This window comes from Schistocerca americana, chromosome 9, assembly GCF_021461395.2.
Source record: "Schistocerca americana isolate TAMUIC-IGC-003095 chromosome 9, iqSchAmer2.1, whole genome shotgun sequence".
Classification (NCBI taxonomy): Eukaryota; Metazoa; Arthropoda; class Insecta; order Orthoptera; family Acrididae; genus Schistocerca; species Schistocerca americana.
Window position 1 is genome coordinate 68,993,685 of NC_060127.1, and position 288,358 is coordinate 69,282,042.

Consider the following 288,358-nt stretch of genomic DNA (forward strand, 5'->3'; position numbering starts at 1 on the left):
TACAGATTTTTGTTTTTCACGGAGCCATTCTTGCTTTGTCATTTTTTTCTGATCTTTCTCTTAGGTGCCCTTCTTCCTCTTTGCCTATTTCGCTTTACATTTTCTCCTCTCGTCAAATGAATTCAGAATATCACGAGTTGTCTAAAAATTCCCATTGGGTCTCGCCGATTTGATCCTTTGCTGTCCTCATTACCAGATTTTTCACATCTACCCATTCTTCCATAGTAATGCTGTTCCCTGTTTCAGACGCCCATTGAAACTCCCAGCAATCTCTTGTTATTTCAAGTTATCCACGCCTAGGTAGGTACAAGCAAGTAATTTTCAATACAGCAACGTGAACAGAGTTTGAATGGAAATTTATAAGAATAACATGTGACTGCTTTGGTTTGTTAAGAAATTTGTTTTTATTAGCAATGCAATAGTACAAAGAGAATACCAGAAAAACGTTTTCAAAGGTATAGGATTATTATGTGAGGCAGGCACATTTCAGTCGGAACCACACTGCTGACACTCTATGTAGTTGCAGTCTTCTACTCCTCGGAACTAATAGCGTTCAAACCAAGGGAATTCTGGGTGCCCCGCAAGCCTGAAACAGAAGCGCAAGAGTTGGAAAGGGCACAGTCATTTATGGAACTATAACGTAGGACTAGTGTGTGAGATTAAATTTTTAGGAAGAAGAACTGAACGCAAGTATTTATTTAATTCGTAAGAAACGCTTTGATGACTTATTCATTCATTCGGAAGGACGACGGTTCAATCCCGCGTCCGGCCATCCTGATTTAGGTTTTCCGTGATTTCCCTAAATCACTCCCGGCAAATGCCGGGATGGTTCCTCTGAAAGGGCACGGCCGACTTCCTTCCCCGTCCTTCCCTAATCCGATGAGACCGATGACCTCGCTGTGCGGTCTCCTTCCCCAAACCAACCAACCAACCAACTTATTCATTCAGCTAGTTTTTAAATGAAGATGCGTCGGGTCTCATTGTATAAACCCGAATTTGTAACAAAAGACCGTTCAAATGGCTCTAAGCACTATGGGACTTAACATCTGAGGTCATCGGTCCCCTAGACTTAGAACTACTTAAACCTAACCAAGCTAAGGACATCACACACATCCCTGCCCGAGGCAGGATTCGAACCTGCGGCCGTAGCAGCCGTGTTGTTCCGGACTGAATTTGTAATAAGTGAATTATTGGGTTGGTGCTTAAGTTCGTAGCGTTTTTCGGCAAGTTCACTAAACACAACTTATATACGCGTAACAGAGACTTTAGTCATCAATAATATACTCTCCTTCACTATTAACAACAGTCTGCCAACGTTGGGGCAACTTTTCGATTCCGCGACTGTAGAAATCTTGCTCCGAGGCGAAGGACTCGTCGACCCACATTAGAAATGCATTTTCATTCGGAAAGGAAATTCCTTGGAGGTTTTTAAATGGAAGAACACAAAAGGTGGAAACCTGAGGGAGCAAGATCGGGTGACTAAGGTGGGCACGAAATGACTTCCGAACCCAATTTCTCTACAGTGTTTTCTGTCAGTCTAGCAGAATGCGGGCGGACGTCATCGTGAAGTAATAACACTTCATGCAGTCTTCCTGGTCGTTGTTCTTAGGTAGCGTCTGCTTGTTTGGGCTCAACCATTCCTTTCTTTTCATTACGTTAGCATAAAGACACCATTTCTCGTCATCAGTAACGACACAGAATAGGAATGGTCGGTGTTTTTCACGAGCCAGTTGATGAGAAGCAAGAAGAGATACATACACTACTGGCCATTAAAATTGCTACACCAAGAAGAAATACAGATGATAAACGGGTACTCATTGAACTAATATATTATACTAGAACTGACATGTGATTACATTTTCACGCAATTTGGGTGCCTCCCCCCGTGAACCATGGACCTTGCCGTTGGTGGGGAGGCTTGCGTGCCTCAACGATACAGATAGCCGTACCGTAGGTGCAGCCACAACGGAGGGGTATCTGCTGAGAGGCCAGACAAACGTGTGGTTCCCGAATAGGGGCAGCAGCCTTTTCAGTAGTTGCAGGGGCAACAGTCTGGATGATTGACTGATCTGACCTTGTAACACAAACCAAAACGGCCTTGCTGTTGTGGTACTGCGAACGGCTGAAAGCAAGGGGAAACTACAGCCGTAATTTTTCCCGAGGGCATGCAGCTTTACTGTATGGTTAAATGATGACGGCGTCCTCTCTGGTAAAATATTCCGGAGGTAAAATAGTCCCCCATTCGGATCTCTGGGCGGGAACTACTCAAGAGGACGTTGTTATCAGGAGAAAGAAAACTGGCATTCTACGGATCGGAGCGTGAAATGTCAGATCCCTTAATCGAGCAGGCAGGTTAGAAAATCTGAAAAGGGAAATGGATAGGTTAAAGTTAGATATAGTGGGAATTAGTGATGTTCGGTGGCAGGAGGAACAAGACTTCTGGACAGGTGAATACAGGGTTATAAATACAAAATGAAATAGGGGTAATGCAGGAGTAGGTTTAATAATGAATAAAAAACTAGGAGTGCGGGTAAGCTACTACAAATAGCATAGTGAACGTATTACAGTGGCCAAGATAGACACGAAGCCCATGCCTACTACAGTAGTACAACTTTATATGCCAACTAGCTCTGCAGATGACGAAGAAATTGAAAAAATGTATGATGAGATAAAAGAAATTATTCAGGTAGTGAATGGAGACGAAAATTTAATAGTCATGGGTGACTGGAATTCGACAGTAGGAAAAGGGAGAGAAGGAAACATAGTAGGTGAATATGGATTGGGGCAAAGAAATGAAAAAGGAAGCCGTCTGTTAGAATTTTGCACAGAGCATAACTTAATCATAGCTAACACTTGGTTCAAGAATCATAAAAGAAGGTTGTATACATGGAAGAATTCTGGAGATACTAAAAGGTATCAGATAGATTATATAATGGTAAGACAGAGATTTAGGAACCAGGTTTTAAATTGTAAGACATTTCCAGGGGCAGATGTGGACTCTGACCACAATCTATTGGTTATGAACTGTAGAATAAAACTGAAGAAATTGCAAAAAGGTGGGAATTTAAGGAGATGGGACCTGGATAAACTGACTAAGCCAGAGGTTGTACAGAGTTTCAGGGACAGCATAAGGGAACAATTGACAGGAATGGGGGAAAGAAATACAGTAGAAGACGAATGGGTAGCTCTGAGGGATGAAGTAGTGAAGGCAGCAGAGGATCAAGTAGGAAAAAAGACGAGGGCTAGTAGAAATCCTTGGGTAACAGAAGAAATATTGAATTTAATTGATGAAAGGAGAAAATATAAAAACGCAGTAAATGAAGCAGGCAAAAAGGAATACAAATGTCTCAAAAATGAGATCGACAGGAAGTGCAAGATTTCTGAGCAGGGATGGCTGGAGGACAAATGTAAGGATGTAGAGGCTTATCTCACTAGGGGTAAGATAGATACAGCCTACAGGAAAATTAAAGAGAACCACTTGTATGAATATCAAGAGCTCAGATGGAAACCCAGTTCTAAGCAAAGAGGGGAAAGCAGAAAGGTGGAAGGAGTATATAGAGGGTCTATACAAGGGCGATGTACTTCAGGAAAATATTATGGAAATGGAAGAGGATGTAGATGAAGATGAAATGGGAAATACGATACTGCGTGAAGAGTTTGACAGAGCACTGGAAGACCTGAGTCGAAACACGGCCCCGGGAGTAGACAACATTCCATTAGAACAACTGACGGCCTTGGGAGAGCCAATCCTGACAAAACTCTACCATCTGGCGAGCAAGATGTACGAGACAGGCGAAATACCCTCAGACTTCAAGAAGAATATAATAATTCCAATCCCAAAGAAAGCAGGTGTTGACAGATGTGAAAATTACCGAACTATCAGTTTAATAAGTCACAGCTGTAAAATACTAACGCGAATTATTTACAGACGAATGGAAAAACTGGTAGAAGCCAACCTCGGGGAAGATCAGTTTGGATTCCATAGAAATGTTGGAACACGTGAGGCAATACTGACCTTACGACTTATCTTAGAAGAAAGATTAAGGAAAGGCAAACCTACGTTTCTAGCACTTGTAGTCTTAGAGAAAGCTTTTGACAATGTTGACTGGAATACTCTCTTTCAAATTCTAAAGGTGGCAGGGGTAAAATACAGGGAGCGAAAGCCTATTTACAATTTGTACAGAAACCAGATGGCAGTTATAAGAGTCGAGGAGCATGAAAGGGAAGCAGTGGTTGGGAAGGGTGTGAGGCAGGGTTGTAGCCTCTCCCCGATGTTATTCAATCTGTATATTGAGCAATCAGTAAAGGAAACAAAAGAAAAATTTGTAGTACGTATTAAAATCCATGGAGAAGAAATAAAAACTTTGAGGTTCGCCGATGACATTGTAATTCTGTCAGAGACAGCAAAGGAATTGGAAGAGCATTTGAACGGAATGGACAGTGCCTTGAAAGGAGGATATAAGATGAACATCAACAAAAGCAAAACGAGGATAATGGAATGTAGTCGAATTAAGTCGGGTGATGCTGAGGGAATTAGATTAGGAAATGAGACACTTAAAGTAGTATAGTAGTTTTGCTATTTGGGGAGCAAAATAACTGATGATGGTCGAAGTAGAGAGGATATAAAATGTAGGCTGGCAATGGCAAGGAAAGCGTTTCTGAAGAAGAGAAATTTGCTAACTTCGAGTATAGATTTAAGTGTCAGGAAGTCGTTTCTGAAAGTATTTGTCTGGAGTGTAGCTATGTATGGAAGTGAAACATGGACCATAAATAGTTTGGACAAGAAGAGAATAGGAGCTTTCGAAATGTGGTGCTACAGAAGAATGCTGAAGATTAGGTGGGTAGATTACGTAACTAATGAGGAGGTATTGAATAGGATTGGGGAGAAGAGAAGTTTGTGGCACAACTTGACTAGAAGAAGGGTTCGGTTGGTAGGACATGTCCTGAGGCATCAACGGATCACAAATTTAGCATTGGAGGGCAGCGTGGAGGGTAAAAATCGTAGAGGGAGACCAAGAGATGAATACACTAAGCAGATTCAGAAGTATGTAGGTTGCAGTAGGTACTGGGAGATGAAGGAGCTTGCACAGGATAGATTAGCGTGGAGAGCTGCATCAAAGCAGTCTCAGGACTGAAGGCCACAACAACAACATTGGATGCATAGATCCTGAGAAATCAAAACCCAGACCAACCACCTCTGGCCGTAATAACGACTTTGATACGCCTGGGCATTGAGTCAAACAGAGCTTGAATGGCGTGTACAGGTACAGCTGCCCATGCAGCTTCAACACGATACCACAGTTCATCAAGAGTAGAGACTGGGGTATTGTGATGAGCCAGTTGCTCGGGCACCATTGACCAGACGTTTTCAGTTGGTGAGAGATATGGAGAATGTGCTGGCCAGGGCAGCAGTCCAACATTTTCTGTATCCAGAAAGGGCCGTACAGGATCTGCAACATGTGATCGTACATTATCCTGCTGAAATGTAGGGTTTCGCAGGGATCGAATGAAGGGTAGAGCCACGGGTCGTAACACATCTGAAATGAAACGTCCACCGTTCAAAGTGCCGTCAATGCGAACAAGAGGTGTCCGAGACGTGTAACCAATGGCACCCCATACCATCACGCGGGTGAAAGGCCGGTATGGCGATGACGAATACATGCTTCCAGTGTGCGTTCACTGCGATGTCGCCAAACACTGATGCGACCATCATGATGCCTTAAACAGAACCTGGATTCATCCGAAAAAATGACGTTTTGCCATTCGTGCACCTAGGTTCGTCGTCGAGTACACCATCGCAGGCGCTCTTGTCTGTGTTGCAGCGTCAAGGGTAACCGCAGCTACGGTCTCCGAGCTGATAGTCAATGCTGCTGCAAACGTCGTCGAACTGTTGTCTTGTAAACGTCCCCATCTGTTGACTCAGGGATCGAGACGTGGCTGCACCATCCGTTACAGCCATTCGGATAAGATACCTGTCATCTCGACTGCTAGTGATACGAGGCCGTTGGGATTCAGCACGGCGTTCCGTATTACCTTCCTGAACCCACCGATTCCATATTCTGCTAACAGTCATTGGATCTCGACCAACGAGAGCAGCAATGTCGCGATACGATAAAACGCAATCGCGATAGGCTACAATGCGACCTTCATCAAAAATCGGAAATGTGATGGTACGCATTTCTCCTCCTTACACGAGGCATCAGAACAACGTTTCACCAGGCATCGCCGGTCAACTGCTGTTTGTGTATGAGAAATCGGTCGGAAACTTCCTCATGTCAGCACGTTGTAGGTGTCGCAAACAGCGCCAACCTTGTGTGAATGCTCTGAAAAGCTAATCCTTTGCATATCACAGCATCTTCTGCCTGTCGGTTAAATTTCGCGTCTGAAGCAAGTCATCTTCGTGGTGTAGCAATTTTAATGACCAGTAGTGTATATGGCCAGCTGCTGATTTTTGTGATTCTGGCTTAGAACACGCGGTACCTACAAACCCGATTTTTGAACGTAGTGCATTGCACGCAAATGTCGCACGATGGTGGAATGATCACAGTTCATCACATTTGCCAGTTCTCGTGTAATCTGACATGGATCATCGTTGTTTACTGCGTTTAAAAGGTCTGCATCAAATCTGGGAGGTCTTCCTGAACCTGTACAGTCACTAATGTCAAAACGATCAACCTTAGAACGAGAAAACTATTTTCTTGGCTTGCTCTGTCCAATGACGTTATCGCCAAACACGGCACAAATGTTTCAGGCTGCCTCTGCTACTGTTACCCCTCAAGTGAAATCAGTCACAAGATTATGTCGGAAATGTTCCAATTTCTCCAATTGGCTCTCCATCTTCTAGCGTACACAGCTCACTCACTATCTCCAAATGACTCAAATAGCAACAGTTAAGGGGAGGTTTACTATCTTTGGCCCGAAAAAAGCATGTTCTTTGAGAATTTTGTTCTCGGGATGTGTCACAGATACCAATGTCAAATTAATTGATATTTCCTCTACAAACTGGAATTTTTTCGACCGGAAATGTCGAAGAGGAAAGGCGTAAGTGCCGTCGGAACGAAACAAAATTTCGATGTAGACCTCCACATCCGGTATGTCACAGGTCAGCCGGCTCGTCTGAAATCAAAATTGAGTTGACATTAGCGAAGTATATAAAATTCTTTAGGAGCTGTACCTCGCTTAAATTATTTTGACCATAGGAAACAAAATGGCGACCATTTGAAAAAAATTAGGGTTTTTTCATCGATTTTTCGACTTCGTCGGCCAAGTAGAAATATTTATAGTTGATGAATCGGAATAAAAGTGGTACAACTCCTATACAATTTAGTTAGCTTCGTCCGAAACAAGCCAATCGGTTCAGTAGATTTGAAGTTGCCATACCGCGCAATAAAAAAAAGTCATTTCGAGATAAACGCGTTTGAAGTTTTGACTACATATAAATTTAATATTATGCAACGTATGTTCAATCTGCTATTCCGAGTCCATAAACTAGTCCTTCCTCTTTCTCATAGAGGGCGTTCTGCTCGATCTGGGCCATCCTGCGCTGCTCCAGAGCCGCTCGCACGGCCGGTGACAAGCGGTTTTCGGCCGTTTGAATCCGGTGGTCGTCCGAATGCTTGGCGAACTGCGTTGAATAGAGTCCCAGGGTGACGTCCATCGTTGTCATGGTCTTCAAAATTGCTGAATACCCTTCGCTGAAGTTACTCACTGCCAGGAAAGTCGCAATCTCCACAGTCTTCGCACCAGAATGCAAATGCTTGGGGGCTAACTTCCAAACACACGCGTTCAAACTATCATTTGAATTTTGTGAGTTTCCTCCCAAGCACCGGTACAAATAACTCGTTCCCGAAAGAAAAAAACTGGTGCGTGTACGAGGCCGATTTCAGGCAGGTGCATTTTTTTGTTCAACCGCGAATAACAAACATTTTCGTTCCGTATTCGGAAAAACCGTTTCAGGGGTGGATTCTAAACACTTTTATGGATGCAAAAATGCAATTTTTTTTTAAAAAAAATCGATTTTTTGAAGCAAAAGATATTAAACCTTCCCTTAACTACAAATAAAAAATGACAATTGATAAATAAGCCCACAGCAACAGAATTACCAACATACAATACAAAAGGGCTACGAACTTATGCAATCACATAATAGATAGTAAATGAACCTTCGGTCGTTATTGTATGACCGATAATCAATATCTGAAAAGAGTCGAACGTCTCTTGAAAAGAGCCGGGTTAAGCGAACAAGTATGTAAGTGGCATGAGTGCGCAATGAAATAAAAAAAAAAAAGAATACTGTGGTGTGGTTACCAAGGGAGAGAGCGTTCGCTTCCCAGTCTGCCTTTCCGTCCTTTGTCCAGCGCTTCCAGGGCTTCCATATCTTCTGGAGAGAGCTCGAAATCAAACACCTGAAAGTTGGTAAGTTTTCCATTAATTTAAGTTAGTGTAGTTAACACGAGTTCTTAAATGTGAGTCACAGTCTAGACAAAGTAAGCGTGTGCTTTGACCTGGAATTGAGCTGTAATGTACAGTAAAGATGGGAGAATTGCAACACTCAGAAAGAGTGGCCCGCCGAAATCTAGTTGCAGATGATGTGTAGAACTTGTTATAAATATGTAAGACTAGAGAGATGTGGCGCAAATATGCCGCGAGTCGATAGACAGGTGAGTGTTTCGCTCGGCGCGCAGAATGAAAAGCCTTTGGACGAAGAATATGGAAATGTCAAAGCAAGTATCATTACGATTCGTAAGCTCCAAACGGCGTGATACTGGCATACGAGTGAGTTCTGGCATACGAGTGAGTTCGAACAGAGGTCAGTTATCCATCTTCGAGAATGGTCTCATCATATCTCCTCCTTTCGATTCATACTACACTTTAAGGGGTGGGACATCAAAAATAAAAATAAAAAATAGATTTTTCAAAAATGTGCCTAATTTGTGGCGCATATCTTCCTGAATAGTTTGATGAATAAAACATATATATTGGAGAGATTATAAGGCACATTCTTCTGTCATACGTAAGTGAAGAATAACATCACAAGAATTCTCTACCAACTGCTGTAATGGAAACCATCAAACCTATATTCAGGGACCTTGCAAATGAAAACTTCCTGGCGGTACCCAAAACCAAAATGAAAGTTTTAACCAATGGGTATGGGAAAGATTCACTTGTTATTGGTGTTTATGATCCAGTTTCATGTTTTAATGATGGTGTGCAAAGCAGGAAATATGTTTGAGAGGAAATGGGAATTAAGCCCGGGGTGAATTGCATCAAAGCTTTGTATGCTATAGACGGAGAGCGCGTAGTGAAAGCAGATAAATCGTTTTTTGAGGTGATAAAATCAAGGAGTGGATCATAGGAATGTGGAAAGGAAGGAAAGTGATTTCTAAAATGAAAAAGAACCTGCTTATGGTGCTGGATAGTTCTAAAAGAATGCCAAATATAGGTAGAAACTTCAACGGTCATTTTCCGCAAAACACAAAAATCTGTACTTAGATAGATGTAACATCCAAAATAAATATCCTATTAGTCCAAACTTGGTATGCTTACTAAACAGAAACTCCTTAATGCGAAACTCTAGATTTTTCAAATCTATTAAAAACTGTGGTAAAAATTGAGATAAATAACTATAACTATAATTAACTATAACTGTAACATTTTTTCATAAATTAAATAAATTATAGAGTTTAATATACTTGTAAGTATGGTTTGTATGCTGTGCATAAGTCATAGAAGAACTTCTCTTACTTGCGAAGAAAAGTGTACCTGCAGCAACAAATGCAGCCAATAATAGTAAGTGAAAAAACGATGAAATTTCGTGTGTGAAAAAAATTATTTTGTTATGTTTTTGAACTTTCACTGATATGAGTGTGAATCCTGAATCTTTCCTGGTCACGCTGATAAAGATTTATGAATTTATTTGTAAAAGTATAGACAGTGCAAATTAAAATATCCTGTGGTGCCTCTCCTGCTCCAAGTCGGCCCGTTTGACGTTCTACGACCCCCCCCCCCCCCCCCTTAAGAAAAAAAAAGGCGACGCACCGCGAAGGAATTATCCGAATGGGTTGGAAATAGGTAAATTTGATGTACATGTAGAGAGAAACAAATGATTAGAATTTCAGAAAAATTGGATGATTTATTCAAGAGAAAGAGCTCATAAATTGAGCAAGTCAAATAACGCTTTTCTCCACCTCCGACCCTTATGCAAGCAGTTATTCGGCGTGGCACTGACTGATGGAGTTTTTGGATGTCCTGAGGGATGTCGCTTCAGATTCAGTCCAAAATCTCGAAATGGCACCTCATTCCCTCGTAGGACGCACTGTTGAGTTATCACTGCATACTGACTCCGTACTGACTTCTCGATTTTCGAGAAGCGTCGAATGAATTTGAAAGTAATATTTGTCTAACGTATCTGACTGAAAGTCTTAACAAGTGCTGTACACTCCATTTCGTATGAGGGACAACCGCAGTTGAAAGCAGACGTCGTAAACCGCTTTACTGCTCCTGCAAATATTTTATTTAACGACTCGTTTCTTAGCTTAAAAGCCGCATCATCATGTTAGATACGTTAAATTAGAAAAACAAGCGTTCTCTACACTTGTGGTCTATTATAGTGGAATCACTAATGAAAAATGGAGCAAATTACATACATGTTAAGTCATGACATTCTTTGTCTATGAAATGACGCAATAGCCATTCGTCAGGTAAGCAGAAGACATGGGTTCACAATTCCTCAAATTGATCTGGCGGCCGTTTTCTGAAGTATTTTCAGGATAGCGTAGGCAATAAAACCTCTCGCGCTCCATCCTGTGTTGTTCCACAGTGCGCACTGCTTTTCCGACATCAAAATATCCGCACTCGCAGGGTAAGTGGGTATCTTGTAGAGCCCACGTGTTCTGAGAAGAGGTCTCCAGTGGTGGGATTGACTTTATGAAGTCATCTATGTGATGATGCAGGCAAAGGTCCCAGGGACCACACCTTACGGCCACTCAGCCTGGTGAGCCTCTCTTGTGAGTAGCTGACGAAAAAAAATTCCGGAGCTGAGAAAATGTTTTATTCAGCAGGTCGGTTGCACAGCCAATTACTGAAGGTCTTTGACTAAATTAGTATTTTTAAATCTTATTCGAAGTGACTTCGGTCATTATTTTTATTCAGTTAATTGGGTTAAATGTAATTTCTATCTTTACTGCTTTGTCACATCATTTTAATCACGGTATTTAGTTTTTCAGTTGCTCTCATTTCTGTTCCTAACATTTTTCTCCACTTGAAATCTTTGTTCACCTAATTTTAATTATTTTTATGTGTTAATTTCAATTTAATTTCTACAGTTTTATCATCCGATATTTTTCTCCATTTTATTGCATTCATTTTTTCCGTTTCTCATTTTGTTTGAATTTAGTTTTATTTATAATCCGTTCTTTCGTTCAGAACTTCATCTACGTTACTATGCCCATAGTGCTGTAAGATTTTGTTTTTAATGTTCATTTGATGATTATCATAGAAGAAACGTACATATCATAAGGAAAAATACATTTTTTACACCATTGCACAGTCAATATAAATAGATTATTTCGTCGTTTGTTTTCTAACCAAATAAAAAAATATTAGCCAAATCGGTCACGCCGTTCTAGAGAGGTGATATTTCATACATGCGGTAATTAATTTTTATTTATTTAGATTGTCTGTCTTGTTAGACTGTAGTTATCTAGTCAAGTGATGTGGTGAAAAGTACCTAGGTGTCTCTGTGACCTAGCACTAGTAAAATAATACTTTTAACGCTGAAGATTTTTGGCATACAGTTACGTGTTATCTATTTCTACAAAATGTTGCTTTTTATTATTTATTTTTCCCAACAATAGAGACAAATATTTGATTTGTTAATATCAGTTAGGGTTCATTTAATTATACTGAAAAATACAAATGTATTTCAGTGGATGGTATCCCAACCGACCTCGTTGTTAATGTCCTTCCAGTCCAACTTGTGGGCAGAGGGTTAACTGGTCTCAATAATAGGCGAATTTCTCACGGAGGCTCGAACGGTGATTTGATTTTGTGTCTTTTGAACAGACAACTTATATCATACTTTTTTCCCGCGCCTCGTCCGCGGTTTTATGCTTGAGGTCAGTCCATTTATTTGGTAATCGCTGTAGCCGTTATTCCTGAAGACCTTGCGTAGGTGGCACAGCTCATGGAGCAGGTTGTCGTCCTTGTAGCAACATTTGTGTGGCAGTGTGCTTCTGTGCTGGGTGATCATGGCTGATGGCGTGCGAGGATAGGTCAGAGAGGGTATGCGTTCCCTACGTATGTTGCAGTCAACGCCCCCGATTCATTTGCGTTAGAGGCAGTCTTCAGAGATAGCTGCCTGTAAGGGCGAGGTTATAACGAAACACATTAGTTAACTGGGTGAAAGGCGATAGAAGAAAGACGCAGTACAGTTCTCACACCTGTACTCGGAAGCTATCGCAAGCATCTTGATCCAGTTGTGAAAATCGCAGCAACTACCCAAGTAAATATATAAGATAGCTTTGTGAGGGGAACGATGTTCCATACTGACAAATTTGTGACGCTATTCTTTGAAGACACAGAAAGATAGCTTTTAAAAGAATGGTAACGATCACTTGGTTCGATCATCTTGAAGGAGAAGGACATAGTTTAGATTGAGGACGAAAACGAAAAGTATGGGCCAAAATATGCATTTTGCCAGTTACTTCGGTTCGCGCATTGACCTATGATATCATTGATACATTTACCGCATTAACATAACAGTGAAGATGATGAAATACACTTCCTGATAAAAGAAATGAAGCTCCCAGAAGATGTGGTCGGATGTCTATTTAATTTTGCAGACGTAAATGCCATTAATGGGTATAAATGATTAGAGTTGCAATTCTCTGTGTTGTTCGTGTTGAGTATTGTTACCAGGCCTGGCTGAGTATACGAGATGGTACCCAAAATATCCTAGAATTTCATTGTACCGGTAAAACTGGTGGGAGTACGACATTCCGTCGCTAGAGGTCTCAAGATACATGTCTTAGCTGCTGCAGCACGAAGTTGCGTCATCTTTGGCGCATGCAGTTGTGAATTGTAGTGGTGTGTGCCAGGACGTGTTTCAGTGCTTCTGCGGATTGTGAAATGGATAAGGCGAGAAAGAAAAGATTGAAGAAAACTGCAGCTGAAACCCGGCGCATGTTGACAGAGGTAGTTGATGAGACTGCATTGAATTAAACAAGAATATTTGAGTGGTTCAAGCCCTACAAGGAAGGCCGAGAAGCTGTGAAACATGACAAACATTCTGGTCGATCGTCAACACGCACAACAGCGGAAATGATCATGAATGTGAGTGACGTGCTTCACGAAGACCGAAGTCAGACAACTCACGATGTTTGTAATAGGGCTGTTGTACGTTACATGTCAACGAAATCTAGCCGGTGAACTGAAGATGAGACGAATTGCAGCGAAGTTTGTACCTCCCCTTCTCAGCACCGATTAACGTTAGGAGTCAGACGTGCACTGAGCTGCAAAAAGAGGCCGAGTGTCCAAAATTCTTATCCAGAGTGAATCTTGGCTCTATGGTTGTGATCCTGAAACGAAGAAGCAATCATCATAATGGGAAACGTCATCTTCTCCAAGGCTGAAAAAAGCTCGACAAGTTCGCTGCAACATGAAGTCAACGCTGTTCATTTTTTTCCGACATTCAGGGAGTAGTGCATCAGGAGTTTGTTGCACCTGGTCAGACTGTCAACGGGCAGTTTTACGGTGGGACTGATGGAAAATATACTACTGGCCATTAAAATTGCTACACCACGAAGATGACGTGATACAGACGCGAAATTTAGCCGACAGGAAGAAGATGATGTGATATGCAAATGATCAGCTTTTCAGAGCATTCACACAAGGTTGGCGCATCCAGTGACATTTAAGGATGAGGATGACACGGCGGTCGGCCGGTTCTGCTGGGGCCTCTCAGGCCTATTCGGATTGATTTCAGTCGAGTTTTTAGAAGATATGGATCATTTAATAAAAGTATTTAATGGGGCAGCAAGGTTCCAAACATCTCAAAATATAATTCCATTTTTAACCTTGGCCATTATACTATCACTGTAATTTATTTCACACCATCAGTTGGTATAGGTAATGCGCCATTTTCAGGTGCTATACCTATGAGGGTGTATACAAAAGCGCGTCTATCATTTGAGCATGCAACCGCAGTTGTATTCTCGACTCGTAACAACGTTCCGTACTCGTCAACAACCTAAAATATCATTTTTGTTTACATATATACAGCACTGCAGTGACGTTATTTTAGATTGTTGAGGAATATGGAACATTGTTCCCGATCCTGTCTGCTACGATAGCATTTATTCAGGGTGTCGCACATGAAACCGGAACGCCTCACTTACCACTTAATCATCTCTGGTTCAAATGGCTCTGAGCACTATGGGACTCAACATCTTAGGTCATAAGTCCCCTAGAACTTAGAACTACTTAAACCTAACCAACCTAACGACATCAAACACACCCATGCCCGAGGCAGGATTCGAACCTGCGACCGTAGCAGTCCCGCGGTTCCGGACTGCAGCGCCAGAACCGCTAGACCACCGCGGCCGGCAATCATCTCTAGTCGAATTGCTTGTGAAGTGGCAACACTATCTCGAAAGTTGGCTACACTGCATTTTATGGAAAAGCTGAGTGCAGCTGTGTGTTCGTGCATCAGTTGTGAGAAGCTCATATTGTTGAGTTGTTACTGAAATGGGTCAGTTTGCATTAGAACAGGGAATTGATACTGTGGAGTGTTACACAAAGACAGGTTTCGTCAAGGAATATAAAGAAATGTTTTAAGCGAAGTATCTTGGTTCGAAACTCCCCACGAGCAGCGCTATTGAAGATGTGTACAAGTAATAGGGGACTGTAGGATCTGCTTAGAATGTGCAGAGGAATAGCGATCGACAGTGAGGACCTCTGAAACTATAGACAGAATTCGCATGGACATCACAAGAAGTCCCTACAAGTCGTAAAGCAGGTTAACACAGCAAGTTGGTATATGTCATACATCGTGTCATCGTGTATTAAAGCATATGAAATTAAAAGCTTATCGTATGAATGTGGTGTAAGCGTTGATATTCGAGGATCAGGGAGAAAGAATTCATTATTGTAACTGGCTGTCAACATCAGTTGGGCTCCTTGGTTTACTTCATGTCAGATTAGCCTGCTTTCATTTCTCAGTTTCTGTGAACTCGCAGAATTGCAGAGACTGGTCGCAGAAAAACCCACATATTCTGCATTTAGAAGCTCTTCACTCAGAGAAGGTAGGTGTTTGGTGTGCATTGTCTGTCATCCATATTATTGGCCCCATATTTTTCAATTACACCTTAAACAGTGGCAGATGTCTAGAGATCTTTGACTCTCTCGATGCACAATTAACACATGCAGAGAAGCTGTATACCGTATTCCAACAAAATGGAGCAACCGTCCACATATCCATGCAAAGTATGGCCTACATCACCAACGTGTTCCCTGGAAACAGACCCGTCAGCAGAGGCCTTTGGCCCTCAAGGTCGCCAGACATAACATCGTGTGATTTTTATTTAAAGGGCGCATTAGAAAGCAAAGTGTATGCTAACAGTCCTCTCACAAGACTGCCTTCAAACAGAATATTATTAGAGAAATTGACAACAGCACGCCTGCGAAATTACAGGGTCTTGCTGGTAACATCATCACACGAAGTCAGCGATGCCTGGATGCCCATGGCAACCACTTCCAGCTTTTCTTATAAACAGATAGCTACATGGCTGTTATACATTCTTTTTTAGTTAGTTCATTCTTATTTGAATGTGGAAGGTGATGTGCACTGGTTTTATATGAGACATCGTGTACAACTAAATAACAGACACAACTTTCCCACAGAGGGTGTCGGCATAAATTTACCACTATAGAAGTAGCATTTGAAAACCCTCCAGGGTAGCCGAGAGCGGTAACGCGCTGCTTCCTGGACTCGGGTAGCTGGGCTGGCCCCAGACCGAATCCACCTGGCGGACTAACGACGAGGGCCGGTGTGCCGGCCAGCCTGGATGTGGTTTTTAGGCGGTTTTCCACATCCCACTAGGTGAATACCGGGCTGGTCCTTACGTTCCACCTCAGTTACACGACTCGCAGACATTTACAACACATTCCCACTATTTCATGGATTACACTAGACGCCAGGAGGGTATGGGGTGGCGACAGGAAGGGTATCTGGCCAGCCCCTACAATTAACACGCCAAATCTTGTTAACCATGACAACAGACCCTGCAAGTCGGGATTAACGCTTGCAAAGCTAGAAGTAGAATTTGAAAATGTTACATAGCCGAAAACAGTTCCTGGTGTGGTCTAAATGACAGCGACTGTATAACAGCCGGGGTGGGAGATGGAATTGTCTTTTAATGAATCATTAAATTTAAGTGCATGCCGTGCTACACTATGCACATGTAGGTTTTTTTCGTTGTGGTTCACTAAGTCACTTATTTACCTATCAGAGTGCTAGTAAAAATTGGGTCTCTTTGTGGACCATACCCTTGTGCTGGGATGTGTCCCAGCGATGACCGTGTAGGGGATCTGGAATGAATATCTGAACTGACTCAGCGTCACTTCCAGCCTCAGTACCCGTTATAACGAGCGGTCTTTTCCTACAGAATGCTGCATGTAATAAAATCTGAAGCACCGGTGAGTACTTACCTTGAAGTTCTCCTTGACACGAGTTGGGCTGACACTCTTTGGGATGACTGCGACCTCCAGCTGCATGAGGAAGCGGAGCAGGACTTGGGCCGTGGTCCTGCCGTGCTTCTGCGCGATGCCCTTCACGACTGGATCTCCCAGCAGGTCGTATCTCGCCATTCTGAAATAGTAAAGATATACTCACATGGATCTTCGCCCAGCAGTGTCATTTGTCCTGTGTGACACTCGTGGAAAGCGTGGCCAAGCACCGAGTCTGTTTACGTATTTCAGTTCCGTAAAGAAGGAAATCAAATAAAAACATAATGCCTGTTGGAAAAACACATGGCAACTGACACGAAAGATGAGTGAGTTGTTAGTAGTGTGGTGCTCCAGGAAAGACACAAAAGGAGATCATCTACGTCAACAGGCAACAGGCAACCATCTCGGCAATTATTTATCAACCTTTTCAACCAATTATGTAAAAGCGCTAGTATATCACCTAGAAAACGTAACAGAAGGAAAAAATTGACAACAGAAGAGGGGTAAATTATTGTTCTTTCTGCTGTTAAAATTGATCCGCACGTTAGTACCCGCGCAACATTGGTTCCAACCCTATCACGTATTTATCTGTCAAGTTGAGTAATATATATTATTATTGTAACACCCCAAGAAACCCGAAAACCCAAATAAGGATGTCATGATAATTTAAAGTATGGAACAGTGTTATCCTGACAGGTACGACAACTTCGACAATAATATAGCACCTTAAAGTTTTGATGAACACCACTTTCAATAATTACTGAGTATGTCATGATATAAAGGTAGAAAGAAAGAAAGGTTATTTTTAATTAGCTATCAAACATCTCAGTAATAACTGCAAATCAGCACGACGAAAGTTAAGTCCAAAGTAATATGTCGGTCAGAGATAACATTTATTGTGAAAGAGGGTTGTAAACGCGGCGAAAAGGAAATTCAATGCGTCTACAATGTTCGATCATGGAAATGTTAGTCGGTTGCTAGCTTGCTTGCTATCAAGTCGTGAGAGAGCACCGTTTGTTCAAACGAAACGCTACGAGATTGTTTCTATTCCTAAAAAGTACTATTGAGTGATAGAGATGCGCGGACTTTGTTCTGTGTTATTCTGACTTGAGAACTCGAACTGAAGTGATATTCTGATACTGTACGACGAGTTGATGAACTCTGATTATTGGAGATATTATTGTTGGACTCAACCTTCATCAAAGTGAACAGTTACAACGAAGAATGGACATAGTATCGGAGACTAAAATACCTGATTAGCCTTGAGTAGGAAACATTAATACGACCACACGAAGATAATACAAATAAGCCGATTGTAAAAGTTGTAATTGTCACGATCACCGAACTGAAAAGAATCGTAATTGATCTGATCTATCGGTGTGCCTGTGGTGTGTTGATTATAAACTAACTGCTAAGAAGGAACAACAAAAATTGTTCGTCAGTAATGGAAATCTCACGTGTTGGCTCCATCATTAATTGAACTGTGTGATAGTTGATGATCAAAATTAATTAACTGTGAACATTTTAACTGAAAGAGTGACTGGATGAACATTGAGCATTGAAAGGAGTGTTTTGATGAAATAATATTACGACGCACGAAAGCAAGAAAGCATTATAGAGTATCTCTGGATTTGCGTCGTGCCGTAGTGAACAATTCTGGCTAGCAACGTAACAACAACTACTGATACTGAATCGCAAATGAATTTTTGCTCGCTTCAGTGGTGTGAGACATCGCCGGTGATGGATGATTCACTCAGTACTGCAATAACTTACTAACCGGACATAGCAAATCATCATAAAACCATAACAGACAATTAAAATCAGCAGTTCGCATCGCTCAGAATACTGTGCGGACTCGCAAACGGACTTTCATACATTACGCGAGGAACAATTTTGTTTAGAGATTTTCAGGTGCTGTTCCACGTTATCCGACGGGGACAACCATCACTGCGCGTCGCGTCTCCATTCCACCGACCGAGCTGTGGCAGTAGCGGCTCAACATCAACAGCGACAACAAAACGGGAGACGGGACGTCACACTATTCACTATTCTGTTAGCTTGCCCTAGAACCTACTCATCCATACCATCAGTCTTCATTAGTCAGTTTCAATGGCAGCGAGATTTTCATCAGAGCATCAGAGTGGACACAACACTAACTGGAAAAAAATTCAGTGGGGCGGGGGGTGTATGTGTGTTAAGAAACATCAGTCTATTAGGGTGGTACTGATAACATGGAGAGAGAATGAGGGAGAAGGAGATGGACAGTCATAGAGGAGAAACGAGAAGATGTAACAGATGTGGAGTAGGAGGAGATTGTCAGAGAGAAGAGTAGAGGGAAATGGACAGAGAAAGGAAAGAGGAGAAGATAGGCTGAAAGAGGAGGTAGGAGAAGATCGAATGAAGGGGCAAATGAAGGAGCAAATAGAGAGACTGTGGGGAGTAGCAAGTCGGTGGAGAGAAAGGCATGAGGAGATGTATAGAGAGTGTGGAGTGGAGGAGGTGAACTGGGAGAGAGTGGGTGAAGAGACAAGCAAAGAGGCAGACAGAGTAGGCGGATAGAGAGAGGGGAAGGGGGAGGTGGGCTAATAGAATTGGAAAAAAAATATGGACCTGGGGAGTGTTGGGTACTCAGTAAACAAATAAAATAATCTTCAACCTACTGTAGGACGATGTTCATTTAGCTATATGCTCTGAGTTCAAGACTGTAGCAGCACTGCCAAGAACAGTGGCTGCCCGAGACTGAACTCCAGCCTGGTTTACAGCCATAGCCTGTTATGAGCGTTCATTATAGAGACGGCTCCACTTAGAGAACCAGTTAGATCGTGTAACTAGGAAGGACATACTGGATTGAATTGGAGAGTAGCTACCTTCATGGTACAATTTGACCAAAAGGAGTGAAGCAGAGGCATTAAAGGATCGCCAGTTTGGTAATGGAGGGATGAGACGGTGGAATGAAAGTTTTAGTGGAATATCGAGGCTTAACTATAGTGAACAGGTTCATATTGGTGTACGTTGTAAGAGTTATGGTGAGGTATGCTTTGCTCATGATGAACTAGCATGGAGAGCTGCACGAAAGGAATCTTTAGACTGAAGACCAGAGCCACCACCACCATCACAACCACAACAAAAAAATGGTTCAAATGGCTCTCAGCACTATGGGACTTAACATCTGAGGTCATCAGTCCCCTAGATTTAGAACTATTTAAACCTAACTAACCTAAGGACACCACACACATCCAAGCCAGAGGTAGGATTCGAACCTGCGACCGTAGCGATCGCGCGGTTCCAGACTGAAGCGCCTAGAACCGCTCGGCCACACCGGCCGGCACAACCACAACAACAACATATACCACTCGCTTCCGTGAGGTCGCTAATATGCACTTGTGCGGTGACGCTCGACCTTTGGGTAAGCCAGTATCCTGGTGGTTGGAAAAATTTTAACTGCCAGTGTTTGGCCAGCAACGAGAGTAGAGGTGGTGGTGTAAAGTTCCTGATCGCTGTACTTTGCCCCAATGTCTTGATTGAAATACCAAACGTCTCCGCAGTGTGTCATGAAGTGAGGGCACGTGACACTGCTAATGCTCATCGGATGGGGACATTAAGCTTGGTGACCTCCATATTGCTATTAGCGAGGAGCATGCTAAGTGCCAGAGCCAGGTTTCGCTTTCTCCATTCTCTCAGCATCATCGTCATCATCATCATTATCATCATGCAACACAAACATTCTACTCCATTCCACACACACGCACAATACATACACGTAGTGACACAAGAACTTGTAATGGAACATTTTGCAAACAAACAAACAACAAACAATTTAAGCCTAGTAGTTACATGATGATTACAATGTTACAGATACCGGGAGATTAGGGTATACGTACTCGCTGACATCGGCGCCCTGCTTCTCGACGAACGAGTAGATGCCAGGGGTGCCCAGGGGACCCCAGGCGCAGACGGTGATGTCCAGCGCCCGGCAGAAGGCCCTGAGCTCTCGCTGCTGGAAGTAGGCGTGCATCTCCACCTGCAGGTTGGTCGGCTTGATGCGCGCGGACTCCCACACGCGCTTGATCTGGCGCGCGTTGAAGTTGGACAGCCCTATGGAGCGCGCGCGACCCGCGTCCACCTGGGCCTCCATTGCCTGCACAAGCCGAGCACAGCGCTCTGTATCCACTCAGCCCTACTTCCAAATCTACACTCCCGTACAGAGACTCATCCACAAGCAACTTCCAAATACAGTGTTACGAGGGGGTACCCAGAAGAACGACACACAAGGAAAGTGGTCCTCTGAGGCCCATTGTTAGTGCAGTCAGTTGGCCCACCTACAGACTTGCTAGACATCTGGTACGATTATTAGCACCAAAATTGGGACATTGTGAACACCATGTTGTCAACTCGTAGAAATTTGTTGAGACACTCAAGAGGATGAAGATAGGCCCAAACGACCTAATGGTTAGCCTGGACGTTGTGTCACTTTTTATGAGGGTGCCAATACAGGATACGCTCTATCTTTTGGCGCTGCATTTTCCATCTGGAATCATTAAGTTCTACCGTCACGTCCTAACGACAACGTACTTTTCGTACTGTGATGAGTATTATGAGATGAAGGACGGCACAGCCATGGGATCACCACTGTCTCCAGCAGCTGCAAATTTCTTCATGGAGCAGGCTCTGCAAACTACGACATTACGGGCGTCTTTCTTTCCACGATATGTTGATGACACCTTCCTGATATGTCCTCACGGTGAAGATACACTACAGCAGTTCGTCCATCATATGAATGGTGTCCATCCCAACATTAAATTTACTGTCGAGATGGAGAAGCACGGCAAGCTATCATTCTTGGATGTTTTGGTTGAGCGGAAGGCAGGAGGCCAGCTTGGTCATTCAGTGTACCGGAAACCAACACACATTGATCGGTACTTGACCGCCAATAGGTTACATCACCCTGTACACAAGAAAGCTGTCCTGAACACGTTGGTTCATAGAGCCAAGATTATCTCTGACGACGACCACCTACAGTCTGAATTGTAAAACTTAAAACGTGTTTTCAGGGAACACGGATACAGCAAAAGAGAAATCGCAAACGCTTTCAAGAGCCGCCGACGAAAGACAACTGGTGAATCAGTAGAAGAGACCAAACGGACTGTATTCCTGCCATACTGTGGAGCAACTAGCACTAAGTTAGGACGTCTGCTGCAGAAACATTGGCTAAGACCAGTGTCCCGGCCCGCCCCTAAGATACGAGATACGTTGCGCCCTGTTAAAGACGAAATTGCTCTTCGAGTGTCCGGTGTGTACGGTGTACCTGTGAATGTGGCAGCATGTATATCGGACAAACAATTCGCACAGTTACTGAACGATGTACTGAGCACAAGCGCCATATAAAACAAAGGGAGCTTGACAAGTCGGCCATAGTGGAGCATTCCCTAAGAAAACGGACATAAATTGCTATTCGAAAATACAAAAGTGTTGGCTCATGCGTCTACATATTGGGACTCCATTATAAAGGAAGTGGCCGAGATTCGTTTAAACAACAACAGTTTCAACAGAGACCAGGGATACACGCTCAGCAGGGCATGGGGGCGGGCGTTGGACATGGAAAGAAAGCAGAGACAGATGCGCGACGCTGGAGCGGCAGTTTCAAACGTGGCGCCTGCCCCTGGCGCCACCTGACGTCACCGGTGCCGCCACGGGCAATAGCTCCGCTAGCTGCCCGGCTCGACTTGCGCGCGCGCGCCACATTGGATCGATCTGATTGGCTGATGATGATATCATCATGCCTATATAAGGGAGAAACCATAGCAGTCCCGGGATCTCCGCCCCCACCCGCTTTTACAAGGCCCTTCAAGTCCTTGAACGCCATGCGCTCCGCCTCGCCTTCCGTATCCGCCTTCCTTCCCCCACACGGCTCCTGTATGAACTGATCCCCTTCCCCCACCTCCTCCTGTTCCTCCAACATCTCCGCATCCTTTACATTGTCCGCAGGCTTGATCCCCCCCACCCTCTGGTTTCCTCCTTCCTCTCCACCCCCTGCCCGTTGCCACGCCTCTATCGCTGTATCCCTCCCTCTCTCCACCTCCACACCCTCCATCTCCTTCATTAGGGCAATTTCCGCCTCCCCCTCCTGGATGACGAACTTCGCCGTGACATCTACCCTTCCTTCCAACTATAACCTGGCCTTGTTCCCCCCCCCCCTTCCCAAGGCCCCCTTTTTCCTCTTCCCTCCTTCTCCCAGAGCGGATTTTCCTCCTTTCCCTCCCCCCCTCCCCTGAGATGCTGCACCCCATACTTACCTCTTTCCTTCCCACATCCCTCCCTACCTGGCCCACTTCAGCGCGCCCCCCTCTCACCTCCCCCATCTCTTCCCCTCCCTCCCTTCTTCCAGTCCTCCTCATCTCCTTGCGCCTGGCAGATCCTCTGTTTTGATCATCGTCAATGTGACACATCAGTGTTGTGTTTAGTGCTGTTTCTCCTGTGCGTCAAGAGGTATGATTTTAATTGTGTACTGCCTTGAGGTTCGCCGTCAGTGTTTGTTATGTGCTACGCCATCTGTCGATACCTTTTATGCTCCAGTCATACTGTGCTTTGTGTTCTTTTAATTGTCGCAGTGTGTGGTTTTTTGTGTGTGCTACTTTTAAACAGTTTTTTATCTCCATTTTACAGTCACCCCGTTTTTGGCTATTGCCTTCCATAATGTTCCCCCTCTTTTTATATCTATGTTCACCATATTCTCTCCTTTGCTATTTTTAAATGTCTTCTATTGTTTGTTCTATGTCTTTCGGCTGAAGAGCAGTGCATATGCTGCTGCCGATGGGCAATTGAAATACAATAAAGAAAAAAAAAAAAGCAGTCCCGGCAGTCAGTGAACTCCTGACGACGATGGCGGAGATGGCCATCGAAAGTTCGAGGATTTTATTCGAACTGACGCGGCTGGGAAACCGAGAATGTTTTATTCATGTATGCCGTCGCAAAAGACTCCGAGGACATATACCCAGAAAAAATAAACAATTTTTTTGGTGGGCAGAGCTTTTGATGTTTTCCATCATGTTTTCGTTTCTTTAATCTGTGACTGAGTTACGGAAACCGGTACGCGAGGGCACGTTACCTTCGGTGAGTACAGTACCTTCCAAATGGCGACGTGGTCGGTGTCCATGTCGAGAATCACCTTGCCGTCTGGGCCCCTGGGGTAGCGCCCCTGCTCCGCGTCCTGCATCCCCACGGGGTTGTGCACCAGGTACAAGTCGACGTAGTCCAGCTGCAGGGCGGATAGGGACAGCTTGATGTACTTCTCCACCGCTGACTCCCTGTTGCCGATCGTTGGCAGCTGGAAATAAAGCGTCCTCCGGTCAGTGCACTCTCTGCATCGGTAGACGGGAATCGTGACAACATCAGTACTTGAAAGACATTTACTCCGGTAGGCTTGTAAGATAGTCATGTCGTTTTGATTGTTACTCTACTGGCCATTAAAATTGCTACAACACGAAGATGACGTGCTACAGACACGAAATTTAACCGACAGGCAGAAGATGCTGTGATATGCAAAGGATTAGCTTTTCAGAGCATTCACACAAGGTTGGCGCTGTTTGCGACACCTACAACGTGCTGACATGAGGAAGTTTCCGACCGATTTCTCATACACAAACAGCAGTTGACCGGCGTTGCCTGGTGAAACGTTGTTGTGATGCCTCGTGTAAGGAGGAGAAATGGGTACCATCACGTTCCCGACTTTGATAAAGGTCGGATTGTAGCCTATCGCGATTGCGGGTAATTGTATCGCGACATTGCTGCTCGCGTTGGTCGAGATCCAAAGAGTGCTAGCAGAATATGGAATCGGTGGGTACAGGAGGGTAATACAGAACGCCGTACTGGATCCCAACAGCCTCGTATCACTAGCAATCGAGATGACAGGTATCCGCATGGGTGTAACGGATCGTGCATCTACGTCTCGATCGCTGAGTCAGCAGATGGGGACGTTTGCAACACAACAACCATCTGCACGAACAGTTCGACGACGTCTGCAGCAGCATGGACAATCATCTCGGAGACCATGGCTGCGGTTACCCTTGACAGTGCATCACAGACAGGAGCGCCTGCGATGGTGTACTCAACGACGAACCTGGGTACACGAATGGCAAAACGTCATTTTTTCGGACGAATCCAGGTTCCGTTTACAGCATCATGATGGTCGCATCCGTGTTTGGCGACATCGCGGTGAACGCACATGGGAAGCGTGTATTCGTCATCGCCATACTGGCATATCACCCGGCGTGATGGTATGGGGTGCCACACACGTTTCGGTCACCTCTTGTTCGCATTGACGGCACTTTGAACAGTGGACGTTACATTTCAGATGTGTTGCGACCCGTGGCTCTACCCTTCATTCGATCCCTTGCGAAACCCTACATTTCAGCAGGATAATGCACGACAGCATGTTGCAGCTCCTGTACGGGCCTTTCTGGATACAGAAAAAGTTCGACTGCTGCCCTGGCCAGCACATTCTCCAGATCTCTCACCAATTGAAAACGACTGGTCAATGGTGACCGAGCAACTGGCTCGTCACAATACGCCAGTCACTACTCTTGATGAACTGTGGTATCGTGTTGAAGCTGCATGGGCAGCTGTACCTGTACACGCCATCCGAGCACTGTTTGACTCAATGCCCAGGCGTATGAACACCGTTATTACGGGCAGAGGTGGTTGTTCTGGGTCCTGATTTCTCAGGATCTCAGATGTCAGTTCTAGTATAATATATTTGTCCAATGAATACGCGTTTATCATCTGCATTTCTTCTAGGTGTAGCAATTTTAATGGCCAGTAGTGTATGTGTTAGCGATGTGCACGTTAGGGAGAGGGCAAGTTACGTTACTGTTAAGCAATCTTTGATGTTGTCGTGACAGTCTTAGCCTCTGCGCAGTCTGATACATTCTTAAAAGGGAAACTCTCCATCGCACACCACCATCCACCCCTCAGAATTAAGGGTAAAGAGAGCCCAGTGGACAGCCAGTCAAAAACGTAACATTGATCAAGTTCGAAAACAGGAAGAAGCTGTACTGGACTGGGAAAAAAAAGCAAAATAGAAACAGTGAAGGGCCCAAGGATACGAGCTGCAATATAAAGCAGCCAGAAGCAGATGTGGCGTCGTGGTTAAGTGGTTATGGTAATGGGCTAACAAGCTGGGGAGCTGTGCTCACATCACCTTTGTGCTGACTTTTTTTTTCGCTGTTCGCTTTATTCAAATTTGCGTCTGTGTCGTGGCGTAGCGTCCGTTTGCAACAGCGAGGTGTAAGCTAGGGACACATAACGACAATTGATTCTGCACACCTAGCAGCCGAAAGAAAGTGGTTTTCGAATGGGAACCGCAAACGTTTGATCACAAGGCGACAAGTCAACCAAATCTTCCAGCAGAAAACACGTCTGGTATGTCATACACGGCATTAGTTACAGTACAGGTACATTTGCCATATGATGAGAATTTCTTATCGTCGCACCTAATTTGTGTGCCAGGTAACTGAGTGACATATTCCTCCTTACCCGATGTAGGTGCTCGTATGAATGTGAATGTGATTACTCCCAAGGAAATGATGAAAACATAACAGTTTGTCACATAAGCTGCAAAAAATGAACGCGACAGGTTCATAATCACACAATTTCTCTGTGCCCTGTCAAAACATCCATTTTTAACGTTTTTAAAATTGCATTTCCTGTTGGAAGTCTTGACTCTTGAATTCCTTTTTCGTAACATAGTTCACAGCCGTTTACTTGTTGTTTTCATGTCTGTGAGACGTCTATGTGGTATCTCGCCTGCTCTCACTATTCATCACATTTACTTGCGACGGTAGTGTATTCTTACCACATGACTCATATTCTATAATCAGTGTATAGTGTGACAACTGCCAAGACTACAGAAAGAGAACAAATATTTCAATGAACGGACGGACAGCTCATAGTGTCTTCCTGAATCATGCATTAATTTATCAACTGATTAAGCTGTTGAAATTCTCTGTAGCATTGTAGCCTACTTTAAATCATTGTTCACTTTGATATGCATAGTATTGTTCACACCTATGTTATGTGAGAAGATCACACGAAATCTTACGCTGTCCTTCTGAATACATACTTCCTTCTAAAACGGTTGTCTTGGAAAATCGTTTCGCAGGAATAGTTTTCCCTCCCCATCCCACTGTTTTTCATTACGCATTACGACATTGTACCATGTGGAATGAAACAGTTTGAGTATAGTTTGGAAATTTTGTTTGGAAATAGAAACCTAGCTTAGCCGCTGCCTGCTTGATGTTTGCTGTTGTTCTTTCGAAAAATCTGCAGCAATGTTGTCAAGACGCGATGTAAGTGGAAATTTTGATTAGGCTCGGGTAGCTGTTTTACTTCAGTTGCGCATTTAATACAAAGACAAGCTGCACTCAGATCAGTTACAGTTCAGTGCAAATCAGGTTCTGTTTGGTGAAAGGTTAGCATACGAGTTTAAGTTGGATAGCAGGTTGTGGGGACATGGTTTTGGTAACACGTACACTTTTATAGGGTGGGAGGAAAAGGTGGGCTAAACTCTACACAGAAACGAAATATAGTGTGAAGGTTACACATTGTTCTGCCCTTTTCTAAAATATATTTCTTTTTCGGGTTTGACTTGACTTGAGAGAGAGAACAAAAGTTAAACATTTTATGGCTAAAAGAGAAGAAAGACCGATGTGTTTGAATCGTACTGTCTCCAGTAGTCTAAAACGACATACTTTTCACACATATCAGCAATTTCAAATTACAGTCAATACAATCTTCGGATCTCGAAAATACATTCACGTTATTCTAGAAACTGAGTTGACGGAAGTTATGGAATACCTCCTAATACCGTGTCGGGTCTCCTTTTCCCCGGCGTAGTCCAGCAACTCGACGTGGGGCGGACTCAACAAGTCGTTGGAAATCCCCTGCAGAAATACTGAGCCAAGCTACCTCTATAGCAGTACATAATTGCGAAACTGTTGGCAGTGCAGGATTCTGTGCGTAAGACTAACCTCTCGATTATGTCCCTTAAAAGTTCGATGGGATTCGTATCAGGCGGCCTGAGTGGCGTAATTAGTTGCTCGAACTGTCCAGAATGTTCTTGAAACCGATCGTGAACAATTGTAGCCTGGTGACATCGCGCATTGTCACATCCACAAAACCCCATCGTTGTTTGGAAATAATGAAGTCCATGAATAGCTACAAATGATCTCCAGGCAGCAGAACATAACCGAGGATCCAGTCAGTTCCGTGTAAACAAAGCCCACACCATTATCGAGTCACCACGACCTTGCGCAGTGCCTTGTTGACAACCTGGGTCCGTGGCTTCGTGGGGTCTGCGCCACACGCTGACCCTACCATCAGCACTTAACAGCTGAAATCGGGACTCATCTCACAAGGGCACGGGTTTCCAGTCGTCTAGGGTCCAACTGAAAAGATCACGAGCCAAGAGACGCGCTGCAGGCGATGTCGTGGTGCTGGTAAAGGCACTTGCGTCGGTCGTCTGCTGCCATAGCCCGTTAACGTCAAATTTCGTCGCACTTGGCCTAACAGACACGTTCCTCGTATGTCCCACATTGATTGCTGTGGCTGTTTCATGCAATGTTGCTTGTCTGTTATCACTAAAAACTCTACGCTAACGCCGCTGCTCTCCGTCGTTAAGCAAAGGCCCTCGACCACCACATTCCCCGTGGTGACAGGCAATGCCTGAAATGTGGCTTTCTCGACACACTCTTAATTTATCTCGGAATATAGAATTCCCTAACGATTTCCACGCGTCTAGCTCCAATAAGCATTCTGCGTTCAGAGTCTGTTAATTCCCATCAAGTGGCATAATCACGCCAGAACCATTTTCACATGAACGATCTCAAGGCAAATGACAGTTTCACCAATGCACTGCCATTTTATACCCTGTGCATGCGGTACTACTGCCATTTTTACACTACTGGGCATTAAAATTGCTACACCAAGAGGAAATGCAGTTCATAAATGGGTATTCATTGGACAAATATACTAAAACTGACATGTGATTACATTTTCACGCAATTTGGGAGCATAGATCCTGAGAAATTAGTACCCAGAACAACCACCTCTGGCCTTAATAATGGCCTTGATACCCTTGGGCATTGAGTCAAGCAGAGCTTGGATGGCGTGTATAGGTACAGCTGCCTACGCAGCTTCAACACGATACCACAGTTCATCAAGAGTAGTGACTGGCGTGTTGTAACGAGCCAGTTGCTCGGCCACCATTGACCAGACGTTTTCAATTGGTGAGAGATTGGTTGGTTGGTTTGTGGGATTAAAGGGACCAGACTGCGACGGTCATCGGTCCCAATTGGTGAGAGATCTGGAGAATGTGCTGGCCAGGGCAGCACTCGAACATTTTCGGAATCCAGAAAAGCCCGTGCAGGACCTGCAACATGCGGACGTGCATTATCCTGCTGAAATGTTGGGTTTCGCAGGGATCGAATGAAGAGTAGAGCCACGGGTCGTAACACATCTGAAATGTAACGTCCACTGTTCAAAGTGCCGTCAATGCGAACACGAGGTGACCGAGACGTGTAACCAATGGCAATGTATCAAAGTCGGGAACGTGATGGTACGCATTTCTCCTCCTTACACGAGGCATCACAACAACGTTTCACCAGGCAACGCCGGTCAACTGCTGTTTGTGTATGAGAAATCGGTTGGAAACTTTCCTCATGTCAGCGCGTTGTAGGAGTCGCCGCCGGCGCCAACCTTGTGTGAATGCTTTGAAAAGCTATCATTTGCATATCACAGCATCTTCTTCCTATCGGTTAAATTTCGAGTCCGTAGCACGTCATCTTCGTGGTGTAGCAATTTTAATGGCCAGTAGTGTATATAGGAATATCGCTATACCATGACCTTTGTCACCTCTGTGTCTATACAGATTATGCCTGGATCTGCTTCAGATGTTCTTGAGTTACTTCTGTTTCAGCACTTTTTCACCTCTGACCTCACTCCTACAAGGTCTTCGTGGTCTGTACCCCTACGGTGCCTCTTGCCACAAGGTAGGCGATATTCGTCCCAGGTTTGGTTGAAACAGATGCAGTGTCTTAGGAGGAGATGTGAAACTTACATACATACAATGATCTTTTATATAAATGTGTACACTTGTGCAGTATGTATTGCAGTAACAACGGTTCTTAATGAGCACTTATCACATTATATGTGTCAGTAACTGCGAGCTTTGTATATATTAGCTACCCTCCTACCTTGGTGACGATGAACACGTCTTCCCGCTTGAGCTTCCCAGAGTCAAACCACTTCTTGAGGACGTCTCCGATTTCCTTCTCGTTGCCGTAGGCGTAGGCGGTGTCGATGTGGCGGTAGCCAGCCGTAAGAGCCGCGTCCACAGCTTTTCCGACATCGCCTGTCGATGACTGAAACCATCACATTTATGTTCAGTGATACACCAGCTTCCAAAACAATGTGACTTATTACTTCAAGAGACATGAATCAGATATTCCTCTCAGTCGCATCACAACAGCACAACAGCTGGTGTTCATGTTAATGATAACCTCTAAGCATTACACTGAAGCGCCAGAGAAACTGATATAGGCATACGTATTCAAATACAGAGATATGTTAAAATGCAGTATACGGCGATGAGGTCGGAAACGCCTATATAAGACGACAAGTGTCTGGTGCAGTTGTTAGATCGGTTACTGCTCCTACAGTGTCAGGTTATCAAGATTTAAGTGAGTTTAAACGTGCTGTTATAGTCGGCGCACGAGCGATGGGACGCATCACCTACGAGGTAGCGATAAAGTGAAGATTTTCGCGTATAACCTTTTTACGAATGTACCGTGAATATCAGGAATCCGGCAAAATATCAAATCTCCAACATCACTGAGGCTGGAAAAAGATCCTGGAAGAACGGGACCAACGACGATTGAAGAGAATCGTTCAAAGTGACAGAAGTGCAACCCTTCCCCAAATTGTTGCAGATGCTCGACCATCAATAAGTGTCAGCGTGCGAACCACTCAACGAAGGCCCACTCGTGTACCCTTGATGATTGCACGACACAAAGCCTCGCCTGGAGCCTTCAACACCGACATTAGACTGGAGATGAGCAAAAAGATGTTGCCTGGTCGGACGAGTCTCGTTTCAAATTGTATCGAGCGGATGGACGTGTACGGGTATGGAGACAACCTCATGAATCCATGGATCCTGCATATCGACAGGGGACTGTTTAAGGTGGTGGACGCTCTGTAATGGTGTGGGCGTGTGAAGTTGTAGTGATATGGGACCCCTGATACGTCTGGATACGACTCTAACGGATAACACGTACGTAAGTATCATGTCTGATCACCTGCATCCATTCATGTCCATTGTGCATTTCGACGGACTTGGGGAATTCCAGCAGGACAATGCCACACCCAACACGTCCAGAATTGGTACAGAGTGGCTCCAGGAACACTCTTTCGAGTTTAAACACTTTCGCTGGCCACCGAACTTCCCGGACATGAACGTTATTGAAAATATCCGGGATGCCGTGCAACGTGTTGTTCAGAAGAGATCTGTTCCTCCTCGTAGTCTTGCGGATGTATGGACAGCCCTGCAGGGTTCATGGTGTCAGTTCCCTCCAGCACTACTTCAGACATTAGTCGAGTCCAAGCCACGTCGTGTTGCGGCACGCACTTTTGCGTGCTCGCGGGGGGGGGGCTACACAATATTAGGCATGTGTACCTGTTTCTTTGGCTCTTCAGTATTTTTTTCTTTTTTTTTATCATATTTCATGCAGTTGCAAGAAACGATTTATTTAAGGTACGCGTTATCAGAAATTAGCTCATATAGTGACACATCTTTTGTGTACTAAAGTGACAGGTAGTTCTACTAGTTCACAAAATAATCATAATTTTGTTTTTTAAATCGACTCTAAATAACCAAGTACTGTTTTGAAAATTTTTTTTCCTGTGAACATTCTTTACATGCATGCTTGAGACAAAGTACGAGTAGCTATTAACGAAACGGTAATAGTTCAAAAACTGTGGAACTACTGTCATATAATAATTACCTAATGAGCACTGTACTGATGTACTTCCACTAACAATATCTAGAAAAAGACTTCGACAATGTGAAATAGTAAAAGGTGTCAGAAATTCTCAGAGGAAAGATGTGAACTGAAAAGGAACAATAAGAGTAGAAGACAAAGAACGAAGTGAGCAGATAAGAAGGGGTGCAAGACAGGAATACACAGTCTTTCACCGCTTCTGTTAAATCTACTCCTCGAAGAAGCAATGACAGAAACAGAAGATATGTTAAATAACGGGACTGAAATTTGTTGTGAAACAACGGTAATGATAAGGTTCACTGATGGGACTTATCGTAATTGAATGTGATGAAGTATTACAGGAGCTGCTGAATGCAATGGTCTAATGACTACAGAATATTGACTGAAAGTAAACTGATAACAGTGACGACAATAATGAGGTGCAGATGAAATGAGATTAGCGATAAAGTTACCATCAATACCCGAGACTACGAAGTAGACTCCGTTAAGGAATCCTGATATCTTGGAAGCACAGTAACATATTCAGGATAAAACAAAAAGGACTTGTAGTGCTGACTAGCTCAGTCAAAGAGGGTACTGCTCTGTTGAAAGAACTACCATGAAACATCATAATATTAATGCGTGAACACTAAAATTGAAGTACTGAAGCCGGCCGCTGTGGCCGAGCGGTTCTAGGCACTTCAGTCTGGAATTGCGCGACCGCTACAGTCGTAGGTTCGAATCCTGCCTCGGGCATGGATGTGTGTGATCTCCTTAGGTTAGTTAGGTTTAAGTAGTTCTAAGTCTAAGGGACTGATGACCCATAGCGCTTACAGCCATTTGAACCATTTGAAGTACTGATTTTTAATTTCAAGTATACAAGGAGGCCATAGAAACATACATATTTTGAAAGGTACTTTGCCACAGATGTGCACAAAGAATAAATCACGTGTGTACGTAGCCGCTGAGAGTGTTAAAAGGAAGCAGACGTCTTGATATTTATAACTGTGATGATACGCTCATCATCCATTAAAATCTGCAACACATGAACGTCGAAAATTGAAGTGCTGCCAACTTATGCCAAGCGTAATCATCAGCTGTTAGAGTAGCAATGACACACGAAAATAACAATGTTCCGTGAAATCACATTCTAGGGGTGTTCACTTTTACATCATTCATTTGCAGTGAAACACGCATATAGAGCAGTTACCAAGCGACAACTGCTAGGTCGATGATGTTACGTAGACGAAGTAATGGGAAAAACGCGGACATTGATAATATCATTCCATTGTTGTTTTGAAACGGGGAAGGAAAAGTAGACTTTAATGTCCCATCGACAGCGAGGTCATTAGAGATGCAGCACAACCTCTGATTGTTTCAAGGATGGGGAAGGAAGTCGGGCCTGGAACGATTTATGGAAATCATGGAAAACCAAAATCTAGATAATCCTCCCAAATGCGAGTCCAGAGTGCTAACCACCGTGCTGCCTCGCTTCGTGTTTTGAAAGATATATTTAATGTGAACTAAAGTAATTCCCAATAATTTTGAGAGCTATAAGTACAGTCTGATGAATTTACAGCGCAGATTTTGTAATATGTAGCATTTGGCACGTGAGGTTACTATACGAGATGCAACGGTATTCCCACTGTACAATCACAGGAGAAAATTAATTTACCACTGTTAGTACAAAAGCTATTTTTCAACGCAGTGTATCAAGGACACAGTTCAAACGCTCGAACAATAAAGGAGAAATCAAAGAATAAATCCAGTAATATTCGTAGCTACACTGCAGCATTTGGTAAGGTCAGTTCTGAGGCTAAAATTTCAGACTGCTTTACGCGGAGTGCATCACTTTAAGATACATGACATTTTTTATGATAGATCAGGTCCAATGACTTGTACGTATAATCTTTCACAGCTATATTTTTATGGCAGATATGAAATAAGAATCTGAATATGTATAAATTCCAGTTAATTGTGTAAAACCAAACGTTGAATCTCTTTGCTTTATTAACACAACTGATCTAATTTTGCCCACAGGCGATACTAGTAGGAATTAATTTGAAGAAGAAATTTGTAAGAATTTGTGTTTGGAACATAGCATTCTGTTGTGAATCTTGGGATTCTTAGAAAGAGAATACAACTGTTTGAGATGTCGTGATACAGAAGGATGTTGGAAGTGAGGGAGGGAATGACGATGTTCTCTACAGAATCGGTGAGCAATGGAAAATATGGAAAAATGGACAAAAACGAAGGAGACATGTTGAGGCATTAAGGAAAAATGTCAATGTTGCTCGAGGGAGCTGTAGACGGAAAAAACTGCAGCGGAAGGCAGGGTTTGGATTTTTTTCTTTATTGTACTTCAGTTCCCCATCCGGGGCAGGCTGGGAGCAGCATATATGCTGCTCTTCAGCCGAAAGACATTAATTATACAAGAGAAGACATTTAAATGTATAAAGGAGAAAATATGGCGTACATAAACATAAAAAGGGGGAAAATAATGGAAGAGGACAAAAAAAGGGGGCGGATGTAAAATGGAGATAAAAACCTGAAAAATGTATTGTGCACAAAACAAAACCTCACACTGGGACAGTTAAAAGAACACATGGCGAAGTATGGTTAGAGCATAAAAGTAGCGATGGACGGTGTAGCACATAATGATCACTGACAGTAACAAAATGTACAAGTCCAGCACACAATTAAAAGCACAGCTCTGGATGCACAGGAGAACAGCACAAAACACAACACTGACGTAGCACACTGAAGACAATGAGCAAACACAGGATCTGCCAGGGGCATGGAGATGAGGAAGAAGGGAATAATGAAGGGAGGGAGAGGTGGAGAGGGGGGAGACGGGCAGGGGAGTGTCGAAGAGGGCTGGGGAGGGAAGGAAATGGGAGGGACACAGTTGAGGAAGGGGTGCAGGGACTCGGGGGGGAGGGGGGGGGAAGGAGGAAAATCCGCTCTGGGAAAAGGAGGGGGGAGGAGGGCGGAGGAAAAGGGGGCCATGGGGAGGGAGGGGGGAACAAGACCAGGTTAAAGTTGGAACAAAGGGTATATGTCATGGCGAAGTTCAACATCCGGGAGGGGAAGGTGCTGGAAAATGCCCTGATGAAGGAGATTACGGATGTGGAGGTGGAGAGAGGGAGAGATACAGCGACAGAGCCGCGGCAATGGGTGGGGATTGGAGAGGAAGAGGAAACCAGGGGGTGGGGGGGATCAAGCCTATGGACAGTGTTAAGGATGCGGAGATGTTGGAGGAAAAGGAGGAGGTGGGGGAAGGGGAAAATGTCATACAGGAGTCGTGTGGGGGAAGGAAGGTGGATACAGAAGGCAAGGCGGAGCACATGGCGTTAGAGGATTTTAAGAGGCCTTGTAAAAGCAGTGGGGTAGGGGCAGGGATTGGTATACATTTAACATAATTAAGGACATTGAATGCAAGTGCTACTCCGAGATGAAGAGGTAGGCACCGGAGAGGAAGTTGCGGAGGGCCGCATCAAACCAGTCAGGAGACTCATAAAACAAGAGCCGCATTGGGCCGTGCATTACTTGCATATCCGAAACTTCCCGTCAAAAGTAAGAATCCACTTTCGACAACCAGCCACTAACGAGAGACAGTGCCAAACTCTGCTGTGATCACATCACTGACGACTGTGTGTTACTTCCTTTTCCCACTCTCAGCGCCTATGTACACACACGATTTTTTCTTTGTGCACATCTGTGGCAAAGTACCTTTAGATTTACGTATGGTTCATTGGCCTCCTTGTACACTGAAGCGCCAAAGAAACTGGTATGGCCATGCGTATTCAAATACAGAGATATATAAACAGGCAGAATACGGCGCTGCGGCCGGCAACGCCTATATAAGCACTTGTCGCTGCAGCGTGCAGTTACTTTTTATGAAACACTGCCGTGCAAGGTCTCGTACTGCAAAAATATTCATTTACGTCATGTGTTACAGATCTTAAAACTCTGTTTCTAGGATCTCCTTTTCCGGCTGGTGTGGCCGAGCGGTTCTAGGCGCTTCAGTCTGGAACCGCGCGACCGCTCCGTTCGCAGGTTCGAATCCTGCCTCGGGCATGGATGTGTGTGATGTCCTTAGGTTAGTCAGGTTTAAGTAGTGCTAAGTTTTAGGGGGCTGATGACCTCAGAGGTTGAGTCCCATAGTGCTCAGAGCCATTTGAACCATTTTTAGGATCTACTTTCGACCGTCATGATCTCGAACAACTTGCATGTAACAGCAGCTCAACAGCAGCTGCAAGAAAAGCAACTTTGAGGGGAAGATACCATTTAAAACGTAATATTTACGAAAAAAACACTTAAAACTACACGACTTGTAATTACACATTATAGTGATACTTACAGAAGGACAAAAATGAACAAGAATTGGATGGTATTTTGGAATAATAGTAAAGCATGTAAGACTGGACCCTATGAGACTCCTTCCAAGACACCTCTTCAGTTTCACAGACACTGCACTCCTGTCCCACTGTGTGCATATAGAGGCTGTAACGGGTATAAAAACAATTATTTTTGTATGTGGTACCTTAATATGTACACACATCAGTGTTTTGGTTGTTTTCCTCAGCGTCAAACAGTTTTCGCACAAACACGTTACATAATGTTCTACTTGGTTGTTTTCTGCATGGTTGTAACTGCACCAGTAAGTGGACCACACCTGTCAGGTTAGTCCAACAGTTTTGCATTCATGCACCCACACTTCAACACCTGACCTGCTGCTCAGGGGAAAGTAAACGTTATTGGCTTGATCTTGCCAAATGTACTTGGAGGTACTGACCAACCTAAAAAGCACACTAATCCATCATACATATTTGTGTGTGTGAATTTCTAAGGGACCAAACTGCTGAAGTCATCGGTCTTTAGACTTACACACTACTTAAAACAACTTATGCTAAGAACAACATACACATCCATGTCTGCGGGAGGACTCGAACCTCTGGCGGGAGGACCCATACGTATCTGTCCCACACATGCATGTCTTTGGCTCATGTGTTTTATAGCAGTCGACATGTACAAAAATTGGCACTCCATTACAGTATTAATGTCTCACCAAAGACATACCATAAATTGAGAACTAAATCAATTGATGTTTGTTTTCCTTACCAGTAGATCGATGTTTCTTTCAAGTTGGCACATAATGAGAGACATGTGGAGAATGCCTCATAGATTTCTCAGAGGTACATAAGTTTCAGGATTTCTGACCTTGGTTGCGCATGATGAAAGTGGACACTGGTTAAATGGAAGAAATGACACAGACCCCCAAATTTTAATATTACTTACCGAAATGCTGTGTAGGCGCTATGGTGGATACTCTAATGGTAGGACAGATGGATGATCCATCCCACAGGAGGTGTGGGGATTTTCCAACAGATGGGAGCACTGTGACATTGCATCGAGGCATCAGCTGTAAGCTAACCCAGTGTGCAATCGTGTGTTGAATCAGAGAGCAGTTGTGAGGCTGTGCGCATGTTGTGCTGGAGTGTCGTTTAATCAAACAAGTCCATTGCCCCATGAATACCAGCATACTACACACATGCCCATGCAGAATATGCAGACATGCTATTCGTGTACTGGCAATGTAACATCGCCGCCCATGCGGCTCTGAGATAATGTGGGAGATGTTTCCCTGATTGATAACTCCCTGTGCCAAGATACACTATGTGATCAAAAGTATCTGGACACCTGGTTGAAAATGACTTACAAGTTCGGGCGCCCTCCATCGGTAATGCTGGAATTCAATATGGTGTTGGCCCACACTTAGCCTTGATGACAGCTCCTACTCGTTTAGGCATACGTTCAGTCAGGTGCTGGAAGGTTTCTTGGGGAATGGCAGTCCATTCTTCACGTAGTGCTGCACTGAGAAGTATAGATGTCTGTCGGTGAGGCCTGGCACGAAATCGGTGTTCCAAAACATCCCAGAGGTGTTCTATAGGATTCCGTGCAGGCCAGCCCATTACAGGGATGTTACTGTCGTGTAACCACTCCGCCACAAGCCGTGCATTATGAACAGGTGCTCGATCGTTAGAAAGATGCAATCAGCATCTCCGAATTGCTCTTCAACAGTGGGAAGTAAGAAGGTGCTTAAAACATCAGTGGAGGCCTGTATAGTATGTCATAGCATTTGCAGTGGATTCTGATGCAGTTTGGAATTCCTGTGTGATCGGCTGGACAGATGTCTGCCTATTACACATCATGATCCTCTTCAACTGTCGGTGGTCTCTGTCAGTCAACAGACGAGGTCGGCCTGTACGTTTTTGTGCCTTATGTGTCCCTTCACGTTTCCACTTCACTATCACATCGGAAACAGTGGATCTAGGGATGTTTAGGAGTGTAGAAATCTCATGTGCAGACGTATGACACAAGTGACATTCAATCACTTGACCACGTTCGAAGTCCGTGAGTTCCGCGGAGCGCCCCATTCTGCTCTCTCACGATGTCTAATGACTACTGAGGTCGCTGATATGGAGTACCTGGCAGTAAGTGGCACACAATGCACCTGATATGAGAAACGTATGTTTTTTTTGGGGGGGGGGGGGGGTCCGGAAGCTTTTGATCGCATAATGTATTTCCCAGGGTTGCTGAACACTACCCAGTGTACACGTAACATCAAAACGTGAGGGTGTCCAGTCAGTTGAGGAAACGGAAGACATTATCGCAATGATATAACGGTGTCAACCACCAATACGTGGCACAATAGCCATGAGTTGGCCGGCCGGTGTGGCCGAGCGGTTCTAGGCGCTTCAGTCTGGAACCGTACGACCACTACGTTCGCAAGTTCGAATCCTGCCTCGGGCATGGATGTATGTGATGTCCTTAGGTTACTTAGGTTTAAGTAATTCTAAGTTCTAGGGGACTGATGACCTCAGATGTTAAGTCCCATAGTCGCGCGTGATTAGCCGAGCGGTCTGTGGCGCTGCAGTCATGGACTGAGCGGCTGGTCCCGGCGGAGGTTCGAGTCCTCCCTCGGGCATGGGTGTGTGTGTTTGTCCTTAGGATGATTTAGGTTAAGTAGTGTGTAAGCTTAGGGACTGATGACCTTAGCAGTTAAGTCCCATAGGTTTTCACACACACACACACACACACACACACACACACACACATTAAGTCCCATAGTGCTCAGAGCCATTTGAACCATTTTTTGAGCCATGAGTTCGATATGCCCCAAACATGGTTGTGGGGTACGTTAAGTTCTGAGGGCTTGTACCCATTCCATGAGCAGCCCGAGCTACATCTGCATCCAAGTGACTCAGTAAGCTGACAACAATTTTACGAATGGTTGGCTGTACACAAAGACGTCGCGCAATACACTTTATTTACATGTGAGGCTACATTTACACGCAATGGTATCATAAACAACTGCAATTCTAATACATGGGTGATGGAGAACGCACATAACACTAAAGAAACAAGATTGCAAGTTAGGTTCTCAGTGAACATCTGGTGTGGTAAGATTGATGACCTGGCGTTCCTGCCAAATGGCTTCCTGATAGAAGAACTACCTGCACTTTTGGAAGATGTAACATTGGAGCAACAATGGCAACATGATGGCTCACTCAGTCGCTGTACCAGACAAGTGTCTCAGTGTGAATGACACATTTCGTAGACGGTGGATTGGCTACGGTGGACCCATTAACTGCACTGCCAGATCACCCAACCTAACCTCATTAGACGTCTGCTTATGGGGCTGGTTAAAGGGGGATGTGTACGATACGAAGGTGGACACACATGAAGAACTTGTCGCTCACTTTACCGACGTTTTTGCTCGCATTAAAGCCCGCCTTCCAACGCATTAACGGGTACATTCAGATGGGTGGGAGACTTTCTGAAGACCTCTTGCAGGATGGATCCGTCACCCGCTCCACCACCGCTCCGTCCACCACAGCGCCCCAGTTCCATAACGATCGAAAATCGGATACATGTTCATAGGACTACTTCGGTTTATTTTCGCATGTAGAATTACCTCACATGTTATATGACATTCGTCCTGAATCACCCTGTTCGTTCATACCAAACTCTTGTTGATGTCTTTTTGTTTAGATAGGGAAACATATTTGAGGAAGATCAACAGACTCACTGAGAATGTAGCGAATAATGTGCATTGGTCAATATGTATGCGAATGTTTGTAATGTAACATACCTGCCACGTTCCCAGGCCCACAATGGGCATCTTCTGTCCATTGTAGAAAGTGATGTACTGCAATTTGCTGGCCATCTCGCTGTTGTCTTGCGTTGCTGGCAGACCAGTGGAAGAGGCAAAGTGGTTACGGACTGTCTTCCGCGCACAGCGATACTGCTGTTTATACTACCGGCAGAAGTACTTGAAAACACAGTCGGTGACTGCTGTCCTTATCTCTAGAAGCGCATATATCGTAATAAGAAGATAAGGCGAGCGAAATACGAGCTCAAATGACATCACGAGGACTACAAAGGAAAAATCCGGTGGTGAGCACGACACTCTTGTATGATGCTTATCAAGAAATAGGCATCATGCGTATTAGGGACTTGCACAACTGGACACAACATTGCGAAACACGCGTGCGTCTAAAATGCTGCGCAGCATATTTTTTCCGAAGTTCTTGTTTCGTGGCCTTCCTGTTACATCAGATATTTTAGAGATTGCTAGCTGCCAGACTGTTGAAGGTAAGCCAACAAAAATCAAATACTGGGGTGGTGCATACGTCCGCAACGTTTTTCCATAAGTTTAATAAACACAACAGATGCTCATGACAGAGACTTAAGTCATCAATAATACAGGGTGTTTCAAAAATGACCGGTATATTTGAAACGGCAATAAAAACTAAACGAGCAGCGATAGAAATACACCGTTTGTTGCAATATGCTTGGGACAACAGTACATTTTCAGGCGGACAAACTTTCGAAATTACAGTAGTTACAATTTTCAACAACAGATGGCGCTGCAAGTGATGTGAAAGATATAGAAGACAACGCAGTCTGTGGGTGCGCCATTCTGTACGTCGTCTTTCTGCTGTAAGCGTGTGCTGTTCACAACGTGCAAGTGTGCTGTAGACAACATGGTTTATTCCCTAGAACAGAGGATTTTTCTGGTGTTGGAATTCCACCGCCTAGAACACAGTGTTGTTGCAACAAGACGAAGTTTTCAACGGAGGTTTAATGTAACCAAAGGACCGAAAAGCGATACAATAAAGGATCTGTTTGAAAAATTTCAACGTACTGGGAACGTGACGGATGAACGTGCTGGAAAGGTAGGGCGACCGCGTACGGCAACCACAGAGGGCAACGCGCAGCTAGTGCAGCAGGTGATCCAACAGCGGCCTCGGGTTTCCATTTGCTGTGTTGCAGCTGCGGTCCAAATGACGCCAACGTCCACGTATCGTCTCATGCGCCAGAGTTTACACCTCTATCCATACAAAATTCAAACACGGCAACCCCTCAGCGCCGCTACCATTGCTGCACAAGAGACATTCGCTAACAATATAGTGCACAGGATTGATGACGGCGATATGCATGTGGGCAGCATTTGGTTTACTGTCGAAGCTTATTTTTACCTGGACGGCTACGTCAATAAACAGAACTGGCGCATATGGGGAACCGAAAAGCCCCATGTTGCAGTCCCATCGTCCCTGCATCCTCAAAAAGTACTGGTCTGGGCCGCCATTTCTTCCAAAGGAATCATTGGCCCATTTTTCAGATCCGAAACGATTACTGCATCACGCTATCTGGACATTCTTCGTGAATTTGTGGCGGTACAAACTGCCTTAGACGACACTGCGAGCACCTCGTGGTTTATGCAAGATGGTGCCCGGCCACATCGCACGGCCGACGTCTTTAATTTCCTGAATGAATATTTCGATGATCGTGTGATTGCTCCGAAACATACAGGAGGCGGCGTGGATTGGCCTCCCTATTCGCCAGACATGAACCCCTGTGACTTCTTTCTGTGGGGACACTTGAAAGACCAGGTGTACCGCCAGAATCCAGAAACAATTGAACAGCTGAAGCAGTACATCTCATCAGCATGTGAAGCCATTCCGCCAGACACGTTGTCAAAGGTTTCAGGTAATTTCATTCAGAGACTACGCCATATTATTGCTACGCATGGTGGATAAGTGGAAAATATCGTACTATAGAGTTTCCCAGACCGCAGCGCCACCTGTTGTTGAAAATTGTAACTACTGTAATTTCGAAAGTTTGTCTGCCTGAAAATGTACTGTTGTCCCAAGCATATTGCAACAAACGGTGTATTTTTATCGCTGCTCGTTTAGTTTTTTTTGCCGTTTCTAATATACCGGTCATTTTTGAAACACCCTGTATATTCTCCTTCACTATTTACAACAGTCTGTCAACGTTGGGGTAACTTTTCGATTCCGCGACAGTAGAAATCTTAATTGTTTTGAGACGAAAAACTTGTCGAGTCATGTTCGGAGCGCCTTTTCATCCGCAAAGGAAATTCCTTGAAGGTTGTTCGGCAGAGAGCGGAAAAGGTAAAAATCTGAGGGCGCAAGGTCAGGTGAATAAGCTGGGTGTGTAATGACTTCCCAATCCAACTCATGCATAGTGGTTTTTGAGTGTAACAGAATGCGTGCGGGCGTTGTCGTGGAGCAGACTTTCTGATCATGGTTTTAGGACTGCGCCTGCAAGACGTCTGAATTGTCGAGATAAATCTTAGCAGTGATGGTTATACCTAGAGGGAGAAATAGTAGACCACATCGTCGCTGCTTCACGACATGCCTAACTTATCTTTTGCGTATGCGTGTAGGTCTTTGTACAAGGAGTTGCTGTTTTGTTTGGGCTCAACCATTCCTTTCTCGTTCATACGGAAAAAAGTCCTCTGAACATGTCAAACCTTCCCGTCTCCTCTATATCTCTTTTGTTATTACGCAATAACCTTCTCCTCTATACCTCTTTTGTTAATGATAACCTTCCCTTTTACAACAAACTATGTAACCTTTTCTTAGGATTTCTATCTCTTGCTTAATAGTAACAAATGAAATGTTCCCTTTGAAATTTATTCTCTTTCTCTATCTTCGTATACAAATTTAATTGCTGCTTATTAAAAGTGATTTTCTGATTATTTCGACGAAACGTAGAATGTGTCTGCAATAACCCAAAACTGTTCCTTACCTTTTTTTACTGTTACTGGATCGCCATCTGACTGCTACATCGAACTGCGACATGAATATACTTACTCTGTTTTACTATACTCTATTAGCTGCTGGTGGGCTTTCATAATAAGTGGCTGTATTTATTACCAAAGCTGACGTTATTCTTTAATAGCAAAGCTGACGTTGTCTATAATTAATTTGACTGAAATTACGTAATTCATGGTTAAACTTTTTCTTGACAACAATAAAATTTTGCAAAGTTTTACGTTGATGGTTTTTGGGATGGATTATAATTAGAAATGCAATAGTTCTGGCAAAAGTTAATTATATTCTGAATGAAATGATTTTACAAACGTTCCAATGGGACTTACTTTTTACAATAATCTTACAACCAGCAATGCGCGAACATACCTTCAGTAGTCTTGAGTTTCTCCAAAAAATTAATTCAATAATATTAGTTTCTCTTATTATAATAGTTAGCTGATGTCTCTGTACATCCGTTTATAATCTCTTGTAAATCATAGCTAGTGGCTGGCAGGCACACCGCTCCTCTCAACTTCTCGCTTCAGACCTGCTACCGACTCGCTTCACATCTCGCTTACTACTGACTTCCTACGAACGCTAAAGTGCGGTCTCTCCCGCCAACAATGCTTTCTGGTGCAGACAGTCCTTGCTACCATTACAAAATGTATCAGTGCGTGGTCTTTCTCGCTCTTTCCTTTAAGTGTATCCACACGCGGTCTCTCCCGCCCTTTTTAAAATTATATCAATTTGCGGTCTCTCTTGTCAACAATACTTTGGTGCAGACATTCCCTGCTACCACAATTATTTCCAACATGACAAATATTAATTATTCCTACTTAATCCTATTACTAAAATATAAACATCTTTCATAAATTGTGGTTTGACAATAGACATCAGAAATATACACGTCTTACACATGCGTCTGGAAATGCATCTTTGCCACTGTAGATGGAACTTACGAATGACAGTTCCTCTGACCACTATTGTCTTGTGTGTTGCAGTCTGTGTGATTGTTGCAGCCTGCTGTAAGCAGCGGTATGGTCCGCTATTCATATCGGGAACAGACCGAGATGGCGTTTGTGTACGGCCAAGCAAATGGAACAGCCGAGAGGCAGAACGGCTATACCGAAACAAGCACCCTCCCGGACACCAACCACACAACAAAAATTTTCAAGCGTTTTTTGGGCTTTTGTGTGAGCATGGGTCCTGTCAGATAGACGAACGTACAGGGAGGCGGCGGACTGTGCGAACACCATTTTTGAGGGACTGGGTTCTACAGCAGGGCCGGCCAGAAATTCTGCACGCGTGCGGTGCTCCTTCACATGTGCAACTTCCGGGTCACAGCGTGCACACCGCAGCCGTCAGCGTTCATGTAGTGCATGTTTCTACGCACAGATGTCGCTTTATCCACTTGCTGGCATACTCTGTACCGGCGCGTTCTAGTGCGCTTTCCACAGCTTGCAAGCCAACCGTGGGAAGGTATTTCGCGAATTAAACATTTAAAATACTCTCACAGTCTACTCATTGAGACGTCTACTTTTATGTTAACAGTTTAACCCAGTAAGACAAGTAATACAGTTAACAACCGTGGGGGAAGTATACGTGGGCCGGCCGAAGTGACCGAGCGGTTCTAGGCGCTACAGTCTGGAACCGCGCAACCGCTACGTCGCAGGTTCGAATCCTGCCTCGGGCATGGATGTGTGTGATGTCCTTAGGTTAGTTAGGTTTACGTAGTTCTAAGTTCTAGGGGACTTATGACCACGGCAGTTGAGTCCCATAGTGCTCAGAGCCATTTGAACCATTTGATGACCACAGCAGTTAAGTCCCATAGTGCTCAGAGCCATTTGAACCATTTTGAACAACCGTGGGTTTTTATTAAGACAGCTTGACTGACGGCACGTAAATAGGCGTAATTGTTTTGATCTAGTATTTAAGAAAGAGAGCACTTAGCGACTTCCAACGAACCTTAGTCATGGTTTCAAATAACGTTAAACCAATGCAAAGTTTCCTGTAACTAATTCTCGGTGCCCTCAGTTACACCCACATAATTTCGGTGTCACTGAGCTCTGAACAGAATGACAACCGCAGACCTCTCGTTGCTCAACTGTACCAATATTGCTATATGTTTCATCAGTTCCGTCTGAAACCTGCATAATAACCGACAATTAGATGAATGTTACGTTTTATCGACTTCAGCTGAGCGTAGCCCTTCACACATTAAAAAAAACCCTAAATGTAAGTATACAACAATCGGTTTAATGACCAATTTTCCTGATAATAATGTAACATGGAGCAGAATGAGGCAATAATGCACAGTTAGTAAACAATAATTTTTAATTATGAAAGGAATAAATCCAAACACGTTTATCACTGGTCATGAGAAATGATATAGTTAATATCGGGCACAAAAGCACGGCTCATTGACAAACGCAAGCAGTTGCGGGAGATTTTCATCACTGATGCTTGATCGAAACGACTGAGAACGTAGATCTTCCATTCTTTGCTTTTTCACAGTACCTGCCATTTCTCAGTACTTCTCTGTTCGGTCACCAGGGATAAACGAGACTGGGTATGTTGCGCTCTTGCTTGTAGCACATAAACAGGGAAATGGAGCCGCCGCCGTTCATTTAGGACACATGTCTAATAACAGATGTCGCTGTCGCACACGTGCGCACATGTGCAGTACTTCCGCACGTCTGCACACTGTGCAGCGTTTGGCCGGCCCTGTTCTACAGGATACTGAGACGAACTCTGGTATAAGCTCCAGGCAAGTGAACTGCAGACATGGTGTGCGCCAAAGTACGTTTATGTCTACCCTGCACGACAACCCCTACTATCCCTACCACCTTTACTTCCATGGAGGTCAATTTGAACATCTGTTGTGACGTGGATACAACGCAGCTCTGTACTGTGTTCCAGGACGGTTTGTTGTCGTTGCAGGAACACCGTCCATTTTCGGACATATGTTCATAGGACCTTTATTCCTCCGTTTCCAGGCAGGAATCCGTCCCTGCAGTTTTTCGGCTTCGTGTAAGTTCACCCTGTATGCATTGATGAGCCGAGGAAACTGGGACACATGCCTAGTATCGGTAGAACAGGCAGAAGTGCCGCAATACGACGTGGCATAGACTCGACTAAAATCTGAAGTAGCGCTGGAGGGAACTGACACCATAAATCCTGCACGACAATACATAAATCCGTAAGAGTACTAGGAGGTTGAGATCTCTTCTGAACAGCACGTTGCAAGACATCTCAGATATACTCAATGAAGTTCATGTCTAAGGAGTTTGGTGGCCAGCGGAAGTGTTTAAACTCAGAAGAGTGGCCGGCCGGAGTGGCCGTGCGGTTCTAGGCGCTGCAGTCTGGAACCGAGCGACCGCTCCGGTCGCAGGTTCGAATCCTGTCTCGGTCATGGATGTGTGTGATGTCCTTAGGTTAGTTAGGTTTAATTAGTTCTAAGTTATAGGCGACTGATGACCTCAGAAGTTAAGTAGCATAGTCCTCAGAGCCATTTGAACCATTTTTTCAGAAGAGTGTTCCGTGAGCTACTCTGTAGGAATTCTGGACGTGTGTTGTGTCACATTGTCCTGCTGGAATTGCCCAAGTCCGTCGGAATGCACAATGGACATGAATGGATGTACGTAATCAGACAGGATGCTTACGTACGTGTCACCAACCAGAGTCGTATCTAGACGCACCAGGAGTACCACATCAGTTCAACTGCGCATGCCCCATACCATTACAGAGCCTCCACCAGCTTAAAAAGTCCAGTGCTGACATGCAGAGTCCATGGATTCATGAGGTTGTCTCCATACCCGTACACATCCAGACACTCGATAGAATTTCAAACGAGAATCGTCCGACCAGGCACCATGTTTCCCGTCATCAACAGTCCAGTGCCGGAGTTAACGGGCCCAGGCGAAGCATAAAGCTGTGTGTCGTGCTGTCATCAAGAGTACAGGAGTGGGTCTTCGGCTCCTAAAGCCCATATTGGTATTGTTTCGTTGAATGGTTCGCACGCTGACACCTGTTGATGACCCAGCGCTGAAGCATTTCTGTCACGTTAAACGATTCTCTTCAGTCGTCGTTGGTCCCGTTCTTGCAGGATCTTTTTCCTGTCGCAAAGATGAATGGCTCAAATGGCTCTGAGCACTATGGGACTCAACTGCTGCGGTTATAAGTCCCCGAGAACTTAGAACTACTTACACCTAGCTAATCTAAGGACAGCACACAACACCCAGCCATCACGAGGCAGAGAAAATCCCTGACCCCGCCGGGAATCGAACCCGGGAACCCGGGCGTGGGAAGCGAGAACGCTACCGCACGACCACGAGATGCGGGCTGTCGCAAAGATGTCGGAGATTTGCCGGATTCCTGATATTCACGGTGCACTCGTGAAATGGTCCTACGGGAAAATCCCCACTTTATCGCTACGTCGGAGATGCCTTGTTCCATCGCTCGTGCGTCGGATATAACAACACGTTCGAACTCACTTAAATCTACATCTACATTTACGTGATTACTCTGCTATTCACAATATAGTGCCTGGCAGAGGGTTCAATGAACCACCTTCAAGCTGTCTCTCGAACGGCACGAGGGAAAAACGAGCACTTACATTTTTCTGTGTGAGCCCTGATATCTGTTATTTTATCGTGATGATAATTTCTCCCTATGTAGGTGGGTGCCAACAGAATGTTTTCGCAGTCGGAGGAGAAAACTGGTGATTTAAATTTCATGAGAAGATCGCGCCGCAACGAAAAACGCCTTTGTTTTAATGATTGCCATTGCAATTCACGTATCATGTCTGAGACACTATTTCCCCTATTTCGCGATAATACAAAACGAGCTTCCCTTCTTTGTACTTTTCCGATGTCATCCGTCAGTCCCACCTGATGCGGACCCCACACCGCACAGCATTACTCCAGAATGGGGCGGATAAGCGTGGTGTAAGCAGTCTCTTTAGTAGACCTCTTGCACCTTCTACGTGTTCTGCCAATGAATCGCAGTCTTTGGTTTGCTCTACCCACATATTATCTATGTGATCGTTCCGATTTAGGTTATTTGTAATTGTAGTCCCTAAGTATTTAGCTGAATTTACAGCCTTCAGATTTGTGTGACTTATCGCGTAATCGAAATTTAGTTGATTTCTTTTAGTACTCATGTGAACAAGTAATAACTGCATCAGAAACTTGTCTTATATAGGGCCATATTCTGCCTGTTTATATATCTCAGTATTTGAATACCCATGCCTGTACCAGTTTCCTTGGTACTTTCAATACGTGATTAACTTTGTAGGTGATATTGGAAAAGAGAAGGCGCGAAATTTAGTACACACGGCTGCCATCTCTGGCAGCAACAATGACTCTTACACGACTTCACATCGAGTCGAACTGAACTCGGGTGACAGGTACGCCTACGTCGTCGCAAGTTACTTCAAATTTATGTGAGAGTTCGTCAATCGTGGTGGATCGTGAGCTTTAGCGTTCCGATCTCTCAGCAACCCATGACGTCAATTTTGTAAGGGATGGTAAATCTAGAACGGACTTGGCAGGCAACGGTGATTCAAGACAGCACGGACATCGTGCGGTCTTGCGTTATCTTGTTCGAAGACAACGGCACGGAAAACTCGAATACAGCACACAGACACCGACCTGAACAAGTCAGAAATATGACGGCTGCTGTCCCAAGTACCGCACACGTTGCACCCCTGCCAATCAGAACAAAGCACATATGTGAGAGGTTCGCATGTCCGTCATATAATGGTGATCTGCAACTCTGTTCACTTCAAAATTTAAATTATTTTCTAAGCGAGAAATTAGAATTTGCGGAACATGGAAGATTCACTGAACGATCGAACGACAGCATGAGTGATTACTATCGTACTAAATTAAACGGATATAAGGTCCGCCTGTTTTCCAAAACACCGTTTTTTCATACTACCCAAACATTTTTCAGCTTTTCCGTGACATCACCATTAGGATGTCTTTATTCAAATCCGTCAAATGTGAAGATATTTTAAGTGATAACTAATCTACAAAAATTAGGCCTAAAGACAGTTTTTTTGTTTCTCTCATTCCTTTATGTTTACCTTATACGATTATTCAGGACCATTTGTACATTATCACATACTAGTAGCTGACCTGCAACCAAATTACTTTAGAGTGAATTTGGTTCGTGAGTTAATACATCACTTTATGTTTAAACGTGAATTTCTTGTGTCAGGATATTTCACAGATACATCTGCTATGACTTACGTTTTGTCGAGGCAGGTCCTTCTTATTTTGCAATTTCACGAGTTATTGAGAACCACACACAAAAACTACACATATTTTGCGGAATTGTGTTTGTAGCAAACACTTTTCACATTATATTTTATACATTGACGCGTTACAACACCCAGAAGAATTGTAACCATCACTGCCGTTATATATCAGCACTTTAGCTCAATTTCATGAAAAAAAAACCGCCAGTCTAGGCCAATGTAATAAATGAAACAGCACTTCATTCGAAAGAGAAAACAATACTCGACTTCTGTCAGTCGATAGACTGATCAAGTTTAGCATTCTGTTAGAGAAATCTCAGCTTTGGCTGCCCCTCGTCTCTTCTCAGAATTCCGAGATGCTGTGGCGACGATGACGAGCAATGCTGTTATTTCACGGTTCTGCATTGAAAATAATGCCTGCATATATGTTTTACATGTTTTGCAAGTAAAATGCTGTGGGAGCTATCGTCGGGAGGGTGTTGTTGAGGAATTGCAGTTCCAGAGTGCGCGCAAGTTTAAGCACATGGTACTCACGTATTTACGGATTATATCTGTCTGCAGCAGTGGTTCCCAGTCTGGGGGTAATTACCCCTGAGGGGCAAAAAGAAATTTCTGAGGGGTAGGAACTAAATGATTTGATTTTGTTTCAGTAACAAAACTAAATTATTTTCTAAAGATCATTGCCATTATCACAATTTTGTAAGACTCCAATATTTTAATAAAATATATGATCATTACTTTTTCTAAATTAGTAGCGTTAATTCGATAGAGGTTACAGATTCCTCACGTAGTCCACCCACTACACATATATGTTGTGCTTTTTCCGTACATTGCTGATGATAAAAGTGAGACATTTACGTGAGAAATGCTAAATACCTCACGAAAATGTCTTCACCAAGTTGTAGATAGTACCTGCAGTAGTCCAGAAATTGCTTCATTACTCGCGTCGAAACAGAAAAACGAAGTAATTGACAGCACGACACTGCAGTAACTACGTAAGGCTGTACACATTATTATTATTATTATTATTATTATTATTATCAGACTGGTTAGACACAAAGCGTTAACAGTATGAAGTCTTCCAATTTCTCCCAGCTCACAAGGGAACCTTCCCATCGCACCCCACTCAGATTTAGTTATAAGTTGGCACAGTGGATAGGCCTTGAAAAACTGAACACAGATCAATCGAGAAAACAGGAAGAAGTTGTGTGGAACTATAAAAACAATAAGCAAAATATACAAACTGAGTAGTCCATGCGCAGGATATGCAACATCAAGAATAGTGCGAACTCAGGAGCGCCGTGGCCTCGTGGTTAGCGTGAGCAGCTGCGGGCTGAGAGGTCCTTGGTTCAAGTCTTCTCTCGAGTGAATAGTTTAATTTCTTATTTTCAGACAATTATTATGTCCGTCCGTCCGATGCGAGGTAAAAACATATGTTTTGACAGAGCACAGGGAAAACTGTTTGACCGTGAAAGTATTGCATTCATTTGTTGCAGTTTATGTGACAAACTCTTAGGTTTTCATCACTTTTTTGGGAGTGATTATCACATCCACAAGAAAACCTAAATCGGGCAAGGTAGAAGAATCTTTTTACCCATTCGCCAAGTGCACAAGTTAGGTGAGTCGACAACATATTCCTGTCATGTGACACACATGCCGTCACCAGTGTCGTATAGAATATATCAGACGTGTTTTCCTGTGGAGGAATCGGTTGACCTATTACCTTGCGATCAAATGTTTTCGGTTCCCATTGGAGGGGCACGTCCTTTCGTCTACTAATCGCACGGTTTTGCGGTGCGGTCGCAAAACACAGACACTAAACTTATTACAGTGAACAGAGACGTCAATGAACGAACCGACAGATCATAACTTTGCGAGAATAAACGAAGTAAACGTTTCACTCGAGCGAAGACTTGAACCAAGGACCTCTCGTTCCGCAGCTGCTCACGTTAACCACGGGACCACGGCGCTCCTGAGCTCACATCATCCTTAATGTTGCATATCTTTCGCATGGAATACTCAATTTGTATATTTTGCTTATTTTTTTCATAGTTCCACACAACTTCTTCCTGTTTTCTCGATTGTTCTGTGTTCAGTTTTTCAAGGCCTATCCACTGTGCCAACTTATAACTAAATCTGAGGGGGGTGCGATGGGGACGTTCCCTTGTCAGAAGTAAGTTATTCACAAACAGTAAGTGTAGCGTACACATTTTAACTTGTTTGATTTTAAATGGGGTTGCAGTGTGCAGGTGAAGCAAGTGCCGCAATGTAGAGGAGCAATGCAGGGGAAGCACGTTTTGTAACAATCGTCTGCCCTCGCTGTGGACAGTTAGCTTTCTTATCTGAGGAGGAGTTGTGGGTAGCACTTCCGATGCACCGAAAACTTTCATTGTTTTAAAAATAAAAGTGCTCCAAGAAAAGTCTTTCATTCTACAGTTCACTAGGTGCTTCAGTTGGTTATAAGGTAACAGATGGAAGGGGGTGGGGTGGTGGGGGACGGGGGGGGGGGGGGGTGCTACCAGTTAATATCTGACTGCGCTCAGGGGTAATGTTCAAATAAAGGTTGGGAACCAATGGTTTGCACAGTGTCCTACTCCGTGGCACCCGCAAAACAGTTTCAGTTCATTTGGTCCTGTGAATAAAAAAGATTCTCAGAGCAAAATAAAATTCTCTGGAAAACTTCTCAGTTTCGTACGAATAAAAAGTTCGAAGCATATTTTCTGACGGGGGAATTCTTTCTCACTGCCTATCCTCCTCCTTAAGGGGGTTATCGGTCTGTGTGTCGTCTGCCACATCCGGCACAGAACGGACGCGTAATGTTGCTTTCCACTCAATTCGCTCAAACAAGCAAACTATTCAGTGTACAAATATGGAACTGGCAGCAGTGTAATCTGGAAGAGCTGAACTTCGTTTCGATTTTTTTTTATGTGCGTCAACAAATTATTAAGATGATTAAGGACAGTTTGCTAAAATGCATTTTCTTTCGATGTTACCGATTTTTCGACGTGAGGGAAATCTTTAGACTGCGTGAGGTTCTCATCTGCCCCAAATCGGAACTCTGTCGGAGTTTTTTGTTTGCATAATGTGTATACCTAACTTCAATAACAAATAATTTCCCGCATGTCGAATATTCGGTAACATCGAAAGAAAATCCATTTTCGTGAATTGTCCTTAATCAGCTTAATTTTGGTTAAACGCGACACGTAATGACTGGTCTGCTGTCGTGTCAAGTCTGTAAGCGGTAGCACATGCGGTTCGTTACCAGAAACAGGTAACTACGTCTGTAATAAACCAATTATTAATCTTTCTGATCCGCCTGCTTGTTTCTAACATAAAAATGTAAGATTTTTGCTGTGATGAGCCATGATGATGAACATCTGGAAATGTCATTGACACTGTTCTTTGGTGTATACCTAAGTCTTCTCGTACATCAGTCTGAGAACTTCAGTCTGCTCAATGGCAACAAGGCTTTTAATTTTCTTCATGATTTTCTGTAAGGAAGTTCGCCAGATTTTTATTGTTAAACCCATATAAACTTCTACAGTGTCTTCTTTTGCTTGTGGCATTGTCCCGCATCTACGCAGGGTTGGCATGGTTACTGTCGGATGTGGCGTGGTTAGTTTAATTACTGACCGGATGCTCCTCCTGTCACCACCCCATACTCTACAGGATGGAAGTAGTGTATCCCAGCTGTCTGTGTCTAGTGTAAGCCACGAAATAGTGCGAACATTCTCAGATGTCTGTGAATCATGTAATTGTGGCGGGACATGGAGACCAGCTTGGTATTCACCTAGTGGGATGTGGAAAACCGCCTAAAAACGACATTCAGGTTGGCTGGCACACCGGTCCTCGTCGTTAATCCGCCAGTCGTATTCGATCCGCGGCCGGCGCGCCTACCCGAGTCCAGGAAACAGCACATTAGCGCTCTCGGCTACCCTGGCAGGCCAAACTTCTACCGTGTCTTTTTTCAATATTTCTACGGACTACGTATATCTTTTTTTGGTTTCCAAACAACATAATTTCTGCCATTAGTACCGAAAGGTCTGTAACATCTAACCTCAACAGAACTTATCCATCTGGAAGTATGTTACAGAGTTCGCTTCAAAAAACGGAGAATATTGCGCGCTTGCGAGAAACTCCTCTAGTTTTATTCATACGAAATCGGAGAACTTTTTTCGTTTACGGCAACTTGCCACGCCGAGACTATTGTCGGGTGGAGTATATATCCCCAACTCGCTTTATTCATGGAATTTCGAGTATAAAGTATATTCTGTGTTTTATTCATACGACCCACTGACTCGCATCAAAGCACAGTCCCCGTAATGATCCAATCTGATTTCGCACAAGCCAATTGTTCCATCAGCGAACCACAAATAGGCATCTCTTGGTCACGAGAAAACTCTCTTCTTCACTGAGGAATGAATGCAATGTGCAAAACTCACAGTTTACGCAATAGTAATCAGTGTCTCCCTACAGTTCACATCGATAAGGCGTACAAATTAATTTAAATGTGTTGTCCGTGTTGTCACACACGAAAGCTAACCTACCTCGCATGACTTATATCAACAACCAGCGTCTTCTGCTCGTCGATTTTTCCACTCGACTGTTCAGTTTCGATGATCGAAAAAAGATACATCATGAACACTGAAACATTTATGTTCACATAGACGTAGTTACAATATTTGAATGTACTGACATTTATTACTATGTATAATGAATGAAACAAATTAATAAGATAGGAGAAAATATTTCCATAGGCTCCCTAGAAATATTGCTCAATAAATTCTTGTATCACATATTGTGCATGATTGCACAACACACGAAACATTGCCAAATGTTATCTTTCTACACACACGAATTACAGGTAAGTTCGATACCCGATCTATCTAAAGTTATTCACAATTCACATCAAATAGGTTTTAATTCAAAACACCATAATAAGTAATGACACCTTAATTCCGGAAAACAATGCCTAAAAGAGAACTATTACTCTCCACCATGAGATTTCTCCAATTGTTGTCAGTTTACAAAGGCATGACAATGTCTGTCATGTCTACAGATCAGGACAGAAATGACGATAGTTTGATACCTTGACGCAGGTCTGGATGGAAACTCAGCTCGTCCATTTAGTAGAACGGCCTGAGCTATAACCCCAGCCCAGCAACCAGAGTGCTTATTGTAAAACTATTCCCCATTCTATGCTATCTGGCCAACAACAATGATGAAAGTTTCTCTGTAGCCTAGATCTGAACCAGTTTCCATTTTATCGAGCGCCCACACATCACTACCAGCTACCATGGCCGACAAATAGACGTGGTGCCACCAACAAGCACTTCCTGTACTGGATATCTGGAGAATGTCAGCATTAGGTAAGATGCTAAAATTATTGTTATCAGCTTAAGATGTGCACGGCCCTCTTGAAAGTGAACATCTACGCCCAGTGCAAAAGCAGTAAAGATAAGAACGCCAAACACAGCGAGAGGCAAAGTTTGCTTAGATAATAAGAGACACTGAAAGAGATTACACTCATATCCTTACGTTGAGTGCTAATATTGTCGTAGGGCAGTGGTGGGAGGAGAAAGGAAACGTTTCGATTTGGTAGACGGTAACTGGAAATATGTTGTGCAAGTGAAATCAATTCACAAGTAACTAATGTGATTAAATCTTCGATCCTTTTCTCTCGTTATGCGTGCTTGTTAGCCTATTTCCAGGAGATGTGATGATGTTGGTTTGTGGGGCTCTCAACATCGTGGTCATCAGCATCCGTACAAGTTCTAATCTTTCCATTTCCAGTCTCGCCAATACCGGAATGACGATGAAATGATGAGGACAACACAAACACCCAGTCCTCGGACGGAGAAAATCCCCGACCCAGACCGGAATCGAACCTGAGACCCCGTGATCCAGCTGTAGCAACTCTATCCAGGTTTCCAGGAGAGATTCTGCTCTGTACTTGTTTTACTGTTGGTGATAATGTAACGCAAGGATCAGGAAGCTGCTCCCTACCACCGTTACTGAAACCAAATAATAAGACAAAATTTACATTGAGAAACAATTGCCTGAAGTCTATTACGAAAGTGTTAACCCGTTCCAGTTTTGTGCGGGTAGCATTAAGTACAGAGTGAGCCAAAAAGAACTATGCAACTTTGGAATTATATAGACATTTATTGAGATAACTTACAGAATCGGTAGATGTATCATTTTGTAGCAAAGAACCTCAAGTTTGAGTCATGTAGTGCATCAGTACCATATTCCGCCTCCAGGAGCGCCAGCTAGTGCACAGTTAAATGCCTACTTTCACTGCTGCTTAGAGGTATCGCTGTGTGTTTTGGTTTCATGAAACAAACTCTGAAACAACTGTTCGGTGTAAATTTCTCACCGAGTAAACTAAATAAGTGTGCCTACAATTTACTCTCGGCACAAGAACTTTGTTGAGACGGGTTGTTCACTGCAACGTGATAAATCACCAGGTCATCACTTGTTGATGATTGTGTCGCACATTTGGATATGCTTGAAAACTTCTTAATTCCACAGATCGATGCAGATGACCGAAAGGGGATGGTTTACTACCAGCAAGACAGTGCACCAACTCATTAACTCACGGGAGTTCCACGTTTTTCGATAATTGCTTCCTAGGTCGGTGGGTCGCCCATGATGGGCCAATCCCGTGGCCACCTCACTCCTCAGAGTTGTCACGACTGGATTTATTTCTCTGGGGTTTCATTAAAGACCAGTGTATGCTCCTCACTTACCAAACAATTTAGCTGACCTGGAAAATCATTTAAGAGAATACAAGCATTCTCCTAATGACATTAACAAAATCATCGCCATTCTCCACAAAGCGGAAAAAGGCAGATCATGAAATATTCTGGACGAAATTGAAATATGAACACGTATGACAAAACGACCAGACAGCATAATTAATGAACAAACCGAGTTACAGAATGAGATGTCTATACAAAATCTCAAGTGGAACAACCAAACAATTTTGATTTGGAGTATATACACTCCATGTATAAAATTGTCTTATTTGAAGTGATATGTTGGATCATTTTGCAATCATATACATTTTGTATATTCTACTAGCACATGCAAATTGTCGAAAGTTGTAATTTTACATAATTATATGACTGCAGGTTCTGGATATATATAAATATGATCTTACAAATAACAAAAGACAGGTAATATAGACTCCATGATCTGTTAGTTTCACGTTTACTCTATATGGTAGTTATCTCAAACAATATCGAGAACTGTCACTTCCTAAAATTTGACAGTAGTAACGTACATGACAAACTGTGTACTAAGTTACAGGAGACATTTCAAATCCTGTCGTATTAACTGACAAGCACGTCATTCCTATAGAAGAGGATAATGTAAGCAGAGTTATCATCAACGATTTTTCTTCTTATTTAGGGCCATCAGCATAACGACATCATTATTAGAATAGATGCGCCAAATAGCTGCTTGTAATAACTAATATTTATACTAATATTTATTCACGACAGACTATTTCGGCATCTATCGCCATTGCCATGTACCTGCGATTACGATTTTGGTGAGAACATATATAAATGTGAATGTCATTCATATTAAAATAACTATATTGTACTCAAGTCTAGAAAGATGTGATGTCCATATTACGTCGTTAGAAAACTGTGTTATAAATCTCATTGTTTTACTAAGATGGTAAATGATGTAAATATATTGAAAATAAAATGTAGTTTGACTGTTCCACTCTTACGACGCTATATGTCTACAAAGACTATGCAGATGAACAGCTATATTATTTTAACTAAATTTCTTAGATTGTCTTTGGTTCTTGCTTTTGTTACTTCAGATTTATCCAGTTTCGTGTTCTAAAGGTTTAGTAAGGTTTTTGAGGTACTACTTCTGTCTGTATTCTGTATGCTCATTTATTATGTCTTGTAGATATTTTCTTGTGTGTATGGAGATTTCTAATTCTTCAAGAATGTTCATTGCAAAACCTTCTGGTATTCCGTGAAGAATCTGGAGTGTATTTTCGATCGTATCAGCAGTGTGATTTTGATTTTTCAAGTGTAGAAAAGAGATCGACTGATTGTTTTCGCTCTCTCTAAAGGGTTCCTTATATCTCACGTTAAAATTTCTTCCTGTTTCGCTAATATAAAAGCTATTACAGTTAGGCCACAAATTTTTTGTTAACACATTACCGGTTTCGGTCTATAATGACCATCATCAGATTTGTTTTATAAAAACAAAGTCCTAACATTTGACGATGCCACTATGGCTGCAGTACATTAGGACTTTGTTTTTATAAAATAGATCTGATGATTATGGTATATTGATAATTTTTACTTATGGACCGTCTGACAGCAACTCAATAAAACACAATTTTAATGCCATATGCGTTTCGCCTGTATTTTCTGCAAGGCATCATCAGTGGCCTGGAATATGTACATATGTTTGCTATTTAATTTACATTTTGGTCACTGCAGGTATAGGTTATAAACAGTCACAGACACAATAATACATTTCACATCTAACCATCCCCACAGCTGGAAACTTGCAGCACTAAGACATATGTTACATAGATTAAACAGAATCCCACTCAACAAGAAAAACTATGAAAAAGAAATGAGTACAATCATACAAATAGCTAGGAACAATGGGAACTGCACACATGCAGTACACAGGCTCAATCAAAAAATAAAAACACTAATACAATACAAACACAACATTTCCAGAATACAAGGGAACTCACAAGCTGAAAACTTACAAACACAATCAACAAACACACAAAATGACAACACCACACAGAAAAGAACCAGATGGTACACCATAACCTACACACATACACTAACACTCAAAGTTGCAAACATCCTAAAGAGACAGGGCTTCCAAATAGCGTATAAGTCGAGGCAAACCCTCCAATCACATCTAAGCCAACCAGTTACCAAGAGGGACAAATTCTAACAATATATAAACTTGAATGTCAAAGTTGTGATGCAGTCTCATACATAGACATGACATGCAGGAATTTTAAAACACAATACAAAGAACATATAAGGTGTTGGAAGTACAAAACAAACCATTCCACATTTGCAGAATATTTAAAACACCATAACCACCATCCTACAAACATGGAACAAGAAATGAAAATAATGAGAATCAGCAACAATTACAAACATACAAAGCCTTCGCTGAAAACGAACATGTGATAAATGAGCAAACACACATCAGCACAGGCTCCTTACTACACTTAATAAAAGAAATGATAAGATAAAAAAAGAAAGAAACCAATCGTTTCTCTCACGAAACCAGGAATAAACACTCTTCCCCCTTCGCCTTCTGGACACACACACACACACACACACACACACACACACACACACACACACACACACACACGAACAGATCACAGATACTTCAATAATTACACTCGAAAGTTTGGCACTAACATTCGATCTTTGGCAAAAACATCTGACAGTCGGCAACAGAAACCAAAACATTGCATCAAAGCAAGCGTTCAGTGTATAGTGCTGTGAAATGTGGGGAAAAAACCGCAAATTGGCATTTTTAAGAAGAAGAACAACACCAAAAATGCAACAGGAGCGTAATATGTAGGAAATCGTCCACGCAACCTGTAAGTACAGTTCAAAACATTACTACTTAATAGGAAATACCAACCACCAGAACTGTTTATAACCTATAGGTACAGTGACCAAAATATAAATTAAATAGCAAACATATGTACATATTCCAGGCCACTGTGATGACTTGCGAAAAATAAAGGCGAAACGCGTATGGTACTAAAATTATGTTTTATTCAGTTGGTGTCAGACGCTCCATAAATAAAAATTATCAATATACCGTAACATTACACGCAACTGAGGAAGACAGGACTACAAAAGTTGAAGATGTCATATCTGATGATGGTCATTACAGAGCAAAACCGGTAATCTGTTAACAAAAAGTTTGTGACCATAGACGTAAATTAAAGGAAACTTATTGTATATACGGGTCACTGTTTTATTCGCGAAAATGTCGCAGCTTGTGACCATAGACATAAATCAAAGGAAACTTATTGTATATAAGGGTCACTGTTTTATTCGCGAGAATGTCACAGCTTGTGAATCTATTACAGTTGTCACATTTGATTTGATATATGACTGGATTATCATATTTTGATGTTCTTGTGGTGGCGGAATGTAATTTTATTGAAAGTTTCTTATGGGTTCAAAAGGCTAGTTGAATATTTGTGGCTTTAAAAAGTGCATTAATTCTGTTGGAGATTCTACCAAAGTAGACAGCTGGTACTTATTTTCTGTGTATGCGAATGTTTCTCGAGTTAGGCTTATCTTGCTATGTATTGTGTTCTGCTTTGGCGTTTTAAACTTATAGTATAGTTTTGTGATTATGCTGGTGTCAATGTCATTTGTATAGACTATATAACGAAGTTTGTTAAGTTCCCATTGAATTGCTGGTTTTCCTAATTGTAGATTATTTAATCTGTTAATCCTGAATGGAAACATTTATGAGCCATTGGACAACAGGAACTGGCATTTATAATGTTCTCAAAAGTGGTGTTCTTTCTATAAGCATCAAATGTGTTGTGATCATCATTTTTGCCAATTGTGAGATCTAGATAGTTAATGGTATTATCTTTCTCACTTTCAATCGCGAATTTAATTTTACGGTGTAGCAGTTGACTTTTTGGAGGATATTTTCGATATCTGCATGGCTGCGATTTACTAACATGAGGGTATCATCTACATACCTAAAACAGTAGACAGTTTGGTTGAGAGTTGGCCAATCTTAGTTAAAGAACTTCTCCTCCAGAGAATTTAGGAAAATATAGGGTAATGTGCCTGCTACACTATTACCCATGGCTATTCCATCTGCTTAGGAATACACTTTGTTGTTAAATTCTAAATAATTTTGTGATAGCGTGCTTTCCAAAAGATCAATAATTTCAAAAGTTCCAGTGATAAATATCTTTCTGAATCATAACAGTTTATATTGCATTATTTGGCACATTGGTACATGGAGTAATGACATCAAATGAAATAAATTTACCATTAAGTGCTATTTGTATGTCTTTCGTATCTCTTGCCAGATTATGTGATTTTTTTTATTGTGAACATTTTGTCGAAAGTATTAAGTTTTGTTGTTTGTATGTTCAGTTTTCTGGTTATCAGATATGATAGGCTATTTACACAATTAATTGTGGGCCTTCTCGGAACCATGGGTTTGTGTGTCCTGGGTTGGGCTCGTAATTTTGGTTTAGTTGGGTTCATTACTATATATATATTCTTTTTTCCGGTTCAGTTAGAATGGTATTACACCGTTTAATGGCTTTCTTTATTTTAACTACAAATCTGTTGATAGGGTTGTGTTACAATTCTGCTATATTGTCAGACTCAAAGAATGACATGACATTATCTATATAGTTATGTTATGTATGACCATGCTATTCTCTTAATCAGCTTTTAGTGCTATAGCATCAATTAATATCAACTTATGGTTTATATTATTAAGTATTTTCTATTCTGTTTTGGCCTGGTATTTATATGCTTTCTGTTTGCATAGCTCCTTGTCTATAATGTTTGTTACGTTAACTGTAATTTCGTTCTGTTTTCTGTATGAGAGATTAGCTACATCTATTGCAACTTTTGCAGTGGCTATCAAGTGATTTATAGAATTTTTCTGCAGTGTCAGGGCTACATTTTATTTCAGACCTTTTGGGAGGAGATTTGGTTCGTAATCTGTAAATTCTATACTTCTAAAATTTTCTAAATGTGGGTAAAATTGAAAATCAGATTCATATTCATGTGTAGGTTTCATATAAGATGCTGAATGTGTAAACTTTTTCTGAATTTCTTGTTACGGGTATATCGAATATGTCTACTTGTTTTTCATATATGTCTTTGAACAAAATGTGCAGTATAATCAAAGATTGGAGGTATTACACCGTTACTTTACTTTAGATGTTGTACACAGGGTTCTTGACTAACGGTTTTTTTCGATGTAATTTGTCCTGTATTTCTTGTCTTATCCACAATCTTGTTGCATAGTTCTTGATTTGAGGTACAAGATGTGTTGCTGTCGCTTTTATTACATTTGATGCTTTCAGGTACCTTCACCAATTTAACTTTTAAGTGAACAAAATGCAGATTGTTCCCCTATATTTCATAAGGCGATATCATCAATAATTTTTCTTCTTTAAGGCCAGCAGCATAATATATGTCTAATAACGACATGATTATTAGAATAGATGACCAAATAGTTATTTATAATAACTAATCGTTATTCACGACAGAATGTTTCGGTAGTTATCGCCATTGTCAAGTACCTTCGATTACAGTTTGTTGAGAACGTGTATAAATGTGAATGTCATTGATATTAAAGTGACTATACGCTAATCTAGATTGATGTGATGTCCATATTACATCATGGGTGAGCTGTCTTATAACTGTCACTTTTTAATAAAATGGTAAATGATATAAATATATTGAAAATAAAATGTTAATTACAGCGTGACAGTAGTTTGTCAGTTTCACTCTTACGACACTATATGTTTACAATGAGAATGCAGGTGAACAGCGATATTATTTCATTAACTAAAATTTGTTACGATTGCTTTTGGTTGTTGCATATTTTATTTCCGATTTATCCGTTTTTGTGTTCCAAAAGTTCAATTATTATATTACTGCTATATATATGCGCAGTTACCATTTTGTAGAAATCGATACACATACAGTTGTTTGTTTCTTTGTATCAGATGCCATTTGTGATCGGTTATAAACCCAACAACCGATTTTGGTAAAGAAGACCTTTCTATGCAGCGTATGTTGTATAGAAGATGGCTCTCAATAAATGATAACAGTTTCAGAAAAACTGGATTATTTATTTAAGAGAAAGAGCTTCACATATTGAGCAAGTCAGTAACGCGTTGATCCAACTCTGGCCCTTATGCAAGTAGTTATTCAGCTTGGCATCGATTGATAAAGTTCTTCTCTTTACAATGGCTCTTTCATTCACTCTATTACATGGATGTTACTTTCCATACAGATATTCGAAGCAAATAAACTCGTGACACCAAAAACATCTAATGACCGCAATCTTCGAACAATTAATTCGTTTCTTTCGAAGATCCGACGGAAAACGGACTGGGATTTACATTTAAAAATATTTATTTTTCGGGAATTAATTTCGATGCATACCACGTATACGATAACATTGTCTGAACAGTTGAATGTTGATCGTGAATCATGCTGCGAATCATTATTGCTTCCGAGTGGTTGTGAAATTCCTGCTGGGTTTCCAGAAGCAAATTACGATTTTCAAGCCACGAAATAAAGCTTTCAGCTTGGCGATGAAAATAAACATCACATTGCTGGCACACATGTGTGCAGTTTGGCGGCAGTGTTTGTACCATGCAAATCTGCTATCACAGATGATACTATCACTTTGCCCATGCCCGAAATCAGTATCAGACAAAATTTGTTACCAGCAACGTATGGTTTTAAAATATTCTCGAGACATGGTTTATAAATTTAGTTTGTCATTTTTTCGGATTTGGAGCAAGTGACGTAATAATTTTTTTAAAATAATTTTTTCCTTATTAGCACAAGGGAACTTCATGAAACATTTTTCCAGACGCTGTGACAGAACATTGCGCCTTGTAAGAATGCTTATTTTACGTATGCTATTTAAGTGATAAAGTGACTCGAATTCTCGTCTTCGAAGCACTCTTATTCTAATTGTTTTAATAAAACGAGGCAAAAATTTTAATTCGTTGCTAATCCAAGTTGTTTGAGAAATATATTTTCCTACCTTGTTATTATTCCTTATTGATTTACTTACCTCATTAAATCTCTTGTTACTGTCAAATTCGAAATGGAAAATATTCCAAATGAAAAAAAGAATTCACTTGGGAATTAAACACAGGTTCTCTGCTCCCGAGCCAAATAACTTGGTTTCTTTGTGTGGCGTTTACCTTATGAGCGACTGTCAAAATAATCTTTCTTCTCGATTTATTTGAAAATATGCGTTTGTGGACCACTGATGAAAAATTATCAGTTTTTCGATTATCTATCGATCTCGTCAATTTTGAGTCGATTGCGCGTAATGAACTTTAGGCGTGGTTTCCTTAAAAGCGGCTGTAGGGGGCGTGTGTTACTGAGCTACAATATGTTGGCTGTTTTAGGCTACAAACAAGCGACCTGCCAAATGCCACCTATGAGCCGAATGGGTTGGCCTTGTGTGAGGCCCTTCCCCTAGTGAGTTGAAAGAAAAATTACGTGGTTCCAGAGACAGATAACAGACTGTTTTTTCTTGAAAAGAAAGAATGAATAATTCAGCCAATATGCAAAACTACAATGGATCGGATCGGCTCTTTTCATTCAGTTGCTCCCAAATACATAAGCAAGAACAACAATTACAAATCGCATTTAATTCCACTTACAAGACATCTGTGATTTAAGAGGCAAATTAGTTTTGTGATAGAAGTCCAGCTTCCTATTAGAAATTGGTCTACAGTCTTCTCAAATTCTTAGTAAAATGTATTATTTCTCATTACATGTGCATGGAAAATGTGTGTTTCAAGATAACACGTCTAACAATATCTACATTAGTGGTCGTCAAACTTGCTCGAGAAGCACTATTGACATTTTGGGGTGGCACCTTGGGCCACACATACACCGATGTTATTATCGACCTCGGCAATAGTGACGATCTAAGAAGGGAGAATAAGCTGAAGACGTGAAGTTTGTGTTAGGGAGGGCGTTGGTCTACGGCAGTCCGTGAAGCTGTGTTAAATTTAATCTTTCACTGCCGGAATTTTCACAATTAATGAGATATTCCGGGCTATTACGCCGTGGTCTAAGGGATTTCACTTCAAAACCCGACGTTTCGTCCTCATCGGCGGTGGAAATTTTCAAGGGGGATCGTAGCTTTGTTGAACGTCCGATTCACGCCCTGGCTCGTTACTGACTACTGCAAAATTCCGCTTCCGCGTGCTTCCACGCAGTGTCATGACGTCACTTGTTTTGAATACGCGAGCGCAACTGCCCGTTGTCGACTGCCGTCGTCCGCTATTACTGTCATGCCATGGTGGAAGACTAGTACACATCTTCTTCAGCACCGGAATCCAAATTTCATTCAATTTCATGCCCTCCTCCTTCCTATTAAAATTTGTATTGTGTTTCACAATCTCTATGGCCTCTCTGTATAGCCTTTCGTGGTATCCATTTGTGGCTGCCAGTACTCGAGTCCGGTCAAAACGAATGCGATGATCTCCTGGCTCTAAAGCAAGTTCAGCAACAGATGATCTGCCAGTCTCCTGTCTTCTGCAATTGCTGGTTTGAATCACACTTAATGAACAGAAGGCAAAAAGTTGTGCTGAGTAGTATAAATAGTGTTGGGAGGGTGGTATATTCTAGTGAATGGGGACTTATCACAAAGGGAGTCCCACAGGGTTCAATTTTAGGTCCTGTGCTGTTCCTTATTCATGTGAATGACCTCCCACTTCACGTTCAGCAGGCGGAACTAGTACACTTTGTAGATGACACGAGTGTTATAATAAATCCCATTCCAGAAAAAGCAGCTGAAGATATTGTTAAGGATGTCTTTCAAAGAATTATTAAGTGGTTCTCAGAAAATGGACTCTCCTTTAATTTTGAAAAAACTCTCTATATCCACGTCTGTACATCGAATATAGAGTCATACTGACGATTGATGTAGCATATGAACAGGGCTCAGTTAACATGGTAGATTTCTCCAAATTTTTGGGTGTTCACATTGATGACAACTTGAACTGGAACAAGCATATTACTGAGCTTCTCAAACAACTAAGTTCAGCTTCTTTCGCTCTTTCTATAATCTCTAGTCTTGGTAATAAACAGATCAGCCTCCTAACGTACTTTGCATATTTCCACTCGATAATGTCTTATGGAATAGTTTTCTGGAGTAACCACTTAGACGTAAAGTATAGACTGCACAAAAGAGAGCAGTGCGAGTAATTAGTGGTGTTCACCCGAGGACGTCATGTAGGCACCTTTTCAAGGAGTTAGGTATTTTAACTGCACCATCAGAGTATACATATTCGCTAATGAAATTCATTACAAATAACCCATCTCAGTTCGCGAAGAACAGTGATGTTCATATGTACAACACTAGAGGGAAAAATGACCTTTCCCATCCGTTATTGAAGCTGTCAGTTGCTCAAAAAGTACAATTTACTCTAAAAAATATGTTTTTTGACTTTACAAGTGGCTTTTGTAAAAAAAAAACAGTTTTTATCGTTAGCAAATGGCGCAACATAACCTACATTGCCGTTGGTCTGCTGTTGTGCAAAGGCTTTTCTGCTCGTCACTAACACCACCTATGTAACTAAACAACGCTCGAAGTGAAGACGATGGCGTGAACCATCGAAACGGCCAGTGGTAAAATTTGAATGATGTCGAAAATTGTTTAATTTTCATTTGCCTTGAGTGTCTTCGGGTGGTCAAGTCACACCTGTAGAAACTGGTAGACTCGGCGAAAAGAGACTACTATCAACGCAACTGCCGATGTTACACAGTGACTGCGTCATGTAAGGGGTTACTAACTTTCTGTCCGGAGTGCTACATGTTCGTATGAAATGCTTTTCAAGTTCGCTTTTCACTGGGGAGCAGGCATTTGGCGCTCATCCAGGAAGTTCGACACGAAGAGTGCGATAGCGGCTAGGCCAGTCGAAACACGGCTGTTGTGATCATAGGAAACGAGAATGTCTACAGCATGCTCATCATCGAGATTTTGAAGAAAAGGCAGCAATTGTCACATATTTCTATGGAACACCTTCTCCCACAAACAAATTAAATTTAGTTCATGTGCCTCGAAAATGGCTCTGAGCACTATGCGACTTAACTTCTGACGGTCATCAGTCGCCTAGAACTTAGAACTAATTAAACCTAACTAACCTAAGGACATCACACACATCCACGCCCGAGGCAGGATTCGAACCTGCGACTGTAGCGGTCTCTCGGTTCCAGACTGTAGTGCCTAGAACTGCACGGCCACTCCGGCTGGCCGTGTGCCTCGGTTCTGACCAAGGTTCTCGGAAATTGTCCCTTGTAAGGCACACGCCAGAACTGTAGATTTACTCTCAGATTATTCCCAACTGGAACTTCATCTGCCCCACAACCAGCTCTTATGAGATTTAACCGAAAGTAATTGGATCCTACATTAGATCGCATCTCAAACAGCTCGCTCTGTCTCGCTATAGGTCCAAGAAATATGTTAACAGAATTATTAAATGCTTTTAAGTGTGAGGGCGGGTTACTCCTGACACGGAAAATTTCCTTATAGCCACTCAGAGATAAGTAAAGCGCCATGTTAAGAAGTTCTGGAAAGACCTCAGACCTCACATAACTCACGAATGTGGACTAATCTACAAATTGCACCATACATTTTCCTAGTAGTGCACTTGCTATGTGTAACATTAGGTAACGAGTTTGCACAATTTCATCCACCATTTACTGGATCCTTCATTACGCTCGATTGCTCATTGAATCCATCAGGCACTGCCGAATAAAAAGTGTGTCGGACTGCAGATTAGGGAAGTGGACCATGCCCTAACAACACCACTTTAAGTAAAAATAGAAGCGCTACCGAAGCGACGTATTTTTCAAAATTGTCCGGAAAACCGATATGTGATAGATTCGCTTAACATTCAGTAATATGCGGAATTTTAACTTTGTTAATATCAGCGGCTGTAGGCAACGATACTAACGACCCTATTAACCCTCTGGAACCTTTTGTCTTTTGAAATTAAAAACAGTATTTTCCTTCTTCGTTAGAATTCACATGGACTTTCACTGAAATTTATTAAACGTGTTTCTTTTTCTTTCACGTTTCTTCTCCTGTCTGTAGGCCAGTCACAAAGTCTACATATTTTTTGTCGTACGTACTCATCACGTCACTGTTTCACTTGATTGCTGAGAAAGATAATCTCCGACGTAGCATACATTTACGGATTCGGCGATGCGTTTGTTCAGTAAGGGCTAGAAGCAAAATAAATGAAATTATACACAACAGGGGAAGACAACACATTTTATTATTTGTACACTTTATAATCAATGTTTGCAGGAAAACAACTCTTAAGAAATTAAGAGCCGATATTCGGCCCTGTAAGAAAACTTAAACTGTACTTTCATTTTCGAACTACTTCAGTAGCAATAACATAACACAAGAACGCCAGAGCTCAATTCATACATTAAAATACTTTCAAGTAACACACATTGGAACAACATATATTATTTTACATTCTTCTAAATTTTGAAGTTATCAGAGATAAACTACAGGGAGTGAATGGTTGTATAAAACCTGTACAAAGGTTATGAATAGTAGAAGATTTTGAAAATGAGGGGGTAGTTGAGAATGAAGTGATTCAGCATTGAGTCAGATCCCTCGTGTTATTCAATCTGCACATGGAGCAAGGAGTAGTGGAAAACAACGAGAAATTTGGTAAAGGAATTAAGGTTCAGGGAGAAGAGGTTTTTACTGATGGCCAACAGTGTTGTAATTATGTCAGAGGAAGTACTGGTAGAATCAGTCGAACGGAATTGGTAGAGCCATGAGAAGAGGTTAGAATACGAACCTTAATGGAAGTAAGACAAGGAAAATGGAATTCAGACAAGTGATACTGTCGAATGAGATTAGCAAATGAGATGCAAAAAGAGGGAGATGAGTTTTACATTTTGGGCAGCAAGAATGCATGGTCAAGGTACAAATAAATAACATATAATACAGTGTGTTTCAAAAAGAATGACCTGATTTCAAAACTCCATATTTATTGATAAAAGCATACTACAGACATGAGATGGATTGCCAAATATTCACAAAATCTTGAAGTTTTAGCTACGCTATTACAAATGCTCTATGTGTCCACCAGCAGCGGTACATCTCTTTACATTTTTACCACGTTTAATTTTCAGTGATAAAGCAGCATTTCATGTTAGCGGCAACTTACTTTGGAGACTGCAGAAGCCTGACGACATTGCTGAGCACGAAAGAGACACATCTCAAGTGAACGGATTTTGTGCCATTTCTCGTCTGAAAGTGTACGGTCTATTCTTTTTCGAGGAAAACACGGTAACTGGAACCAGCTATCTTCAGATGCTGCAGAACTGGCTTTTTCCACAACTTCCGGATTACTTAATTTCCCAACAGGATGGTGACCCGTCACACTGGCACAACAACGTACATAAGTTTCTCAGTGGCACTGCCTCAGCGCTGTATAGGGCGTACAGGACCCTGAGACACCGCCCTGCATTCTCGGCCTCCAAGATCGGCAAAGAAGACCGCCATGCGATTTTTTCTTGTCAGGATATGTGAAGGAAACAGTGTTCATCTACGCCATATGTCGTGACACAGAAGAAATGAAAAACATAACGACAGCCACCGTAACTTCTGAAAAAGCAGATACATTGTGTGAAGTTTATGTCGAATTTAGCTATCGTCTAGATGTTTGTGCTGTTGCTGGTGGACACGTAGGGAATTTGTAATAGCACAGCTAAAACTTAAAGATTTTGTGAGTGTTTTGCAATCCATCCCGTGTTTGTACTATGTTTTTATCAATAAATATGGAGTTTTGAAATCAGGTCATTCTTTTTGAGTATAGAAATAAATGCTCTCCTTAATTAGCAATACATTAATGTCGAATATACCACCGAAAAAATTAATGCAATACCCTCAGGGAATGTGCTCAGTGGTACCACGGAATAACGTCTGCATACTGAGATGTTTTTGTGTTGGTTGTTAGTCTGTAACGGTCAGTGGCGGTCAGGAAGACTGTCTGTGCGTCCTCTATTTGGCTCTTCAGGCAGTAACTGTGCTGAGTTCAGAGGTGAAAAGTGATAGCAACATTCACTGTAGGGTACAACCATGGCCCGCCGAAAAGTACAGACTCCTGGTGAACAGCTTCAACCATGGGCCTGTAGGAAGTTAGATTGACATATCAGTGGATTGTCACACATGGTGCACACTTTGTACCGGTGGTGTGTCGCTGTTTTCATCAGCGGTCTGTGGAATATTGACACAGCTGTAGACCGGGTTCGAATAATAATGCCAGCAGCAGTGGCCGGCCGCTACATCACGCAGGGTATAAATCTACGCACACCTGCTGCGTCATCTGCTTGCAGCAGATGTGTGCCTCTGGCCAAGCAACCACTGACAACGCAACACTACCCCCGTGTCGTGAAAGAGTTCACTGGGGAATGGAATGGCTCTCTGTTGTCTTGAGTGATGAGAGTACGTTCTGTCCGCATGCGAGGGATTGGTGTACAGGTGTGTGGCGTAGACGCAGTGAGCTGTCTATTCCAGACCGCATTCGCCCATGGCACTCAGGCACACCCCAAATTTATGGTGCGAGGGGCCATTGGTTGTTCCTGCAGTGTAAAGTAATCAATGTCCGCTACATTCCACGCTCTGTTATCTCCATGCTACAGCCGCTTCTTCGACTTTAGGGTAGTGTGCTCTTTCAGCAGGACAATGCACGTCCACATATAGCGTACTATGGCCAGCGAGATCAAAAGATCTCTCGCCATTTGAACAGGTGTGGGAAATAATGAAGTGGGAAATAGGGTCTGCAGGAACCGTTGGTGAACTGCAGCAAAAGGTGTAAGGTTGTTGGGACAGTTTATCACAGTATTCTAAGCGGTACCTTTACGACCATTTGCTTGTGAATATACATGCCTTCATTGTCGCCAGAGCGGTCCACAGTGTATTAATGCGGCAGCTTCAGCGCCATTTACTGTGACATGTGCGTTGCATTTGATCTGAATTTTCGCCATATGTGGAACCGAAACGTGTACGGTAAATAGCAGAGATGGGTAGATGGCATAGCTTATGAGAGGGTGCCGAATCGAAACGAGGAGAAATGAAATTTACAGCACGATCTGACTAAAAGAAGGGATCGGTTATTACGACAACTCCTGAGGGGTCAGGGAGTCATCGATTTGGTTATGGAGGAAGACTTAGGCTTAGAGTGCAGTACTAGGGTTCTAGTGGATATGAACTAAGCAGGACAGAAGGGACTTGCATAGGATACACTGGTGTTCAGGATTCTCTCAAAGCAGTATTTGGACTGAAGGCTATGATAATCACTAGTCCTTAACTACGAATTAGGTCGTCACAATGTCATGGCAAAAATATATACACAGCACACACGCACACGCACACACACACACACACACACACACACACACACACACACACACACAAACGCGCGTACACGCAATTTGATGAACATCAAGAAACTTGGAGTACTTATGTTGACTACATTTAAATTATAATATTGTGGTCCTCACCAAAACATTCATGTCGCTTACTTTTCAATGGAGGTGATTAGCGTTCTCTTCAGAGAATTACAGACTTAGATAGTGTGAATAGTAGGAACGCATCACATTGGTCTCCAAGGAAGATGTTAAAACATGTAATTGGCCTGGGCCTGAATAAACGCCGTGTGCATCTTACGCTATTCAGATATCTACTAAAGATCTCACATCAGAATGAATATGGTATGTGGAATAATAACTGACTAATTTTATTTGTCACATTCACGAGTGAGTGTTTACAGAAGGCGCTATGGCCGCTTCTCAGACGAAGATGGCGCCGTCGTCTTCCTTGTTGTCGCCGTCTGTCCGACCGGGCACGTAGCTGATTGGACGCATGATCCCCGGTGGTGCTGGAGGTGCCTGAAAACGAAAGCATACGTTGAAACCCTTCCTCGGTTGCTATTACTGTTGTTCTTGATGTTGTCTGATGTGGGGCTTTGGTGACAACATGTCCAGATTTTAAGTGGTCTTGAGTGTGTCACTGAATGATTAACCTTTTGTCTATGTTCTTTTAACTGTAAGTCTAGGATAAACAAATAACAAGTGTGCTTAAAACCGTGCGTCCGCTGAATCTCTCCACAGCGGCGAGCCTCGCGTGTATCGCCTTGTGGCGCTCCGAAGGTTGGCAGGACGTACAAGTTTCGCCTGCACGTGTTACGTTGACCTGAAGTGGCTATAATAGTATTGCATGTGCGTTGCACCTGTCAGTTGTGTTATTGTCTAGTTCATGTGTAAGCTGAGTGTAGTGAGAATGAATACCATTGCAGAGAGAGCGTTTTTGGAGATAGAGGTTTTACGTGCAGTAGGCAACTTTACGGAGCATGTGAGGTAACGATTTAGATTCCGTTTCCCCGCTTCGAGGTGACCTCATAGTCACAGTGTAAGTAATTTAACTCGCAAATTCTGGGCAACAGGTTCAGTTCACAATTTTAACAGAACGGAAGATTGACGATATTTCGGACATCACGTTGCAGAGACCAACAAAATCAGTGAGGAGATTACAGCAGGGGCTAAAGTCTCTTCTACGACAGTACATAAGGCCGTAACAAAATGTTCAAATGGCTCTGAGCACTATGGGACTTAACAGCTATGGTCATCAGACCCCTAGAACTACTTAAACCTAACTAACCTATGGACATCACACAACACCCAGTCATCACGAGGCAGATAAAATCCCTGACCCCGCCGGGAATCGAACCCGGGAGCCCGAGCGCGGGAAGCGGGAACGCTACCACACGACCACGAGCTGCAGACGAAGGCCGTAACAAAAGAACAGGGGATGAATCCATATAAAATCACTGCTGTGCAACAATTACATTGTAGAGACCATGTGAAACGAATAGATTATTGTGGTTTCAGCCATTTGTTAACCTTGATGTTTTAGATCGAAACTTTTTCACTGATAAGACTTGGTTTCACCTATCTGCCTACATTAATTCCCAAAATTGACAAATTTGGTCATTAAGAAATCTTTGGAGAGAGAGTAATTACGAAATGTCTCTGGTTCCTGTACTCGCTATATCTGTTTCTACCAGACTATCTTCTATGGGGTGTGACTGTATATCAAAATAAGCCAAAGACAATAGATGAACTGAAGGGAGCGATAATTGATTATCTGCATTATATTGCACGTGAAACATTGGTGAAGGTATTCGCAAATATATGTTGACGCATTGAACTATGCCTCCAAGAAAGAGGAAAACGTTTTCAGCACATACAGTGGTGTTGGCGGGTGCAGTGTATTTAAGTGTAATTAATAAAATTAATTTCGTTGTTTTAACTGAAATAACGTTGAAACCATCTCCCAATGTAACTGCAGCCACTAGCAATGAATTCTGTCCCAAAGCTTATGGATTGACGTGACTCCTGGCAACATTATGCACCCCGCAACATTATGCACACTTGGAGCTCGTCACTGCAGAGAGATTTTACGGACGCACAGTACACAGGAACTCGCTATCCTCAAACTATGTTTCCTCATTTATGATTCAGCCTGTATGCAGCGTGTATCATCTATGTGAAAGCTGGTCCAGGTGAAAATATTTCACACACGACCCGCAGTTGGACAATGCGATATATGCATTGTAGCCCACCAGCCCTTCTTGCTACTAACGTCAGGCGACGTGTAGCACACAACTTTCTCCCAGGAGGGTCTGTAGCTTGGCTTCTGAGAGCACCTGTTCTCGGAGTCCTCATTGACGAAATTTCAGGCCAGTCAGACGGGGCTCTTAATCAAATAGTTTCCATTCCATTTGCACTTTTACTAACGAGGATAGTAAATGATACTGAAGTCAATAACAATTATCCCCCTAACGGCTCGTTTGCGGACTCATTTAGACGGAAATTTTTCATTTTACTGTAATAGTTTTTCACACGTGCAATTTTTATATGTATTCATGGTGTCTGTCCTTTCAGACATGTCAAATAGAATGGACACCACACATTTATATAAATGATTCAACTTAACCTCCTTCCGTCTGGATCTACATCTACATGGATTCTCTGCAAATCACATTTAAGTGCCTGGCAGAGCGTTCATCGAACCATTTTCACAATTCTCTGTTATTCCAATCTCGTATAGCACGCGGAAATAACGAACACCTATAGCTTTCCGCACGAGCTCTGATTTTCCTTATTTTATCGTGGTGATCGTTTCTCCCTATGCAGGTCGCTGTCAACAAAATATTTTCGCATTCGGAGGAGAAAGTTTGTGATTGGAATTTCGTGAGAAGATTCCATCGAATCGAAAAACGCCTTTCGTTTAATGATGTCCAGCCCAAATCCTGTATCATTTCTGTGACACTCTCTCCCATATTTCGCGATAATACAAAACGTGCTGCCCTTCTTTGAACTTTTTCGATGTACTCCGTCAGTCCTATCTGGTAAGGATCCCACAACGCGCAGCAGCATTCTAAAAGAGGACGGACAAGCGTAGTGCAGGCAGTCTCCTTAGTATAGCTGGCACATTTTCTAAGTGTCCTTCCAATAAAACGCAGTCTTTGGTTAGCCTTCCCCACAACATTTTCTATGTGTTCCTTCCAGTTTAAGTTGTTCGCAATTGTAATACCTAGGTATTTAATTGAATTTACGGCCTTTATATTTGACTGATTTATCGTGTAACCGAAGTTTAACGAATTTCTTTTAGCACTCATCTGGATGACCTCACACTTTTCGTTGTTTACGGCCAATTGCCAATTTTTGCACCATTCAGATATCGTTTTTAAATCGTTTTGCTGTTTGTTTTGATCTTCTGGTGACTTTATTAGTCTATAAATGACAGCGTCATCTGCAAACAACCTAAGACGGCTTCTCAGATCGTCTCCCAAATCGTTTATATAGATAAGGAACAGCAAAGGGCCTATAACATTACTTTGGGTAAAGCCAGAAATCACCCCTGTTTGACTTTCCGTAAATTATTACGAACTGTGACCTCTCTGACAGGAAATCACAAATCCAGTCACATAACTGAGACGATATTCCATAAGCACGCAATTTCCCTAAAAGCCGCTTGTGTGGTACAGTATCAAAAGCCTTCCGGAAATCCAGAAATACGGAATCCTTCTGAAATCCCTTGTCAATAGCACTCAGCACTTCATGTGAATAAAGAGCTAGTTGTGTTTCACAGGAATGATGTTTTCTAAACCCACGTTGACTGTGTGTCAATAGTCAGTTTTCTTTGAGATAATTCATAATGTTTGAACACAATGTATGTTCCAAAATCCTGCTGCATATCGACGTTAACGATATGGTCCTGTAATTTAGTGGATTACTCCTGCTACCTTTCTTGAATATTGGTGTGACCTGCGCAACTTTCCACTCTTTGGGTACGGATCTTTCGTAGAGCGAACGGTTGTGTATCATTGTTAAGTATGGAGCTAATGCATCAGCATACTCCGAAAGGAACCTAATTGGTATACAGTCTGGACCAGAAGACTTGCTTTTATTATGTGATTTAAGTTGCTTCACTACTCCGAGGATATTTACTTTTACGTTACTCATGTTGGCAGCTGTTCTCGATTCGAATTCTGGAATATTTACATCGTCTTCTTTTGCGAAGGCATTTCGGAAGGCTGTGTTTAGTAACTATGCTTTGGCAGCACTGTTTTCGATAGTATCTCCATTGTTATCGCGGAGAGAAGGCATTCATTGTGTCTTGCTGCTAACATACTTCACATACGACCAGAATCTCTTTGAATTTTCTGCCAGGTTTCGAGACAAAGTTTCGTTGTAGAAACTGTTATAAGTATCTGTGGACAGGTGGTGGTAGGTGGGGACGTGGGTCAGCTGGGAGGTGTGGCGAGATAGTCCGCACGATTGCAATAAACTTTGTGTTCGGGTGGTGCGGTGGTTAATGTAAATGCCTAGTAAGAAAGAAAAAAAATGAATCAAATGGCTCTGAGCACTATGGGACTTAACATCTATAGTCATCAGTCCCCTAGAATTTAGAACTACTTAAACCTAACTAACCTAAGGACATCACACAACACTCAGTCATCACGAGGCAGAGAAAATCCCTGACCCCGCCGGGAATCGAACCCGGGAACCCGGGCGTGGGAAGCGAGAACGCTACCGCACGACCACGAGCAGCGGACAGTAAGATAGAGATCCCGGATTCGAATCCCTGTCTGGCACACGTTTTCAGTCACCACTGCTGATTTTATATGAAGTCCGGATGCAGCTGGCATCAATAGTCCCTTCCCTTTCTTTTCTGTTCTCCTCCTCCTCTTTCAGTTTTCATAATACGTATCATTTTTTGTATACAGACACAGGACGTAACAAAAATCACACTAAAAAACTTTCATAGGTCACAAGCGTGTTTGGGTAATGTGTTTAGTATAGAAACTCATTTTCAGAAATGTTACCATATGAAGCTGATGAAAGAAGGGTCTTTCTTCAATTCACTCTACCACATCTCCAAGGGTGTTGGCATTGTTATGTGTACGAGATGAACATTAATGAAACTGACAAACTGTAGGCACAGATTCCACAGTAGATTGTGCTGGAGAATGAAAGTTCCTATGGCCATGTGCCATGTGTTCCTTGTGTGACTGATACAGCGTAATGTAAACAGCAGAATGGTCCGTATTCATGTTGGGAGTAATCAAAGATGTTTGTGTACAGCCAAGATGCAGCACGGTCCAGATGCAGCATGGCTATACAAATACAGGTACCCTCACAGACATCAACCACATCACACAACATTTTATTCCTTTTTTAAGTGTTCGTGTGATTATGGGCTCGGGCAGTGGACTATGCATACATCAAATCTGGAGGACCGGGTTCCACAGGATATTGAGGCAAACCATAGTACAAGCTCCAGGCAAATCGCCCACCAACGTGGTGTAAGCCAAAGCACGATTATGCTTATCTTGTATGACAACTGCTGTATCCCCATCTCCTGCAATCCCATGGAGGCCCCTTTCAACATATGTTGTGACGTGGACATGACGGAACGCTGTACTGTGTTCCAGGACGATGTGTTGTCGTTCGGGACTGCTACGGTCACCGGTTCGAATCCTGCCTCGGGCATGGATGTGTGTGATGTCCTTAGGTTAGTTAGGTTTAAGTAGTTCTAAGTTCTAGGGGACTGATGACCACAGATGTTAAGTCCCATAGTGCTCAGAGCCATTTGAACCATTTTTGTTGTCGTTGCAAACACACTCTCCATTTCTGGACACATGTTCATTGGACCTTTTTTCTTCCATTTCGAGTCAGAAATCTGTCACTGCAGTTTACCGGTTTCATTAATGTTTACCCTGGATATTGAGTAAACACACTGCCTGACAAAAACATTAAAGAATCCAAGTGACGTGTTCGGCGTTCAACATAACTTTGTGCATGTACTCTCCATCGGTGGGTATGTAAATGATTACTGATTAGAGTTACTAAAGTGCGCTTCACTAAAATCAGTGTGTTCTCTAAATTTAAAGCCAATCCTCAAGCAATAAGAGCTCATTTACTAGAATACAAGCGTTCTGCTTATGATATTAACAGAAACAGGACCACTCTCCACAAAGCAAAATAAAAAGGCAGATTATTAGATATTCTAGAAGAAAGTGAAAAATACACTCACATGACAAACCAACCGGACATCATAATGAACAAACAGAGTTACTTTATAAGATGTATGTACAAAATTTCAACAGTGTTTTAACCGAATAATTTCAGTCGGGAGTCTATGTTCTGAAAGAAAAATTGTCTAATTTGGTGTGATATGTTGGATTATTTTGCAATCTTATATCTTTTGATTATTCTGCCTTCACATGCCTATTATCAAACATTGTAATTTACATAATTATATGAATGCATGTCACAGATATAGACGTATATATTATCTTAGAAATAACAAAATACAGATAATGTAGACTCCTTGGACTGTCAGTTCCATGTTTACTCTATATGACAGATATCAAATGTTAGTGCCTAAAATTTGAAAGCAGTAACATAGATGACAAACGTTGCACTGTATTATAGGACATATTTAAGATCCTGCCGTATTGACAAACAAGCATATCATTGCAATAGAAGTGCATAATGTAAGTAGACTTACATCACAGCTATAAGTGCACAGTTATCATTTCACAGAAATCGATGAACATATAGTTGTTTGTCCCTCTGTATCACAGTTACAAACCTGAAAACCAGTTTTGGCAAATGAAACATTTCTAGTGCAGCTCTTGATGTATAGAAGAGGTCCGTTAATGAATATCTGGAAGTTGTGGATCACTAAACACGCAAGACTGATGAACTCTGGCAGAGCGGTGAAGGAGTATAGAATGACATAAACGTATCAGCACATGAGCTCATTTGAACTTAGCGAACAACTATGTTCCAGCCTTTCCGGCTGCATGAAGTGGCACCTCTGTGTACTGTATGCCCACAAATCACTTACAGATGTAACCATACTAGTACATGGTACGTGCATGACTAATAGAATTTGGTTATTTACGACGGCAATCCAGAAAGTAACAGACGTTTTGGTCTTTGACGGCGTTGGTCGGGTCTACAGCCGCCATCTCGGTGCCGTAACGTTCCCACACTCTCAAGGGGAGGCCACGACGTTTGGAACGCGGATTTACTGCAAACTTCGTACACTCGTAGTAATCCATGAGGACAACAAAATGTGTAAGCAGTTGCGCGTACTTCTCAAGCGTTATTGAGAAAATCGCAAGATAATTTAGGTCTTCAGATATAAACCTGTGCGTGGCCATTTTTACCACGAAGAGCCGGCAGCCGAGTGGTTAGTGTTCAAGCTCTGTAATCGTTGGGTTGCTGGATCGAGTCCCGCTCGTCAGTTTTTTTATTTCTAACACAGCCATTTTCTTTACTATCTATATTACAGTTGATGTAATGGGAAATTACGTGTAATCGGATGAACTTTTATTAAATTTACAATGTTATTTGGCAGTCTACAAATTTTTATTATCACAAATAATATAATACTCATAACTACCGAATAGTAAACGACCAAACGCATAAAGTGAAACTGAAAATGTATGCTTGTCCGTGTCTTCAAAATTGTTCGTGCTGAATCGAAAGAGAACGAGAAATTGCTTCTCATGAAGACGCTATTAAAATACATTCGATACTGCATGACAAATGATCAGCGCCGATTTTTAAGGAAATGCTGCGTTATGCATGGTTTGCTCCATATTATCGGCTGAAACAGAGATTTTTGAAAATGTTAACGAGTTTTGTTTTTCCACGGAAAACCTCAAAAGAGCTTGCGTGTGCGGAAACATAGCATTTATTCAATGCAGCTGGTGCCGTTTACCTTTGTTTTTCATGTTTTCACGAAAAATACCATCCCGCAACTTGTACTCGTAATGTCGAAGGCGACGATTAATTGTACATCTTTCGAAAGCCGTCTGTGCCGGTCAAAACTTGGAGGTAACAAGTCGTTTCGGGCTCCTTCCAGGTATAAGGGATTTCTCAAATCACGGACAAGCATAAATTTTCAGTATCACTTTATGCGTTTGACCGTTTAATAGTCGGTAGTTGTGAATATTATAATATTTGTGATAATAAAAATTTGTAGGCTGCCAAATAACATTGTAAATTTAATAAAAGTTCATCCGATTACACGTATTTTTCCCATGCATCAATTGTAATATAAATAGGAAAGAAAATGGCTGTGTTAGAAATTAAAAAAAAAAAAAAAAAAAAAAAAACCTGACGAGTGGGACTCCATCCAGCGACCCAGCGATTACACTGCTTGAACGCTAACCACTTTTTTTTCCCTTTTTTCTTCTTCGTTGTTGATCGTTGTGTTTGGTCGTTTCGGACGTCACATGGCATGCGGTCAAGTTCGTTTGTTGATCATTCCACTCAGTTTCTTGTTACAGAGGCCAACCATCTCTCTGACCGAACACGCTGAGCTACCGTGCTGGCGTACCACTCGGCTGCCGCCGCTTCCTGGTAAAAATGCCCACTCACTGGTATATATATGACGACCGAAATTATCTTGCGATTTTCTCAATAACGCTTGAGAAAGTACGGCCTACTGCTTACACATTTCGTTGTCCTCGTGGAGTACTACGAGTGTACGAAGTTTGCAGTAAATCCGCGTTCCAAAGGTCGTCGCCTCCCCTTGTCGTACGCAGCCAGCGGTGGTAACGGGTGGACTATGTTTCCGCTACTTTGCTGTTTGTGACGTGTTAAAACGTGCGCTACAATAAAAAATCCCGCCCCTTGTGAGGGGCGTTTTGTGATTAGGCTTTCATTGGCAAAAAACTGCAAAGCAATTGAAATTTATCGCGACGTTTTTGATGTGTACAGAAAAGGAATAATGAGTGAATGTTAAGTGAGAGGCCGAGCGGTTCTAGGCGCTTCAGTCCGGAACCGTGGTGCTCCTACGGTCGCAGGTTCGAATCCTGCCTCGGGCATGGATGTGTGTGATGTCCTTAGGTTAGTTAGGTTTAAATAGTTCCAAGTGTAGGGGACTGATGACCTCAGATTTTAAGTCCCATAGCGCTTACAGCCATTTGAACCATTTGCTAAGTGAGACAATGGGACTTTGATTTTAAAAGTGCCCGTAACGATCTTGACGATGAGGACTGCAGTGGTAGGCCTAGCCTTGTGGCTAGGAACTGGTGACGAAAATCAACGACAAAATTCGAAAAAATCGTCGTTTCACGATTACGGAAACTTCGCAATATTTTATTCAAATTTCACAGGGTTTGGTGCTTGAAATTGTGGCAGAGAAGCTCGGTTACCACAAATTTTGTGCTAGGTCGGTTCCCAAAATCATATTGGAAGAACACAAAAAACAGAGAATGGCTGCAGCGCAGACCTTCTACGAAGATAACGAGAAAAATGGTAACAAAGTTATAGATCGTAACTGGGGACGAGACTTGGCGGAAGCAAGTCAACTACGAAACAAAAAGGCAGTCGATGGAATGGGGACACACAAATTCTCCCGATAAACCAAGGAAGTGTTTGCAATCGCTGTCGGCAAGAAAGATCATGGCTATGTGTTCTGGGACTCTAAGGGAGTGATTCTCGCTGATTTCCTTGAACGAGGCACGACAATTAACTCAGAGAGGTATTCAGAATGAGATTTTTCACTCTAACGCGAAGTGTGCGCTGATATGAATCTTTGTGGCAGATTAAAACTGTGTGCCGGACCGAGGCTCGGACTCGGGACCTTTGCCTTTTGCGGGCAAGTGCTCTGCCAACTGAGCTACCTAAGCACGACTGATGCCCCGTCCTCACAGCTTTACTTCTGCCAGTACCTCGTCTCCAACCTTCCAAACTTTACAGAAGCTCTCCTGCGAGCACCTGCCCGCGAAAGGCAAAGGTCCCGAGTTCGAGTCTCGGTCCGGCACACAGTTTTAATCTGCCAGGAAGTTTCATATCGGCGCACTCTCCGCTGCAGAGTGAAAAATCTCATTCTGGAAACATCCCCCAGGCTGTGGCTAAGCCATGTCTCCGCAATATCCTTTCTTTCAGGAGTGCTAGTCCTGCAAGGTTCGCAGGAGAGTTTCTGTAAAGTTTGGAAGGTAGGAGACGAGGTACTGGCGGAAGTAAAGCTGTGAGGAGAGGGCGTGAGTCGCGCTTGGGTGGTTTTAATCTGCCCAGAAAGTTTCAGAGAGGTATCATCAAACTCTGACAAGTTAAGGCGGGCGATACGAAACAAGCGTCGGGGAGAGCTTAGCCCTTTTTTTTTTTTTTTTTTTTTTTTTTTTTTTTTTTTTTTTTTTTTTTTTTTTTAAGGAGCATGCCACTTCTGCAGATGGTAAGTTGTACTCGAGAGCTCCTACAGGGTTTTGGATGGGAAGTGTCTGATCCTCCACCAAGCAGTTCGGGTTTGGTGCTGAGCGACTACCATCTCTCCGCAGCAATGAAGACATGGCTCGCTACACAACGCTTTGACACTGACGCCGAAAAGCATGCCAGTATAAACCAATGGTTGCAATTGCAGACGGCAGATTTCTGCAGACAGTATTGAAAGACTTGTGCCACGGTATGATAAGCGCCTCACTTTGAATAGCGATTATGTTGAAAGACAGCTCAAAAGAAAGCCATTATAATGTGTCTAATAAAACTGGTTTTCAATACTGTTAATTTTTTTCCCAAAACGACTGTTACTTTCTGGGTAGCCCTCGCACTACCTGAAATGTGACGCAATTTGACGGTTGGTTCTCTGCGTTTCCTCCTTGCCTGTAGCGCGTTCCTTTTGAAATTCCCGCTTCGCGCTCTGCTGTTTCCTTACCCTAGCCAGACGGCGCTGTGGGGTTGCTGCGGCCGGCTGCCTGCCGTGTTTGCGGGAGAGCGTCAGTCTTGAGGAGGGACTCTGCGGGCGTCTGGGAGCGTACAGACCACGCCGTTTTGTTGATGGTTTGGCGTGACTCGCGTCAGGTGTGATGCATCGTTAAAGCCGTGATAGCAGCCAATGTCACTGTCTTGGTCGTAGATGGATCAAAGGGGATGAGGCCTGGTTGTTCACTGGAACTCCTGTCCTACAGATGTCGTCGGACTTAGAGTAAGACGTATTGACCATTCATTTGCGTTATTTGCAAGCAACTTGGCATTCCGGCGTCTACAGTAATTCGGCGAAGATTAGTTGTTTCGGCGGTGTGTAAATGATTGAACAAGGAGCAGTTTATTTAATGTTCACTTTATGCTCGTGTTCTGCGTGTGCTGTTTGCGAGTGTAAACTTGATTCTCAGTTTTGTCTGTTGACTTTGAGCGCATCGTCAAATACTGGATCCAAGTAGTGACTTTCAATTACTTAGCTGGATTCTTCTTTTTCCTCGTCAAGACGCGTGTTAAACGGCAAAATAGACTTGTATATCTTAAATTGGAACCTTATTTGCGTGGTCTCAATAACAGAGCCTAACCTGTTAACTAATTAAGGCTTGTGGTAAACAAAGGTATTTAAGTATGTTGTTTTAAAATATTATCTGAAAAGTGCCAATGATTTATGTTGCGCTAGCTGACCCTGGGGTATGAACGGATGTGTTGGCACGTCTGCCGTGTAAGGGAATCCTGCTAGCTTTGATTACCTTCTGACCAGGTACCTTGCTCGACACTTGTCTTTAAATACGCCGCTAACTTGGTTTGCGTATGTTGTGGCTATTTTAAATTAATCACTGCTCAATAGCCCAACACAGTTTGTCGGCCGTCAGAACCCGTGTATGTGTTATTTATTCCGTTATTTTAGTCAACCTATAAGCATGCTATTCTTAATTTATTACTCTAGGTAGCCATTAAGTTGCCATTTTTGGGCTGTTTGGATGGAGTGCGGGTCCTTTGAGTATAGATTTGTCAACTTCCAATTTATTTTCTTCAGCAATTTTTAATTTTATATATATATATATATATATATATATATATATATATATATATATATATATATATATATATATATATATATATATGTATATATATATATATACGGGCGGAATCGAAATTTTTTATTACTATTGAGCTGTACTTAATGTCATATTGTGAAGAAAGGAACTTATTGGAGGTTAACTGTCGCCGTAAGGTGCTGTGGACGGTGCACTTTCCTGTAATTCGTTTTAATGCTCTAGTCAATGTGTAAACTTGTTAATTATTTTCTCATTACATGGAGTGTGCCTGCCTTGATGTGATAAGTGACTGTTTCATAACCAGTACTTTAACCCTGTAAGTAGGCTGTGTAAGTTTTTATATTGGTAACGCCACGTAGCGCTCTGTATGAAAATCACTGACTGCGCTTTGTGCAGTCTGTGGCTGGTTAGCATTGTTGAAATATTCGCTATTGTAGTGTTGGGCAGTTGGAGGTGAGCTGCCAGCAGTGGTGGATGTGGGGAGAGAGATGGCAGAGTTTTGAGAGCGGATGATCTGGACGTGTGTCCATCAGAGACAGTAAATTTGTAAGACTGGATGTCATGAACTGATATATATATTATAACTTTTGAACACTATTAAGGTAAATACATTGTTTGTTCTTTATCAAAATCTTTCATTTGCTAACTATGCCTATCAGTAATTAGTGACTTCAATAATTAGAATCTTTTATTTAGCTGGCAGTATTGTCGCTCGTTGTATTGCACTAGTTTGAGTAACGAAGATTTTTGTGAGATAAATGATTCATGAAAGGTATAGGTTATTGTTAGTCAGGGCCATTCTTTTGTAGGGATTATTAAAAGTCAGATTGCGTTGCGCTAAAAATATTCTGTGTCAGCTTAAGCACAGTCATTTATAATTTTTCTAAGGGGACGCTTCAACACGCCTACGTGAATATTTATATTTATGGGAGAACTTAAAGTGTGTCCCCCTGTTGAACTTTAACTAATGTGCAGAAAACTGAATCAGCTGTTTATTATTGTTCTAGTGCTATTATCTGTCAAGTATAGCACCCGAAATTTTCTTGGCCTGTTATCAAGCGTTACAATAAATGAAAATTGCAGTGGAGCGTTGCGCTATTTCAGTTGTTCCCGTGATTTCATATCTCCGTATTGGTTAATGTAAACTCATAATATTTAAATGTTTAAATATTGCAGGGAGGTGCGTGTGTCCCACCACCCCTGGCTGGTGTCGCAGTTTCAATGGTCAGAAGGGTAGACTCACCGTGGCCGGCAGCGGCGGGGGCGGCGAGGGTGGCTCCCCGGCGTCCGGCGCCCCGGGGGCGGCCCTCCCGGCGGCCCTCAGGCTGAGGGCGGCGTGTCCGGCGCCGCCCACCAGCTGCCACGTGCCGCGGCCCACGCCCGCCCTCTCCAGGGCCTTCCCAGACTCCTCGCCCTCCGAGGAGCTCGACGACGAGGACGAGGACGTCGACGACTGCTTGTCGTTTTTCTCTTTCTTCTCCTTCTTCTTCTCTTTCTTCTGGTCCGCCTCTTTGGCCTTCTCTCTGTCTTCTTTGGCCACAGGCGGCTTCGGCGGAAGTGGAGGAGGCTGCAAAGATAACAACATTGACACTGAGGTGACAGAAGTCATTTGATAGCGGTATGCTCATATGCAGAGGGTGGTAGTATTACGTACAAGGGCAGTGCACTGGCGAAGCTGTAACTTGTACTTAACTGCATGAAGAATGTAGGTATCACATCAGCCTTAAATGCATGTATTTCAGCGTAACATTTGGAATTGAATGGTTTAGAAAATTCAGGGTGGTTTATGGATAAACTGACATCAACAGATGAATAGAAACCATTTAGTGCATGCATTCCTCTCAATATGCAGATGGGTTATTTGGAAGATCTGAAATGCATTATAGTGAATTTAAAGGAAGAACTCATTTTAGTATCAAGTGGAATTGGGAGCAATGCATACATCCAGGGAGACACCAGTCCTTAAGAGCACAAGATTATGCTTGACAAATTAATTTGAAAAATGCCCCATAGCTCTGTAATCGATGAGGAATGCTTGTAACTTCTGAAAATACTTGATACTGGCATTCAGTTGTCTCTAAATTTCAGATCATGGGATCTATCTGAATATCCTCTATTTCTGAATGCGTATTGACAGCTGGTATTTAATTGCCTCTAAATTTCAGATCATGGGAGCTATTTGAATGTACTCTACTTCTGAATACATATTGACAAACGTGGAGTAGTAAAACGTCAGTTCAATTAGAAACACTTCAAGTTACCACACTCGTACTTCAAACCAATAACAATGCAAATCTGAACCATGATTTGACTGAATTTGATAACTTCATTTTAACAGATTTAAAAGTTTGTTAATTCAGAGCTCTACCCTTATGGCAATTTGCAACAGGATTTGCCGAATAATGTCTACACCATGCTGTTTGATATTCATGCAAGGATCTGTCCAGCGTACTATGTAGGTGTAGGGAATGATGGTGTCTGCTCAGTCCAAAGGAATTTATTAAATTCAACTGTAGTTATAGATTGTTCAAAACAGAATAAAAGTGTGAAGACTGGACTGATTGATGTCCTTATTCAATTCGAAGCCTCTGAAAAGTTCTCAGCAAACACAGCAGAACCCGAATTAATACTTCACAATCACGTAATTAACTACTGTCCACATACAGGCATTCTGCAAAGCCTTGTACAAACTGATAAGTGCCATATCAAATCCTAACCATTTCACTATGGCACCTCAAAACGCGAACATTCTAACTGGTGTACAAGGGTTTCTTGATGAATATGGCCAGTTTGTATTTAAGGATGTCACTTTCATCATTTTCCCAAACGAGAGTCACATTAGCAGGATCTTATCAACAATTATCACTTCGAGAATACCTTTCAGAGATGTGAAATATATCATGAGACATAAAGGACGCGTTATGGTTAAGTCAAAATTGCTCTAGGACGAAGTCAGACTGGCATCACTCCAAATTTTTTATCATATTGACTCAATCGCATAGATAGTGTTGAACCGATATGGATACGTGATATTTATCAGAATTCCGCAGTTACAAATCTAGAAATATATGAGTGTCCTCCACTACGCCTCCTTAGGGCAAAGATGAAGAAGAATTGGTTTGCGCATGCATTAGATTATGTAACACTCCATTAAGTTGGGTGAAAAATAAGTGACTTACTTTAGAACAATCTCTTGTCTTATTATTTCACCCATGGCGTCCCCCTAGCACTCACCCCCAGAACCACAGGCACTGCATCACACACCTCCAACCCTGATCAAAGCTGCATCTCTACTCATGGATTTCACCCCCTCCCAATGCTCCCCCAACTGAGACAATATAAAGTGGGCTGGCAGCCCCCATTTTACTTCATTCCGTTTTTAACATTTGTGTTGTCAGCATTAATAGCATCTTCATCATAATGATGTGATCCAGCAGTTGCAGTAGCAGTGGCAATGGCAACAAATGTTAGCATCTCGAAGAGGAGGAGGATACTATGCCATGATGATGATACGCTGGCTCCTTTAATGTAACGCACTTCAGAGGAAGACTTACGGGTCACTTTTCTTAATTTAAATATGTGTATGTGTGGGTGGGTCCGCATTTTCACTTTCAATTTAATGAGCGCTGTTTTTAAGATTGTTGAATGGTGATGACAGTATACCAAGGCAGTTCTTGGCTTTGCTAGCGTTAGAGAGATAGTCCCTTGATGTGAATAAACATGTTGGTCACATCATCTCAGGACCCTGATGGTGATGATGGTAAGTAACATACCTATTTATATGTGTATATCCATGTATGTTTAACAAGTACCATTGTTTTCTTCTAGTAAACTGAGTGCGCTCAACGTAGGGCAGACAGTGCAATACATTATGGGCCACTGCATTCACGGTTAGTCAGCTTACACATTCGCAGAGTTCTATGTTAGATGATGAACTGAATCAGAGATTGCTAGAAGAGAAGCTCGAGAGGGGATACACACCCAAGAGGCATTCAGCAAAGGTGAGCTTTTATGTTTTGCATATATCTCTCTCTCTCTCTCTCTCTCTCTCTCTCTCTCTCTCACGCTCTCACTATACAGATATGTTTGTGTGGGTGTGTTGCTCTCACTACATGTGTGTGTGTGTGTGTGTGTGTGTGTGTGTAAATTTTCGATACTTGTAGACTCTTATACACACACACACACACACACACACACACACACACACACACACACACACACACACACGCACATATGTGTGTGTGTGTGTGTAAACTTTCGAACACGCACACACGCACACACACACATATGTGTGTGTGTGTGTGTAAACTTTCGATACTCGTAGACTAACGCTGTTTTTTCACAAATGTTGACTGGTTTGGACCTACCATCCCCATGGATGGCATCGTCTGCACGCACAGTCGGGGCTTGGCGATTGGCAGTGCTGACTTCGCCGCCCGCACTGGCGGCTTTCGCACCGCCGGCTTCACCTGCATCTGCGCCAGTGGCTGCGAAACAGTCCGCGCCCGGGTCTTCACGACCGGTGGCGCCCGCACAGACTGCATTGCCAGAGATTGGCTCCGCACTCTCTCTTGCGGCAGCATCGTCACCTGCGCCATCAGTGTCTGTGTCATCATCGACCGCACACAGACAAACATGAGCATCATCAGTATCTGGGCCATCGACATCTGCAAGGGCCTTCTTATCATGCAGCCACGTCTCGATCCCTGAGTCAACAGATGGGGACGGTTGCAAGACAACAACCATCTGCACGAACAGTTCGACGACGTTTGCAGCAGCATGGACTATCACCTCGGAGACCGTGGCTGCGGTTACCCTTGACGCTGCATCACAGACAGGAGCGCCTGCAATGGTGTACACAACGACGAATCTGGGTGCACGAATGGCAAAACGTCATTTTTTCGGATGAATCCAGGTTCTGTTTACAGCATCATGATGGTCTTATCCGTGTTTCTAAATGTGTGCCCATCTGTTTTGGAAAGGGAACTATCCAAGACCCTAAATGATCCATAGTATCCTGCCAGTAAGTGTAGTGCTGTGCTATGCAGCGAGTTTGCTGTCCCATTGAAGGCATCTCCAAAAGCTCAATTATACCCATTGGAGTGATATTGTGGGACACCGCAATATAATTGGAATAAAGGGCGTCAATAATGTCCAAAATAACGACTATTGTTACGCATGTTCACATTTGGGTTGAGAGAGAGAAATTATGATACAAGCAAATAACACATTGATAATATTTGAAGGTGTTAAAAACATGATGGAATTGAATTCCCCGTCAGAGTCTACAAGGTTTCTGATTTTGAGGGGTACAATCGCCATATATCTATATTTACGACATAGATGACTCCAAGTCAGATGGGCATGATGGGGGGAATAACATTAAGCATAAATTTGTTGGACTCCTTCACTTATCGTCATTCACTGGTAGATAGATGAAGAGTTGTTATTAATCTATGAGAGTGGTGAACAACACTACTGCTGGATGAAAAACATGTCCCTCCCAATTTCCTCGAAATTGTTTCAAAATATCGTGGATGACATATTTTTCCTACGTGCCTGAACCCATTTCTTATGAATGAGCGATTAGTAGAGCATCTGGTGGGTTACTCTATATCTGATCTGGTATGTGCTGAGATGTCTACTGGGGCGAGTAAGTTTTAAAGTTTAAGAATGTTCTCTACAAGAGGCATGTAGCCTTTTAGGTATACTTCAAGTTCTAAGGCCTTCTCACTCAAGTGGAACACTGTCGGGGCAACACCATTGCCTCACATACTAGCCTCACGGAATGACACATACCGTTTGTATCAGCGTATTAGGTTGTACATGCATACAACTCAAGTCATAACTATTTTGAATCAAACATCAGAGAAGATCCTGTGAGATGGTTGCTCTCTGAGCTTGAAGCACTAGCAAAGAAAGTTAGTGTGAATTATCACATGTACGTTTCTGTGAAGAACACACAGGAAAATGAATCACTCGATGACAATGGAAGTGACAGCTGTATTTGTGGGCAGCCATTAGTTGATGAAGCTGAAATATCACGTAGGGATTAGTGCCATCTACCAGACAAATTCTGCGTGCTGCACACAATTCATGCAACATGAATTATAAATTACCATTCCACATGCCTGTATTCTTTTACAATTTAAGCAGATAAGATACTCTCCTCCCTGTTGAGCACTTGGGTAAGATCGGTGTTGTGATATTATTGGATTTCAGACATTTTGCATATGAGAAAAGGACAGCCACCGAGCTGTAGTTTGTAGTGATACTAAGCATGACAACACGAGAGTAAAGAAACGAAATCTCTTTATAACGTGCGCCTATACCAAGACGCGCGGCCAGCGTTTAAAAGGTACACTATGACTCGCTGGGCGCAGATATTTAAAATCATTGCCGCAGCGCTTGATAGCAAGAAGCTGCGAAACAGAAGAAAGAACAATTTATCATTTGTTAGGAAAATTCTAGAGTCTTTATAGTTAGTTGTACTTCTGGTCGCCAATATGTTAACATGTACTTCATTACCTTTGATGTTTGGTTGCCGACTTGTTAAGACGTGTTGTGTTGCACCGCTACAAGTTATATTTCATTTAGTGTGAAAAACCACGTTATCACCAAGAAAACGAAAACGCTTTTGTAAACCTTGTGACCATAAAAAATACTTACGCGCACGCCAGGACATTTAATTTTTACAAAATATAGCACATACCAAAGCAGCGATTGTTGGACTGCTCCATGTATGAGAAAAACATAAAAATGTAAGTTTTGTATTCATTGTAAATTTGTTAATGTTTATAGTTTAACGCCTTTGTTCTTTGAGAATATATTGATGCTTCACTGTACAGAAAATCTATGCTTATTCTTTTCTTTAAATTGACCACAAATAATGTTTATGTTTGAATGAACTTTGTTACAGGTTCGCTCTTTATCGCGGTGTCTCGATTGTATTTGGGAGACCATTAATGTGTTCAGTTTCCGATCTGACAACTTTTTTTACAAAATTTCACTGTTTTGCATTTTTTTTATTATTCAAATAGGTCCCTTAGGTAATTTCATTGAAGAGTCTGATTGCGTGAAAGCAATCCGGGTTAAGAGGTCATTTGAGAAACTATTTTCACGCAATCAATCCGTACGTCTCCTAAACACAATCGAGAACCGACGCATCGTTGATCATTCATTAATTTTTCTCTCTTTCCAAGTCGTACCAAAAAACGGCCAAGGAGAACTGCCGTGAGTACGCAATCTAGTGTTAAGAGGTTGCATTCTTTATCTTGTCGGCAAACATTGCCATGAATTATCATCATCAATGTTATATTTGGTTAAATACGAAAAGCCAAAAAACCTTTTAACGCTAGAGTGTGTGTAATCATCAGGTTAGTTTCATACCTGACAGCACAGAGAAATGCATTTCATTTTTAGAGATAATCACTAAGGATACTGCGTTGCATTTGCTGGACTCACTAGGATTCAGACAGATAACGTTTCAAAAACTTACTGAAACCATGCATCAGGAACGTATTACTCTGACTCGAGTAGCACATCCTTATGACGGTAAGTTGCTGCTTAAAACCGAAGGGAGTCTTCCCATAAAAGTACATGGATATGATGGAGAAACTCAACTAAACCATATCACCTGACATAACCACATTCTCCAATAAACTCGCAGACAATGCTATAACTGACGCAGAGTATGGGAACATGGTAAATTTTTTGCAGGAGTTTAACACCTCTAACTTAGGGGACTATGGAAGTCATATGGACACAGATGCATGCTTACTTGCAGACATTTTTGAACAATACCAGATGTATGCATGGAAACATACTTGCTGGACCCTGCATTCTGCTACACTGCACTGCTATCAAGCTCACACATGTCAACATTGAACTTTTAATCAATGATGCCATGTAGGTGTTTATGAATGCGGCATCTGTGGGGGACTTTGCAAAGGTTTTCATAGGCACACCATGGGAAATAAACCATTTATGCAAGAAATATTCAGTGCATTCGGCGATTTAGGTACATTATGTATTTAGATGTAAACAACTTATGCAGTCATACCATGTAACAATCTCTGTCCATTGGGAGGTCTCCTTGGCTATAAAGTGAAGAAATCACTGGATTTGGTAACTTCTCATCTCTGGTAGTAGATTCTGAAACATTTTTTTGAAGTAGCCTTAGTGTATCCTAATAGATTGCGTGACACACACAGCGATTTCCGTTATGTTCAGAGCACTGATTTCCATGAAACGGTTTCCATCCACACTGGACTCGCATTCGGAAGGACGACAGCTCAAAGCAGTGTCTGGTCATCCTGATTTAGGTTTTCCATGATTTCCCTGGATCACTCTGGGCAAATGCTTGGATGTTTTCTATGAAAGGGCACTGCCGATTTCCTCCCCATCCTTGACCCCATCTGACCTTGCACTCCATCTCTAATCACCTCTACGTCGATGGGACGTTGACAATGGTGTTGACAATGCTGGAGGGAAAAACAAGGAATTATCGAAACCTCCAGTGATGTATCGAGCTTGGGTTGGAACTGTAGAGTCACACAAGCTACTTCCTTCAAGCAACAGCCAGGTTCAAGGAATTCATTGATGTAAATACAGAAAGGAGGATTTCTGCGCTGTCTGATTTTGAAAATGTTTTTATAAGTTAATGAATAATGCAGTTTTTGGTAAAACTATTCAAAATGTTAGAAACCACCGTAAGATACTCTTGTTCGTTTTCTGGGATGGCGTTGTGATGCAAAAATGTATATCATCAGGTCAAATTTTAAATGAACCACTATCTTTAATGAACTCGTGGTTCTGGACACAAAGTTTTTGTAGGTATGTGTATATTATACGTATTTAAACTCCACTTGTATTAGTTGCATTATACATTTGCAAAAACTCATTTTGCTAAAGCAAAATCACTTTACATGGATACAGACAGCTCCATCTACCCAGTGCCAAGCTGCAATGCATATGAAGCAAAAAGATGCCACCCTAATGCCTTTGACAATCTGGACATGGTCCTGATAATCTTTATGGCTCCTGAAGAGCGGTAGCTACCTTTTCAGTGGTTGAAGAGGTAACAGTCAGGATGACTGACTGATCTAGTCTTGTAACATCAACCACAATGGGCTTGCTGTGCTGGTACGGTGAATGGCTGAAAGAAAAGCGAAACTACAGACGTAATTTTTCCTCGAGGCATGTAGCTCTACTGAATGGTAAATGATGATGGCATCCTCTTGGGTAAAATGGCACCATTCGGATCTCTGGGTGGGGACTACTCAGGAAGACGTCGTTATCAGGAGAAACAAAACTGGCGTTCTATGGATTGCAGTATGAAATTTAAAGATCCCTTAATCACTCAGGTGGACTAGAAAATTTGAAAAGTAAATTCGAAAGGTTGAACTTAGATATAGTGGGAATCAGTGAAGTTTGGTGGCAGGAAGAACATTACTACTGGTCAGATGAATACAGAGTTATAGATACAAAATTAAATAGGGGCAATGCAGAATTAGGTTTAACAATGGATAAGAATATAGGAATTCGGGTAAGCTACTATGAACAGCATCATGAATGCATTATTGTAGCCAAGACAGACGCAAAGCTCACACTCACCAGTGTAGAACAAGCTTATATCCCAAGTAACTCTGCAGATGATGAAGAGACTGAAGAAATGTATGTTGCGATAAACAAAGTATTCAGATAGTTAAGGGAGGCAAACTGAAATAGTGAAGTGTGACTGGAATTCCATACGAGGGATAGGAAGAGAAGGAAAAATAGTGGGTGAAATTGGCCTGGGGGAAATGAATGAGAGAAGGAGTTGCCAGGTACAATTTCGTACAGAGCAGAATTTAATCATCATTAACATTTGGTTTAAGAATCATGAAAGAAGGTTGTACATGTGGAAGACACCTGGAGACACTGGAAGGCTTCAGTTGATTGTATAATGGTGAGTCAGAGTTTTCAGAGCCAGATTTGAAATTTTAAAAGATTCCAGGGGCAGTTGTGGACTCTGACCACGATTTATTTTTTACGATCTGTACATTAAAACTGTTGAAATTACAAAAAAGGTTGGAAGTTAAGGAAATGGAACGTGGATGAGCTGAAAGCACCAGATGTTGTTGGAAGCTTCAGAGGGAGCATTAGACAACGATTGACAATAATAGGGGAAAGGAATAGAACTGAAGATGAATGGATAGCTTTGAGAGATGAAACAGTACAGATAGCAGGTAAAAAGACAAGGTCTAGTAGAAATCTTTGGACAACACAGGAGATATTTAATTTAATGATGAAAGGAGAGAATGTAAAAATGAACTAAATGAAGCAGGTGAAAGGGAAAACAATTGTCTACAAAATGAGAATGAAAGGAGGCGCGAAATAGCTAACAGGAATGGCTAAACGATAAATGTAAGGATTTAGAAGCATATATCACTAGGGAAAAGATTTCTATCGCCTACAGGAAAATTAAAGATGCCTTTTGAGGAAAGAGAAACAGATGCATGAATATCAAGAACTCAGATGAAAAACCAGTCCTAAGCAAAGAAGGGAAAGCTGAAAGGTGGAAGGGGTATGAAGACGGTCTATACAGGGGAGATACGCTTGAGGGCAGTATTATAGAAATGGAAGCTAAGATACAGATGAAGATGAAAATGGAGATACGATATTCTAGAAGAATTTGATGGAGCACTAAAAGACCAAAGTCGAAACAAGGTCCAAGGAGTGGACGACTTTCCGTTAGAACTACTGACAGCCTTGCGAAAGCCAACCATAACAAAACCCTTCCTCATGGTGTGCAGGATGTATGGGACATGCGAAATATCCTGAGACTTCAAGAAGAACACAATAATTCTAGTTCCAAAGAAATGAGTTGCTGACAGGTGTGATTATTACCGAGCTATCAGTTTAATAAGTCAAGGTTGTAAAATACTATCACCAATTCTTTGCAGAAGAATGGAAAAACTGATAGAGGACAACCTCGGGGAAGGTCAGTTAGGATTACCGAGAAATGTAGGAATACGTGTGGCAGTACTGACCCTACGGCTTCTATTAGAAGATAGCTTATGGAAAGGCAAATCTATATTTATAGCATTTGTAGACTTAGAGAAAGCTTGTGACAATGCTGACTGGAGTACCCTCTTTGCAATTCTGAAGGTTAAAAAGGCAAAATACAGGGAGCGAAAGTTTATTTACAACTTATACAGAAACCAGACGGGAGTTATACAGGCTGACAGGCATGAAAGGGAAGCAGCATTTGAGAAGGGAGTGAGACAGGATTGTAGCTTATCCCTGGTGTTATCCCATCTGCACAATCTGATCACATACTGACTCCAAAGGGTCTGTCATCACACCTACTCGATAAGGGCCGTAAGTGTTGGAGCACTACTCTAGAACTGGTCACACAAGAGAGCTTTACCCAAACCCCTTCTGAGCAATCAAACTCTTCCACTCACATTCCCAGCCAAAGATTTTAGTTGCTCACCACTTGACGCCTCGACACATTGCTGGACAGTACGGAAGGTGCTCTATCGAGTTTTCACCAAGAATAAAGCAGGCGACTTAGGAGCAGCCACGGACAGAAGTCTGAGAAACTCATTGCGGCAGTCAGCACTCGACTGTTGTGTGAGTGTGATGAGCTTAGTAATCTTAGGCAGGTGAAAGACATGCCAGAAGAAGGTGTTGTAGTGACCTACAGCTGAGGAGGTTGGAATCTTTGAGTAACTCAAAATAGACAGGCGATGTATAATGAGCAATTTTACGCTTCCACTCACATTCCCACTCAAAGATTTTAGTTGCTCACCACCTTACGCCTCGACTCATTGGTGGACAGTGCAGAAGGTGCAGTATCGAGTTTTCAACAAGAATAAAGCAGGCGACTTAGGAGCGGCCACGGGCAGAAGTCTGAGAAACTCATTGTGGCAGTCAGCACTCGAAAAATGGCTCTGAGCTCTATGCGACTTAACTTTTGAGGTCATTAGTCGCCTAGAACTTAGAACTAATTAAACCTAACTAACCTAAGCACATCACACACATCCATGCCCGAGGCAGGATTCGAACCTGCGACCGTAGCGGTCGCTCGGCTCCAGACTGTAGCGCCTAGAACCGCACGGTCACTCCGGCCGGCCGTAGTCAGCACTAGACTGTTGTGTGAGTGTGATGAGCTTAGTTATCTTAGGCAGGTGGAAGACATGCCAGAAGCAGGTGTTCTAGTGACCTACAGATGAGGAGGTTGGAATCTTTGAGTAACTCAAAATAGACAGGTGATTTATAATTGAGTTGTAAATACTAGGCAGTTGATAATATGCTACAAGTAGGTGTTCAGCTGACCTTCAGTAGGATGGGAAACTCAGGCTGGTAATGGCGCAACGGAAGGTGATCGACTGATATCCAGGGAAAGACGTTGGGAATTTCGACAGATTTCGAGAAGGCCAAAACAAATGTTCAGGTGATCTGCAAATGAGGATGTTGGGAATCTTGGAGAGATGGGAGCCACGCCAGAAGCTGGTGCTCAGCAGAGCTGCTCTCTTGATGCAGAGGTATAGAATCTTGCGCGGGCAATGAGATACCAGAAGCAAGTGTTCAGCTGACGTCCCGTTGAGGAGTTTGGGAAACGCGGACAGTGGCTGAGACGCCAGTACCGTGTGTTTGGGCTCACCTGCTGTGGCCTCTGTGGGGTGGCTGGCTGGGCTGCTGGGGCGTCTTCGTGGGCCGCAGCGGCTGGGCTGTCCTGGACGAGCGCCCAGGACTCGGCGCGCTCGGTGCCCTCCAGGGAGGACTCCAGCTGGGAGTGGGGGCGGCGCCGCCCCCGCTGGGAGCCCCGCAGCGACAGCCGGCGCTCCAGCTCCGCCTCCTCCTCCTCCAGCAGCGCCTCCGCCATGTTCTCCGTGGACACGCTCTCCTCGTCCGCGAAGATGTTCTCGATCAGGTTCTTCAGGCGCTGCTTCCGCTCCTGCAGCAAGTACGAGAGCGTGTCTCAGTTTCTGTAACACTGCCGTTGTCTCTACTGTTATGCGCCTAACAATTATGCTATGGTATTCAAAGAAGCACGTTTCCGCATCGTAGAAAAGAAAACGAAAATGTAGTTATCTGGAAATCTTTATTGGAACAGATAGGGTAGCCGTTCGGCTTTTTCACATAATCCTGAACTGATATACACTACTGGCCGGTGGCGACACCTACAACGTGCTGACATGAGGAACGTTTCCAACGAATTTCTCATACACAAACAGCAGCTGACCAGCGTTGCCTGGTGAAACGTTGTTGTGATGCCTCGTGTAAGGAGGGGAAATGCGTACCATCACGTTTCCGACGTTGATAAAGATCGGATTGTAGCCTATCGCGATTGCGGTTAATCGTATCGCGACATTGGTGCTCGCGTTGGTCGAGATCCAATGACTGTTAGCAGAATATCGACTTGATGGGTTCAGGAGGGAATACGGAACGCCATGCTGGACCCCAACGGCCTCGTATCACTAGCAGTCGAGATGACAGGCATCTTATACACACGGCTGTAACGGATCGTGCAGCAACGTCTCGATCTCTGAGTCAACAGATGGGGACGTTTGCAACACAACAACTACATGCACGAACAGTTCGACGACGTTTGCAGCAGCATGGACTATGAGCTCGGCGACCGTGGCTGCGGTTACCCTTGACGCTGCATCACAGACAGGAGCGCCTGCGACGGTGTACTCAACGACGAACCTGGTTGCACGAATGACAAAACGTCATTTTTTTTGATGAATCCAGGTTCTGTTTACAGCATCACGATGGTCGCATCCGTGTTTGGCGACATCGCGGTGAACGCACATTGGAAGCGTGTATTCGTCATCGCCATACTGGCGTATCACCCGGCGTGATGGTATGGGGTGCCATTGGTTTCACGTCTCGGTCACCTCTTGTCCGCACTGACGGCACTTTGAACAGTGGACGTTACATTTCAGATGTGTTACGACCCGTGGCTCCACCCTTCATTCGATCCCTGCGAAATCTTACATTTCGGAAGGATAATGCACGACCGCATGTTGCAAGTCTTGTACGGGCCTTTCTGGATGCAGAAAATGTTCGACTGCTGCCCTGGCCAGCACATTCTCCAGATCTCTCACCAACTGAAAACGTCTGGTCAATGTTCGCCGAGCAACTAGCTCGCCACAATACACCAGTTACTACTCTTGATGTGTGGTATCGTGTTGTAGCTGCATGGGCAGCTGTACCTGTACACGCCATCCAAGCTCTATTTGACTCAATGCCCAGAAGTATCAAGGCCGTTATTACGGCCAGAGGTGGTTGTTCTGGGTACTGATTTCTCAGGATCTATGCACCCAAATTGCCTGAAAATGTAATCACATGTCAGTTGTAGTATAATATATTTGTCCGATGAATACCCGTTTATCATCTGTATTTCTTCTTGGTGTAGCAATTGTAATGGCCAGTAGTGTACTTGTTATACGTCTACAATGACATCTCTAGTCCGTAAGGCTCAGAACAGTGTGTATGGAGTGGGTGATGTAGAAACTGTTGTAAGGTCTATGTTCGATATGGAGATCATATGACAGTAGGACTTCTATATTTTTCTTGTACACAGGACATTTCATAATTAATACACACAATTTTTTTTAATTTACTAATTTTTCCAATATCTCTCTACTGTCCTTCAGCATTGTCACCCTGCTTCGCTATGACTGAATCCCAACGTCTCGAAAGCTCTATTAGTCCATCCAGGAAACCACTTCTGTCCACCTCTCGAATGGCTCGGATAACGGTGGTAGAGAGCTCTTCCAGAGAAAGATAACGACGTCCACGCATAGATTTTTTCAAATTTTGGAACAAGTCGAAGTCTGGTGGACTCCCGTGCGGGCTGTAGGGGGGATGTGGCAACACTTCCGATCCGTATTCGCGCAGTTTTTGAGCTACAGAAAGACTTATATTTGAGCGAGCATTGTCGTGGAGAACGAGTGGTCCAGCCGCGAGCAACTGAGGTTGTGTTTTGTGCAACTTTGTGCGCAGGTGTTTCATGAAGTTACAGTAATACACTGCTGTGACCCTTGTTACACATCGAACTGTGTCATAATGATTCCTTGGTGAACATAAACAGTAATCATCATCTACTTGAGCTTTGATTGAGAGCGTCGAAATGTTTTGGACGTGGAGTACCTGAAGCTCTACATTCATTGTACTGCGATTTCACCTCCGGTCCAAAGTCTCCAATCGACATTTCATCAATACCAGCAATTCGACACAAGAATCCTTGACCTTCACGGTCGAATTGTTATTTGAGCATGGTTGCAATGACCAGGCGTTTCTACTTATCTTAGGCAGACAAAGTGCAGGATCTATCTCGCAGTATTTTTCTCTTCTTCAAATTATTTGTCGGAATACGGAAAACTGGTGTTGGGGGAATTCCCGTGGCTTCAGGGAGTTCCTTACAAATAGCACTGCGATCTTCTTCAAGAGCATCTGCCACAAGCCTTACATATCGTTCATCCGTTGACGCTTTTGGCCTTGCAGATCCTGGATTATCCTCCATACTCCCACGACCACCACGAAAAGGATTAACCCAACGTGAAACTGTACTATGGTCCTCTGCAAACTCACCGCAAACTTCACTTGAAGTGCTGTGGATTTCGGTTGGGTTTTGACCGCACAAAGTTTTGATCTTGATGCACGACCTCTGGTCTTTAATAGTCACAGTACCCGAGACCGTGGAGGGCTCTTATCTACCTCTCGCCAATTTTATGTTAAGAGTACACAGCGAAAAAACAAAAAGAAAAAAAGAACGTGCTTATTTCTCAAGTTCCTAACTACATCTGACCATCTGACGTAATTTTCATTGTTGTTATATCAAACAATCCACAGTAATACCAATGTGTGCATTATTTGTGAATTGTCCCTCGTATTTATGGTATGTGTAATTCAGAACTTAAATATCAATCAACCGAAGCAAATTGATGCAACTCTCAAAAATTATCGAGAAAATCTACTTTGAACCTTTCAAAGCATCTTTAATAGACCAAAATAAAGGTCACCATTCCGTAGTCAGCCTGGCTGTGTGGTACTCGTAGAACGTTCGCCTGCCACGTCGGCGGCATAAGTACGATTCCAGGCCGATTGAAATTATTAAATGTTCTACTAGCATTTCTGAGATGCGTAAAACACATAACGATGGAAAAAAATCTGCAGCACATCATGACTAGTGATTGCTGGATCGTTTGTTCGAGTCTCACTTCGGTCATTACATTTTTCTTTTGTTGTACATCCTCGAATACCTACGTTACTTGCTACAGTTTTTATTGCCGCTGTATCAAAGTTCATCACTTGAGAACAGCTCTACCGATTTGGGTGAATTCTTTTTTGTTGTGTTCGTAATTATCAGGACAAGGTTGTATGAAGACAGTAGGAGTTGTCCATTAAATTACAGGCCCATGTTATTAACGTCGACATGCAGCAGAATTTTGGAACATATATTCTGTTCGAACATTATGAATTATCTCGAAGAGAATGGTCTATTGGCACACAGCCAATACGGATTTAGAAAACATCGTTCTTGCAAAACACAACTAGCTCTTTACTCACACGAAGTGTTGAGTGCTATCGACAAGAGATTTCAGATTACGTATTTATTGATTTCCAGACGGCTTTTGACACTGTACCTTAGAAGCGGCTTGTAGTGAAATTGTTTGCCTCTGAAATATCGGCTCAGTTATGTCATTGGATTTGTGATTTCCTGCCTGTGAGGTCACGGTTCATAGTAACTGGCGGAAAGTCATCGAGTAAAAGAGAAGTGATTTCTGGTAATCCCCAAGGTAGTGTTATAGACCCTCTGCTGTTCCTTACCTATATAAGCGATTTAGGTGACCATCAGAACAGCTATCTTAGTTGTTTGCAGATGATGCTGTTGTTTATGGTCTAGTAAAGTCACCGGAAGATCAACAAACTGCAAAACGATTTAGAAAAGATGTCTGCATGGTGTGAAAATTGGCAGTAGAACCTAAATAATAAAAAGTGTGAGGTCGTCAACATGAGTGCTGAAAGGAATCTGTTAAACTTCGTTAGCACGATAAATCTATCAAATATATAGGACGAGAATTCAACTAAATGCCTAGGAATTAAAATTACGAACAACTTAAATTTGAAAAGAACACTTAAAAGTGTTGTGGGGAAGGGGAACCAAAGACTAGTTTATTTATTTTTAGAACATAGAACAGTTCTACTAAAGAGACTGCCTACACTACACTTGTCCGACTTCTTTTGGAGTACTGCTGCGCGGCGTGGGATCCTTACCAGATGGGATTAACGGAGTGCACCGAGAAAATTCAAAGAAGAGCGGCACGTTTTTTGTTATCGAGAAATAGGGGAGAGAGTGTCATTGAGATGATACAGGATTTGGGGTGGACATCATTAAAATAAAGGCGTTTCTCGTTGCGCCGAGAACTTTTCACAAAGTTTCAGTCACCAGCTTTCTCCTCCGAATGAGAAAATATTTTGTTAACGCCGACGTACATTGGAAGAAAAGATTATGTTAATAAAATAAGGGAAATCAGAGCTCGCACGGGAAGATATACGTATTTTTTTTCGAGAGCTGTTCGAGACTGGAATAATAGAGAATTATTGTGAAGGTGATTCGATGAACCCTCTGCACGCACTCAAGTATGATTGGCAGAGTATCCATGTAGATGTAGATGTGAACCGCCACTCAAGAACAGAGACATTTATTTCCTTCTTCCGTTCGTCACAGGTTGAAATGACTCGGCAGCAAAAAATGGCTCTGAGCACTATGGGGCTTAACATCTGAGGTCATCAGTCCCCTAGAACTTAGAACTACTTAAACCTAACTAACCTATCACACACATCCATGCCCGAGGCAGGATTCGAACCTGCGACCGTAGCAGTCGCGCGGTTCCGGACTGAAGCGCCTAGAACCGCTCGGCCACAGCGGCCGGCACTCGGCAGCAGAGATACATTCCTTTCAAGAGAGTGCCTCATCGATAGCAAACGAAGTGAAATGAAAATGAGTGAAGAACGAAGAGGGGGGTGGGTGGGTGGGGGGGAGGGAGGGAAGGCGTGCTGTTAGTAGCCAGACCTGGACCAGCGCTCCAGGGCAGGGCACTGACCTCCATCTCGCGCTTGCGGTCCTCCTCCAGCTGCTGGTCCAGCTGGAGCCTCTGGTCGCACTCCTCCTGGAAGTCGCGCAGCAGTCGCTCGCACTCGCTCTGGACGCGAGACGTCGCTTCCAGCTCCAGCGTGGAGAGCCGCTCCCGGGCCTGTAAAGTGCAAGAAAAGAAAATATGTGACTGACGCTTCTGTTCTCGGCACATTAAAAATGCTTCTATGCTTTCCAGTACATTCTTCTACATGTCAAATAGATACTGTGTTATTGAAGATATTCCCCGATACTAGGACCTTTTCCTCAATTTACAAGTTATTCGCCGAGCACGTAACCAATCGAATAGTACAGAACAAGCAGTTGATTTTAATAAGGCAAACCAACGAGCGGACTTTGAATATACTATTTGCCTTGAATACGAACTGTTGTTGTTGCTGTGGTCTTCAGTCCTGAGACTGGTTTGATGCAGCTCTCCATGCTGCTCTATCCTGTGCAAGCTTCTTCATCTCCCAGTACCTACTGCAACCTACATCCTTCTGAATCTGTTTAGTGTATTCATCTCTCGGTTTCCTTCTACGATTTTTACCCTCCACGCTGCCCTCCAATACTAAATTGGTGATCCCTTGATGCCTCAGAACATGTCCTACCAACCGATCCCTTCTTCTAGTCAAGTTGTGCCACAAACGTCTCTTCTCCCCAATCCTATTCAATACCTCCTCATTAGTTATATGAACTACCCATCTAAACTTCAGCATTCTTCTGCAGCACCACATTTCGAAAGCTTCTATTCTCTTCTTTTCCAAACTAGTTATCGTCCATGTTTCACTTCCATACATGGCTACACTCCATACAAATACTTTCAGAAACGACTTCCTTACACTTAAATCTATACGCGATGTTAACAAATTTCTCTTCATCAGAAACGCTTTCCTTGCCATTGCCGGTCTACATTTTATATCCTCTCTACTTCGACCATCATCAGTTATTTTGCTCCCGAAATAGCAAAACTCCTTTACTACTTTAAGTGTCTCATTTCCTAATCTAATTCCCTCAGCATCACACGACTTAATTCGACTAGGTCTACCTTCCATTATCCTCGTTTTCCTTTTGTTGATGTTCATCTTATATCCCCCTTCCAAGACACTGCCTATTCCGGTCAACTGCTGTTCCAAGTCCTTTGCTGTCTCTGACAGAATTACCATGTCATCGGCGAACCTCAAAGTTTTTATTTCTTCTCCATGGATTTTAATTCCCACTCCGAATTTTTATTTTTTTTCCTTCACTGCTTGCTCAATATACAGATTGAATAACATCGGGGATAGGCTGCAACCCTGTCTCACTCCCTTCCCAAGCACTGCTTCCCTTTCATGTACCTCGACTCTTATAACTGCCATCTGGTTTCTGTACAAATTGTAAATATCCTTTCGCTCCCTGTATTTTACCCCCGCCTCCTTCCGAATTTGAAAGAGAGTATTCCAGTCAACATTGTCAAAAGCTTTCTCTAAGTCTACAAATGCTAGAAACGTGGGTTTGCCTTTCCTTAATCTAGCTTCTAAGATATGTCGTAGGGTCAGTATTGCCTCACGTGTTCCAATATTTCTACGGAATCCAAACTGATCTTCCCCGAGGTCGCCTTCTACCAGTTTTTCCATTCGTCTGTAAATAATTCGCGTTAGTATTTTGTATCCGTGACTTATTAAACTGATCGTTCGGTAATTTTCACATCTGTCAGCACCTGAATACGAACTATAGCTGTAAAACTTCAGAGGTTGTGCCGGCTGTTTTCTGAGTGTTGTAGTAGCACGGCAGCATGTTCTGCAGTGGCTCGTTACAGAGTAGTTAACTCTATTTCGTTAGACTTCTTTTTCTTATAAACATTTTTATTTTTACCTGTCACAGGTCAAAGGTGGACAACTCCGATATTAATATTCACTAATAGATGTCTGGATACTCTTATGACATAGTGCATACTTTGAGGGCCGTTCTGGGTGTTTCGCCGCCCTTGGCGAGATCTGAAAAATGACGACACCTCTTTTTCACAACCAACAGTCTCAAGCTCATATTATACTCACTTCTTATTTCATTTCATTGCAAGAAAAGGGACTAATACATTTGTGGAACCATTTTCTGGAGCGAATGAATTTTTCCTTGAAGTTAGAACTCACAATATACTGACGGGAGATACGCCGAAGCATCAAACTAGGTAATCTGGATAATCTTGGTGTTATTTCGTCTCTACTCCAGCGCTGGACAGATGTGAATCAGCGTCATGTTCGTTTCCACTTTGTGCGCAGTAGCGTATGTTTTAGTTTTGAGGTAGGTAGAGGCAATGTGTTTTCTTTGGTCAAAGTAACAAGTCTTATTATGTAAGTGTTCCGTACGCTTTTGAAAATATTTTGATCTTTTAACACCTCCTGTTTTTTTATTTTCTCACCTCATTTACTCAATTCTTTCGTTGTTTTATACGAAATTAATTTTTTCCGTCTCTTGCCACACCTAAAATTTTACCAGCCTAGATAGCCGCCTAGTGTTGGCTAATGCTAGGAGTAGAAACGGTCCTGTATACTGATAGAAGCCGACCTCGGGGAAGATCAGTTTGGATTCCGTAGAAATGTTGGAACACGTGAGGCAATACTGACTCTACGACTTATCTTAGAAGAAAGATTAAGGAAAGGCAAAGCTACATTTCTAGCATTTGTAGACTTAGAGAAAGCTTTTTACAATGTTGATTGGAATACTCTCTTTCAAATTCTAAAGGTGGCAGGGGTAAAACACGGATGCAACCATCACGATGCTGTAAACAGAAACTGGATTCATCCGAAAACATGACGTTTTGCCATTCGTGCACCCAGGTTCGTCGTTGAGTACACCATCGCAGGCGCTCCTGTCTGTGATGCATGGTCAAGGGTAACCGCAGCCATGGGCTCCGAGCTGATAGTCCATGCTGCTGCAAACGTCGTCGAACTGTTCGTACAGATGATTGTTGTCTTGCAAACGTGCCCATCTGTTGACTCAGGGATCGAGACGTGGCTGCACGATCCGGTACAGCTGTGCGGATAAGATGCCTGTCATCTCGACTGCTAGTGATACGAGGCCTTTGGGATCCAGCACGGCCTTCCGTACTACCCTCCTGAACCCACCGATTCCGTATTCTGCTAACAGTCATTGGATCTCGACCAATGCGAGCAGCAATGTCGCGATTCGATAAACAGCATTTGCGATTGGCTACAATCCGACCTTTATCAAAGTCGGAAACGTGATGGTACGCATTCCTCCTCCTTACACGAGGCATCACAACAACGTTTCACCAGGCAACGCCGGTCAACTGCTGTTTGCGTATGAGAAATAGTTCGTCAGCACGATGTAGGTGTTGCCACCGGCGCAAACCTTGTGTGAATGCTCTGAAAAGCTCATCATTTGCATATCACAGCATCTTCTTCCTGTCGGTTAAATTTCGCGTCTGCAGCACATCATTTTCGTGGTGTAGGAATTTTAATGGGCAGTAGTGTAGATGCTTTGTGGCCAGAGAAGTGTGTGTAACCGCTATTTACCGTCACCGTTACCCGAACTAGCCGTTATTTTGCAGGAAGAATTGAATAAGGTTGCCTTGGAAACCACACAGGACCTGTATTTATCTATTCCGAAACGACTGGAAGCTGTTTTGAATGCCAACGGCATTCCTACACCGTATTAGGCATGGTAATGGGTTATGTTTGTGGTGTTTTCGTATTTTTGTGCACACTTTCTACGAGAATTGTTCCATATGTCACCGAAGAATAAAAGTTTAGAATGAACTTAATTCTCAGATGCTTTCGCCATCAAAATCACCAGTTACACTCAGAAGACACGTTTCCGAACTGAAGCGTTTGGGAAAATCTGTAATACGTTTTTCCCAATGCAAATTCTGACCAGTAAACACACTCAGGAATTATGAACAACCAGTTCCACATATCTATGTTCCTCCATGCAGTATTATTATTGATGATCATATCTGAATGATATTGATAATCATATTTGAATAAACTCTGTTTTTTTGAAGATAAGCAATGGACCATTCTCAAGAACTAATTAATAATGCATTCGAATATTTCTATAATAGCCGTTTCTATTGTTTCAACTAGGTTGAGTTTTATTATGATTCCTGTATGGTCAGCTAGCAGCTAGGAGCACTCATTTTGATTCATCAGTTTAAGCGAAAAGAGAAGTGGTTTCCAAATTCAGCCCTGTGGGTATATCTTGTCTTGTACAGAACTGATATGATATATTTTCATTCCGCCCCTGAAGGAAATGGTGGGCTGTAGGAGATCATTGCCCTTTTCAGCCTGTAGTTGTAGTTTGTTCTGTTGTGGCGCCATTTAATTATGTTAATTGAGTGTTTATTCAATTTTTTAGGCTTTTTGATTGCATATAAAAGTATAATTGAGAGGAAGCTGTTGTATTATGTTTTATTCCTTTCAAATCCCGGTATTCCCCTTACGGCTGAGGGTAGAGCCTCTCAGTTGGAAAAACCCCAGCTGGGATTGGTTGCCTAATGTTCTGACTTATATATCTTCATATTACCTCAGTGGCCTTGACGTGGTATTGCGATCGTGGAATTACGTTTATGTAGAGAATTTACGTCAAATTACGTAGAAGATGAAAAGCTTAAAAATCTAGTCGATGCAGAGAATATTGTCTCCTTCTGTAGGAGTTGACTGAAATATTTTTGCTCAATAAGTAACTTGTTCTATCTATATCAGACTGCTGCAACGTCCCAAATTCTTGCAGGCGTTCTTGGTCTGTTGACAATCTCATTGATCTCTTCGTTTCCCTGAGGATTCTGTTCGAGTGAAGTCGGAGAATAATGTAAAGAGGAAACGCATACTCGAATTTCGGAAAATTAAACATTGTAGGGTCATGCTGTAAGAATGATTTTTAAATTTGTTGTTACGAAGTCTGATGAGTCAGAATCTGGAGACTTGATCTTTTATTCTGTCTAGCATATTTTTGAGTGCTTGTACAGGTAATTTGTTGAGAAGTCACAGCATAGGTCTCCATCTCTTCGAAACATCCTTCGGTCCGCAGATAGAATCTTTTTCGTTCGGTTAGATGACATAATCGACGCTTGTGATCTATATTCGAGACTGGGGCGGACAAACATTTTGTATGTAAGAAGGGCAACTGGCTGTTCCATCCCACGTGTTCGGTATTTCATGAGACGTAGTAAGTTAAGTAGCCTTTCAGCTAGTTTAATTTTTTCCGATGTGTTTTTGTGCCAATTTAAGAGTTCATCTAGATAGATTCCGAGATATTTAGTATTTGATTGTGGAGTAATTTCTTGTCCCCAAAGTCGTATGATGAGTTTGTGGGGGTCCTTTTGTTGGCAATTAGTACGATTTCTACGCCTGATCAGAATAAGTTGACTTTTGGTTGGATTAGATCTGATTCTCCATTCATTGAGGCAGGTTCCAAGTTTGTTGATGTAACTGCTGGCTTGTTCACTGACTACATCGCTAGTGAGAGCGTCACACTAGTAAGTGGTGCCACCAGCTTACAGAGCTATGTCCTCGCTGCGCCAGGTCTAGGGATGTCAGAAACGTATATCGTATGTAACAACGGAGGGATGGCGGCACCCTGGGGGACTCCCGCTTTGAGTATGAAGCAACATGACTTTTTGACTCGTAGTTGTACTTTTCTATTTCCAATGAAGCTAGATATTAATTGTGCCATTTCAGGTGGGAAGTTGAAACTTGGCATTTCGTGAAGAAGTCCCGCACGCCATACCTTATAAAGAACCTGTTCTATGTCCATAAAGGGGGTATTAGTCGCTGTCACGCTCCCGGCTGCTGCTACCTTGCTAACAAATCTTAATAATGGATCGTACGATGTATATTTTCCTAAGCGTTGTGTTACAGGGCATCTGACATAGGATTTTATTAAGCTGCGAGAGAAACTGTATCTCCAGATAAAACCACGACGTCAAAATGTTAAGCAGATCGATAAGAGTTGTGGTATTGGGAATCTACACATGTGTAGTCGTAGGGGCTTGTTTTATTTCCAAATAACATTTTTCAGGCAGCGCGGTGTGTGCGCTAGGTGCAGCAGTGACTATGATAATGGACTCTGACTTGCTACGGCTGAGATCAGACCTTGTGTCTGGCGTTGCCCACCAGGAGCTGCTTTTGCACAAGGACTCGGCAGTGTGTACTGACGCATCATAAACCCTGTCTGGCACACCGTTTACGAACGTGGGATACTGAAACGTCGTGCGCATGCTGGATTGAAATTCCCGATTTAACTGTAAGTGTACTGACTAGGGTTGCCAGTTATCACTAAAACAACAACAATTTAACGTAAAACTTAAAACCGCTCAAAATTAGCGGTTTCTGAAATAACCGATAATCGGTTTTCTGTTACAACTATTTCCTACAATAAATGTCGAAATCGAATAAAGAATAAAAAATTTTGTCTGCTTTAGTTTCGAGATACATAGTGTGGTGTCACCGCCAGACACCACACTTGCTAGGTGGTAGCTTTAAATCGGCCGCGGTCCATTAGTACATGTCGGATCCGCGTGTCGCCACTTTCAGTGATAGCAGACCGAGCGCCACCACACGGCAGGTCTAGAGAGACGTACTAGCACTCGCCCCAGTTGTACGGACGACGTAGCTAGCGATGCACACTGACGAAGCCTCGCTCATTTGCAGAGCAGATAGTTAAAATAGCCTTCAGCTAAGTCAATGGCTACGACCTAGCAAGGCGCCATTAGCCTCACATGGCTTGTATCTAAAGAGTCTCACTTGTCTCGTCAAGAACGATGTATACAAATGATGGATTAAAGTTAAGTATTCCAGAAGCTACGTACTTTTCTTCATAGCATTCATTACGTATCCTGTTTCAGACCTATCTCTAGCCTGCGTGAGTTAACGCGTGCCTTTCGGCTACTTCCGAGTGGCGTGGCTGTCTTGTTACGCCACAACAGTTGGCGACGAGAGTAAAAGCGGTCTTCTTCTTTATCCTTGCTTTGCTTCACTTTGCTTGTGTCATGGCTTCGCCACAATCTCCAGATGTACTGTCCGAATTTTATCGCTTGCAGAATCAGCAGACGCAGGCGTTATTGGATGCCCTTGGACACCTCGTTCAGGGTCAACGTGCAATGCAAAACGATGCGGCAGCCGCCGCTCCACCGCTACCGCAGCCACAACATGCTGTTGCACCCCCGTTCCGGCCATTTGACCCAGCTATGGAATCCTGGATGGAGTGGTCACGCCAATTTGGATTCCATCTCGCCGCCTACAGAATTCAAGGTAACGAGCGGCAGCCTCTTTTATTGGCCTGTGTAGATGTGTCCACCTACCGTGTAATAGTGAAATTGTTTCCCCAACGCGACGTAGCGACTCTGTCCTACGAAGAAATTTTGTCGGCGTTAGATGCCTATTTGAAAGAAACAGTAAATGTCGTTGCAAAAAGGTATACGTTCTTTCGTACAAAACGTACGGCCGGTCAGACTATTAGAGAGTTGGTTGCAACATTGCAAGGCCTTACTGGGGATTGTGCTTTTGAGTGTGAATGTGGACTTCCTTATTCAGATACAATGGTATGTGATGCAATTGCACAGAACGTTTCTGATGTTCATATACGGGAACAGATTTTGAAACTAGTTAATCCCTCCCTTCAACAAGTGATAGACAAATTAGATAGGCAAGACACACTTGACTTTGCACAGGAATCATTTGAAACTTCGCCAGCCGTGTGTCACATTAACCGGCCCGCCGGGTGCGCTGCACGGAACGATAAACAGCCCTCGCGCTCGTCCGCGCAGCTGCCGCCTAGCTCTCCACGTGTGCTGCGTAAGCGAGCAAATGCAGTGAAATCATGCCCGCGGTGTGCGACTAGACATTCGCGTGAACATTGCCCATCACGCCAAGCTATTTGCTTTTACTGTAATAGGAAAGGACATGTTCAAAGTGTTTGCCAGAAAAAGCTCCGATCGGCCGCTCACACCCATTCCAGGCCCTTTGCTTCGCGCCGGAATCAAAAATGGTTCAAATGGCTCTGAGCACTATGGGACTCAACTGCTGAGGTCATTAGTCCCCTAGAACTTAGAACTAGTTAAACCTAACTAACCTAAGTACATCACACACATCCATGCCCGAGGCAGGATTCGAACCTGCGACCGTAGCGGTCTCACGGTTCCAGACTGCAGCGCCAGAACCGCGTGGCCACTTCGGCCGGCACGCTGGAATCGAACCATGGACAATTGGGCTCGTGAACCTTCGCCCATGGAAATTCATGTAGTTAATTCCACTCCGTCCAGTGCCACTTTCTCTAACAGTGACTGTGTTCGTCCCACAAAACGTGTGCGTCGCCGTCGACGGAAATCCCGTCAGGTCGCAAGTGCTTCTGTACCTGTATCAGTTCAAATTGCACGAGAAAGTCGCTCTTGTCGTCAGCAGGACAATAAACTTTTTGTAGACTTGGACCTTGGAGGCGAAGTGATCCCATTCCAGCTCGATACCGGAGCTGCAGTTTCATTGATCAATCACGACACGTACAAACAACTGGGCAAACCTCCGTTGCGTGCCGCAACTGTACAGCTCACTAGTTATTCAGGACAGCAGATCCCTGTGTTAGGGCAGTGCACTCTTCTTGCAACATACAAGGGACAAACAAAACTTGTGTCATTTTACGTTCTTCGTTCTTCTACTGCAGTGAACTTGTTTGGTTTAGATTTATTTCAATTGTTTAACATGTCTATAGTCAATCAGGTACTATCAGTGAACGAGACTGTGCCTTCAGCCAGTGTTTCTCGTCTATGTGAAGAATTTGCAGACATTTTTGCACCGGGCCTTGGTTGCACTAAGAACTATGAAGCACATTTGGATCTGAAAGTAAACGCGCAACCGAAATTTTTCAGAGCGCGCAATGTTCCCCACGCATTGCGTGATGAGGTAGCAAGAACATTGCACGATTTGGGATCACAAGGTGTGATTGAATGTGCGCAATGCCTCTTCTCTTTCAGCTCCGCTTCATCGCTTACGCCGTACAGGTGTTCCGTTCGTCTGGACGACGGAATGCGAACGCGCCTTTCGCCAGTTGAAATCGGCGTTGCTTTCAAATACTTGCCTTACGCCATTCGATCCCCAGAAACCCCTTTTGTTGATGGTAGATGTAGATGACTTCTTACAATTATCACAGTAATAATTGCAGAATGCACATTACAAATACAATGCCAGGTTTAACGTTCACGTAACATTTCTAGCAATTACATTTTTTGCAGCTGCTAAGCCACTTCACCTTCAGGGACAACGAAGTAGTTTGCAAGGCAATCTCTGATGCTGTTCGCAATATTTCCTCTATGGACTAAACGAGGTGACATGTCCTGCAATCCCTGAATAGCTAACGTATCCTCAAACGACATAAAGAGTATAAAACAATATTTTCTCCATCCGATCATGTAGCAGTTGAAGTACGTGTAATAAACGTTTTGACCTCATTCCCCTCCAGCTTAGAAGTCTAACAATAGTTCCTCCTCACTCAAGTCCATTTCACTAACTAATCAGTTGGCAATATCTGCAGTTTCGGACGCCGGTGATCCAGGAGTGTTCACCACAGTCACCGGTGACCATCACTGGCGAACGTCACCAGTGTCCCAGTGTGAAACGGGCCTAACGGTTACAGTAACGTCTCAGCAATGATGTAACAGTATTGTTACTCGTTACCATCAGCATTGTTATTAAAATAGCACTGGTCGCTTATCCTATTTTCTATTGTAATTTTATATTTTAAAGCAATGGAAACCTTACGAAAAAATTACTCGTTTTCAAAAAAGGTTTAGCTAAAAACCAAAAATTTTAACACTGCTTCTGTCATTAATTGATATTTTGATTCCTTTACACGGTTCTTAGCAAATAATAAAAAAACATCTGTTGCAACCGAAGCCAAAAAAATACCGGAAAATACCTGTTATTCAGAAGTACAATACTGGTATCGTTCTTAACAGCTCGCATTTCCACATCCCTACTACTGACGAAAAAAGACCAAACACGGTGATTCATAAGTCACTGATAGTGTAGAGGGGCTTACCTTGTGGACTGCACTGTCAGCAGAATCTCGAATTCCTGAGTTAATCTGATCCGTTGCCTTCTCGATCTGGAAAGACAAGAAAGAAAAACAAAAATCAGAAATACCACCAGTGTAACATGCCGTCATTCTAGATTTCGCGACTTCTTAAAAGTAAAGTGACGATGGTACCTCCAGAGTCTGAAACAGTGAACAAAATTGTGTAGTCTTTTATTAATAATGGAACCAATTGTGGAGGATTAATGCATCCTCAGGTGGCAGGTGGCTTAGTGCCGAGAGAGGTGCTGCGCCGTTGGTGTAGCGATCCTTGACGTTTGAGGTCTGAGAATAGACAACTAATTCTCCAGAAGTGGTAGTATTTTATTAAAGGACAGTCTCTTAGTAAAGCTTGGCCATATCGTGTGCCATAGCATAACAGACAAACAGAATATTGTATTTGAAAACATAGGTTTTTTTTTTAATGTGGTGGATTTCTCTACTATTATTAAAAAAGTAAATGAGTATTTATGTTTATGATCATTTTCAAGAAATATATAAAGTTTATCTCAATGTTTACTTCATGAGTGATGTATGCAGGTATTATGTATCTCCACTGGTTCCTATTCAGGGATTTGATATGTATTGATAAGCATGTAACGTAATGATGAAAGTACACACAGCAAAAGAAGTTTTCCATCACCCCAGTTCCCAAAACTCCTCAAGATGGACGTTGACTGTGGATATTCTATCACAGACACAGTCCCTTTGGCTGCTCAGAGATACCACTAAACCCGTCCAAACACCTAAACAACCCTGCATGAGCAGCGCCTATTAGACGGAGGGGGTCAGACAGCCGAGAAGTTCCAATCATTCCACCAGTAAGGAGGTACATGGCTCGTGTTCTTTGTAGTTCAACCATATCTAGACGGTAAATACCGCGGTTCGATTGCGTCCGCATTGTTACTTCGTGCCAGAAAGGGCTCTCAACAAGGGAAATGTCCAAACGTCTCGAAGTGAACCAAAGCGATGTTGTTCGGACATGGAAAAGATGTAGAGAGGAACTGTCGATGAAAAGCCTTGCTCCGGCCGCCCAAGGGCTACTACTGCAGTGGATGACCGCTACCTACTTACTATGGCTCGCAACGCCAACATCTTGAATAATGCTTTTCGTGCAACCACAGGACGTCGTGTTACGGCTCAAGCCATGCGCAGTAGGCAGCATTATGCACAACCTCACTCCCGACGCCCATGACGAGGTCAATCTTTGCAACGACGACACCATGCAGCGCGGTACAGATTGGCCCAACAACATGCCGAATGGACCGCTCAGGATTGGCATCACGTTCTCTTCACCGATGGGTGTCGCATATGCGTTCAACCAGACAATCGTCGGAGACGTGTTTGGAGGCAACCCGGTCAGGCTGAACGCCTTAGACACACTGTCCAGCGGGTGCAGCAAGGTGGGGGTTCCCTAATGTTTTTGGGTGGCATTATGTGAGGCCGACGTACGCCGCTAGTGGTCATGGAAGGCGCCATAACAGCTGTACGCTACGTGAATGGCATCCTCTGAGCGACAGTGCAACCATATCGGCAGCAAATTGGCGAGGCATTCGTCTTCTTGGACGACAGTTCGCACCCCAGTCGTGCACATCTTGTGAATAACTTCCTTCAGGATAAAGACACTCGACTAGAGTGGCCAGCATGTTCTCCAGACATGAACGCTATCGAACATGCCTGGGATAGATTGAAAAGGGCTGTTTATGGACGAAGTGACCCACCAACAACTGTGAGGGATCTACGCCGAATCGCCGTTGAGGAGTGGGATAATATGGACCAACAGCGCCTTGATGAGCTTGTGGATAGTCTGTCCTGCGGCACGTATCAGCATTTGTCTTTCTCTGTTGTTAGTGTACACTGTGAATTGTGTGTGGATGAAGTATTTGTAATTTTATCATCAGGTAACTTATTTGTATTTTGCATTAGGCTTCCGCTGGGGGATGAACTTAAAATTCTCAGCCACTACTGCGACCATCCTTGGCAAGCATGGGCCGCGTTTGCATGCGTCATAATGAGGGGACTGGGAAATTAGTTGGTTTAGTTCAAAACTTCGTTATGCTGAACTAATTCACAGTCAGTTAGCTGCACTCGGCATGCACCTAGGCGAGATACCTGATGCTCTTTCTTGTTTTTCTGCGTCTTTTCGTTAGGTTATCAATTTTCTCAGCAATCAGTACCGATGTTCTTGTAGTGTTTCTGTATCATTCTATCTCAAACCCACCCACCTGCGCGGAGATCTTTCGGACATGTTTTTGCATCCTTCTGTTCTTTTGTAATTACTTTTATTGTTTATTCCGTGATTAGATTTGCATTAATGCATCTAGCAATAAATGAAATTGTTGTATTGATCTTTAGTTTCATAGAGCAGCCTGATGGCAACATTTACCAATATTTCTATTGGGTTGTGGTACCCATGTTTCATGTTGAATTGGGCCACCCCTGTTCAATTCAGATAGTCAGTACATGACTCTGCACGACTTTGCTTTTTACTTCACATGTTCGTATATGGGGTCATCGGGTCTCTGAGCAGATCAACAGATTCCGATCTCTCAGGATCTCTGAAGTATGTCAGATGATCAACTGACACCTCGCGCTAGGGTTTCTAGGGAAGCGTTCTAGGCCCTCTGTTCTTCCTAATCTATATAAACGATTACAGAATACATTCTAAGGCGTCCCCTTAGATCGTTTTCAGATGACGCTGTCGTTCATCAGAAGATAAAAAAAAGTAGAATATGTATGAGACCACGTATTTGCATGGAGCAAAAAATAGCAATTAACACTAAATAATAAAAATGTGAGGTCTCAGACCCAAATACTAAAAAATTCCATGTGGGCAAGGTGAATCAAAGACGATGTTTTAATGACAGAACACTTGGAACATTCAACAGGGCTACTGAAGGCACTGCACACAATGGACTCCTCCATCCTCTTTCACAGTACTCCTATGGAGTATGGGATCCTTAGCAGACCGTATTGATGCAGAGAATTGGAAATGCGCAAAGAAGGGTAGCTCGTTTTGTATAGTGGAGATGCGGAGTGGCAGTCATTAAAATAAAGGTGTTCTTCGTTGCAGCTACTTCCTTTCCCCAAATTACAGTCACCAACTTTCCTCCTCCAATTGCAAAATATTTTCTGATTCCCACCAAAAGGAGGGAAATGACCATTCTGTTAACACAAGCTGAATCAAAGTTTGCATGGAGTGATTTAAGTTTGCATTTTTCCCATTAGCTTTTCGAGAGTAGATCCAAGCTGCTTAAGTATTAATAGATTGTTGTCATCAATGTGTTTCATAATATTAGAGCACAGTGTGAATTCTAAAATCATACTGCCAATAGGCGCTAGTGAGATAGACTTATACTCGTAATGCACCAGATTAGTTCTGTTTCCAATGTAGTGTATTTTTATAACCTGAGAAGATTTCTAGTCTTTAGACACCCACCTTCGATCGAAAGAGCGGTTGCGTGTAATTACTAAAAATGAATGTATTTCGCCTTCATACTCTGAAAGGACCTTGTTGGTATACAGTTTCTATTGAAAGACTTTCCTTCATCAAGTGAATTAAGCAAGGGTATCTACGGTAAATTTCTTATGTTAGTACTTGTTCTTTACTCGAATTATTACTGCATCTTTTTTCATGAGATAATTATACAAAACTATGATTACTAACTATGCTTTGAAGATGCAGTCGTTGTTAACATTACCATTGCCATCACACAGTGAAAGAACAGGTTGTCTCTTTGTGTTTGTACGTTCTGCATATGACTAAAATTTATTCGAGTTTGCCGCCAGATTTCGAGACAGAGTTTCGTTGTAGAAACTATTAAAAGCATATCGGATTGAGTCGACATTAAGTTCAGAGATTGTGTAACCTGGTCCTATAGATTCTCTGTTCTTTTATAAGATGTGGTATGCTTCTTTAGTTGCTTTTACAACTGTGTCCTGACCTATTTCATATACCATGGTGAAACACCACAAAAATCTCAATGCTGATAGATGTAATTTGAACCCCCATTCTCCTAAATGTTTGTTGAATGTCTTAACCACTTTTGTGCCTCTCTTTGTGATGGTCCTTTAATGTTAAGTATTTGTCCAAAAATATTGTTTCTGTGTACCACAGCGCAAAAGGCAGTATGTATGTGACCCTGTGTATGGTTTTATGTGGTCATAGGAAATAAGAAACACGGTAACCAGACCTGTGTAAAAAGTACATTTACTATAAGAAAAAAGTAAAGAAAAACATTGTTTCAATAAGAAAAGTTCACGAAATGATGGCGAAAACAGTAGAATGGACCCTCGGCTGATAAAAATGTGCTATTTAACATTTGGCGCCAGCTGGTTAATGAGGAAAATTAAGTTTTCTTTCAAATACACAGCATAGAGGTGAGATAATGAAACAAAAAACTGATAAAGCATGCTTGATATCCCAAAGCGAACAGGGAGAGTATAGCCAAAAGGAGAATTCTTCTTATGGGGCAGCCGAAACTGAGTAAGTGCATTTTGAAAAATGAAGAAATTTCAGAACAGTTGCTTAATCCACAAACTTTTATTGTGTTCATGAACGATTTTGCGACACTTAAAGTTCAATGATCTGGTTTAAAAATTAAAATAACTTAATCATTCTGCGATCATCCTCACACCAATGGGTCCATAACAACATTGGGGGTGAGGATTGACCTCAGAATGATTAAGTGAATTTTTTTTTTTTTGCGCCAGATGATGGAACTTAAAGTGCTCCGAAACGGGTCGTGTATACAATAAAAGATTGTGGATTAAGCAACTGTCCTGCGGTTTCTTCATTTTTCGAAACAAGAGTTGTCACCTGATAAGGGGAGGCTCCCAGCGGTGGGATCGACTTTTAGAAACGCTCTCTATGGTTATGCAGGATAAGATCCCAGGTACCATACCCTGAAGCCATTCACCCTCCTGGACCTTCGTTTGCGAGTAATTCACGAAAAATGATGTCGCTATTTAACGTGACTCCCACACCTTTGAAACCGTATCATTGTAAACACTATTTGCGTAGCATAATGGCCAAGGCGAGAGTTTCACATGCAGAATGTCGTGGGATCGAATCTCTTCAGGTGATTTAGATTTTATTTTTAAATTTTTCTCAAAATGGCTTTGATCATTATTTTTTTTCGATTAATTGGTTTAAGTGTAAGCCTTCTTCTATTTCTTTGTCGCAGCTTTTACTCACCGTATGAAGTATTATACTTGTTCTCATTTTTTCTTTACAATATTCTTTTTCCATTCTGAATTTTTGCGATTGTGAATTTAATTACATTTATTTACCTAGTATAAAGTTTAAGCACTTGAAAATGCCGATCTATTATTTGAAAAACACAAGACGAAATGATATCGCTATATTCACAGCGTTGTAGTGTCAAAAATGTTTTTCTGTTGCAATATGTGAATTTCTTTTGGAACATAATCGTCACACAAACATTTTAAACATAAATTCATATTGCACTATAGACAAAACAACTTAGATGAAGATTTAAACGGAAGAAGGAATTAAAAGTAAAGGAAAATTCAAACTAAACGAGAAGTAGAAATAATGAATGCATTATCATGGATGAAAATATAGGATTATAAACAAAAGAAATGAAATCGAAATTAATATGTAAAGTTAAATAACGTCACATAACAAAGATTCCAAGTGGAAAAAGAATGATTGCAAGAAAAATGAGAGCAAAGGGAAAATTGATATGATAGTTAATATAATGTGATAAAGGAACTCAAATAAGAAAATACATTTAAACAAATTAATTGAATAAAGATAATGATCAAAGTAATTTTGATAAAGATTTAAAAATAAAAAAAAATTAAAGTATCTGACAAGATTTTAATGCATAACTTACAGCATGTGAGAGCTTTACCCTATCCATTGCATTGCACAATCAGTCCTATACAACACTACATTTTTAAAGCTATTGAGCATTACACAAAATTCCAAAACTTTTTTCGTTGATTACTTGCAAACGATTGCCCACCAGGGTGAATAGCTGCAGGGTGTGATACCTCGGACCTTACCCTACATCACTATATAAACGGTTTCAAAAAATCGATGCCATTGCTGGGGACTTCTAGTAGAGAGTAAAAATTATGATAGTTTTCCAGTATGTTATACACAGTCTGTCATGTATCAAATATGCTGCACCTTGGCATGTTCTCTTGCTCAAGAAGGAATCTCTATGTCTGAGCACATTAGCCAATTTGGAGACGAGCTAACTGGTTCTACAGAGCAAGATTGCTCACTGTGCCAAACTAGTCACCTTCACCCTACCACCATGGCTTCCGACCCATGCCAGCCATTCCACCATACATCAATGTGCCACCTACTGCCTCGACAACAGCGAGCTCACTGCACGAGGGGTATCAGCACAGTATGGGGCAAGAGGTGTACTGCTGTGAGTGACAACCACGCATATCTCTTGCTGAGCCCACTGAATGGAGGAAATGGACAGATTATAAGGCAGCAGGTGAACACCTGTGAGTTATATACACACGTTCATTATCTCCTGAAGGCCCAAATGGATGGAGGGGATGGGCAAAATATGAGACAGTATGTGAGCAACTGTGAGTAACATGTCACATCCCACATCTTCTGCAGCTCTCACTAACTGGAGAGGGTGGACAAAGACTGAGACAACAGATAAACAGCTGCGAGTGACACACCACCTGTCATATCTGATGGAGGCCCAACTGAATGGAGACTTCGGTGAGAGTAGGGGGACAGCAAGTGTACGGGCCCACACTGAACAGAGTGCTGGGGCAGGGTTCAGGGTGCGGGGTGTGGGTCAGACAGCAGCTGCAGGTGACTCACCGCCTCCCTGATCTCCTGCAGCCCGCGGTCGCAGCAGCGGCCCAGCCTGTCCAGCTGGCCCTTGATCAGCTCCTGGCACACCAGCTCCAGGCGGTCGCGCGCCTCCTGCTCGTGCCGTGACAGCGTCGCCAGCACGCGGCCGCACTCCACGCTCACCGCCTCGCGAACCACCGCCTCCGAGTCTGCAACCATAATGGCACCACTGCATGTTTGCAAGTTTGTCATATCGACTAATGTCTGAGGTAATATATCAACAAAGTCAATAGTATCTGCAATTTAACAACGACTGCACCTGTGTTTGTAGATACTCAAACGGCACTACAGCTAATGAGCACACCTCATTTAACAATATAGCCAACACTTAAAAGAAGTTGTACCTGTGATGGGGTCTGATAGATCATATAAAAATGTCTGATCTCCTTCTCATCCTTCGCCATTAGGACCATGGAGCCTTACGTTCGATTAGAGATTATATTAGATTAGTACTTGTTCCACAGATCATGAATATGACACTTTGTAATGATGTGGAATGTGTCAGGTTACTAAAAGGTGTCTATACAAGATACAACATTACACAAAATATTACATGGCACTTTTTGTGGGGGTTGGGGAAATTACCCACTTACTATATCCAAAAATTCATCTAATGAGTAGAAGGAGTTGCCATTCAGAAATTCTTTTAATTTCCTTTTAAATGCTATATCGCTATCTGTCAGATTTTTGATGCTATTAGGTAAGTGAACAAAGACTTTTGTGGCAGCATAATTTACCCCCTTCTGAGCCAAAGTTAGATTTAACCTTGAGTAGTGAAGATCATCCTTTCTCCTAGTGTTGTAGTCACGTACACTGCTATTACTTTTGAATTCATTCGGATTGTTAATAACAAATTTCATAAGTGAATATATATATCGTGAGGCTACAGTGAAGATACCTAGCTCTTTAAATAAGTGTCTGAAGGATGATCTTGGATGAGGTCCAGCAAATATTCTGATTACACGCTTTTGTGCAATGAACACTATTTTACTCAATGAGTTACCCCAGAATATTACGTCATACGAAAGCAGAGAATGAAAATAGGCGTGGTAAGCTAATTTACTAAGATGTATATCGTCAAAATTTGCAATGACAATAATAGCATAAGTAGCTGAACTCAAACGTTTCAGCAGATCTTCAGTGTGTTTTTTCCAGTTAAACCCCTCATCAATGCATATACCTAGAAATTTTGAATATTCTACCTTAGCTACCGATTTCTGATCGAAGTTTATATTTATTAATGGTGTCATTCCATTTACTATGTGGAACTGTATGTACTGTGTTTTGTCAAATTTTAATGAGAGCCCATTTGCAGAGAACCACTTATGATTTTCTGAAAAACATGGTTCATGGTTCATTCTTCTTATTCCGTAGACCGAAGTGATTAATGCCGTAACTTAAAACATGGAGTTATCACGTTTTTATTCTTTTGAGAGGAACTTAAAATCTTAAGTACACTCGGGCCACATAAGAAAACATTTTCAAACAAATTAAACCCCGCTTATACCCTTTTCAGGACTGATAGTTACGCGTTTGGCCGCTATAGAGCATCTGGTACTACTTTTTTAGTGCAGCTGTCGTGTTTTGGTTGAGGTGGTTGCCACATCTTTACTATGTGCAGGTTTGGATACTCGCCAACAAAACGCACGTCTTCAGACACCCTCTTGTACTGTTGTTTAATCAGTGCTTTCAAGAAAGGATGGCTACAGTGATCGTGAGTTTGACAGCGAATTTAGCGGCTCAGGCACTGAAGAAGAATGTGATGTTACTTCATTAGAACTGAAAGTGACGACAGTTCATCACCTGAGCGGCAAGTCTCTCCAGATGTACGAGATAAATACATCCACTGTACTCCAGCCAGCTCCTACAAGATTGATGTTCACAGGAAACCATTGTGAAATACATGGTTAGACTTCTTAGCCACACACAAATTAAACAATACAAGTTTCACGATATTTTAGTCGAAGTTCAGTGCACGAGTATAGTCGTGATTTTATTATTGATGATCTTCAAAATTTTGTAACTCATTATTTTGAGCTTTAAAAGTTGTCTTTATATGTCTATGTGCAATGGCATTCAATATAGGATGTTTTTCATTAGCGCTGTACCCACACCCACTGTTCTACGTTTAACTCTACAGCCGACCGCGATGGCCACGCGGTTCTAGGCGCTGCAGTCCGGAACCGCGCGACTGCTACGGTCACCGGTTCGAATCCTGCCTCGGGCATGGATGTGTGTGATGTCCTTAGGTTCGTTAGGTTTAAGTAGTTCTAAGTTCTAGGGTACTGATGGCCTCAGATGTTAAGTCCCACAGTGCTCAGAGCCATTTGAACCATTTTTTTTAACTCTACATGTGCTATGTTTAAAACAACTGCAGAGATTAGGATAGTAACAATTCATCTTTGTTTAAAGAAGCAAAGAAATACCAGACTGGGGGGGAGTCCCATTTCAGCGACCACAGAGTTTGTGATTGAGGAGGAGTAATGTGCATCTCTTGGTGTTAAATTTCTGTCCAGAATGCATATATGTATGTATGTTTGTGTGTATGTGGAGGGGGCGGGGAGGTTGTAGATTATTGGTGCTCCTCACTAGCTCTCCTAGCGTTCCTTTCTCATTCCATACTGAGTAGACTAGGCTGAAGCAACTCTCCTGTGCTTCTCAGCAGTAAACTTCCCAGCTCATTCCCTATTGAGCAGAGTTGGATGGAGCAACCTTCCAGTGCTCCTCAATCCCTGCATTCCTTTCATTCCCAGCGCTATTACCCTGATGGTGATGATGTTTGGTTTGTAGGGCGCTCAACTGTGCAGTCATCAGCGCCCGTAAAAAGTCCCACTTTTTACACAGTCCAATGTTCTCACAATCCAATCTAGCCACTATCAAGAACGATGATGATGATGATGATGATGAAATGATGAGGACAACACAGACACCCAGTCCCCGAGCAGAGAAAATCCCGAACCTGGCCGGGAATCGAACCCGGGACCCCGTGATCCAGAGGCAGCAACGCTAGCCGCTAGACCACGAGCTGCGGACACTATTACCCTGGCAGTGGTGTGCAGTGATGCAGCAAAGCTAAGCTTTGGATGTAGCTAGTAAGGAAATTGCATTTCAACAAGACATTGCAAGACTACCCTCACAGATGGTTTGGCTGTTGCTCTGGCGAGCATGCTCTCCCCAACTTCCACTCACTGAAAACTTCTTTTCACGGCAGAGTGGCACTGGACCACTCGCTAGTATCATGGAATGAGGTGTGCGTATCTGTACTAGAAGGTCAGTTCTGCTCAACGACTGCCCAGGTTAGGTATGCTGTTTTTGCCAGACGTGGCAGCTCTGTGTGGTTAATTCAGGAGCCTATACATGCCCAGATGACCTACAGCTACTGCACACACGCACTATAAGTAAAATTTGCTGTCCTTCCTGGTGCTGCAATTTTAGCAAAGAGCACACCAGATAGACCAAGGATGGTCTATACCTGGGTCAGGTGAGGATGTTTAATAAGAAGTTGTGTTGTTGTTGTGGTCTTCAGTCCTAAGACTGGTTTGATGCAGCTCTCCATGCTACCCTATCCTGTGCAAGCTTCTTCATCTTCCAGTACTTACTGCAACCTACATCCTTCTGAATCTGCTTAGTGTATTCATCTCTTGGCCTCCCTCTACGATTTTTACCCTCCACTCTGCCCTCCAATGCTAAATTGGTGATCCCTTGATGCCTCAGAACATGTCCTACTAACCGGTCCCTTCTTTTTGTCAAGTTGTGCCACGAACTCCTCCCCAATTTTATTTAATACTTGGGTTAATGTCAAAGTGGATAGAAATACCACTGTTGCATCGCTTAGCACCAGTATGAGATGGCAGCGGCGAAGTCATTAAATTACTGATTCTTCAGAAAATGAACACAAGGAAACATTTACAGCTGATTGGCCAATCATAGAGCTCTCTCTGCAGACCAGAGAAAGACCCTTGGACCCTCGTGTTCTACCACCTTCTTGTGGGGCTCTGGAGGATATACATGTGTTCCCCATTACATTCTAATAATACAATAATTCTGCAGCTCCTTTTAGAATGTTGCTGTTCATACATTCCTGGAAATGGAAAAAGGAACACATTGACACCGGTGTGTCAGACCCACCATACTTGCTCCGGACACTGCGAGAGGACTGTACAAGCAACGATCACACGCACGGCACAGCGGACACACCAGGAACCGCGGTGTTGGCCGTCGAATGGCGCTAGCTGCGCAGCATTTGTGCACCGGCCCCGTCAGTGTCAGCCAGTTTGCCGTGGCATACGGAGCTCCATCGAAGTCTTTAACACTGGTAACATGCCGCGACAGCGTGGACGTGAACCGTATGTGCAGTTGACGGACTTTGAGCGAGGGCGTATAGTGGGCATGCGGGAGGCCGGGTGGACGTACCGCCGAATTGCTCAATACGTGGGGCGTGAGGTCTCCACAGTACATCGATGTTGTCGCCAGTGGTCGGCGGAAGGTGCACGTGCCCGTCGACCTGGGACCGGACCGCAGCGACGCACGGATGCACGCCAAGACCGTAGGATCCTACGCAGTGCCGTAGGGGACCGCACCGCCACTTCTCAGCAAATTAGGGACACTGTTGCTCCTGGGGTATCGGCGAGGACCATTCGCAACCGTCTCCATGAAGCTGGGCTACGGTCCCGCACACCGTTAGGCCGTCTTCCGCTCACGCCCCAACATCGTGCAGCCCGCCTCCAGTGGTGTCGCGACAGGCGTGAATGGAGGGACGAATGGAGACGTGTCGTCTTCAGCGATGAGAATCGCTTCTGCCTTGGTGCCAATGATGGTCTTATGCGTGTTTGGCGCCGTGCAGGTGAGCGCCACAATCAGGACTGCATACGACCGAGGCACACAGGGCCAACACCCGGCATCATGGTGTGGGGAGCGATCTCCTACACTGGCCGTACACCACTGGTGATCGTCGAGGGGACACTGAATAATGCACGGTACATCCAAACCGTCATCGAACCCATCGTTCTACCATTCCTAGACCGGCAAGGGAACTTGCTGTTCCAACAGGACAATGCACGTCCGCACGTATCCCGTGCCACCCAACGTGCTCTAGAAGGTGTAAGTCAACTACCCTGGCCAGCAAGATCTCCGGATCTGTCCCCCATTGAGCATGTTTGGGACTGGATGAAGCGTCGTCTCACGCCGTCTGCACGTCCAGCACGAACGCTGGTCCAACTGAGGCGCCAGGTGGAAATGGCATGGCAAGCCGTTCCACAGGACTACATCCAGCATCTCTACGATCGTCTCCATGGGAGAATAGCAGCCTGCATTGCTGCGAAAGGTGGATATACACTGTACTAGTGCCGACATTGTGCATGCTCTGTTGCCTGTGTCTATGTGCCTGTGGTTCTGTCAGTGTGATCATGTGATGTATCTGACCCCAGGAATGTGTCAACAAAGTTTCCCCTTCCTGGGACAATGAATTCACGGTGTTCTTATTTCAATTTCCAGGAGTGTATTTCACGAGTAATGAAGTGCCAACAGTAACATCTGAGGTGCCCATAGTAGTATTTGGGGTGCCCGCAGTAGCATTTTAAACCTTAGGAGGTTGTATATAGCAATACAAAGTTGTTCTAATATTTTTGTGTGGCAGTTTATAGTGTCGCAATGTTCAAACGAGTGGTAGTTCACTTCTTCTCCAGTCAGGAGACCAACCGATGTGGCGACTGCGGCATACAAACGTCTTTTGAAAGACTGTATCCATTGTGTTCATGAAAGTGCGCACCATAATTTGGCCAGCGACTTAGATTCCATCCTTGGTCATGACCCTTAAAGGTTTAACCGTTTTGTACAAAAATCTAAAGCAAAACAATCTCGTATTTAAATCGTTGAGATAGAAACCTTAGATATTTCTAATGTATTGCTACGTAAGTGTGCCGGTCACGATGCTGCATAGCAAAACCAAGACAGAATGGCCAAAGTTCGATATAGGGTCGTCTACGACAAAGGCATCTCCATTTCATGAATAATAAGGGTTTCTGACCTTTCGTGAAATGAACATACGCTATCTATCATTTACGATCGAAATCAGGGCCTATCCACGAAGAGACCTGTCATCCATTGATCTGGAGTCCAACATACACCCTCTTAAGATCACTCCAAACGCCCTCTGCTCCTCGACGCTTCATTTTATCGCCATTACAATAAAGGGAGGTAATTCATGGGATATGATCGAGGTCCTATTCCATAAGATTTATGATACTGAATACACAATATTAATCAAAGATCCTCACCTGACCGTGTTTGAACGGTGCTAATTAATTGACGACGCAGGGCAATATTTACATAACAATCATAATTTTGCTTATGATCACATACGCCTTTCGAAATTTTCGAATTGGTCTGAGAAATCACTTATCTGACAAGGATAGGTGATGTGACTGGATTACAGCGCCAGAGGTTTGCTTACTATGGCTTAGTGCAACAACGAAATCAGTGTAGGCAACTTTGGTGTTATTTGTTTTGTGTTTTCCCGAGCGACTGTTGCTTGTGCAGTTTTACACAAAATTATGAATACATGTGTATTCAGAGTCTGGTCATAGAAGGCAGGACGACTGTCTACTCTACACTTACTCATGCATTACAGTCTTCAGTTAAATGCATCGACGCTTCTCTTGTTTTCTGTCGTTATGTCATCTCCCAACCATTCATTCACTCGTAGTCCTTTTGTCTTGGAATGCCGCATAGGACTTTCTTGGGACACGAAACCATCAGCTCACTTGCCTAAATGTCCCATTCAAACGTATTTTATTCCCATTACAGTGATAATTACGTCTTACACTCTAGCCTTTTACTTGCTCCATTCTTTCCTCGTGTGTCTCCCAATAGTTTGTCATTTTTCTAATTAAAAATCGGTGGCCTATTCTTGCAAGTCCAAACTGATAATGCATATTGACTAGCCCCATCCGAAACTTGGTTTTAAAATCCATATTTGACTTACAAACGTACTGTACTCAGGGATCGAGACGTGGCTGCAGGATCCGTTACAGCCATGCGGATAAGGTGCCTGTCTTCTCGACTGCTAGTGATTCGAGGCCGTTGTGATCCAGCACGGCGTTCCGTATTACCCTCCTGAACCCACCGATTTCATATTCTGCTAACCGTCATTCGATCTCGACCAACGCGAGCAACAATGTCGCGATACGATAAACCGCAATCACGATAGGCTACAATTGGACCTTTATCAAAGTCGGAAACGTGATGGTACGCATTTCTCCTCCTTACACGAGGCATCACAACAACGTTTCACCAGGCAACGCCGGGTAACTGCTGTTTGTGTATGAGAAATCGGTTGGAAACTTTCCTCATATCACCACGTTGTAGGTGTCGTCACCGGCGCCCACCTTGTGTGAATGCTCTGAAAAGCTAACCACTTGCATATAACAGCATCTTCTTCCTGTCGGTTAAATTTCGCGTCTGTAGCACGTCATCATCGAGGTGTAACACTTTCAATGGCCAGTAGTGTATGTGCCATCTTCATTGACACGAGATGACTTGCCTACCACGTACGAGGTGTAACTCCTGTATAATGGCGGTTTAGCAGCGTTTATGAGCAAGATATAAAATTAAGGCAGGCAAGAGCGAGTAAAACGTTTCTCAAAAACAGCAATTTATGAACACTGAATACAGGTTTAAATACAGAAAGCCCATTCTGGAGGTATTTGTCTGGAGTGCAGTCCTGTACAGAATTGGAACTTGGATGATGAAAGGATCAGACATGAAGAGAATAGAAGGTTGGGTAGATCACGTAACTAATGAGGAGGTACTGAGTAGTAGAAACGGAATTTGAGTTGGAAGCTGCCTAGAGGAGGGGATCGGTTGGTAGGACACATTCTGAGGCGAGAAGCAATCGTCAGTTTCGTAATCGAGGGAAATGTGGTGAGCAAGAATTACAGGCAGACACGTAGGCACGAACAAAGTAAACAGGTGCAGGCGGTTGCAGTAGTGATAGAGACATGAAGAGGCTTGCACAAGGCAGAGTAGCAAGGACAGCTGCCTCAAAACAGTCGTCAGACCTATGACCACAACTACAATAAGAGAGCACAAGTCATTTTAGCAACGGCTACTAACGATGCAACGCGCTTAATTTTCCTAGGAAAAGTTAACTTGCGCGATAATCTGCTTTCTTTTGAAGCCGTGATTTTGCTGTTGGAGCTTTCGAAGAATATCATCTCTGACTTATAAAATTAACGAGAAATAAGATTAGTCTGTTCAGTGTGGCGCGTCAGCGCGTTTCGTTTCACTTAAAGGTCAGTTCTTCTCGTCACGACAGCGAGATAAACGCAATCCGAACGTACTGACTCACTCCACTTGGTCAAACAGTTTACAGGCCTGCCGCACAGATAAGGCTGAGACGAAAAATTGACTCACGCCTAGCTTTAAGTCGGGGCTGTGGCCGAAGTGTCCCAGATATAGCCTCACCTTCAGCACAACGACGCATGATGGATCGACTCTTCTTGTAAGGTTTATAGATCCGTTCACAGAGAGGTTATCACAGCGTTGAACTGATGTTTGCCTTAATGATACTGGATTACGACTAATTCATCATTGACTAAAACAAGAGGAAGAGTAGAAGTCGCGCTCTGAGTGTTCCCTACAAACTTATTCATACTGGTTGTTGAACAACTCATGTCACACACTTCTACAGGTTGTAGAAGGGAGTTAGTACACTACTGGCCATTAAAATTGCTACACCACGAAGATGTGGTACAGACGCGAAATTTAACCGACAGGAAGAAGATGCTGCGATATGCAAATGATTAGCTTTTCAGAGCATTCACACAAGGTTGGCGCCGGTGGCGACACCTACAACGTGCCGACATGAGGAAAGTTTCCAACCGATTTCTCATACACAAACAGCAGTTGACCGGCGTTGCCTGCTGAAACGTTGTTGTGATGCCTCGTGTAAGGAGGAGAAATGCGTACCATCACGCTTCCCACTTTGATAAAGGTCGGATTGTAGCCTATCGCGATTGCGGTTTATCGTATCGCGACATTGCTGCTCGCGTTGGTCGAGATCCAATGACGGTTAGCAGAATATGGAATCGGTGGGTTCAGAAGGGTAATACGGAACGCCGTGCTGGATCCCAACGACCTCGAATCACTAGCAGTCGAGATGACAGGCATCTTATCCGCATGGCTGTAACGGATCGTGCAGGCCCCGTCTCTATCCCTGAGTCAACAGATGGGGACGTTTGCAAGACAACAATCATCTGCACGAACAGGTCGACGACGTTTGCATCAGCACGGAGTATCATCTCGGGGACCGTGGCTGCGGTTACCCTTGACGCTGCATCACAGACAAGGGCGCCTGCGATCGTGTACTCAACGACGAACCTGAGTGCACGAATGGCAAAACGTCATTTTTTCGGATGAATCCAGATTCTGTTTATAGGATCATGATGGTCGCATCCGTGTTTGGCGACATCGTGGTGAACGCAAATTGGAAGCGTGTATTTGTCATTGCCATACTGGCGTATCACCCGGCTTGATGGTATGGGGTGCCATTGGTTACACGTCTCGGTCACCTCTTGTTCCCACTGACGGCACTTTGAACAGTGGACGCTACATTTCAGATGTGTTACGACCCGTGGCTCTACCCTTCATTCGATCTCTTGCGAAACCCTACATTTCAGCAGAATAATGCACGACCTCATGTTGCAGGTCCTGTACGCGTCTTTCTGGATACAGAAAATGTTCGACTGCTGCCCTGGGAACCACATTCTCCAGATGTCTCACCAACTGAAAACGTCTGGTCAATGGTGGCCGAGCAACTGGCTAGTCACAATACGCCAGTCACTACTCTTGATGAACTGTGGTATCGAGTTGAAGCTGCATGGGCAGCTGTACCTGTACACGCCATCCAAGCTTTGTTCGACTCATTGGCCAGAGGTGCATGTTCTGGGTACTGATTTCTCAGGATCTATGCACCAAAATTGCGTGAAAATGTAATCACATGTCAGTTCTAGTATAATATATTTGTCCAATGAATACCCGTTTATCATCTGCATTTCTTCTTGGTGTAGCAATTTTAATGGCCAGTAGTGTATATCAAGTTTTTACACCCATGTCCGGAAACGCCACCCAACGACGTTATATATGCGCCGGCGCGTGTTTATATACGGGGTAAACACCAGTAAAACCGACAAACTGTAGGGACGAGTTCTTGACTGGAAATGGAGGAAAAAAGGTCCCATGAACATGCGTCCGGGAAAGCATCGTTGCTACGGTAGATGGCACAGGCGAAAGACAGTTCCTCTGACCACGGCTGTGTGTTCCTTGTGTGTTGCAGGTTCATAAGAGGGCGCCACACAGCCAACCGACGTGTTCTGTGCAAAGCCTGCCTTCATTATACAGTAGTTTTTATTGGACTGTGACAAGACCGTGAACTAGAGGTGTAGACCTACTACGACACATGTAACAACTCCGAAATACTGGTATGCAATTTAATGTAATTTACGAGGGTTGGAACTTTGAGTAGTGCCAACTATTTATTCACACCGTCCTCTCCCCCCTCCCCTCCCCCATGGCACCTTCTTACCCTCTTTTTCCCTCGTCTCCAGCCTCCAGTCCCTCGGCAGGTTGCTACCAGCGGTTTTTTTATTTCATGAATGCTCCGTCGTTTCCAGTGGTTTTTTAAGTGTCGTGCTCTGTGTGAATTTTATCCTGTGGTCGACTTTTACCTTTTGTTTGCTTCTAGTGTTTTTATTTTTTATATTTTTAAGTGCACTCTGATGCCAGCTGTGTTCTTTTAACTTGATGTCGACTTTTTAACTGTCCCCCAGTACATGTCCCCATCTTAGTGTATATTTTAAGTCCCATCATCTCCATTTACTATGTATTTATGTCCCCTTTTTTATCCCCCCTTTTTATGTAATTACCCTTCTGTATTTTTGTAAAGCCAATTATTGAGGAGCGGTGGACCCATATGGGGCAGGGGAATGAAATTGTAATAAAAAAATATTCACATTCGATACAAAAGAGTTACACGTTAGCATCTGTTACTGCCCTTCATAGTGGCCAACAGCGTTGTGTAGAGCTCGTTGCCAATTGATGTGGAAGGCGTAGTATACCGTTAGCAGAGCCTGTTCTGTTGATGGCGCAAATGCAGCGGTCTATTGCCTGTCGAATCTCTGGAACAGTTCTGAAGCGAATGCCACGAAGTGGTTCCTTCATCTTCGGAATCAAATCAAAGTCTCAAGGACTTAAGTCCGGCGAGTATGGTGGACGGTACAGTACTTCCCAGTCCCATCGACCGAACAGAGCAGCCACAGCTTGCGCTGTATGCGCCCGCGCATTGTCGTGCAAAAAGATGGGTGGGTTGCGCAGAAAGTGTCGCCGATTCTTTCGCAAAGCTGGTCGCAGGTGATGCTCCAAAAACGAACAGTGATACTGTGCACTGACGGCCTGCCGTGGAGGAACGTAATGCGTTGGAATAACATCACAGTCGTACACGGGAATCACCATAACTTTCACCATACTGGAGCTCTGATGCACTTTCGACTTTCGCGGCGACCCATAATGACGCCATTCGCTGGATTGGCGTTTTAGTTTTGGCTCGTACGATATGGCCCATGCCTCATCCAGTGTTACGATACGGCGTAAGAAAGCCTCTCCTTCGCGCTCATAGCGCTCCAAGTGCTCTGAGCAGCTTCGTAACGCAATCATTTCCGTCAAGTCATGCGGAACCTATCATGATGCAATTTTTCGCATGCTCAGGCATTCCTTCAGGATGCGAAGCACCGTCGTATGCGCTAATCCGGTTTCGTGGGCGAGCTCACGAATCGTATGGCGTCGATCACTAATCCACTAACGAGGCAACAGCATGCACTTCTTCTTCAGAGACGCTAGGACGACCTGCCCGATGCATGTCTGCCACAGTTTGCCGACCTTCGTTGAAGGCTTTTACCCAACGTGCCACTGTTCTGTACGGCAATGCCGATTCCCCGCGCGCCCCTTGAAGACCTTGATGACACTGTCGTGTTGTACGACCTCTGGCACGTTCAATCTTGATCCAACTCCGTTGTTCCTGTCTCGAAAACATAGTGACACCGTTACGTTAGACCGCTCGCTCCCAAGTGCCTGTTTTTCCCTCGATTGTGCGCACGCCCGTGATGTGGGACGGACGAGTCCATTTGCTCGAAGCTCCTCGTCATGCAATTTTTCTTTTTAATTTTTAAATCTTAATCGAAGTGACTTTATCATTGTTTTTATTAATTTAGTTGATGTAAACGTAATTTTTTGTTTCTATTACTTTGTCACATCATTTTAATCATCGTATGTTTTTTTTCAGTTCTTCATATTTTTTCTTTCAATCACTATTTTTCCACTCGGAATTTTTGCGATTATCAATTCAGCTATATTTACCTATTATATCATTTACATATTTAAAAACGCTGAACTATCAGTTAAAAAACAAAATACGACATAATCCCTTCATTTTGACTGTGGAATGGCGTCAAAAATGTATTTTTTGGTAGAAAATATGCATTTTTGGAGTGGTAATCGTCATACAAACATTTAAAACATATCTTAAATTCGTATTTCACTATGGACAAAATAACGCAGCTGAAGATTTAAACGACAGACGGGATTACAAGTAAAACGAAGTCCATGTAAAATGAAGAAGAGAAACAATGAATGCATTAAAATGGACGAAAAAATAGGATGATAAAACGATAGATATTAAATGGAAATTAATACGTAAGATTAATTAAAATCACATGTACAAAGATTTCAGGCGGAAAAGGAGTGTCAGGAAGAATGATGCTGATGCTGGCCAGTGGACGCATGAAAGAAATCGACTGCTGCCTGGGGCTGTGGAATCAGTCTTACAGCGCCAGTTTAACGACAAGCTGACTTGCTTGGAGTTTTATAAATACGTAAAAGGGTAAAAAAGAGTTGCTGAAAAAGGTGAAATCTTCCGAAAAAAACAGCTACTTCTGTCGCAACAAGTTCCACGTAATTATGTTCCAAATAAAAAGTAACTATATTAAATAAATTTTTTACTTCATTTCTACATCCCACCTCCCCCCTATCTTAGAGTGTACAGACGAGGCCCCAACCAGATATGGAAACAATGTCTGCGAGGCCCAAAAGGTGGCCGACGCCGGCTTCCAGTTCGATGCTCTGTTCCTTGACTTAGAAACAGGGTCGTACACAATTTCGTACGACCACCTAACGGATAAATTACGTGCAACTCAATACAAGACGTGCTTTGTGACTACACTGAAAAGTTTCTGCCAAATAGAACACATTTGCGACGCCTGGTGTCCACATAAAGCTACCGTTTGTTTTCCGTTACAAACAAAACGATTTTTAAAGCGGAATTTTACGAGCCCATTCCATAGGGCCGTCCCTGATTAGTCTAAAGAGATATTCGTGTTATCGATATGTATTGACACGGACAGTAATACATGAAGAATAACCGCTATCTGTTTTTTTTGAAGAATAACCGCTTTTTTTTTTTTTTTTTTTTTTTTTTTTTTTTTTTTTTTTTTTTTTTTTAGCCCGCATCTCGTGATCGTGCGGTAGCGTTCTCGCTTCCCACGCCCGGGTTCCCGGGTTCGATTCCCGGCGGGGTCAGGGATTTTCTCTGCCTCGTGATGGCTGGGTGTTGTGTGCTGTCCTTAGGTTAGTTAGGTTTAATTAGTTCTAAGTTCTAGGCGACTGATGACCTCAGCAGTTGAGTCGCATAGTGCTCAGAGCCATTTGAGCCATTTATTTTGTTTTTTTATTATGAAGACTCGAGTTAAAGCATGAATTAGAAGCGAACCAATGGGCCTGTCACAAAATGAGTGATATTATTATTTTTATTGTTTTATTCTGCGTAAGGCTATGTGGAGTAATTTGGTTTTAAAGATCAATACATGTTTTTTTATTCTAGAATGTAGTAAGGATTGTGCAGTTTTCGGCGTCTTCGCTACGAACTGCTTACTTAAAAACTATATAGCTTGAAACATATTCGTCCGATGTTACTGAAATGTTCATAGGTTACAGGCACATATAGAGTGAAAGTTATAGGCGCCATTGTCTGTCAATCTATGTATTTACAGGGTGATTCCGTGATGATGTTACAAACTTTGTAGCATAATGGAGAAGGATAAATGTATCAATTTGAAGTAAGGGTGTCTGTAAAGGAAACCAACGAGTCGAAAGTTGCAAGCGAAAACCGTTCTGTTACCTCTGACAGTAGAATACTAGTACTGGTACTCTTGTTGCTAAAATTGTAGGGTAGGCAACTTTGAGAGGTGGTAGTATGGACCAAACCAAGGAAAAAATGTTCAGTAAACATGGACTCTAAAATGCATACCTGAGTAGCTGTGAGCACTTCTTGATCTTCGCTAGTGTGAAACACTGAGTTTTTCAGTCAGCCAAAGAAGTTGTTATAATTTTTCTAAAGAAATTTTTTGTCAGCCCAGGACAAACATGCTAACAGAAAGCGTGGCTTTGTTTTGAAGGTTTGTTTTCTCGTAGTAATAAACTACAACCACTATGACCGTACAGTGTGGTACGGATTTGATAAAGAGTGGTATTTAAGACTGGTTCTGTTCGTGCTGGACCGTGGGAATAACAGTGGCCGTAGTGTCGGAATCAGGTGCTACGTTGCGAGACACAGATAACTCGTTTTCCAACAACCCGTGGGTTGGACGCAACGGCTCATTCATTTTCACAGCCGGACACGCTGTTAGTTAATGGCGAGGTCCAGCACGCACAGTGCCAGTCTTAAAATTATCGCAGAAAAAGCTGACTAGGACAGTCATCGTGGTGTAGTGGTTATGATACTAGAGTATTGCATGGAGGGTCGTGAGTTCGAAACTCACCTGAACTGTAAAATTCTAATTTCTATATTCCATTCGAGTACATTCTAGAAGTATCCACAAGTGTCAAGAATCATTGTACTGGACTGTTCTGTAACTGTATGTATACCGCATGTGTTCTGGCCGGAGGCAGTTCGCTCCGCTCTCTTGTATGAGCAAGTATTGAATAAACGTTCGTTAAGTGAAGTTAGTGTTCGTCACTCATCTAATTACACCTTCTTCTACGTGCCAATATTACTCTTCATAAAATCCGTATTACACTGTGCGGTCACAGTGGTTGTAGATTATTGCAACGAGAAAAGAAACCTCCAAAACAAACCCACGCTCTCTGTTAGCATGTTTATCCTGGGCTGAGAAAAAGTTATTTTAGAAAAATCAGAAAAACATTTTTTTGGATGATTGAAAAAGAACTTGAGATTTCCACTACCAATATGTGCTCTTGTAACCTAGGAAAATTTCGTTAATATAGGACAAATACATTTTAAGCTGTATAATTTTGAAGTGAGCAGTTCATAGCGAAGACGTCGAAAACCAGCCAATTTTTACTACAATCTAAAACAAAAAATATTTTACTGAACTTTAAAACCAAATTGCTACGTGTGGGCTAACGCAGAACAAAACAAGAAAAATACTGATGTAACTCATTTTGCGATAGGCGTATTAGTTTGCTCGTAATTAAACCTTAAACACGAATCTCCATGAAAAGAATCCGACAGCGGTGCACAGGGCCCGAAAGCCAGCTGACTGCGGCGGTGGAAGCGGCTGACGTAGGAGCCTGTAAATTGCGGGACCGAAGTGGGCAGCCACAAAAGAGCGGGAAACCGAGGTTGGCTGGTCCGCCCGCTTACTAAGTGTGGTTCACAAGATTGCTACAAACAGCAATTAGAAATACAATACTAATAAAATAGCATGCAAACATGGGGAATAGGCATAATGCCTACAGGCGAACTTGACAGACTACATCAGGTAAAAGAGATACAAGATAAAAATACAACTAAAATAATGCGTACGGATTATACGTAAAAACATACATCGGAACACTGAGCAACAAATGCAGGAGAGCCGAGATGTGGTGGGAGAATGATGCAAAGTTTTAGGATCGTTAATCGTGTATACACTCCCTCTTGCAGAGCAAACCATTTTAGTATAAAAAGCTTAGGTGCGATTAAAATGATAAACGATACACCTATAATAATGTACACATACACGTGTTCCAAAATGCTCGTAACAAACATCAAAGTCTTGTAGAGGCGAGTGAGTACATAATATTTTGAATAGGAACCCATGTCCCGGGATATCATCCAAAGACGCTGCAGAGCGCCAGAGTTACAGCAGCCGGCGCCTCTTAACGTAAACATATGCAGGGTGATTCTGTGACGATGTTACAAACTTTCTAGGATGATGTAGAAGCAGAAGTGTGTCAATTTGAGGTAAGGATCCTTGTGCTGGAAACGAACGAGTCAAAAGTTATAAGCGAAACCCGTTCTGATACCTCTGACAGTGGAATACATGTATTGGTACTCTTGTTGCTAAGATTGTAGGGTAGACAACCTTCAAGAGGCGGTAATATGCGGCAAAACAAGAACAACTGTTAAGTAAACATGGGCTCTAAAATGCGTACCTTAAGTGCTGTAAGCACTTCTTCAATGGAGAAGATGTGTTTCACACTAGCGATGATCAAGAAGTGCTCACAGCTCCTCAGGTATGCATTTTAGAGTCCATGTTTACTGAACATTTTTTCCTTGGTTTGGTCCATACTACCACCTTTCAAAGTTGCCTACCCTACAATTTTAGCAACAAGAGTACCAGTACTAGTATTCTACTGTCAGAGGTAACAGAACGGTTTTCGCTTGCAACTTTCGACTCGGTGGTTTCCGGTACAGGCACCCTTACTTCAAATTCATACATTTATCCTTCTCCATTATGCTACAAAGTTTGTAACATCATCACGGAATCACCCTGTAAATACATCGATTGACAGACGCTGGCGCCTATAAGTTTCACTCTATATAGCATCGCTGGATGACGTTTCCAGACATTGGTTCCTATTTAAAACTTAATCTACTAAGGCATCTCTACAAACCCTAATAGTCTGTAATGGGAATTCCTTAACACCCTGTATTAATGAACCTACACTCAAGCTCATAAATTAAGGATAATAGCAGAATGTGGTGACACACAATGTGGCACTACACAAAACTGGCGCTAATAGCGTAGGCACATTGGGAACACACACAACACAGATCTGTAAGTCCATGGTATTGGTGACAAGTTGAGAAAATCGCGCCGAAACACATGTGCTACAAAACGCCACTGTTTCCTGCGCATGTACCCCGACATCAATATCGGATATGATCACCATACACACGTACACAGTCCGGACAACGGGTTGGCATACTCTGGATCAGGTGGTGGAGCAGCTGCTGGGGTATAGTCTCCCATTCTTGCACCAGTGGCTGTCGGAGCTCCTGAAGTGTCGTAGGGGTTTCAAGACGTGCAGAGATACGTTGACCGAGAGCATCCCAGACGTGCTCGATGGAATTTAGGTCTGGAGAACAGGCAGGCCACTCCTTTCGCCTGATATATTCTGGTTCAGGGTACTCCTCCTCCATGGCAGCTCGGTGGAGCTGTGCGTTATCATCCATCAGGAGGAAGGTGGGACCCAGTGCACTCCTGAAAAGGGGTGCACTGGGACCCAGTGCACCCCTGAAAAGGGGTGACCTGTTACATTTCCTCTGTCAAAGACATGCAGGGGTGCACGTGCACCAATCATAATCCCACCCAACACCATCAAACCACGACCTCCATACAGGTCCCTTTCAAGGACATTAAGGTGTTGGTATCTGGTTCCTGGTTCACGCCAGATGAAAACCCGGCGAGAATCATTGTTCAGAATGTATCTGGACTCGTCCGTGAACATAATCTGGGACCACTGTTCCAATGACCATGTACTGTGTTCTTGACACCAGGCTTTGCGGGCTCTCCTGTGACCAGGGGTCAGTGGAATGCACCTTGCAGGTCTCAGAGCGAATAAACCATGTCTGTTCAGTAGTCTGTAGACTGTGTGTCTGGAGACAACTGTTCCAGTGGCTGCGGTAAGGTTCCGAGCAAGGCTATCTGCAGTATTCTGGGCACTGATGGTGAGATATCGGTCTTCTTGTGATGTTGTACACTGTGAACGTCCCGTACTGTAGCGCCTGGATACGTTTCCTGTTTGCTGGAACCGTTGTCACAATCATGAGTTCACACTTTGTGGCACACGGAGGGCCCGTGCCACGACCTGCTGTGTTTGACCAGCCTCCGGTCGCCCTAGTATTCTACCCATGATAACGTCATCAGTATGTGTTCTTTTAGCCATTTTCGACACACAGTCACCATTAGCACGTCTGAAAACGTCTGCACACTTACTCGCTGCACCGTACTCTGACATGCACGAACACACCTCTGTGTATGTGGACAGCTGCCAGCACCACCGTGCGAAGACCGCAGGTCAAATGGATCGCATGGTCATACCCCGAGGTGATTTAAACCCGCAAACCGCCCACTAAAGCGCTGTTTCACCATGTATCAGCATTATCCTCAACTTATGAGCATGAGTGTAGTAGAAAGCGTCGGATAATCTTTAAGTCTGTTCGCAGATGATGTATTTGTCTATATGGAAGTAGCAACGCCAGAAGACATTAACGATTTCCATAATCACCTGCAGAGAATTGATAAACGGGGCAACACATCACATCCTCCCACATATGTCTTACTAAATAACGACGACCAGAAAATTCACGAAATTGAGCCAACACAGAGGCTTACCGACCATCATTCCTCCCTCGCGCCATTCGGTACTGGACTAGGCAGGGGCGAATCAGTTAGTGCCACCAGAAATACCCTCCACCACACGCCGTCGGGTGGCTTGCAGAGTGCTCTTGTAGATGTAAATGTTGCTACCTAGATCAAGGTAGATAACCCTTTTCAAATTAATGACCATCCGTCCGAAGCAATATTGAGAAGATGCTCTGATTTTAGCCGCTTTCTCTTGCCATTCTGCCGGCCGGGGTCGCCGTGCGGTTCTAGGCGCTTCAGTCCGGAACCGCGGGACTGCTACGGTCGCAGGTTCGAATCCTGCCTCGGGCATGGATGTGTGTGATGTCCTTAGGTTAGTTACGTTTAAGTAGTTCTAAGTTCTAGGGGACTGATGACCTAAGATGTTACGTCCCATAGTGCTCAGAGCATTTTGAACCATCTCTTGCCATTCTAGGCGAATAATAGGATGCTACCCATTTCCATTTAAAATACTACTACCAACAGAACACAATTACTGACAAAATACAGTAGGGGAGAATGTTGAACGCTGAGGATAGGCTTCCGAGAAAACAAACAATGCTTCTGTGTCGTTCTTTCAGTCTAGTGACCGATTTTAGGATCACATGAAGGAATACACACTACAGTCAAATGGTTCAAATGGCTCTGAGCACTATGGGACTCAACTGCTGTGGTCATAAGTCCCCTAGAACTTAGAACTACTTAAACCTAACTAACCTAAGGACATCACACACATCCATGCCCGAGGCAGGATTCGAACCTGCGACCGTAGCAGTCGCACGGTTCCGGACTGCGCGCCTAGAACCGCGAGACCACCGCGGCCGGCACACTACAGTCAAAGATAAGCAGTTTCCACCACTATCTACTGTTTTCGTCATCGTTGAGATATGCGGTTGTGTTTCGTCTAGCGCTTGTATGCAGGGTGGTCCATTGATCGTGACAGGGTAAAGTATCTCACGAAATAAGCGTCAAACAAAAAAACTACAAAGAACGAAACTTGTCTAGCTGAAGGGGGAAAACAGATGGCACTATATTTGGCCCGCTAGAAGGCACTGCCGTGGGTCAAACGGATATAAACTGCGTTTTTTTTAAATAGGAACCCCCATTTTTATTATATATTTCGTGTAGTACGTAAAGGAATGTGAATGTTTTAGTTGGACCACTTTTTTCGCTTCGTGATGGATGGCGCTGTAATAGTCACAAACATATGGCTCACAATTTTAGACTAACAGTTGGTAACAGGTAGGTTTTTCAAATAAAAATACAGAACTTAGGTACGTTTGAATATTTTACTTCCAATGTGATACATGTACCTTAGTGGACTTATCATTTCTGAGAACGCATGCTGTTACAGCATGATTACCTGTAAATACCACATTAATGCAATAAAGGCTCAAAATGATTTCCGTCAACCTCAATGCATTTGGCCATACGTGTAACGACATTCCTCTCAACAGCGAGTAGTTTGCCTTCCGTAATGTTCGCACATGCATTGACAATGCGCTGACGCATGTTGTCAGGCGTTGACGGTTGATCACGATAGCAAATATCCTTCAACTTTCCCCACAGAAAGAAATCCGGGGACCTCAGATACGGTGAACGTGCGGGCCATGGCATGGTGCTTCGACGACCAATCCACCTGTCATGAAATATGCTATTCAATACCGCTTCAACCACACGCGAGCTATGTGCCGGACATCCATCATGTTGGAAGTACATCGCCATTCTGTCATGCAGTGAAACATCTTGTAGTAACATCGGTAGAACATTACGTAGGAAATCAGCATACACTGCACCATTTAGATTGTCATCGATAAAATGGGGGCCAATTATCCTTCCTCCCATAATGCCGCACCATACATCAACCTGCCAAGGTCTCTGATGTTCCACTTGTCGCAGCCATCATGGATTTTCTGTTGCCCAGTAGTGTATATTATGCTGATTTACGTTACCGCTGTTGGTGAATGACGCTTCGTCGCCAAATAGAACGCGTGCAAAAAATCTGTCATCGTCCCGTAATTTCTCTTGTGCCCAGTGGCAGAACTGCACACTACGTTCAAAGTCGTCGCCATGCAGTTCCTGGTGCATAGAAATATGGTACAGGTGCAATCGATGTTGATGTACCATTCTCAACAACGACGTTTTAGAGATTCCCGATTCTCGCGCAGTTTGTCTGCTACTGATGTGCGGATTAGCCGCGACAGCAGCTAAAACACCTAGTTGGGCATCATCATTTGTTGCAGGTCGTGGTTGACGTTTCACATGTGGCTGAACACTTCCTGTTTCCTTAAATAACGTAACTATCCGGCGAACGGTCCGGACACTTGGATGATGTCGTCCAGGATACCGAGCAGCATACATAGCACACGCCCGTTGGGCGTTTTGATCGCAATAGCCATACATCAACACGATATCGACAGCTTCCGCAGTTGGTAAACGGTGCATTTTAACACGGGTAATGTATCACGAAGCAAATACCGTCCGCACTGGCGGAATGTTACGTGCTACCACGTACTTATACGTTTGTGACTATTACAGCGCCATCTATCACAGGGCCAACTAAAATACTCATGGTTCTGTACGTACTACACGAATATATAATAAAAATGGAGATTCCTATTTTAAAAAAACCTAGTTGATATCCGTTTGACCTATGGCAGCGCCATCTAGCGGGCCAACCATAGCGCCATCTGATTTCCCCCTTCAAGCTATACGAGTTTCGTTCTTTGTTGTTTTTTGGTTTGATGCTTATTTCGTGAGATATTTGGCCCGGTCACTATCAATGGACCACCCTGTATATTGAGATATTCATATGTAAGTGGAGTGTAATGTAGAGGGTTTTTCAAAATGAATATACCGGTTTTAAGGCATTGTACTATTTATTACGTTCAACTTACAATTGTAAATAATACACCAAATGAAAGAGCAGCTCAAACAGTTTTGTTTGTATACCTGTGTGCAAGAGTATGGAATGACAAAGAATGACTGAAAAACGTGTTGAACTTCTGCGAGTCTTTCACGCTTTCCCCGCGGAAAATTTATGGGCATTTCTTTTTCGGTGAATAATCTGTAACTGATGTTTCTTATCTTGATGTGCTACAGCTATGGCCCGTGCCTCAATGGGAAGGAGCTGAACAACACATCTATATTTGCGAGCAAGACGGTGCGCCGCCTCACTGGCATAATCAGCACGCGACTGGTTAAACGACGTTGTATCCTACCGGTGGAATTGGGCGCAAGGGGCTAGTTGACACAGCAGTTTATGCATGACCTCTACGTTCACACACGATCTCACGCGATCATGTGTGTGTGCCTCCGATACCAGCTGATCTATCCGACTTAAGAAACAGTGTTATTTCAACAGTTACTCCTGACACATTGATCCTGGTTTCGGAATGACTCACCTAGCGACTCTATGGTGTGATCGGTGTTCACACTGAATAACTGTAAGACAAACTGTTTGTGTTTCTCTTTTGTTTGGTGTATCATTTATAATTGTCAGGGGAATGTTATATCTGCTACAAAGCCTTAAAACCCTTTTACTCATTTTGAAACACCCTGTATTAAAACTGCTTGGAGGATATCGTTAATTCTTCAGGTACAGAGTTTCATGGCGAGTAAAATTCTGTATACTTTTGAAACTAGTTGTATAACGTGTGAACGTTTGGACCGTACTTCGTCGTTCGTGCACCACGTTGTACCTTCAAACGCAAGAAGGTCTTTTGCTACAGAACATGTGATACTTGCATATGAGCTGAGTTTCTTTAATCTCTTAACATTTTTCCATATCTTTAAAATGAAAATTTGGTTTAGCTTCCAATAGCTGCCGTTTCACTAAGTATTTAAATTGTAGCTCGTTTTTGATAATACTTCTATCTAATTTTTTTCACTTATTGATTGTTAGTGTATAGTAATAATATAGCAGATAGACCATCAAATACAGTTCTCAAATGATTTTTTCTCACAGCAACGCTTTCAAATTTTAATACATTATTTGTTCCTAGGTAATAGACCATATTATATTATGGAAAATTTTTTCACATTTGGAAACATCTTTCTTTTCCAGAGTAATTTCAGCAAAAAACTATAGCGTACAGGAAGTGGATTTCATCATTTAAAAATGGAATAAGACAATTTTGTGGGTGTGGTTTATTTGTGTTGTACCTTCATATTATTGTGCTATGTCACTGGGTCCTGAGTGAAACGATTGTGCAGGAATGGCTGCTTTGTGTACAACTCGATATATATCGATTGCTTGTTGTACACCGAAGATCTGGGATATTGAAATCTGGAAATTTACAAGATTACCGATATGGAGTATCTTCATCGAGTAATTGCGAATTACTTACTGCATTTTGACATATGAAAAAACGTGGTTCAGAATCTCCATAGGTAGACACACAGCCGTGCCTGTTGGGACTATGATACTGGGATATGCTCGATTCACTCAATGTCTGAGGCTACAATTCGGGGCATATTATGGAATAGACGTGACATATAACCATTAACTTTACACATTACTATCACAGGGCGCTAGTTTTTTTTTTAATTTTTTTGTTGTTACTGTTGTGGTCTGCAGCCCAGAGACTGGTATTATTCATCTCCGAATAACCACTGTAAACTACATCTTTCTGAATCTGCTTACTGTATTCATCTCTTTGTCTCCCTCTACCATTTTTACCCTCCACGCTGCCTTCCAATAGTCAATTAGTGATCCCATGATGGCCGCGCGGGATTAGCCGAGCGGTCTATGGGGCTGCAGTCATGGTCTGTGCGGCTGATCCCGGCGGAGGTTCGAGTCCTCCCTCGGGCATGGGTGTGTGTGTTTGTCCTTAGGATAATTTATGTTAAGTAGTGTGTAAGCTTAGCGACTGATGACCTTAGCTGTTAAGTCCCATTCGATTTCACACATATTTGAAAATTTGATCCCTTGATGCCTCAGAACATGACCTACTAACCGATCCCTTCTTCTACTCAAGTTGTGCGACAAATTCCTCTTCTCCCCTCGTATGTTTAGTACCTCCTCATTAGTTATGTGATCTACCCATCTAATCTTCAGCATTCTTCTGTAACATCACATTTCGAAACCTTCTGTTCTCTTCTTGTCTAAACTATTTATCGTCCATGTTTCACTTCCATATATGGCTACACACCATACAAATACCTTCAGAAACGACTTCCTGACACTTTAATCTATACTCGATGTTAACAAATTTCTCTTCTTCAGAAACGCTTTCCTTGCCACTGCCAGTCTACATTTCATACCTTCTCTACTGTGACCATGATCAGTTATTTTGCTACCCAAATAGCAGAACTCATATACTATTTCTTCTGTCTCATTTCCTAATCTAATTCCCTTGACATCATCTGATTTAATTCGACTACATTCCATTACCCTCGTTTTGCTTTTGTTGATGTTCATCTTATATCCTCCTTTCAAGGTACTCCCTACCCCATTCAACTGCTCTTCCAAGTCTTTTGCTGTCTCTGACCGAATTACAATGTCATCGGCAAACCTCAAAATTTTTATTTCATTTACCTAGACTTTCATTACTACTCCAAATTTTTCTTTGGTTTTCTTTATTGCTCTCTCAGTGTGCAGATTGAATAACATCGGCGATAGGCTACAACCCTGTCTCATTCCCTTCTGAACCCCTTCTTCCTTTCATGCCCCTCGACTCTTATAACTGCCATACTTCTGTCCCTGTATTTTACCTCCGCCATCTTTAGAATTTCAATGAGTGTATTCCAGTCGATATTGGCACAAGATTTGTCTACGTCTACAAATGCTATAAACGTAAATTTTCCTTTCCTTCTAAGGTTTGGGATTCATCAGTGGAAATATGCCATTTAATTTATGATGTATATTTGTTTGTTTCCGAAACTAGCAACTATGGTCATTCATGAATTACACTGCTGTCACGCTATGGTTCTTGCTCCAAACTTACCTTGTATGACTTGCTGTTTGGTCTTCAGGAGCTCCTCTTCCACCAAAGATTTCGTCGTCTGGGATATTTCACTACCAAACTCTTCCTTTAACTGGTACTGCAAGCTGGCCAACTTTGTTCCGACTTCGGCAGTGATGATCGCTTTCATCTTCACCTCGTTCTCCTTAACTTCTGAGAGTGCTTTCTCCGTTACGTCTTCCCGAATGTCTTTCTTCACTTTTTTCACTTCTTCTTTTATTTCCTCCTTGAGTTCCTCTTCCAAGTCCTTCCTGATCTTGTTGCTGTCTTCTTTCCAGCGCTTTCTAACTTCTTCAGACACTTCCTTCTCCATTTTGTCCCTCAGCTCGACTGTGGAGCGTCTGACGGTCTCGTTCCACTGTTCGATCAGTTCCTGCCTGGCTTTGTCCTGGTCGACCTTAATGGAGTCTTTCACGTGGACCAGCACTCCCTGCAGTAGCTTCTCATCCATTTCTCCAGAAACCAGTTTCCCCCTTTCTTCTATCAGACTGACGACCAAACTCTTCGTGTACTCTCTTTCGTCATTTCTCGACGTAGACAGTGTTTCTCTGACCCTGCGGTCCACTTTATCCTCAACATCGTCTACAGTTTTGCGCAGTTTCTCCTCTACCTCCTTGGCAACAGTTTGTTCGATTTCGCTTATATCTTCCTTTCTCTCTTTCTTGACTTTCTCCATGACGGCCGACACGATGTCTTTCTCCAGCTGCTTTGCGGTATGACTCCATTTCTCCTCCACCGTTTCAGCAACGACAGACGCTACTACAGCTGTTCTCAGATCTTCGATCTTACTGTACACCTCCTCCAGGGTCTTGGTCTGCATGTCTCGTTCCATATCGTGCATGTATCGCCGCACCTTCACTTCCAGGTCCTCCGCCAGTTCTTCCTTGATCCCCACCCTCTCCAGTTTCCATTTGGAGCTGATCTCGTTGGCGGTCTTCTCCTTGAGCTCCTCGGCCAGTTCCTCCACGCGCCGGCGGATTTCCCCCTGCGACGCGTCGCCATCCCCCCCTTCGGCGCTGGCCGCCTGCTCGATCTCGCCCAGCCGGCCCTCGATGCGGGCCACCAGCGCCGCCTCCATCTCCTTCAGCACCAGCCGCGACGTCTCGTTCCGCTGCTCGACGGCCCTCCGCTGCTCCTCCCGCAGGTCCTCCTTGACCCTGTCCAGCTCGGCCAGTACCTGGCCCCACACCTCGGCCTTCAGCTTCTGGACGGACCTCCCTCTGGGGCGCTCGGATCCGCTGTCGCTGTCGCTGTCGCTGTCACTGCTGCTGCCGCTGCCTTTGCTGCGCTTCCTGGACCCCGAGACCGCCTGCGCCGCGACGGCCGCCGCCAGGGCCTCCAGCCTGCTCCGGCTCTGCTCCAGCGCCTCCTCCAGCCGGCGGACCGTCCCCTCCTGGGCCTCGCGCCAGCGCCGCAGCTCCTGCGAGGCCTCCTCGTCCAGCTGCTGTCTCCTCTTGGTCTCCTCGTCCCGACGCCTCGCCAGCAGCGCCTCGTAGTCCCGGATGCGCAGCGTGAGCTGCTCCTGGGCGCCGTCCTGATCTCGGCGTGCGGCCTCCAGCTTCCTCTCCAGGTCTGCGGTCATCTGCTCCCGGTCCCGTTTACGGGCCTCCGTCAGTTTGCGTTCCAGTTCGTCAGAAGTGCGTTGCAGATGGTCCTCCGCCTCCTTGAGGAACTTCTTCCTCGCTGCAGAGTCTTCCTCAAGGAGAGCTTCGTGGTCCTGTATTAGTGACCTCACCTTCTCCTCGAGTTTGTCGCCATCCTGAACAGAACAGACGTTACATATAGCCACCACTTTGAATATCAACATCTACATCTACATTTACATCTACATGGATACTCTGCAAATCATACTTTAGCGCCTGGCAAGGGCTTCGTCGAACCACCTTCACAATAATTCTCTAGTATTCCAATCTCGTTCAAAATGGTTCAAATGGCTCTGAGCACTATGGGACTTAACATCTGAGGTCATCGCTTAGAACTACCACGTGTACCGGTATGAAATGAGCGTGAAGATACAAATGTGTCGATAGGGAACATTTGTCCTGAACGAGCCTTAATTTTTTTTGTTTGGTTGGTATGACTTCTATCAAAGATATTTAGTATACATCAAGTCATGGAACAAACAACATCATATGTTTTCATCGTGTTAACAATGTCGAATTTTGTACCAGAAAGTTATGATTTGCGGAAAGTATTAATTTTTTGTTTTCATTTGAAAAAAAGTGCTGCAGAGTCGCATTGAATGCTTGTCGAGGCATATGGTGATCATGCTCAATCAGAAGCAACATGCAAAAGATGGTTTCAACAGTTCAGAAATAATGATTTTGATGTAAGAAATGAAGAACGTGGAAAATCACCAAAAAAGTTTGAAGACGCCGAATTGCAAGCAATATTAGATGAAGATGATACTTTGAGTCAGAAGCAAATGGCAGCAATGCTAAATGTTGCACAACAAACAATTTCTGACCGTTTGAAAGCTATGGGAAAGATCCGAAAGTGTGGAAAATGGGTGCAACATGAATTGAATGAAAGACAGATGGAAAACCGAAAAACTATTTGTCAAATTTTACTTCAAAGACATGAAAGAAAATCTATTTTGCTCCGAATTGTTACTTGCGATGAAAAATGGATTTATTTTAAGAATCCTAAACGGGAAAAATGGTGGGTTAATCCGGGACAATCATCAACATCGACTGCAAAACCAGATCGATTCGGCAAGAAGACAATGCTGTGTGTTCGGTGGGATCAGAAAGGTGTGGTGTATCATGAGCTTCTAAAACCCGGTGAAACTGTGAATACTAGTCGCTACAGACAACAAATGATCAATTTGAACTATGCATTGATCGAAAAAAGACCAGAATGGGCTAGAAGACATGGTAAAGTAATTTTTTACACGACAATACTCCTGCACACAAAGCAAAATTGGTTCAGGATACAATCAAAACACTTGGCTGGGAGCTGCTACCCCACCCGCCGTATTCACCAGCCTTGGCCCCTCCAGACTACCTTTTGTTTTCATCAATGGGACTCGCATTGGCTGATTCCTACGAAGAAGTCGAAAATTGGGTGTCTGATTGATTTGCTTCAAAAGACGAACATTTCTATTGGTGTGGTGTCCACAAATTGCCAGAAAGGTGGTCAAAATGTATAAAAAGCAATGGTCACTACTTTAAATAAAATGTGTTTACTTTTCAATTCAAAATTACTGTTTCATTTTCACAAAAAAAAAAAAACGCTCATTTCATACCGGTACACCTGGTACTTAAACCTAACTAATCTAAGGACATCACACACATCCATGCCCGAGGCAGGATCCGAACCTGCGACCGTAGCGGTCGCGCGGTTCCAGACTGAAGCGCCTAGAACCGCTCGGCCACCACGGCCGGCCTACATTTACTTTGCAAATCACACTTAAGTGCCTGGCAAAGGCTTCATCGAACCATCTTCACAATAATTCTCTAGTATTCCAATCTCGTTCAGCTAGCAGAAGAAACGAACACCTACACTATGTGATCAAAAGTATCCGGACACCTGGCTGAAAATGGCTTACAAGTTCGTGGCACCCTCCATCGGTAATGCTGGAATTCAATATGGTGTTGGCAAACCCTTAGCCTTGATGACAGCTTCCACACTCGCAGGCATACGTTCAATCAGGTGCTGTAAGGTTTCTCGGAGAATGGCAGCCCATTCTTCACGGAGTTCTGCGCTGAGGAGAGGTATCGATGTCGGCCGGTGAGGCCTGGCACGAAGTCAGCGTTCCAAAACATCCAAAAGGTGTTTTATAGCATTCAGGTCAGGACTCTGTGCACGCCAATCCATTACTGACGTATAACCACTCCGCCACAGGCCGTGCATTATGAACAGGTGCTCGATCGTGTTATGCAATCGGCATCCCAGAATTGCTCTTCAACAGTCGGAAGCAAGAAGGTGCTTACAAACATCAATGTAGGCCTGTGCTGTGATAGTGCCACGCAAAATAACAAGGGCTGCAAGTCCCCTCCATGAAAAACAAGATCACACCTTGACACCACGGCCTCTGAATTTTACTGTTCACACTACACACGTGGCAGATGACGTCCACCGGGCATTCGCCATACCCACGCCCTGCCATCGGATCAACACACTGTGTACCGTGATTCGTCACTCCACACAAAGATTTTCCATTGTTCAGTCGTCCAATGTTTAGGCCCCTTACACCACGCGAACGTTGTTTGGCATTTACCGGCGTGATGTGTGGCTTACGAGCAGCCGATCGACCATGAAATCCACGTTTTCTCACCTCCCGCCTAACTGTCATAGTACTTGCAGTGGATCCTGATGCAGTCTTGAATTCGTGTCTGATGGTCTGGATAGATGTCTGCCTATTACACATTACGACCCTTTTCAACTGTCAGAGGTCTCTGTCAGTCAACAGACGAGGTCTGCCTGTACGCTTTTGTGCTGTGCGTGTCCCTTCACGTTTCTACTTGACTATCACATCGTAAACAGTGGACCCAGAGATGTTTAGGAGTGTGGAGATCTCGCGCTCAGACGTATGACACAAGTCACACCAAATCTCCTGACCACGTTCGAAATCCGTGAGCTCCGCGGAGCGCCCCAATCTGCTTTCTCACGATGTCCAATGACTACTGAGGTCGCTGATATGGAGTACCTGGCAGTAGGTGGCAGCACAATGCACCTAATACGAAAAACCTACGTTTTTGGGGGTGTCCGGATACTTCTGATCACATAGTGTAAGTAAATTATGTTATATAGTGTTTCATGTAATGATAGTGACTGTTTGTCTCAAATAAACCATTTGTGAAATAAATCACGCGTACTTACAGTATTCTCGTCGTAACTTTGACGACTTATACCTCCTGTTCTAATAGTCTATAGCAGCTGAAATTTTTATGTTGTTATTTTATTAACCACGCTATGTATGAATATTATTTGCGTGACAAAATATTCCGACCTTCCCGTAGAAGATTACACTGCTTACCAGGAGAACACTGTGTCATAATCCGATTTCTCAGAAACTTCGCCCAGTGGAAGAAGATCCAAAATAAGCGAACACGTATCTCGGTTTATCCGTAAGTATTCGACCGTTTCTGAAAATTTCGCCAAGTGTCTCACCCTGTTATACACTTATGCGCCGGAGAAACTAGTACAGGGTTGCGTTTTCAAATAGAAACATATGTAAACAGTCAGAATACAGCGTTGCAGTGGCCTATATAAGACAACAAGTGTCTGGCGCAGTTTTCAGAGCGGTTACTGCTGCTACAGTGGCTGGTTATCAAGATTTAAGTCAGTATGAACGTGGTGTTTATAGTCGCCGCACCGTAATGAAATTCGAGACAAATTACTAATCACTATTTGAGAGGAATAGCATTTACGTAAGTAATATTCACACTTGTCTTCATAATTAGTTATGTGTGTAGTCTTCAACCTGCTCCAGTTACATAACGATTGAAAATCTGACTCGTGTTCATAGAACTTTTTCGGTTTTTTTTCCACATGTAGAATCACTTCACAAATTGCCTGACATGCCTCCTGAAACAGTTTGTATATGTGTGCCTTCAGCACTATCGACATATATACATATACGAAAGAAGCTAAGCGTGCTATTCCAGGAGTGCTAACGCAAGGTATGCAGCAAAGTCTCGATTACCCGTGAGCGACTGTAAACAATGTGCTGGTCGAAAAGCGCAGGCGCTGGTCTGTAGCTATTACGAAAGACGGTCTGTTAATGCCGAATAATCGCTGAAAATCGAAAACGCATTGTGTTGACAATACAGCAGGAACTGGAAATAATATACCTACCCAAGGAGGACGATATTGGCACACAAAATCGGCACTTATTTACAATGTGGGTCAAACTACGATGCGTGATATTGGAAAAACGAAGACCAACTAATTCAGTTTAGCCAACGGCCTTGCTGCAGTGGTAACACCGGTTCCCGTCAGATCACCGAAGTTATGCGCTGTCGGGCTGGCCTAGCACTTGGATGGCTGACCATCCGGTCTGCCGAGCGCTGTTGGCAAGCGGGGTGCACTCAGACCTTGTGAGGCAAACTGAGGAGCTACTTGATTGAGAAGTAGCGGCTTCGGTCTCGAAAACTGACACACGGCCGGGAGAGCGGTAAGCTGACCACAAGTCCCTCCATATCGGCAACCAGTGACGCCTGTGGGCTGAGGATGACACGGCGGCCGGTCGGTACCGTTGGGCCTTCATGGCCTGTTCGGGAGGAGTTAAGTAATTCAGTTTGCTAGCACTTCTGACTCGTTTGAAGGTTTGTCAAAATGGAAGGCTCTCAAAATGTCTACAATGAGGTAGTGAATGTCATGGGATTGCGAGATGAACATATACAGATGGCGGTAGTATCGTGTACAAAAGGTATATAAGGCCAGTGCATTGGCGCAGCTGTCATTTGTAGTCTGGTGATGCATGTGAAAAGGTTTCCGACTTGATTACGGCTGCAACGCCTCTCCTTGGCTCGTGACCATATCGGTTGGACCCTAGACGACTGAAATACCGTGGCCTGGTCAGATTAGCCCCAATTTCAGTTGGTAACAGTTGATGGCTGAGTTCGAGTGTGGCGCAGACCCCACGAAGCCATGGACCCAGGTTGTCAACAAAGCACTGCGTAAGCTGGTGGTGGCTCCATAATGGTGTGGCCTGTGTTTACACGGAGTGGAGTGGATCCTGTGGTCCATCTGAACCGATCATCGACTGTAAACGGTTGTGTTAGGCTTCTTGGAGACAACAACGTAGCAATTCTCCATCTACATTTACATGCATACTCCGCAAGCCACCTGACGGTGTGTGGCGGAGGGTACCTCCAGTACCTCTATTAGTTCTCCCTTCTATTCCAGTCTCGTATTGTTCGTGGAAAGAAAGATTGTCGGTATGCCTCTGTGTGGGCTCTAATCTCTCTGATTTTATCCTCATGGTCTCTTCGCGAGATATACGTAGGAGGGAGCAATATACTGCTTGACTCCTCGGTGAAGGTATGTTCTCGAGACTTCGACAACAACCCGTACCGAGCTACTGAGCGTCTCTCTTGCAGAGTCTTCCACTGGAGTTTATCTATCATCTCCGTACCGCTTTCGTGATTACTAAATGATCCTGTAACGAAGCGCGCTGCACTCTGTTGGATCTTCTCTATCTCTTCTACAACCCTATCTGGTACAGAACCCACACTGGTGAGCAATATTCATGCAGTGGGCGAACAAGTGTACTGTAACCTACTTCCTTTGTTTTCGGATTGCATTTCCTTAGGATTGTTTCAACGAATTTCAGTCTGGCACCTGCTTTACTGACGATCAACTTTATATGGTCATTCCATTTTAAATCATTCCTAATGCCTACTCCCAGATAATTTATGGAATTAACTGGTTCCAGTTGCTGACCTGATATAGTGTAGCTAAATGATCAAGGATCTTTCTTTCTACGTATTCGCAGCACATTACACTTGTCTACATTGAGATTCAATTGCCATTCCCTGCACCGTGCGTCAATTCGTTGCAGATCCTCCTGCATTTCAGTACAATTTTCCATTGTTACAACCTCTCGATATGCTACAGCATCATCCGCAAAAGGCCTCAGTGGACTTCCGATGTTATCCACAAGGTCATTTATGTATAATGTGAATAGCAACGGTCCTATGACAGCCCCTGCGGCACACCTGAAATCACTCTTACTTCGGAAGACTTCTCTCCACTGAGAATGACATGCTGCGTTCTGTTATCTAGGAACTCTTCAATTCAATCATGCAATTGGCCTGATAGTACATATGCTCTTACTTTGTTCATTAAACGACTGTGGGGAACTGTATCAAACGCCTTGCGGAAGTCAAGAAACACGGCATCTACCTGGGAACCCGTGTGTATGGCCCTCTGAATCTCGTGGACGAATAGCGCGAGCTGGGTTTCACACGGTCGTCTTTTTCGAAACCCATGCTGATTCCTACAGAGTAGATTTCTAGTCTCCAGAAAAGTCATTATACTGGAACATAATAAGTGTTCCAGAATTCTACAACTGATCGACATGGATTATTATGGATGACAATGTGTCATGTCATCAGGCCACAACTGTTCGCCATTGGTTTGATGTACGTTCTGAACAACTGAACGAATGGTTTGGACACCCGTAGAACATTAATGGGATATAATCGAGAGGTCATTTCGTGCACAGAATCCTGCACTAGAAAAACTATTGCAATTGTGGGCGGCTGTAGGGGCATCATGGCTCAATGTTTATGCATGGGACTTTCAACTACTTGTTGAGTCCATGCCACACTGAACTGCTGCACTATGCAGGGCAACAGGAGGCGTGACACGATATTAGGAGGCATCCCATGACATTTCTTACCTCATTTCACATACGGAGATCTGGAGAAAGCTACGTTGGACTGGTATCAACAGAGAAGACCAGTGGGCATACAAGTTGGGTAGGTGGGGTCAAAGATCTGGATCTGGTTTTTTTTTTCCTACTTGTGAGACCTTTTACGGTCGAAGATTCAGGTGTGTTGTGTTAGTAGTTTGCACTTTGAAGCTTTTGAGATATAAGGTGAATTATTTTTTTGGAAATTTCAGTCTTAGTATAGACCATTGTTACTTATGATTGTCTGTCTGCTATCACAAAATGCCTTATACCTCGTTTTAAATAGTTAACCAATTCAAGCTTTAAGCTTAGTTGTTAGTTTAACATATCGGACTCATAACACAATTTCAGAAATGAGCGCAATGGGGCAAAGATCCTACTAACTAGGTATGGCAAATATACGCATGCGTACCTTTGCCCGAATATGTTTGTCTTCGGTTTTAATACTGAGTGCATATTGTTGTATAACATATTTAATGTGCCTTAATTTATAATTAAATATCTCACATCGATTATTCAGTAATGTATAACTGTATACAGGGTTTGGGAAAGGGGGGAGGCACCGAGCGAGGTGGCGCAGTGGTTAGACACTGGACTCGCATTCGGGAGGACGACGGTTCAATCCCGCGTCCGGCCATCCTGATTTAGGTTTTCCGTGATTTCCCTAAATCGCTATAGGCAAATGCCGGGATGGTTCCTTTGAAAGGGCACGGCCGACTTCCTTCCCCATCCTTCCCTAATCCGATGAGACCGATGACCTCGCCGTCTGGTCTCCTTCCCCGAAACAACCAACCAACCAACCAAAGGGGGGAGGCGGTTGTTACAGATGCCTCGTGGCGGCAGTGTGCTGGAGGTCGAGCGGTCAGGATTAGGGAGTGGGCATCCAGGGCTGCCGTTAAATGACGAAACAGGAGATTAGGTACAATAAAGAGGATGTATTTCGATGTAAGGTGTACAAGGGGCGCGCCTAGGGTCGGAAGTTACCAGGTTTAATCCAGTCTAGGAGGTCAAACAATTAATTGAAATGGGCAACGGAAGGGGAAGCGGTTGTGAAACGCAGAGCCAGAGGCTCTTCCTTCCAAGAAGACGTCTGTTCTGTTCGAGGTTTGCATTACAAGAGAGAGAAGCAAGTGCGTTTTGCACCACAGAACACTCCAGCGTCCACACACGTGACCTGTATCCCACGCACGCTATTGGCTAAAACCAATGGCATGAATACGCTAGTAGTTTCAGCAGAGGGCTCAGGGCGTCTCCTGTCAGCAGCTTTAGCTGGACAGGACTGCCTCGGTTTAGCGAGACAGGCAACTTGTCTCACATAGGCACAGCGTAAATTACTCTAGGAGAAAACTTGTAAAGGTTTCACTGGGCCTTTGAATAAATTTTTTAATTAATTCCCCTAAAATATTCCTTGACTGGCTGCCACCATGTACAAGTGATAAGACTAGTTGAACTTCATAATATACAAACTACGCCACTGTATTCTAAAACGTTTGAGGAATCTAAGATGGTAAAAGAAAATGGATCTTCCATTCGAAATTCAGCTAAAAGGTTTCCATGTAATGAATCCACATTAAGTAAAGGACTTGAGGCAGGCTATGAAGTGAGATCACTTGGCCGTTTCCAGAGAGTATCTTCTGAGACACAGGCAACTGAATTAGCGGTGCACTGTACCAGTCTGGAGTCTATGTTCTACGGGCTTACGTTTAAGGACTTTCGACATTTAGCATATCAGTTTGCCAAAAGAAAAGGCGTAAACCGCATGTTGAACAATGAAATCCAAGTGGCAGGGAAGACTGGACTCACTCGGTCGTAGCCTATCATAATTTAAATCTGAGGCAACAGGAGAAAATCAGTATCGGGTGGATAGTAAGAGTTCAATAGAGCACAAATGGAACGTTCTTCCAGCGACTTGGAAACTTCGCAGTCTAAATATAAATTTCCGCCTCATCGAATCTGTAATGAGTACAAAGAGGAATACAGAGTGTACCTGCGAAACAACAAAAAAGTGTGGCAAGAAAACGCCAAATAATAATAATGCAACGTGTTTCCTTCTGTTTTGTATTGAAATTAGTGATACGTTAATGTCACGTTTTGATGCCTAATACAATGTCGATGATGGAGACAATGAGATTAATATTGTACTGATTAATCATGGTAGTACATGACAGGTACTGTGATTTTTCTTTAGTCTCTTATAATTATAATAATTTCTTTTTGTGTGGAATTTTGCAGCATAACAATACGATGTTTGCCCAAACCTGTGGCGAAGATCCGTTTTTTACATTTGTAACATTTTGTTGAGTATAACTCTAATACAGCATACACCATACAACGTGTGGTATCGTGTTAAGTATAAACCTAGGTGTTTTATGCACAATTTTCATTGTCGTGTAACCAGAAAAACAGAAGGGAAACAAAGAAAAGTGTTAAGTGCACACCTTTGACTCCGCCTAGCCTATCCGGCCAAGTACCCGCCAAACAGGACCAGTTTTTCTTCAAAACGTGGAGGTTGAAGTAGATTTTAACGCATTTTGTGGCTGGTTAATAACACTAAAACCGTGTGGTGGCTTCCGGGAGATTGTCGACAGACGAGAAACGTGAAATAGGGGAACAACAAGGCTGTTTATGAATTTTGAAATAATTTCCAGGAGTTTGCTGCAGGATAAGATTTAGAGCTGCAGTAAATAAGAGGGTTGTCCAGAAAGTAAGTTCCGATCGGTCGCTAAATGGAAACCACAGTGAAAATAAGAAACATTTTATGTGCAAGAGTTAGCTACACTTGCCAGATACTTCTCTAGATAGTTTCCACTCCGACTTAGACATTTGTCGGAGAGTTATACCAAATTTCCAACAACATCATCATAGAAGGCAGCCACCTGTGCTGGCCTATAACACGTAGCCTGCGACCAAGTGTTGTCTTCGTATCCAGCGTTTCATGTGAACAGAAATGATACTAAGGACGAGCTAATTGCGGCTGTGTTGTGGGTGATCGAACGCTTCCCATCGAAAAGGCTGCAGGAGCGTCTTCACTGCCCCTGCAGAGTGCGGCTGACAATTGCCATGAAGAAGGAAGTGCGTGGCAGCTGTGTTAGGTGGGCTGCGTTCATTAAGGCGAAGCCTCTCAGCAGGCCTTCCTACTTGGCAGGAGATATCGTGCTTCTAGGCACCTTTACTCGCTCACAGTGCGCTCGCAACTTAAAAGAGCGTCTTGATGAAAACGACGGTCATACTAGAGACATTACCCAACACATCTGTGCAAAGCTTCATTGGGTTTTCACTGTGGTGTCCATTTCGCGACCGATCGGAGCTTACTTTCTGGACAACCTTCGTATACAATTTAAGTGTCCATTACTTTCATCAGGAACGGGCGTGAATAGATGGTACAATATATTGTAAACACAGCTGTATAGCTGCTTTGTACCGCAGGGTCCACCTGAAAGCGCTTTATTGTTACTGCACTATCGCAGCTGAACGAAAATGTTCTAAAATCGGATGATGGGATGATACGAGCAAGATCAGAAAGTAACGCACAATAATTTTACTACCGAAAAGTTAAATACATAACAAACCAAAAATAAATCACAAATGAACTTACAGTTTTACCTATATTTCTAAATAGTCACCAACGTCTCAAGACATTTCTCCCATCGTGGTACAAGTTTCAATTCACCCTGCTCGTAGAATTCCGTTTGGTTGGAGTACAGCCGTCTACGGACTGCTGATTTCACCTCCGCATCTGTCGCAAAGCGTTGGCAGGGCAGGAATTCCTACATGAGACCAAACAGATGAAAGTTCGACGGTGCAAGGTCCGGACTGTATGGTGCGTGCTGGAGCACCTCCCACCAAAATTTGCTGATTTTCTCTCGAGCAGGAGAAGCCGCATGGTGGCCTGCACTGTCATGAAGTAGTTTTGCACTGTCAACAATAATGTTGTGGCGTTTGTCACGAAGGGCACGACGCAGCCTAACCAGAGTTTAAATAAAGGCTACAGCAATCATAATGTTCAGCAAAGTCCACCAGTAAGTCACCACGTGGATCCCGGAACACTGTCACAAGGACTTCCCTAGCAGACTGACTCATTTTCAATTTTTTTCCATACTGAAGGACCAGCATGTTTCCACTCCATAGAGTCCTGCTTGGTTTCAGGCGCTCAGTGGTGCGCCCAAGACTCATCACCAGTGACTATTCCTTTCAGAAAGTTACCGTCTTCTGTGGCGTAACACATGGAGTGATTCAAGCTTGTCATGATTCGCTGGCCCTTGTGGCTGTCTGTCAGGTCCTTAGGCCCGCAGCGAGCACTAACTTCAGTGTGACATAAAAAATATCGTAAACCGCACCAAAGGAGATGTTGAACCGCTGCGACAAGGTTCGCTGTTGCACACGCCGGTCGTTCAAAATTACTGCCTCAAAGGATCCGACATTCTGCGGGGATGCGGAGATACCCGGAGCGTAGCGAATCTCTAAGGTTCATACTGCCCTTTCGAAAAAATACACGCCACTTGGAGACATTGCTACAGTCCATACAGTCGTCCCCATATACGCCAGGCACGTCTGTGAGTTGCACTCGGTTTATGCCCTTTGGCCCACCAACATCGAACTACACTTCGCTGCTCTTCACCAGTTGATGATAGTAACATGGGCGCCATGTTTTGTAGGTCAGGGTTCTCTCACCAGATCTGTACGTGACAACAAAGTACTCTTTGTAGCGCAAAATCCAAAGTATAGCCGGCCGCGGTGGCCGAGCGGTTCTAGGCGTTTCAGTCAGGAAGCACACAGCTGCTACGGTCGCAGGTTCGAATCCTGCCTCGGGTATGGATGTGTGTGATGTCCTTAGGTTAGTTAGGATTAAGTAGTTCTGTTTAGGGAACTGATGACCTCAGCTGTTAAGTCCCATAGTGCTTAGAGCCATCTGAACCATTTTGAACCAAAGTATATTATCCTCGAATTTTAACATTCCAGCTGCAATACCAGGGGAGAAAAAAGTTATTGTACGTTACTTTGCGATCCTCCTTCGTATTTGTAAAATATTTACCTCCTAATGTGACGGCCTTAATCCAGCCAACAGATCAGCATGTCATTGAGGCCACGAAGAAAACTTGTAGAGGAGGTCTGCTACAAAAACTTATTCATAAGAGGGGACATCTTCAAACATTTTGGAAACAATTGTCTGTGCTAGATGCTATTTATAAAGCATCTAAGTCTTGGCGTGTTGTAAAACAATCAACTATAGCCAACTGATGCAGAAACATAAACCCTAAAATAGATTAAATCAGTAATTACGTTGACGAAGACGGCTGCTCATTAGTAACGTTAGCTGCCGTTTTGGAAAGTACTTCAGGGTGTGAAACTGTTGACAAAGAAAATATTTCTGAATTCTTTGATGTCGACCGCACAGAACAAGGGCATTCCATGTTGAGTCACAGTGCTATCGCTCATCGAGTACAAACAAGGGAAATCCGATGAGCTGAATGACAGTAACGTAGGTGGCAACATGCCTCTAATTCCAGAAACAGTAAACAACCATGGGTCAGCACTTCAATGGGCCGAAGGGAACAGCAAGAAATGCTGTCCTTTCTGACAAGTTTGTGACGAGTAAAATTCGTAGTGCAATATACTCGTATAAGACACAAGCTACCTCACCGAGCCAGAAATCGTTTCAAGACTGTTTTCTTTCCAAGTAGTGTAACGTAATGTGATACTGAATTGTATTGTATTTTTTATGTATCATATTTTGACACACTGAAAGGTGGCTGTACTATTTGCTGTGATAATTCTGCGTATGTTATGGTCCACAAACATAAATTAATTCGTAAATTTGATGAATGTTCTCTAGCCTTGTAATATAGTTTTAAAATTGCCTTTATAATTGTATACTTTGGACGTATGTTCGAGACCAGAGATGCTGGCGAGAGAAGCTAGCATTACTTTGCCGGGGTGGAGTCAGAGCGTGTTAGTAGCAGTAGTACTTGGTTTCATATGCAAGGAAGCTCGCCAGTCCTAGAGTGGTGGCAGCGTTATTTGGAGCAATTTTTGTAATATGATATTTAAAGAGAGCTATTAAGCAAAAATGTTCAAATGTGTGTGAAATCTTATGGGACTTAACTGCTAAGGTCATCAGTCCCTAAGCTTACACACTACTTAACCTAAATTATCCTAAGGACAAACACACACACCCATGCCCGAGGGAGGACTCGAACATCCGCCGGGATCAGCCACACAGTCTATGACTGCAGCGCCTGAGACCGATCGGTTAATCCCGCGCGACAGCTATTAAGCAGAAGGATTATAATATTGTAGGAATGATAAAAGGTATCATTTAAAGGTAACGCGTTTTTCTGTATTCGTAATTTATTAGTGTGCTGATTGTTATAACACTGCTTATGGTTTACATTTTCTGTAAGTTTTTTTAATGACGTTATATGGCTCTGTCTTGGGTACGCCTGGGTACTGAGTCAAACAGAGGTTGGATGGCGTGTACAGGTACAGATGCCCATGCAGCTTCAACACGATACCACAGTTCATCAAGAGTAGTGACTGGCATATTGTGACGAGCCAGTTGCTCGGCCACCATTGACCAGACGTTTTCAGTTGGTGAGAGATCTGGAGAATGTGCAGGCCAGGGCAGCCGCCGAAGATTTTCTGTATCCAGAAAGGCCCGTAAAGGACCTGCAATATGCGGCCGTGCATTATCCTACTGAAATGTAGGGTTTCGCAGGGATCGAAAGAAGGGTAGAGCTACGGGTCGTAACACATCTGAAATGTTAACGTCCACTGTTCAAAGTGCCGTCAATGCGAACTAGAGGTGACCGAGACGAGTAACCAATGGCACCCCATACCATCACTCCGGGTGATACGCCAGTATGGCGATGACTAATACACGCTTCCAATGTGCGTTCACCGCGATGTCGCCAAACGTGGATGCGACCATCATGATGCTGTAAACAGAACCTGGATTCATCCGAAAAAATGACGTTTTGCCATTCGTGCACCCAGGTTCGTCGTTGAGTACACCATCGCAGGCGCTCCTGTCTGTTAAGCAGCGTCAAGGGTAACTGCAGCCATGGTCTCCGAGTTGATAGTCCATGCTGCTGCAAACGTCGTCGAAATGTTCGTGCAGATGGTTGTTGGCTTGCAAACGTCCCCATCTGTCAACTCAGGGTTCGTCTTTGAGTATACCATCGCAGGTGTTCCTGTCTGTGAAGCAGTGTCAAGGGTAACCGCAGCCACTGTCTCCGAGCCGATAGTCCATGCTGCTGCAAACGTCGTCGAGCTGTTCGTGCGGATGGTTCTTGTCTTGCAAACGTCCCCATCTGTTGACTCAGGGATAGAGACGTGGCTGCACGATCCTTTACAGCCATGCGGATAAGATGCCTGTCATCTCGACTGCTAGTGATACGAGTGCTATTGGGATCCAGCACGGCGTTCCGTATTACCCTCCTGAACCCACCGACTCCATATTGTGCTAACAGTCATTGGATCTCGACCAAAGCGGAGCAGTAATGTCGCGATATGATAAACCGCAATCGCGATAGGCTACAATCCGACCTTTATCAAAGTCTGAAACGTGATGGTACGCATTTCTCCTCCTTACACGAGGCATCACAACAACGTTTCAGCAGGCAACGCCGGTTAACTGCTGTTTGTGTATGAGAAATCGGTTGGAAACTTTCCTCATGTCAACGCGTTGTAGGTGTCGCCACCGGCGCCAACCTTGTGTGAATGCTCTGAAAAGCTAATCATTTGCGTATCACAGAATGTCCTTCCTGTCGGTTAAATTTCGCGTCTGTAGCACGTCATCTTCGTGGTGTAGCAGTTTTAATGGCCAGTAGTGTACATTTATGATGGTGCAACTCTTTCTTGTTTTTCTCTATGCTTTCTGTGAGTGTGTGGGAATGGATAGCACAGTGGCTCTGGGGCAGGCAAGGCAATGACCGACGTAACGGGAAAAGCAGCCCCCTGGCGTGGGCATAGCTGGGCAGCCGCTGGTGCTGACTCCATGAATGTCGCGATGCCGGGCCAGCCACGACAGGGGGGGGGGGGGGGGGGGGGGGAGAGTCAGCTTTTGTACATTAACGACGTAGCCCTGCTCTGCAACCGAGCTGAGGTCAGGGAATGGTTTGTGTCAGGGGAAGGCCGGAGTCTACTCATGTACTGAAGAGTGCCTTCAAGAGATCAAAATCTTACACTTTCCGAAAGAAACACGTCTTGCAGAAAGATAAGAGCCTAGTCCCGGGCGCAGTTTTCTACACTCTTTGCCATCCAAAATACAACACCCTGAAGGAAGCATCCAGATAAGGGGAAATCTGCAGTATACATTTGCGCGATGGCAGGGTGAGATGGCCGGCCGCTGTGGCCGAGCGATTCTAGGTGCTTCAGTCCGGAACCGCACAGCTGCTACGGTCACAGGTTCGAATCCTGCATTGGGCATCAATGTGTGTGATGTCCTTAGGTTAGTTCGGTTTGTAGTTCTAACAAGGGGAGGCCGCCAATTGTGAAATTCAGATTCGATTCATACTGCGCATAATAAAAGCTCATGGCCAGAGGTGTAATGTGGCAAAGCACCAAGATGCACTTCTGAGCCGTTGTCGAGAAAATCGACAGTTAAAAGAAACCGTTGCGGTGAAATACTCTCTACGATTAATAGCTTTTCACAGCGTCGTGGCGCAGCGGTAAGTGCTTGGGTTCGTAGTCCGAAGGTCGCCGGATCGAATCTCGCGCCATGCAATTTTTTTTATTATTAGTTTTTTGTAATTCAACTATATATATATATATATATATATATATATATATATATATATATATATATATATATATATTAATGAATTGCTTACACATGTTGGTGAAGGCGGATCGCTCTCCAATTGTACCGCCTCCATTTTTCCGTTTTTTTAACAGGGTGTATCAAAGCTCTCCCGTCCGCACTGATTTTCGACGATGTTATAAGTTGCGCTAGGGACCGCATCTACCTTCCTTCGAAGTTAGCTGGCAACTACGCTGTTATGCGGCGGCTCGTTTGGTCCATTCAACATCTGTCCTTCAAGTGTAACGAGCGAGTAACGGAGTTTATATTTCATACCTGCCACAGCGAATTTGTGTTCGTGGGGTCTCTATTCTAATTCGAACGTTTGACTTACGCTATACGTATTCGTTTCGGAATATCGTTTCTACGTCTTCTGTTAACTATATGTGGTTAACATTATGAAGACAATTAATAACATTTGTGAAATACAACTTTGTTTGCGGAAAACATAATGATGTTCGAAGTCGCCAGTTTTTCCACGACAAACGACATTCAACAACTTATTATATGCATAATTGTTGCGACTGATTGCCGGGAAAATTATATATATGTATATACACATATGTGTATACACATTTGAATTACAAAAAACAAATACAAAAAAAAGGTGCATGGTGCGAGATTTCGATCCGGAGACCTTCGGATTACAAACCAGAGCGCTTACCGCTGCGCCACGACGCTGTGGAAAATTATTAATCGTAGAGAGTATTTCACGGCAACGGTTTCTTTTAACTGTCGATTTTCTCGACAACGGCTGAGAAGTGCATCTTGGTGCTTTGCCACATTACACCTCTGGCCATGAGCTTTTATTATGCGCAGTATGAATCGAATCTGAATTTCACAATTGGCGGCCTCCCCTTGTAAGTGTAGGGGACTGATGACCTCAGACGTTAAGTCCCATAGATCCATTTGAACCATATGAACAGAGGGAGATGAATAGCATTTCAGCACAGGTGCACATCACGGGAGGCAGTAGCGGCACGTGCAAGCACTATATGAAGGAGGAAGAAACAGCCATATTGAAGCACTGTAATTGTTCTTTCGTATGGTTGTTTTGAGTAAGCTGTTCTAGATTGCCTGACAGTAGACAGTGTCTTTCGAGAACATTCTGGAGTTCGAACGAGGAAGAACAGCTGCCCATATGGATTGAGTATTATCTTCCAGAGAGAACGAAGCAACTTCGATGTGGATCTGTAATCGCTGAAAGTAGGAGAGAATGACGGACCAACGGGACCGATTGCACCCACCACTGCATGTGATGACGGACATATTGCGTGCATGACAGTGATGGATCACTCTGCCATATCACGAACCATATCACAACAAATTCGGTCTATTGTGCAACGAGCAGTGTCTGCACGTACTTGTTCGTGCTTACCATTTGACGTCATTTACAGCAGAATGGACTGTCCACAAGGCGTCTATTGCTGCGTTTGACTCTGAGTCAGTGTCATAGGCATTTATGCTGCCAGTGATGCGATAAACGACGGACATGGGCAACTGAATGGAACGACACTGTCTTTACCGACGAATCCCGATTCTACCTGCACCGCCACAGTGGTTGGGTTAGAGTCTGGAGAGATTGTTGAACTTGCCTTATGCATTGCCATACTGGTCCTACACCCAATATTATGGTTTGGGGTGGTACTGGATACCACGCCCCCCCCCCCCCCATATTATGCGGTGCCCGTACACTAAACAGCCAGCGTTATCTCTGTAAAGCGTTGGAGCCTGTTGTCTTCCTATACCTTCAGAGCTTGCCGACAGTCACATTCCAACAGGATAATGCACGACCACACGTGGCACTCAACATCCGACACTTCTTCATCGGCCATCATATTGAATTGCTGCCATAGCCTCTCTTTTCTACCGATCTCTCGCCTTTCGGAAAGGTCTGGTCGATGATTGTACAACAACTGGCCCGGGATGCACCACCCACTGCTACACCGGATCAACTTTGGCAGTATGTGGAAGCACCATGGATTGCTGTACCCAAACAACACATCCAGAGCATCTTTGATTCCATGCCGAGGCCTGTAGCAGCGGTTAAATAATACACTGGCGGCAACACTCAATTCTAATTTCATCATCTTCCTTCTTCACATGGTGTTCTGTTTTCAGTAATGTGACCTCTGTACAACGTGTTACCTCCCACATCGATTTTGCTGTGATATCTCTGGTACTCCGTGGCGTTGCATTTTGCATTGCCAGCAGTGTACTTTCAGCGCACCTCTGATGCAAGGCTAGTTACTGGGCGCAAAAATGCGCGAACGGTAAAAATATTTGTGACGTCAGAGACACGGAGCAGAAGCAACAGCTTTTTGGAAGAAGAAGGGCGAATCGGAAAGCTATTGGCGCTTTACTGCGGCGCGTTTTTCCTGGGGGACCTTTTGTACATGAATGAATCTCGGCATTAGTCGGCTAGGTTTTCATATTCTGCAATCGGTGGGTATGTCCTGTTTTGGCGGGAAGGAACAGAACTTCACTCGGTTCATTTAAAAACCGAGGAGTTCGCAGTTCGCTGGGAGACAGGTAGATGTGTGAATCTTGTTAATATTAGAAGCGTTCGTTCGAAGACGGAGAGCCGGGCACATTTCGGGCGCATCTTAGCAGATGAGCGGAGTCCCTAGTTCGTGTCGACGGAAGCTCGATCCCCGTCCTCTACCGCAGAGCCACATCCATGACGGTGGCGTTCTGCACGTTTCTTACTGATTAATTATGATGAGCATAATTTTTAGTGCCGGCATTGTAAGACAACTCTTGGTCCGCATTTTGTCAGGTCACTGCATTCAACAGTCGTAATTGCTTTAGTACACGCATTAGCTTCTCAATTTAATAGAAGCATTAGTTTCTCAACAACTATCAAGCCAACAGTTACTGAATGCCTTTAGATAAGTGTTCGTAAATAACTTTCATAACGTCAGTTGCGTCTAAGCGGCGTGTTTCTTTGTTCGTTCAAGTAACTCTGAAAACCAATAAGTCTCCTTCGTAAAATTCACATAGGAGACATCTGTAAAGTAAAGTGATAATCTTTCTTAGTCAGATCTATTTTACTTGTATTTAATTGAATGAAGGAATGTGTTAATCCAAAGCTTGTTTCTGATAACACTTTATATCCTTGTAATTCTCCACTTTAGTATCCATAACTATGGCCCTCACACTCCTCAGGTTATTCATTCCACTGTACACAATAGTGACTCCGATTTTAAAGGCGTGTCCAGCTCTTAATTAACTTCCTGTGTCAGGATAAACATTTTTACACATAAGGAGTTTTGCAAGGGGCGATCAGAAAGTTCCCATTCGAGAGCGTTGCTGCAAGCATATAGGCAACCCAGCACGACTCTGATGCTACTATATAAGCGCCGACATGGAGGCAAGGGGCTACTGTCGCCTTCGAATGCAGACTTTTTGATCGCCCTTTTCATTTGCAGTTGACTCTCCACAAAATAAATGTAACAAAATGCACACACGTCCACATAAGGATATGTAATGCGCTTTGACTATGTCATTGGTGGTCAATCACTGGAATCACACACAGCCCTCAAATATGACGAAGTTTCTATCAACAGCAACTGAAAGACACAAATTTATTGAAAGAAGTGACATGATGTGTAATGCTCACATGACAGAGATCACTTAAGTACCACTCTTCAACTAATTTTTGAGTATTTTTCGTAAGTGTAGGATTAACTGGAGAGATAGAAAGGATCCAAAGAAGAGCTGCATTGTTGATTTCGGATTTGGTTCGTCAGTGTGAGTGTCAACAGAAAGACTCCAAAAACTGCAGTGTGTAATGAGTGGGATAGCTCTTTGTGGAAGGACTTACTCAGGGAACTTATTACACCCTCCACTGCATATCTTCCGTAAAGTACGAAGTCTGTGAATAGTACAGAAATTCTGGCTCTAAGACATTCGTACAGACAGCGTTTTCGCCTCATAAAATCTGCGAATGGAATGAATTGTAAGGAAAGTTACAGTGGTACTCCGTGCACCCTCCCTGTCACACAATAGGAGGATTGGGAGTGTACACTGTACATACATGAGGTGCACAAAAATATGGAAACACCAAAAACTCAACACATTACCGCGCCTAATACGGTGCAAGAAAACTTCAGGCACGCTAACCATTCCAATCACGTTGAAATGGATAAATACAGGTCATGTTTAGTTTTCAAGGGAATTTTACCATTCTTCCTGAAAACTACCAGCAATTTCACGTAATTATGATGGAGGTGGATAGCGATCATGCACCCTTGTCTTCATATCAGATTACAAATCTCAATAGTACTGGTGTCTGGTGACGACGGTGGTCATGGTAGATGTGTTAATTCAGCCTGGTGCTCACAAAACCAGTTCAGCTTAATGCAAGCTGTGTGAATAGAAGTTCTGTTGTTTTGCAACACAGCATCGCCTTGGTAGGAACAAACTTTGTGCCATTGAACTTAGACACAGTGCCTCTTGAAACACTGAAGACTTTGGCTCTCTCGGTTATAGAAGTATGCACAGTAGCAGCACAGACAATTTTCCCACGTTCTAAATCACTCAACTGCGATATAATCTACTCACAACTGCACAGAGCGCTGTTCTGACCACGACTGACACTTGCGCCATATGGGGACACTGAACAGGTGGCGCTCGTGGTCAGATACAGCAGCGCAATCAGCAGGCTTAGCCAGCATCGGCCGCAGCCGCACAGCTGCCTCCACCTCTGCACCTACACACCTGTGCGGCGGGCCGCAGCTGCTGCAGCGAGCCCAGCTGCGCCGCCAGCTGTTCCCTCGCGGCCGCCAGTCGCTGTTCCTGCTGCTCCACCGCCTCCCTCAGCTGCCTCGTCGCCTCCTCCCTCTTCTCCAGGGACTTCTGCCACTGCTCCCGCTGCTGTCTCTCCGACGTCTCCAGCCGCTCCAAGCGCTTCTTCGACTCTGCCTCCAGCTTCTCCAGGGACACGCGCCACATCTGCGAGCATTGCAACGTTCTCCAGCTGAGATGGGTGACAAATTATGACAGAAATAATAGTTTTAAGCGTTCATCATTATGAACATTATAGTCTACACTAAAGTAGGACATTCAAAACAACAATGAGAGAAGCTCAGAAAGTAGTGCACAATAATTTTATTACCACAATGTATAATAGGTTACAAAAAAATCACAAATGAACTTCCCTGTTCGTAGAAGTCGGTTTGGTTCGAGTATAGCCATCTGCAGACTGCTGGATTTCACTTCTGGATCCTTACAAGTAATCGTGAATACCACACAGCTCGCCAGAATAGAACAACATACTGCCCTCCTAGGGGAAACTAGGAAGCCAGTATTGACACACACAGCACATAACTGCGTACATATGATCAACTGGCTCTCTAGGTGTCCATTACAAAGCATATTAGTAAACACTCTAGCACCCCACTACTCTAAGACACTGGGTAAGGCAACACATGGAATGGAACCAGTGTCAATGCTGTTCCATTTTCTACACTGAGAGGCGCAACAATATGCACTGAGATGACAACAGTCGTTGGGTAGCGATATCCACATATAGAGATGGCAGCAGAATAGCATATGATGATGATGAAATCCCATACTTCGAGGAGCATAGGGGACGATGCGGGAGACCTGCACCACCGTACTAGGCAAGGTCCTAGCGGCGGTGGTTTGCCATTGCCTTGCTCCGACCGTAATGAGGATGACTGATGATGGTGAAGACGACACAACAACACCCAGACATCTCGAGGCAGGAATAATTCCTGAGCCCGCCGGGAATCGAACCCGGGACCCCGTGCGCGGGAAGCGAGAACGCTACCGCAAGACCACAAGCTGCGGACATAGAATCGCATATGCAAGGTGTAAAAGGACATAGGATTGGCGGAGCTATCATCTGCACTCAAGTGATTAATGTGGAAAGGTTTCCGACGTGACTATGGCCATACAACGGCAGTTAACAGACGTTGATCACGGAACGGTAGTTGGAGACATGGGGCGATCTGTTTCGGATATCGTTAGGGAATCAAATATTCCGAGATCCACACTGTCAAGAGTGTGCCAAGAATACCCCCCTCCATCCCCCCCCCCCCCTCCCTCCGCATAACACACTTTATATATCCTCTGCTGCTAGCATTCACACCTGGCGTCTGTGAGTGGTTATTGAATGTTGACGTCCAACATAGGCAGTGGTCACATTAATGTCACTAGATCGTCTATCTGGGGGATATTATATGAGGTAAATGAAAACATCATATTCAATATTGATAATACTATAACGTGAGTGAGTGATACGGGGTGCCCACGTTGTTATTCAACGTTGTTATTCAATCGGCACATTGTACAAGCTGTAGACGAAACCAAGAAGAAATTTGGAAAGAGAAACAAAGGTGAGGGGAAATAATGACATTCTAAGTCAGTGACAGACGCCAAGGGACCTGAAAGAATAGCTGTACAGAGTGGCTAGTGTCATAAAACATGGTATAAGATGAACAAAACACAAGCAAAGAAGGAGTAACGGAATGTAGCTGAGTTAAATCAGGCGATGCTGAGGGAATTAAATTTGGGAATGATGCACTTAAAGTGCTAGATCAATTGTGCTACTTTGGTAGCAAAATAAGTGCTGATGGCTGAAGTAGAGTGGACATATAAAATGGGGATTGACAGAACCTTGGGAAGCATCTCTGAAAAACAGAGATATGTTAACATCGATTATCAATTTAAACGGTGATCCATCTTTTCTGAAGGTGTTTGTCTCGAATGTAGTGTTATGTGGAAATGAAGTGTGAACGATACACAGTTCAGGCAAGAAGATATTAGAAGCTTTTGAAATATGGTACTAAAGGTAAATGCTGAAGATAGATGCACAGATCGAGTAACTACTGAAAAGGCGCTGAAAACAGAAACAGGAATATTTCTGTATATGTAATTTTTTTTTTGAGACGGTAGTTCCTGTATCATTTGCGAAAACCTGCTAATATTGTCTTCCATATTATAGATGTATGTATGATAATGGCAGGAAGTCTGCTTTCTGACTTCCGTCCCATCCGTTCCTGTTCCTGCCGACCCACCTGTTCCTGTTCGGATCGTCTTTCTGCGGCTCGCTCCTCTTCTTCCAGGATTCGTTCCAGGCGCATCATAGCCTGCTCCGCTTTCGACTCCAACTCCTGCTGTTGTTCCTGGAGCATCAAGAATAAACATAATGACATATCATGACTAGTCAATGAATGTTTACAACAGGAGGTACAACAAACATTCGACCAAACAGTCTTACCATTTCTACAAGACCTAACCAACGGTTCAAATAAAAATGTGTTTCACTTATCGTATTAAAACCATTATCAGTGGATTTTTCTGGAATAGTGCTCAGTGTTTTTACATATATTGCTTATACACTAATCCACCTACGTAGCTGAGTTGTCAGCGAGTCTGGCTGGTATGCACCACTGGCAGAGGACGACACGGCGGTCGGTCGGGACAAATTCGTCCATCATGGCCGGAAGATGGAGCTCTATTTATACATTTGACAAGATTGTAAAATTTTACATTAATAAAATGTTACTTACAGAAAACTTGTGCCTGTCATAAGCGTTTCCAAGTTTTGTAATGAACTGTTTCTGCTGAAGAGTTAATCTATGGTAATGGAGTTGTTAAAGAGAAACGATTGCAGTCTATATTTTGACGCAATGCTGCTGTCTGTCAAACAAATGGAAGGGCCGGAGGTAGAAATCGTTACCCATAAGAGCAGCCCGCCATTAATTCCTCTTCTTCTGTGCCAACCTTTTCATCTTAGAGTAGCACTTACAACCTGCCTCCTCAATAATTCCATTCTCTCAAGAAAAATATAATAATTCCAATACCAAAGAAAGCAGGTGTTGACAAATGTGAAAATTGGCGAACTATCAGTTTAATAAGTCACAGCTGCAAAATACTAACGCGAATTCTTTACAGAGCAATGAAAAAACTAGTAGAAGCCAACCTCGGGGAAGATCAGTTTGGATTCCATAGAAATATTGAAATACGTGAAGCAATACTGACCCTACGACTTAACTTAGAAGCTAGATTAAGGAAGGCAAACCTACGCTTCTAGCATTTGTAGACTCAGAGAAAGCTTTTGACAATGTTGACTGGAATATTCTCTTTCAAATTCCGAAGGTGGCAGGGGTAAAATACAGGGAGCGAAAGACTATTTACAATCTGAACAGAAACCAGATGGCAGTTATAAGAGTCGAGGGACGTGAAAGGGAAGCAGCAGTTGGGAAGGGAGTGAGACAGGGTTGCAGCCTCTCCCCGATGTTATTCAATCTGTATATTGAGCAAGCAGTAAAGGAAACAAAAGAAAAATTTGGAGTAGGAATTAAAATCCATAGGGAAGAAATAAAAACTTTGAGGTTCGCCGATGACATTATAATTCTGTCAGAGACAGCAAAGGACTTGGAACAGCAGTTGAACGGAATGGATAGTGTCTTGAAAGGAGGATATAAGATGAACATCAACAAAAGCAAAACAAGGATAATGGAATGTATTCGAATTAAGTCGGGTGATGCTGCGGAAATTAGATTAAAGTAGTAAAGGAGTTTGGCTATTTGGGGATCAAAATAACTGATGATGCTCGAAGTAGAGAGGATATAAAATGTAGACTGGCAATGGCAAGGAAAGCGTTTCTGAAGAAGAGAAATTTGTTAACATCGAGTATAGATTTAAGTGTCAGGAAGTCTTTTCTGAAGGTATTTGTATGCAGTGTAGCCATGTATGGAAGTGAAACGTGGACGATAAATAGTTTAGACAAGAAGAGAATAGAAGATTTCGAAATGTGGTCTATAGAAGAATGCTGAAGATTAGATGGGTAGATCACATAACTAATGAGGAGGTATTGAATAGGATTGGGGAGAAGAGAAGTTTGTGGCACAACTTGACTAGGAGAAGGGATCAGTTGGTAGGACATGTTTTGAGGCATCAAGGGATCACCAATTTAGTATTGGAGGGCAGCGTGGAAGGTAAAAATCGTAGAGGGAGACCAAGAGATGAATACACTAAGCAGATTCAGAAGGATGTAGGTTGCAGTAGGTACTGGGAGATGAAGAAGCTTACACAGGATAGAGTAGCATGGAGAGCTGCATCAAACCAGTGTCAGGACTGAAGACCACAACAACAACAATATTCCATTCTCCGTTTTCCTCTACAGTTTCTATCCTGTACAGCCCCCTCTAGAGGTATGGAAGCTATTTCGTAGTGTATAAACAGATGTCCTATCGTCCTGGCCCTTCTCGTTCTCGCTGTTTTCCAGATATTCCTTTCCTCTCTGAAGTTAAGTCCCATAATGCTCAGAGCCATTTGAACCATTTTTGAGAACGACCTCTCTGGTGCCTTTACCTTTACCAAATGCCAACTGATCGCCATCCAACACATCCTCAATTTACTATTGTTATGTTACATGTTTGGTTAAACTGAGATATGAGAGCAATACCATATGGCAAAGCAAATTATACTACAGACAATTTTCTAGCGGTACTTGCGGATCTACAATGTACCAGAGTATGCTGCATTCGAAAGCACAACAGATAAGGTGATCAGACTAATCGATACCAAACTGAAAGTTTGGACCGAACCAATAGACAGGGTATAAAAAGTTTTACAGCTGAGTTATGTGTTCGTTTCTATGCAAATGGTTCAAATGGCTCTGAGCACTACGGGACTTAACATCTGAGGTCATCAGTCCCCTACTACTTAAACCTAACTAACCTAAGGACATCACACACATCCATGCCCGAGGCAGGATTCGAACCTGCGACCCTAGCAGCAGCGACTGAAGCGCCTAGAACCGCTCGGTCACATCGGCCGGCTATAGCCCCTAACGTTGTGAATGTTAACCACATTAAAGGTGAGCAAAGAGCATATAAACCTACTAACATCTCACGCACACATTTAGAACAGAAACAGCACATCTCCAGAAGTGTCGTTTCTGTACTAAGCTGAAATTTTACACACTGTCTGTGGGTGAGGCATCTATTTCTACATAAAACTATAACCACGAAAATATGAATAGCTGATGCAGTGTCAAAAAGTGGAGCAGTGCTGTTTCTGTACTAAACGATTGAGCCGAAAATCGATATTGAATTGAAAATTACAAAATAATCTACATCTACGTCTACATTTATACTCCGCAAGCCACCCAACGGCGTGTGGCGGAGGGCACTTTACGTGCCACTGTCATTACCTCCCTTTTCTGTTCCAGTCGCGTATGTTTCGCGGGAAGAACGACTGTCTGGAAGCCTTCGTGCGCGCTCGAATCTCTCTAATTTTACATTCGTGATCTCCTCGGGAGGTATAAGTAGGGGCAAGCAATATATTTGATACCTCATCAAGAAACGCACCCTCTCGAAACCTGGACAGCAAGCTCCACCGCGATGCAGAGCGCCTCTCTTGCAGAGTCTGCCACTTGAGTTTGCTAAACATCTCCGTAACGCTATCACGTTTACAAATAACCCTGTGACGAAACGCGCCGCTCTTCTTTGGATCTTCTCTATCTCCTCTGTCACCCCGATCTGGTACGGATCCCACACTGATGAGCAATACTCAAGTATAGGTCGAACGAGTGTTTTGTAAACCACCTCCTTTGTCTATGGACTACATTTTCTAAGGACTCTCCCAATGAATCTCAACCTGGTACCCGCCTTACCAACAATTAATTTTATGTGATCATTCCACTTCAAATCGTTCCGCACGCATACTCCCAGATATTTTACAGAAGTAACTGCTACCAGTGTTTGTTCCGCATTCATATAATCATACAATAAAGGGTCCTTCTTTCTATGCATTCGCAATACATTACATTTATCTATGTTAAGGGTCAGTTGCCACTCCCTGCACCAAGTGCCTATCCGCTGCAGATCTTCCTGTATTTCGCTACAATTTTCTAATGCTGCAACTTCTCTGTATACTACAGCATCATCCGCGAAAAGCCGCATGGAACTTCCGACACATCTACTAGGTCTTTTATATATATTGTGAAAAGCAATGGTCCCATAACACTCCCCTGTGGCACGCCAGAGGTTACCTTAACGTCTGTAGACGTCTCTCCATTGATAACAACATGCTGTGTTCTGTTTGCTAAAAACTCTTCAATCCAGCCACACAGCTGGTGTGTGTAGTCTCGCATGACTCTTTAATATGCTCAGAGCTGCAGAAAGCGCCAGTCCGAGGAAAGCTGGCATCGAAGGGAAGCACAAAAAAGGAAAACGTCCAGTGCCAAGCGAATACGAGAGCTACGACAGTGTCCAAAATTAAATGAAGAAACGGCGCTAGCCCGTCAGGCATACGGCGACGATGTGAGAGAGTCTAAGTTTGTGACTTACCAAGTCTGTAAACATCACATTACTCTGTGCAACCAGTGCGTTACAGAGATCGGTAATTAAATTACATATAATTACGAAATACTTGTTACGCTTTTATCCTGACTTTATCACGAAAAATCTACGGTGCGGACCCGACAGGCGTAAACAGAATTTTTTTCTCGATAGAAGTCTCCACAGAGTTTGTAAAATATTGGACTGTCACCACACGATGGAATACTTTTCATTTCTGTTGCTCTATATAAAAACTTCTCCTGGAAGCGAAAGGCAGTCTGATCGACGCATATATTGTGAGCTACAGCGTTTCACGAACAACCGTTGCTGTTGTTGTTGTTGTTGTTGTCGTTGATGTTGTGGTTTTCGGTCCGAAGACAGATTTGACGCAACTACTCTATCATGGGCAAGTCTCTTCATCCCTGAATAACTACTGCGACCCTTAACCTTCTGAATCTGATTACCGTGTTCATTTCTTCGTCTACCTCTATGATTTTTACCCTCCAATACTAAATACGTGAGCCCTTGATGTCTCAGATTGTGTCCTATCAACTGATTCCTTCTTCTAGTTATGCTGTGCTAAAATTTCTTTTGTCACCAGCTCTATTCAGTTTATCCTCATTACTTACGTGACCTACCCATTTAAACTTCAGCATTCTTCTGCAGCATCGCATTTCAAAAGCTTCTATTTTTCTCTTTTCCAAACTGTTCATCGTCCATGTTTCACTTCCATACATTGCTACACCCCATACAAATACTTTCAGAAAAGACTTCCTGCCACTTAAACCTCTATTTAATATTAACAAATTTATCTTCTTCAGAAACGTCTTGTTGGCCATTGCCACTCAACATTTTATATCCTGTCTACTTCGGCCATGGTCAGTTCGTTTGCTACCCAAATGGTAAAATTCATCTGTTCCTTTTAGTGTCTCGTTTCCTAATCTCATTTTCTCACCATAACCTGATTTAATTCGACTACATTCCATTATCCTTGTTTTGCGTTTGTTGATGTGCATCTTATATCCACCTTTCAAGTCACTTTCGGTTTAGTTCAACTGCTCTTTCAAGTCCTTTGCTGTCTCTGACAGAATTACAATGTCACTGGCAAACCTCACAGATTTTATTTCTTCTCCCTGAAAATTAATTCTGACTCATAATGTTTCTTTGGATTCCTTTATTGGCTGTTCAAAGGACAGAATTAATAAATTTGGGGGTAGGCTACAGGCCACCCTCAGTCCCTTCTCAACTACTGCTTCCCTTTCAAGCCACTCAACTCTTATATCTGTCGTCTGGTTTCTGTAAAAGTAGGAAACGGCCTTTCACTCCCTGTATTTTACTCCTGCTGTCTTCAGTATTCCAAAAAGAAGATTCCAGTCAACATTGTCAAAAGATTTCTTTAAATCTACAATGCTGTAAATGTAGGATTGCCTTGCCTTATCCTATTTTCTAAGATATTTCGTAGGGTCAGTTTTGCCTCGCGTATTCCCACATTCCTGTGAAATACAAACTGATCTTCCCAGAGGTCGGCTTCTACCAGTTTTTCCATTCTTCATAAAGAATTCGCGTTAGTATTTTGGAACCATGAATAATTAAATTGATAGCTCGGTAATTTTCACACCTGATTAACTGTAGGATGTTGCAAACACAAGAAGCAGTTTCACTAGTCGTTCTCCGGTGAACACTCACCTTGCGGACGAGCGCCTGCTCCAGCTGCCTGGAGCGCTGTTCCAGCTGCAGTTCCAGTTCGGTCAGCGCCTCTGCTTGCGAAGCCAGCTGCTTCTCTCTGTCTGCCATCTTGCTCTCCATCTGCTGGAGTCTGGAGTCCAGGGCGTTCACGCTGCTCAGCTTGGAGTCAAGTTCCTCTTGTTGGCGCTCCTGGACAGATAAAACGAAGATGTAGAGCAGTGGAGACTCCAAGGGCGTCGGGCGGTTTGAGAATTCATAATCATCAGTGTCAAGTTACAGAACTCGAACATTTATTGAAGCAGTCGTCATTAAATACGTACACTGGAAAAAGTCTTGTGTTACGCCACTAATCCTATTCCAGAAAAAAAATTGAACATCACTGGAGCATCGACACATTACAGACAACTCACAAGGGAGGTCCGCAGGTGTGGGTCTGACATTTTGAAGCCAATTCACACGGTGAAGTAGGTTAGGGTCCAGGTATCACCTACTGCAGCCACTCAGCATTGTGAGAATGCGAGAAATCGAAAAAAATTTTAGAATTCCGTGTTACGGTCTAAAGCCTGTAAATAGTAAGTTTATGCAGACTTAGAGTGTAGCGCAGTGGATCAGATACCTTCCGGCAGTGCAGAAGATTGTGGTTTCGAATCTTCTCTTGGACTTGGAAATATTTCACTTCAAAACCTTTATGGTAATGGATTTGATCACTATTTTCATCGAATCAATTAGTTTGAATTTATTTTTTATTTATAGTATTTTGTCACGTAAGTTTAAACGTCTTACTAACTGTTTCAGTAACCCTTACTTTTTCACCCTGTTATTCTTTCTTCAGTTGGACTGGTTGTGCATGTGATTATAATTATCTTTATTTATTTGACACAGCACGTAAAAGTAGGAAAATGCTGACCCATCAGTTAAAAAACAAAAGACGAAGTAATCTATTTCTGTTGGCTGCTCATGAGGTCTAAAATGTATTCTTCGTTACAAGATGTGCATTTTTTCTGGTGGTGATCTTCATATAAACATTTAAGATGTAAATTCTTGTTACGTTCTGGACAATATAATGCAGATGAAGATTTAAACATAAGAAGGGATTACGTATAAAACGAAATTTAAGCAACGTGTGGAACAGAGGTAATGAATGTACAAGAACAAAAATGTACGATCATAAAATGGAAGATATTAAACAGAAGTGAATACATAAAAATAATTTAAATCACATGCACAAGGAGTCGAAACGAGAAAAGAATGACGAGAAGCAAAAATGAGAGCTAATGAAACAGTGAATACGAAGTTTAGAATGATGTCACAAAGGATTATAAATACAATATAACATTTAAATCAATTAATTGAATAAATATAGTGATCAAAGCTTTTCAATGAAGATTTTAAAATAAAAGATATCGAAGCACCTACCAGAATTCCAACCCACAACCTTCTGGATATCAGGAATGCACTTTCTCCTCCACACTACTTACTCAGTATACATAGTGCTACTATTTTTTTGGTTCTAGTCCATTACGTGACGTTCAGAAATTTTTTATCGATTCCTATCAAATGAGTGCTCACCCTGGTGAATGAATGTAAGATGTCCCCACAGTGTGGAACTCTCTTTGTCAGAAAAAAGTCAGGTCGTTCCCCTTTTGAGGAAAAGTCGTCAGACAGATGTGCACAACTGAAGTCGTATATCGACGATATTAATCTATTTTACAATTATTTTCGAGGATTTTAATATTTTTCGAGCATTAAAACACCTGATATTAGAATCAACATGGATTCCTCAAACAGCCAGCTAGCGAAATTCAAATTTTTGAGATCCAGAACTGAGTAAATAGTGTGTCCAAGATGATGATGTATCCCTTGATCCAGATGGTATTCAGTGCAGTTATGCAGTGTTGCCTAGTAAATAAATGAGCTTATGGAGTAATGACTTTGTGACTTGTTTGAAGGCATTGTAGCCAATGGGACTCAGCATTTGGTTCTTATGGTGGAGGAATCGGGCAGTGTGAGGTTTTTCAGAAGAATAGTTCATATGCTGAGGATGATCAAATTAAATGAAACAGAACTATGAGATATGCCACTAAGTGAAATAAATCCCTAATGAGATATGTATTGAAATTGGCTTGAAACTGTCTGATCGCATCAATGAATGGATTAACAACAAGCGCTAGAGTCTGGTTTGAGAAAGGAGTCAAAGAAATGATACAAAGTGGACTGCTAAGGAAGACATAGGTCAATTATTGCTGAAACGACTTCGCATGACGAGATTCAGAATTATAGCGGAAATACTCTTGGATAGAAATAAGTGCAAAGTGCACTCTCATTCTGTCTGGGAAACTGGTGCTTCGTTAAGAAAACGGCGACGTAATTTATATTGATTGGCTGGACTAGAAGCTGGACATCTCATTTAGGAGAACCATATTCTCTCGTGTGGTGATCAGTTAGTCAGTGGTGTCCAGTGTCACTTGTCATGTACTGGAGTATTAGTCACCATGTCTTCACATCATCTCGTGAACTAGGTAGGAAGAATTTCTCCACAGAAGTCAGTGGTCCCAGTAAACAATAGCTCCTTTACTCATTGCCTAGCAGTAATAAAACCACCGCCCACTGCAAACGTGAACTTTTTGGAGGTGCTACCACTGTTGCTCTTGTACTGTGAGTGTGGACCTAGCGTCTGAGTTGACCACGCCTACCCAGTGTCGAAGTCAGGATACTCCATGTTCTCAGACAGCTGTCATGAAACCCGTTTCACTGATATTATAGTACTTCTCATGGCGATCTTACTCTCCCCAACATTGAAAACTCATGTGCACTGTCCCTATGTCATGTTTCTGTTGTCAATGTATGCCTATTATTCTCGTGTGTAGGTTGGCGTACTTCACAGAAAATTTTAATGGTGAAGGCTGTGTTGTCGGTCAAGGGGCTATGTCGTAACTCTGATGAGATCTTACACATGCCAACAACTGACATACTTGCCCCATGCCCGGCCACTGTGGTCGAGCGGATCTAAGCGCTTCAGCCCGGAACAACGTGGCTGCTACTGTCGCAGGTTCGAATCCTGCCTTGGGCATGGATGTGTGTGATGTCCTTAGATTAGTTAGGTTTAAGTAGTTCTAAGTCAAGGGGAATGATGACCTCAGATGTTAAGTCCCATAGTGCTTAGAGCCATTTCAACCAACTTGCCCCATGGTTTCCATATAAACCTGTTGTACCGGGCTTGGCGACATTTCCTGCAAGACATTTGAAGTCCTAACATCAACAACACTTGTGCATTACCTCTAGGAAACGTTCGTGATACTGTTACATGGCATATGTCCATTACTCACATGCCAAATACCAGGTAGTCCAAGTGACAGAATTAGGAGTAAATGTCCTGTATATGAATGGGATACGTTGTGGCCCAGAAAGGGAATCAGTTATTAATGAGTTCCACAACAGATGTTGTGGATATATTGATCAGCGGACATAGTACCAAACTGGCAATGACTACTGTAGCTAGAAGAGACTATCAGTTGACAGAGTATGCTGGAGGATGGCTAGACTCGGGAAAGAATAATGGAATCTACAGCTCGGCCTTGTGCCTGCTGAGTACAGTGGTGGCCTCTTGGTTTACGGCCTAGTGTGATCTTCCTGCTCACTGAGCACCCCCATGAACCTGCACCAGTTAAGCCTCCAGCATAAAGTAGTGGAACCACAAGCTCAGCCTAAAGCTGCTGAGCGTGATGGCGACTGGAAAAGCCACTGTACAGTCTGTTCTCTACCTGCTTTCTGAGCACCTATGCGTACCTGCTGCTCTGAGACTCGCCGGCAGTGAGCGGTGGACTCACCAGCTCGGTCTCAAATTTACTCAGCGTTGCAGTGACTGTGACGGTCACCGTCGAGTCGGCAGCCCCGTGCACGTGTTCTGCCTGATGCCTGAGTACCTCTACACATCTGCATTTGTGTGCCCAAGCTGAGACCAGTGGACTCACCATCTGAGCTTCGGGCCACTTGAGTACGGCAGCTACTGTGGTGGTCACCAACAGTTGCCCACATCGAGCATATTCTCCACCTACTCTGACAGTGCCTCCGCATATTTATAGCTGTAAGTCAACATCAGTGAGAAGTGATTGTACCAGATCGGTTATATGCCACTGAGAGCAGTGGGAATAGTGGCAGACACCATACAGTCTGCATCGTCAAGTACGTCCTACCCGTGCTCAGTGAGTACCTCCACGTACCAATTGCTGTGGGACTCCCCATCAGAGAGTAGCGGATCCACTAGCTTGGCCTCAAGCCTGTCGAGCACAGCAGCCATTGCAATGACTGTCATATGCACAGCAGCGCTGAGCGTGTTCTGCTCCTGCTTCCTTTGAGCACCTCTGCATAGCTACAGTTGTGAGAGGCCCCAGCGGCGTGCAGTGGACTCACCAGCTCGGCCTTGTGCCTGCTGAGTACAGTGGTGGCCACTTGGTTTACGGCCTAGAGTGATCTTCCTGCTCCCTGAGCACCCCCATGAACCTGCACCAGATAAGCCTCCAGCATAAAGTAGTGGAACCACAAGCTCAGCCTCAAGCTGCTGAGCGTGATGGCGACTGCAAAAACCACTGCACAGTCTGTTCTCCGCCTGCTTTCTGAGCACCTATGCGTACCTGCAGCTCTGAGACTCGCCAACAGTGAGCGGTGGACTCACCAGCTCGGTCTCACATGTGCTGAGCATTGTGGTGACTGTGACGAAATGGTTCAAATGGCTCTAAGCACTATGGGACTTAACATCTGAGGGCATCAGTCCCTTAGTCTTAGAACTACTTAACCCTAACTAACCTCAGGGCATCACACACATCCAAGCCCGAGGCAGGATTTGAACCTGCGACTGTAGTAGCAGCGCAATTTCGGACTGAAGGGCCTAGATCCGCTCGGTCACAGCAGACAGCTGACTGTGACGGTCACTGTCGAGTCGGCAACCTCCGCCACATGATCTGCCTGCTATCTGAGTACCTCTACACATCTGCATTTGTATGCCCAGGCTGACCAGTGGACTCACCACCTGGGCTTTAGGCCACTTGAGTGTGGCAGCTACTGTGAGGGTCACTGTTGTGGACATAGTTCCACATAGTCAGCGCGTACACAACTTTTCCAATAGAGTGCACCCCGCTAAGCACAACAACGCAGGCGCAGCGCTCGTCCGTCTCCGCACTACGAGATGGCGCTGTCTTAGAGACGGACCAAATTCTGCTTCCTCCGATCTGCTTATTAATATGTAACACAGCCAATGAGATTGCTGCTAACGTAGAACCTTTTCTCCTCGCGGATCACACTCGGGCAGTGATACCTGAACGCGCGAGGCATTATAACAAGTGTACAGACCTCTGATTAGTCAGTATGCATTAGTCTGCATTTGCCTGCACCAGTCTGCATTAGTCTGCATGAGTCTGCATTAGTTTATAGTCAAGTTTCAGTCTGTGCCTAATAAGATTATCATATTCCTGCACAAAGCCATGAAGATAAATGAATAGACACTTTGTCAAACATCACAGATGTGTGAGAATAAGATTAACGTATCAAGACCAAAGGAACTTCAGATTGTCAATTGTAAATAGCATCCTGAACCAAGTTAAGTAATTTTTATGCTTGTTATTATTTTAATAAATGTGTGTGAAAATTAATCAAGTTCTGTTTACAGTTGGTCACTGTCAATCTGCTACTCTAAGCGTGCAAGTGGCATTTCTATTGTCTGACCTAACGGCAGAAGATAAACACGCCACGATAAGACCACGAGACATATTGCTGACACTGGCCTACTTCGTTAGAGTGACAAGTCAAATAATGTGATGGTGTGTGTACCGAAGGTCTTACAGTACGCACACCACAGTCACCATACAATTACCCACATCGAGCATTTTCTGCACGTGCTCTGACAATCCCTCCGCATATTTGTACCTCTAACGCACCATCAGTGAGTAGTGGTTGTACCAGATCGGCTATGTGCCATTGAGAGCAGTGGGAACAGTGGCAGCCTCGAGCACGTCCTACCCCTGCTCAGTGAGTACCTCCACATATCAGTAGGAGTGGGACACCCCATCAGAGAGTAGCGGATCCACTAGCTTGGCCTCGAGCCTGCCGAGCACAGCAGCCATTGGAATGGCACCTGCTTCCCCTGAGCACCTGTGCATAGCTACAGCTGTTAGAGGCCCCAGCGGACTCACCAGCTTGGCCTTGTGCTTGCTGAGCGCGGCGGCGACGGCGGCGGACACCATCTGGTCGGCGGCCCGCAGCACGTCCTCCGCCTGCTCCCGGAGCGCCGCCTCCGCGTGCTGCCGCAGCGCCAGCCGCGCCCCCGCCAGCGCCTGCAGCCTCTCCTCGTCCAGCTCCACCCTCAGCATCTGGCGCGCCTCCGCCACCGCCTCCTGCAGGTCGGCCTCCCTCCTGCCGCGCAGCCGCTGCTCCTCCGCACGGAGACGCTCTGCCGCCGCACGCCATTCCTCGTCCACTGTCTCCATAGCCAGTTTCCACCTGCCGTACGAATGTACACAATTCTCTTCGCAAAAGGTAATTTTCTGTGTCACAAACTGTTAAGACTATGTGTGACTGCCATAATCTAAAAAGTCTATTTTCACAGCACAAAGATTTTTTTGGAATGGAACCATTGAAAATACAGTGCGTCAGCAAAGTCTGCCCACAGTGGAAAGTTCCGCATGTCATGCCCTGCGGGACTTGTCAGTTTGGCAACATATTCATGCTGCTGTATAATCTAGAGGCCAGGATCCATTGCTAGTGGGTGCAGTAATTTTGGGAGATGGGATTCTACAACATTGCAATTAAAGTAGTAAGTGGGTATGTTGAGTGCAGTTGCAGATAATTTAATGATGTTTTTTTATTTTCTTATAACAGTTATTTCTTATAAACAGTTATTTTCTTATAAACAGCTAGACTGCACACACAAGTCACTTACTTACTAAATTTTTTTTATAAACGGATGCAAGCCAACACTATCATAAAAAATACAAATTTTTAAAAATTTTCAACTAAAATTCTATGTTGTGAATGACATGTTAAATTCTTTTTACCATACATTACCACACACATAAACGTTTTTTTCTGAATTTTATCATTAAAATTTGCACACAACTTCATTCTAGTTTTCTGAGTAGATAACACATTCATTCTTCTAGACATATTTATAACAGACAGGATAATTTTCAATAAAGATGAGTGGACTCACATTAACGTCACCGTTCATTTGTGTAGTTCTCTTAAAATCTAAGAAAGCATCATAAGCTTTTTAATAATTATTTGGTGGATCTAGATTCCACATTTTTTGAAGAAAAATCTCTTTCTTCCATTTGTAATATAGATATTCTGTAATTTAACATGATCGATTAAGGAAGATTATTTTTAAGGAAGATTATTTTTAAAAATTTTCAACTAAAATTCTGCAGCTACACAAAAAACTCCAGATCACGAAATTCGTTATCATTACTTTTAGTTCTTTTAATTCATTTATATTTTAATTTAATTTCACCATCTTTAAAAATTGGAAGTCCCAGTTATCTATTATTTTATTGAACCTTTCTGACAAAAAATTTTTTAATTTATTATCGAGCTCAAGAGAAGTTTTATCACCATATCTAGTTTCTAAACATTCACAATCGGTAATGTAATAACACTCATTTACCTCAAGGTCACTAATCTTTTTAAACTGATTAAAATTGCTTGCATTATTGAGCTTCTTCAGTAGAGTGTCTATTTATATAGAACAAAATTTTAATAATTATAATTTGCCAGTTAATAATTTACCTACAAATTTACAAAATTACATTAAAGCCTATTCGTTACTTTTAAAAGTTTATCACTCTATAACCAAAGCGTTGGACGAAGTAGAATACAACAAAATGCAACTAACTAATTTATTCTATTTATATAAGGAATGTGGTACGAATTTTTTATTTACATTAGAAGGTGTAGATAAATTATTTAATTTTTAATATTCATAAGGCACTGTATCATTATTTCTTTAGAACAACTCTTTTATCAGACTGAAATGAAAATTCTTTCTTAACCTGTTACTTTTTAGTATGAACATCTCTGGTCATCTGATTGTATTTTAAATGTATCTTTTATTTTACTTCACTTTCTATTAGCCTTATCATAGATTCGCCATTCAACTTTTGAATATTCTTGTAATTTAATGTGAATCCTTTCACCTTCATTTCTGTTTTTCCGTCATTTATCTCATAATAGTAACTTTTTGGAACTGTTGAAGCCCAATCTGTAATCCAATTATTTCCTAAGTAATTTGTCCATTCACCTAACATACAACCTGTTTCCACAGTATTTTTACCATTATCAATATATACTACTCTGGATACAGAAAATGTTCGATTGCTGTCCTGGCCAGCACATTCTGCAGATCTTTCACCAATTGAAAACGTGTGGTCAATGGTGGCCGAGCAACTGGCTCGTCACAATACGCCAGTCACTACTCTTGATGAACTGTGGTATCGTGTTGAAGCTGCATGGGCATTTTTACCTGTACACACCATCCAAGCTGTGTCTGACTCAATGCTCAGGCGTATCAAGGCCGTTATTACTGCCAGAGGTGGTTGTCCTGCGTACTGATTCCTCAGGATCTATGCACCCAAATTGTGTGAAAATCACATGTCAGTTCTAGTATAATATATTTGTGCAATGAATATCATCTGCATTTCTTCTTGGTGTAGCAATTTTAATGGCCAGTAGTGTAATATGAACACCATACCTCAAGAGCATAGACAAAGACATAGTGGCAAATCACAGGAGAAATTTTCGCAAATAGCCTACAGTTGCGTGAACCATCGGCTTTGATCCATAGAGATCCATAGAGGAGGCGGCGGTTAGCACCCCGTATGCAAGCCGACCACGGCCGAGCGAATTTCCTGTCATGTCACGGAACTTTTATGGTGCAAACTTAACATGTCTCCATACTGGGGTTTCTAAATGGTGACAGGCAGCATACGTAAGGCAAGTCACTGAATTTTCTCGTCTATTTTATGGTGAAATCAATGAATAACTTTTCCAAATCTATGAAATTACCACCGAAATAGCTGCCAACCTCCGTTTCCAGCTGTAGCCTTATGCTTTTAAAACGAATGTTGTACCGACGACAGCACTGAGTTTTACTGTGTTGGTCCACATGTTTTCAGTGTCGCAGTTCTGTGTAACCCGAAATGAACAAGTGTGTGATAGGATGGAAGAGAAGGAATACATGTTGTTGTTATTCTGTCTCCAGAAAGGGCATTAAACTTTTTCCAAAACTGTACAGCTGACTAGTGTTAGTGATATAGATCTTCGGTTCTATGCATCAACTTCATGATATTTTGCACAGTACATTTTACATTTCTACTATAATTTAGGACCTGCAGAACAGATGTTACTTTGACATATGGTGGTGCTATCCATTGAACTATCACGTCAAGTTCCTCCCGGATCGAGCAGCGTGGAGAAAGATGAAGGACAGCAATGAAAATGTCAACTGACCATTGATACAAAAAATTAGAAGAAGAACAAAGAAATATGCAGAGCAGTGGATGCCGCTATTCTGCCGCCCCCTCCTTACCTGGACTCCCGGTAGCTTTCCTCTTCCTTCCGCTTCTGCAGGCGTTCTTCAAACGCGTTCTGCTCGGCCTCCAGCGCCTCGCGCACCTGCCGTACTATGTCTTCCGCCTGAAACACACACAGGGAAAGGTTCATCTCCGACACTGGCGTGGACATTTCCTGATCCCCGCGACCATTCTTCAGACTCACACCATCTGAATTCCCCTTAACTTGATCCTTATCCAGTTCAACCTTCGTTATGGTGTTTCGCTGAAAAGAACGTTACTGTACAATAGACTGAGGTAAGAAAAATCATGCGATAGCGATGTGCACACATATAGATGGCACCAGTATCGCGTGAACTAGGTATAAAACGGCAGTCTATTTGTGTGGTTGTAAACTATACTCAGATGATTCATGTCAAAATGTTTCCGACGTGATTATGGCCCCACGACGGTAACTAATAGGGTTTGAACGCGGAGAAGCACTCCATTTCGGAAATGGTTTGGGAATTCAATATTCTCAGATTCCCAGTATCAAGACTGTGCTAAGAATCCCACATTTCAGGCATTGCTTCTCGCCACGGGCAACGCAGTGGTCGAGGGCCTATGCTTAACGAGCTAGTGCAGCGACGTTCGCGTACAGTTGGCAGTACAGACAAGCTCAAAATTGAAATGGCTCTGAGCACTATGGAACTTAACATCTGAGGTCATCAGTCCCCTAGAACTTAAAACTACTTAAACCTAACTAACCTAAGGACATCATACACATCCATGCCCAAGGCAGGATTCGAAACTACGACCGTAGCGGTTGCGCGGTTCCAGACTGAAGCGCCTAGAGCCGCTCGGCCACACCGCCCGGCAAAAAACAGACAAGCAACACTGTGTGAAATAACCGAAGAAATCAAAGTCGGACATACGACGAACATATCCGCTAAGATAGTGTGGCGGAAGATGGCGTTAATGGGCTATGGCAGCAGACGACCGACGCAAGTGTCTTTACTAACAGTACGACATTGCCTGCAGCGCCTTTTCTGGGATCGTGGCCATATCGGTTGGACCCTAGACGAGTGGGTCAGTAAGTGCCGATTTCAGTTCGTAAGAGTTGACGGTAGGATTCGAGTCTGGCGCAGACCCCACGAAGCCATTGACCCAATTTGTCAACAAGATAGTGTGCAAGCTGGTGGTGCCTCCATAACGATGTGGGCTGTGTTTACATGGAATATACTGGGTCATCAAGTCCAAATGAACAATCACTGACTGGAAATGGTTACGTTCAGCTACTTGGCGACCATTTGGAGCCATTCACGCACCTCATGTACCCATACAATGATCTCATGTCACCAGGCAACAAATGTTCACGAATGATCTGAAGAATATTCTGGACGATTTGAGCGGATAGCCCGACACGAAGCCCATTGAACGTTTATCGGATATAATCGAGAGGTCACTTTGTGCACAACATCCTGCACAGGCAATACTTTCGCAATTATTGACGTCTGTAATGGCAGTATGGCTCTATATTTCTGCACGAGGCTTCCAACGACTCGTTGAGTCCACGCCACGTCTACACTCGTGCGCATAAATTGAGGATAATGCTGATACACGGTGAAACAACGCTCTGGTGGGCGGTTTGCGGGTTTAAATCACCTCGGGAATGACCATGCGGTGGCGCTCGCAGTAGTCCACATACGCAGCGGTGTGTCGGTGCAGTGAGTAAATGTGCAGACGTTTTCAGACGTGCTAATGGTGACTGAGTGTTGAAAGTGGCTCAAAGAACACATATTGATGACGTTATGAGGGGTAGAATACTAGGCTGGTCAAACACAGCAGATCGTAGCACGGGCCCTCCATGTGCCACGAAGTGTGATCTCCATATTATGGCAACGATTCCAGCAGACAGGAAACGTGTCCAGGCGCTACAGTACGGGACGTCCACAGTGTACAACACAAGACCGATATCTCATCATCGGTACCCGCAGACGGCCACGGAGTACTGCAGGTAGTCTTGCTCAGGGCCTTACAGCAGCCACTGGAACAGTTGTCTCGAGACACACAGTCTACAGACGACTGAACATACGTGGTTTATTCGCCCGGAGACCTGCAAGGTGCATTCCACTGACGCCTAGTCACAGGAGAGCCCGTAAAGCCTGGTGTCAGGAACACAGTACATGGTCATTGGAACAGTGGTCCCAGGTTATGTTCATGGACGAGTCCAGGTCTAGTCTGGACAGTGATTCTCACCGGGTTTTCATCTGGCGTGAACCAGGAACCAGATACCAACCCCTAAATGTCCTTGAAAGGGACCTGTTGGGAGGTCGTGGTTTGATGGTGTGGGGTGGGATTATGATTGGTGCACGTACACCCCTGCATGTCTTTGAAGAGGAAGTGTAACAGGTCAGGTGTATCGGGACGCCATTTTGCACCAGTATGTCCTCCTTTCCAGGGGTGCAGTGGGTCCCACCTTCCTCCTGATGCACGATAACACACGGCTCCACCGAGCTGCCATCGTGGAGGAGTACCTTAACACAGAAGATATGAGAAGAATGGAGTGGCCTGCCCGTTCTCCAGACCTAAACCCTATCGAGTACGTTTGGGATGCTCTAGGTCACTTCAGGAGCTCCAACAGCCACTGGTGCAAGAATGGGAGGCTATACCCCAGGAGCTGCTCGACCACCTGATCCAGAGTATGCCAACCCGTTGTGCGGCCTGTGTACGTGTGCATGGTGATCATATCTCATACTGATGTCGGGGTACATGCGCAGGAAACAGTGGCGTTTTGTAGCACATGTTTTTCGGGACGTTTTTCTGAACTTATCACCAATACCGTGGACTTACAGATCTGTGTCCTGTGTGTTCCCTATGTGCCTATATTATTAGCGCCAGTTTTGTGTAGTGCCACGTCGTGTGGCACAACATTCTGGAATTATCCTTAATTTATGAGCATGAGTGTAGATGACACGAGTATTGCGTACACAAGGTATAAAATGGCATTCGATTCGTATAGCTGAAAACTGTACTCAGATGATTCATGTCAAAAGGTTTCCGACGTGGTAATGACCGCACGATGGTAACTAATAGAGTTTGCCGGCCGCTGTGGCCGAGCGGTTCTAGGCACTTCAGTCCGGAACCGCGCTGCTGCTACGATCGCAGGTTCGAATCCTGTCTGGGGCTGGGATGTGTGTGATGTCCTTAGGTTAGTTAGGTTTAAGTAGTTCTAAGTCTAGGGGACTGATGACCTAAGATGTTAAGTCCCATGGTGATTAGAGCCATTTTTTGAGTTCTTTGAAGGGTATTGAAGGCTTATGCTTAAAATGTGAACAAAGAAGTTTAAAAAAATGAGGTCGGTATCTTTTGGGTGACCATTCGTATTTGGAACAGATGAAGAGAAATTGATAATAATAAAAGATTACAATTAAAATGCACTGCGCAACATGCTTAGAGACATTTGAACCATTTTTAATAGAGTTTGAACGCGGAATAGTAGTTAAGCTGGACACATGGGCACTCCATTTCGGATGTGGTTGGAAATTCAATATTTCGAGATTCCCAGTATCAAGATAGAGAATACCACATTTCAGGCATTGCCTCTCGCCACGGACAACACAGTGGTCGAGGATCTTTCCTTAACGAGCGAGAGTAATGGCGTTTGCGCAGAGTTGTCAGTGCAAACAGACAAGCAACACTACGTGAAATAACCACAGAAATTAATGTGGGACGTAAGACGAATGTATCTGTTGAGATGGTGCAGTGAAATCTGGCGTTAATGTGGTATGTCAGCCAACAACTGACGAGAGTGCCTTTACTAACAGTACGAAGTCGCCTGCAGCGCCTTTCCTGGGCTCGTCACCATATCGACGGGACCATAGACGAGTGGGTCGGAGGAGTCCCGATTTCAGGTGTTAAAAGTTACCGTAGGACTCGAGTCTGGAGCAGACCTCACGAAGCCATGGACCCAAGTTGTCAGCCGGCCGCTGTGGCCGAACGGTTCTAGGCGCATCAGTCCGGAACCACGCGGCTGCTACGGTCGCAGGTTCGAATCCTGCCTCGGGCATGGATGTGTGTGATGTCCTTAGGTTAGTTAGGTTTAAGTAGTTCTAAGTCTAGTGGACTGATGACCTCAGATGTCAAGTCTCATAGTGCTTAGAGCCATTTGAACCATTTGAACCCAAGTAGTCAACAAGACAGTGTGTAAGCTGGTGGTGTATCCATAACGGTGTGGACTGTGTTTACATGGAATAGACTGGATCCTCTGGTCCAACTGAACCAATCATTAACTGGAAATGGTTATGTTCGGCTACTTGGCTACCATTTGCAGCTATTACGCACTTTATGTTCCCATAAATTGATCTCATGTCACAGGGCCGCGATTGTTCACGACTGGTTCGAGGAACGTTCGGGAAAATTCGAGCGAATGATTTGGCCACCAGATAGCCCGACACGAAGCTCATCGAACATTTATGTATGGGACATAATCGAGAGGTCAGTTCGTTCAATAAATCCGGCACGGGCAACACTTTCGCAATTATCGACGGCTGTATAGGCAGTATGGCTCCACATTTCTGCATGACACTTCCAACGGCTTGTGAGTCCATGCGACGTCCAGTTCCCGCGCTACACGGGGGGGGGGGGGGGGGGGGGGAGGGGGGCGGGGGGGGGGGGGGAGGTCCGACGTGGTACTAGGAGGTCTCCCACTACTTTTGTACCTCAGTGTAGGTCAGAAACGAAAGCCCCCCCCCCCCCCCCCCCCCTGTATCTTTAACAGTTGTTGTTGTTGTTGTCTCTCAGGTATACTCGGGGTGATTGCTTATTGGCGTGCTTCTGGGTGTTCTGTTGAGCTGGTTGTTTTGTTTTTATGCGCTGCTCTCCTGAACACCCAGGAACACACGATTGTCGTTGTCTGAAGACCGGTTTGATGCACCTCTCTGCGCTACTGCGTCCTGTGTAAGAGTCTTAATTTCTGCATCACTACTGCGACCTACATCCTACTGAATCTGCTTACTGTATTCATCTCTTCGTCTCCCTCTGCATTATTTTTACCTCTCACACTTCCATCCATCACCAACACTGGCGAATCCTTGACTCAGGACGTATTCTATCCACCAGTCCACTCTGTTATTTACATTGTGCCATATATTTGTATCCTACTCTATTCTGATCAGTGCCTATTCATCACTCATCTACATATTCTCAGCACTCTTCTGTAGCACCAAATTTCTAAAGCTTCTATTCTGTTCTGATCTGAAGTTCTTATGGAGCTATTTCACTTCTCTACGTGACTACACTGCTAACCAATGACTTAACAAATACTTCCTACCATCCACATCTCTATTCGATGTTTACAAATTCGACTTTTTCAGAGTTCGTTTTCTACGTATTGACAGTCCGTGTTTTGTATATCTCTATTTTGGTCATCATCAGCTGTTCTGCTGCCTAAATAGCAAAATACATCTAATACTTGCACAGTCTCATTTTCTCAGCAAATTGCCGCAGGATCGCCTGATTTAGTTCTACTGCATTGCATTACCCTTGTCTTACTTTTGTAGATGTTCATCGTGTACCCTCGTTTCAAGCCACTATACATTCAGTTCAGCTGTTCCTGAACGTCCTTCCGTGTCTCTGACAGAATTAGAATGTCATCATCAAATCTCAAAGTTTTCATTTCTGGTACTCGAACATTAATTTCCTTAACAAAGTTTTCCTTGATTTCCTTGGCCGCTTGTTCGTTGGGTTGCAATTGAAAAGTAGATATAGCATGTCCACAAGACACCGTACGCCTCTTGTGTTACAAGGACACAATATGAGAATCAGATATGTTGATTTACAAGAAGCCAATATGACAAATGAAGTTCAGAACTCAAATATCAATCACCCAAAGCGTGTCGATACAACTCTCAAACATTCTCGAGTAGTTTTCTAAGTGTCTTTAATAGAGTAAAGTGTCAGCTTTTTAGACAGGCGGCGTGGCTCTGTGGAAGAATGCTCTCCTGCCTTGTGGGCGGCCCAAGTTCGAGTCCTGGCTGAGGATATTAAAAAGAAAGTGTATGTTCTACGGGCGTTATCGTGAAGCATAAAATACATAATGATGAAAAAAAGGAATTTTTAATGTTTTTTAATTTAAACTATCCTCTTTAACAATATTTTATAAAAGATCACTAATTACGAATTTATATTTGCTGTAAAAACTGGATTTTTGTGTGCGATAAATAACTAGAAACCACAAGACGTACATTTTTCGTAAAAATGGTGTTTAGATAGTTGTTAATTAGCATATATTTGATGAATTTTATATTTAAATGACATAGGTATTGGAACTGTATGGAAAAAAGAAGAAATAATGATTGAAACAACAGTTGAACCTGTGATCCAGACACTATGTCTCGAGCGCTATCGATTTTATTCCAGTTTTATGTATTTCGTGCATCACAGAAATGCTCATACAGCATGCATCTGTGTTGAAAACTTTTCTTTAGCGAGGAATTGAAGCCAAGCCGCCAGCAAGCAAGGATTCTACGATGTAACCAGGTTGCCAGTCGAAAGTTCGAACACACTTTTGGACAGGGTTCTCAAACTTTTTGTCACGTGTAACATTTGACTTTTTTAGAAATTTGGGTGTACGTCTACATCTTGTTCATTCTTTAACTAAACCTGCTTTGTTTGGGTGGAGGGGGAGAGGTTGAGCGATGATTGCCGCCGGGGAAGGAACGGTAGGGTGGGGGGGGGGGGCAATACTTTTCGCCATATTGCTCAGTTCTGACAACACACATACGGTTTTTGCGTCGTACCAGTCAGGTATTATGTACGGTAGGAATCTGACACACACAAGTAATAACGTTTCATGGAAGCATTTTTTTACACAGTCCTTTATGTGGTACTTATTTGTAGCAAATAATGTGAAATTACATTATCCTGGTTGTGATACAACTATTCACTGAATAAGAAGGGAATGACATCTACAATGTTTATTAAACTTGTACATTACAAAAAATTTGAACCAGATGTGCAACAGAGCATTAAACTGTGTAGTATAGTAAATTAGAGACAAATAAAAAAACGGAAGAAAGTCAAATCGAATCTATTGTCACCGTTAAATCGAACTTAAAAATCTGTAATTAGTCAGATTTCAAATTTAGATTCTGATGAAAGAACATCTACAAGTTTCAGTTGGAAGCACGCTGTCGTTTAGTTTTAATTGTACTTCAAAGTCTGGCTCGATTCAGCTCAATTTAACTCCCAAGTTTTCTTCAGTACTAAATCTGTTTTTGTAATTAATGTATAAGAAGTCAGACGACCCACATCTCGCACGTGTACCTAGCAACAAACGGCACCAAAAATTGGATTGTTTGTTTGAAAAGAGTATGGTATTCTGTTTTCGTCCACATCCAAAAAGAGAGCAGAATTTTCTTTTTGAAACCACCTTCCATTCAACTGTCGCTAGTCACGACGATGAAAGTTTCTTTCGTGATTACTTCTTCAGGTACTTTTCCTGAAAATGGATTTCTTATACAGTCATATTTTGTGTAATCATCTGGACAGTACTTTTCAAAACCTCTCTGAAGATCCCGAGTTCGAGTCTTGGTCCGGCACATAGTTTTAATCTGCCAGGAAGTTTCACATCAGCGCACACTCCTCTGCAGCGTGAAAATCTCATCCTTTGTGAAGGGCCTTTAAATGTATAATAATGTCTTGAACTAAATCTTCCATGGGAGCAAGTTCATTGTCTTTCAAAAATGATATAAGGATAGGGAATGCGAAAAAGTTATTGTTCAGCACTTCAGAACTAAACAAAGTCAACTTTCTATAGAATGACGAAATTCTTTTACCGGCTAAGAAAGCTGTTGTGCCTAGTTTTGTAGGCCCATTTTCAGTATGTGAAGTCTGTCAGAGATATCAGCTAAATAGTCCAACCTTGGTAACCACTGATCATCGGGGATAAAAAGTTTCATGTCATTGTTTTTGTCACTGAGAAAAATAAAATCCTCGGACCTCATTTCAAGTAATCGGTTTAAAATATTACCCTGGGACAGCTGTCTTACGTGAGTATGAAGAAGCTAACATTTAATAGCTTGAATTGAACGTGAGTTTAGAACCCTTACTGAGGTGACGTTTGTAATCTTTAGACCATCTGTCAAAACTATATGAAGAGTTTCCGGTATATCCTCAGAAGCCAGCGCTTCTCGGTGTACTACATGGTGTGTGCTTTGACAATCAGGCGCAACTTTGTCATTTTTGCTGCCAGTGCTGCTAAGCGTAGCATTGCCATCCCTTCCGATACATCGGGACCGTCAGCGTTATGGACCTTCCTGTCCCGACATCCCGACAGGATCCAGCATTGTCCCGATTTTTTGAAATCCTGTTACGAGATTGGCTCAAGAACTGAAGTAATGCCATCCGTTAGCGCAGCATACAAATGCAGCCTCAATTGGTTATATTAATGTCAACGGGTTTATGTTGACAACGTCGTCTCATAGATGGTGTTGCATGTTGCGTATCCTGTATCGACGATGCAGGCACCTTCTAGATATGGCGCCATGATTCAAGAAATACTGCGAATTCTATTAGACAAATTAATCGCTGGTTGTGAAGACAATACCGATATCAGTTTCGGACGGCTTCATCGAGGCGGCCAGCGGAATATGTTTCACCAGATTAAAGAAGAACTAGACAAAACTGTAGAAGGAATTGGATGCCCTGCCCATATTCTCCACAACACCGTATCAAGAGCTGCTGGAGTATTAGCTGTCAACACTGAAATAATTGTCATGAAAATATTTAATTATTTTTAAATATGCACGGTAAGGACAGAGAAGCTGAAAGCGTTCTGCTTATACGTTGATGTCAGTCATCTCCCCTCTCACTCAAAAACAAGATGGCTGTCATTAATGCCCATAGTTGAGAGAATTCTTAATCTTTGGATTAGATTAAACAATTTTATGACGCCGAAGGCAAGCCAGCTAAAATAATTTGAAATTTTTTCAGTAGTCCGATCACTGAAATTTACATGTTTCTGCAGTGAAACTTAGCTCTGCGAGAAAAAATATAAAAATCGTCGAGAAGAATAAGGTGTCAATAATTGAAATAAGAAATATATTGATCGACACTCAAAGATGTCTCACTGGAAGGAAGACTGACAATTTCATTGGCATGCAAACAAAGATGAATTTCAACAAACTAAAGAATCAGTACCCTAACGAAGAAATAATTACTTTTGAATTCGAAATTTGAAGACCAGAAAACGGCTTTTTCCACCAGAGCATTTGACTGCTTAGAGAAATGGGCTATTTCTTTTAATAAATATCAAGTATTTGATTGGATGACGCCATCTGAAACCCTAAACTGGTTGATGATTCAAAAACTATTGTATAACTGACTAAAACTGGTATGAAGATATCTTGTTCCCCGGAATATATGTATCTGAAGGGCTTTTTAGAAATTAAGCGTGACTCAGAAGAGTGGAAGTCTAAACGATCTGTGGAAGAAAGGTGGATTTACTTTCTTAAGGAAACCGAAAATCGTAAACACAAATGCCAACTGCTGAAATTGTGGGAGTTCTTGTTTTCTATTACCGCACATAACGCCACTATAGAAAGAGAATGTAGGCAAACTGAGGAGCTACTTAACTGAAAAGTAGCGGGTCCGGTCTCGTAAACTGACATACGGCCGGGAGAGCGATGTGCTGACCACATGCCCCTCCATCTCCGCATCCAGTGACGCCTGTGGGTGAGGATGACACGGCGGCCGGTCGGTGCCGTTGGGCCTGCCGAGGCCTGTTCGGACGGACGTTTTTGTGGGCTTTTGCTACTGAGTTCGTTGTCGCTCCTTAGCAAGTGTTGCCCATCGTCGTCAGAGTACGGATCAAGAATTTTTCGAAGGATTCTTCTGTATTATCTCCATTTGTCCTACTCTCAGTAACGTAATATGCTCTGTTGGTTTGGCTCCTCGAGGTCTTATTACAATGGTATAATATTTAGTTACAGAAGCCTTTGCAGAGTAGGCATTCAGTCACAGACTTTTAGTCTGTGGTACCATTTGTTTCTTTATGCAGTCCTTTGATCTAAGTGACATCTCTTATATCTTTGATTTTTTTGAACTTTTTTGAGCCTCTCAAAGTCTGTTTATAATTATTTTGAGGCACCTAGTGTGTTACTTATTTATTTCTACTTGTAAGTCGTTATTTTTAGGAATGTTTCCTAACAATTTTTCTATATAATTCCTCAGAGTTATGGCTGAATTTGTGTATCTGGTAAATATCTCTAGGTCACTAGCGAAAGAGAAACTGTTGGTTTTGAATCCTTTCTCTTATAGTCCTAGTTTTACATTATTTACATCTGTCTTTGGTAGTGCTTCTTACCACTCTCGGATGATTTTTATTTTTCAAGCCAGTTACAGTACGCGGGTGACGGTTCATCTTCCTGCCTGACACCTGTTATTGTTTCGGATGATTCGGAGATTTTTGCGAGAAATTTCAGTTAAGATTTCCTGTTTGTGAAGGATTCCTGAACCAAATAATTAACTTCATCATCGATACCGAATTCATGGAGTGTGGGAGTGGGGTTGATCTGTCAGTGGAATCATTTGCTGTCGTAGAAGTATTGGTTACCGTCACTCCCTTTCGATGTAACGCTCCAAAATTAATCCATTTGCATCCCAGAAGCAAATAAGCATGACTTTTCCAGCAGACGGTTGAGTGCGGAATTCTTTTGGTTTCAGCAATGAGCCGTGGCGCCATTCCTTGCTTGATCTTTCCGTTTCTTGTTGGCGATAATGGAACAGAGCCTCATCGCCTGTAACAATTTTTCTCAAAAATGCGCTTCACCTACGTCGTGGAAACGATGCAAAAGTTCTTCATAGGCATCTTGCAGACATCTTATTGAAGTGCAATAGGTTGTGAATAATAGTATGTGCTGAACCAATACCACTCTTCAAATTTGCGGGTATTTTGTTCAGAGATTCAGTCTGTTCTCCTTTAGAAGCTCCTCCACTAAAACAATGTTCTCGCCTATCACTACGTGGTGAGCATGTCCTGGTCTTGACAGACGCTACACAGCTTTTAAAGTTTGTACACCGCTCATACACGTGCTGCAACGATAAACACGAATCACCGTGCTGCGCTGTAATTCTGCGATGAATTTCGATCGGTTTGACACCTTCACTGCACAAAAAGCGCATCGCATATCGCTGCTCAGTCAGTGTGTGTTGACAGCGGGTCGGCCATCTTGTTGCCTTCTCCCGTGCTGTATCATCACTCTGCCACCTGTCGATCACTTTGTGAACCTCAAGGAACCTGGCAAATACGAGGGCCGTTCAGAAAGTAACCTCCGGTTGATTTAAAAAAATACACCAAGTTAAATAAAAATATTTTAATATATACATCTTACAACTACATCTTTGCACTATTTTTCTACATAGTCTCCATAGCGATTGAGGCACTTATCGTATCTCTTCACAAGCTTTGAAATTCCTTCTGCATAAAAATCACCCGCTTGTGCCTGGAGCCAGCCTGTGACCACATCTTTGAGCTCTTCGTCGTCATCAAACCGCTGTGACCCGAGCCATTTCTTCAAATGCATGAAGAGGTGATAATCACTTGGCGCCAGGTCTGGGCTGTAAGGTGGATGGTTGATAACGTCCCACTTGAAGGACTCAAGAAGGGCTGTTGTTCTGCGAGCAGAGTGAGGACGGGCGTTATTGTGCAAAAAAACGATACCGGAAGTCAGCATACCACGGCGTTTGTTCTGTATAGCCCGTCGTAACTTTTTTATTGTTTCACAGTACACGTCTTGATTAATGGTCGTACCAAGTTCCATGAATTCAACCAACAACACCCCTTTGGCATCCCAAAACACCGTTGCCATCAGTTTTCTGGCAGAAAAATCTTGCGAGGCTTTTCTTGGTTTGGTAGGCGAATTTGAATGTGCCCACATCTTTGATTGTTCTTTTGTCTCAGGGTTCACGTACTTAATCCAGGTTTCGTCACCAGTCACGATTCTGTTTAACAATGGTTCTCCTTCGTCCTCATAACGTGACAGAAAGTCTAATGCAGAGGCCATTCTTTGAGTTTTGTGGTGGTCGGTAAGAATTTTGGGCACCCATCGTGCACAGAACTTACGGTAACCCAATCTTGCTGTCACTATCTCGTACAAGAGAGTCTGTGGAAAACCAGTAGACAACTCCGACATTGAGAAACGTCGATTTTCACGAACTTTTGCATCAACTGTCTGAACGAGTTCGTCAGTCACCAATGATGGTCTACCACTCCTCTCTTCATCATGAACGTTTTCTCGTCCACTTTTAAATAAACGTACCCATTCACGGACAACTCCTTCACTCATAACTCTTGGTCCGTACACGGCACAAAGCTCACGATGAATAGCTGTTGCAGAATATCCTTTGGCTGTAAAAAACCTTATGACAGCACGCACTTCACATTTGGCGGGGTTTTCTATTGCAGCACACATTTCAAACTGCCACAAAAACTAAACTAGCGCAGGTACGACGTTCACTCGACCACGGCTTGATGCCGACTGACCTGTTGAGTGCGTGAACGCACAGATGGCGTCGCTACTCCCCCAACAACCCGCACTGTGACCAATCGGAGGTTACTTTCTGAACCGCCCTCGTACATCACAAAACTTTTCGAAATTTCATGGAACCTTTAAGGTCCTCATTTGAATCACCCTCATGTGCCCCAGTCGAACATCTATCCAGGAACCCTAGCCAAATGTTCAGACCGCATTGTTGCTGAAACCCTTGGGAGTGCACAGCAAGTGGATTTTCATTGGTTCACACATAAGTTGTAGCAACAGAGAACACCTTAGCTGGTGAACTTGACTTCATCCGTGAAAAGGATCCGCCATGGGGAGCTGGGCTCATCCAAACAACAGTGCAAGAACCACTTGCAAAAGTCGGCTTGTGACGAAAAATCGTAACGGGAGGTCGGAGTGTAGCTGCTGCTCATGCAGATCATGCCAGACAGACATCTTGCTGATCCACATTCAGCCTGCCTACCACGTTTCTGGTGCTTGTTGTCACACGGTTTTCCACTACATGGAGTACAATGTGGTGCGGTGCAGCTGTGGGCGCACCACAGTCGGCCCTGTTGGTGGTGAATCTATCTGTCTCAGAGACTCCCTGGCAGTGCTCTGGAAGCAGAGAGGGAGAGCGAAGGTGTGTGCCAGTGTGGAAAATGCTCCGTGTACAAGTGACGAGCTTAGCCGCACAATACATCATGTCGGCATATTCTGCAAACGTGTAGTTCACCATAGTCAACAGCATCACACAAAAATTCTTGCATTCTCAACTGTAGTGAATGATTAGTGTTGTACAGTAATAACGAAAAATTAAGAAGTTCCGTTATCCAACAATAAGGTAAAAAAGAGAATTGAAGACATGTCTTCCAGTATTGAAGAAACGGGTATTACGACTACAAGAGTGCGCTTATTTCGCTCTTCAAATAGACGAGAGTACAGATGTCACAAATACGGCGCTATTACTCGTTTTTTCGTTTTGTCTATCAACAGAAAATATTTTCAATGCTATTGACCTTTACTTGTTAATAGTGGGTATTGCTTGGAAAAAATGTGTTGGTATTTGTATAGACGGGGCCAAAGCAATGTATGATCAATTAACTGGTGCTGCTATATCTAGCTGGGACCCCTTTGGGATACTCTGAGATGGTGGTGTAGAAATTAAGCAAAAACTTTATTTAATATAATTACTTTTCATTTAGAACACAATTACGTGGGACTTGTTGCGGCAGAAGTTGCTGGTACACCATGTTTTTCGGAAGATTTCACCTTTTCAACCAAGTCTTTTTTCCTTTTATGTGTTGATAAAACTCCATGCAAGTCAGCTTGTAGCTAAACTGGCACTTTAAGATTGATTCCATAGTCCCACGCAGCAGCTGATTTCTTTTTCATCAGTCCACTGATAAAAATATTCACCGAGTAACAGACTTAAAGACTGAAAAAGTACTGGTAAGAAGAAAGGAACACCAGAAATAAGAAACAAGTAACGGTGGTCCATAGTCGTCAAGATTCAATACAGCAATGGCAGCCACTGTCTCGAAGATATATATGACTCTAAAACACTAAGGGGCCTACACAATTTTTTTCGCTGTTGACGAACACACTCATTTAATTCACTATGACATGACATTAACTCTCGGTTTGATTACACGGTCTTTAAACATATTTAAATCTAATTTGACCAGTCGGTTTTGTTAGCTGTTATACGAGGCACATTGCTACAAATGAAAAGGTGGAAGGACCGAGTTTATTGTTCCGTCTTATCCCAAATAATGGGAGACGCACCCTTGGATTACACGTAGATCCGCTAGTAACTGGACCAGTGATGGACCCGTCCCAGCAACTGCCTCGCAAAGGATTTAGGAACAGGCTGTGTATGAACCCGCCTGCTCTGAATGGGATCAAAGTGCTTGCCTCGATCTGAGAGTCAGTTTTCTCATACAGTTATGTACTCTATAAACCATTCTGGGTGATCGATGTTTCATAATTAATCAGTCCGTGTCACGTACGGATAGAGGAATTAGTCTCCGTATACATCAGCTAATCTTTCTTATCACGTACTTAATACTCTGTAGTGAAATATGCGATAGAGACAACAGAACTTCAAATACGTGTTGATTTAGCTTTAGATTATCGAACAGCACACAAAGAGAAGAACTCCAGTTTTGTTCCTGCAATTTAGATTTAAAGATATCTGAAGAGCGAACGGATGATCAATATGCGTCAGTTTTCAATTTCTTTCTTCATCATTTTCGAAGGAGAACTGTACTTGTGGGTTAGTGGCTGATAAAATATTTATTTTGTAAAGGAAAGTCTAGGTGTAGTGTTATTCTTTCTATTTTATTTAGTTGTGTTTCATTTTTTACAACTAGTTTCTCGATCGCTCCAGTAAAAAAATACTAAGTTAAGAGCGCTCTGACCCTATCGCTCTCAGTTCTAAGGTACATCTGCTATATCAAACTTTTAAGTTTTTCTGGTTCAGAAGATCAATTAAAATCGCTGTGTCTCATTGTTGCACATATTTTATACCATGTGATTTCTGTGGATCACTTGTTTCTGTTCCTGCATGTTCGTAGCAGGTGGCAGTATCTGCTTGAAGAAAGCCGTTTATCGCAGTGTCAGCATGGGTTCGAGATAGAAAGTTCTGTATGTTTTCAGCAACTTTTAACTAGGATATGTTTATAATATTCTGTAATATGGTGACACACCCTGCTGCATCGAACAAGCCATTGCTTATTGTATTACAACACTAGAGCCGGCCGCTGTGGCCGAGCGGTTCTAGGCGCTTCAGTCCGGAACTGCGCTGCTGCTGCGGTCGCAGGTTCGAATCCTGCCTCGGGCATGGATGTGTGTGATGTCCTTAGGTTAGTTAGGTTAAAGTAGTTCTAAGTCTAGGGGACTAATGATCTCAGATGTTCACCCAAGTCCCATAGTGCTTAGAGCCATTTGAACTCCAACCACCAGAATCGCTTTTTGGTCAGAAGTATGCCCAGTTACAGTAATTAAAACGCCAACTTCTGTTGAATTGTTTGTTAGAAACTGTAAAAACTGAGTCTCACTGTGACTTAGCGTTAGTTTCTTTTCTACAAGCTATGAGCTTATGTTTTGAACTGCACAGTTTGATGCCGGCCGCTGTGGTCGAGCCGATCTAGGCGCTTCAGTCCGGAACCGCGCTGCTGCTACTGTCACAGGTTCGAATGCTGTCTTGGACATGGATGTGTGTGATATCCTTGGGTTAGTTAGGTTTAAGTAGTTCTAAGTCTAGGGGACTGATGACCTCAGATGTTAAATGGTTCAAATGGCTCTAAGCACTATGGGACTTAACATCTGACGTCATCAGTCCCCTAGACTTAGAACTACTCAAACCTAACTAACCTAAGGACATCACACACATCCATACCCGAGGCAGGATTCGAACCTGCGACCGTAGCAGCAGCGCGGTTCCGGACTGAAGCGCCTAGAACCGTTCGTCCATAGCGGCCGGCAGGTGTTAAGTCTCATAGTGCTTAGAGCCATTTGAACCATTTTTGAACGACACTGGAGCAACATATTTTTTTCCCCGGAGTAGCGCTGGGTCTACATTCGGCAACGACCTATACTTCCACAACACAATGGCAGTTTTCATAAATTTTGGGTTTTATGATTGATTCTTCTACATAAGTATCTGGGTTATTTTCTAACAAGAATAGTATTCACTTTGAACATGAACTGAAATTTTGGTGACGCATACAGCTTTTTTAAAATTTGATATTTTTGTCTTATTTTCTCCCGGTGCGCAGCTCGTAGTCTCGCGGTAGCGTTCTCGCTTCCCGAGCACGGGGTCCCGTGTTCGATTCGCAGGCGGGGTCAGGGATTTTCACCTGCCTCGAGATGACTGGGTGTTGTTTTGTCGTCTTCATCATTATCATTCATCCCCTTTACGGTCGGAGTAAGGGAATGGTAACCACCTCCATTAGGAGCTTGCCTAGTACGGCGGTGCGGGTCTCCCGCATCGTCCCCTACGCTCTGTTACGGAGTATGAGACTTCATCATCATCATTTTCTCCCGGAACAGCGGACTGATTACCAGTACACAATGAGGTGACGGAAGTCATGAGACAGCGACATGCACATACACATGAGGTGGTAGTATCGCGTACATCAGGTATAAAAGGGCTGTGCATTGCCTGTGTTGTCACTTGTAGTCAGACGGGTTATGTTAAAAGGTTTCCGACGTGATTACCACAGCGCGACGGGAATTAACAGGCTTTGAGCGTGGAATAGTGGTTTGAGCTAGACGCATGGGACATTCCATTTCGGAAATCGTTATGGAATTCAACACTGCGAGATCCACAGTCTGAACAGTTTGTCGAGAATGCCAAAGTTTAGGCACTACCTGTCACCACGGACAATGCAGTGGCCGATGGCCTTCACTTAACGACCGAGAGCAGTGTCGCTTGCGTAGAGTTGTCAGTGCTAACAGACAAGCAAGACTGAGTGAAATAACTGCAGAAAGCAATGTGGGACCTACGACGAACGTATCAGTTAGGACAGTGCGGCGAAATTTGGCGTTAATGGTCTATGGCAGTAGACGACAGATGCGAATGTCTTTGCTAACAGCACGACATCGCCTGCAGCACTTCTCCGGGGCTCGTGACCATATCGGTTGGATCCTAGACGACTGTAAGACAATGGCCTGATCAGGTGAGTCCCGGTTTCAGTTGGAACGAGCTGATGGTAGGAGTTGAGTGTGGCGCACTTCCCAAGAAGCCATGGACCCGAGCTTTCAACAAGACACCGTGCGAGCTGTTGGTGACTCCATAACGGTGTGGGCTGTGTTTACATGGATAATTGACTTGAAGTGGCTATGTTCGGCTAATTGGACGCCATTTGAGGCCATGCATGGATTTCATGATCCCAGACGATTGAATTGTCACCAGGCCACAAATGTTCGTGACTCGTCTGCAGAATATTCTGTACAATTCCAGGTAATGAATTGGCCAACCAGTCCTACGCAGACATACGGGGTGTTCAAAAAGTCTTTCCGCAGCGCCGTACAATTGTTAGCCGCGCGTATGATTGTTTGCCTGCCCGGGTTACTTCCTTTCAAGAGGACTCTCCCAACATTCCACTGTTTCGTTTATCTCAGCCAGCGTCAGTAGTATCGTTGGTGTGTGTCGTTACGTGTTGACGTGAACGTTTAAGCTTAGTCCCTTTGTTCGTTTGTTTCGTTTTTGTCACTGTTTAAATGGTAACCATTGAAGAACAATTGTTCAAAGCTGGCCGTTAATACACAGTTTCAGTTCGCCAAACATTTAATTCAGTTTTCCCGGAGACAACACTCCCACACCGCGATACTGTGCGAGATTTGATTAACAAATTTCGAAGTACGGGTTCAGTGACAGATGCACCGAGAAGTGGTCGTCCTAGCGTTTTGTCTGAGGATAAACTACTCGATATTTGCGATAAAATGTCCACGAGTCCGCACAAGTCAGTAAGAAAACTCGCCCAGGAAATCGATGTTAGTGTCGGAACGGCCCACACAGCTGTGAGGAAAAAATTAGAACTTTTCCCATACAAAGTGACAGTCGTGCAAGAACCGAAAAATACTGATCATGGCAAGAGACTGCATTATTGTCAATGGTTCAAAAATTTCGTCCAACAAAATGGAAGGGATATTCTTAATGAAACTTTTTCACTAATGAGGCGTGGTTTCATTTATCCGGGTACATGAACTCACAAAATTCTCGTATGTGGAATACTGCAAATCCATTGTGTATTCACGAGGGACTGCTTCATTCTGTGAAAATAGGAGTTTGCATTGCAATTTCTAGAAGTCGGATTGTGGGTCCCATATTTTTCAACGAAACAATAAACTCACAACGATGCTGCAGTGATATTCTGTATCCATTCATAGCAGAACTTGTGTTAAGTGAAATACTGAACGGTTATTTTCAACAAGATGGTGCAACCGCGCACACAGCTCGCGTTTCACTGTCACTGCTTGCTGATGTTTTTGGTGATCGCATGATTTCACAGGGACTTTGGCCTCCGCGATCGCCTGACCTAACACCACCTGCCTTTTTCTTCTGGGGTGCAGCGAAAGCAACTGTCTATAAAAACCGTCCAAAATCCATCGATGAATCGAAAACTGCAATATCAACTTTCACTGCTTCTCTTACAGAAGAAATGCTACAGCTTGTGTTTGGAACCATGATTAGGCTAATTGAATAGTGTATTCAGCAACAGGGGGGACACTTTCAACATTTAATGTGAAAATTTGTAAGTAAAAATGAATATTCAATGAATTAATAACTTGTATTTCACTGAGTTTCATTTCGGTATATTCACTGCGGCATACGGCACGCATGGCTAACAGTCATACGGCACTGCGGAGAGACTTTTTGAACACCCCGTATATACCTGGCAGTTCTGTAGTCACGCTGGATTGACAGGCTGAACGGGTCACGTGAAGCTTGCCAGCCTAGCGGAAACACAAGCTAACCTGCTTTGACCACTGCGCTTTAGTACGCGTGCACTCTTGTGGCAGGCTAGGGCGCTTAATGATTAAGGCGGAGACAATGGCAGGCAGGGCTTGTGCAACAGCCTGTAGCAGTTAGTGTGGGGACTCGCTAATACAGGGTGATTCCGTCAAAGAGTTACAAACTTCCTAGAATGATGGAGAAGGATAAAGTTATCAAAATGAAGTAGGGGACCGTATACAGGGAACAACCGAGTCCAAATCATAAGGGAAACTCGCTCTGATACTTCTGCCAGTGGACTAGATCTACAGGTACTGTTATTGATAAGACAGTGGGGTAGGAAACTTTCAGATGGACCAAACATGGGCTCTAAAATAGTTACCTTAAGAGTTACGAGCACTTGTTCACCTTTGATAGTATAAAACACATCTGATCTCCTGAAAGCCCTTTCGTTTCCATGTATTTTTGGAGGAGCTACTACGGGCCAAAACAAAAAAAAAAGTCCAGTAAATATGGACACAGAAATCTACACTTTTTACATACATCTACATCTATATCTATATTTATACTCCGCAAGCCACCCAACGGTGTGTGGCGGAGGGCACTTTACGTGCCACTGTCATTACCTCCCTATCCTGTTCCAGTCGCGTATGGTTCGCTGGAAGAACGACTGCCGGAAAGCCTCCGTGCGCGCTCGAATCTCTCTAATTTTACATTCGTGGTCTCCTCGGGAGGTATAAGTAGGGGGAAGCAATATATTCGATACCTCATCCAGAAACGCACCCTCTCGAAACCTGGACACCAAGCTACACCGCAATGCAGAGCGCCTCTCTTGCAGAGTCTGCCACTTGAGTTTGCTTAACATCTCCGTAACGCTATCACGCTTACCAAAGAACCCTGTGATGAAACGCGCGGCTCTTCTTTGGATCTTCTCTATCTCCTCTGTCAACCCGACCTGGTACGGACCCCACACTCATGGGCAATACTCAAGTATAGGTCAAACGAGTGTTTTGTAAACCACCTCCTTTGTTGATGGAGTACATTTTCTAAGGACTCTCCCAATGAGTCTCAACTTGCCACCTGCCTTACCAAAAATTAATTTTATATGATCATTCCACTTCATATCGTTCCGCACGCATACTCCCAGATATTTTATAGAAGTAACTGCGACCAGTGTTTGGTCCGCTACCATATAATTATACAATAAAGGATCCTTCTTTCTATGTATTCGCAATACATTAAATTTGTCTATGTTAAGGGTCAGTTGCCACTCCCTGCACCAAGTGCCTATCCGCTGCAGATCTTCCTGCATTTCGCTACAATTTTCTAATGCTGCAACTTCTCTGTATACTACAGCATCATCCGCGAAAAGCCGCATGGAACTTCCGACACTATCTACTAAGTCATTTATATATATTGTGAAAAGCAATGGTCCCATAACACTCCCCTGTGGCACGCCAGAGGTTACTTTAACGTCTGTAGACGTCTCTCCATTGAGAACAACATGCTGTGTTCTGTTTACTAAAAACTCTTCAATCCAGCCACACAGCTGGTCTGATGTTCCGTAGGCTCTTACTTTGTTTATCATTGCGGAACTGTATCGAACGCCTTCCGAAAGTCAAGGAAAATGGCATCTACCTGGGAGCCTGTATCTAATACTTTAAGAGGTATGAACTGTTTTTCATCTTTACTAATGTGAAGGCAAGCATTTTAGAGCCCCTATTTGCTGGACATTTTTGTCTTTTATTTTGGACGATACTACCTCCTCCCAAAACCAGAGAACCAGAGAGCTAGAAGAGGTCCACAGCCAGAAGTATCAGAACGATTTTCGCTTACAACTACTGCTGCACATACGATAAAACTGAGAATTCGTGTCTCACCTGCTTCTCCAGTTCCTCCCTGGCGTTTGGTGGGAGCTCCGCCACAGCCTCTGGTTTCTTCTTGTTGCGAGGCTCAACAGTCGCATACTGGAACATAGAAGACGGACTGAGTCATCGCCATTGCGAAACCTTCTCACAAGCAAAACAGTAAACAGATTCACACGCACACACCAAGGAAGCTCTAGTATAATTATTGAGACTGTTCTTGGCATTGCCGGCCGGTGTGGCCGAGCGGTTCTAAGCGCTACAGTCTGGAACCGCGCGACCGCTACGGTCGCAGGTTCGAATCCTGCCTCGGGCATGGATGTGTGTGATGTCCTTAGGTTAGTTAGGTTTAAGTAGTTCTAAGTCTTCGGGACTGATGACCTCAGATGTTAAGTTCCACAGTGCTCAGAGCCCTTTGAACCATTTTTTGTTCCTGACATTATGACGTTCCGCTCGTACAGCTTAACGCGCTGCGCGGTAGCTTGCGAGACGGCGAGCGAGGCAGACCTGGACCGAACCCGCCTCAGGAGGCAGTTAACAGACGAAGTCACCCGCGCAAAGTTCACTCGTTTCCCAAACAGATCACGCGAACAACTCCCCTCTCTTAGGTTAAGTGCTCATTATACCAACAGGAAGGGCGTCAGACCAGAACAATCAAAATCAAACGAATCTTCTGAAATAGTAAAAACATCAGAAACCGTACGATCCACCCACACTTTGGTGTTTCGTTTACAAAAGGCGAGCCGGAGAGGACTATCAAATCTACAACTCACATTCGAAAGTCAACACTTATCTTGTCGTTATTCTTTTGACTAAGGCTGCGAGTCCTTGGCTTCAGTTCATGGTTAGTTGATTTTAAATTTACACTACTGGCCATTAAAATTGCTACACCACGAAGATGACGTGCTACAGACGCGAGATTTAACCGACAGGAAGAAGATGCTGTGATGTGCAAATGATTAGCTTTTCAGAGTATTCACACAAGGATGGCGCCGGTGGTGACACCTACAACGTGCTGACATGAGGAAAGTTTCCAACCGACTTCTCATACACAAACAGCAGTTGACCGGCATTGCCTGGTGAAACGTTGTTGTGATGCCTCCTGTAAGGAGGAGAAATGCGTACTATCACGTTTCCGACTTTGATGAAGGTCGGATTGAAGCCTATCGCGATTGCGGTTTATCGCGACAATGACTGTTAGCAGAATATGGAATCGGTGGGTTCAGGAGGGTGATACGGAACGCTGTGTTCGATCCCAACGGCCTCGTATCACTAGCAGTCGAGATGACAGGCATCTTATCCTCATGGCTGTAACGGATAGTGCAGCCACGTCTCGATCCCTGAGTCATCACAACAACCATCCGCACGAACAGTTCGACGACGTTTGCAGCAGCATGGACTATCAGCTCGGAGACCATCGCTGCGGTTACCCTTGACGTTGCATCACAGACAGGAGCGCCTGCGATGGTGTACTCAACGACGAACCTGGGTGCACGAATGGCAAAACGTCATTTTTTCGGATGAATCCAGGTTCTGTTTACAGCATCATCATCGTCGCATCCGTGTTTGGCGACATCGCGGTGAACGCACATTGGAAGCGTGTGTTCCTCATTACCATACTGGCGTATCACCCGGCGTGATGGTATGGGGTGCCATTGGTTACACGTCTCGGTCACCTCTATTTCGCATTGACGGCACTTTGAACTGTGGACGTTACATTTCAGATGAGTTACGACCCGTGGCTCTACCCTTCATTCGATCCCTGCGAAACCCTACATTTCAGCAGGATAATGCACGACCGCATGTTGCAGGTCCTGTACGGGCCTTTCTGGATACAGAAAATGTTAGACTGCTGCCCTGGTCAGCACATTCTCCAGATCTCTCACCAATTGAAAACGTCTGGACAATGGTGGCCGAGCAACTGGTTCGTCACAATACGGAAGTCACTACGCTTGAGGAGCTGTGGTATCGTGTTGAAGCTGCATGGGTAGCTGTAGCTTTACACGCTATCCAAGCTCTGTTTGACCCAATGCCCAGGCGTATCAAGGCCATTATTACGGCCAGAGGTGGTTGTTCTGGGTACTGATTTCTCAGGATCTATGCACCCAAATTGCGTGAACACGTAATCACATGTCAGTTCTAGTATAATATATTTGTCCAATGAATGCCCGTTTATCATCTGCATTTCTTCTTGATGTAGCAATTTTAATGGCCAGTAGTGTACGTATGCCTTGTTGTCTTCAGTCCGAAACTGGTTTGACGCAGCTCTCCACGCTACTTTGCCTTGTACAAGCGTCTTCATCTCTTGGTCTCCCTCTACTACTTTTACCCCCCCCCCCTACACTTCCCTCAAATACCAAGTTGATCATCCCTTGATGTATCAGAACGTGCCATATCAACAGACCCCTTCCTCTATTCAGGTTGTGCCACAAATTTCTTTTCTCCCCTTCTCAAGAATTATCACGTTCTTGTGAAATTAACAGCTCCTCTTTAGAAATCAACATGGATTCAGCAAACAGAGCTCCTGCGAAACTCAGCTCGCTCTGTTCCTCCACGAGATCCACAGCGCAGCGGACAACGGCGCTCAGGCTGATGCCGTGTTTCTCGACTTCAGTGAGGCGTTTGACACCGTCCCACATTGCCGTTTAATGAGAAAATACGTAGTATCGGAGCAGACCTGCGATTGGATTTAAGACTTTCTTGCAGATAGAACTCAACACGTCGCTCTTAACGGAACTAAATCGACAGATGTAAAGGTAATACACGGAGTACCACAGGGAAGTGTGATAGGACCGTTGGTGTTCACAATATATAGAAATGATTTAGTAGAAAGCGTCGGATGCTATTTAAGGCTATTCGCAGATTATGCAGTTTTTATACCAATGTAGCAAAGCCAGAAGACAGTAATAATTTGCACAACGACCTGCAGAGAACTTATGAATGCTGCAGACTCTGGCAGTTGACCCTGAACGTAAATAAATGTAACATATTGCGCACACAGAGGAAAAGAAATCCACTACTGTACAGCTACACTATTGATGACAAACAACTGGAGACAGCGCCTGCCGTAAAATATCTGGGCGTAACTATCCAGAGTGACCTTAAGTGGAATGACCGTATAAAACAGATAGTGGGAAAAACAGACACAAGACTCAGATTCATCGGAAGAATCTTAAGGAAGTGTAACTCATCCACGAAGGAAGTGGCTTATAAGGCGCTTTTCCGCCCGATTTTTGAGTATTATTCATCTATCTGGGATCCCTATCAGGTAGGAGTGATAGAGGAGATCCAACGAAGAGCGGCGCGTTTAGTCACGGGATCGTTTAGCTGGCGAGAGAGCGTTACGGAGATGCTAAACAAAATCTACTGGCGGACGTTACAAGAGAGGCGTTGTGCAACACGGAGGGATTTACTACTGAAATTTCGGGACAGCACTTTTTAGGAGGAGTCAAACAACATATTACTTCTCCCACATACGTCTCGCGTATTGACCACGAGGAGAAAATTCGAGAAATTAAAGCCAATACAGATGCTTACCGACAATCATTATTCCCACGCACTATTCGCGAGTGGAACAGGGTTGGAGGGTTCAGATAGTTGTACTAAAAGTACCCTCCGCCACACATCATTATGTGGCTCGCGTAGTATGATGTAGGTGTAGATATATATACAGTTCCTCCTCATTAATTACACGATCTATCAATCCACTCTTCAGTATTCTTCTGTAGCACCACGTATCTAGAGCTTGTGTTCTCTTCTTGTCTGAAATGTATATCTCCACATCTCAGTTTCATACAAGGCTACACTCCAAACAAATACGTCCAGGAAAGACTTGAATCTGTTTTCGATGTTAAAAAATTCCTCTTCTTCAGAAACGCTTTTCCTGCCATTGGAAGTGTACATTTTATATCCTCTTTGCTTGGCAATCGTCAGTAATTTTGCTACTCAAATATCAAAACTCATACACTACAGTTGTTGTCTCGTCGCATAATCTAATTCCCTCAGCATTCAACTACATTCAGTTGCCCTTGTTTTGCTTTTGATGATGTTCGTCATATACCCTGCTTTCGAGACACTATCCATTGCGTTCAACTGGTCTTCCAAGTCCTTTTCTGTTTATGACCGGATAACAATGTCGTCGGTAAACCTCAAAATTTTTATCTCTTGTCCCTGAACTTTAATTGCTACTACAAATTATTCTTTCGTTTCCCTTACATGCGACAAAAATAAGATGAACTTATATCTGTGTTATAACTTTCAAATACATTTCTTCTCCATGGATGTTAATTCCTACTCCGAATTTTTCTTTTGTTTCCTTTACTGCTTGCTCAATATACAGATTGAATAACATCGGGGAGAGGCTACAACCGTGTCTCACTCCCTTCCCAACCACTGTTTCCCTTTCATGCCCCTCGACTCTTATAACTGTAATCTGGATCCTGTACAAATTGTAAATAGCCTTTCGCTCCCTGTATTTTACAACTGACACCTTCAGAATCTGGGACTATTCCAGTCAACATTGTCAAAAGCTTTCTCTAAGTCTACAAATGCTAGAATTGTAGGTTTGCCTTTCCTTAACCTATCTACTAAGATATGTCGTAGGGTCAGTATTGCCTCGTGTGTTCCAACATTTCTACGGAATCCAAAGTGATCTTCCCCGAGGTTGGCTTCTACCAGTTTTTCCGTTCGTCTGTAAAGAATTCGTGGTAGTATTTTGCAGCTGTGACTTATTGAGCTGATAATTCGGTAATTTTCACATCTGTCAACATCTGCTCTCTTTGGGATTGGAATTATGATATTGTTCTTGAAATCTGAGGATATTTCGCCTGTGTCATACATATTGCTCACCAGGTAATAGAGTTTTGTCATGGCTGGTTCTCCCAAGGCTGTCAGTAGTTCTAATGTAATGTTGTTTACTCCTGGGGCCTTGTTTCCACTTAGGTCTTTCAGCGCTATGACAAACTCATCACGCAGTATCATATCTCACATTTCATCTTCATCTACGTCCTTTTTCCATAATACTGCCCTCAGACACATTGCCCTTGTATAGACTTTCTATATACTCCTTCCACCTTCCTGATTTCCCTTCTTTGCTTAGAACTGGTTTTCCACGTGAGCATATTCATACAAGTGGTTCTCTTTTCTCCAAAGGTCTCTTTAATTTTCTTGTAGGCAGTATCTATCTTATCCGTAGTGAGATAAGCCTCTACATCGTTACGTTTGTCCTGTAGCCATCCCTGCTTAGCCATTTTGCACTTCCTGTCGATCTCATTTTTGAGACATTTATGTTCCTTTTTGTCTGCTCCATTTACAGCATTTTTATATTTTCTCCTAAAGTACGATAATTAATCACGTCATGGTCGGTGAAACTTTCAAGGCCACAAATTTCACTAATACTACCACAACGAATAATAGCAACGGTGAATCAGCTGCCGCCGGCCGCAATGGCCGAGCGGTTCTAGGCGCTTCAGTCTGGAACCGCGCGACCGCTACGGTCGCAGGTTCGAGTCCTGCCTCGGGCATAGATGTGTGTGATGTCCTTATGTTTGTTAGGTTTAAGTAGATCTAAGTTCTAGGGGACTGATGACCTCCGATGTTAAGTCCCATAGTGCTCAGAGCGTTTTGAGCCATTTTTGAACCCGCTGCCACTATGGGAAAGAGAATCAACTTTACTAATACTAAAATTCAACACTCCTTCAACGAAAACACAAGGGCTATCAATAGGCTGGAAAAGATCCATTTTAGCCCGCATCTCGTGGTCGTGCGGTAGCGTTCTCGCTTCCCACGCCCGGGTTCCCGGGTTCGATTCCCGGCGGGGTCAGGGATTTTCTCTGCCTCGTGATGGCTGGGTGTTGTGTGCTGTCGTTAGGTTAGTTAGGTTTAAGTAGTTCTAAGTTCTAGGGGACTGATGACCATAGATGTTAAGTCCCATAGTGCTCAGAGCCATTTGAACCATTTCATTCCAACTTGACTTGATTCTCCGTAACCATAGACCCTGCCATAATGTTTACATCGTCAATAACTTCGTATACAGTACCGCGTGGGCACCGGCTCCACCCATAACCACTCATATTTGTGAGTCATTCAGTGCAGTTGTTGGGCAGTGAGACTGGAAGTCATGTCACTTCTATAGCAGAGCGTGGGCTTAAACCGCAACTTTTGGCGCTTCAGAAATGTGCCCGATCCCTGTAGTAAAGCCAGTAGGGCTCAAGCGGGAAGAACGCAGTAGCTACGGCTTGCCTTATGTGGTATAACTGCGTGTCTGGAAATCGTGAGCTTCGAGCTGCGAATCACAGAGTGACTCTGAGAGCATTCCAGTGTGCCCTAGTATTTTCAAGATATCTCGTGTAAAGAGAACAAACTATCCTACGTAGGCCTTCATCCTCAGTCGGTACTCTGTGAAAGTGCTAATGTCAATCTGATTTTCTTTCCAGTTTGTTCACCAACTCACTGCTGCAGTTTTAAAGGCGGCAATAAAAGGGAGGCAGAAACAAAGTCAGAATGATATGAAGATGGTATCTGTTCTCTCGGACAAGTCCGAAATAACAAATAGTTCAAATGGCTCTGAGCACTATGGGACTTAACTACTGAGGTCATCAGTCCCCTAGAACTTAGAACTACTTAAACCTAACTAACCTAAGGACATCACACACATCCATGCCCGAGGCAGGATTCGAACCTGCGACCGTAGCGGTCACACGGTTCCAAACTGACGCGCTTAGAACCGCACGGCCACACCGGCCGGCTCCGAAATAACAGACACCATCGGTGACCATGCAGCTCTCTTAGAATGAAAGGATAATTAAATCATGACCCTAAGCGGACATGTCCGAAAGAACAGATACCATCTTCATATAGTTATGACTAACCGACCATTCACCTTCGTATTCTGTGCTGGATGCACACGCATTGCCCGAACTCTTACGGGGCTCGGTAAGATTTTCTGCCGTGAGTAATGAGTGTAATGGCCAGGGGCACTACCAATGTAGTGTGTCGACATTAAGTTGGGAATATGGGTCTCACGGGAACCGTGCAAGCGATAAATCCCTGCAGTCGCACTATGTTCTGTGCCTTCGGTGGCTCAAATGAATAGAGCGTTTGCCATGTAAGCGGGAGATCCCGGGCTCGGGTCCCGGTCGGGGCACACATTTTCAACTGTCCCCGTTGTTGTATATCAACGCCTGTCGACAGCTTAGGGTCTTGATTTAACTATCATTTCAAGTGAGAATGAAACGATGTGGCCTTACCAGACTCTCGGCCCTGGTGGAGCGCTCGAACTCCTCCATCCTCTCCCGCTGCTGTCGTTCCCTCATCTGCTGCACCACCATGCTCTCCTGTAACAGAGCGAGAGGAACACACGGGATCAGCTTAGTTGACTTTCCTGTAAGTTACGTGGACTATATTTGTGACTCCCTTCCATGACTTAGAACGTGTCACGAGGCTTACAAGCACGATACATTACCTCTGTGGAAACATGGCAAAAAAAAGGCCCCAGGAGCAGACAACATTCCTTTAGAGCTAGTGACAGCCTCGGGAGAACCAGCCACGACAAAACTCTACCATCTGGTGAGCAAGATGAATGAGACAGACGAAATACCCTCAGACTTCAAGACGAATATTATAATTCCATATCTCAAAGAAAACAGTTGTTGAAAGGCGTGAAAATTACCGAAATATCAGTTTACTAAGCCACGGCTGCAAAACACTGACACGAATTCTTTAGAGACGAATGGAAAAACTGGTAGAAGCCGACCTCAGGAAATATCAGTTTGGGTTACGTCAAAATGCTGGAACACGCGAGTCAAAACAGACCCTACGACATATCTTAGAAGATAGGTCAAGAAAAGGCAAACCTACGTTTCTAGAATTTGTAGACTTAGAAAGAGATTTTAACAGTGTTGACTGGAATACTCACTTTCAAAATCTGGAAATGGCAGGGGTCAAATACAGTGAGTGAAAGGCTATTTACAATTTGAACAGAAACCAGATAGCAATTATAAGAGTCGAGGGGCATGAAAGGGAAGCAGTGGTCGGGAAGGGAGCGAGACAGCAAAGGATTTGGAAGAGCAGCTGAACGGAATGGATAGTGTCTTGAAAGGAGGATATAATATGAACATCAACAAAAGCAAAACGAGGATAATGGAATGTAGTCGAATTAAAACAGGTGATGCTGAGGTAATTAATTTAGGAAATGAGGCACTTAAAGTAGTAGATAAGTTTTGTTATTTGGGAAGCAAAGCAACTGATGATGGTCGAAGTAGAGAGGATATAAAATGTAGACTGGCAATGGCAAGGAAAGCCTTTCTGAGGAAGAAAATGATCCAAATGGCTCTGAGCACTATGGGACTCAACATCTGAGGTCATCAGTACCCTAGAACTTAGAACTACTTAAACCTAACTAACCTAAGGACATCACACACATCCATGCCCGAGGCAGGATTCGAACCTGCGACCGTAGCGGTAGCCGGAATGAAGCGCCTAGAACCTCTCGGTCACACCGGCGGACTCTCAGGAAGAGAAATTAGTTAACATTGAGTATAGATTTAAGTGTCAGGAAGTCTTTTCTGAATGTATTTGTATGCAGTGTAGCCATGTATGGAAGTGAAACGTGGACGATAAATAGTTTAGGTAAGAAGAGAACAGAAGCTTTCGAAATGTGGTGGTACAGAAGAATGCTGAAGATTAGGTGGTTATATCACGTAACTAATGAGAAGGTACTGAATAGAATTGGCGAGAAGAGGAATTTGTGGCACAACTTGACAAGAAGAAGGGATCGGTTGGTAGGACACGTTCTGAGGCATCAAGGGATCACCAATTTAGTACTGGAGGGCAGCGTGGAGGGTAAAAATCGTAGAGGAAGACCAAGAGATGAATACAGCAAGCAGATTCAGATGGATGTAAGTTGCAGTAGTTACTCGGAGATGAAGAAGATTGCACAGGATAGAGTTGCATGGAGAGCTGTATCAAACCACTCTCTGGACCACACGTACAACAACATGGCAACATGCTGGCTACTTAAGTAATGGGATTTTCTGTTTTAAAAAATGGTTCAAATGGCTCTGAGCACTATGGGACTCAACTGCTGAGGTCATTAGTCCCCTAGAACTTAGAACTAGTTAAACCTAACTAACCTAAGGACATCACAAACATCCATGCCCGAGGCAGGATTCGAACCTGCGACCGTAGCGGTCTAGCGGTTCCAGACTGCAGCGCCTTTAACCGCACGGCCACTTCGGCCGGCTTTTCTGTTTTACTTTTATGCTACTCGTACTGCAAAATTTGATAAATTTACCCAGCCTCCTAGATATGGTATCTATTTAGGAACAAATCTATACAGCATAAGGAGTCATAAAGAATAAATAATGTCAACTCCATCTTAAAACTTTCATTATCTGCCAGCATCCTTGATTCACAAGCAAGCTGATCAATAAATTTTTGACTGCGCATTTGTGAGCCATTCTTTACAAGGGAAGAGTTAAGTTGTGAATAGCGGGGGCTCTTATTGTTCCTAGTGTCATGCACGTTTATTCGTAAATGCTGGATGGCTGTAATTAAAATGACACTTTTCCGAGTGGTGCAGTGCGAGCTGTATACGTCACAGGACGCTGAAACATCGTTCGTACGTTTATCAATCGGTGTGCTCCGGTCCGGAGTACGATGAAAAAATAATAGTTTCACTTTCTGCCACCAGGCGAAAAAATGGCGATGTAAGCAGTCAGAAAGTGGTGTGGGACCAGTAAAAGGGGACGAACAATCGAATACATGATAATGGTGGTTCGGGCACTTTTATTAGGATATTGTTACAAGTTACAACATGTGTTCAAATTGGTTTCCCGATTCAGCAACGTGCTGCATCTGTAACACGGCAAGATCGACAGATGCTCGCGGCACAACCAGTGCAGAGTGCTACGTCATTGTACACTGTCTCTCAGATTAGAAAGAGTCCGGATACATTCCTGGTAGTCACGATCCTTCAGATATCCTCACAGCCTGAAGTCACATGGTTACGGGATCAGGAAGGCCACACATCTTGAAACTGCGATGAGATGATGCTGTCGTCACCGAAGTTTTCTCGAAGCATATTTTTCACCTGACAAGTGACACATGGTGTCACCTCATTGTACATCAAAATAGTGGTGTGGACGCAGTTGTGTTCTTGCAGAGCTCGAATGACATGTTGCCAATGGAGGTCCTTATAATATGCAGATGTCACGATACACATAAAAGGCCTGCAAAGTGTCATCTGCTCGAAGAACAACGTATCGAAAATGAAGGAGCTTGAGAAACCACACCACACAGTCACATAAGCTGAGTGCAGTGAATGTTTTTGCACAACACGTGGGCGAGTAGCCCGTCACATGCAACCGTTCTGTGCATTCACAGCGCCGTGCTAAGCAAAATGTTGCTTATCCGTTCAAAGAATATTCCCTGGCCACAAGTCATCCATTTCCACGTGTGCCAAAAAACGAAGCGGAAAGTCATTGCCTCGCATCCTATCTTCAGGCTTCATTTGGTCCACATTCCGAAACTTGTAGGGATACCAGTGCAAAATGCGTAGCAAAATCTTTTGAACTGTTGACCCGGGGGGGGGGGGGGGGGGGAGACAATTTCCTTGACACATCTCGAGCACTGGTCGCAGAATTTGAGTCACGTGCTGCACGGTCGGCTAACTGCAGCAACGTCATCAACAACTGCCATGGGAATGGGCCACCTCCCTGTCGCTGTTGCACCACATAATTCACCTTTTCTTGAAATTTTTTTGACATGTTCTTCAGCCCATTTGAGGACATGGGGCTTATTCGCAGCTGTTTCTGTCAACGATATTCCATTAATACAGCGCTCCTACAGCGGCCGTTTTGATAAAGCAACTTTACCATCAGTGCAAAGTCTTTCTTCTTAGTAGCCATTGCGTTCCACACACAAAACTTCTACGTCCTTAACCCTTTACGCAACTGTCACTTCACAAAATAATTCAATATACATAGCCAAGTGACATTCAGCGTACTAACGGCAAAATGGGAAACATTTTACTTTCTGACAGCCTACAGCTCCATATTTTCAACTTGTGGCGCAAAGTGCAACTATTATTTTTTGAGAATACTCCACGAGCGCACCGATTCAAGAACATACCCAGGATGTTTCAGCGTCCTGTGATGTATACAGCCAGCACTGCGACAGCTGGAACACCGTCATTTAAATAATAACCAGGGGTACTTCCGTGGTTTCAGAAGACGACTGCAACAAAAAGAATGAGACATACAGAAAAATGGGAGGCATCAGTGGATGGAGCATCTCAGCCAGTTTCGATTCGTAATACGTGCCGCGGCATAGTTTCATTACAGGGCAGCCATGTCACAACAGGTCGATAACTCATCCGCTGCATATCGTGGCATCGACCTCGTTCCTGCAGATAGACAAACCATTGAATAGTTATACAAAACAAGCTGCTTTTATCCCTTTCTGGACAATTGGTATTAGCGAATTTAATCAACTACACATACGTACTGACATTTGATGCGTCACAAACGGTTCCAGTATTCCCCACCTATGAACTGAGTTAAAAACTTTGAGAAATGCTCTATCCACCCATAGGTGTCTATTTTCTGTACATGTTGTAGTTTTAACGAAGTCGTCTTCTCAAATCACAAAGATAGATAGGAATAACACTGTATATATGAATGTAGATATTATTATCGAATTCTCCCCAATGCTTCACAATACAGTCGCATATCTGTCGCGAATGAGCAGCGTGAAGTATTGTGAATGTATAGCGAAGGCTATACGAGGTGCGACAATAAAGTAATGAGACTGATTTTCTTTGCAAGATGTGGCAACCCTGCAGGCTTGCCTAGGCACAATATCTTTGACCTTGGTCTATAAGCTGCTTCAAGTCCAAATGGCACATCGATGCAACTGCTCAGTCGTGAGTTGTGCTGTAATAAGTTAACACGTGTTTGTGCCTCTTGTCACGGAAATGGAACGGCACAATATTGCGCAACGGTATGCCATTCCTTTTTGCGTTAAATTGCGTGAAAACGCGACGACAACTTACGGTAAGCTCCAGAAGGCTTAAGGAGAGGAGGTTATGTCAAGAGCTCAAAGGGATCACCCAGACCAAAAAGAGCTCCCATGTCAAAGTCAAAAGTGAAATGGATGCTTGTGTGCTTCTTTGATTCCAAGGGAATTGTTCATAAAGAGTGGGTGGCTCCTGGTCAAACAGTTAACCAATATTACTACAAAGAAATTTTACAAAGACTTCGTAAAAGAATTCTTCGTTTCTATGCCAACATTGCTGATAATTGGATTCTGTTTCACGATAATGCGCCATCCCATACTGCTCTGTCAGTACAGCAATTTTTAAACTCAAAACAAATTTCAGTACTACCACAGCCACCTTATTCACCAGATATCGCTCCGTGTGACTTTCCTCTATTTTCAAGAGTCAAAACGGCGGTCAAGGGGCACAATTTTCAAACAACACAGGATGTACAAAAAGCTGTGACGAGGGTATTGGAGGATATTACAGAAGATGAGTTCCAGAAAAGTTACCATCAATGGCAGAAGCGCTGGAAAAAGTGTGTGCAATCAGAAGGGAACTACTTTGAAGGAGACAACACTGAACTTCACTAAAACGGTAAGCAATTTTTTTTTCTTACATCAGTCTCATTACTTTATTGTCGCACCTCGTAATGTTGCACAAGATGTGCCATTAAGGAGTACCCTAACGTGAGCAGGGAGGCCAGGAAGGAGGTGGAACTGCGTTTTTGTGGTAAGGGTATTGTGGGTTACGTGGCCGGGAGCATAGAAGCTTCAGGAAGGAGCCGAGGTCAGGTCAGCACGTGATCGCGTGGGAGGCGCGTCATGCGAGACTACTGTACAAGCGGAGCCGCCGGCGCTGCTGAAGATTCCGACTCCGATCTCAGTCTGCCTCAGACGCTGGACCTGCGTTACTCTGCCCCCGATACGGAACTTTCTTTCTCGTGGCTCTTGACTGCACAGGATACATGCAGGATTGCAGACCTTAGCCAATGTGTTGGTGCCTCGTAGGATTCGATAGTAGTTTCCAATACTACTTTGTTGTTTAGTGTCAGTTATTATTCAGAGTTCCTCGTCATTTCCCCACCGAGCTTCCTTATATGGAAATATTCCAGCTTGTCTTCTCAGGCACCAGCCTTACAAGTTGGACGAGCCACTTCACAAATGGAGACAGCGACAGCTCGCATCCTGATCCGCTCACGGGACACTAGAACACGCTTAGGTGACGAATGTCTTGGGATACCGAGATCTATCGCTTGCGCCTTTGTCCCGCATTGTGCGCGGGGCTGGCGTGGTTAAATCGGGTTTGGCATGTTAATGTGAAGGGGTGGCCGGATGCCCTTCCTGCCGCCACCCCGTACCCCTCCCCCCCCCCCTCCCCTCCCTGGACGGAATTAGAGTACCCCATCTCTCTGCGTCTAGTGGAAATCATGGAAAAGTGCGGATGTGTTTCACATGTCTGTGAGTCGTGTAACTGATGCGGGACGTGGGGACTAGCCCGGTATTCACCAAGAGGGATGTGGAAAAGTTCGGATACCGAGATGCACACATACATATGCTGCACAAAACGTATCAAAGTACAGAGCTGTAAACTACTCAGATTCGATTACACGAATAAGTCACACAAATTTTAAGGCTGTAAATTCAACTAAATACTCAGGGACTACAATTACAAATACCCTAAATTGGAACGATAACATAGATACATTGTGGGTAGAGCCAATCAAAGACTTCGATGCATTGGCAGAACACTTAGAAGGTGCAACAGGTCTACTAAAGAGACTGCTTACTCAACGCTTGTCCGCCCTGTTCTGGAGTATTGCTGTGCAGTGTGGGATCCGCATCAGATGGGGCTGACGGATGACATCGAAAAAGTACAAAGAAGGGCAGCTCGTTTTGTATTATCGCGAAGTAGAGGAGATAGTGTCACAGAAATGATACGTGAATTGGAGTGGCAATCACTAAAACAAAGGCGTTTTTCGTTGTGAAGGGGTCTTCTCATGAAATTTCAATCACCAGTTTTCTCCTCCGATTGCGAAAACATTCTGTTGTCACCCACCTGCATTGGGAGAAATGATCATCACGATAAAATAAGAGAAATCGGGGGTCGCACAGAAAAATTTAAGTGCTCGTTTTTTCCGCGCGCCGTTCGAGAGTGGAACGGTAGAGAAACAGCTTGAAGGTGGTTCATTGAACTCCCCTTTGCTGTGAATAACAGAGTAATCACGTAGATGTAGATGTAGATGACTCATGTTAAAAGGTTTCCGACGTGATTACGAGAGCACGACGAGAATTAACAAACTTTGAGCGCGGAATAGTAGTTTCAGCTAGATGCATGGAACATTCCATTTCGGAAATCGTAAGAGAATTCAGTATTTCGACATCCACAGTGTCAAAAGTGTGCTGAGAATACCAGACTTCAGGCACTATCTCTCACCACTGTCGACGCAGTGGCCGGCGGCCTTCACTTAACAACCGAGAGCAGTGGCGTTTGCGTACATGTGTCAGTGCTAACAGACAAGCAACACTGCGTGAAATAACCGCAGTAATCAATGTGGGACGTACGACGAACGTACCTGTTGCAACAGTGTGGCGAAATATGGTGTTAATGGGCTATGGCAGTAGACGACCAACGCGAGTGACTTTGGTAACAGCACAACATCGCCTGCAGCGCCCATCATGGACTCGTGACCATATCAGTTGGACCTTAGCCGACTGGGAAACTGTGGGCTGGTCAGATGAGTCCCGATTTCAAATGGTAAGAGCTGTTGGCAGAGATCGAATTCGGCGCAGATCCCACGCAGTCATGGACCCATGTTATTAACAAGATTGTGTCCAAGGTGGTGGTAGCTACATAACGGTGTGAGCTGTGTTTTCGTGGAATGGAGTGGGCGCTTTGGTCCAACTGAACCCATCAAGGACGGGAAATGGTTATGTTCGGCTACTTAGAGACCATTTGCAGTCGATCATGGACTTCATGCTCACAAACAACGAAGGAATTCTTATGGATGATAATGCGTCATATACAACAAATTGGACAATTCGAGTGAATGATTTGGCCATTCAGATGGCTCGACACGAATCCCATTGAACATTTATAGGACCTAATCGAGAGGTCATGGCAACGGCCTTGCCGCCTTGGATCCACCGTTTCCCGTGAGATCACCAAAGTTAAGCGCTGTCGGGCGTGGCCGGCACTTGGATGGGTGACCATCCATGCCGCCATGCGCTGTTGCCATTTTTCGGGCTGCACTCAGCCTCGTGATGCCAGTTGAGGAGTTACTCGACCGAATAGTAGCGGCTCCGGTCAAAGAAAACCTTTATAACGACCGGGAGAGCGGTGTGCTGACCCCACGCCCCTCCTATCCGCATCCTCCCCTGAGGATGACACGGCGGTCGGATGGTCCCGATAGGGCACTCGTGGCCTGACGACGGAGTGCTTTAATTGAGAGGTCAGTTCGTACACAAAATCCTGCACCGGCAACACTTTCGCAATTATGGACAGCTACAGATGCAGCCTGACTAAGTATTTCTACGGGGGACTTCCAGCGAGCTGTTGAGTCCATACCACATCGAGCTGCTGCAATATGCCGGGAAAAAACACGTCCGACACGATATTAGGAGGTGCTCCATGACTTTTGTCACCTCAGTGTTTTGTATAACAGTGCCTTAGATTTCGTTCTCATATGAAGAATATAGACTAGCGTGAAGAGCAGCATCAAAGCAGTCTTTGGACTGAGGACTGCACCACCGCACTCACCTGCACCTTGAGCTCCACCAGCGAGACCTTCTGCCCCAGCTGGACCTCCTGGGCCGCCGGTGTCGTGACCTGGCCGGCGTCACCCCCCGCGGGCTTCTCAAACTTCTCCACCATCTCGGACACGCTGGGCTGGCGCGGGCCCATGGGCGACAGCGGCGGCGAGCTGCTGGAGCTGCTGCTCTTCCTGGAAGCCGCCGCCAGCGTGACGGAGGGGGGCGGCGGCGGCTGGAACTCCACCTGCGCGCTGGACGCATCTCTCTTCCCCTTCTTGTCCTTGCCCCTCTTCTTGGCTTTGGCCTTCTTCGGAGGCTCCTTCTCGGTGGGGGAGGTGGCCGGACTGCTGCTGCGGCTGCTGGACCTGCTCTGGGGCCGGCCCTCCGTCACGTCGTCACCCGAGTGGCCATTCAGCTGAACAGTCTGGAACAGGCACAGTCACTCAGATTAAAAGGCTAGCTGCAACCATTTCACACGCAGGATGATTTACCAAGAAGCGGTGTCAGCAGTACCCAATCTGAGACACAACATATCTCTATAAAGGGTGTTACAAAAAGGTACGGTCAAACTTTCAGGAAACATTCCTCACACACAAATAAAGAAAAGATGTTATGTGGACATGTGTCCGGAAACGCTTAATTTACATGTTAGAGCTCATTTTAGTTTCGTCAGTATGTACTGTACTTCCTCGATTCACCGCCAGGTGGCCCAATTGAAGGAAGGTAATGTTGACTTCGGTGCTTGTGTTGCCATGCGATTCATTGCTCTACAGTACTAGCATCAAGCACATCAGTACGTAGCATCAACAGGTTAGTGTTCATCACGAACGTCGTTTTGCAGTCAGTGCAATGTTTACAAATGCGGAGTTGGTTCAAAATGATCAAATGACTCTGAGCACTATGGGACATAACATCTATGGTCATCAGTCCCCTAGAACTACTTAAACCTAAGTAACCTAAGGACATCACACAACACCCAGTCATCACGAGGCAGAGAAAATCCCTGACCTTGCCGGGAATCGAATCCGGGAACCCGGGCGCGGGAAGCGAGAACGCTACCCCATTACCACGAGCTGCGGACGCGGAGTTAGCAGATGCCCATTTGATGTATGGTTTAGCACGGGGCAATAGCCGTGGCGCGGTACGTTTGTATCGAGACAGATTTACAGAACGAAGGTGTCCCGACAGGAAGACGTTCGAAGCAATTGATCGGCGTCTTAGGGAGCACGGAACATTCCAGCCTATGACTCGCGACTGGGGAAGACCTAGAACGACGAGGACACCTGCAATGGACGAGGCAATTCTTCGTGCAGTTGACGATAACCCTAATGTCAGCGCCAGAGACGTTGCTGCTGTACAAAGTAACGTTGACCACGTCACTGTATGGAGAGTGCTACGGGAGAACCAGTTGTTTCCGCACCATGTACAGAGTTTGCAGGCACTATCAGCAGCTGATTGGCCTCCACGGGTACACTTCAGCGAATGGTTCATCCAACAATGTGTCAATCCTCTTTTCAGTGCAAATGTTCTCTTTACGGATGAGGCTTCATTCCGCCGTGATCAAATGGCAAATTTTCACAATCAGCATGTGTGGGCTGACGAGAATCCGCACGCAATTGTGCAATCACGTCATCAACACAGATTTTCTGTGAACGTTTGGGCAGGCATTGTTGGTGATGTCCTGATCGGGCCCCATGTTCTTCCACCTATGCTCAATGGAGCACGTTATCATGATTTCATACGGGATACTCTACCTGTGCTGCTAGAACATGTGCCTTTACAAGTACGACACAACATGTGGTTCATGCACGATGGAGCTCCTGCACATTTCAGTCGAAGTGTTCGTACACTTCTCAACAACATATTCAGTGACCGATGGATTGGTAGAGGCGGACCAATTCCATGGCCTCCACGCTCTCCTGACCTCAACCCTCTTGACTTTCATTTATGGGGGCACTTGAAAGTTCTTGTCTACGCAATCCCGGTACCAAATGCAGAGACTCTTCGTGCTCGTATTGTGGACGGCTGTGATACAATACGCCATTCTCCAGGGCTGCATCAGCGCATCAGGAATTCCATGCGACTTAGGGTGGATGCATGTATCCTCGCTAACAGAGGACATTTTGAACATTTCCTGTAACAAAGTGTTTGAAGTCACGCTGGTACGCTCTGTTGCTGTGTGTTTCCATTCCATGATTAATGTGATTTGAAGAGAAGTAATAAAATGAGCTCTAACATGGAAGGTAAGCGTTTCCGGACACATGTCTACATCACATATTTTCTTTCTTTGTGTGTGAGGAATGTTTCCTGAAAGTTTGGCCGTACCTTTTTGTAACACCCTGTATAAGGTAATTCAAAAAAATGTTTAGAAACAGAGATAGCATGTCTACATCTACAAAAATGTTCAAATGTGTGTGAAATCTTATGGGACTTAACTGCTAAGGTCATCAGCCCTTAAGCTTACACACTATGTAACCTAAATTATCCTAAGGACAAACATACACACCCATGTCCGAGGGAGGACTCGAACCTCCGCCGGGACTAGCTGTACAGTCCATGACTGCAGCGCCTTAGAGCGCTCGGCCAATCCCATGCGGCTCTACATCTACATCTACAACTATATGGTTACTCTTCAATTCACACTTAGTGCCTGGCAGAGGGTTCATCGAACCATTTTCATACTACTTCCCTACCATTCCACTCTCGAATGGCGCGTTGGGAAAAAGGAACACCTAAATCTTTCCGGTCGAGCTCTGATTTCTCTTATTTTATTATGATTATCATTTCTCCTTACATAGGTGGGTGTCAACAAAATACTTTCGCGTTCGGAAGAGAAAGTTGGTGATTGAAATTTCGTAAATAGATCTCGCTGCAAAGAAAACAGCCTCTGTTTCAGTGACTGCCACCCCAACTCGCGTATCATATCGGTGACACTGCCGCCCCTGTTGCGCTATAACACGAAACGGGCTGCCCTTCTTTGCACCTTTTCCATGTCCTCCGTCAATCAAAAATGGTTCAAATGGCTCTGAGCACTATGGGACTTAACTGCTGTGGTCATCAGTCCCCTAGAACTTAGAACTATTTAAACCTAACTAACCTAAAGACATCACACACATCCATGCCCGAAGCAGGATTCGAACCTGCGACCGCAATCCTACCTGGTAAGGATCCCACACCGCGCAGCAGTATTCCAGCAGAGGATGTACAAGTGTAATTTAAGCTGTCTCTTTAGGGGTTTGTCGCATCTTCTAAGTGTTCTGCCAACAAAGCGCAGTCTCTGTTTCGTCTTCCCCACAATATTATCTATGTGGTCTTTCTAATTTAAGCTGCTCGTAATTGTAATCCCTAGGTATTTAGTCGAATTTACAGCCCTTAGATTTGTGCGATTTATCGTATACCCAAAATTTATCGGATTTCATTTAGTACCCTCGCACTTTTCTTTATTTAGTGCCAATTGCCACTTTTCGCACCATACAGAAATTCTCTCTAGATCATTTTGTAGCCACTGTGCCACCTCGCTCTTTCGACAACGTTGCTGTATCTCCATAACTCTGTTCATCATTTACATGTATGAGGTAAAGCATATGTGGAAATCAGAATTTCAGAAAGGTATATTCCTAAACAGGAGGGCACCCTCAAACATACGCCAACGATGTAGTGATCCTAACAGATAAAGAAGGGGACCTCCAGAAAGGAATTTACTTACTGAAACAAATGAGTGCGAAATTTAACATGAAGCTCTCAGCAGAAGAAACTAAGATAATGACCTTTATATGGAAAAAACAAAGTAGTAATGGGCCAGAAGATTCTAGAACAAGTAAACCACATCAGTCACCTATGGCGGGAGTCGATATATGGCTACAGCAAAAATATAGAAATTAAGCTTAGTAAGTTCAGCAGGGTAGATACTCAAATTAACCTCTACAAAACTGTTGCAGTCCTCTCACTGCTCTATGGAAGCGAGACCTCAGTATTTACCAAAAAGCAACGACAACGTATTCAGGCACAATAAATGAAATTCCTGAGAAGGGGTAAAGGTTGCGTGATAGAAGGAAGACTAAGGAACCAAGATGTTAGAGAAGAAGTAAAGGTATCTAATCTAAATGATGAATTGTAGATGACACAAGGAGGTGGAACCAACACCTACAACAATGGAGAGTGAGAGACTTCCCTTAAAGGCCAGACACTCTAAGCGGGACGGAAGGAAAAGCAGGGCTAGATTCTGGCGAAAATGTGTTTCTGGGAGCGCCACCAGCCCTGGCTCAAACCAGCCCGGCGGATTAGCGGCGAGGGTTCGGTGTGCCAGCCAAGCTGGATGCGGTGTTTAGGCGCTTTCCCACATGTCATTAGGTGAATACCAGGCTGGTTCCCACATTCCGCCTCAGACGCACTCTACGCAAACATTTCTCACACTTGGATACAAGATTTACTTCATACACAGGCAGAATGGGTACAATACTACTGTTCTCGGGAGTGAATGGTGAATAGGAGACTGATTGTCCTTAGTTTTCTGGTCTCCTTAAACGCTCAACCAGAGAATCAAAAAGATGAGTACCGTAACACACAATTTTGCCTAATACCTGAAGTGAAGACGAAGAAGAAGGAGAAAACAAATTGTGAGAAATGCGAGGGCATTTCAGAAAGTAACAGTAAACTATCAACATTAAATGCAGTTAATATGTCAGGAATTTGAGACTCCTGGGGAGTGAAGATGCATGTTTTGAGGAAGTTCTGGCGTAAGCCTATATATGTCATGACAAGGTGAATAGGAAAGGTGGCTGAAACAAAATGGACGCATCCCTAGCTACGTGCAGGTTAGAAGAACAGTAATACAATTTTTGTGGTTGGGGGCATGAGACCTCGACACAATCATAGAGTTGTAAAGGTATAGAGATAGCTGCATTAATGAGAGAAGAGTGAAAAAGTGGATAGATTCCTTTAAAATGTGGAAGTAACTAAGCCACATGAGCAACGATCTGGTCGTCTCAGCACAGCCGTTACTGATGAGTATATAGGACACGCTGATGCTATGATTCGTGAGAACCGCCGTATTTCTGTAGTAGCTTAGTATCACTGTCAGATGCCGTCATAACATTGTTAGTGAGGTTCTCAAGTACTGTTTTTCGTGTGCACAATGGGTGCCTAGGATGCGCACTGGTGAACGCAGGATGATGCGTGTTCAGGCTCGACGTCGCTTCTGGCGCGATGTAACGCTGAAGGACAAGACTTTCTGACACGTATCGTCACAGGACACGAAGCCTGGGTGCATCACCATTAACCAGAAAGCAAATGAGAGTCTTCATAACGGTGACACACATCTTCTACAGCCAAGAGGAAATTCAAATCTCAGCCCTCTGCCACAAAGCCCCTTTTCACCGTCTTTCTTTCTTTCTTTCGCTGACGCCATAGTGTTAGGGATGGCCGGATGCCCTTCCTGCCGCCACCCCGTACCCCCCAGGACGGAATCAGTGTACCCCAACTGTCTGCATCTAGTGGAAACCGTGAAATAGTGCGGACGTGTTTCAAATGTCTGCGACGCGTGTAACTGAGGCGGAACGTGGGGACCAGCCCGGTATTCACCCAGCGGGATGTGGAAAACCGCCTAAAAACCACATCCAGGCTGGCCGGCACATCGGCCCTCGTCGTTAATACGTCGGGCGGATTCGATCCGGGACCGGGGCGCCTACCCGCGTCCAGGAAGCAGTGCGTTAGCGCTCTCGGCTACCCTGGCCCCTTTTCACCCTCTTCTGGTATATAAATGGGCCGGTTTTAGAGCACTTTTAGCAACGAGGTGAAACAGTGAACAGTGCCCGCTAAAGTCCCATGTTTGAGAATTAGCTGAAGCCAACAATACGGAGCCGTCGCAGAGGGCTTCTGTCTAGAGGCGTTCTTCTCCTTGACGACAACGCCCGCCCCCACACCGCCGCTGAAACTGTTGCCGGCATTCGAAGACTGAGGTTTTAGGTGGTACTTCGCACCCCGTACAGCCATGATCTCTCTCCTTCGGAGTACCGTGTGTTCGGACCACTGAAGGACCATTTCAGATGACGACGATTTGAAAGTGATGATGAGGTTAAAGAAATGGTGCACTCTTGGTTGCGGGCACAACCAGAAACCTTTTATTCTAATGGAATAGAATAAGTTGACGCAACGATATGAGAAATGATCGAAAAGAGGGTAGTTATGTTGACAAATGACATCTTGTTTGTACCTATAAGTGAAATACACTACTGGCCATTAAAATTGCTACACCACGAAGATGACGTGCTACAGACGCGAAATTGACCGACAGAAAGAATATGCTGTGATATGCAAATGATTACCTTTTCAGAGCATTCACACAAGATTGGCGCCGGTGGCGACACCTACAACGTGCTGACATGAGGAAAGTTTCCAACCGATTTCTCACACACAAACAGCAGTTGACCGGCATTGCCTAGTGAATCGTTGTTCTGATGCCTCGTGTAAGGAGTTGAAATGCGTACTATCACGTTTCCGACTTTGATAAAGGTCGTATTGTAGCCTATCGCAATTGCGGTTTATCGTATCACGACATTACTGTTCGCGTTGGTCGAGATCCAATGACTGTTAGCAGAACATGGAATCGGTGGGTTCAGGAGGGTAATACGGAACGCTGTGATGGATCCCTACGGCCTCGTATCACCAGCAGTCGAGATGACAGGCATCTTATCCGCACGGCTGTAACGGATCGTGCAGCCACGTCTGAATCCCTGAATCAACAGATGGGGACGTTTGAAAGACAACAAGCATGTACACGAACAATTCGACGACGTTTGCAGCAGCATGGGCTGTCAGCTCGGAGACCATTGCTGCGGTTACGTTTGACGCTGCATCACAGTCAGGAGCGCCTGCGATGGTGTACTCAACGAAGAACCTGGGTGCACGAATGGCAAAACGTCACTTTTTGGGGTCCATCCAGGTTCTGTTTACAGCATCATGATAGTCGCATCCGTGTTTGGCGAAATCGCGGTGAACGCACATCGGAAGCGTGTATTCGGGACCACCATACTGGCGTATCACCCGTCATGATGGTATGGGGTGCCATTGGTTACACGTCTCGGTCACCTCTTGTTCGCATTGACGGCACTTTGAACAGTGGACGTTACATTTCAGATGTGTTACGACCCGTGGCTCTACCCTTCATTCGATAAATGCGAAACCCTACATTTCAGCAGGATAATGCACGACCGCATGTTGCAGGTCCTGTACGGGCCTTTCTGGATACAGAAAATGTTCGACCGCTGCCCTGGCCAGCACATTCTCCAGACGTCTCACCAACTGAAAACGTGTGGTCAATGGTGGCCGAGCAACTGGCTCGTCACAATACACCAGTCACTACTCTTGATGAACTGTGGTTTCGTGTTGAAGCTGCATGGGCAGCTGTACCTGGACACGCCATAAAAGGTCTGTTTGACTTAATGCCCAGGCATATCAAGACCGTTATTACGGCCAGAGGTGGTTGTTCTGGGTACTGATTTCTCAGGATCTCTGCACCCAAACTGCGTGAAAATCTAATCACATGTCAGTTCTAGTATAATATATTTGTCCAATGACTACCGGTTTATGAGCTACATTTCTTCATGGTGTAGCAATTTTAATGGCCAGTAGTGTATATACTTCACAAAATATAGTTTGCAGTTACTTTTGGAATCACCCTCATACAACCTTAGAGATAAGATAATCAAACTAAGCCCAAAAATAACAATAAGGCAAAGCACTTATGTAATGGATAGGAAAAATTATACAAAGCGATAGCCTGCCGCAGCACTGTGGCGGAACTCTGGCGCTCACCTGTGAGGTGCTGCTGTCCAGCGGGATCTCCCAGAGGCCGTCCTCTCCAGCCCTGCCCTCCTGGCTCTCCCTCAGGATGCGGTCCCTCTCCTGGAGATCCTCCTGGAGGCGGCGCTCTTGCTCGGCCTCCGCGCGGCGCCTCTCTCTGCTGCCGCGCCTATTCAGAAGTCCCGACCCAAAGGGCGAAGTCCCGGTGCCGGACCGCTTCTTCTCCTTTGGAGACTTCTCCTTTTGGGGCTTCTCCTTCTGGGGCTTCGCCTTTGGGGACTTGTCCTTGGACGACCGCTTGGCGGACACCTTGACCACCGGCTCCTCATTCAGGTCTGTCTCGAGGCTCTCTCTGCTCGCGCGGGTGCTCGCGGACCCGCCCGGCTTCTTAGGCCGGGCTCCACTGAATAAGTTCTTAAACATTTCCTGAGGAAGATAAGAAAACACTGCGTGATGTAGTGGAAGGTTCGACAGTAGTGGTCAGTGGCTTACATAAGAAAAGAGCTGTTTCTAAATTTTGCCATTACTGGCAGTACTTGCTACGCCACTGTTGTGTCAGCATTGCAGGAGCAAGACTATTCATGTTAGTTTGAATCAAAACAATAGTGCATATCTGGGGAGTAGCAGTAGCAAGCTGTCTCTTTCTTGTAGGATTTTTCTGCACACACTGAACTTTAGAGTGCTGTGTATTATTTGCAAGACTATATATATATATATATATATATATATATATATATATATATACACACTCCTGGAAATTGAAATAAGAACACCGTGAGTTCATTGTCCCAGGAAGGGGAAACTTTATTGACACATTCCTGGGGTCAGATACATCACATGATCACACTGACAGAACCACAGGCACATAGACACAGGCAACAGAGCATGCACAATGTCGGCACTAGTACAGTGTATATCCACCTTTCGCAGCAATGCAGGCTGCTATTCTCCCATGGAGACGATCGTACAGATGCTGGATGTAGTCCTGTGGAACGGCTTGCCATGCCATTTCCACCTGGCGCCTCAGTTGGACCAGCGTTCGTGCTGGACGTGCAGACCGCGTGAGACGACGCTTCATCCACTCCCAAACATGATCAGTGGGGGACAGATCCGGAGATCTTGCTGGCCAGGGTAATTGACTTACACCTTCTAGAGCACGTTGGGTGGCACGGGATACATGCGGACGTGCATTGTCCTGTTGGAACAGCAAGTTCCCTTGCCGGTCTAGGAATGGTAGAACGATGGGTTCGATGACGGTTTGGGTGTACCGTGCACTATTCAGTGTCCCCTCGACGATCACCAGTGGTGTAGGCCAGTGTAGGAGATCGCTCCCCACACCATGATGCCGGGTGTTGGCCCTGTGTGCCTCGGTCGTATGCAGTCCTGATTGTGGCGCTCACCTGCACGGCGCCAAACACACATACGACCATCATTGGCACCAAGGCAGAAGCGACTCTCATCGCTGAAGACGACACGTCTCCATTCGTCCCTCCATTCACGCCTGTCGCGACACCACTGGAGGCGGGCTGCACGATGTTGGGGCGTGAGCGGAAGACGGCCTAACGGTGTGCGGGACCGTAGCCCAGCTTCATGGAGACGGTTGCGAATGGTCCTCGCCGATACCCCAGGAGCAACAGTGTCCCTAATTTGCTGGGAAGTGGCGGTGCGGTCCCCTACGGCACTGCGTAGGATCCTACGGTCTTGGCGTGCATCCGTGCGTCGCTGCGGTCCGGTCCCAGGTCGACGGGCACGTGCACCTTCCGCCGACCACTGGCGACAACATCGATGTACTGTGGAGACCTCACGCCCCACGTGTTGAGCAATTCGGCGGTACGTCCACCCGGCCTCCCGCATGCCCACTATACGCCCTCGCTCAAAGTCCGTCAACTGCACATACGGTTCACGTCCACGCTGTCGCGGCATGCTACCAGTGTTAAAGACTGCGATGGAGCTCCGTATGCCACGGCAAACTGGCTGACACTGACGGCGGCGGTGCACAAATGCTGCGCAGCTAGCGCCATTCGACGGCCAACACCGCGGTTCCTGGTGTGTCCGCTGTGCCGTGCGTGTGATCATTGCTTGTACAGCCCTCTCGCAGTGTCCGGAGCAAGTATGGTGGGTCTGACACACCGGTGTCAATGTGTTCTTTTTTCCATTTCCAGGAGTGTATATATATACCCTAAATTTTAAGTTGACAAACCAGAATAACTTGAAAAGTAAGATTCACACGAAACAATGTGTAGAATTCGAAGTTCATTATTTTCGAGGCTAAAATTAGCCCGCCACCCCAGCCTCTTGGGGGTGGGGCGGGAAGCAACTTCAAAATTTCAAATGGGAACCCCCATTTTTTATTGCAGAGCCAGACTGTACATAACAAATTACGTACGTTTTGTCTTAAACATTTGTTTTGATTCTTGGTAGTTGGCGCTGTAATTCAAGGAAATCCGTGTTCTCATTTTTGCTTGGAAAAAGCTTACGGATAAATAAAAAAATGCTTATTTACTTCGTAAATTTTGATTCGCTAGATCTAAAACTCTCCCTCTCTCCCCATAGGGTGGGGTGTGAGAGAGAGGACTTAGCGTTTTACAAATGCTGACCTATAAAATTTGTTCTGCAGATTCGGATAAGTTTTGTTTGTTTCCTGGTCATGAGGCCACACAACTTTTAATTATGAAACAAATCGTCTGACTAGCTAACTAACTAACCAAACATCCAACTCACTAACGAGTGAACTCATTAACTCACATAGTAAATAAAATAATAGACTAACTGAAGAAAAGACTAACCTACTCGCTAACTAAAGATGAACGTATTCGTATATCCCGTTTAAGATTTGGTGATCCTGAAAAGGAACGATTGGTTTCGTTTTATTGTTGTTTATTTGCAAATACTTGCAAGTAAATGAATTTCGGGGTGCTTGTTTCCAGTGAGTCCGTAACCATTTTCCAAGCAAAAATGAGAACAAGGATTTTCTTGAGTTACAGAGCCAAGTATCAAGAATCAAAACAAGTATTTAACACAAGATGTACGTAGTTTCTTATGTAGAATATGATTCTGCAATAAAGAATGGGGGTTCCCATTTGAAATTTTAAAGTTGCCTCCCGCCCCAGTCCCCCGGGGGACTAGGTTGGCGGGCTAATTTTAGCACCAGCACATGTCCCCCTCGAAAATAATCAACTTTGGATTCTACACATTTTTTCGTGTGAAGCTTATTTTTCGAATTATTCTGGTTTGTCAACTTAAAATGTGTGTGTGTCCAAAAGAAAAGACACCAGACACAAAGGAATTACAGACATTGGCTGCGAGAAGGCATTGATTGAAATCAATGGGGAAAGATGAAAATTTGTGCCAGACAGGGATTCGAATCTGGGTCTCCTGTTTACGAGGCAGATGTACTGGCCACTGAACGATCCGGAGACACTGAACATTGGAACTGCATGGACAACTATCCTATCATGCTTCTCATTAGACCCAAATTCGAGCGATCTAAGGCGCTGCAGTCATGGACTGTGCGGCTGATCCCGGCGGAGGTTCGAGTCCTCCGTTTGGCATGGGTGTGTGTGTTTGTCCTTAGGATAATTTAGGTTACGTAGTGTGTAAGCTTAGGGACTGATGACTTAAGCAATTATGTCACATAAGATTTCACACACATTTGAACATTTCTGAGACCCAAATTCTGAATTTATCCACACGCTGTGAATGTACTGCCCCTTGCCCATTATCGTCTTTACTCGCAGCATTTTGCCGATTCCCGTAAATATAAGACATTTATTGTGTATTTACATACAACTGATATTAATCCTGTCACAATGTCTGGTCAGAGCAACAACAATGGGAATGTTAAAGACGACAGCAGTACATTTGTTCTGAATCGTAAAAAGCAATTAAACCTCGTACCGGACAAAATAGACGGCATATAAAGTTAATTTTTTCCGTGTTTTTTTACAGACCAATATGGAGAAGACATAACATAAATGTGATGAAAATAACATAATGAAGCCCTAGAAAAAGTCAGAATTCTTGAAATGACAGACAGTGAATCAAGTGAGAAATAATTTAGTTCCAAGAAGAGGCATAGGTGATAGACCTATAGCTTTATCGGGAAATGAAGAAGTGGCAACCCTGTTTGTTCCAATAACATTCAGTTATGAACGAGAAACAGTACTGTACGATCATGTTCAAAATTTAAATAGCACCTTACCCTGAAATAATGATGACAAACTGCTTAATAAACTAGGTATGCTGATGGACAAGTCCAGTTTTATAACTATTTACGATTCAGTTAAAATATGACTTGTTTCCACATTACTATTCCATGTGAAGTACAATAGTCATAAAATGTTAATGAATATATTGCAAAACGTGGAAGAAGTATTCAAAAATCAACAAAAGTGCATTCTTATGACATCGAGTTCTATGATTTTACTAGCTGACAAACCTGGCATTGCGCGGACATTCATTTTGCCAGTTTTCTATTAGAAACGAAAACAAAAACTGAACCGTATTTTTAGTATAATACTGCTACTTTCAATTCATGTATTCATGAAAACACCTTTGAAATTATTGAACAGTCATAGAAAGAAATATGTGTTATGTTCAAAAATTGAGAGTATTCAAATGGAGAGATGTAATAAGCAAAATATAAATTCACTGAAGTCTATATTTAACTCTTAACTGATCACAAACATTATTACTAGTTACATGTCCAGGAGGTATAATGAAGAACGTTAGTAACAAGAAAGTAATAAATTTAAATGTGGTGTATGATGTGGCAGTTTTTCACGCTTCTTATTGTTTATGATGTCGGATCCCCTGAACTATGATAGGCAGGTGGTTCTTACCAGACAGCGATTTCTGGTTGACAGTAAGGAATATGTGTACCAAGTTTGGTTGATATCGGTCAGCGGTTTAGCAGGAGATGTGGAACGCACACACATACATTTTTGTAGTATGTATGGGTTAAGTAACATATCTTACTAATGACCTGGGAAGTTACATTTTCCTAGAGACATGAGTCTCAACTTATCTTCGATAAGGATAGATCTGAAGAAATGAACTAAATGTTGTGCCAAGTCCGAGACTTGAACCCAGGTCTCCTGCTTGTCATGCAGATGTGCTAACCACTACATCACTGCAACTCGCCTTTATCGCAGCTAGTCGAGTGACCTCCCTAACACAAACTTCAGTTCACACCTTCAGCCCATGTTCCCCTTCTTAAATCGTCAGTATTGCCGAAGCTCTCCGATATTGGAATAGCATCCCAGCTTTGTACATTATGGGGAAATCCTGCCTGTACCTCAGGCTTAGGTGATCTGATCTACTGATCTGATGGAATGACATTTTCCTGGAGACATACGAGTCTCAATTTTATCTTCGATAAGGACAGAAGCTGTAGACTATTGTTTAGCGCGAAGAATGTTCCAATACAACACACAAATAATTTTATTATTTCGAAAATGCTTATATGTCCAGTGTTAGTCGATCTTCCCCTACAGCAAGAAAGCTGTACAAACGAATATTTTTTACTTCTTTTCCATAGGCTGAGTGCCGTTGCCGGACACACGATCGGGCAGTAAAACACACCTACTAGTCGCTGCCTTTATGAAGTGTTGCGGCGATAGCTCACCTAGGGAATGTTGTTTGTTGGCTAGGGATCTACTCATGTCAGTTTTATAGAATGAGGTATGTTGGAAACAAAGCACACTTACACACGAAACAAAACTTACAACTGAATAAGGCATGTGTTTTTCATCAGCAAACGCTCTAATTTTCATTCATTCATATTTAAATGGTTCAAATGGCTCTGAGCACTATGGGATTTAACATCTGAGGTCATCAGTCCCCTAGAATTGTAACTACTTAAACCTAACTAACCGAAAGACATCACACACATCCATGCCCGAGGCAGGATTCGAACCTGCGACCGTAGCAGCAGCGTAGTTCCGGACTGAAGCGCCTAGAACCGCTCGGCCACAACGGCCGGCTCATTCATACTGAGGCTTGCAAGAGTTTCAGACTGATTTACTGTGTCGTTTTATGCCAGCACCGAAAGCCATCAGGTAAAGCAGTAGTAGAAACTGTATATGAAAGGTTATTAATACGGGGTGACAATTACTGAACTATATGAAATAAAATCGTCAGAACTTCTCAACGGTTTGCGTTAGGACGTTCAAACTGCACGGTTGGCCATGGGGCATGATGGAAAATATATGCGCATGCGTGGTTTGGTTTAGCGACGAAGCCCCCTTTCATTTGGATGGGTGCGTCAACAAGGAAAATTGGTGCACTTGGAGGACTGGGAATTCGCATTTCGTGATCGAGAAGTCTCTTCTTGCTAAACGGTTGACTGTGTGGTGTGAAATGTCCAGTCACGGAATAATCGGTTGCGGTATTCCTCGATGGTACGTTGACTACCGAACGGTACGTAAAGGTTTTGGAAGATGATTTCATCCCCATTGTTAAAAGTGACACTGATTTCGACAAGATGTGATTTATACAAGACGGAGCTCGATCCCATTGGGGCAGAAGAGTGATGTCCTGGAGGAGCACTTTGGGGACCGCATTCTGGCTCTGGGGCACCCAGAGGCCACTGGCATGGGCCCCGATTGTGCCGCCATATTCTCCGGATCTGAATATATGCGACTCCTCTTCGTGGGGCTATATTAAAGAAAACGTGTACAGCAATAACCCCAAAATCATTGCTGAGCTGAAAACAGCCATTTAGGAGGTCATCGACAGCGTCGATTTTCCGACATTTCAGCGGGTCATGCAGAATTTCGCTATTCGTCTGCGCCACATCACCGCCAATGATGGCAGGCATATCGAGTATCTCATAACCTAAGTCCAAATATCTGTAGTGACGTTTGCTTGTTGAATGAAATGTGTGTACGCCGTAGTTTGTAACTAATTTATGTCTTTTTTTCATAGAAATCACTAATTGTCATCCAGTAAGTACCTCTAAGCTTTCAGAAGAGGACTGCATGAAAACTGCAGGACATTCACGAAACAGGCATTTATCATCGAAGACAGCATCTCTTCAGGTTTTCAGCTCTCATTCGGTCACCGTTTGTGACGTGGCAAACGTCAATAGGTCCTATAATTCGCTGGCGCGAATTGCCCGTGCAGGAACCGAAGCAACACGCTTGCGTTCATTCAGTTGCCTGCTGCAGTCGCGAACTAATTCGATACAGGAATATGGAGCGGAATCTGTTGTGGCGCGCCTAGCCCCTAGTTGTCACTGCGGGTATTATAAATCGAAACCTGGAGAGATATTCTATTCTCTAATGCGTCATTTTTGTGTGTGTCCTGTAACTTTCTTTTGAAATGAAATCTTTCCTTCGTGGGAGACCAGAGTCATGTGCAATTTTTTTGAAAAAATGGAAATGAGCTTATGGAGTCAGTTGCCTGGAGTTCCCATCCGGGAAGTTCAGCCGCCAAGTGCAGTTCTTATTGAGTGCGATGCCACACTGGACGACCTGCGCGTCGACAATGGGAATGAAATAAGGACGAGGACTGTACAACACCCAGTCCCTGAGGGGAGAAAATCTCCCACCCCAGCCGGGAATCGAACCCGGGCCCCCGTGCCTGGCAACCAAATGCGCTGACCGTTCAGCTAATGGAGCGGACATTGAAATAAATTTCCGTCATTTGATTTTTCATTGTTCATTTACTTTACACAGTCATAATTTCGGCTTTGTAGCCATTCACTGGTGGATGTTGAAATGTTAAAATGTGTCCGACACACTTGTTCTCAGGGCACGATCGATCTGCGATCAGGAGAGCCTTCCAGCAGAACTGCAGCACCTATAAACATTTCGGAAAAATGGGTACAACCAGAAGCAAATAAGACACGCACTCAGACAGACTGCGCCAAGAGGGCAAGAAGAAGAAACAGAAGAACACAAGTCATTGGAGAGCATTCTGTTAGTCGGAAACACCTCAAGAAAAATCGGTAGAATCCTGGGGAAACACAATGTGAAATGTGTATTCCGACCCCCTGCAAAAACGTTGACTCTACTGGGTTCAGTGAAAGATGACCTAGGCTTTCGAAAACCAGGCGTTTACCAAATTATCAGCGCTGAAAATCATACATTGGGGAGACAGTCCGCACTGTAGAAGAGAGGTGCCGCGAACACAAGCGCCATACCGAACTACGCCAGGCCACTAAATCAGCCGTGGCTGACCATTGTATAAAGACTGGCCATACTATGGACTGTGAAAAAACAAAAATACTCCGTCAATCCTCCTACTTCTGGGGCTGCGTTACTAAAGAAGCCATCGAAATCCGACTACAGGACGATCTAATTAATAAAGGCAGCGGCCTTCAACTTAGTCAGGCTTGGACCCTGCACTCAGCGTGGAGAGAAAGATGCGGTCCCAGAGATCGAGGACCGCCCCCGACGGCGGCAGCAGGGAGACTGCAGACCCCAGTTCAGACCCAGGCGCCGCTTCCCCCACCACTTCCAGTAGCCGCCGCGCCGGCCGCACCGAAGACACCAGGAGAGGAACGGTGGAGGGGGTAACGGCTAGTATATATAGGGAGGCGAGAGGAACAGCACAGCATTCGTCAGGAACCACCAGAAGATGGCTGCGTGTACGTCTGCCGAAATATTGTGGAGAAATTACGACGCTACCCGGTCGGATACCCGAGAACTGTTCAAATGCAGGAACCGAATTTCTACCTGCAGAAAACGTTGTTCCACACACGAAGCAGGGTCTCCTTCAGCATGACAACACCAGTCCACACACGACCGCCGCAACATCTGTAGCGCGACGAAGCCCTGGGTTCACTGTCTTCGATTGTTCTCCATAAAGTCCCCACCTGGCCATATCCAATTGTTATCTGTTTCCAAAGCTTAAAGAACACCTTGGAGGTCTTGAGTTTGATACTTGTGGCTCCATCAACAAACCCAGACATTTTATAGTAGAGGTATCAACAAACTGGTCTCTCGTTGGGAAAAATGTTCAAAATGGTTCAAATGGCTCTGAGCACTATGGGACTTAATATCTGAGGTCATCAGTCGCTTAGACTTACATATACTTAAACCTAACTAACCTAAGGACATCACACACATTCATGCCCGAGGCAGGATTCGAACCTGCGACTGTAGCGCCTAGAACCGCTCGGCCACAACGGCAGGCGAGAAAAATGTGTTCGTGGTCAGGATAACTACTTTGAGAAACAAATACTCTATATAGACATGAACAATAAAAATGTAGAGTGTTAATACAGTTTGTTTTATTTAGACATAAAAGTTTTGGGGGCATTAATTTTCACCGTACAAGAACGAACTGCGTTCTTGCTACACTCTCCATACACAATGAGCATGTTGGCTTGTCTCTGTGTTAGTAAGTTCCGTCCATTCACGACCTACTCTTTGGACTATGGCCGCGTACCAAGTTGGCTCTGAGCACTATGGGACTTAACATCTATGGTCATCAGTCCCCTAGAACTTAGAACTACTTAAACCTAACTATCCTAAGGACATCACACAACACCCAGCCATCACGAGGCAGAGAAAATCCCTGACCCCGCCGGGAATCGAACCCGGGAACCCGGGCGTGGGAAGCGAGAACGCTACCGCACGACCACGAGATGCGGGCGCGTACCAAGTCGTAATGGACTCGAGGAAAACAGAAGTACACTGGAAACAAACACAGCACAGTATGTAGCAATTACGCAGGCTGAACGTCAGAAACAAGTGTCGGTGTGGAAACTTTTCAAAATACGATATTTCGTAAACGACTCGCGCTTGAATCCTGCAACAAACAACAATGACATTCCGATTTACACTAATTTTAATCTGTTAGCGTCAATAGACATTGTTCCATTTAAACAAGTGTATGTATGCACAATAAATACACTTTCTAAGTATTGTTACAGTGTGTTAATTGGCTAACAATACGAGCTCCTGGCTACCAATCCATTCCGTGAAAACCGCACATCAACAGCATCTTCCATTTCTGTAATATTCGATATGTAAGTTTCGGTGATTCACGCTGTATTCTACATCCCATAAACATGCCCAAAAGAAGGTGCAATAAAGCATGGCATGGGTAGTTTTTGGAGAAGATAGAAGACAAAACGGGTAAATACAATACCTAGGTCTGGCTGGCAAACGGATCTCTATAGAAGTAAACTGAACTACCGAGTTTTACTTCACAGGAACAAGCCATCAGCTGGCCTCTGTGCTCGAACGGTTCTATTCGCTTCAGACCGGAACCGCGCTGCTGCTGTGGTCGCAGGTTCGAACCCTGCCTCGGGCATGGATGTGTGTGATGTCCTTAGTTAGGTTAAAGCAGTTCTAAGCCTAGGGGACTGATGACCTCAGATGTTAAGTCGCATAGTGCTTAGAGCCATTTGAATCATTTGAACAAGCCGTCAGAACGAGCGCCATCGAAAACAGAATCTAGAAAGCAGTAAAACATCCAAAGCGCAGGCTCTCCAAAGAAGCTGACAAAACATCTGCCCATATCTTGATCTGTTGCAAAAAGGTCGCCACGACGGATTACGAGCGGAGTCGGTGTGCCACGAATTATCCTCTGGAACTTTCAACACAAACAGTATTTGCCGGAAGCAAAGAGGTGATCGGACGACACGTCAGAGGAAATGTTCGAAAGCGAAAGTGGCAAATTACTGTGAGGCTTCTGACTTCAGACAGATCGAATGTCGGAACACAATACATCACACATCAAAACTGTATAGAAAAGAAGTGTGGATTGCTAACATTTCCGTCATAGGTCATAGCAGAATCGTCGGAAAAAAAAACTGGAAATACTTGCCAGCTGCGAGGAGTAGAAAATCAAAATACAGCGACTCTGGCGTAAAGAACTTATAGTGGTTTTAGTAGACTTCCAAACTCCGGCAACAATGAGCAAAAACTTTAGTTGGCACTTGAAAACCATTAGCATTTATAAAATATCCTCTGTCAACTGCAGAAAGCCAATTTACTAGAATCTGTGTGAACTATCCGCCGATATACCACTCGGTCATAGGCCCTTGGGAAGTGCTCTACTAGTGATAGAATGCGACGTCCAACGTAGGTGTCTCACTTGGTGTGTTTACTGTTATAATAATGATCTACAGTAATGTCAAACAAGGGCTTATTAAGCACAGAACGGAAGGAAAAGCCATAACTGCAAATCACATGTAAATATACGATTCGAGAAACATTCTACCCAGAGCTGTTTACATTGCTGTGCATAAAGACACATAAAAATTGTCTGTTTCCTGTATTTCTTCAAGTAAATATGCAACCTCTGACAACAAAGGTCGGTGAATGGAGTCAGAACGGTCGATCGGGCAACACTGGCGACTCACAACGCTGCAGCTGCGTAGCGGCCGGTGTTGACAACCTGCTCCCGCCGTAGTTCAGTTGAGCATCGTCTGTGTTCCGTGTTAGACATGTAGGACGAAGGGCTTGTTTAGTGCGTTGGTTCTGAAATAAGCACAGGACAATGAACAAGCAAAGGATCAATTTAAAGTTTTGTTTTAAGCTTGGCAAGGCACCGAAAGAAACGCATCCAATGCTGGTACGTGTTTATGGGGATCAAGCACTGTCCATGAAGTGTGTGTACGGGTGGTTCGCCCGTTTACGAGAAGGCCGGGTAAGTGTTTCTGACAATCCCTGTAGCGGACGACCGGCGACCGCCGTCAATGTCGAAAACATTGAGAAAGTGAGGACATTAATCACGAACGACTGTGAATTAATTGTGCATGATAGCGGATGAATGCACATGAACTGTGAATCCGTGCGACAAATCCTAACCCAGGATTTATGGAAGAGGAAAACGTGTTGTCGTCTTGTGCCACATCACTTGACTGACGATCAGAAGCAGCCACGTTTAGAGGCTTCACAGATTTTTGTCGAAACGGTGGATGCGACGCCCAGTTTCTTGAACTGTGTTGTCACTGAGGATGAAAAGCAAAACAAGGAACGGCTTTCTGCGACAACATCTCGTCGGGCAAAGGTCCGAGCCAAAAAATCACCTTTCAGAACGATGCTCATCACGTTTTTCGACAGTGAAGACATTATCCACAAGCAATTTCTACCAGAGGGAGCGACGTTGAACGCTGCACGGGACGTCGAAATTTTGATCCGTTTCATGCAACGTCCACGCAGGGTACGACCCCAGTACACATAACAAGATTCCTGGTTTTTTGTTCTCGGCAACGCTCGCCCATACGCAGCCAATATCACCCAACAGTTCCTAGCAAAAAAGGCGATGGTGCAACATGAACATCCACCGTACTCGTCGGATCTCAATTCTCCAGACTTCTTCCTATCCCCTCGACTCAAACTCTCTTTGAGAAGAAAAGAGAATTGACGATATTCCTGACATACAACGAAACGTGACACAGGTTTTGAACACCATCCCAAAGGAAGACCTCGTGCAAAGTTTTCAGGACATGTAACGCAGAGCTCAGCGGCACATAGTTATGCGAGGTGACTATTTCGAAGGACGGTAAGATAACTGTAGTTCATAGTTCATCTACATTAATGTTACAGGCCTATTCAAAGAACTTCATTGTCAGACGTTGTACTAATGCTACTACTTTATAATAGTCATCTACTGTTTACATTTTGAAAAGAAAGTGATAAATTTGCAGTTTGTATTCAGCAGTACCAACTTTAACTTCGATCAAACTTGGATCTTGGCAACAACCTGTTTTGCCAGACAGTTTTCTTTCTAAAGCAGCCTAGTTACCGTAGACATTTAAGAAATTTTCACACCTGTATAGTAGCAACGGCATTTCAATATTGATCCAGAAGACACAAAATTAGTATTAAGTTAAAAAAAAAATTGAACTCTCTTTTCCATTTGAAATGTATCGTCCCTCTACAGGGTGTATCAAAATTAATGGCGTAAACGCATACAGATGAAACAACACGATACTAGAAGCAAAAACGTCATGGTAAACGGCTACTTTGTGGTCGAGCATGTCCCACGTGTCCCCCGTTCGGTCCACTGCTGTGGCCGCCCCGGGTACTGCCTGCACCGAGGTTGACCCCTCACCCGTAGTCGAGCGGGAGACCATTCCAAAGTCTGGCAAGCAGCGAAAAACTTTCCGAGGGGCCCAGTGTAGGGCGTTCCCGGTTCATTCGACGAACAGGTTTCGGGCGTTATCTGTGGCTGACGAAGTCTCTAAGCTGGATGCAGTCGTCCACCCCGTTCCAAAGGAAGCTTCTCGGCCCGCAAGTCTGGGCATTCACAGAGGGTGGGTTTGCTGGTAGCTGGGAACTCGAACGCTAGGCGCGTAATGGGGCCCTTTAGGAACATGGCTGCCAAAGAGAGGAAGGGAGCCATTGTGCACACCGCGTGCATACCGGGAGGAGTCATTCCGGATGTGGAAAGGGTGCTTCTGGATGCCATGAAGAGTACAGCATGCAGCCAACTGCAATGTCGGTACCAATGACGTGTGTCGCTTTGGATCGGAGCAGATTCTCTCTGCTTTCGGGCGACAAGCGGAAATGGTAAAGACTGCCAGTCTTGCTTGGGAGATTAAGGCGGAGCTCGCCATCTGCAGCATCGTCGATAGAACCGACTGTGGCCCTTAGGCGCAGAGCCGAGTGGAGGGTCTGAATCATAGGCTCAGGCGGTTCTGTGACCGTGTTGGCTGAAGATTCCTTGACTTGCGTCATGGGGTGATGGGTTTCCGGGTTCCGCTTAATAGGTCAGGAGTCCACTACACACAGGAAGAGGCTACATGGGTAGCGGGGGCTGTGTGGAAGGGACTGGGTGGTTTTTTAGGTTAGAGGGTCTCAGGGAACCACAGAAATAGCGTCCGTCTAAAAGGTCGCAGGTAAAACACAATAAGGTAGTTGTAGAAACGATCGGTATTGTAGTTGTAAATCGTCGTAGCTGTGTTGGGAAAGAACCAGAACTAAAGCTGGAAATAAGTTCAGCCGAAATTTTTTCAAACGATCTAACAGTGTTCAGAAAGGGTAGATTAAATACAATTGGTGGTGCAGTATTTATTGCCGTCAGAAGTAGTTTACCTTCTAGTGAAATTGAAATAGATAGTTCCTGCGAAATAGTATGGGTAGAGGTTATACTTGACAATCGGACGAAACTATTAATGGGATCTTTATACCGACCCCCCGACTCAAAAGATATAGTTCCTGAACAGTTCAAAGAAAAAATTGAGTCTCATTTCAAATAGGTACCCCACTCATACAGTTATAGTCGGTGGTGACTTCAGTCTACCCTCGATATGCTGGAAAAATTATACGTTAAAAGCCGGCGGCAGGCATAAAAGATCATTGGAAATTGTACTGAATGCTTTGTCAGAAAATTATTTTGAGCAATTACTTCATGAGCCCACTCGGAATGTAAATGGGCGCGAAAGCATACTTGACCTCTTAGCAATAAATAATCGTGGACAAATAGGGAGTATCGTGACGAATACAGGGATTAGCGACCACAAGGCAGTTGCTGCTAGGCTGATTGCCGTAACACCTACAACGATCAGAAAGAAACGCGAAGTATATCTATTTAACGCCGGCCGGTGTGGCCGTGCGGTTAAAGGCGCTTCAGTCTGGAACCGCGTGACCGCTACGGTCGCAGGTTCGATTCCTGCCTCGGGCATGGATGTGTGTGATGTCCTTAGGTTAGTTAGGTTTAATTAGTTCTAAGTTCTAGGCGACTGATGACCTCAGAAGTTAAGTCGCATAGTGCTCAGAGCCATATATCTATTTAAAGAAGCTGATAAAAATCCTCTTAACGCCTTTTTAAGAGACAGTCTTCACTCCTTCCGATCTGATCATGTAAGCGCAGAAAAAATGTGAAATGATTTCAAAGAGATTATATCGATTGTAATTGACAGATATCTACCACATAAATTAATAATGGATGGTACTGATCCCCCATGGTACACAAAATGGGTCAGATCGCTGTTGCAGAAGCAGCGAAAGCAGCATGCCAAATTTAAAAGAACGCAAAATCCCCAAGATTGGTAAAGTTTTGGAGAAGTTCGAAATAGTGCGAGATGCTTTTAATAATTTGCACAACCAAACTCTGTCTTGGAATATGACAGAAAACCCAAAGATATTCTGGTCATACATAAAGCACACCAGTGGCAAGACGCAATCAATACCTTCACTGCGCGATAACAACTGTGAAGTCACTCAAGACATTACCACTAAAGCAGACTTATTCAACACGATTTTCCGAAATTTCTTCACCGACGAAGACGGTCATTCGAAACAAAAAAGTCAAGTAAACGTGGGCTCCAAAACGCATACCTTATGGGCTATGAGCAATTCTTGATCTTCGATGCTGTGAAACAAATCTCGTCTACTGCAAGCTCTTTGCTTTCCATATTTTAGGAAGTGGTAGTATGGAGCAAAACCAGGAAAAAAACCCAGTAAACATGCGCTCTACAATGGGAACCTTAAAAGTTGTGAGTACTTGTTCATTCGAAAAGTTGTGTTTCAAAGTAGCGAAGATGCACACATGCTTATAACTTTTAAGGTATGCATTTTAGAGCACGTGTTTACTGGAAATTTTTTTCTTATTTTGGTCCTGATGGCTCTCGATCTTCCACCTTAACCGAGGCCATCAACATGAGGTGGTAAATATGAGGTAGCCAAGGAGGTGAAAACGTGAGTTCTACTATGCCAAGACTGCTTGGTAGCTACAACAGGAAAACATAATTAATTAGCAGGAGCACAAAATAAGAAAGTATTTATTACTTAACTTTGCTGTAATCCATGATCAGTAGGCTAACAATTATAGAAGACGCGACTAGACTTAGCGTCTGTAGAATGACATAATTTACAAGTCAGAAATCTTGCAGTGACGAATTAATCTCTCGTAATCTTGAATGTCGAATCCGGTGAATTTGAAGACTAACTTGGAACGGAGCTACAAAGACTTGATGGCAGCAATGACTGAGCTGCAGACCATGACTAACATCGGCGCTGGCTGACCACTGAGTGCGGCTACGAACTGTATGTAGACTGGCACAACCGCACTACCCTCCTGCTGCACATGCAGTGGCCTCTTGGCGAGCCTAAGTACTGCGACTGGCTGTGTACTCTTTGGCTAACACAGGCGTTCTTCTGCTCCGTTTATCCAGAGAATCGCATCCGGCGGATCGATCTCTCAGGCGGGGGTGTGGTCGTATGACTGACGACGTCGCAGGTCCATATTAACATCTCCCAAAATATGGAAAGCAAAGAGCTTGCAGTAGAAGAGATTTGTTTCACAGTATCGAATATCAAGAACTGCTCATAGCTCATAAGGTATGCGTTTTAGATCCCAGCGTTTACTTGACTTTTTGTTTCGAGACATCATTCCTGTCGTATCTCTAAATATTCACCGTCACTTCTGAAACACCCTGTATAATTAAAGCGAGGCCGGCTAATGATGCCTTCGGTGCCGACGCACACCATGCTCGAACTATTACCGGAATCGGTGAAAACCCACGAGCTTTGAGGATAATGGGCAAGGGGCATTGCATTGGTAATGTGTAGCTCTGTTGAGAATTTGGACCTGACGGGAGAAGCGTAGGTGCGCTGGCCACTCTGTCCGGATGAGTCAGTGGTCAGTCGTGAGTCAACCGCTGAGTGAGACGAACGTGTGGCGGCCCCGCTGGACGTCACGTTGTCAACAAGGTTCTTTACCTGCGCGGGGTTACTCGTTGCTGCGCACCACTTCTGCTTTGCGATACGATTTAGAAGAAAAAATGAGTCTATCTACACTGAGGAACCAAAGAAACTAGGTAGTACACCTGCCTAATATCGTGCAGGCTCCCCGCAACCACGCAGAAGTGCCACATCACGACGTGGCATGGACTCGACTAACGCCTGAAGTAGTGATGGAGGGAACTGACACCACGAATTCTGCAGGGCTGTCCATAAATCCGTGAGTACGAGGGGGCGGAGCTCTCTCAGATATGCTCAATAATGTTCATGTCTAAAGAGTTTGGTGGCCAGTGGAAATGTTTAAACTCAGAAGACTGTTACTGGAGCCAAACTAGCAATTATAGACGTATGGGGTGGAACATTGTCCTGCTGGAATTGCTCAAGTCCGTCGGAATGCACAATGGACATGAGTGTATGCAGGTGATCAGACAGAATGCTTACGTGCATGTCACATGTCAGAGTCCTATCTAGACGCATCAGGAGTCCCATATCATTCCAACTGCACGCACCCCACACCATTACACAACCTCCACCAGCTTGAACGGTCCCCTGCTGACATGTAGGATCCATGGATTCATGAGTTTGGCTCCATAACCGTAGGCGTCTATCCACTCAATACAATTTGAAACGAGACTCATCCGACCATGCAACATGTTTCCAGTCATCAACAGTCCAATATCAGCGTTCATGGGCCCAGGCGAGGCGTAAAGCTTTGTGTCGTGCAGTCATCAAGGGCATACGAGTGGACCCTCGACTCCGAAAGCCCATATCGATGAAGTTTCGTTGAATGGTCCGCATGCTGATACGTGTTGATGGCCCAGCATTGAAATCTGCAGCAATTTGCTGAAGGGTTGCACTTGTGTCACGTTGAACGACTCTCTTCAGTCGTCGTTGGTCCCGTTCTTGCAGGATCTTTTTCCGGCCACAGGGATGTCAGAGATTTGATGTTTTGACAAACTGCCTATTGGCTTCTGTCTAGGGTTCTTCAGCCGACGTTCATCTAATGATTTTACTGACGTTTCGCCAGCACGAGTGGCTGGCATTGTCAAACCTTCACCCTCTATTGCCGGTGGTGAAGTGGAGCCGAGCTCGCGGCCGCAGACTATATGTACCTGGCGCGCCAACGTCCGAGGGCTTCTCCGCTGTCATTTCCGGTGCGGTTCTTCTCTTGCTACCTGCGACGGTCGTTCGCTGCAGAACGGGAAGCTAGGATCCGTTTACCTTTAGGCTTTCCTCTGTCTTGTTAGAACTGTTCCCGTGTTTTTGTATTTCTACACGCGAACAGTTTCAACAAGAAAGACGAAAGCCTTAAGGTAAACGGATCCTCGCTTTTTGTATTTCTACACGCGAACAGTCGGGTTCCTTTCAAAGTATGATGATACAATAGCTCGATACTTAACAATCATATACAACCGCTCAACGAAAGATCCGTACCTAAAGACTGGAAAGTTGCACAGGTTACACTAATATTCAAGAAAGGTAGTAGGAGCAATCCACTAACTTACAGGTCCACATCATTAACGTCGATATGCAACTGGATTTTGGAACATATATTGTGTTCGAACATTAAGAATTACCTCGAAGAAAATGATCTATTGACACCCAGTCAACACGGAATTAGAAAACTCTTGTTAAACACAACTAGCTCTTTATCTGCATGAAGTGATGAGTGCTATTGTCAAGGGATTTTAAATTGTTCCTTATTTCTAGATTTCCAGGAGGCTTTTGATACTGTACCACACAAGTGGCTCGTAGTCGAATCGCGTGCTCACAGAATATCGTCTCAACTATGTGACTGGATTTGTGATTTCATGTCAGAGAGGCCACAGTTCGTAGCAACTGACGGAAAGTCATCGAGTAAAACAGAAGTGAATTCTGGCGTTCCCCAAGGTAGTGTGGTAGGTCCTTTGCTGTTCCTTATCTACATAAAGAATTTGGGAGACAATTTGAGCAGCCGTCTTCGGTTGTTTGCAAATGACGCTATCATTTATCGACTAATAAAGTTATCAGAAGACCAAAACAAATTGCAAAACGATTTAGAAAAGATACCTGTATGGTACGAAAATTGGCAGTTGACCCAAAATAACGAAAAGAGTGAGGTCATCCACATGAGTGCTAAAAGGAATCCGTTAAACTTCGGTTACATGATAAATCAATCAAATCTAAGGGTCGTAAATTCAACTAAATACCTAGGAATTACAATTACGAACAACTTAAATTGGAAGGAACACATAGAAAACGTGGGGAAGGCTAACCGATGACTGCGACTTAGAAAATGTAACAGATCTACTAAAGAGACTGGCTACATTACGCTTGTCCGTCCTCTTTTAAAACAAAGCTGCGCTGTGTGGCATCCTTACCTGATAGTTCAAAGAAGGTCAGCACGTTTTCTATTATCGCGAAATGGGGGAGAGCGTGATTTGGGATGCACACCATTAAAACAAAGCGTCTTTCGTTGCGGTGGAATCTTCTCAAATATTTTGTTGACGCCGACCTACACAAGGAGAAACGACCATCATAATAAAATGAACGCCAAGACTGAACGATGAGCAGAGAAAGAAAAAGTTTTCAAGGTATCAGTTGTCGCCGAGCAGGGAGCAATCTCCCGGCAAAGGATGGCGAACGATAGTAGAAAAGCTGGTGGAAAAGAAGAGAAGTTCCCTTTTACGACCCGATCATCAGAGTTTTGTGACAAGTCTCCAAAGTCATCTCCAAATCGGTCGAGGTTACCCGGGATATCCAGGAAACGTAACAAGAAGAGAATACTGGCACATCTGGTTGCAGATGGCTTGGAACTAGCTGTAAGCGAGAAGTTACGAAATATGCAAGAAGAGGTAAAGGCGAAAGATAATGCTGCTATGGGACGAGTTGACGAACGATTGAAGATGAGTTTCAGCACGACCACTGCTGACGATACGACCAGCAGAGGGCGATCAGAACTGACTTATTCAGGAAGCAAAGGAGGGAATGGATCCCAAACAAGTCGCTATCCTGGACAAAGAAGTTTAGATTGCGCAGACGACAATCAGCACTATGATCTACCTCTGACTAAGGCAAATTAAATGGAATGTTAAGAAATAATAACGTGAATTCACATAAGACTACAGAAACGAACAGTGTAATAGAACAGAGGACACCCGCCGAGTATCAACTTACTGTCAGAACAGCCTGTTAAAGTGGATCAAACATATAATGTCGCAGCTATAAATATAAACAAGATGCAGTGCGACACAAAACCGGCCGCTCTCAAAGACTTTCTCCAACTGTCCGATACAGATGTTGTGCTATTGAAAGAAGTCAATTTTAAAAGCATTTCTATTGGGGGATACAAAGGAATATTAAATGTGGCCTCAGAAAGGGCGTGTGACACTGTTGTCCTCGTCAAAGAAGGAATAGAGATCACAGATGTGTGTTTCTTACACTCAGGGCGGTGCATCAGACGCAGACTTTTAAACGTAACTGTTGTTAATGTTTATGTTTCTTCTGGAAATAATGATTGACGCGATAGGGCCAATTTTTTAAAACATGATATTGTGTTTTTACTGAAAGAAAATCCTGTGGAAGTTATCATTGGTGGAAACTGGAACTGTGTAATAAATAGGAAAGATCACCAACAAAATTTCAGTATTTCCAAAGAACTAGAGGGCCTAAATAAAAATATGTAATGGAACAATGCACGGGAAATTGAATATCCCACGTCTGTGGAATATAAGTACTTCAGCAATAAAGTGCAAAGGAGGTTAGACCGTATACATGTAACATCAAATTTAGCCCACAAAATATTGTGGAGAAAGAGATGGGTACGAGCTCATCTTGCTGTGAGGTTTAGTATTGGGCTTCCGAAGCAGAAAACGTATCTGGATCGTCCTCTTTAGAAATTAAGTATTGATTTGCTGAACAACAATCCTCTAGTTGAGCAAGTAGGTGGATCATGGAACGCTACTCTATGGGAGTGTCACAAATACAGGTCCTCAACTGACTGGTGGACACTGTGTGCAAAAAAGAAACTTAGGTCAACTTTGATATCTTATGGAAGGAAAACAGCCAGGTGGTTTACAAATACAGTGGAATTTCGCCAATATAAACCTTCCTCTGCAACAGAACTGCTCCGCAAAAGCGATGTAAAAAATCAAATAACTGAACAAAACAGCGATCTCAATAGTGTAATGAAGTGCGAAGACGTTTTAGATATAATTATAAGGGCACCTTCCAAAAAGTCACGAGGTCCTGATGGTTTACCCTCAGAATTTTACTTAAGGTAATGGCACATAATTGGTGATAAATTTACTGAAGTTCTTAAAGAAACAGTGAATGACAGAGGTTTTTAATGAAACAGTGAATGGAGTGCGTATCACTGAAGAATCAAGAGAGGGCGTTATGTTTCTAATTCCTAAATGGAGAAATACGGAATTAAAACACATAACCAAAACGAGGCCAATTACTTTAATGAACTCTGATTATAAAATAATTTCGAGGGCAGTGAAAGACAAATATCGACCAGCGTTGGATAAAGTAATTTGTTAGCATCACACATGTCTTCCTGGCTGGAATATTTTTGAAACATGTGTATAACAGTAGGTGAATATGGATTGGCGGTAAGAAATGAAAGAGGAAGCCGTCTGGTAAAATTTTGCACAGAGCATAACTTAATCATAGCTAACACTTGGTTCAGGAATCATAAAAGAAGATTGTATACTTGGAAGAATCCTGGAAATACTAGAAGGTATCAGATAGATTATATAATGGTAAGACAGAGATTTAGGAACCAGGTTTTAAATTGTAAGACATTTCCAGGGGCAGATGTGGACTCTGATCACAATCTATTGGTTATGAACTATAGATTAAAACTGAAGAAACTGCAAAAAGGTAGGAATTTAAGGAGATGGGACCTGGATAAACTGACTAAACCAGAGGTTGTACAAAGTTTCAGGGAGAGCATAAGGGAACAATTGTCACAAATGGGGGAAAGAAATACAGTAGAAGAAGAATGGGTAGCTCTGAGTGATGAAGTAGTGAAGGCAGCAGAGGATCAAGTAGGTAAAAAGACGAGGGCTAGTAGAAATCCTTGAGAAACAGAAGAAATATTGAATTAAATTGATGACAGGAGAAAATATAAAAATGCAGTAAATGAAGCAGGCAAAAAGGAATACAAACGTCTAAAAAATGAGATCGACAGGAAGTGCAAAATGGCTAAGCAGGGATGACTAGAGGACAAATGTAAGGATGTAGAGGCTTATCTCACTAGGGGTAAGATAAATACTGCCCACAGGAAAATTAAAGAGACCTTTGGAGAAAAGAGAACCACTTGTATGGATATCAAGAGGTTAGATGGAAACCCAGTTCTAAGCAAAGAAGGGAAAGCAGAAAGGTGGAAGGAGTATATAGAGGGACTATACAAGGGTGATGTACTTGAGGATAATATTATGGAAATGGAAGAGGATGTAGATGAAGATGAAATGGGAGATACGATACTGCGTGAAGAGTTTGACAGAGCACTGAAAGACCTGAGTCGAAACAAAGCCCCGGGAGTAGACAACATTCCCTTAGAACTAGTGACGGCCTTGGGAGAGCCAGTCCTGACAAATCACTACCACGTGGTGAGGAGGATGTATGAGACATGCAAAATACCCTCAGACTTCAAGAAGAATATAATAATTCCAATCCCAAACAAAGCAGGTGTTGGCAGGTGTGAAAATTACCGAACTATCAGTTTAATAATTCACAGCTGCAAAATGCTAACGCGAATTCTTTACAGACGAATGGAAAAACTGGTAGAAGCCGAACTCGGGGAAGATCAGTTTGGATTCCATAGAAATGTTGGAACACGTGAGGCAATGCTGACCTTACGACTTATCTTAGAAGAAAGATTAAGGAAAGGCAAACCTACGTTTCTAGCATTTGTAGACTTAGAGAAAGCTTTTGACAATGTTGACTGGAATACTCTCTATCAAATTCTAAAGGTGGCAGGGGTAAAATACAGGAAGCGAAAGGCTATTTACAATTTGTGCAGAAACCAGATGGCAGTTATAAGAGTCGAGGGACATGAAAGGGAAGCAGTGGTTGGGAAGGGAGTGAGACAGGGTTGTAGCCTCTCCCCGATATTATTCAATCTGTATATTGAGCAAGCAATTCAGGAAACAAAAGAAAAATTCGGAGTAGGAATTAAAATCCATGGAGAAGAAATAAAAACTTTGAGGTTCGCCGATGACATTGTAATTCTGTCAGAGACAGCAAAGGACTTGGAAGAGCAGTTGAACGGAATGGACAGTGTCTTGAAAGGAGGATATAAGATGAACATCAACAAAAGCAAAACGAAGATAATGGAATGTAGTCAAATTAAGTCGGGTGATGCTGAGGGAATTAGATTGCGAAATGAGACACCTAAAGTAGTAATGGAGTTTTGCTATTTGGGGAGCAAAATAACTGATGATGGTCGAAGTAGAGAGGATATAAAATGTAGGCTGGCAATGGCAAGGAAAACGTTTTTGAAGAAGAGAAATTTGTTAACATCGAGTATAGATTTAAGTGCCAGGAAGTCGTTTCTGAAAGCATTTGTATGGAGTGTAGCCACGAATGGAAGTGAAACATGGGCGATAAATAATTTGGACAAGAAGAGAATGTGGTGCTACAGAAGAATGCTGAAGATTAGATGGGTAGATCACATAATTAATGAGGAGGTATTGAATAGAATTGGGGAGAAGGGGAGTTTGTGGCACAACTTGATAAGAAGAAGGGACTGGTTGGTAGGGCATGTTCTGAGGCATCAAGGGATCGCAAATGTAGCATTGGAGGGCAGCGTGGAGGGTAAAAATCGTAGAGGGAGACCAAGAGATGAATACACTAAGCAGATTCAGAAGGATGTGGGTTGCAGTAAGTACTGGGGGATGAAGTAGCTTGCACAGGATAGAGTAGCATGGAGAGCTGCATCAAACCAGTCTCAGGACTGAGGACAACAACAACAACAACAACAACGTGTATAATCGGAGTGTTTTCGACTACATCAACAAAAGCTGGTCCTGCATTAATTGATTTTTTGAAAGCTTAGACAGGGTCAGCCACGCATAGTTATTCAATATAATGATACGAGGTGCATTCAAGTTCTAAGGCCTCCGATTTTTTTTCTAATTAACTACTCACCCGAAATCGATGAAACTGGCGTTACTTCTCGACGTAATCGACCTGCAGACGTACACATTTTTCACAACGCTGTCGCCATGATTCCATGGCAGCGGCGAAGGCTTCTTTAGGAGTCTGTTTTGACCACTGGAAAATCGCTGAGGCAATAGCAGCACGGCTGGTGAATGTGCGGCCACGGAGAGTGTCTTTCATTGTTGGAAAAAGCCAAAAGTCACTAGGAGCCAGGTCAGGTGAGTAGGGAGCATGAGGAATCACTTCAAAGTTGTTATCACGAAGAAACTGTTGCGTAACGTTAGCTCGATGCGCGGGTGTGCTTTCTTGGTGGAACAGCACACGCGCAGCCCTTCCCGGACGTTTTTGTTGCAGTGCAGGAAGGAATTTGTTCTTCAAAACATTTTCGTAGAATGCACCTGTTACCGTAGTGCCCTTTGGAACGCAATGGGTAAGGATTACGACCTCGCTGTCCCAGAACATGGGCACCATCATTTTTTCAGCACTGGCGGTTACCCGAAATTTTTTTGGTGGCGGTGAATCTGTGTGCTTCCATTGAGCTGACTGGCGCTTTGTTTCTGGATTGAAAAATGGCATCCACGTCTCATCCATTGTCACAACCGACGAAAAGAAAGTCCCATTCGTGCTGTCGTTGCGCGTCAACATTGCTTGGCAACATGCCACACGGGCAGCCATGTGGTCGTCCGTCAGCATTCGTGGCACACACCTGGATGACACTTTTCGCATTTTCAGGTCGTCATGCAGGATTGTGCGCACAGAACCCACAGAAATGCCCACTCTGGAGGCGATCTGTTCAACAGTCATTCGGCGATCCCCCAAAACAATTCTCTCCGCTTTCTCGATCGTGTCGTCGGACCGGCTTGTGCAAGCCTGAGGTTGTTTCGGTTTGTTGTCACACGATGTTCTACCTTCATTAAACTGTCGCACCCACGAACGCACTTTCGACACATCCATAACTCCATCACCACATGTCTCCTTCAACTGTCGATGAATTTCAATTGGTTTCACACCACGCAAATTCAGAAAACGAATGATTGCACGGTGTTCAAGTAAGGAAAACGTCGCCATTTTAAGTATTTAAAACAGTTCTCATTCTCGCCGCTGGTGGTAAAATTCCATCTGTCTTACGGTGCTTCCATCTCTGGGATGTATTGACAATGAACGCGGCCTTATTTTAAAACAATGCGCATGTTTCTATCTCTTTCCAGTCCGGAGAAAAAATATCGGAGGCCTTAGAACTTGAATGCACCTCGTACACATGGGTTTTAACGGAAATTTCCTTGTTGGTTTAAGAAGGCTGGTATCCCGCGGGGAAGTCCACTATCAATGCTTTTATCGTAACTTTAGAAGCTTTCTTGCACTGACTGAATAATGAGCTAGAGGGCATAACAATATTACTTGAAAGTCGAGCTAGCAGCGCTTCAGTCAACGATTTCGGAGTCATTGTCAGAAGTTAGGAGGATATCCAATGACTGACATGACTTGCTTGACTCTACTGCAGTGCCACAGGAACCAAAATAAGCTCGTTTATAAATCTCAACGGCTTTCAACACGTATACCTAGAGTCTTTCAACAAACGAAAAGCGAAATACAATGGTACTTAAGTATCCGAATCAAAACTGGAAAAGCATCTGGCGCGACATGCATAACGAAGTCTTGTCAACATACGTACAAGGAGCGTGGTATCAGGTTGTAAATAACATCGTTTGTACGAATGACAGATCTTATCTATAGGTTTAAGTAACGCAAACTTGTGGCAGAAATGTAATGCAGTGACTCTAATGATCATCGTTTCATCTGCAACAGCAACAAAACTGTCTGGGATAATGTAAGGAAACAAATAGCCTTCATAATAAGGACTGAAGGCCGAGACATAAAGATTAATACCATACTTTTGCCGCAAAATTAATTGTCTCATCAACAGAAACATAACGTAATCTTTTGGCTGCTTGCAAATTTCGTTCACTATGTCATTAACAATAAAGGTGCCAGCAACAGCCTGGGATATAATCAACATTTACAAACACAATACTACAAAACATGCAGTAAAAATAACCATCAAAAACGGTTTGGGAACAAGCTACAGACGCTTTTAGAAAAGCAGGGAATCGGATAACGGATGTAGGAAATGAGAGATGCATGCCGAAATAGGGGGTTGCTGCTGGGGGCGAAGTACGGTGGGGTCTTCGTAGCCGTGAAGACCTCAGCAGAATCCTAAAAAAGTACTGCGTGCAGTGCTGGAACAGGCTTGTTAACTTTGTGAGACATCGGAAGGAGGTGCCTCCCAAAATGTTGGAAGATATTTATCTATTTCTTTATTTTATTTTCCCTTTATTATTAATTCTTTTCTACATTAACAAGTATTTCGCTTAACTTCCAAATGGTCTTTCTCAGTAGTACTTTTCTTTATCGTTATTTATTTTACTGCAAAGGACTTCCCCTCAGCTGCGCTGATCTGAAACAGGCGCCCTGACTGAAATATGCGAAGTAGGGAAGCCCGGTCTTCCGGCCGTGGTGGCCGAGCGGTTCTATATGCTTCAGTCCAGAACCACGTGGCTGCTACGGTCGCAGGTTCGAATCTTGCCTCGGGCATGGATGTGTGTGATGTCCTTATGTTAGTTAGGTTTAAGTAATTCTAAGTGTAGGGGACTGATGGCCCCAGATGTTAAGTCCCATAGTGCTTAGAGCCATTTGAACCATCTGAAGCCCGGTTTCTTATAGAAGCGAAGAAATTTTTGTTTTAGAAGAGGAGAAACGTTCGTTGCAGAAGAAGCTCATTGCTTTTAGAAGCAGATATTTGTTTATTACGAAGGAAGACAAAAAAAATGTTCAAATGACTCTGAGCACTATGGGACTTAACATCTGAGGTCATCAGTCCCCTAGAACTTAGAACTACTTAAACCTAACTAACCTAAGGACATCACACACATCCATGCCCGAGGAAGGATTCGAACCTGCGGCCGTAGCAGTCGTGCGGTTCCAGACTGAAGCGCCTAGAACCGCTCGGCCACATCGGCCGAAGGAAGACATATCCTTGTTCCAGAAGAGAAGAGGAAGGGAACTACTCTTTCGTTTCGGAAGAGACATGTTATTTAAATATCTTGTGAACCTAAAAGACACTGTCTTTACTTCAAACAAGAATTTTATTGTTTATTTTAGTGGAGAGAAGTACTACAGATCATGCCTTACCACACTGTCGAACACAGCGCGAAGCAAATATAAAACATATCTAACAAAAAAAAAAAAAAAAAAAAAAAAAAAAAAAAAAAAAAAAAAAATGCCGCAGAGGAAAAAAAATTGGTGAATATGGCTGGATATCTGTCTCTCTCCTAATTAAAAAAAAAAGGCTTAGTGGTAAGAGCATTTGACTCATAAGCAGAAGACCCGGGTACGAATCCCATGACGGTATAAATTTTCAGCTTTATCCATTGATTTCAGTCGATACTCCCTTGCAGCTAATGTCTGTAATTCCTTTGTGTGTTAATAGTGTCCTATATCTACAATAGCAACGAGCTGCAAATACAGGGTGGAGCGCGGTAAATTGCTGATTTGGGAATGAAGTATAAAAGTAATGAACACTTAAAACTTACCTTTTTATTTTTCTCATATTGGACAATAATGGAAGTTTCTAATTACATGGATTAAACAGTATACCTGTGATATGTCTACCTTCACAATCCACACACTGCTGCAATTGTTTTCTGAAATTCCCATGCACTCTCTCAAGCATGTCTTCTAGTATTCTTGCAATTTTAGCCTCAATACTGTTATGTAGGCCTTCCAGGGTGCTGGGACGGTTACAATACACCTTTGACTTCAAGTAACCCCAAAAAAGATAATCGCAGGGGGCTAAGTCCGGCGATCGTGCGGGCCTGTTGAGATCCCCTATCCGAGACATAAGCCTTCCAGGAAACGTTTGCCTCAAAAAATTCATGGTAACGCCCACTGCTTGCGCAGTGGCACCGACTTGTTGAAACAAGGTATCCTGTAATTGTATTGCCTCGAAAGCAGCTGGGAAAACTCTTGAAGCATAGTTAAGAAAGGATCGGAATTCATAGTTACAGCACGACGATTTTCCTGGAAAAAGTAAGGGTCAGTGATGCCTACTTGTGATACGGCGTACGACACAGTGACGCGGTCTGAGTGCGGGGGCCTCTGGCGAATGCCGCGCGGGGTAGCCGAGCGGTATAGGGCGTCTTGTCACAGTCCGCACGGCTTTCCCCGTCGGAGGTTCGAGTTCTCCCTCGGGCAAGGCTGTGTGTGTTGTCCTTAATGTAAGATAGTTTAAGTTACATTAAGTAGTGTGTAAGCTTAGGGACCGATGACCTCAGCATCAGACCTTAAGGTACGTTTACACTGGGATACATGTATCGCGACTTGTATGAGCGACATGTCAATTTGACATGTCGCGATACATCACCTCATACAAAAATTCACGGAACTTGTATGCGGACCCTCGAGCTCATACATGTCGCGTATACATTTTGTATATCGCTTTTTGGCCATATACGCGACATGTATGAGCGACATGCGCAGTACTATCATTTCCTGTCGTCTTGTCGACTGCCGCTTATTTCGACGATTAGCGCGTACGTAGTACCAGGCTCTTTGGCGGCTGTTTGAGTTTTGAAGGTGCCGACTGTCGTTTCGACGTTAATGTATCTGCATAGAATATCAAAAAGTGCCATATGCAACATTATTCTTCGTGTTTGCGAGGCCATTGTGCAAGTTTTATCCCAAGAAGTGAAGGTAAAAGTTTTATATATATATCAGAGTATGTAATACATTATATAATTTTTTCATGCATCTGGCACGTATATCAATGTTTTGCTATTATTCCGGCGGCCTCGCGTGATAATGTTGACAACGGATGCCGACAATCGTGTGTGAGACGTTGGCATTAGCAATCGCGCGACAATGCAAATGTTTTGTCATGAAATCTTCGTTTTACGAGGAATCCCCAGTGGCAAAAAAACGGAGTGTTACTGCCAACTGATCCTCTGGTGGAATCGCTTCCCGAAAGTTTGTGTTGGTTTTGGACACAAGAGGAGCCACAAGTGATAACAAACCGCGGAAATCCTCCATACTCATCCTAACATAATTTCTAAAATATGCGCCATCCTCTAGCGTTAATTCGCGAGAAACTCTCTGTGCCACCATCTACGCTTCCTCCGCCTTTTCTTCCTATCATCTTCCAAAAGAGCAAGTGTATCAGCACATAAAAATGTGAAATCTTCCAAATCGTCGTCGGAAGCTATCGCACAGTGATACATATCAACCAGTGTAAACGCACGCTCATACATGTATGAGGTTGATACTTGTCAACTCATACAAGTCGCGATACATGTCGCAAAGTCGCATATACATGTATCTCACACATGTGCCGATACAAATCGCAGTGTAAACGCACCTTTACATCTACATCTACATCCATACCCCACAAGCCACCTGACGGTGTGTGGCGGAGGGTACCTTGAGTACCTCTATCGGTTCTCCCTTCTATTCCAGTCTCGTATTGTTCGTGGAAAGAAGGATTGTCGGTATGTCTCTGTGTGGGCTCTAATCTCTCTGATTTTATCCTCATGGTCTCTTCGCGAGATATACGTAGGAGGGAGCAATGTACTGCTTGACTCATCGGTGAAGGTATGTTCTCGAAACTTCAACAAAAGCCCGTACCGAACTACTGAGCGTCTCTCCCGCAGAGTCTTCCACTGCAGTTTATCTATCGTCTCCGTAATGCTTTCGCGATTACTAAACGATCCTGTAACGAAGCGCGCTGCTCTCCGTTGGATCTTTTCTATCTCTTCTACCAACCCTATCTGGTACGGATCCCACACTGATGAGCAGTATTCAAGCAGTGGGCGAACAAGCGTACTGTAACCTACTTCCTTTGTTTTCGGATTGCATTTCCTTAGGATTCTTCCAATGAATCTCAGTCTGGCATCTGCTTTACCGACGATCAAACTTATATGATCATTCCATTTTATATCACTCCTAATGCCTACTCCCAGATAATTTATGAAATTAACTGCTTCCAGATGCTGACCTGCTATATTGTAGCTAAATGATAAGGGATCTTTCTTTCTATGTATTCGCAGCACATTACACTTGTCTACATTGAGATTCAATTGCCTTTCCCTGCACCATGCGTCAATTCGCTGCAGATCCTCCTACATTTCAGTACAATTTTCCATTGTTACAACCTCTCGATATACTACAGCATCATCCGCAAAAAGCCTCAGAGAACTTCCGATATTATCCACAAGGTCATTTATGTATATTGTGAATAGCAACGGTCCTACGACATTCCCCTGCGGCACACCTGAAATCACTCTTACTTCGGAAGACTTGCCTCCATTGAGAATGACATGCTGTGTTCTGTTATCTAGGAACTCTTCAATCCAATCACACAATTGGTCTGATAGTCCATATGCTCTTACTCTGTTCATTAAACGACTGTGGGGAACTGTATCGAACGCCTTGCGGAAGTCAAGAAACACGGCATCTACCTGGGAACACGTGTGTATGGCCCTCTGAGTCTCGTGGCCGAATAGTGCGAGCTGGGTTTCACACGATCGTCTTTTTCGAAACCCATGCTGATTCGTACAGAGTAGATTACCACAAATTTCCAGATTTTTCCTCTGGTGGATTTGCCAGGGGTTACGCATATTTTGTTTGTTTATACACCCACCGAGGCGCAATTGTGCCTCATCAGAAAAAAACACATTTGTGTCACAGGGTATGGTTGCAAGCATTTCTTCAAAAGATGTTCTTCGTGTTACATTGTTCCGTACTGACAATTGCTGGTCCACGAACAGTTTACACGGGTGAAAATTCAGTTCATTATGAAGAATCCGGCGGAGAATGTGTGTATGTGTGTGAAATCCTATGGGACTGAACTGCTAAGGTTATCAGTCCCTAAGCTTACAAACTACTTAACCTAAATTATCCTAAGGACACACACACACACACACACACACACACACCCATGCCGGAGGGAGGACTAGAACCTCCGCCGGGACCAGCCGCACAGTTCATGACTGCAGCGCCTCAGACGACTCGGCTAATCCTGCGCGGCAATCCGGTAAAATGGAAATGTCGTGTGGCTAGGGCCTCCCGTCGGGTAGACCGTTCACCTGGTGCAGGTCTTTCGATTTGACGCCACTTCGGCGACCTGCGTGTCGATGGGGATGAAATGATGATGATTCGACAACACAACACCCAGTCCCTGAGCGGAGAAAATTTCCGACCCAGCCGGGAATCGAACCCGGGCCCTTAGGATTGACAGTCTGTCACGCTGACCACTCAGCTACCGGGGCGGACGGCAATCCGGTGAAGAGAACGTCTTGAAACGCCAAAAGCAAGTGCGTGTTTCCGAGCTGCCTTCCGGAGGTTACAGTACTGCTGTTCTCACTCGTTCGACATTCTGTGACGTTCTAACGCTTCTCTCACGTCCTCTTCGTACAGTTGTCACATCCTCCGTTGTTCTGAAGCATTTACCCAATTTAAAATTAATTGCCGTCTGGGAACACGTCCGCGTGGGGGTACTGCAAATCGCAAACGAGGAGCACGCTGGACTGAAATGATCGAGTGGGAATTCAAGAAATACACTTCAACACAAAATGAGCGTTCCTCACGTGTCCACCGTATTATCACAACTGAACAACTGAATACAAACCTCCCGTCGGTCACTATGAACCACGCCCAGTCCCCCCTCTAGTCAACCGACAGCGCCGCCATAATGTGAATTCTAAAAACGCCATTTACCGCACTCCACCCCGTACCTGGGTGTAATGCTTCGTAGCGACGTCAAATGGATAGACCAATAGGCTCAGATAAAGCGGATGACATAGTTTGATTCATTGGTAGAATACTAAGAAAATGCAATCAGTCTACGAAGGAGATTCCTCACAAAACACTCGTGCAACCAACCCCAGAATATTGCTCAAATGTTTGGGACCCGTACGCAATAGCACTAATAGGGGTATTGAACATATGCAGAGAAGGGTAGCATGAGCAGTCAAAAGTTTCGCTATATCCGATATGTTCATTCCAAGCAGCTGCATTCATAGTTTAAAAAATTCTCATTTTCAGTTTCTGTGCTTTCAGAGCAATACCTTACGGTTTTATAATTTCAGTGATTCGCACTTTTAATACAGTAATACAGTTCTAGCTACTTCATTTCCACTTTTATAATTTATTCTGTTACCCCTTTTAGAGTTTTACACATCCATTGGTCTACGCTTTTAATATTATAACGGAAAACAATTTTTAGATTTTTGATTTTTCTACAAATTTAGCGTAACACCCTACCTTGATAAAGCCATAACATCCCTATTACCACCCGCCTCCTCACCTGTTCTTTTCTCCTTTAACCAATCTGAAAGTCTCTCGCTCTATTTTATAGTTTTATTCTTTTATACTGATGTAGTTCATACTGCCATTGTTTTACACTATTGTACACTATTGACATTTAATGAGAATTAGTACATAATTATAGTTTTTATAATTTCAGCAAGATCCGTTTTTTAAGCTAATGAAATCCGTACCGCTCTCCCTTCTCCTTCCTTCCCCTCTCCCAGTCGCTCTCTCTCCGTTTTTCTCTTTAGACTTATTTAAAAGAATGACCGCAGTTGCAGGACACAGTATTCTGATGTGAGTCTCTGTACAAAGAACAAGTTTGCTGACACAAGTACTTATGTAATTTCTACATTAATGCACAATTCTTTTCAAGTTATTGTACAATATTTGACGGTAGATATTTAGTTTTACTTTGTTTCAGATCTGAAGATGATCCAGAGTGATCGAAACATGTCACGTAATTAATAATGTACAACTTGAGACTGAATAATGAATGTGAATTGTTTTAAAGGCACGGATTGGTTTCACCCGCGGTACAGTGCCACAGAGATGTTGAAGGAACTGTACTGGCAGACTCTTGAAGATAGTGTTTTAAAGGCACGGATTGGTTTCACCCGCGGTACAGTGCCACAGAGATGTTGAAGGAACTGTACTGGCAGACTCTTGAAGATAGACGGGAAGTATTCCCAGAAAGCCTACTTGTAACGTTCCAGGAATCGGTTCTAAGTTATGACTGTATGAATATACAACAACCCGATACGTATCTCTCCAGTACGGATCGTGAAGTCAGAATTTGATTAATTATAGCACGCAGAGAGGCATTGAAACAATCATTTTTCAACTACATTTTCTAAACGGTAGAGAGGAAATGGAATATTAGGCTTCAAGAGAAAGAAATCCAAGAAATCAGATTAGGTTATAAAAACGCGAACGTCAAACTCAACCATCAAGCCTTTGCCGAACATTTAGCAATATTCTCCGAATATATCAATACAACAACGGAGGAAATCAATCTATTAAGAGTGATAGCGGAAAAGGCTCGACTAAAATTTATTTTACTCACAACGAACAGTAAAAATGGTGGAAAATTCTTAATACCAGATGCAGTAGAATCAACAGGGTGAACAAATTTAAGTATTTAGCGGAAAATACAGCTAAACCGTCTAGATAAAGAAGAAAATAAAAATAGCACCCGAAAAATGGAAGTGACTTATCAATTAAGTAAGTACGTTTTCAATAAAGAATCGCTCTTAGAAAAACAACAATCCACCACTATAACACTACCATAAACCGGTAGTGCCTTAATGCAGCAGAATGTTTAATCTCCAACAAAAAAGGAGAAACTGGACAGTTGGAGAAAAAGGAAAGGGAATGTCCTATGGAAAAAACTCGGTCCAGGAAAATTTGGGAGAAAGCAGATGAAAAGAAGTAATGAAGAACTGTACACCCAAACTGAAAAAAAAATCTAATGCACTCAAGAAAAGAACACTTTCATATTATGGTCACTTGGTTAGAATGAACCCAGAAAAACGGACTAAAATATTAAGGGGCAAAGAAATTACAGACGTTAGATGCAAGTGGGCATCAACGGGAAAAGTTGAAAATTTGTGCCAGACCAGGATTCGAATTCCCTACTTTTTTTTTTTTTTTTACTACGCAGTTACTCTGATAACTAAGCCATCCGGACAGAGCAGGCAGCGCAACCGCACGGAGCACCCTAGCACGTCTCCTGTCAAACCCAAATTGTCCTTTCGGACATTCATAGTGGCTGCTGGATCAAAATTGTGCCTATTGTTTCCGAAACGTCCGGAAGAACAGACCCCACATGTATATGACAAAAAAATATTTTACCATTTCAACAAAAATCCCTAAACGCAAACAACTTGGTTCATGGAGGTGAAAACGGATTTAGGACAAATGAACGTTACAAAAGCATAAATTCTAGACAGACCAGCTTTCCGAAACAAAGTCTAATTATTTCGCGGGTGTTCAGGAAAACGTCCGAAACAGTTTGCATCATAGAAGTTTGCATCATAGAACGGGCAAATGAAAGAAGAAGAGAACACAGTGAGAAAATGAAGCAGTTCTAGAAAGACTGAAAAATCAAGAAGGAAGAAAAAATTATGAGGAAGCTATTTCGTGTGGTCCATAGATGGTTGAAATCGAAGAAAGAATAAAATGGTTCAAATGGCTCTGAGCACTATGGGATTTAACTGCTGTGGTCATCAGTCCCCTAAAACTTAGAACTACTTAAACCTAACTAACCTAAAGACATCACACACATCCATGCCCGAGGCAGGATTCGAACCTGAGACCGTAGCGGTCGCGCGGCTCCAGACTGTAGCGCCTAGAGCCGCTCGGCCACTCCAGCCGGCGAAGAAAGAAGAAGAAGAGGCAGAAGATACATTCGTAAGTATCCTCCGCAGAAGACTTCGCAGTGGTTTGGAGAATGTACGTGTAGGTGTAGATGTAGATGTTGATCAACACCCTGGATAATTATCTTCGCGGCTTGGATACGGGATGGGGCTCGATTTATGTATGATCTGCAGCCTTAAGTACACACTCCAGACACGCCCACTCAAGCCCACGGCGTGCTGCGTAGTTCACAGCATCTCCACGGAGAAAGCTGCCCGGTAGATACATATAAACCTAAAACACAGTGTCTGTTCCCCATAGTGAGATTACGAGAGGCAACAAGCAGCTCACCTGGTGAAATTGATTCGCTGTGGTGTCAACAGGCCGGCTCAGAGCGTGGCATCGCCTCGATGAACACAAAGACCATTACACTACGCTGGCTTCACGCTAGTCGACTGCCGACAGATAAGACCAACAGAATCGGGCACAGGTTATCTCTATCGTGTTCTGCCGATAAGACAACTTATCCGCGGCGGATTACGGTACAAACATGCTGTCACGTTTATGGCCCGCGGCTAACCGTGATGCGAGGCGACAATCTGACGCTACACAGGTTCCCAGTCCCTATCGTACAGGTCACTGGTCTCACCTCCGAATGCCGAAATTGACTCCCAGCTACGTAAGGAAATGACCATCGTGATAAGACAACAGGAATCAGATCTCGTAGGGAAAGATTTAACTACTCATTCTCCTCTAGTTCTCTTCGTGAGCGGCACCGGTGATGTGTGTGTGTGAATTCCTAAGGGACGAAACTCCTGAGCTCATCAGTCCCTAGACTTACACACTATTTTAACTTATGCTAAGAACAACACACACACCCACGCCCGAGGGAAGACTCGAACCTCCGGCGAGATGGGCTGCGCAATCCGTGACATGGCGTCTCAAACCGCGCGGCTGCCAAGATAGGTAAATACTCTGAGTGCGGTTCCATGAATCATCTCTTACACGTGTTAGTATGTAATTTGGTGTCGAAATAGTTGTGTTTCCGCTATTAATTATTTTCTAAGCAGTCACTAAAGTGTGCGGTCGCAGGTGCGAATCCTGCTTCGGGCATGGATGTGTGTGATGTCCTTAGGTTAGTTAGGTTTAAGTAGTTCTAAGTTCTAGGGGACTGATGACCATAGATGTTAAGTCCCATAGTGCTCAGAGCCATTAGTTGGGTTTAAGTAGTTCTAAGTTCTACGGGACTGATGACCACAGATGTTAAGTCCCATAGTGCTCAGAGCCACTTGAACCATTTTTTGAACAAAAGTGTGAGTAAACAAGCAGTTCTAACAAGGAGAGGACCTCAGCGGTGCGATCGACTTTTTGAAACTATCTCCAAGGTGATGTAGATTAAGATCCCATGCATCAGGCACTGCAGCCATTGACCCCGGCTGAGCCCTCATTTGCGAGTAATTGACGAAACAAAATTAGAATTTTGAGATATAATCGTTAAAATAGGTACCTGAAAAGTCTCGTTGTGTGGTGTAATGCTTTACAAGCAATTATTAGCAAATATTTTTTTTTATTTTCAAATGTTTATCGAAATGAATTGCATCATAATTTTTATTCAGTTGACTGGTTTATATGTAATTTTTTTATTCCATTCCTTTTTTCAGATAATTTTCATCATAACATCAGTTTCTTCATTTGCTCTCATTTTTCTCCATATCATTCTTTCTCTTCTTGAAATCTTTCTTGGTGTGTTCTTCATTAATTTTATGTATTAATTTCGATTTAATTTCTTTTATCACCCTATTTTTTCGTCCACATTATTGCTTTCATTACATCTACGTCTCTCTTTGCTTGAATTCCGTTTTACTTATAAACCCGTTTTTCATTTAAATTTGCACCTGCATTATTGTCCATAGTGCAACAGGTATTTAGGTTATGTTTTAAATGTTTATATGACGATTCCGTGAAAAAATTTATACATCTGGTAACAAAAATACATTTCTCATACCGCTGCACAATTATATATAGATTATTTCGTCTTTTGTTTTTTAATTGATAGATCGGTATTATCAAATAATTAAATATTATAGTGGATAAATATAATTAAATTCATATTCACGAAAATTCCGATTGGAAAGAGAAGGATTTAAAGAAAAAATGAAACAAATGAAATAGTTCATACGGTGATTAAAATGAAGTGAAAAAGGAACAGAAATTTAAAAAAACATTTGAACCAGTCAACCGAATAGAAATAATGCATCTACCGACATTTGATGATCGCAACCTCCCAAACACTACGCTGTTATCCGATCCATTACACCACACAATTGTTTAAACGTGTCACACAGGAGCCCGAATGTTTTTTTCGTCAGTTACTCACAAATGAAGACCCACCAGGGTGAATGGCTGCAGCGTGTGATTCGTAAGATCACCGTATAGATAGTTTCAAAAAGTCGATCGCACCGCTGGGGACCTCTCCTTTTAAGATGTACTAAATTCGGTGAACAGGGGTTTTGTGCTGGACAGAAACAGTTCAATTTCCATAAACAGCCCTTTTCAATCTATCCCAGGCATGTTCGATAGAGTTCATGACTGGAGAACATGATGGCCACTCTAGTCCAGCGATGTCATTATTATGAAGGAAGTCATTCGCAAGATGTGCACGATGGGGGCGCGAATTGTCGTTCATGAAGACGAATGTCTCGCCACTATGCTGCCGATATGGTAGTACTATCGGTCGGAGTTTGGCATTCACGTATTGTACAGCCGTTACGGTGCCTTCCATGACCACCAGCGGCGTACGTCGGCCCCACATATTGCCACCCCAAACAGCAGGGAACCTCTGCGTTGCTGCACTCGCTGGATTGTGTGTCTAAGACGTTCAGCCTGACCAGGTTGCCTCCAAACACGTCTTCGACGATTGTCTGGTTGGCCGGTCAGAGTGGCCGAGCGGTTCTAGTCGCTACAGCCTGGATCCGCGCGACCGGTACGGTCGCAGGTTCGAATCCTGCCTCGGACATGGTTGTGTGTGATGTCCTTAGGTTAGTTAGGTTTAAGTAATTCTAAGTTCTAGGGGACTGATGACCTTAGAAGTTAAGTCCCATAGTGCTCAGAGCCATTTGAACCATTTGATTGTCTGGTTGAAGGCATATACGACACTCATCGGTGGAGAGAACGTGATGCCAGTCCTGAGCGGTCCATTCGGCATGTTGTTGGGCCATCTGTACCGCGCTGCATGGTGTCGTGGCTGTAACAATGGACCTCGCTATGGACGTGGGGAGTGAAGTTGCGCATCATGCAGGCTGTGGGACAGTTCGAGTCGTAACACGACGTCCTGTGGATTCGCGAAAAGCATTATTCAACATGGTGGCGTTGCTGTCACGGTTCCTCCGAACCATAATCTGTAGGTAGCGGTCATCCACTGCTGTAGTAGCACTTAAGCGGCCTGAACGAGGCATGTCATCGACAGTTCCTGTCTCTCTGTATCTCCTCCGTATCCGAACATCGCTTTGGTTCACTCCGAGACGCCTGGACGCTCCCTTGATGAGAGTCCATCCTGGCACAAAGTAACAATGCGGATGTGATCAAACCGCGGTATTGACTGTCCAGGCATGGTTGAACTTCAGACAATACGAGTCGTGTACCTCCTTCGTGTTGGAATGACTGGAACTGATCGGCTGTCGGACCCCCTCCGTCTAATAGGCGCTGCTCATGCACAGTTGTTTAGATCTTTGGGCGGGTGTAGTGATATCAAAAATGATTCAAATGGCTCTGAGCACTATGGGACTTAACTTCTGAGGTCATCAATCCCCTAGAACTTAGAGCTACTTAAACCTAACTAACCTAAGGACATCACACACATCCATGCGCGAGGCAGGATTCGAACCTCCGACCGTAGCGGTCCCGCGGTTCCAGACTATAGCGCCTAGAACCGCTCGTCCACACAGGCCGGCTGTAGTGATATCTCTGAACACTGTGTCTGTGATACAATATCCACAGTCAACGTCTGTCTGGCCGGCTGGAGTGGCCGAGTGGTTCTAGGCGCTACAGTCTGGAACCGTGCGACCGCTACGGTCGCAGGTTCGAATTCTGCCTCGGGCATGGATGTGTGAGATGTCCTTAGGTTCGTTAGGTTTAAGTAGTTCTAAGTTCTAGGGGACTGATGACCTCAGCAGTTAAGTCCCATAGTGCTCAGAGCCATTTGAATTTGAACCCTGTTTACCGTTCCTGTCGCGTGTGGTTCGCATCAAGAGTTGTTGCTGGAAAAATCTCTGTGCAAGCTCGCATCTCTCTACTTTCTATTTTCACTCATTTTATCTTCACGAGATAAACGTAGGAGACTGCAATATATTTATTGATTATTGTAGGAATATATGCTCTAGGAATTTTAACAGAAAATCATACCGTTATGCAAGCTATTTTTGTTGTAGCGTCTGCTAGTGGAATTTGTTGAGAATGGCCACCACGCTTTCGTGCTCACTTACCGAACCCGCAAGGACGCGCTCCTACCTAGTTTGTACCTCCTGTACTTCGACCACATATACTATCTAGCTAGGCTTCCAGCCTGAGGATCAACGTTCAAGTTCCGTAAGGTCCCTCATGGATGGACTACACGTCCTGAGGATTATAAAACGCACTGACGTGACAAAAGCTGTGGCGTACTTTCTAATATCGTGACCGACTTCCTTTTGGCCGGGGTAGTGCAGGAACTCGACACGGCAATGACTTAACAAGTTGTTGGATATCCCCTGCAAAAATGTTGAGCCATGCTGCATCTATAGCCGTCCACAAATGCGAAAGTGTTGCCGGTGCAGGATGCTGTGCACCAACTGACCTCTCGACAACGTTCCAAACGTGTTCGACGGGAATCATGTTGGGTGATCTGGATGGTGAAATCATTCGCCTGAACTGTCCAAATTTTTCTTCAAAACGATGGCCTGTAATACAGCGCACTGTCATTCATAAAGATCCCGTTGTTGTATGGGAACATGAAACCCATGAAGGGCTGGAAGTGGTCTACAAGAAGCCAAACATAGCCAGAGGACCGAGACCACTCCATGTAAACACAGCCCACACCATCAAAGAGGCACCACCAGCTTAAACAGTGCCTTTTTGACAACTTGGTTCCATGACCTCGTGGGGTCCACACGAAACTCGAACCTTATCATCATCTCTTAACAACTGAAATAGGGACTCATCCGATCAGGCCACTGTTTCCCAGTCGTCTGGGGGTCAATCGATTTGGTCACAAACTGAGGACAGGCGCTGCAGGCGATGCCATTCTATTAGGAAAGATACTCGCCTCAGCCGTCTGCTGCCATAGCCCATTGACACCACATTCCGCCGCATTGTCCTAACGGATAGGTTCGTCATACGTCCCTCATTGATTTCTGCGGTCAATTCACGCAGTGTTGCTTGTCTGTTAGCACTGACAACTCTACGCAAGTGCCGTTGCTCTCGGTCGTTAAGTGAAGGCTGTCGGCCACTGCGTTGTCTGTGTCGGCACACCTTTCACAGTGTGGATTTCTGAATATTGAATTTCGTAACGATTTCCGAAATGGAATGCCCATGCGTCTAGCTCCAGCTGCCATTCCGAGTTCAAGGTCTGTTAATTCCTGTCATGCGGCTACAATCACGTCAGAAACCTTTTCACATGTATCACCTGAGTACAAATGACTACTCTGCCAATGCACTGCCCATTTACACCTTGCTTACGCGATATTACTGCTGTCTGTGTATGTTTCTATTCCCATGACTTTTGTCATCGCAGCATAAATCACAATCTGTAGTTTGTGTTTCCTGCGATAAAAATAAATGTCGTGTGACCAGGGTCTCCGGTCGGGTAGACCGTTCGCCAGGTGCAAGTCTTTCGATTTGACGCCACTTCGGCGACTTGCGCATCGAGGGGGATGAAATGATGATGATTTGGACAACACAACACCTAGTCGCTGAGTGGAGAAAATCTCCGACCCATATGGAAATCGAACCCGGGCCCTTAGGACTGACAATCTGTCGCTCTGACCACTCAGCTACCGGGGGCGGACTTTCCTGCGATTATCTTTACACGGTCGTTTCGGACTTATATTCTGAGACATTTAATTGATTACGACTGCTTCCAGTGACCATTTTGGAATTTAATGACGGGTCTACTTGCATCTTTATGCACATGGCTGCCTACAGTGATTATTTGGCAGTCGCCCAGTCACACAACAGAGGATCTTTCCGCTCATGTACTCGCAGTGCGTTACATTTTCGTATGTTGGGGGTTAATCGTCACAGCCTGCAGCAAGAGAAAACCGTCGCCAGGTCCTCCTGCATTTCGAGCCATTTTCCTAGCGCTGCTATCTGTCTGTAGATAAAGCGTCTTCCACCAAATGTCTCATGGAAATTCTGACGCTACCCACTAGCTCATCTTCTCTGTATATAGAAGGCAATGTCCTGGCTGACTGACTGAGTCATCATCACCCTGCCCAAATTGCTGAAGATGGAAACTTGAAATTTGGAGAAGATGTGGATCTTATGCTGTAGGTGTCGTTTGAGAAGGTATTTTTCGATTTTCCAACCCTAAGGGAGTAATTAGGGGATGAAGTGTTTTTTCAAAAATTCCGCTATTACGTCAGTTTTGAAGCTATACCTACGAAAATTAGTATTTGGTTTCTCGGTCAGAAATAAAGAAATAAGTGTTTCAGCATATTTGTAAGTCGAACTCTATGGCTGTAAAATACTGTGTGAAATCTTCTTGGTAATATATCATTATTAAAGAACTACGGATCTATTTTTAAACCTACATCTGTGAACATTGCTATTTGACTTCTCGGCTGCAAATAAAGAAATACGTGTTTCAGTGTTTTTCGAAATTGGATCCCTAAGTAGGTAAAATAGTGGATGCAAGTTTTTTATGGCAATATTACACTGTGCAAACATTTTTGAAGTTAAATAAATGAAAATTTTTATTTGGATTCTCTGTTAGGAATAAAAATATACGAAGGCGCTGTTTTTTCAAATTCTACCTCTAAGTGAGTTTAACGAAAATAATTCATTGCGAAAGCATTTTTAAAGCTAAATCTTTGAAAATTGGTGTTTGACTGCTCGGTTAGACACGAAAAAATAGGTGTTTCGTCTGTTTTTGGAAAGTCAACCCCAAAGGTAGTGAAATAGGGTAAGAATTATTTATTGACGCATCATCACCCAGTCCAAATCACTTCGGATAGGATCTTGAAAGTTGCAGAGGGCGTTAATCTTATAGTTCAGGCATCATGTAAGATGGCATCATTTCGATATTCCACCGCCTCAGGAGATAAAGGAGGGGATGAAATGTATTTTTTTAAATATGTCGCTATTAAGGCAAATTTGCAGTCAGACCTACGAAAACAGATGTTTGATTCCTTGCTTAGAAATAATAAAATAATACATATTCCAGCATTTTTGGAAATTTAACCCATGTAGGGGTGAAACAATGGGGAAAGTTTTGATGAAAATATTTCATTATGCAAGCATTTTTGAGGCTAAATGTATGAAAATGTTTATTTGGCTCCTCTGTTATAAATAAAAAACGTAATTCACTGTTTTCAAAAAATCCAACTCCTAAGGGGAAGAATAGGGGTGAAATTCTTTGTGGAAATATTTGATTATGGAGGGATTTTTGAAGCTACATCTAAGAAAACTTGTATTTTCCTTCTTTGTTGGAAATTAAAGAGATATGCATGTCACTGTTTTTGCAAATTCAAACCAAAGTTGGGTGAAATAGGAGGTGAAATGTTTTATGAAGGTATTTCATTGTAAAAACATTTTTAAAGCTAAACCTATGAAACTGAGTTTTTGACTTCTCACTTAGAAATAAAAAAATACGTGTTTCTGTTTTTGGAAATTCCACCCCTAAGGGATGAAATACGGAGCGAACATTTTTAAGAAAATATTTCGTTACATTAAAAAACGTTGAAGTTAAATCTAAGAGAATTAGTATTTCACGACTCGGTTAGATATAAAGAAATACTTCTTTATATCTAACCGAGACGTGAAATGCTAATTCTATTGAAATATCACCACAGGAACGCATACCAGATGATTAATAAACCCGTTTAAACCAGCTACAAGAATCACTTTTAGGCCAAAAGTACATGCGGAAAAGACCAGGCTTCTGTGGCCTTAATTAGCGTGAAAAGTTTAGAAGGTGTTACAATTTACGAACAACATAAAATTTGATTAAAGGAAAACGAAAAGAAAATCTGTGCAGATCAAACAGATAATGCGAGAGAAGCAGCGGTCTCTAAGCTGGTTTATATACACCATATGTCGTAAGCAATGATGTTGCTATAAGAATCCAGAGCTTCTGAATTTATCCAGACTGCTTACACACACACACACACACACACACACACACACACACAGCCACACACACACTGATGGGTCAAATCATAACTATTCTGAGGACAGCCCGCTGCGAAGATGAATGGTACATGCTGGGGTAGAGGGTACACGACTGAGCAAGTTCAGAATATAAGCGTAGCAGATGCGAACAGTCAATCACTCTAGCAACGCTACGGGCAGAAAACGGCGAAATTCACAGATATAAGGAACTCGGACAAAGGGCGGATTGTTACGGCCCGACAGTCGGCAAAGAGGATCTCGCAAATGACGAAGCTAGTCTGCTTCTCACGCAGTGCTGTCGTGGGCATGTACGAAAAGTGTTTGAGGGACGGCGAGACCAGGAGTTGGACGTCCACACATTAATACAAAACGTGGAGGTCGAAGGATAGCCTGACCTGCGGTAGATCTGAGAACAGGTTATACACGAGGGAGAATCAGAAAGTAAAGTACACTAATTTTTTTCTCCCGTGGTACTGCAGCTGGAATGTTGATATTTCAGGAGGATGCACTTTGAAGCTTGCGCTACAGAGAGTATTTTGTTTTCATATGCAGCTCTAGCGAGAGAAGCCTGAATTACGAAACAGACATGGTGCACATGTTACTATCGTCAACTGGCGAAGAGCAGCGAAATGTAGTTTGATATTTGTAGGCCAAAGGCCATAAACCGAGAAAATTCACAGAGACATGGGTGGCGTGATGGAGACGACTGTATGTAAACCACCTGGAGAAATTGCTACGGTCCATTCTTCCGAGAAGGCCGTGTGAACCTCAGTGATTCGCCACGCTCCGGGCGATCGGTAACAGCTGCAACCCTGCAGAATGTCGGAGCCACTGAGGCAACAATTCAGAACGACCGGCGTAACTGGGAACCTTACGGCAGCAGTTCAACATTTTCTATGGTGCGGTGTACGATATTGATTATGACACGTTGAAATTTCGTAAAGTTAGTGCTCGCTGGGCGGCTAAGAACCTCACAGACAACCACAAGGGCCAAAAGGTGTCACTTTCTAGAAGGAGTGGTCACTGGGGATGAGTCGTGGGCCTACCGCTACACACATGAAACCGAGCAGGTCTCTGTAGAGTGGAAATATGCTGGTTCACCAGTAAAAAAAAAAAAAAAAAAAAAAAAAAAAAAAAAATCACTGTGACTAAATCTGCTTGTGACAGTGTCCTGGGATATGCATGGTGTGTTATAGGTGGACTTTTTGCCCTGTGAATGCTGCAGCCTACATTAAAACATTAGTTAATTTGCGTCGTGCCCTTCGTCACAAACGCCACGACTAATGCTGACGGTGTCAAACTTTTTCATGGCAATACTCGCCCCCATGTTGCTGCCCCTGTTCGAAAGAAAACCATCAAATTTGGGTGGGAGGTGCTCCAAAGTCCACCATACAGCCCGGACCTTGCACCGTCGGACTTTCATCTGTTTGGTCCCACGTAGAAATTTCTGCTTGTTCAACGCTTTGCGACAGATGGGGAAGTGTAATCAGCAGTCCGCAGATGGCTGTACTCCAACCAAAGAGATTCCTATGAACAGGGCATACTGAAACTGGAGCCTCAATGGGAAAAATGTCTTGAGAACGTTGGTGAGTGTGTAGAATAGTATGTATAAGATGCAAGTTCATTTGTTTTTTTATGTCACCTATTAAAGTTTTTGGTGATCAAATTATTTTGCATTGCTTTCCGATCTTCACTCGTTGTTGTTGTGGTCTTCAGTCCTGAGACTGGTTTGATGCAGCTCTCCATGCTACTCCATCCTGCGCAAGCTTCTTCATCTCCCAGTACCTACTGCAACCTACATCCTTCTGAATCTGCTTAGTGTATTCATCTCTTGGTCTCCCTCTACGATTTTTACCCTCCACGCTGCCCTCCAATGCTAAATTTGTGATCCCTTGATGCCTCAAAACATGTCCTACCAACCGATCCCTTCTTCTAGTCAAGTTGTGCCACAAACTTCTCTTCTCCCCAATCCTATTCAATACCTCCTCATTAGTTACGTGATCAGCCCACCTTATCTTCAGCATTCTTCTGTAGCACCACATTTCGAAAGCTTCTATTCTCTTCTTGTCCAAACTAGTTATCGTCCATGTTTCACTTCCATACATGGCTACACTCCATACAAATAATTTCAGAAACGACTTCCTGACACTTAAATCTATACTCGATGTTAACAAATTTCTCTTCTTCAGAAACGATTTCCATGCCATTGCCAGTCTACATTTTATATCCTCTCTACTTCGACCATCATCAGTTATTTTACTCCCTAAATAGCAAAATTCCTAAACTACTTTAAGTGTCTCATTTCCTAATCTAATTCCCTCAGCATCACCCGATTTAATTTGACTACATTCCATTATCCTTGTTTTGCTTTTGTTGATGTTCATCTTATATCCTCCTTTCAAGACACTGTCCAATCCATTCAACTGCTCTTCCAAGTCCTTTGCTGTCTCTGTCAGAATTACAATGTCATCGGCGAACCTCAAAGTTTTTACTTCTTCTCCATGAATTTTAATACCTACTCCGAATTTTTCTTTTGTTTCCTTTACTGCTTGCTCAATGTACAGATTGAATAACATCGGGGACAGGCTACAACCCTGTCTCACTCCTTTCCCAACCACTGCTTCCCTTTCATGCCCCTCGACTCTTATAACTGCCATCCCTGTATTTTACCCCTGCCACCTTCAGAATTTGAAAGAGAGTATTCCAGTTAACATTGTCAAAAGCTTTCTCTAAGTCTACAAATGCTAGAAACGTAGGTTTGCCTTTTCTTAATCTTTCTTCACTCGTATGAAATCAAATTAAAAATCTGTTTGAGAGCACAAAAGATAAAAAAGGGTGTAGCGTCTCTTTGGGGTGCGAAAAACCTGGGTTCCTAGACACTCAAGTAGAGTAACGAAGAGAATGATCAACAATTTCCATACTGAAAGGAGAATCTGTCGCAATGAGCGCAGTTATCTATGAATTGAATGTGTGTTCAGTTATTGTGATGTATTAGTGTGAAACGCTATAGTTTGTTAAATGTCGTAGTTTCTGTTGTAGCGCCGGCCGCTGTGGCTGAGCCGTTCTAGGCGCTTCAGTCTGGAACCGCGCGACCGCTAAGGCCGCAGGTTCGAATCCTGCCTATGGCAGGCATGTGTGTGATGTCTTTAAGTTAGTTAGGTTTACGTAGTTCTAAGTCTAAGGGACTGATGACCTCAGATGTAAAGTCCCATAGTGCTCAGAGCCATTTGAACCATTTTTCTGTTATGGTCTTCAGTGCGAAGATTGTTTAATGTAGCTCTATCCGGTGCAGTCCTCTTAGCTTCTGCACAACAACTGCAGTCTACACCCACTCGAACCTGTTCACTACATTAATTTTCTGGTCACCCTCTACAATTTTAAAGCCCCCACCCACACCCTTCCACACAGACACTTCCCTCCAGTTCGATGACGATTCAAGATGTGTCCCGTCAACCAACCCTTCGTTTAGTTAGATTGTGCTACAAATTTCCTTTCTCTCCATTTCGATTCAATACCTACTCATTGCTTATTCGAGCTACTACAACATCTACATACATAATGCGCGAGCCACCTTACGGTGCATGACGGACGGTAGTTTGTACCGCTGCTAGTCACTTTATTTCCTTTTCCACTCACAAATGGAGTCAGGCAAAAACGACTATCTATATGCTTCCATACGAGCTCCTGTTTCCATTATCTTGTCTTCGCGGTCGTTACGTGACAAATTCGAAGGTGGCAGTCGGCTGTAAATGCCTTTTCTATACATTTTCTGAATAGTGTTTGGCAAAAATGATGTCATCTTTCCTCCAGGGATTCCCATTTGACTTCACGGAGTATTTCCGTAATCGAACATACCAGAAACAAATCTAGTCGTCCACCTCTGAATTGCTTCAACGTCTTCCTTTAATACGACCTGGAGCGGATCCCAAACACTAGAACATTAACAGCAATGGGTCGCACAAGCATTCTATACGCAGATTCCTCTACAGATGAACCACACTTCCCTAAAATTCTCGCAATAAACCGATGTCGTCCATCCGCTTTCTTACTAACACCCTTATGCGCTCCTTATATTTCATACCGCTTCATATCGTTCCTCCTAAATATTTAATCATAGTCAGCACACCACTAATCCTACAATTCGAACATTACAGCATTGTTTTTCCTGCTCAGCTTCACTAACGTGCATTCCGTCACATTTAGAGCATTCTGTCAGTGGTCACACCAAATAGAAATTCTATCCAAATCATCTTGTACCCTCTTACGAGACTTTCCTGTACGCGACAGTGACATTAACAATCCTTCCCAGAATGCTGTTCATTCTACCTGCCAGATAGTCTTAGTATGTATAGGACAAGAGCCGTGCTATTACACTATCTGGCGATACCTTTGCCTCCGACGTTTCCTCTAGGAATAATATGCTAAAAAATTCCGCAGATTACCTACACTAACGATAGTGGTCCGTAGTTTTTAGTTCCGATCTTCTTTGATTCTTATACAGGGTGATTAACAATTCATGTTATACACTTCTAGAAGTTGTATAGGAGACTTAGTAGATGAAGTTTCACACAGCAATCCGTGTCCAAAAACATCATTCAAAGACGAGCGTCAAAGTTATAGGTGTTGGCGCCCGTAAATATATGTATATACCGGGTGATTCCGTGGTGACGTTACAAACTTTCTATAATGATACAGAAGAATAAATGTACCAAGTCGACATAAGGGTCCTTGTACCGGATACGAACGAGTCGAAAGTTATAAGCGAAAGCTGCTCTGATACCTCCGAGAGTGGAATATATGTACAGGTACTGCTGTCGCCAAGATTGTGTGGTATGCATCTTTCAGAGATGGTAGTGTAGACAAAGACAAGAAAAAATGTCCAGTAAGCATGGGCACTAAAATGCCTACCGTGAGACCTGTGAGCCCTTGTTCAGTAGCGTAGATGAAACAATGGTCATAGCTCCCCATGTTCACTGGACTTTTTTCCTTGTTTTGGTCTATACTACCATCTCTGGAAGTTGCATACCCTACAATGGTAGCAGTAACAGTACTAGTACATGTATTCCACTGTCAGAGGTTATCAGAACAGTTTTCGTGTATACCTTTCGACTCGTTTGTTTCCAGTACGAGGACCCTTACCTCAATTTCATATATTTACCTGTCTATCATCCCTGAAAGTTTGTAACATCATCACGGAATTGCCCTGTATATACAGACATTTACAGGCGCCTATGACTCGAACATTCTGTAGCGTCGCTGGATGACGTTTCCATACGTGTGTACCCATGTAAAGCTTGATCTGCTAATTCCTCTCTACATCCTGTCGAAATGTGTAACACGAATTCTGAACCACCCTGTAAAAGAATGGTCTGTAGTGCCTTTTTTTCAGACTTGCTGCTGCGAGAGAGATACACGGTAAATGGGAGCCAAGTTTGGAGCCAATGCCGAAGGGCACTCTCTGTAAAACCGAAGTTAGATTCCACCTGCACCAGGAAACTTGTTGATTTTCAACTCTTTCAGCTGCATGTCAATGTCAGGGGCGACTGTTTTCCTGTCCTCCGCAACGGCAAACTATGGTTCGTCTATACGATCCTACCGCTCGAAAGATTTTTCGAAAACGTAATTCAAAGGTTCAACTTTTCTTTCTCTTCCTTCTATTGCAATACTACACTGGTCTATGAATCACAGAACAGAATCCTATCTTTACAGCATTCTGTAGTACCGTAGTTCAAGAGCTTCTCTTTTCCTGTCAACTGCTTATTGCACAGCTGCTGTGTACTGGACAGTTGTGCAGAAAGCAACGTGAAATTTGTTAAATAACTGTAAAAATGAAACAAAGTGTCAGACAGCTCTAAAGCACGTCTCTTCTTTCTCGAACAAAATTTTTGCGCGTGATTGTTACCTGGAAGGTGATGGATTCCGGCTTAATCTCCCAGAGATATCTTGGTTTGGCGATAAGAAGGGACTAGCAGTGTTATGCAAGACTTTTCCCGATACTGCAATGAGCCCCAGAGGATTTCACTCAGGTCTTCTAGATATAGATACAAACAAGTGTTGTCACACGTATCACGTCACATACACAGAATTACTCCGTTTGTGACGCATTTTTCGTTGTTTATGATGTCATTTGTAATCAGCTTGGAATGTCATTAAGCTACGGACCGAGGTACACGTAAATGCAGATGAGGCCAGGTTAGTCAGCGCAGCGGCTTCGTTTGAATTAAAATTCACGGAAACGTTTCGTGCTGGGATAGTGCGACGTTCTTAGAGCCCTAAAATCTCCTGCGTAGGAAAGGACGCAGATTTCAAAAAGGTCGCTCCGTTCGTCCACGACACCCAGAAGGTAGTTAATACCGGCTCCCAGATTGATATAATGTTTCTTGACTACCGAAAGCGGCTAGACACAGTTTCGTACGGTCACCAAAATGGCTCTGAGCACTATGAGACTTAACTTCTGAGGTCATCAGGGCCCTAGAACTTAGAACTACTTAAACCGAACTAACCTAGGGACATCACACACATCCATTCCCGAGGCAGGAGTCGAACCTGCGGCCGTAGCTGTCGAGCGGTTCCAGACTGTAGCGCCTAGGACCTCTCGGCCACTCCGGGCGGCGTACGGTCACCGAATGAATAAAATACGAGCGTACGGAATGCCAGACCAGATTTGTGACTCGACTGTGGAGTTTCTAGCACAGCACGTCATTCTTATCGGAGAGTAATCTTCAGGCGTAGAAGCAGTTTCGGGCGTACCCCAAGGGAGGATGGTTTAACTTGAGACAACTAAATACCTCGATAGCGAAGCACTGCAGGAAAAAAAAAGTTGTAAGCGAAAAATTAATGTTAGTAAAGGGGACCTCTGTCTGTGTTACAACCGGCCACGTCCTAACAACCCCTCCTGCGTGGGTAGGTCAACTTTACGTTTTCAAATGGGACGCCTTCATTTTACCATTCGTGGCAGATAGTGCTGTAATCGACAGATACCAAATGGGGCTGTTTTTGGAAACAATCGACGCATGTGATTCTATATTTCATTTACCGTGTAAATGTAAACCTTTGTAGTCTGGCGGTTGATACAGGTGTTCAAACGTTTCTTGGATGCTGCAATTGTGACTGTACAGTAGAAATAATATGGTCAGGCATTAACATTTCTGGAACAGAAGCTAATTATTTGGTAACGTAGTTTTCCGTTCCCTATGGGGTCGATCGTGGTGAGTCCCCAAACCATGGGAATATCGCCCGTCAGGGTGACTGACTTCGGTGGGTGTTTCCACACCACCGCTGTAACTGTAGCACTGGTCGCTATGCGCCTACCGGTGGAATACAAGCTACAAACTTCGTAATAAGTGATAGTGAAGTGATAGTGACAGCCGCAACTACCAAGGATACTCACCGACATGAAGCACTCCCACTGGTGAGAAACAAGAGAACCCACCGATATCAAGAATTCTGATGAGAACAGAAAAATATTACATCAAAATTGTTGCTCTTGGGTCACGCTAAACGTAGTTTCTACCAGGGTTACCCAGAAAGTAATGCACCGCATTTTTTTTTCTCAGCCGGAAACAATGCTACGAATGCGAAACGTTACGTATGTATCATCTGAAGTCTCCTGAGTGAGCGTGCCTAGTTTCAGTCACTTCCGACAGATAGCGTAGCTGCAGGACAGTTTCAAAATGGCGTCTGTAGGTGATGTACGTTACAAACAAACGTGCCGTCATTGAATTTCAGACTGCAGAGAAAGACACTGTGGGGAATATTCACAAACGCTTGTGCAAAGTCTATGGAGCATCTGCTGCCGACAGAAGTACAATTAGTCGCTGGGCACGGAGGGTGAAATCACCAGAAGCCGGTTCGGCGGAACTCCACGATTTGCAGCGGTTGGGGAGACCATCCACAGTTGTTGCACCTGAGATGTTGCAGCGAGCTGATGTTATTCGGGAGGACAGATTCATTACGATTCGGTAGCTGGCGCTGCATCTGTCAATCAACAAAGGAATAGTGGATGCAATTATCCACACTCTTGGACATTCAAAAGTGTGTGCAAAATGGGTCTCGCGGTGTCTAATGGTGGATCACAACTCGCACAAAAAATATTTGTCGCCATATGCTGCAACGTTTGAAGCTGAGGGGGCGTTCTTCTTGCCAGGATTGAGACAGGTGATGAAACCTGGATTCACCATTTTGAGTGCGAAACAAAACGACAGTCGGAATGGCGCCATTCCTGCTCCCTACAGAAGAAAAAATTCGAAGCAACTGCTTCCGCCAGTAAGGTCATGATCACCGTGTCCTGGGACTGTGAAGGTGTGATTATCGTTGATGTGATTCCAAGGGGTGGTACCATTAATTCGGAAGCATTGTTGTTGTTGTGGTCTTCAGTCCTGAGACTGGTTTGATGCAGCTCTCCATGCTACTCTATCCTGTGCAAACTTTTTCATCTCCCAGTACCTACTGCAACCTACATCCTTCTGAATCTGCTTAGTGTATTCATCTCTTGGTCTCCCTCTACGATTTTTACCCTCCACGCTGCCCTCCAATACTAAATTGGTGATCCCTTGATGCCTCAGAGCATGTCCTACCAACCGATCCCTTCTTCTGGTCAAGTTGTGCCACAAACTTCTCTTCTCCCCAATCCTATTCAATACTTCCTCATTAGTTATGTGATCTACCCATCTAATCTTTAGCATTCTTCTGTAGCACCACATTTCGAATGCTTCTATTCTCTTCTTGTCCAAACTATTTATCGTCCATGTTTCACTTCCATATGTCCATATGTCAACACATTAACAAAACTCAAGACGAGTTTCTAGTGACTTAGGTGCCACAGCAACCAAGGAGATATTTTTCTGCAGCATGATAACTCTCGGCCCCCACAAGTCTGAGGATTGCTGAACACGTCGCGAAACAGTGTTGGACAGTGCTACCCCTTCCACCCCACCGCCCTGACCTAGCCCCCTCGCACTTCCACTTGTTTGGGCCATTAAAGGATGCCATTCGTGGGAGACATTTTGACGACGATGAGGAGGTGATTCAAACAGTGAAGTACTGGCTCCGCCACCAGGACAAGGATTGCTACCGATAGGGGATACACGTTCTTGTTTCGCGCTGGAGGAATGCCGTAAAACGGGATGGAGATTACGTGGAAAAATAGGATGTGTAGATAAAACAGCATTCTTTCGTGTGTGTAATTCTCATTATGTTCAGTAAAGAGTTCTTGAAGAAGAAAAATGCGGCGCGTTAGTTTCTGGGCAAACCCTGTAATCAAACATTAAAACGGCTAACCGTATTGTACTTTACAATCGAATTTGCAATACTAAAGTAAATTTCGAACATCAGTATATCAATCGTTAAAATACGAAGGTTTACACTTACATCGTAAATAGGTCGGTTCTTAATGGCAAAATCAGGCACACTGAAGATCTGTCGATTATGCTGCCATATACCACGAATGGAAAACAATGGTTTGAGTAAACCATCAGTATTTTTTGTGTAGAATCTTACTATGCAATAAAATATGGGAGTGTGTGCCGGACCGAGACTCGAACTCGTGACCTTTGCGTTTCGCGGGCGAGTCTCGGTCCGGCACACAGTTTCAATCTGGCAGGAAGTTTCATATCAGCGCACACTCCGCTGCAGAGTGAAAATTTCATTCTGGAAAATATGAGAGGTTTCTACTTTCAAACTACAAAACTGACTCCGCCCACGCAGGAGGGTTGGTTAGGCGGTGGCCTGTTGCAGCACAGACAAACGGCCCCTTTATTATTATTATTATTATTATTTTCGTATTGCTCAACTAGGCCAACGTCAGTTCCTCTTCTTCCTTGTTGTTTTCTATTTTTCCAGTAATCCTTCATCTTCTTCTCATATTGTCTTTTCCTTTCTTCTGTCTATGTTGTGCTGTTCCCGATTTCTTACTTCTTCTGCACCGAAAACTTTCTTAAGTTTAGTCTCTTATTGTTAAAAACATTAGTGGCTGGTATTTCTGATTCTTTGACGTTGTTTCTTTATAGATATTTCCTTCTTTCTGTAATCCATACTACTGTCGATTTCTTCTTCCAGAAATACGGTAATATTTGTTTTGTGAACACATCCTGATTCATTCGGTAGAAGTGTCCAAAAAAGATAATCTTCTTTTAGCCATTACTTCTGATATTTCCTCTGTATTTTTGTAGATCTTTTCATTACTTCTGATTTTCCAGGCATCTGTAGTTTATATTGCACCCATTATTTATCTAACTATCCGCGTTTCAGGTACTACAATGCTAGCCAACTTATAGTTCATTGTTTGGCCTTCACATCCATATAAACATTCTGGACGTGCCACTATGGTACAGTGTTTTAGTTTCGTTTTTCTAACTATACATTTCTTGTTTTAAATATTTTTGTCGAACCATATGCTCTCTCCGTTTCATCAGATCTTGCATCTATAGCAAATTTTTCTAGTCTAATCTGTTGTACAGTTTCCTAAAGATATTTGATTTTATTTGGTTACTCTATTTTACCTATTTGTGTATCTATACATTTTGATGCATTTTTTTTTTTTTTTGGCGTGGATTTTCCTTTTTCATCTGAAATTTTGAGACCAATTCTGTTGTTTAATTTAATTCCATTTGTTTTCCTTCCTAGAACTATTTTGTGATTCTTTAGCTCCAAATTCCAGAGCCTTACAATTTTTTCTAGAAGGTAGTTAAACAGTACAGGCAATAAATCATCCCATTGTCTAACACCAGGTTTATTTCAAGTGGCTGAGATAGTTTTCCCATAAATTTAGCTTCAGATATCGTATGTGTAAGACTTTCACAAAATATGTTTGCTAACTTTGCTTTAACACCAATTTCTCTATTGATTTTCTCTATTGTTTCTCTGTCTACAGAATCAAATGCTTGTTTGAAATCAATAAATGATACTACTATAGGTTTGCTGGTTAACGTTATGTGGCCAATCATTGATTTAAGTTAAAACTCCGTCACTTTCCCAATATTCTCCTAATTGCTTGTCAAATGTTTCTACAGCCCTGCCAAGGGTAAGTTTTGATAGTAGCCGGCCACAGTGGCCGAACGGTTCTAGTCGCTACAGTCTGGAACCGCTACGGTCGCAGGTTCGAATCCTGCCTCGGGCATGGATGCGTGTGATGTCCTTAGGTTAGTTAGGTTTAAGTAGTTCTAAGTTCTAGAGGACTGATGACCTCAGATGTTAAGTCCCATAGTGCTGAGAGCCATTTGAACCATTTTTTGTTTTTTGGTAGTATTTTGTATACCTCTGACAGAATGACACTTCTCTGTAATTGCTGACATTTGTTTGTTTTCCTTTTTATGTAGCGGACAGATTAAAGCTATTTTCCACTCTTCTGGAAGCTACTCAGTTTTCTAGATGTTCTCAAAAAACAGTTGTAGATCATTGGCCCTAACAATTTCAATAATTCTGCAATAATGGAGTCTTCACCGCTTTTCAACAAGAACTATTTTTTCATACGATACGTCGTTCTCGAGGTACTTAGCTGTCTCAGGTTAAAACAAAGACCATGTATATATATGAACTAGTGTACGAGGGTTGACTGAAAAGTAATGCCTCCACCTTCGTAACTCTTCAACAGTTGGCGGCATTGGTATGCGGCAGGTACTGGCTTGTTCCGTAGCCTCTTCTCTACAGCCCCAGTTGGCGGGAAGCCTTAGCATTTAACGGTTGTGTTGTTACAGTGTAAAGTATGGAACCCTGCGCAGACGATCGGTCAATGCGATTTAAGCAACGTGCAGCCACTGAATTCTTGACAGCAGAAGGTGTCACCCCAAAGGAGATTCATCAGAGAATGAAATCAGTTTATGGTGATTGTGTTGATGTGAGTACTGTGCGTCGTTGGGCGAGTAAGTTTAAAGATGTTGAGGTGGGAACATTTGACCTGCATGACGAACAAAGAGTTGGACATCCTGTGACAGCAACCACCGAGTTTCACAAGCAAACTGGCTCACATTAATGCTTTGCTTCGCTTACGGAAGATCTGTGCACGATGGGTACCCCAGATGCTGACTCCTGAAAGGAAAGCGCACAGACTTGAAATTTGTCAGGAACTCCTCTTGCGTTACGAGAATGTAGCTGACGCCTTTCTCCATTCAATTGTGACAGGAGACGAAACGTGGGTACACCATCACGACCCGGAGACAAAACGTTAGTCTACGGAATATCGACACAAAGACTCGCCTCAGAATAAATTCAAGACGCAGCCCTCAGCTGGAAAAACCATGGCCACAGTGTTCTGGGACGCAGATGGTGTTATCCATGTTGATTTCCTTGAGCGTGGAACAACAATAAATTCAGAGCGTTACATCACAACGCTGCGATCTCTGAAACGACGGCTAACAAGTGTCCAAAAGGAAAAGGAAAATGTTTTCCTGCAGCATGACATTGCCAAACCACACACTTCATGTGCCACCACGGCTGAACTTCAGAGACTGAATCTCACCACCGTATGGCATCCTCCATACAGTCCAGATTTAGCACCATCTGACTCCCATCTACTCCCGATAATGAAAGACGATCTGCCGGCACATCATTATGCTTATGATGAAGACGTTGAGAGAACTGTGACACTGTGGTTGCGGAAACAATGTCTCGACTTCTTCCGTGACAGCTTCAGAAAATTTGTTCATCGTTGGCAGAAACGTATCCAGTTGGCTGGTGATTATGTCGAAAAGTGAATATTGGTAATTAATGATCACATTCTAAGGATTATTTCTGCGTCTGATATTTTAAATATTCCCATACAAACCCAATTAACGAAGGTGGAGGCAGTACTTTTCAATCAACCGTCGTACAAGTTTAACATCGAAAGATTCATGAGACTTTTCTCGGAAGATGCTGCTGGCGTACAGAGTCGGAATTTTAGAATATCGTAACGAAATATAAGAAGATATGCAGAGGACTGATGCTTGGTGCAGGGTTTGGGAACTGACCCACAACATATACAAATGTAAGTTAATCCGCATAAATAGAAAGAGCCATTATTTTATGCCTACATGACTGCAGAACGATCACTGGAAATAGTCACATGCATTAAACAAGTGCATGCGGAGCGTTTTAACTCTCGATCGGTCGCGTTGGTTGGCGAGTCAACCAGAGTTCATTGTTTTGCTCTAAATTGCAATTGCTCATTGTTGGAATTCTGACGGTTCCACCTATCTTCAAGCTAGACCTCTGTTAGGCGTATGGATTGTTGATGGAGTTGCAGCGAGAAGGCGTTGGGAATAATGGTAGTTTACTTTTGTCCGCGCTCTGTTTCGTTTGTAGAGTAATGAAAGTACAATTTTTTATATTAATTATTTATTCCATCGTTTTTATGGGTTTTCGTTATCAGCTAAGTTTCATTTTTGTTCGTACTTTTAAGGCTAATTTCAAAAATGGAGGAATTCTAAAAGCTTCTAAATGACGATTCAGACGACAGTGGGTATTCTGAATTTGACTGGTACGACGGGGAGGGAGAACAAACACTAGTTAGCGATCACAATAGTGAATCAGAAATAGAAGCGGGTACTCTAGAGAGAAATGAATATGTACATCTTGAAGAAGAGGAAATATAACATCATGAAGAAAATGATTTTAGCGACGACGATTTTAATTTTCTTTTTAGGTCTTTTGTTGGTAGAAATAATAAAACTATGTGGTCCAAGGAAAGTATTATAGCCAAAAAAGAAAAACGCCCTCAATAAATATAACAGAAATCCTCCTGGTTCAAAGAGGTTTGCTAGTGGTATTACATGAGAAGTGACGACTTTCAACGTGATCAGTAGTGAGGAAATGGTTGATTCACTTGTGGAACACACCAACTTGCGTATTAGAAACCTGATATCACAAAACACCTATTCTAAAGAGAGGAATGTCAAGGAGAAATCGAAGGAAGAAATCTGTGCTCTTATTTTGATTGGCTTGAAGGACGGAAATAAAACAAGTGTTGAAGAACTTTGGAGTAAAGATGGCACTGGTATGATAATTCTCATAGCTTGCATGTCCTATATATAGTTCCTATCTCTCCTCAGAAGTGCGAGATATGATGATAAAGAGAATAAAAAGGTGCGAGAAAGATAAATTAGCAGCGATGAGGCCATATTTGGATAAATTTGTTACAAACTGTAAAGAAAGCTATATAGTTTGGAAGAGTTAGCAATCGTAACTGAGATTCTAACACCTTTTAGAAGAAGATGTACGTTCAATACATACCAACAAACCTGCCGAGTTTGCCTTGAAGTTCTTTGCTATTTTTGATGCCAAAACATTCTTCACAGGATCAGTTGAGTTATACTGCGGGACACAACCAGATTGTGTTTGCAAGATGTCAAATAAACCACATGATATTGTGCATTGACTGGCAGAGACTCTGAATTGTATCCGATGGGAATGTTACTTTTGATAATTTGTAAACTAGTTATCCATTGACAATCTCACTTTTGCAGAAACGCATCACTTGCATTGGAGCTCTGCAAATAAATAAATAAAGACCAGATATCCCGCGATATTGGGTATTCACTGTTTGGATAGCAGGAAGATATCACAATGGTCTCATAGTGCCCAAAAAAGATAAAAAAACTGTGTTGTTCTGCTTATCACAACGTACAGGGAAGGTACAATTAATGAAGGAATCAATAAGTCACACATTATCATGGACTAAAACTTGATAAAATGAAGTGTTGACCCAGTCGACCAGATGTGCAGAATACTCTGTGACTCGTGTACCGAGAAGAAGGGAAATGGCTGAATGGTTTGCTTTACGAAACATCACTGACACAAGGCCCAAGTATTGTGTCCAACGCAGAAAATCCAAGAAATCAAAGGAGGCTACTTTTGAAACAGCTGTCTCAACAACTTTTGAAAGATCATTTGGTTACAAGATTCCAAGTTCCTACGCTTCCCAATGACCTCAAAATATCTTTGGCACCATATAAATTGCAGGAACCTTGACAAGTGGAAGATGCTCCAAACAAAGAGAAGAGTTGTTGCATTATGCTCGGCAGAAGAAATAGTGTTGTCACCACAATTCGTCGTTGTCAGTGTAAGATGTTTGCGAGCAAAAAGCATGCATCCATTGTCTGTGAAAGCGTGCATCTAACTTTATGGATGAGCTGGAGGAACAGGATGTATAAAATTTGTGAAATAACAATTACAGCATATCTAATAAATAAAGTGAATATGATACAATAAGTGTTGTAAAAGTAATATACACTGAGAAATAAAAGTGGGCCAAATTGATGTGAGATTATTATGAGTGCTAGAAATTCCTTGTTTGATAAAATAGTAGGATACTTTCATTAGGTTTTGTAACTACCAGCAGTTAAGATCAGATATTAAAATATACGTTTAAGTATGCAAAAAGCAAAATAAAGTTTATTTTTTCAATGCTAAGCATATTAAGGCAGCACTTTACGTGCCTCTAAAGAACGCGACGCGGCCACTAATGCTACAAAAACTGACGCAACCGCTCGAGGGTTACAGCGCAGCGACGACATATGTACTACTGGCCATTAAAATTGCTAAACCAAGGAGAAATGCAGATGATAAACGCGTATTCATTGGACAAATATATTATACTAGAACTGACATGTGATTACATTGTCACGCGATTTGGGTGCACAGATCCTGAGAAACCAGTACCCAGAACAACCACCTCTGGCCGTAATAACGGCCTTGATAGCCTGGGCATTGAGTCAAACCGAGCTTGGATGGCGTGTGCAGGTACAGCTGCCCATACAGCTTCAATACGATACCACAGTTCATCAAGAACTGGCGTATTGTGACGAGGCACTTGCTCAGCCACCATTTACCAGACGTTTCCAATTGGTGAGAGATCTCGAGAATGTGCTGGCCAGGACAGCAGTCGATTTTCTGTATCCAGAAAGGCGCCGAGCGGAGTGACCGAGAGGTTCTAGGCGCTACAGTCTGGAACTGCCCGACCGCTACGGTCGCAGGTTCGAATCCTGCCTCGGGCATGGACGCGTGTGATGTCCTTAGGTTAGTTAGGTTTAAGTAGTTCTAAGTTCTAGGGGACTGATGACCTCAGAAGTTAAGTCCCATAGTGCTCAGAGCCATTTTTGGAGGACTGCTGTAGCGCAAAAGTGAAGTAACTGTCTCAGGTACGGAAGGTCGTGAGCTCTAATCTCATAAAGTAACACTATTTTTTTAGTAAAATTTTCGTCCATATCAGTCTGATGACAATCATTTTCTATCAATTAGTTTCAATGTAATCTTTTATTTTTAATCTTTTGTCGTATTATTTTCAACGTAGTATTGACTTTTTCATTTGTTCTTATTTTTTTTCTTCCTACCACTCTTTTTTCGTTTGGAATCTGTCTCTGTCACCTATAACCTGTAAATGACTGCTCATGAGTCAGTATCGCATTAGCTCGCGTAACAAAAGCGAGATGTTAAAGTGCGCTTTCAGCGCTCAAGCTGTTTTTTTAATAGTTTGGTTGGTTTTTTTGGGGGGAGGAGACCAGACAGCGAGGTCATCGGTCTCATCGTATTAGGGAAGGACTGGAAAGGAAGTCGGCCGTGCCCTTTCAAAGGAACCATCGCGGCATTTGCCTGGAGCGATTTAGGGAAATCACGGAAAACCTAAATCAGGATGGCCGGACACGGGATTGAACCGTCGTCCTCCCGAATGCGAGTTCAGTGTGCTAGCCACTGCGCCATCTCGTTCGGTTTTTAATAGTTCTGCCACAGATTGCTGACTGTCGTTTTCTCGGATACACTACACCCGAGAAGTTGCGGTTAGGTTCGGACACAAGTGTAAATTCAGGGTTACAAAACGCGTTGTCTGCCGCAGTCCAGTCATTGGTTATTTAAAATCAGCTTTGGGCAGAGCATCTCGTCTTCCTCCCATGCCAGATGGCAGAAACATTCAATATTGCTCCGCATTACATAGATAGCATTTCAGCAGTTGTGAAGTGACCTGCTGTGTTTTGAGTGTCGACGTGGCAACACTGTAGCACCAAGTGAGAGATGTGAACCATCAAGTAATTTTAATCGGACTATAGTCCGTAGGTAATGCTTCATCGGCGGTACCACTGTCCTTATTTATCGTGAGCAACTTTCCCTCTGTCCGGACTAATACTGAAGATTAGCCGCAGTATGGCTAGATTTACTGGAGACGAGTTGGCCGATATGCAACACATTTTCACTGGACGTGTTCCCGCAGCGACGGTCACGACGCCACTGAACTATACTCATGCTCATAAATTAAGGATAATTGCAGAATGTGGAGCCACACAACGTGGCACTACACAAAACTGCTGCTAGCAGCATAAGCACATAGAGAACACACACGACACAGATCTTTAAGTCCACAGTATTCATGATAAGTTGAGAAAACCGTGCCGAAATACATGTGCTACAAAATGCCACTGTTTCCTGAGCATGTATCTCGACATCAATATGGGATATGATCACCATGCACACGTACACAGGCTGCACAACGGGTTGGCACACTCTGGATCAGGTGGTCGAGCAGCTCCTGGGGTATAGCCTCCCATTCTTGCACCAGTGCCTGTCGGAGCTCCTGAATTGTCGTAGGGGTTTGAAGACGTGCAGTGATACGTCGACCGAGAACATCCCAGACGTGCTCGATGGGGTTTAGGTCTTGAAAACAGGCAGGCCACTCCGATCGCCTCATATCTTCTGTTTCAAGGTAGCCTACTCCTCCATGATTCCAGCACGGTGGTGCCGTGCGTTATCATCCATCAGGAGGAAGGTGGGACTCACTGCACCCCTGAAAAGGTGGACATATTGGTGCAAAGTGACGTCCCGGTACACGTGACCTGTTACATTTCCTCTGTCAAAGACATTCAGGGGTGTACGTGCACCAATCATAATCCCACCCCAAACAATTAAACCACGACCTCCATACAGGTCCCTTTCAAGGTCATTAAGGGGTTGGTATCTGGTTCCTGGTTCACCCCAGATGAATACCCGGCGAGAATCACTGTGCAGCCTATACCTGGGAACGTCCGTGAACATAGCGTGGGATCAATGTTCCAATGACCATGTACTGTGTTCTTGAGACCAGGCTTTAGTGGCTCTCCTGTGACCAGGGGTCAGTGGAATGCACCTTGCAAGTCTCCGAGCGAGTAAACCATGTCTGTTCAGTCGTCTGTAGACTGTGTGTCTGGAGACAACTGTTCCATTGGCTGCGGAAAGGTCCCGAATAAGGCTACCTGCAGTACTCCGTGGCCGTCTGCGGGCACTGATGGTGAGCAACATGTTTTCTTGTGGTGTTGCACATTGTGGACGTCCCGCACTGTAGCGTCTGGACACGTTTCCTGTCGGCTGGAATCGTTGCCATAATCTTGAGATCACACTTTGTGGGACACGGAGGGCCCGTGCTACGACCTGCTGTGTTTGACCAGCCTCCAGTCTCCCTAGTATTGTACCCCTCATAACGTCATCAATCGTGTTCTTTGAACCATTTTCAACACACAGTCACCACTAGGACTTCTGAAAACGTCTGCACACTTACTCGCTGCACCGTACTCTGACATGCACCAACACACCTCTGCGTATGTGGACTGCTGCCAGCGCCACCGTGCGACGACCGCAGTTCAAATGCACCGCATGGTCACACCCCGAGGTGATTTAAACCCGCAAACCGCCCACCAGAGTGTTGTTTCACAATGTATCAGCATTATCCTTAATTTATGAGCATGAGTGTAGTTTCATACGTGCATGGGCGCTTGCGACCACCTCCCTTACATTCTATGCACTACAGATATTCCCCCCTTACTGCCAACCTATAAGTGGAGTCAGGAACAATGGCGGTCGAGTTCACAGTCGTTCTGTGCACCTACGTCACACATTCTCCGATAGCCAATGAGCGAACAGCAGCGTTTTGATGGCTGGCTGTGAATGTTGTATGCAGTGTGACAATTTAAGGTGCTCATAGCGAGATATTTAGTGAATTTTTACTCCATTTGTTGCGAGTTGACATGGCTGATGGTGGCGTAAACGACAAATTCTACACAAGACACATAATTTGCGGGATACACGCTTACATCAAGCGCTAAGCATGTCTATGTGCGTATCGCAACTGTCCTTGTCTCGACGTGCGCGAACCGCCAGCTTTCATGGATCCGACCATATTTACCCACCACCCCTTCCAATTCAACCAGCCCTCCCTCCACCGCCACTGTAACCTCTTTGTCGAGTGGTACAATACGCGGAAACTTAAGTAAATCCACAGAGACAGCCGAGCCACCACCTTCGATTACCATTCATTACCATTCAGTGTTCCCACTTCTCCATCTGCAAACAACCCATCCCTCT

At 43.5% G+C, this 288,358-nt stretch overlaps 3 protein-coding genes across 3 annotated transcripts; all 3 read right to left on the minus strand.

The window, feature by feature from the left end:
• Nucleotides 1-397: 397 nt before the first annotated feature.
• On the minus strand, nt 398-40,056 carry LOC124551280 (1,5-anhydro-D-fructose reductase-like). Its single transcript, XM_047126282.1, has 7 exons — nt 39,913-40,056; nt 29,973-30,140; nt 23,849-24,049; nt 20,607-20,863; nt 16,708-16,867; nt 8,308-8,405; nt 398-586 (listed from the first exon to the last, which is right to left on the minus strand). Exons 1-7 carry the CDS (start codon nt 39,985-39,987, stop codon nt 544-546), a joined length of 1,002 nt encoding a protein of 333 aa, XP_046982238.1. The 5' UTR covers nt 39,988-40,056; the 3' UTR covers nt 398-543.
• A 30,709-nt stretch (nt 40,057-70,765) lies between these two features.
• On the minus strand, nt 70,766-176,166 carry LOC124550654 (golgin subfamily A member 6-like protein 22). The gene is made up of 12 exons (XM_047125378.1): nt 176,020-176,166; nt 172,193-172,381; nt 166,232-166,339; nt 163,908-164,141; nt 142,003-143,779; nt 117,345-117,526; nt 110,486-110,551; nt 100,428-100,577; nt 94,973-95,266; nt 86,688-86,924; nt 83,606-83,887; nt 70,766-70,864 (listed from the first exon to the last, which is right to left on the minus strand). The coding sequence occupies exons 1-12, from the start codon at nt 176,164-176,166 to the stop codon at nt 70,766-70,768; spliced, it is 3,765 nt and encodes a 1,254-aa protein (XP_046981334.1).
• A 2,064-nt stretch (nt 176,167-178,230) lies between these two features.
• Nucleotides 178,231-226,607, minus strand: LOC124550655 (uncharacterized abhydrolase domain-containing protein DDB_G0269086-like). Its single transcript, XM_047125379.1, has 6 exons — nt 226,197-226,607; nt 218,392-218,808; nt 209,843-209,929; nt 202,611-202,697; nt 181,767-181,873; nt 178,231-178,684 (listed from the first exon to the last, which is right to left on the minus strand). Exons 1-6 carry the CDS (start codon nt 226,605-226,607, stop codon nt 178,231-178,233), a joined length of 1,563 nt encoding a protein of 520 aa, XP_046981335.1.
• Nucleotides 226,608-288,358: the final 61,751 nt, after the last annotated feature.

Bases quoted from the DNA above. Each gene is read 5' to 3' on its own strand.
- LOC124551280 (XM_047126282.1), bottom strand. From the start codon at position 39,987: ATGGCCAGCAAATTGCAGTACATCACTTTCTACAATGGACAGAAGATG. The intron at 16,868-20,606 runs GTACGTATACCC...TTACTATTTCAG, and splicing joins CAGGGCGCCGATGTCAGCGA to AATGGCGAGATACGACCTGC. The intron at 8,406-16,707 runs GTAAGTACTCAC...ACCAACTTTCAG, and splicing joins GTGTCAAGGAGAACTTCAAG to GTGTTTGATTTCGAGCTCTC.
- LOC124550654 (XM_047125378.1), bottom strand. From the start codon at position 176,166: ATGGTGAGTCCACTGGTCTCAGCTTGGGCACACAAATGCAGATGTGTA. The intron at 164,142-166,231 runs GTGGGTCGGCAG...CAATGCTCGCAG, and splicing joins GACGATCCGAACAGGAACAG to ATGTGGCGCGTGTCCCTGGA. The intron at 143,780-163,907 runs GTGTGTAGGTGC...TGTTCTGTTCAG, and splicing joins AGCTGCGGCCCGCCGCACAG to GATGGCGACAAACTCGAGGA.
- LOC124550655 (XM_047125379.1), bottom strand. From the start codon at position 226,607: ATGTTTAAGAACTTATTCAGTGGAGCCCGGCCTAAGAAGCCGGGCGGG. The intron at 202,698-209,842 runs GTAAGGCCACAT...TCTATGTTCCAG, and splicing joins CCACCAGGGCCGAGAGTCTG to TATGCGACTGTTGAGCCTCG. The intron at 178,685-181,766 runs GTAAGGAGGGGG...TTCGTACGGCAG, and splicing joins GAAAGCTACCGGGAGTCCAG to GTGGAAACTGGCTATGGAGA.